General features: G+C 39.3%; 11 protein-coding genes across 26 annotated transcripts in view; 5 read left to right on the forward strand and 6 right to left on the reverse strand.

The window, feature by feature from the left end:
* Positions 1–22345: 22345 nt before the first annotated feature.
* Positions 22346–30875, reverse strand: LOC136687536 (uncharacterized). 5 transcript variants are annotated; one of them, XM_066662012.1, is made up of 11 exons: positions 30754–30875; positions 30315–30677; positions 29835–29942; positions 29329–29373; positions 29204–29236; positions 28736–28783; positions 25306–25402; positions 24867–25229; positions 24118–24228; positions 22925–23074; positions 22346–22541 (listed from the first exon to the last, which is right to left on the reverse strand). In XM_066662012.1, exons 1-8 carry the CDS (start codon positions 30827–30829, stop codon positions 25196–25198), a joined length of 804 nt encoding a protein of 267 aa, XP_066518109.1. In that variant the 5' UTR covers positions 30830–30875; the 3' UTR covers positions 22346–22541; positions 22925–23074; positions 24118–24228; positions 24867–25195. The 5 variants fall into 5 exon arrangements, with proteins under 5 accessions (XP_066518109.1, XP_066518105.1, XP_066518107.1 ...); XM_066662008.1 differs by having other exon boundaries at positions 24867–25232; XM_066662010.1 differs by lacking the exon at positions 22925–23074 and having other exon boundaries at positions 24867–25232.
* An 11338-nt stretch (positions 30876–42213) lies between these two features.
* Positions 42214–47790, reverse strand: si:dkey-65b12.12 (uncharacterized). Of its 2 annotated transcripts, none has more exons than XM_066649848.1 (6): positions 47717–47790; positions 47278–47643; positions 46927–47040; positions 45486–45518; positions 42624–42692; positions 42214–42535 (listed from the first exon to the last, which is right to left on the reverse strand). In XM_066649848.1, exons 1-6 carry the CDS (start codon positions 47772–47774, stop codon positions 42468–42470), a joined length of 708 nt encoding a protein of 235 aa, XP_066505945.1. In that variant the 5' UTR covers positions 47775–47790; the 3' UTR covers positions 42214–42467. The 2 variants fall into 2 exon arrangements, with proteins under 2 accessions (XP_066505945.1, XP_066505952.1); XM_066649855.1 differs by having other exon boundaries at positions 47278–47640; positions 47717–47788.
* Positions 47791–48674: 884 nt separating this feature from the next.
* Positions 48675–132381, reverse strand: ncor1 (nuclear receptor corepressor 1). 6 transcript variants are annotated; one of them, XM_066651974.1, is made up of 48 exons: positions 132044–132381; positions 124076–124266; positions 118893–118990; positions 118602–118803; positions 118249–118428; positions 114513–114626; positions 111178–111234; positions 111004–111056; positions 109765–109831; positions 107318–107490; positions 105778–105868; positions 105423–105601; positions 103835–103889; positions 101969–102070; positions 87780–87907; positions 86168–86355; positions 85817–85921; positions 82320–82382; positions 76151–76287; positions 75664–75760; positions 73069–73546; positions 72773–72902; positions 71512–71706; positions 70052–70211; positions 67319–67482; positions 66890–67010; positions 66220–66315; positions 65327–65418; positions 64956–65124; positions 64262–64372; positions 64077–64160; positions 63657–63868; positions 62846–63176; positions 62028–62255; positions 61125–61325; positions 60211–60360; positions 58840–59040; positions 58510–58645; positions 57547–58016; positions 57269–57400; positions 56346–56464; positions 55863–56113; positions 55520–55675; positions 55058–55176; positions 53756–53809; positions 52999–53214; positions 51483–51656; positions 48675–51247 (listed from the first exon to the last, which is right to left on the reverse strand). In XM_066651974.1, exons 2-48 carry the CDS (start codon positions 124181–124183, stop codon positions 51045–51047), a joined length of 7350 nt encoding a protein of 2449 aa, XP_066508071.1. In that variant the 5' UTR covers positions 124184–124266; positions 132044–132381; the 3' UTR covers positions 48675–51044. The 6 variants fall into 6 exon arrangements, with proteins under 6 accessions (XP_066508071.1, XP_066508079.1, XP_066508045.1 ...); XM_066651982.1 differs by having other exon boundaries at positions 53008–53214; positions 87780–87910; XM_066651948.1 differs by having other exon boundaries at positions 87780–87910.
* Positions 132382–133843: 1462 nt separating this feature from the next.
* On the forward strand, positions 133844–166680 carry pigl (phosphatidylinositol glycan anchor biosynthesis, class L). 2 transcript variants are annotated; one of them, XM_066660262.1, is made up of 7 exons: positions 133844–134139; positions 135828–135927; positions 151573–151663; positions 156465–156532; positions 161973–162004; positions 163152–163285; positions 164824–166680. In XM_066660262.1, the coding sequence occupies exons 1-7, from the start codon at positions 133869–133871 to the stop codon at positions 164950–164952; spliced, it is 825 nt and encodes a 274-aa protein (XP_066516359.1). In that variant the 5' UTR covers positions 133844–133868; the 3' UTR covers positions 164953–166680. The 2 variants fall into 2 exon arrangements, with proteins under 2 accessions (XP_066516359.1, XP_066516360.1); XM_066660263.1 differs by lacking the exon at positions 164824–166680 and adding an exon at positions 163955–164808.
* Positions 166681–166735: 55 nt separating this feature from the next.
* cenpv (centromere protein V) lies at positions 166736–170468 on the reverse strand. The gene is made up of 5 exons (XM_066660264.1): positions 170000–170468; positions 169516–169614; positions 168553–168622; positions 167921–168035; positions 166736–167118 (listed from the first exon to the last, which is right to left on the reverse strand). The coding sequence occupies exons 1-5, from the start codon at positions 170023–170025 to the stop codon at positions 166979–166981; spliced, it is 450 nt and encodes a 149-aa protein (XP_066516361.1). The 5' UTR covers positions 170026–170468; the 3' UTR covers positions 166736–166978.
* A 3226-nt stretch (positions 170469–173694) lies between these two features.
* ubb (ubiquitin B) lies at positions 173695–176855 on the forward strand. Its single transcript, XM_066652070.1, has 2 exons — positions 173695–173834; positions 174643–176855. Exon 2 carries the CDS (start codon positions 174651–174653, stop codon positions 176706–176708), a length of 2058 nt encoding a protein of 685 aa, XP_066508167.1. The 5' UTR covers positions 173695–173834; positions 174643–174650; the 3' UTR covers positions 176709–176855.
* A 4964-nt stretch (positions 176856–181819) lies between these two features.
* Positions 181820–201616, forward strand: p2rx5 (purinergic receptor P2X, ligand-gated ion channel, 5). Its single transcript, XM_066652085.1, has 12 exons — positions 181820–182032; positions 184425–184575; positions 186855–186926; positions 188947–189022; positions 189230–189314; positions 189465–189545; positions 192617–192758; positions 193210–193349; positions 198909–199002; positions 199086–199151; positions 200184–200269; positions 200349–201616. Exons 1-12 carry the CDS (start codon positions 181899–181901, stop codon positions 200647–200649), a joined length of 1428 nt encoding a protein of 475 aa, XP_066508182.1. The 5' UTR covers positions 181820–181898; the 3' UTR covers positions 200650–201616.
* A 541-nt stretch (positions 201617–202157) lies between these two features.
* Positions 202158–204633, reverse strand: emc6 (ER membrane protein complex subunit 6). Its single transcript, XM_066660241.1, has 2 exons — positions 204454–204633; positions 202158–203903 (listed from the first exon to the last, which is right to left on the reverse strand). Exon 2 carries the CDS (start codon positions 203876–203878, stop codon positions 203546–203548), a length of 333 nt encoding a protein of 110 aa, XP_066516338.1. The 5' UTR covers positions 203879–203903; positions 204454–204633; the 3' UTR covers positions 202158–203545.
* Positions 204634–205141: 508 nt separating this feature from the next.
* shpk (sedoheptulokinase) lies at positions 205142–210947 on the forward strand. 2 transcript variants are annotated; one of them, XM_066658935.1, is made up of 7 exons: positions 205142–205457; positions 205892–206033; positions 206397–206580; positions 206756–206908; positions 207800–207975; positions 208998–209198; positions 210549–210947. In XM_066658935.1, the coding sequence occupies exons 1-7, from the start codon at positions 205317–205319 to the stop codon at positions 210941–210943; spliced, it is 1392 nt and encodes a 463-aa protein (XP_066515032.1). In that variant the 5' UTR covers positions 205142–205316; the 3' UTR covers positions 210944–210947. The 2 variants fall into 2 exon arrangements, with proteins under 2 accessions (XP_066515032.1, XP_066515033.1); XM_066658936.1 differs by lacking the exon at positions 208998–209198.
* Positions 210948–211256: 309 nt separating this feature from the next.
* trpv1 (transient receptor potential cation channel, subfamily V, member 1) lies at positions 211257–230711 on the forward strand. 2 transcript variants are annotated; one of them, XM_066658934.1, is made up of 17 exons: positions 211257–211328; positions 212450–212513; positions 216913–217123; positions 217483–217640; positions 218241–218393; positions 219639–219776; positions 220069–220370; positions 222548–222724; positions 222904–223059; positions 223425–223520; positions 223708–223778; positions 224628–224793; positions 225174–225240; positions 225393–225805; positions 226740–226858; positions 227204–227310; positions 228744–230711. In XM_066658934.1, exons 3-17 carry the CDS (start codon positions 216939–216941, stop codon positions 228845–228847), a joined length of 2412 nt encoding a protein of 803 aa, XP_066515031.1. In that variant the 5' UTR covers positions 211257–211328; positions 212450–212513; positions 216913–216938; the 3' UTR covers positions 228848–230711. The 2 variants fall into 2 exon arrangements, with proteins under 2 accessions (XP_066515031.1, XP_066515029.1); XM_066658932.1 differs by lacking the exons at positions 211257–211328; positions 212450–212513 and adding an exon at positions 214029–214141.
* Positions 230712–234777: 4066 nt separating this feature from the next.
* The window catches only part of fam222ba (family with sequence similarity 222 member Ba), an 88341-nt gene continuing 74045 nt past the window's right edge, over positions 234778–249073 (reverse strand). For all 3 annotated transcript variants that reach the window (XM_066659643.1, XM_066659644.1, XM_066659645.1), the window contains exons 3-4: positions 240221–240746; positions 234778–238826 (exon numbers count right to left, since the gene is read on the reverse strand). In XM_066659643.1, the coding sequence (XP_066515740.1) occupies positions 237545–238826; positions 240221–240746 (1808 nt within the window). In that variant the 3' untranslated portion in view covers positions 234778–237544. The remainder of the gene's footprint in view (positions 238827–240220; positions 240747–249073) is intronic.

Below are 249073 nucleotides of genomic sequence, written 5' to 3' on the forward strand. Positions count from 1 at the left end.
TTCTCCTTTGCTGATCCTGAAGCTTTTGACATCACTTGACTCAATGCTCTGTGTGTGGCATTAAATTTTTGCTGGAATAAACTACAGTCCTTTTAACTATAGTTTTCTACTAGAGATAAAATTAAAATAGAACATCTGTTCTGTCTGGTCCATGCTTGAAGGGTCCAGACTATTTAAGAGAGCTGAAGAGCTCTAGAGAGAGAGTCAGGGCTCTCCCTTAACTGACTACCCTAGCTGAGAAGCATTGTCTGCTGGAAGCAGAGAGAGATATTCTTTCTTGTTCTTCAGAAAAAACTTTTTTCCTCTGCTGAAAAATTCTCGAAAAGGTGTCATTTCACGCCACTGGGTTTTTAACCAGAAAACCCGCCTTGAATACCTGATTGGTCCTCAGTGATTGAGGATTGGAGCATCTCTTGCTCCTGATTGGCTGTTTCCTGTACCTTGGTAGTGAAATCACATACAATTTATGACACTTGACAAGACAAAGACTTGAAGGCGATCCATGTTGAGTGAATATCCCAGGATTCTGAATCATACTTTTGCAATGTAAAAGATTATATTTTAACACAAAGTAATATCATTCAAATCAGATTTATTTATATAGCGCTTTTCACAACTGATGTTGTCACAAAGCGGCTACACAGAATTCCAGTAAGACAAGATTTGACATGGAATGTAAAAACAAAATGTAAAACCCTCAAGTGAGCAAGTCAGGGGCGACAGTGGCAAGGAAAAACTCCCCCAGCTGAGGAAGAAACCTTGGGAGGAACCAAGGCTCACAAGGGGTGACCCATCCTCCTCTGGTCAATCTACTGGTGATAATAGATAGTAGTCCATGTGAACTTCAGTGTAGGGGCAGCTTCAAGGCACTTGGTGGTTGCAGGAGCATGAGCAGCTGGTCTGAAATGTGGAGGAGGATCTCGACAGTCACCCATCAGTGTCCAGATAGACAGGTGGGCAGTCGTTTACTCGGAAAGATGTAAAGGGATGGAATTAGTTTTGAACTGTTTTGTGTTTGTAAAGTAGAAATTATGAAAATTTCCAGAGTGTGGCTAATGACTCCGGCAGATCTGACTATGACAGCTTTAACTAAAAGGAGAGAACCAGGAGGACACACAGACACGGGAGCATCCTGAAACACTGGCATCCCTACGCTCCACCGTCAACAAACCTGAGTGATCGCGAGAAGCGGCGGGACGACAGCACCAGCATCTCAGTTTACTTTAATTCCCTGTGTCCATGCACCCCCCGGATCTGCCGCCTTTATCTATGGGGGAGCATTAGCTACCAAATGATAAACTAAACAAATGAGTTTTTAGCCTACATTTGAAGATTGCGACTGTGTCTGAGTCCCGAACATTTTCTGGAAGATCATTCCAGAGTTTGGGGGCTTTATAAGAAAAGGCTCTTCCCCCAGCTGAGGCCTTCTGAATTCTGGGAACAATTAAAAATCCAGTATTCTGTGATCTGAGTGAATGTGGAGGCTCATAATAGGAAATTGTATCTTGAAGGTATTCATTATGTTAATAACATAATTTTGTAGTCAATGCGGAATTTAACAGGCAGACAAAGAAGTGATGATAGAACTGGGCTAATATGTTCAAATTTTCTAGTTTTAGTGAGGACCCTGGCTGCAGCATTTTGAACTAGTTGAAGTTTTCTTAAATTGCTGCTGGTGCATCCTGACAGTAGTGCGTTACAGTAGTCAAGCCTTGAAGTAATAAAGGCATGTACTAATGTTTCTGCATCCTGAAGGGATAAGACATTTCTAATCTTAGCAATATTGCGAAGATGTAAAAAAGCTGTCCTAGTGATATTGCCTATGTGTTGATCAAATGATAAATCCGGGTCAATTATGACACCAAGGTTTTTTGCTGCTGAACCAGGTTTAACTGGAAAGTCAGCGAGATTTAAAATTAAATCTGATAATTTATTTCTTGCCACTTTTGGACCCAAAAGCAGGACCTCTGTTTTGTTGCTGTTTAGAAGGAGGAAGTTACGCAACATCCAGCCTTTCACGTCTTTTACACAGTCCTCTATTTTCTTTAATCTGTGTTTGTCATCAGGCTTGGCTGAAATATACAATTGCATGTCGTCTGCGTAACAGTGAAAGTTAATGTCATGGTTTCTTATAACTGTGCCTAGCGGTAACATGTATAATGTAAACAATAATGGTCCTAAAACAGAGCCTTGTGGAATTCCAAATCTTACTTTAGAATAATTTGAATTTAGATTGTTTACTTTTACGAATTGGTAACGTTCCGTTAAGTAAGATTTGAACCATAATAGGGCTGTCCCTGTGATTCCAACCATGTTTTCTAGCCTTTCTAGGAGAATATTGTGGTCTATTGTATCGAAGGCTGGGCTTAGGTCAAGAAGCACCAACAGGGATACGTGGCCTTGATCAGAGGCAAGAAGAAGATAATTTGTTATCTTGACTAGAGCTGTCTCTGTACTATGATGTTGCCTGAATCCAGATTGGAATTTTTCATATATATGATTCTTATGTAGATATGAACTAAGTTGTTGGGCCACAGCTTTTTCTAAGATCTTGGACAGAAATGGCAAATTTGAAATAGGCCTGTAATTAGATAGTGTACTAGCATCAAGATTTGGTTTCTTGATCATAGGTTTAATAACTGCTAGTTTAAAAGCTTTGGGTACATGGCCCAGGCTAAGGGATGAGTTTACTATAGTTCAAAAAGGATCAATAATAGCTGGTAGTACTTCTTTGAGCAATTTTGTGGGAATTGCATCAAGTGTGAAAGTTGTACAGTTTGCGGAAGTGATAATCTTCTCTAGTTCTAATTGTGGGAGTGGGTAAAAGGTTTCAAGTCTGTATTTTACAGTTACATTATATTTTATATCATTTACATCTGGTGGCAGCCAGGATGGATTTAATCCTGTGGCTTGAGTTTGTTGTCTAATATTCTCAATTTTATTATTAAAAAAGTCCATAAAATCTTTACTGGTGAGAGTTGCTGGAATTAGTTGTTCGGAACCTGCTTGATTTTTTGTAATTCTAGAAAACACACTAAACAGTGCTCTCGGATTATTTTTATTATTGGAGATCAGCGAGGCCAGATATGCTGAGCGAGCTTTAGTGAGGGCATTTCTATACTCTATAAGGCTGTCCTTCCAGGCAGAATGGAACACTTCAAGCTTGGTTAATCGCCATGTCCGCTCTAGTTTTCGTAATGTTTGTTTTAAAGTACGGGTCTTATCATTATACCATGGTGCAAGCTTTTTCTGTCTTATACTTTTATGTTTAAGTGGTGCTACCTTTTCTAAAGTAGATCGAAAGGTATTTTCTAGGTAATCAGTTAGTACATCTAGGTCCATTGGGTCTGATGGAGTTGGAACTGGGGTTGATAGTTCTGGGAGGTTTTCTGTAAATTGTAGGGCGGTAGATGGTTTTATTATACGCCTTGTAGAATAACGAGGGTTCTTACATATATTATGGCTAAGGCATAGCTCATATGAAATTAAGTAATAGTCGGAGATTGCTGAGGATTGCGGTAAGATATTAATTTTGTCAATGTTAAGACCTAGTGTCAGAACTAAGTCTAAAGTGTGACTGCAGTAGTGTGTAGGCCCTGTTACATTTTGAGTAATACCAACAGAGTCTAAGATTGAGGTAAATGCCTTTTTTAGGGGGTCACTTTTCTTCTCAAAATGGATATTGAAATCTCCTACAATCATAACTTTATGATTGCACACCGCTAGGTTTGTAGCAAAATCGCTGAATTCTTTCAGAAATTCTAAGTAAGGCCCTGGTGGTCTGTAAATGTTACATAATAAAAATGCGTCCTTTTTTGTGACCGGATTTGTAATAATAGTGGAGAGAACCTCAAAAGAAGAGAAGGTGTCACATTGTTTAAGACTAATTTCTAGGGTATTTTGGTAAATTACACATACTCCACCTCCTTTGCCTGATATTCTTGGGCTATGTGCATAATTATAGCCTAGGGGGGTGGCTTCATTTAGTGCTAAATATTCATTTATCATTATTCATTCAATTATTCATATTCATCAACCAACGTTTCCGTGAGACAGAAAACATTGAATTTATGATCACTTATAATATCATTTACGATGAGTGCTTTTGAGTTTAGTGATCTTATGTTGAGTAACCCAAATTTTAGTTCTGAGGTGTTGCTGCTAGGTGTTGTGTATGATTTAACATTGATTAGGTTGCTGAAACAGGCTGATTTTGTTTTTCAACTTTTACATTTAGTTCGGGGGAAAGACACAGTCTCAATACAGTTGAACCTGGGTGACGCCTCAAGACAGTTCGCAGACGGTTGGTTTAGCCTGTCTGTCTGCGGCCTAGTCCCGGCTCTGGATTGTCAGCAGCTATCTACACCACTCTGCTGACTAACTAAAAGACTATGTGCTATGCTGCAAGAAAGTAAGGCAGCACCCTCCTGCGTGGGGTGGATACCATCCCTACCAATAAGACCAGGCTTGCCCTCGAAACGTAACCAATTGTCTATATAGCCCACTTGATTTTTGGAACATCACTTGGACATCCAGCAGTTTAACGCCCAAAGTCTGCTGTAAGCTTCGTCGCCACGCCGCATTGGTATGGGACCAGAGCAGATTACGGCATCGGACATCGTCTGGGCCAGTTTAATCACCTCTGTAATATTACCCTTAGTGACCTCAGACTGCCGCAGACGAATATCATTGGCCCCTACATGAATGACTACCCTCGAATATCTCCTATTAGCTAACAGTCTAAGGTTGCCACTAATATCCGGCACTCTGGCTCCCGATAAACAGCTAACTGTTACTGCTGGCGCCCCCAAAGGAGTAGCTAATTTCACGTGTCGAACAATAGAGTCTCCTATAACCAGAGCACTCTTAACAGCTCCTCAGCGGGTGCTTCTTTGAGCAGGGCAAACCTGTTTGACACGCAAATCGGAGGAGCGTGGTGTCCCAGTGGGCTAGCTTTGGCCTCAGCGTTAGCATCAGCCTTAGCTTTCCGGCTATGATGCCGAGACGTCACCCATTCACCCCGCTGTGAGGGCTCTAACGCTGGAGTCGAGGGGGTGCTAACTCTCCCTAAGGCACCCGGAGTTGCTAACACTGAATCTCGCTGTTTATCCCTTGACAATAATAAGCTCCGGAGGCACACTTCTAGCTGGTCCACTTTATCCACCAGAGAGCTAACTAGCTGACACTTAGTACAAACACAACCACTATCTTTGTCGCTAGAGGTGGAAAAGGGGGTTAAACTAAACATGCCACACTCTGAGCAGGCAAAACAGCCAGTAGTAGCCATGGAATTGCCATGTTTTCAGACCATGTTTTACATAATTCTTAATCAAATAACACACAGAATGTGTGGCTACCTTGGTTTTACATAAGTTCATATAAAAAGTGACTTTAAACACATGTAAATGAATTCCACCCGTTTTGATTGTCCAAATGGGATTAATTTCACACAGAGGTACCCATAGGCAACTTGTTCATCAGGTAAACAAAATAATTAAGGAATGTGAGATTCTTTTGTTTACCAGTCTTTCAAAATGTGTGAGAAGACCGTTTTAATCAAGGTTGAGCCTGTGTGTCTCTTTGCATTCCGGAAAATTCTGCTCTTGACCCTGTGTCATAAACTGTCCTTAAATGGTCTGTAGTGTCAGTTTTATGACCCTATGACACAGACCTTCAGGCACCAATTGGTGGCCAGTGTTTGCTGAAAAGCTTATCTCAAATTCCGATCTAGTCTGATGTGATGGTGTCTAGTCTTGGTGATGACTCTAAAGACCAACTGAAAGTCTGAGTATTAAAGTCAAATCTCAAAAAGTCAAATTTCTTATTAGAAATTAATAAGTTCATCATATCACACTACAGAACCTCCTCCGTTTTTCTTTCTTTCCTTTTTACTTTCTTGACTGCTGCGTACACTGGAGTTTCAGCTGCAATTTCTTAAAGAGATAAAAACAGAGAGTGAGAGTGTCACCTGAGGAAACTCTTAAGCTCCTGAGATATATTTACCACCAGACACTCTCACACTCACAGCTCAGTTCAAGCTTATTCTTACCTTCCTCTGCTCTGACACAGCTGTGTGTTTCTGGCTGAATGAGTGCATCGTAGATTGGGTTTTCAAGGTGGTATTCTGATTGGAGGAGGAGATACACAAAGGAAAGTTCATTTAAAAGTCACTAACAATACAAACAACATAATGAATGATACACTGGCTGCAAAACAAATGCAACAAGAGAGACCATTACTGCTGCAAAGCTCAACTACCTAATAATGTCCTTCATTTCAGAAATGTTTGAACAAGTGCCTGCACTGAAGCTGAAGCAGTTTTTTCACATTATCATCACAGTAAATTTTTCTGTTTCACTGTTTCTAACAGTGAGCAACCAAACCTCTGTCCAGTTACTTACGAACTCCAGTCTGTGCCGCTTCGCTGAGACACAACATTCTGTTCACGCTCTCATCGCTGGAGTTAGTGCTGACTGCAACCAAATGTTATAATAATAAAAGAGAGTGATAAAAAAAGAGACACAGACACACAGACAGATAAAGATAGTTTCAACACCACAGTTAAAAGACTTTCTTAGCTTATAACCTTTTCTCCAGTTTAGTTTCTGACCAGCGTTTCTATTGTTGCTTGTTCCATTTGTCATGAAAATTTGAAATGAAATCAATTAAAAAAAACATAACAGAAATGTGCATATTATAATTTATAATGCAGTAGTGGTTTAATGATATGATTATTATTTTTAATGAACTATTGACTGTCCCCTAAAATTTTAGAAGGCTGAATTATTACTACTTTCAGTATACAATTTAATTCTATTGAATATTTAATGGAGCAGCATATTTACATAGTTGCAGAATAGTAAAAAAAGTTGATGGGATTATTATGGATATTACAAAGCCGAAAGAGATCACCAGTGCCTACACACACTGAAACAAATTGAACACAATAAAAGTGCAGAAAAGACAGACTCACGTTTTATGCAGAAGTAAATGGCTATGAGAAAAACAAGCAACAGCGCTCCTACTATGATGAGCCAGGTCAAAATAACATCAGCAGCAGGAGAATCATCAACCCCTGGATTAAGAACATAGTGATATTTCCTATTGCTTAGCGTTAGGCATGATTTAGTCTCTGAGGAAATGTAATAAGCTTTCAGTATAATTAAAAATATTCTTAATTACCATTTAAAGTTAATGGAAACATTCTAATCTAAATCATCCTGGATTCATCCACATTGGCCCATTTCTCAAGAAAACATGAAAAATTATGTCAAATATTTAATGGTAATATAATTGTTAATATTCTTTAACTTCATGTGATCTTTCAGTTGCAGAGTGCAGTTTACAGTAACTTAAGACTTACTCAGATGCACCTGCTGATGCCCAATCCTGCAGTTGGTCCCATTGAACAGATCACACTGGTACCGACCCAGATCAGACTGCTGTACATTATGAAGAAGAATAGAGAAGTTTCCAGATGCTGAGAGCTGGGGAAACGTTTTAAAACGTCTACTGTAATTTTTTCAGAAGCTTGGTACACCCTGCAGCTTGATCTCCACTAGATTATCTTTTGTTATTTTCCTCTGACTCCACACTGCTGCTATATCTGCAGTCATGTCCGATCCAAGAACCGTCGTCTCAAAGTTACACGAGAGGAGAACATCAGACTGAAGCTTGGTGGTGATATTGATGCTGCTGGTAATTTCTTTGCATTCATTTCCAGCTGTAGATGAAAAGTAAAGTTTTAAAAAGTTGTACAATGTAGAGTTTAGTTATAACTCTTGACTACCTTACACTCCCTAGAAACTGTTTTGAGTACAGACTATTCAGAAAGGCAGCATAAAAAATACACTCACCTCTGACAAATGGTAAAAGTAGGAGCAGCCACATGCTTAAGAACATATCACAGTTCAAAGCCATCTTGAATCTGTAAGTTACACATCAAAGCAGAGGTCCTAAAAAGAAGAAACAACAGCCACGTGATGTAAATCTTTTGGTCTCAGTTACTTCCTTATATTGTATGAGGCAGATATGATGACAACTACTGTACTGCAGTCCTTCATGATTATGATGCAAAATTATTGTTGTAATATTTAATACCTGAAGTTGTAAGATCAAAAATCTACAACAACGTGTTCCAACAACTTTAATCATGTTTTCATGTTTTAAATATTTTCATGAGTTATCAATTAGAATGTAACTAATGATGACAGCACAAACTGAATGCCCAAAATCATTCATTTCCATTTCCATACGTCTGTAGAATGGTGGGAAACAGTAAGATTGAAGTTTTATTGTTTCAAATGAGACTACAACCTAAAGGAACAACAGAATGTGAACAAAAGAAAGCTGGCATCCAGCTCTCACGCTACACTAAACTGTACCTCACACCTCTACTGCACCACAGAAGCTCTTGTATAAAGGCTTATAGGCATAGTGCTTGGTGTTGAAAGTGATGAAATGGTGTGAAGTGTTATAATGCTTGCCACTGCTTGCTGACATCTGTAAAGAAGATGAATGCATCTCAGATGGAAAGTGTTTAGGGTATAATCAGACCTTCAGAACTATATGAATTATACATGACACTACACCGCCTCTTGTTTGCTGGGTGTTCATATCTGTCCAAGACATTTTTCAACGATCAAATTATGGCACAAGGCCAAAAGTTTGTCTTGGTTTCACTCTAACGCTGTTAATAGAATTTCAAAAGACATTAAACAGCCAAACTAAATATGACACCACCAGCTAAATGTGTGTGAAAAGAAATAATAATAATAATAATAATAATAATAATAATAATAATAAATAAAACTCAAGAAATATTTTTAAGATGTAGTCACTAACTCTTTATGCATTTAAATCTGTAAAACACATCCCAGTGGCAAGAATCACAACCAGAAAGTGATGTCAGTTTTAGCCACAGCAGGTGCAAAGCCAGAAAATGGCCACATCCTTTGCAGAAAAAAAAAAAAATTTACCAAACGTATTAGACATAGCACTGCCAATAGATTTTTAATAATGCAAAGGCCACTCCACAAAAACAAATTTTTTTCTGTGGTGACTATGTTGGCATGATATATTTGGATGCTCCAGCAGCACAGCAGTCTTTGATTCACTCAAAGTGAAACATTATTATGTTTTTTTTGGTAATATTTTTATCTCATAGACATATGACAAATAGTGCCTATGCTTGTAAACATCAAAAAGTTTTTTTTTCCTGTCTGTAGCTTCCTACACACTACTAAATGAAAAAATGCCACAGTGCATGCTTTATCTGACCACAGTTGAAACACTTAGGATTCCTAAATAACTGTGTCTGTTTATTTACGGTTGTGAATGTGAAGAACTTTTTGAAGGACGTTGTTCTGTAGGGTCCAGATTTATTGAAATGTTTACTGTACCAAGCAAAAATTACTTTACAGTAAGTGGAGGTTTTTTAAACTTCTTAACTGCAACATGTTTTCCCAAGCAACGACTGAGAAGTTCCAAAATAGCTCCTCTATGGATTCACAATAGTATTTGTCTAAAAGCAATGAGCCAGTTATTATTATGTAATAACTATGTGATACTACATCATCAATGGTGCAAATTCTCCTATAAAACAATGCCCACAACAGTGTGAGCAGGTGTGGAATGCAACATCAGTAGCCTTCTACACTTCTCTAGAAACCTAACATGGGTCCCACAAAACAGATCTTCTAAAGAACTATCCACTGAAAGGTTTTTCAGGAAGCCCAACCTAATGTCTCTATTCCACACCTGCTGTGTTTTACCACTAAGACAATTTCCCACAAATTGCACTGGATCCTGTGTATTTTGCTGCATGGGAGATAATGATGCTGTGCACTGCAGTGACAGATAACTGGCAAAAGAGCAATCACAGGGAATATGGAGGGTCTGCTTATGCTACCAAAGACCCAGCCCTCTGGACTCCAAGGAACTCCAGGACCAAAAAGTGGAACTTCTGATGAGTTCCTAACTATAATGTACACAAATAATATATTACAGAAATGTGCAGTCTACATATCCAGATGATTTTCCTAAATCAATAAATACTGTAAATAAATAAATAATAAATAAATATTTTACTCACCTGTGTATAAGGTAATGTTCTGATGAGCAATCTTGCAGTTGGTCCCATTAAACAGCTCACAGCAGTACAGACTCAGATCAGACTGCTGTACATAACCGAGGAAGATGGAGATGTTTCCAGATACTGAGAGTTTGTAGAAAGATCTATTACAACTGTTCCAGAAATGTGCAACAACCTTGAGATTAATATCAACTAGGTTAACTCTGGTATTATTAATCCTACTCCATCCTCCATCTCCTTTTACTCCACTGCATCTGACATTTTGCATAGCACTTGGTGATGTAAGGCTTGGGTGCAGCTGTTTGGCCAGGGAAACCCATTCCATGAAGCTCTCTATGCACTGTTCTTGAGCTAATCTGAAGGCCACATGAAGGTAGGAGGTCTGTAGCAATTGACTCTGCAGAAAGATGTGCACTATGCGCCTCAGCATCTACTGATCTACTGAATTTTACGTGGCCTACCACTTTGTGGCTTTGAGTTGCTGTTGTTCCCAATCATGTCCACTTTGTTATAATTTTACTGATAGCTGACTGTGGAATATTTAGTAGCAAGGAAATGTCATGACTGGACTTGTTCAATAGGTGGTTTCCCATCGTAGTATCATACAGGGATTCACTGAGCTCCTGAGATCGACCCAAATTCTTGGAGAAGCATGCTGCATAGGCGCTTAATTTCGAACACACGTGGTCATGGAAATGACCGGAACACCGACATCAGACTGAAGCTTGGTAGCTATCTTGAAGCTGTTGGTAAATTCATCTATGCACTGACTTTCAGCTGCAGATGAAGAAGAGTAAAGAATTTCAATGTTGTAGAAATAAAAAGCCCACATTTTAAATGGGTAAAGTTGTGGAAATAATTGAGAATTTCTTATTGAGTGTGTTCCATTTAATAACTTTAACATTTATTAATTGCACAAATGTCAAACTGTTTACATTTTTAAAGCGAATATCTTTCAAGTAAAGATAAAACTAATAAAAATGTTGTTTGAAAAAGTCACTTACCACAGAAATAAAGTAAAAATGGAGGAGTGTTCACACAGTTAGGAACATGAAGCTGCTGAAAGGCATTTTACAACAGGTGCAAATGGTTGAAGACGAAAGAGGTTTGTCCTTTCTGTGGCTTTATCCTAAAATTAAACATGCCCTAAAGCTTAATCTGACCAAAGAAGAAGCACTTTTTTCACTTAAGAACTTTGTCTTTCTCTCTTTTTTTAAATCAACTTTTATTAATAAATAAGCATATCTTACAGACATTTCAAGAACAAAGACAAAGATTGAAAAAATAAAATAGAAAAAATAAAAAGAGACAAAGCATTTAAAAAATAAAATAAAAAGAGATATAAATACGAGTTTTATAATTAAATTGTACATACTACAAATATTTATTGTTTTTATATGCTTCTTGTTGTTTGAATCTGAGATTGCATCAATATACAACTTAACATCCATTACAAAGAGGTCAAAAAGAGGCTTTCTATGCATTGTTTTACTTTTATGTATAAGAAACTTTGCAAGAAACAAAATTAGATTGATAATAAATATGGCAGAGGAGTCTTTCATTATAAAATCTGTGATACCATACAAAACATTTCCAAAATAGAGTGAGAAATTAGAAACTAATTAGAAATTAATTTGATATTGGAGATCAGAGCAGCAATGTCTTTCCGAAAGTTCTGTGAGCAAAAAAGATGAACAGATGTTTCTGGATAGAGTTTACAGAAAGAACAGGTGATATCTATATCAACTTTGTATCTCTGAAGAAAGAGTTTAGTTGGATAAAATTTGTGAATTAATTTAAAAGAAATTTCTTTGACTTTATTAGTGAGAAAGAATTTGTGTGGAAGAGACTAGATTTTAATGCACTTAAGGTTTTGCACAAAGGTGTTCCAGTAGGATACAGAAGAAGGGGATGAAACCAAAATTTTTTAAAATAAAGATCGGATTTTAGAATCAATGCCTTTTAGTTGAGTTGAGATCTTACCAATAGTTGAATGTCTAGGGTCAAGAGGAGTCACAGACTGAAGAGAAGAAAAGTCAACATCTTTTAACAACATAAGCAAACCAGATGGGATAGCATCAAATACAGAACTATATTCTCTTGGAGTGACAGGAAACTTGTACTGAGTAAGGAATTCTGTGTAGCTGTATAAAAGATCTTTCTTTTTAAATAGCCGATGAACTTGAATAGTGCCATAGTTAAACCATGTCTGAAAAAATAATGACTTGTTTTTGTACAGAATATTGGATTTGTTCCAGATATAACACCTTTGTGGAGAAAAGTTACGTTTGTAAATGAGAGACCAGGCTAAAAGTACCTTTTGGTGGAAATTGGAACATTTTGTGGGCATTTTTGGAATACTATAATTACAGAGGAGGACAAATTCTAGACCACATTAATGTGAAAACACATGCTGTGAAATGAATTTTAGGCCACCAGACTTATTATTGTTTAAGAAAACAGATTTGCGCAAATAATATGCTTTGTTTTTCCATAAGAAGTTGAAGAGCATTCTGTCAACAGACTTACAGAATGATTTATCTTCATGAAGAGACTGGGCCCCATAGGCCTGACGGGATAACCCTTCTACTATAGTGAGCAGAACTCTACCTCTCATGGAGAGATAGATCCCTTTGTAACCTTTTCAAGGATATGAGTGAAATTAGCAACACTTCTGCTTTTGCTGTTCTTAATAATAATGATACCTAGGTATGTTACAGAAGCGTGTGTATGCATTTGTTCACTGACAACAGCTCACACTTATTAAAATTAAGGGATAGGCCTGAGGCCTTAGTAAAACTTTCTACAGTACTAATTGCTTATGGAGACAACTCAGCCTGCAATACTCGTTCCCTGAATGAGGCTGTTTCTAATATGAATATTAAAGAGCTCAACTGCCAATAGTAAAAGATATACAGATAGCGGGCATCCCTGTCGAACCCCTCGTTGGAGAGTGAACATTGAAGATGTACCAGAAGGTAGCTTAAGGGAGCTATTACCTCCTGCAAATAAAATTTGTACACATCTGCAGAAAAAAATCACCAAAACCAAATCTTTTAAGTGTAGTAAAAATAAACTCATGCTCGATATTATCAAACGCTTTGTGAAAATCCAAAAAGAGAATTAAACTATCATCTTGTATGAGTTCAGTATAATCCAAAATGTCTAAAATTAGCCTAGGAGTATTAGAAAAATGACGTTTTTTCATGAAAACAGATTTGCTTTCATCAATAAGAGAGTCTATAACTGATTTAATTCTATTGGCTAAAACGCATGTAATAAAGTTTTCTAATTTTAAGTAAACTTCTTTATGTTTAAGAATGCTGCTGTTAAGTTTCCAATAGACCAGGGGTCAGCAACCTTTACCACTCAAAGAGCCGTTTGGACCCGTTTCACACAGTAAAGAAAACACTGGGAGCCACAAAACCCTTTTGAAATTCTAAATGAAATAACACTGCGCATAACAGGGTTTTTTTGCTTTTGTGCTATGTATAAACAAACTATACTGTGTTACATTTATGAAATCAATAAACTACAACTACAAATACTGTACAAACTACAAATAACATTTCTGCATGCAACAAAACATTTTTAACTCTGAAAAAAAGACGTTGGGTTGACGCACATTGGAAGTTGTGACGTGTATTAAGAGCGACAAAAATATTTTAAATATTAATATATTTTAGATGTTAAAATCGCTATATCGTCATAATCTTCAAAGAATTACATTTTGAAAATGAAGGAACTCAGGACATTATTAAGGTCTCCCCCAATAATGACATTAGAATTTGGATGCTTAGCTAAATAATTTAATAAGTGGCCCTTTGAAGACGATCTGAAATCTCTGAAACAGTCTAAAATGACGTCAGTCACATGTTGTGTTACTGATTGGCTGTTGTGTCTTTGCAGTGGAGTTGCAGTATGCTTCACTTTGTGCAACTGCTAATTGATTGCTTCTTGTATATTTCAAGCAACTGATGTTATGAACTCAGATTTTTTCCATTCCATCTGATTCCTCTGCTCTGTCCAGATTTAATGTGCTATTTACTGATAGATTGCTTTATTTACATGTAACATATTGTCTGTAATTTTCAATGAAAGGCACCACCCTCTCTTTGGCAAAACCACACCACACATCTGTTGCAGAGAATAACCAAAATTGCATGTACAGCAAAAGGTGTATGTATTTTATGTTGCAATACATTTAAACATATTAATGGTCCTTTACAAATGTAAAAATTTGAAAGGGTGTTGTGCTCTATTTATAATTTATGTATGTATTCAAATCATATGTACACATGTCTTTTATTATGCGATGGGTAATGACCTGTCATTATAGAACCTCCTCTGTTTTTCTTTCTTTCCTCTTTACTTTCTTGACTGCTGCGTACACTGGCGTTTCAGCTGCAATTTCTAAGAGAGATAAAAACAGAGTGATAAAAACAGAGGGAGAGTGTTACCTGGGAAAGGTCATAAGCTGCTGATACATTTTTGCCACCAGACACTCATCAGACATTTACCTCACACTCACTGGTCAATTCAGTCTTATTCTTACCTTCCTCTGCTCTGACACTGCTGTATGTTTCCAACTGAATGAGTGCATCATAGATTGGGTTTTCCAATGTGTATTCTGATTAAAGAAGATAATATATTAAAAGAAAATTAATAAAAAATAGTTAATATAAAATACTCATTTAAAATCATTAATGTCATTAACTTTATACAAAATATATGAAATTGGCTTAAAATAAACACACAAAATGAAAGTGATTTTAATTTCCTATTTTTAAACATTTTTCATTTCATTCCATCGTATTTAGCCATTCCATCATAAATAACTCATTACCACAGCATCTCTGAGTCATACCTGTTTTAATGGGGTTTTGTTTCTTTGTTTGTTTTGTTTTTAATGAAAAATGTATTCTTAAAGCACCATCAACTGAAACGTTTTTTAAACATTGCTTGCCTTCATCAAGTCAGTAGTGTACAAATGTACAGATGTTCGACATCCATCATTCAAAAAAACTCCCACTCCCACCACTTTATATCTTTTAACTGACACCTGGCACTAAGCATTCTGACCTCAGTCTCATGTGCTGCTGCTTCAGTGTTAAATGTTATGTTGAGATATAAGTGAAATTAAGTTTCAGATCCTCTGCGGAAATCACTTCTGCACATTTTAAAGCATAGTGCTGGATTTTACACTGTGACTGAAAATAATAATTTACTTCTATGATGTTTTAATATTTTCATATGTAAAATATAAATATGTATATTTATTTCTCATATAAATCTCACATTAACATTTAGAGAAAAGTGCCATATTTAAGTGTGTTCCTGTGGAGGAGGTCACAACTGAAAACCTGCCAGACTTTTGGCTCTAAAATATGAACTTCTCAACTTAATATAACAAGATGTCCACAAGTACATTTCTACTGTCTGGTGGTGATGTGATTTCAATAGCAAACAGAAAGTGTGATATTAAATTTAAAAAAACAAAAACAGGAAGGGAAGAAAGTGCATGTGACAGCATTATTGCTGTGTTTTTTCCAGCAGGGTAAATACTCCTACTCAGTATTTGCTGAACGTGAACAGAGAGCTGTTGCCCTGTTGTGTCAAAAATACCTGCAAAACTGAGTGTCTACAGTGCATCAAAAAGTTAATGGACACTAATAATAGAAATCGGTTATCCTCTCTTGGGAAACAGAATGAGTTTGTGATGAAGAGCTAATCCTACATCAGCCCCTGACATCCCTAAACTTTTCAGGGCTGAATGTCTTTAAATCATCAAAGCATTGACTCCATTCTTTTTACGGTATTTTTAAACGACAAAAAAAAAATGTGTAAACTCTACAAATAGAGGGTACATTCATAAATTATTTTATATAAAAAATAAACATTTCATAAAGTTGTAATTTTTTTAAGGTAAAAGTCCAATGAAGTGTTTAATTTAAAACAAAAATCTACATTTTATTATTTAAAGTGAGTCAAACATTAACTTTCTGTTCAGAATGAATTTTGTTTGAGCTGGTGCCTTTGGTCAGTGAAGCTGTGCTCTCATAAAATTAAGACTAAACACTGCACTATTACAGAATGTTAATAATTAAATCAGTCTCCAATTTTTCCCCATTTTTTTCTTCATACGCTAAGAGTTTATCCAGATTCCTGAAGGTCTTATATGACATAAAGCTGTAACAGATGCTGCTCTTTTTCACTTTATCTTCACAGTGGCTTTTCATTTCTAACACAATGAGCAAGAAAACATTCTGTGCAGTTACTTACCGACTGCAGTGTGTGTCGTTTCAGTGAGATACATCTCTCCGCTCACACTTTTATTGCTGGAGTTATGGCGGCCTGCAATAAAAGTGATGTGATATAGATATAAAATAAAAAATGATATATTACTACTAAAAATAATATTACTACTACTAATAGTAATAATAAAAGTAATTACTTAGAAAAAAACATATATATTGCAGAGAGTGAAAGAAAGGCAGTTTCAACAGCACAGATAATGATCCTGTCAAAGCCTCATCGGCACAAGCAACACTTACATATAATTTATGATTAATTGTTATAAATTAGCTATGAAAATACACTGAATTAACAACTACTGACTTGTTATTTGCACCGTTTCCCAGGTATTTTTAAGTTTAAAGTATACTATATGCTTTACATGTGCTCTGGAACAGTCTTAAATTGCCATAAATTATGATTAATAATGTAGAAATAAGCAACAAGGCATTTATCAATTAATAAGAATAGCTGGGAAATCACAAACAAAATCACACAACTTATATTATTTGAGGTTTTCAAAATTTATCACAAGTCAAAAGAGAGCAGCAACTATAGGCGCTGACACGACATTAATTCTTAAAGAAAAGGGCAGAAAATACAGACTCACGTTTTACACAGAAGTAAATGATTATGAGAAAAACAAGCAACAGAATTCCTCCTCCTAATGCTCCCACTGTGACATGCCAGGTCACCAAACCACCAGCAGCAGGAGAAACATCAATACCTGGATATAAAGGATATAATGATGTTTTTTATATTGCTCAGAGGCATGATTTAGTCTCTGAGACCGTGTAGAAACCTTTCACATTGTTGCTGCCAGACAAACTCTGCAAAATGGAATCTTTTCAATATTCAGGAACAATTTCTTAACTTTCAATAGAAGTTAATGGAAACATATTATACATAAGTCACCCTTCATTTCTACTTTTTGATTTATCATGAAGTATTTACAGATTATTCATTCATTCATTTCATTCATTATCTGTAACCGCTTATCCAATTCAGGGTCGCGGTGGGTCCAGAGCCTACCTGGAATCATTGGGCGCAAGGCAGGAATACACCCTGGAGGGGGCGCCAGTCCTTCACAGGGCAACACAGACACACACACACACATTCACTCACACACTCACACCTACGGACACTTTTGAGTCGCCAATCCACCTGCAACGTGTGTTTTTGGACTGTGGGAGGAAACCGGAGCACCCGGAGGAAACCCACGCGGACACGGGGAGAACACACCAACTCCTCACAGACAGTCACCCGGAGCGGGAATCAAACCCACAACCTCCAGGCCCCTGGAGCTGTGTGACTGCGACACTACCTGCTGCGACACCGTGCCGCCCATTTACAGATTATGATGAAGAAAATACTACAAAAATACAGATACACTGTAAACTGTTAATATACTGTAAGTTCATAAAATCATCCAGATTCAAGCATAGAGTTACCAGTAACTCAGGACTTACTCAGATGCATCTCCTGATACGCAATCCTGCAGCCAGTCCCATTAAACAGATCACACTGGTACAGACCCTCATCAGACTGAGTTACGTTACGGAGGAGTATGGAGAAGTTTCCCGATGCTGAGACACTGGAGAATGTCTTAATCTGTCTGTTGTAATTTTTCCAGTACATTGTTTGACCCTGCAGCGTGATCTCCACTAGATTATCAACTGTTACAGTCCTGTGACTCCACACTGCTGCTATATCTGCAGTCATGTTCAATCCGATGAGATCTGGACTGAAGTTACACGGCAGTAGAACATCAGACTGAAGTACCGTTGTTACATTGAGGCTGAGAACAAGTTCACTTTTGCACGGACTTTCTCCTGTGGTGGAAGAGTAAGAGTAAATCATGTTTTAAGTTTGTTTCTTAACTGAAACAATACAACTTTGTTTTTTGTATTTGTTGTTTTACATGGTTCAATATTAAGGCCAATGCTACTTTTGAAAAATGTGATTAAGAAACACAAGATAATTTTTTCATGGCTATGTCTGTGATATGCAGTTATGCTTCCTTAACTCCGAAATCCAAGACTGCGTTAAAGGGCTGATTAATGATGTATCACATGTAAGTCCCCAGAACTACACCCTGAAAATGAATCCGCTAGATTATCAACCATTAAATTTCCTCACTCCACACTGATGCTTTATCTACAGTCGTGTGTGATCCAAGGAGGTTTGGAACAAAGATATGAGTAACGATTGAAGCTAGACATTTAGGAAAATGCTGATTATAATTTTATTTTTCATTTGACTATCAGCTGTAAATGAAACTTACAGATTGTATTTGAGATAAGTTGCACAGTGGAAAGTATAGCAATAACTCCTGAGGAACAACAGAGTACAGACCGTACATGAAGGCAGCTCTAATCCCATTGAAGAGTCACTTACCTCTGACACAGGGTAGAAGTAAGAGCAGCCACATGGTTAAGAACATGTCACCTTTCTTGCATCTGTTACTTCCACATTAAAGCAGCTGTCTTGGAAAGAAAATGACAACCACGTGATGCAGTTCTTTTGGTCTCAGTCACTTCCTTATATTGTCCTCCCTATATTGGCAAATATGACACTATTATACAACAGTGCTTACAGAATTTGAAATTAACACGTCACATACACTATTGTGTACTGAAGAGCCATTAGGAAAAGCAAAACAATTCATGTTATATTTCACAAAAATACCTTAAACTGCAACTTCAGAAAGTGTTTCTTCAGCCATTTTTATGTTCCTTCAACTAGTTGTCTGTTTCTCACTCACGTTCGTGTGTCCTCAGCTGGAACAAAGATTTTTCCAATCACAGCAGATACAGCTGTTCTTGTTTCTGCATCACTGCATTCATTTATGAACTTGTCTGAAGAACAAATCACGTGGTGGAGTCTGAAACAGCTTTGAAAAGTCACAAAAGGACTTCAGATAAAAAATGAACAAAAAAGTGTGAACATAACACTTATGTCTGTAAACAGTGGCTCACACCTCTACTGCACCACAGAAACACTTGCATAGACACATGAGCAATTAAAACCACACTCACAAGCTTAGCCTCCTTTCGAAGTGTATATATTTATTCATGGTTTTATCTAATTGAGCCGATGCTTTATGGTTTCCGTTTCCTCTCTGCTCTGTTATTGACTCCGTTTTCCACTAGAAAATCTCTGAGATTCTGACACTGCTCCGTCTTCCAGTCTAATGTGCCATAAATTTGCCTATCCACCTTGTGTGTCTTTTTGCACCCCATCATCTCCCTGTCTTTTGATTACTACATTTAGCAGATGCTTTAATCCAGTCATGTGTGGTGATAAGCAGTGGAACATGTTTTATTCAACTCAGAACAAAACACTGAATGAAACATTGGTAGTTCTTAGCCTCAACCACACGTTTCAGTACAGAATATAACCAACACATGCCAAATCAAACAATGCCAAACAGGTCACTGTTCATTTAAACAAATATCATAATAAATTCAGTACATTTCAGTTTAAAATTTGCCCCCGCAGCCTAAGTAACTTAATCTTAAAAACTTAGCTTAACCATTCCAGCGAATAAAGTTATGGGAAAGTTGATGTGATGTAATGTGTTACTTTCTGGGACACTACAATATACCAGCCTTGTAACTTTAAAGAATGTCTTAAGGATGTCCAGAGGTTCTGGTTTGTTTGCAGGGCAATTACAGAATGACAGAACTGAGCTGAAATATTAACACTAGACTCAGAGTCATGTTTATGCACTCCAGCAGCTGTGTTTGTTTTATTTTTCTTTCAATTTTCACCAAATAAGTAAATTTATATCTCATTAACATATCAATCCTAACTGTAGGATGTAACTCATCCAGAGGATACAATTTAAAACTGTAAACAATGTTTTACAAAATAACTTTCAAACTTTTAAACATAACATTTGTTTCTTCATGCACTGCAAAGCTATCCAGTTGCCAAGCATATACATTTAATTGATTTTAATTACTGTATCATATTTGAAGTGTGCCCTGTGCAACAGTAGTATGGTGGAAAATACAAGTTTCTGGTAGAAACTGGAAAATACTCAGTACAATTATAAACAGGACAGGGGCCAAGGAATTGATCAGGGCATTCCTATAATTACATATATATCACTGACACAAACAGAAACATGAATGTGAAAAGAAAAATAATAAATGTGTAAATACACATTTTTAGACTCTTTTAGTGTTTTACTTTTAAATCATTATCTCAAGAAAGAGCTTAGATCAGTAAAACACATCCCAGTTCCAAGAAACACAACCAGAAACTGGTGTCAGTTGTAGCCACATTTGTGTGTAGAAATGACACAGCAGGTGCAAAGCCAGAAGATGGCCACATCCCCTGCTGCACAAAACAGGTGCAGCTTAATGTGTGAACAACAAGGAAGAGCTGCAGACACAAAGCATCTTCTTACAAAACTGATGAGAAATCACACAGCAAACAAACCCAGGCATGAAAAAAGTAAGTGTTTCCTGTCCTAAAGAAATCTAAATCTATCTCAGCTTCCTAGACTGATTTCAAGATAACAGGTAATCAGAGCACTGGTATAGACACATCACTGATAGGTTTAGTTTTAGATACTAAACACATCTGGAGCCCTGTTTGTATCTAGTGTTAACTGGTTAATGTTTGCAGACAGAGGATTTGTTGCAAATTCAAAAACATATACTGACTACTATGTCCACGGCCTGAATGTTAAATACATTTCCTTGTGGCTCATAAAACACAATACTGAACTCTATATTAGTCGCCCTGTTGTGAATATCATTTGATAAATCCACCCACACAAGTGTCAGTGCATTTATCCAGGATTCTTTGAAATTCCCAACGAGGTGAATTTATAAACGTATAAATGTATAAACTCTTCAGAGTTTCAGGTTTTTCACATTGATTCATCTAAGTAACAGTGATTCATTCATTCATATTCGGGTTTGTAGATCTATGAGCTGAGCTAAAGTGTAGTAAAATCACACCTCAAAACAAATGGCAGCAACCAGAGGAGCATCATCTACTATCAACTAGATCAAGGGTAATTAATTAAAATCCATTACGGTCCAGTTTCTCAAGCCAAGGCCCGGAGCATAATGTACCTCCCTGCATTATGATCAGTGCCATATCCTGCATACTGAAGTAGCCTTGTGGTTATAGCAACATTGTATGTAATTATGTAATTTAACAACTGAATGTTAAATCAAATTACACTTTCAATTACATTTCAATATCCAAGAAGGTTTATAAATATTATAAATAACAAATACTCTAAATAAGAAGTCCTTTTCTCATTTCAAGTAAAATTTACAAAAAAATAAATAAATGACCAGTAATCAATCTGATTGGCTATTATTGCTGGAGGGCAGGACTTTATCTGTTAACAGCAAGCTGATTGGCTCTTTATTCTGAAGGGCGGGAATCCATATTCATTGTTTTGAGAATTTCAACCCCGTAATCACTTCCTTATTTTTAAAGTTTCTGGTTTTACATCACACAACACTCTTGTCCAAAAGGAGCTTTTATAACGTCTATTTTTACTGGCCCCAAGACGGTGGTGACTGGAGGCCTGCCCTGTGTGTGTGCGTCACTCATTGGCGTCACGGCGCTCATCATGGTGCACAGATCTGATTGGCTGAGTAGCCTCACGTGTGATATGCAGAAACACGTGATTATTCTGGTAATTTCCTGGAGCGCTAAACCTGAACCGTAATGACTAGAAGAGTCACAACATTTAAAACAAAAACTTAATAGTTTATACGTTACAGGTCCAGGTCCGGATAGAACAGCGTCTGGGTCCAGACTCGGACCGCACATTTGTGACCCCTGAACAAGATTATAAACCCCATTTAAAAAAAAAGACATTTGTAAAATGCAATAAAAAGAATAGTCTAATTTTTCAATGCACAAAAAAGCTTTATTTAATTACAATCACAAAAAATGCATTTATATTGTTGTCACTGATGAACTTATCTGTATTATCTGTATCCAACAGGCCACACATGACCTGTTGGATGGATGGATAGCTTGATAGATGGATGAGCTGGTGTTAGAAGAATTGGTCAGAAGTCAGCTCTAAACTTCACCTTTACCCAGGCATTATACGGTTGTTTAAGTTTTTTCCTTGTCTCCAAAAGTGATCTAGGTTCAGGTTATCACACACCTAAAGACAGGGAAGTATTTTTATCAAATACCACAAATGTGAGCACCTATTCGCAAAGGGCCATCGTTGTTTACTTTGTGTTAGATCCAACAAAACAGCTGATCACTTGATACTGATTACAGCTACAGGGATAATAAACACCCAAATCTGCTCACTTTTTTTCTAGACTCTAAATGCAGTGAGTGTTAAAGTGGACAAAGTGTTCGGATGTGGAATTGTTCTGCATTTTCTACGTATAAAACACAAAACACTTTACACCTTTAATCCACATTATTTATTTGTACTTTACCAAGTTACAGGAAACTCTAACACAAAGGCAGAAGGAACTGTTTCATTGGGGCATGGGAGAATAAGGTGAAAATATTTACATTTCTATAACTTACCGTCTCTGCTGTGGTCATCCAGCAGTGTGTAGGTGACAGAGGTATATACAGAAAAATCAAGTGTATCACATCCTAGACTGGTGGCCCCTCCAGGATGCTTTACTGTCCTGCAATCACTGATTCTGGACAGGATCCGGACACACTGCACCCCTGATGAGGATGAGGTGGTTAAAAAAAGAATTAATTAATAGATTTTTTAATCTTCTGTACCATTTGCCACTGTACAAGATATTACTGTACTTTAAGAATATAATACTCTATATTTCACTTCTGGTTAGGTGCTAACTGCATTTCATTGGCTCTGTACCTGTACTCTGCACAATGGCAACAAAGCTGAATCTAATCTAATTCAAACTAAATAATGAAATCCTAGAATAAAAAAACACATGAACATTCAAAAATGTAGTGTACTTAGTAGATATACTTTAAAAGTAGAGATACACGTATTCACCAAGACAGAGACTGTGTAAATATAACCAAAACACAAAGTATCCCCATAGGGTGTTTGATTCCAAGCTCAGACAGGAAAGAAATATATTCATTCATTCATTCATTGTCTGAAACGCTTATCCAGTTCAAGGTGGTGGTGGGTCCGGAGCCTACCTGGTATCATTGGATGCAAGGCAGGAACACACCCTGAAGGGGGTGCCAGCTCTTTGCAGGGTGACACACATTCACTCACACACTCACGCCTACGGACACTTGTGAGTAGCCAATCCACCTACCAAAGTGTGTTTTTGGACCGGTCTAAGGAAAGGACACGGGGAGAACACACCAGTCAGTCACCCATGCCGCCCACAAAGAAATATATAATTCTGTTATTTTAACTTACAACAAATTACTAAACTGGACTGTTGCGCTGGACTCAAATATAGAGAGTAAATATAGAAATAAAGAGCACTGTGGCCTGCTCCAGTCATTAGAAAATGTTACAAATAAATTCAGTCTAAATATTTGACATGAATTGAATTGGAACATAAAGTGAGTGGCAAAGTATACTGGGTAACACTGACAAATTCTGTGCTGCTCACAAGATTTCAGCACAATTAAGGGCAAGACTTTTTGGGCAAGACTCGTAACACCCCAAATGCCTACCTGTGTATCAGGATTAAAGAAAGAAATTAAAAGTTGAGAGCATCTGCCAGTTGCTTTAAATCATTAAATGAAGACACTGAAAGAAAAGGCAGACTTACGTTTGGCAGAGGCGTATCCGGTTATGACTAAAGCAAACATCACAATTACTCCTACTACTGCTCCTGCTGTGATGAGCCAGGTAAAGTAACCATCAGCAACAACAAAAACTCCTAAAGGAAATGTCCATGTTTATAAAATATTATACTGAAATGTAAATATACTACATACAATATCACATTTAATATGGTATTACATGTTTCTCGATATATCATCATTCTCTAAAGAAAAACATGTATCTCCAAAGCAGTAACTTTACAGAAGAAGAAAAAAAAATCCTTCTTAACTGTCAGTGGAAGTCAATGTAAAAAGATATTATTCCAAATAATTTTGCAGCATTTCTATTGGTACATTCTTAAAGAAATCTCACACAGCTGCTGTGTTCAAATGATGCAGTTAACTAAAATCTACAGAAATTAAGATGATGTTCTTTGGAGAACAACTATATGAATACAACACACCTCTTACACTTGAATTCAGGAGGTTATTTGTAAGAGAAAATAATCCTGGGGCCAGCAACAGCTTATTTACATTAAAGTAAAAGAGCCTTTAAACGGCTCGTTTTGAAAGTGACTGAAACTGGTAAGAATAGAGCTGGTGAGGTCTCCTTATGTGAGAGTGATTTTGTGCAAATAACTTCATGAACATATTTTGTACAGTCCATAAACCTATTTTGACTTGTTTAAAAAGAGGTATAATATGTCCCCTTTAATTAGCTGCTACAAGCTACAGCTGTAATTCAAAAACTTACCGAGCTGCACCTCCTGATACGCAATCCTGCAGTTGGTCCCATTAAACAGATCACACTGGTACAGACCCTCATCAGAGCGACTTACATTAAGGAGAAGAATAGAGAAGTTTCCAGAGACTGAGAGTTTGGAGAATGTTTTAAAACGTATTTTGTATTTTTTCCAGAACCTTGCTTCACCCTGCAGGGAGATCTCCATTAGATTATCAACTGTTACAGTCCTCTGACTCCACACTGCTGCTATTTCTGCAGTCGTGTCCGATCTGATGAGGTCTGCACTGAAGATACAGGGGAGTAGAACATCAGACTGAAGCTCTGTTGTTATGTTCCTTCTACCAAGAAATGTATCTTGACACACTCCATTTCCTGCTTGAAAACAGTAAAACCACCATGAGAAACCACTACTGCCAAAGGTCATTTACATTTTCATAGTGTAACTCACCTTTGACCAAGACCATCAAACAGGACCCCCAAAACACCAACCAACCACCGAGTCTCATCCCAAAGAGCAGAACCATGGTGTCCACCACTGTGAGAGTCTGCAGTATAAGGAAAACATTCTGAGAAACGGCACTGATGATGAAAATAATACTTAGCATCACTTCCTGAAGAAAAAATCCCCTCAAATTAACAGGCTAAACACGGCTGCCCAGAGCCACCACCACAGAGATGAGGGTCTCCAAAAATAGAACATGACATAATGTCATGCAACTGACTTATGTTCAAGACATTTTTCTTGAATTAAATATTCACTCACAAGTGAAACAGTTAACAGCGATAAACGTTTATGAGCTGAAATCACTCTGCACACACATTTTGACACCAGTGCCATTATTCATTTGTTTATCTCTCTGCTTTTTTATACTTTGCCTTACTGATACATGATCAGTTTTCTATGTGGAACAAAGTAGGCCTACAGAAGAGGAATTAAAGTAACTAACCTCAGTGCCATATGACTCCAATGTCCAGGACAATCCGGAACTTTTATTCATTCCCATCCTGAGAAAGCCATCAACATTCATTGGTACAATATTAAATTTTACATTTTACAAGATATTACACTAAGAGCCATTTAAAACACATTCTCCATCAATCTGAAATAAATACACCATCTACATTTACAGAATTAACAGATGCTCTTATCCAGAGCGACTCACAAATGTGCTTAGTTCAAACAGAATGTTTATCCTAGTACAAATAGGTTTGAGTTCAATCTCCTCTTGAGCTCAGACATTGCCAGAACAAGGGCCAGTGCTATACCTAGATAAAAAGATGCTGTTCCATGTAAATGGTTGTACTTAGAACTCACTGTGAACCGTGATTTTGACAATTGATACAATGTCTCAGTGTGATTGTTACAGAAGATCCCCTTTCAACACACTTTCCATCAATTTGCAAATGATTTTATGTTGAAAGCATCATACAGACAACAGCTTTTACTAAAGATCCCTAGAAGAGCCAACTTTTTTAAAGTTTGTATAATATCCAGTCAAAAAAAATCTTTAAATAAAATGTATCAGTTTTCAGAATCTTCCAGGGTTTTGAGTGGAAAATCTTTGTTGATTATAGGTTTTTCAAAGTTTTAGGGGTTATTTCATGGCTCCGGTTTTGTTGCAGCACCAGGTCCCATTAAACAGATCACAGTAGTACAGACCGCGATCAGCCTGCTGTATATTATGGAGGATGCAGACGTCCAAATGACAAGAATTTGAACCCCACCCCCTCCCTGATTTCAGTAGGGCAAAGCAACTTTATTTATAGGACACTTTTCATACAAAATGACTATTCAAACTGCAGTACAGTGCTCTGAAAGACAAACTTTACAAACATAGTCTAGACACCCCATTCATTTAAAGGTGTTCAAACTTTGGCCCATGACCCTATTTTTGCCCAGACTTACTCTTGGTAGTGGTTTGTATAGTTTAAGATGCACTGGAACCCATTGGCATATGCACACGTGTGTCTTGGTGAAGTTTGGCATCCATTTTGTGCCTTTAGTAACAACACTACACAAAGCCAGGTGTCCGCTGGGTGGGTGTAAAGCGCTCCAGCATTTGACCTTTGAGATGAGTTGGACTGGTTCATCCTAAAACATCCTTTCACCAGGGTTTTTTCTTCTGTTACTTTACTTTATGACTATGACAGAGAATCACTGTTCTATGAGAGCTGTCCTGTGAGTGTTTTGTGTTGGAAAGAGTACGCCCTCTGTTGTTTTCATTGGGAATTGCAGCCATTTATTAAGCCCAATGCCTGTACGCTGTGCTTGGTGAACTTAGACCAGGGGTGTCAAACCAAATCCACGGAGGGCCATGTGGGTGCAGGTGTTCTTTTCAACCACGCAAAAGCCCCACACTACTGAAAGTCAAGATATATTGATTAGATCCAATGATTAAAAACAGGTGGAATGAGGTGTGGCTTCTGTGTGGTTGGAAAGAAAACCTGCACCCACACGGCCCTCCGTGGATCTGGTTTGACACCCCTGACTTAGACCCATTTCATTCTTTTTCACAGAGTGTGTAAAACCAAATCACTCAATCCACTTGAAATAGCTGAACTATAAAAGTGGTATTGCGCACCCACATTTGTCTCTATAAATATAGTTTTCATTCATTCACTTTTAAATCAGAACACACACACCTTTTTGAGTTTAGATTTCTATGAAAGGATCTGTAGAGACACACATGAATATTTCAGCACATTTTTATTAGCCCACACCAGGCAATGTGTGATGCCACAAAATGAATTGCAGAATAATTCTGATGTAATACAAATCTCTTACTAGTCAGACTTATGAAGTATTCTGATGATCCTCAGAGTCATGTTCCTTATTCTACATCATAACAATGAAAATATGAATCTGTAAAAGCTGTGAAAAGGTCCTAATTGATGCAGCCCTTATTCCTCACTGAGTTGACATACATTGTATTTTCCTGTGTTAGATCTTGATGAGAGAGAGAGAGAGACAGAGAGAGAGAGAGAGACAGACAGACAGAGAGAGAGAGAGACAGACAGACAGAGAGAGAGAGAGACAGACAGACAGAGAGAGAGAAAGAGAGAGTTAAAATCTAGCTTGAATCAGCGGAACAAGAACACAACCTGGACAGTAACATCATCACAGGATATCACACACTCATCCAGTCACTCACACACTCACAACTTGGGGCAGTTTCTCACACTCACATCTACCACAGACACAGGAACAACACTGACTATAGTGTTATCTCATTTGAATTTGAATATGTGAAGATAAATTATATCTACAAGAGGAGCTCAAATCTCAAGGCAGGTAATGTGACCAAAACATCATTTAAAAACTTATTACAGTGTCTTCTTTGTTCACAGAATTAGAACATGTAGTGAATAGCTATAAATGAAATACACACTGTATAAGTAATGAGGTCTAACCTATAAAATTACATAACAAAACACTCAGTAAACAAATGAGGACAATTTTATTACAGTTATATTATAAAAGCCTGCTTTAGAGTTTACTGCACTACTCACTGTGCCTTGCACTGACTCTTCTTTTTCATCACTTCTGTTTATTCTTCTTCTTACTCTTTAGCATTCATTTATAAATACATTACTATGTCCAAAGGTTTGTAGACATTGCCTAGTCTGATTTTTCTTCTGAAATCAAGGGATAATTGCGGTGTTTATGTGAACTTTGCTGCAGTAGTTGCCTCAAAACACAGTAGGATTAGTCTGTATTTTCGTCAGGAGAGGGTTAGTGAGGTCAGATACTGGTACTGGATGCTCTACAGTGAACTGCTCTGTGGATTTACACCCCTCTCACTGACACTTGGCACTGGGCATGGTGATGTTTCTATGACATAACAACAGCCTTTTTTAGAGTTTACTGTAATACTCACTGTGCCTTGCTCTGGCTCTCATCATTTCCATCAGCTCTGTGTCATTTTCTGTGCAGAAGAACTTCATCAGTATTTACTTTTAATACATCATTACATCATTATGCCCAAAAGTCCAAAACTATGTTTCCTATTCTGTTTTTTTTCTTTAAGAAATCAGGGGATGAGTTTGTCTTTTTGCTGTAAATGTCTCAAAACACAACTAATAACGATTTTCAGGAACTGATTCTGATTAATTCCAGACCTCAAATGTACTGTTCTCACACCAGAGAACACAGTTCCACTGCTCTACAGTGCACTGATAGGTGGCTTGGCATAGAAAATGTCCTTTCTGTTGTTTTTCTGTGTAGTGTGGGGGCAAGGGAAGACTTAAAGGAGCTGAATTCACTGAACAACAGCTTTTGGACAATTCTGGACATATAGTGAAGAACATAAACTGGCAATAAAGATAAACTGTAAATAAATATTTACCATAAATATGTTCCTCTACTGTTTCAGTTCCATCTGAAATTTAGAAGGGAACAAAAATCACAATCTCGGTCATTTTGAAATACAAAAATGAAGTAGACAACTGTGAACTGAACAAAGAGACTTACTCTCATGAAAGCATTTGTTCACATACACAGCGTCTGATCCTTCTCCTGCAACACAGACATGTAGAAAAAGGTCATATTGGGACCAGTGTACAATGAACATCAAAAATGTTAAAATGACTTCCTGTTTCTACACACTTTGTCCATTTTAGCAGCTCAACTGATCATGAAGGGGCTGGATGTTTCCGGTTGGTGGACTATTCTCAAACCAGCAGTGACACTGAGAGGTTTATAAACTCCAGCAGCACTGCTGTGTCTGATCCATTGATGACAGTTTATCACACACTAACACACCATGACCAAGCACTGTCACTGCAGAACTGAGGATGATCCCCCACCCAAACCATGCCTGCTCCGTGGTGGTCCTGACCAATAAGATTAATGCTGGCTAAAAGATGTACTAAAGTGAGCAATAGATGCTGATAAACTGGAGAGTGAGTGTAGAAAAAAGAAGGACTTGGTGTTTTGGCTGAAAAAATGTTTTCAATGAATAAATAAAATCCAAATACTTCTTTTCCACTGGACAAAGCACAGACACAGCAACAGCAGGAAAAGACTAACAGCTGCTCCAAGAAAGTAGGGCCAGTATTTCATTAGTGAACTGGATAGTCCTTTAACTGATGGAAAGACAGAGGAAGAAGCTTTAGAGTCACAGGTAGAACCAGTGACTGGGTGAACCAAGTATAACGGTTATATTAGGCCTCTACATTATACTGGACCATCACTATAGGGTTAACATTATACAGATATACACCATTTTAAAAAAAATTCAAAATGTTGGGTATATTATGTATGAGACAAAGTCTTGTATCTCCAAAATTCTACATGAAAACTGAATGCTGACTGCATTTTAATGAAGTGTTGAGATAAGACAATATAATACAATTGACAAAAAAAATTTTTTTCAGACAGGGAGGCAGCTGTACATGACTCATATACACACATTTTAAGTAGCTGCTACAAGCTACAGCTGTAATTCAAAAACTTACTGAGCTGCACCTCCTGATACGCAATCCTGCAGTTGGTCCCATTAAACAGATCACACTGGTACAGACCCTCATCAGAGTGACTTACATTAAGGAGAAGAATAGAGAAGTCTCCAGATACTGAGAGTTTGGAGAATGTTTTAAAGTGTCTGCTGTAATTTTTCCAGAACCTTGCTTCACCCTGCAGGGAGATCTCCATTAGATTATCAACTGTTACAGTCCTCTTACTCCACACTGCTGCTATATCTGCAGTCGTGTTCAATCTGATGAGGTCTGCACTGAAGATACAGGGGAGTAGAACATCAGACTGAAGCTCTGTTGTTATGTTCCTTCTACCAAGAAATATATCTTGACACACTCCATTTCCTGCTTGAAAACAGTAAAACCACCATGAGAAACCACTACTGCCAAAGATCATTTACATTTTCATAGTGTAACTCACCTTTGACCAAGACCATCAAACAGGACCCCCAAAACACCAACCAACCACCGAGTCTCATCCCAAAGAGCAGAACCATGGTGTTCACCACTGTGAGAGTCTGCAGTATAAGGGAAACTGGTAAACAAAATTTATGGTAAGAGATTCACTTCCTGAAAAAAAAAAAAAAAACCTCAAACAGCCCACCCACAGCTGCCCCAGAGTCACCACAACAGTGCTAAGGGTCTTCAAAACCGTTAGTGCTCTATTGTTACACCACTGAATTAAAAACAGGATGTTGACCTTGAATTTACTCTTCATGTGGTGTATTTGTCTAAAACAGTAAACAGGGATGAACAGTTTATCACGCAGTGATTTCATTATTACTCAGATGTAACAATTTCTCCTGTAAAAAATATAATAATGTCTACAATTTTCTTTGGTGAGGGCGGCACGTTGGAGCAGCACGTAGCATCGCAGTCACACAGCTCCAGAGTGTGTTCTCCCTGTGTCTTTGTGGGTTTCCTCCAGGGCTCCGGTTTCCTCCAACGGTCCAAAATCACACAATAGTAAGCGACTTATAAGTGTACATAGGTGTGAGTGTGTGAATGAATGTGTGTGTGTGTATATATGTGTGTTGCCCTGTGAAGGACTGGCGCCCCCCTCCAAGGTGTGTCCCTGCCTTGCTCCCAATGATTCCGGGTAGGCACCAGACCAACCATGACCCTGAACTGGGTAAGTGGTTACAGACCTGGCCTTATCTATTTACATTCATATATATATTTTAGGCTTTGTCCAACTGTGTTTTAGATCACCAAAAACAGTTTGTCAAAAGTACCTTCCAGGATGAAGGTTTTGAAAGTTCTGTTGTGGTCGTGTGGATTGGAAAAAATAACAATTTTGAAAAACCTGACACGATGCATCAACATATGCGTGTATGTTCTTTCTTTTTTTAACTCAGCAGGTGAAAGCTGATCGAATTTTGTTTTTAATGTTTGCGGTTTTGGAACCTTCCTCCTTAATATGTGTTTAAAACTGAAATACATTTGTAATGACTTTCTGACAGATCAACATACCTCCAAATACCTACAGTAGTATTAAGTTGCCTTGTCACAGTGGAAGGATGGACGCAAGGGGGGAGGGTCTCAGTGCTGCAGCTGATGGAGACCTTTTTTAAAGGATTAATATTACTGGACAGCAGAACATCATACTGAAGTTTGGTGGTAATGCTGATGGTAATGTTATATGACATATATATGACAGAATGGATATATTAGACAGTGTTTCAAAGAAAAAATATTTATATTATATTATATTATATAAATACATTCATAGTATAAATACATAGACTAGATTCACTAATAAAGACTCACTAAGACGTGAATGAAAGGGTCATTTTGTCTTATTTAAACATCTTTCTGTGCAGTGTTTGGGTCAGACAAGGGGCTGTTCATTGTTTTTGAACCAAAATAAGAATTACAGTTGGTGAGATTGACCCAAGTTGTTTGAAGCAAACTTTTCCCAGAAATTCCTGATTATCCTTTTATTGCACAAACACTGTAATGCCTGTGTTTGAAAACCACAGTGTTTTACATTAATGTATCTACCTGTATATTTTCATCCATGTTTTCTATATTATTCTATTCATATTAAACCTGCCACATTTATATATTCATCAAATGGTCATTTTACTTATTAATAATACAAAATTAGCACAAATCTCACATAGTTGAAATATAAGTGATTATAAATATTTTAACTGAATATTTAATTGAAAAAACCCAGAATGTTCCAATATAATGAAAATCACCTAAAATATATTGTAAAAAAATATATATTTTTTTAGTCTTCTACTGGCTGCTGACTTCTAAGAGACATCATATTCAAGGACATCCATGATTCAACATGATAATGTCAAGCAACACTTGTAAGTGCAGTTCCGGTGTGTGTCTTGTGACAGGACATGAGAGGCTCCTAATCCTGGTCTCCTGCTATGCACAGTTCTGTTTTTCATCCATTCAAATGTGCAGCTATTAGGGAGTCAAATGTCTTGAAGCTTAGTATCCCATGCTTGGCTTTGACGATTAGGGCCAGGAGATGGAAAATAACAATCTGTAGTGCTACCTCTTATTCACCCAGTTGACATATACTGGATTTTCCTGTGCAGGGTCTTGAGAGTGAGAGAGAGAGAGAGAGAGAGAGAGAGAGAGAGAGAATTTAGTGTAATAGTACAATAATAGAGCAACAGTAATTTCATTATGACCTATTCTTGAATACATATGCAATCTGATACCTTTTTTGGTCATTTATACATCATTTCTCACTCACTCACACACACCTTTGATCAGATCCACACACCCAATCTACCTACCAACGTGTGTTTTTAGATAGTGAGATGAAAGTTGAGTGCCCAGAGGGAGGAAACCCATGTAGACACATGGACAACACGAATTCTAATATTGCAATATTAAAACTCTAATATGTGAGTGTGTTGTGTGAACATACACACAATTCATGTATTTATTAAACACTATTAGAATGAAGTCAAATGAGCTTCTAAATATGACAGCAGTACAAAATTTAAAGAAAAAATATATATCCACTGTTCTTCAGAAAGGAGATCACATGTCAAGGCAAGTCATTTGAACAAAATATCTTGTTAAATTTAATACAGTATATTTTTACCTTCTCTGTTCACAGAATTTAAAAATGTACTGAATAGCTATAATTGACATTTACACTGTAAATGCCATGAGGTATATTCAAAATGTTTAAATAAATCTTTTTAACAGATGAGTCCTCTATTTGAAACACTATTGTAGAGGCCTATGATATTATAGCCATATGACAACAGGCTGTTTTATAGTTTACTGTAATACTCACTGTGCCCTGCCCTGACTCTCTTCATTTTCATCAGCTCTGTGTCGTTTTCTGTGCAGAAGAGTTTTATCAGCATTTATTGGTTAGCACTGATTTATAAATCCACTACTACATCCAAAGGTTTGTAGACACTTTTTCTACTGATGTTTTTACCCAAACTAAAGGGAATGGGTTTATGTCCTTTTTGCTGCAGTAAGTTCCTTGAAACACAGCCATGAGAATGTGATTGCTTTAGTGAGTGTCAGGAACTGATACTAGATGAGTCATTCTGAAACATCGGTATACTGTTCTCACAACCAGAGAACACAGTTCCACTGCTCTACGGTGCACTGCTCGGTGGCTCTGCATTGGGCATTGTGATCTTTCTGTCAGTGCTCTTCTGTGGCGGTCATACAAGCAGTGTGTGGTCAGCTGAAGCGCTTAAAAGAGATGAGTTCACTGAACAGAAAGAGTGTCTAGATACTTTTGGATATATGGTGAAGAAAAAAAAACATAGAAGATTAATATATTTACCATAAATATTCTCCTCTTTTCTTTCAGATTTATCTGAAGTTTAGAGAAAAAACTAAATCAGCTTCTTGGTCATTTCATTAAACGATAAGTAAGTGGACTACTATGAACACCTGAACTAGACTTACTTTGATGAAAGTGTGTGTTGATATACAAAGGTTCAGCTCTTCGTCCTGCAACACAGAAAGGTTGTATAGAAAGGTCATATTGGGACCAGTGTACATCAATCAGCCAAAACATTAACATGATCTCCTTGTTTCTTCAGTGGTCAGGAGCCAAAAATCCAGGTATTATTTGGGTGGGGCATCAATCTCAGTGACGCTGAAGTGGTGATGGTTTGATCCACTTGCACCTCCACCATGTCAGTGTCATTGTAGTGTTGTGCCTTTCCTGGGGTTTCCTGTTGTGGGTGATGAAGAGGAATCTCTGCCAGACACTGTCTAGAGTTTTAAATACATTTTTATTTCTTCAAAGAACAGCATCTGACCAGCCTTAAAGGCTGGGAGAGAATCCGCCAATTCCATTCATCTCTAATCATCATCACCATCAATAACGAGGGCCCTTTAGTATTTTCACTGATTGAAATGTATGGAATTAATGAACAAAATGTACTTACTTCTTCTCCACTGGGTAAAGAACAGACACACCAACAGCAGGCAAAGTGCAACAGCTGTTCCAAGAATGTAAGGCCAATATCTCATCAGTGAACTGGATGCTGCTTCAGAGATTGATAATAACAGTCCAGACTTACTCAAATGTCTTAAATACTTTAAAAAAGACAAAATCATGATGTTTTGAGCAAACAGAGGAATGGTTGTGGCCCTCTACATTGTACTCTATCATTTCTGTGGTTAGCAGGATATAGAGGTTGTTTCCACTGGGTCAGTCGGTAAGTATGGCATGACGTCTCCGACACCACACATGCGACCACACCACAGTCTTACGCACCCTCTCTCAAGAGACCATGGCCCAAGCCTTCACACTCTGGCTTTGACACCTGCATCCTGTCCCATAGCCCACAGTTTAAGTGCTTCTATGCTTTCCAGTAAAGGTGCTCTTCCATTACTTGGCTTGGCTCTACTCAGCTTTTGTGCTTGGTTCCTGATACCTGGAACCTGGAAGTACTTTTTTAGTACCTGCTCCCTCATGGTTCCAAGCAAGCAAACTAAGGACTAAAAGTGATATGTAAATTTTGCAGAGCACTGACTGACCGAGAGACTTTTCAATCATCATGAATTACTGACGCCCAGCGCAAACTAGCCATTTGTGAAATCTCCATGCTACAGCGGAGATCACATTTGTTTTTATCCAATCCACAGAGGCAGCATGTACAATTACACCATGGCCTTTTGAAGAGGCTCAAATGCTCCTTGGATTAGTGGCAGATGAAAAATTCAGTGAAAGCTGGATGGTGCCACGAATAACAAAAAATTACTAAGCAACTATGCAACTAAGCCATGTTCAGTCCCAAAAAAACAAAACACAACCTTGTGTAAAAAAAAAAGAGAATGTACTTAAAGTGTACTGTTTTGGAACAGCTAATTTGTACTAAATCATTACTAATATGCAGTTTAAATTACATATTACATAGTTACACTTAATATACACTAGTCTATGTACTAATCATATGTTATTTCTGCAACTCTGTAAGTACACATTAAATATATTTATATGCTTAAAGTTGTATAAGTCACATTTTTATCATTTCCAATATTGTAATTTGTAATACTATATATTGGTAGTGTTAGTATTTAATTTGACAAGGTCTGAATGTATGTGTATATTAGAGACTTTTATTTTATATTTATTATTTATTTAAAGTAATTTTAATGTGTTCTAGAGTTCAGACAGGCAGCTCAGAGAAATATATTTCAGTTGTACTACAAGAGTGACAATCAAAACAAATGATTGGTATACCCACTATTTTAGATTGTATATCAGTACAAAGTAGTGGTATCAAAATAGCATAACTTAAGTATACTTCCTTTTTGGACAAGGGCAAACACACAGTGAGTAAACGACACTTAACATTACCACCGCCATTCTTGTAGTTTTTAACGCTTACTGTACTACCTGTAAGAGATGATATTTTGTGATGTCACCAGCTATACGGGGGTAGAGAGGAGGGGAAATGTAGATGAAGATCAACTTGTACTTGGACCAAAAATGTAAGCAGATTTCAGTAGAGTATGTACAATGCAGTGGAAAAGTGTCATAACTGTGCACAAGTTCACTCTAAGTTCACCCTTTCGAAATCTATTTCCAGCAATATGGTCAGTCAGCAATATGGTCTCCAGTCAGATACTGAGAACAGCATGTACTAGCACACTCAGTGGTCCAGGAACAATAACTAGCCTTACCTGCTGTTAAATAAATGTCCTGATAAGCAAGTGAACAACTGGTCCCCTTTGACAGCTCACAGCGGTACAGACCCAGATCAGACAGCTGTAAATTACGGAGGAGGATGGAGAAGTTTCCAGTTGCTGAGAGTTCAGAAAATGTCTTAATATTCTCACTTCTGCTCTTCCAGAATGTAACATTGCCTTGTAACTTGATCTTCAGTAGATCACCAGCTGCTACGTTCCTCTGGCTCCACACTGCTGCTATATCTGCAGTTACATCTGATCCGAGGATGGATGGTTGGAAGTAACATGGCAGTAGGACATCAGACTGAAGCTCAGTGGTTATGTTAATCCCGGGGAGCAGCCCTCTCCTACACGAAGTGACACCTGTACATGCCAACAACAATGTTTTCAATGTTTCAAAAGTACAGGCACTATATTTGTAATAAAGACAATTAAAGACCTCAGAAACAACTAAATTGAGGGAAAGCCCAAGTAAATTTCAGCCTAATGTTGGCCTTACACCCACATTACAAGACACAAGTAAAGCAGACCTGTTCATGTTGTGTTCTGGCCTTGCACCCAGTGCTGGGTTCAAGTCCCATCTAGGTGAAATTTCCATGTTCTCCCTGTGTCTGCGTGGGTTTCCTGTAATGTGTCCTTGGGTTTCTAGAAAGGCACTATATAAGTGTAACCTTAACACCTACGATTGTGGGGAACTGCTGCTGTTACATTTGATTATATTCCGAAACTGTATCTTTTAAGGTGGAACCGAATATTTGAGAGGAAAAAAAATTAACTTAAGTTTAACTTGAATTACCCCCATTTGTTACTCAAGTTGTTTAATTTTGTAGAATTTTCAGTTTGTGTTTATTTTCATGCAGTTAGTGCCCTCCTGAATATAGAGTCAGCTTCACCTTAAGCAATAACTATAGCAAGAATACAACAATATTACCCACTTATGAAGCAGGAATTCATAAGAAGACCTTTTGACGTCTTCTAGTGACTGGTTAGCATTGGCGCCTTCTGGGATTTTATGTACTGAATGGCTATCATTTTTATTTTATGTTTCCTTTTTTTACACTATTTTTCTTGAGGACTTTTAGAAGAATCAAAATGAAGTCTTCTGAGCAGGGAATCAAGCCCTAGTCTGCCATGAGGATGGCAGTTGTGCTATCCACTAAATTTTACTAACCAAACTGGTTCAAGATGCCAAACTCCTTATGCTATACCAGCGTAGAGTTCACCCCACCAATGTTCAGACCTCTGAACTTTAACCCCTTTTTTGCTCTAAGAGTGCATTTACATAGTTTACATTATGTGTACTGTAGTGTAGTGCACTGTAGATGTAGGTTGTGAATAGGCACATTAAAAACATTTAAAAAGTAATTTTCCATAGCCTGGTGTGCTCCTTCAAAACTTTGCATCCAGCAATGGCATAACAATTACAAGAAAAATGCAAAATCACTGAGTTAGTATTGGTCCCCTGATAGCAAGAGGACAGTGGAGCATGGCTGGTCTACTGAGGGCAAAGTTGGAGTTCCACTGGCGTTTTGCACAATGTTCTCTGGGCAGACCATAATTTTTTAAACAAAGTTTTGTCACACTTTGGCGCTTTACCATTCACAGTCCAATTTATAGATTTTTCCTTCATTAATTTATGTTGTTATTCTTTGTTATTACCTGAGCACAATGTTAACATTTTCACCATAATTATTTTATATGAGGCTTATTCATCATTGTACCTCTCATAGCTGTTGATAATATTTGTATTAGTTTATTTTCTTGAAAAAAAGTCTCAGTGAATTTAAAATTAAAAATTTGAAGACATTAAAACTAGTTAGATCTTGTACACAGGGCATTAATCCTGTCTGATAGTGGACGAGCAGTGGCCTACAGTAAATGGGGTACCAACCTTTTTTAACCAGTAGACGGATATTAGCTTGCTCTTTGGTCAGTTAGCATGAGGATAGAAGACTGGTCTGCCATTAGAGTGGTAATAAAAGCTGATTAAAATGTGCTGTAAATAACGCAAATCTTACTGAGATTAAGCTCCTGATACGCAATGATGCAGTGGATTCCCTTAAACAGCTCACAGCGGTACAGGCTCTGGTCTGAAAATTGAGCTTTTTGAAGGACAATAGAGAAGTTTCCAGAATCCGAGAGTCCTGGGAATGTCTTGACTCGCTTGTTTTTTGAGTCCCGCAGTCTGACACCTCCATTTATAGTTATCTCACTCAAGTTGTGCACAGCCGAATCCGTCTGACTCCACACCACTGCTACATCTTCAGCCTGGTCTGATCCGAGGATGGATAGATTGAAATAACAAGGCAACATCACATCAGACTGCAGCTCTGTGGTTATTGCTGTGCTGGAAATATGCTCCTTTCCACATCCATTTAGATCTGCAGAAACTGGAGAATAATAAAATATATAAATATGTAAAATTATATGCAAGGTTTTAGCAGCCCTGGTCAAAGTACACTACTCCAATGTTCAACTCCTCTAAGTTCACCTTTTCCATGATTCAATTTCTTAAATATTCAACCACTCCAAATACGTTCATTCATTAATTCATTATCTGTAACCGCTTATCCAGTTCAGGGTCACGGTGGGTCCAGAGCCTACCTGGAATCATTGGGCGCAAGGCAGGAATACACCCTGGAGGGGGCGCCAGTCCTTCACAGGGCAACACATACACACTCACACTTACGGGAACTTTTTGAGTCGCCAATCCACCTACCAACGTGTGTTTTTGGACTGTGGGAGGAAACCGGAGCACCCAGAGGAAACCCACGCAGGCACAGGGAGAACACACTCCAAATTCAATGTCTAAATTCAACCATTCCAGGTTCAAACCCGGCAATGCTCAAACCTTCCCAAATTCAATTCCTCTGATGTTCAACCCTTCGAAGTATAACTCTTCTAAATTCATCCCCTCTAATTTCTGAATTTTTTTCTGAAGTTCAATCCCTCAACTTTTAACCTCTTTAAAGTTTAAACCTCCAATGTTTAGCTCCATTAAGTTGAACTCCTTTGTGTTTAATCCTTCAAATTTAAACCCCTGCTGAATTTACCTCTTGTTTCAAACCCTCTCCTTTTCAGCCCCAGGGCCTTTGCTTTAAAGATGCATTCACATTCACTGTAGCACTGTAGGAAGTGAGTAAATTTGTCCACCGCGGATGAAACAAAGGTTATATTTATCCTTCTTTCTAAAGTCCTTTCATAAAATTTAGTATTGAGCAATAGCAACATTTCTTAGCAACAGTGAAAATAGTAGTGTTAAGTAGTTACTTAGAAGTATTAAGGAATAAGAATAATGCTATGAATATTAAAAAAAACTGACAGAAAAACTACAATGCTTTGTGAAGATACTACACTCTGAGAAGTACCAGAACACTAAAAACAAAAAACAATTAAATATAAGTAATCTGATCATACAGAAGAAACATGAGATAACAGCATTTTCCTGTGTATGTTGTTTGTCTGCCAGTGTAATAGAGGGCTTTTTTTTCCAACTGTTGAGGTCATCAACTGTTATCTATATTTTCTTGAATAGTGTAAAATGCCTCGTTTGATCGACACAACAAATACATTGTGTAAAATTAATGAAAATAAACAACAGATAATAAAATGAATTTGATTCTGAAAAGCAGTTCAGAAATTAATGGAGGGCGCTCTTATGGTCTGATAACAGCTACTCACCTTTATGAGGACTGGTCAGAAGTAGCACCAGAAGCCAGATTTCACCCAGCATTTTCTCAGCGACCACATTCAGAGACACAATAAAAGGCGATCCAGTGGAACAGTGCTTTATTGTTTGAAGATATATTGCTTTTGTCCAAAGAAGATGCTCTATACTCTTCGTACGATCACCGATTTCCTGTAAGTTGCTTTGTATGGGGGTCGATCAAAGGAAATGCTGTGACTGTAAAACCCCTTACTTTTACTGTAACAGCTGCTTGTATTTCTCTTAGCACACTCAAACACCACAACCTGCAGCACCCTTACAGAGCAGAATACAGATTAGAAAAGGTTAGGGTATTATTAACATTGGTTTAACTTGGGGGAATAATTAGCACACTGAAAATAGATACATGAAAGTGAAAGTAAAGACTGAGTAAATGGAAAAAACAATGAAAAATAGAATATATTAATTAATAATTAATAAATTAACTTCTACAAAAATAAAACTCACCACAGTCCTGGTTCTTCAAGGTTTCCTGCATAAAGTCCTCGCATAAAGGCCTTCCCTCAACATGTTTAATTCAGCAAATAAACAGTAAGCACGAACAAAAATATTGTTTTCTGTGAAATTTTGTTTTACTTTTTGTAAATCTTTTAACCAAGAGCACCCAAAATATTACAGTTTGACCTGCATTTCAATTTTTATATTAGATATATATCGATATAAAATCAACAGACACAAACTGTTTGGCAGTATGACTGAAAACCCCTACATTTATATAATATAATATTATATAATAGTCATCATAAATATATGGCACCCTAGATTTAATATAAATAAAACCTAGATACCGGTTCCTACAGATACAGGTAAAACAACATTGCTGGTGTTAACCATAGGAAATGAGCTCTGCATCACACAGATGGGTAAAGTTCCAGAGTTGCAGCAGCAGTCATGCTCATGCACATTTACTTAGCAGTGTGTGGTGGCATCAGTGTGACACCACACCCACAAAGTGCTGCAATAACAAAAATCCACAACTACAAATAACCACAGCTATTAAAAGTGATAAGCAAAGCCCTAATGTTCAGATTCTCACTCAAGGCAACCTCCAATGCATAGGGCATTTTAAGCACATATTTTTGTATATCCTTTCATTCTGTTTTTCACAACCCTTAAAGCCAACTACTTTCAGGTTATTTTTGGAAATACTGCATATACTTTTCTACAGGCCAAAGACAGACCATTCAGATCAATGCAGCTGCTAGCCTGGCCTTCTTGCCCTCCAGATCTGTCTCGTACTGAACAATATGGAAGACCCCCAAGTCTCTGTGTTTCTTTCAGACCTGCATCTACTGCTTCATGAGGTAGATGTTACACACTGTTTTCAAAGTTTAACTCAAATTTTACGAAATTTTCAGAGCTCCCCTGAGGCCCTGCACTCAGTGTTGACCCCATCCTCAACGATCACCTGTTCAATCCCCAGTGAGGCTTCAGCCAGCCAAGGAAGGGAGCACTAAGAAAGCACAATTGGCCTTGCTCTCCCTGGTGCCAGGCAGCGTGTGCATGCGTCAGGTGGTGTGACGGACCTGGACAGTGGGTAATTTCGTCCGGTGTGCGTGAGGCTCTGTAGGAGTGCTGAATTAGCAGCAATGCAAAAACAGAAAAGGTTTGAGGTAATGTGCTTCAGAGGAAGCATGTGATTGTATTCTAGTGCTGTAGGAATCTTTGTGTGATGAAGAGAGTACACTTACAAAGTGGAAATAGAGACAACTAACTTTTTGCAAAAATAAACATTATATATATCAAAAAATAAACATTAACAAAACCAAACCAATATTTTTTTTCCTTTATGTTTCAAATACAGTCAACACTTGACCAGTTTGAGGAGTTCTCTCTCCCTACTGCACTCCCTCACTCACTCACATTTAGCAGGTGGAAGAATGTCCACAGCCCTGTGCTGTTTCCACTCATGTATCTTTTGGTGCTTTTTAAAGAACAATGCTTTCAATAAATGACACTGTGATCATGTCAAAAACAGCTTAAGATTTATTAAAAGACCATACATTAAAAAAATGTATCACCAAAAATATCAAACATACTGTTTTCTCCAGTACCAGTCTGTACAGTTTCAGTGTTCCACAGTCCAGTGCTGAGAGAGTTTATACCTTCTCATGGATACTTGGTGAGTAGAAAGCCCTTAGGTTCATGTGCAGCTGCACTAGAGTGTCCTGTTCTGTTGGTAATGCTCCTTTATGTCTGCACCTGCAACTAGAATATGTGCGGAAAACTTTCCGGTTTGCCCCAGTGACGACTTTTCAATGCATATTGCTCTCTCTGTGCTGGTCTGGTGTCTGCGAGTAATTAATATTGGAGTAGACCTCTTCTGAAAAGGGAAACAGTAATGAAAATAAAACAACAGAACACAGAGTAGACAAATATTTGATTGCTAATGATGAAGTGCGGATATTTACCTTCTTTTTGTTTGGTGTTCTGTACAGTGTAGTAAACAGGATCATATATCAGGTTTTCAAGTTTTATTTCTGGAGGAGCAGACAACAAATACTCATCTATAATGTTTTACATATATCTTATAAACAGTTTGTTACTTAGGTAGTTGTTTTGAGAATCAATTCAGTGGAAATATGTCCACAGTATTCTTAGTATTTTAGTGACCCCAAACCACACTCATCCTATTCTTATTTACATTTAAACCATGAAACCACCATCTTACTTCACTGAAAACCAGCCGGTGTGTTTCCTCTGTAGCTACTAAAACCTTTAACACTAGAACTACCAGGATTTTCATATGACCCCTTTTTCTACCAGAAGCTGCCAAATGGCAGTGCTGGGGTAATTTGCATCCCATTAGGCCACCTTTTGTTATGTACATTAAGCCACTACTAGGTGCTAAAACGGGGGGGATGGGTGATAGTGTGAACTGTGTTGACTGATAAAGCTCTGACAGTCACGGGAGGCACAGACTTTCAGGAGTTTAGTTCAGGGCAACAGTCTCAACAAATAAAAAATATTTTGGTACTTTGGCAGTTTTCTCAGCTGCTGATAATAAAAATTATTATTATAACCTTTCAAAAATATGATGAAATAATACTTGTTTATTTAGAATACACACAAAGAATTATTTAAACTTTTTAGTTTATATTTGTTGATCTAATGCAGTATTATTTGATGTGAAACCTACAAAAACCTTGAGAAATATATAAAAAAAAAACAGTTAAGTAAAAATTGCTCAAAAATAGTATTTAATCATAATTTGAGTCATATTTACTTGTCAAGAAAAAAATTGCCAATGGGGTAAGATATTTTGACTTAAAACAAGACAAAATGTCCTGATAAGATTCTTTTACTTTGGGTTATAAAAAGTTTAAGTAAAAATGTCTTATTTACAAGTAGCTGAGGGTTGTGTTTTTGTATAAATCTATGTAAAAATATCTTTACCTATTGGCAGTTTTTCAAAAGACAAAAACTACTTAAAATAAGGTTACAAAATACCAGAGCTATTTTGACTAATCAATATGCCACTTTTTGCACTGTGAAAACAATCCTACAGTAGCACAAAGGAGGCATACTTCAGATGTTTATGAATTATAATTCAAATACCATGTTTGTGTCAATTTCACATTATTTTAACCTCTCACTAATCAAATCTCAAACATATGGTCCTGTAGATGAGGAAACTTCACCACCTCCAGGAAAGAGAGGTCGCATGGAGACACACGAGTGGCTGACAGAGACGGCAAAAGATGGCACAGTGTGGCATGAAGAACATAGTTTATATTTCTGTACAGTTTACATTTCTATTTATGAATACTTTTGTTATCATATTGTTGCATGCTTATTTTTTCTTTTATTACTTCCTTTATTACTATTTCATTGTACAGGGAAACCAAGCAAAACGTTTCTTTCCTGTTCATATACCAATAAAACTACCTTGAATCTAAACTTCTGGTAATGTTGACTTTTTTGGGGGGTGGGGCTTTGGTTCCTCCCAAGGTTTCTTCCTCAGCTCTGAGGGAGATTTTCCTTGCCCTGGCCTCGCTCACCTTATGGCTTATATTTCATGTTACTGGAATTTACTGGAATTCTGTGATGTTGCTTTGTGACAATATCAGTTGTAAAAAGCTCTAAACAAATACAATTGACTTGACGAGACTGAATCTGGTTTGGTTTGACCATGTGTTGTTTAAATTTGTGACTTCTTAAAAAAAGCCTTTGCAGGATAAAATGGTAAAATGAACTCACATTTAACAACATTGATTACTTCCAAATTATATTTATGTTGTGGGTGTTTACACTCCGTGTGTCATAGTATGTAGTGAGCTGCCTTACTGCCCACTGTGTAAAGGCTGTGTAAATAATCAACATTTGGACTGATATCCAATCTTATGAGAAATAAATGACACACACTGTACATATATATATATATATATATATATATATATATATATATATATATATATATATATATGTGTGTGTGTGTGTCATTTATATATATATATATATATATATATGTGTGTGTGTGTGTGTGTGTGTGTGTGTGTCTTAGATGACTGAAATGCTCCAGCTAAAGAGCAGTTATGCCGCTGGTTGTTCCTGCTTGCTGCGCACAACTGGTGTTTACTTCAGAATTAAATAATTTTACTGTCAACATCAGCACTTGTGGTTTTAACTGTTATTTTTGTTATTTTTATCTTCCAGAGGAGCAGAGAACTCAGCAAGAAGAAATAAAGTCAGAATAAGGTGATGTTCTATGTCACTGGATCAGAAATGGGTGATGTTCCTCAAAACTGAATCAGAATGATCCTCATTTGAGTCAGAATTAGGTGATATTCCTTAAAGGCATCTGTGTCTGTAAATGAATGAATGGGGTGGGGGGGGGAATAAATAAATAAAAAAAAAAACACTCCTTAAAATGAGGATTGCTCTATTCCTGTTCTATAGGTTGTTAATATTGACGTATTTTTGCTGTTTATTATCAGGTGGAAATATGTCCAAACTTGGGAGACTTCAGCCACGTACAAACAGTCCTTGTTCTCCCTCAAACACACCAATCCACCTTAAAAAATGCGGAGCTTAGAGCTGCGTTTCCCCACAATTATAGGTGTTGAGTCAGAATGAGGTGATGTTCTTAAATATTGAGCGAGAGTGAATGTGATGTTTCTCATTATTGAGTCAGAATGAGTTGTCATAAGGAATTCATCTTGTTGAGAGTGCACCTATTACACTGTGTTTATGGAAAAACTAGTGTCTGAGACAGACCTATGAAAATAGACATGAAAGGGGGTGGCTACTTTGTATCCTCACACACAACTTACCATGACCGCCCACTTGTCTCACACGGCGTCTGCCTGAAACAACCAAAATATCTCTGTGAGAAATCTGCAGACATTTATTATTTGTCATATGTGAGTGCGTCAGCTGTAGCGAGGCTGATATAATACAAAGGCTGGTCTGTGTTTCTATTCGCTGCTGAGCTCCAGAGCAAGTCACGTAACCCCCAGCTGCTCCGTTGGTGCTGCGGCTGAAGTGGTTGCCCACCACTCCTCATAGTGTGGGTTTGAGGGGGAAAAAAGAAAAGAAATGAAAGAAAGAAAAAAAAAAAAAAAAGCTTGCTAGTTTGTGTTTTCATTGCCAGAGATTCCATTTCCCAGGGTGAATTAAAATATCACTTCTTCTTTTTATAAAACACTCTTCGGTATTTCCTTAAACTATTAGTGAACAGCATTTTTTAACATGTCTAATAGTGTTACACGTTAAAATACCACATATGCGGTTAGCATCACATTATTTACCAAATAATAACACAGCTAACTTCCTCTCCAGTGGAAATCAAAGTTAGATTTAACCTTGTTCACAGCCATGTTTCTGTTTACGCTATATTTAAATAAGAGATATCATGCACAATATACTGTAAAAGGAGAATCTAAGATGAGGAAGCAAGACATTCATAAAATTTCTGTGCTCTGAGACATCGAGCCAGCAAAAATCTGACTGGGTTATTTTATTTCCTTTTGTGGTTTGGGGGTCTCCAGATCCCACTAAATGCATGAATTTTAGTTTCTGGTATTTTTCAAAAAAAGTCCCCTGTTTAAAAGTGTTAACTAAGAACATTGATTTAAGCAAGTATTTCATTTGCATCCTAAGTCTTGACACATTGTAACTGCCACTAGCAATACAGAGAAAAACATCTCATAACTATTACTATTATATGACAGTTTTAGCTGCCAAAACTGACCCAGAAGATGCCTCTTTCATTAGCAGTCCTAGTTTTGAGATATTTTACTCGCCAAGTTATGTCTAAGACTGGAATCTCCCATCAGTGACAGTACTTCTGGAAGTCCAAGTTAGATAAGACTTGACCAGGACACTGATTCAGACTGAGACACATTGGATCCGAGTCAGGACTGAGACCAGATCACATCAAGGCTGAGAGCAATTTAACAATTTTTCAGAACATTGAAAAGAAGAAGAAAAAAAATGAAAATACAAAACATTTCCTTTTCCCCTGAGAGTGAACATGCTTTCAAAACCAAGACAAGGCAGAATCTTTTAAAATTGCCAACAAATCAAAGAAATTGAAGATACACTTTCAATCAGTATTCCAACATTTGAAGCAATTCAGCCCTTAAAGCATAACTAAGAGAAATATCCGTCATCAGCTCTGTGTAGAAGATTCTTCAGAACATATCTGCATTTAATTTTATCTCTGCAACGTGTGATGGCATTAAGTGTTGTGTTGTTTACTCACTGACTTACGTTCATTTGCCAAGTAGAAAAAACATGCTGTGAACAGAAGAAAAAGTATTCCTCCTGATGCTCCAGCAACAGCAATGATGATGTATTTCTGATGAGCAGGAGACAGAGAAAGACCTGTGGCAGATAAAAATATAATGAATAAAATACAAAAAGGTTTTTTTTTTCCAAATCTCTAATGACGTTAAGAGTTATTGTGTAGTACAGAAGATTTTACAGAAAATGAAGGAACAGCTACAACTTGGAACCTGATATCAAGGTCACATTTGGATGTCAGTAAACACAGTAATATGTTGGCTCCTCTGTGTAACCACACATGAAATTAGTTTTCATTATAAAGGTCCAAAAACTTACTGAGCTGCACCTCCTGATACGCAATCCTGCAGTTGGTCCCATTAAACAGATCACACTGGTACAGACCCTCATCAGAGCGACTTACATTAAGGAGAAGAATAGAGAAGTCTCCAGATACTGAGAGTTTGGATAATGCTTTAAAACGTCTGCTGTAATTTTTCCAGAACCTTGCTTCACCCTGCAGGGAGATCTCCACTATATTATCAACTGTTACAGTCCTCTGACTCCACACTGCTGCTATATCTGCAGTCGTGTCCGATCTGATGAGGTCTGCACTGAAGATACAGGGGAGTAGAACATCAGACTGAAGCTCTGTTGTTATGTTCCTTCTACCAAGAAATGTATCTTGACACACTCCATTTCCTGCTTGAAAACAGTAAAACCACCATGAGAAACCACTACTGCCAAAGGTCATTTACATTTTCATAGTGTAACTCACCTTTGACCAAGACCATCAAACAGGACCCCCAAAACACCAACCAACCACCGAGTCTCATTCCAAAGAGCAGAACCATGGTGTTCACCACTGTGAGAGTCTGCAGTATAAGGAAAACATTCTCAGAAACAGCTCTGATCGTGAGATAGTAGCATCACTTCCTGAAAAAAAAACCCTCAAAACCACTCACAGCCGGCCATGAACCACCACCACTAGAGTAGAGGGTCTTCAAAAATAGTACGTGCTCTGTTGTCTCACCTTTAAATGACGTATATTTATATTTACCCAGAATTATATGTTCACTATGTGTTTATCTTAAGTAACTTAATCACATAGCTTCAGTGTTTTCAGCTTTACTCAGATACACACAGAGCAAGACAAACAGAATGGAACAGCGGGGGGCGCTTCAGTAAAATTCAGTAATGGCTTCAGTAATTCTTTCAGGTTCAGTGTTGAGCTGCCATTTCATTGGAGGGATGGACACAAACAGCACAAGATTTGTTTAGATCTGCTCAGTTTGGAGCTTGATTTCTCCTACATTTCTCTCAAAGAGGAAAGCTTTTAGTACTAATCTGCAGTTGTCAGGAGTCCCATTTTCACATTCCCCTCTCTTATGCCAGTGGATTAAATCCAGGCTTGTCTCTAATATCTACGAGAAAATAACATTTTGACTGGAAATTCTGGACCTGAGCGTTGGATACAAAAGTCAGTAAGAGTTCATTCACTTCAGTTCTCAGGCCTGAAAGGACAAAGGTGAAAATAGGAGACATCAAAGCGAGTGCACAAACATTTAGACCAACGTCTGATGAAATCATTTAATCATCAGTCAAATGTACGTCTAGAAATCTCCTGATAAATGTGTAAATGGACTTCAGGGTGGAAACCTGCTTGAGAACTAGGGCTGGAAAACCACAGACTAACAACTTCACACAGGATATGATAAATATTAATAAGACAAGAAATAACATAGGACACAGGACTAACTTTCAGAAAGGTGGAGCACTAATCCACTTTATTGATTGGTCTGAACTTTTTTGTAATTGGCTAATTAAGAGAGAGACATTGTGCGATACAAACATTGCGTTTCAACATCATGGGATACACGGGTTATTTCAAGTCTCGATTCTGAACGGATAAAACAGAGAGAAAGAAAGAAAAAAAAAAAAAAAAAAAAAGTTACCACTGCAAGGTGTTGGACTAAAAAAAAAAAACAAAACAAAAAAAAAACAAAATCAAATAAAAAGACTAAATTATGCAATCGACTTTCATTTTCTTAAGATTCAAGTTTCACCATCTTTTTTTTGTCAACGCCTTTGTAAACACTTGGCATCCCATTAAAACAGGATGAATAACATCAATGTTGAAAATGATTTCTAAAAAATCTCAACATGAGCTTTTTTTCCATTTCAGAAGTGAAATTAAATATATCCAAACGAAAAAAATAAAAAAAAGCAGACAGGTTTGTTACTGGAGCGCAGCGGAAGCAAAGAAAACTGAAACACATAAGCAGCTAAGATTTGAAGCTTCTTGTAAGGGTCTTGCCATAGAAACATAATATAGCTGTCCATTTTACTGTTAGACAGACATTTGCCAAAGACCACACAGCTATGTTTGTGCAGATAACTGAAACTGAGTGTAATTGTGAAAGCCACCACTACCAAGCAGTAACCTGAAAAGCCTTACTGTACCATAAATTAGAGCAAAGACCAAGTCGTGTGTCAAACAAGCCTGAAAACATCTGCAAGATTAAAAACAAAACGAAATTATTACATCCATGATTTCTGAATGGTAATAAGCAGTTATTGCAAAATGTGATGGAAAAGGAACATTCCAGACCTCTGCACAAGCTTGAATAACTTAGATTACAGGTAGTACACTTTTAATCATTGTCAAAAGTTACTATGCAAAAAAAAAAAAAAAAGAAAAGGAAAAAGAAAAAAAGTGCAACAATGGTGCAGAGGTGCATCGAACAGAAGTTTGGTTTTTCCTTTCGTTTTGGGAAGGAGGGGGTCATCAGCAAGTTATTTAGCAATTAAAAAAGAATAAAAGAATGAATGAAAGCATGAAGAAGGTCACAGTTTAATTTCACCCCAACATGAGGGAAGCCTAGACCCTCTCTGAAACATCATAGATTCCTCTAGGAAGGAGGAGGAAGAAGAGAGGTGGGAAAATAAAACAGCAGAACATTTAGCACTTGTTAGCAACCACACAGAGCAACACACTGAAGCAGTTGAGGATGTTAGAACTACACCCAGGGCCAGTCCCACAGTGACCACTGCTCAGCACAGGAAACAAAAACCTAAAATAAAAATAATACATAGAACTTTGAAGGAAAAATTAAAAGAAACATTCAGCTTATATTTCTTCTTTCACTGGAAAAAATTTTTTTTTTAAAATTTAAATTTAAAAAAAAAATATATATATCATACGGCTCCAACACCAGTGTTCTCAACTTGTTCACATGAACCAAAAAGGAGATGGTGTCTTTTCTTTCGTAAACTTAGCTTTTTCCTGCAGGTCTGACAAACTATTTCCTTTTTAAGTTTCTCCTGGGTAGCAGTGTCATACGATCCTTTACGAACATCGCCCACGTAGAAACAATCTATTTCTATCATTTAGACATGCGCCTTCACACTGCTGCGAAGGCAGGCTCCGTGTCTGTGGTTGAAATGCTCTCTTTTACTGGTGCCTTTCTGAAGAACATTGATCAGTCCAGTTTGTCCTGCTCCTGACGCCAGAGGGCAAGAGGAAAAACTGCACTTTTCACATTGAGAGCAAGAACTTCTATGTAATCTCAAACCAGCAGGGTCTGATTTTAAAAAGCAACATTAAAACGCAGAGAAAGAGGAAAAAAAGAAAACACACTGCAAAAAGTTACCCTATTTACATACATGATTTTTCTTTAAAGACAAAAAAAATTATTTCTTTACAGAAACTGAACAATTATTTAAGCAAATAAGTCTTTTTTTCCATAAGTTTTCTTTACATTGAAAATCTTTCATCCATTTTTTTTTTTTTTACTTTTCAACACGTTTTCTCATCCACAAACAGGTGACGGCATCTGGACTCCGTTTCAAAGTTTATCCCGAAAACTCAGCCCATTAGTGGCCCCCTTGCAATGCTCTCTCTGACCACCAGAGAGGGATAAAGCACCAGAAGGGAGTCCCCCTCCCCAGCTCATCCCCATACAAACACACCAGAGTGGCAGTGAGAGGGACCTGTAGAAGCTGGGGAGGTGGGGCGCTGGTGGGAGGGACACTTTATTGTGGTGACCCAAAGGACTGGGGGGAGGTGGGGGGTGTCGGAGGAAGGTTGGTGTCCATGGCTAGGCTCAGTCGTCACTGTCCGACAGGGTTTCATACTGTTCTGAGAGCAGAGGCTGCTCCCACGCTCGGGCCGGGCCCACAGGTGCTCCACCTCCTCCCGCCTGCTGTGGTTGGGACTGCATGGAGGGAGAGGGGCAGGCCATGGAAGTGGGAGGTGTGCTGCTCAACAGCCGCATGGTCAGAGGGTTATAGGGGAACTGCATGGAGCCTGAAATTGAAACAAAAAACAAAATTCAGCCCACTCAAACCAAACTGAATTACTGTTAGTTAAACAAGAGCAAATACACCGTCTTTGTTCTGGTACACGCAGTTCTTCCATCTTCTTTATGCAATGAAAAGCATGTTATCCCTTAACTGTACAACCCCTAGCTCCAAGGCAGATCAAATCCGATACTCTCCCTCAACCTCATAAACCACAGCTGAGAGAGAAGTGGACAGCTCACCTGTGGATGAAGGCCTGTCCTCCCAGGCCCAGCTGGGGGCCTGTCTGTGGTATTCTCCCTCAGAGTGCACAGATGAGACAGAGGAGGGTCTCTCCCCACCAGAGTACACCTGCCCAGGGTTGGGTGACTTGGACTTCCTGCTGCTGGCTTTGCTCTGAAGCTTCTGCTTCCCAGCTGCAGAGAGAGGGGGAGAGGGAGTAAGTAATGAACTATGACAGCAGTCATAAAGTAGGTCTATGTGCTCCCATTAAACAGTGCTAGGAATTAAGAAAAGAAGACTGAAGAGTTTTTTTTTATTGAAGAATGCATGATTAAATGATGTAAATGAAAAATAAAATATGAATTAAATATTTTATTTTTTCCATGTATTCTGTATTATTTGTAAACAGGGCTGGACAATAATTCAATATGTAGTTAAACATAAAATATTTCATTTAAATTAATGAAACATTTTTTAAAAACACATTCTCAATATTTTAATATATATTATTTGCAGCGTCTGTCACTGACTGATTCAAGTCAGGCCACTGCCATCAGTTCATTACACTTATTAAAGTTAGCTTTCAAATATTAATACAGTGGAACCCCTAATAACGAACGCCTATACTAATGAACTTTCCAAGATATGAACTGGGCATTTGAATATTTTTTGCCTCCACCAATGAACCATGACTCTAGAAACGATCCCGAGCCTCCGCCGAGCCGGTTGCTGGAAATGGCCACTGACCCCAACAGGCGAGTCTCCCAGCGCGCTCAGACTTGAGTGAGCTTTTAAGATTAGCAAATTGTAGTTTTAGCAAATTTAGCATTAGTGTAAACAGCAGACATCGAAATTCGTGCTAAGTTAAGTCGTATCTGTGCTTCGTCTCCCCACATTCACCCACCTACTCTACGTTATTCCACCCACCCCGCGTCATACAGCCAGTGCCTGTGTTACTGCTCCAGCCAGTCGTCACTTCTTCAAGGTAGCGATATGTAACCACTTAAAACTTTATTTATTTTTTATTACTGTTACCACTGTATTTCTTTTTTGTTTTTAGTAATGTTACATTTATTTTTTTTACTAATTTGAGACTTTTGTAAACATATATCAGTGCAAAAAGGGTGACTTTAGGGGTCGGCTGGGACGCATTAACTGCTTTTCCATTATTTTAAATGGGGAAAATTGACTCGAGGAACGAACTTTTTCACTTACAAACCGGGTCACGGAACGGATTAAGTTCGTAGGTAGAAGTTGCACTGTATTGACAAAGACAAAAGGTTTATACCTGATGGTGATGTCACATGTATTGTTCTTGGCAGTTTTCTGTGGCTTTTATATTGTTCATATCAATATCAGAACAATATCGTATTGATTAAGGTGAAGAAATATATTGTGCTTCAAATTTTGTCAGTATCATCCAGCCCTACTTGTAAATACAAAAGAACCATCTTAAAACTGCAGACAGGCTGCCTTCTGAATTCATGAGTATGATTTATTTTTGAGCCACAAGTTTGGCGAAAGAGTTTTCCTTACAATATCTACCTGTGCTGGGGGAAGGATTGGCCTCCTGTCTCCCCTCTGGGACACCGGCTGAGTTGTTGCCTGCTGTAGCTGATCCAGACTGGGCTTGCTGTGTCTGCTCCTCTGGCCTCTCCTCTACGTTCCCCATCAGAGCCTTGCGGATGATGTCCTCCAGACCCAGGTTACTGGCCGGGTCACTGAATGAGTGGTTCCTGGGGTTTACGTTGCCTATAGGAGTAACACACTGAGTAAGCTGGATGTTGATAGAATGGTGGAGACTAATTCAAAGCTACAGGTATCAGCAGCCCTCTGCTGCGCTAGGCTGGACATCAAGTTCACATTACCTCCAGCATAGTCAAACTCATGGAGTTTGGAATTACTCTTAGGTACATTAAGGTATATTTGCAGAATGGTACAATGTTCATTTAAAGCTGTAATACACTGTAAATAATATATTTTAATTCAATTTCCCAGACTTGAGTCCACATTCACATATTTAACACACTTGACTAATTTAAGTTGGTTCTAAATTTTAAAATTAGACCTCCGTCTTTAATAAGTTCTACTGAACTAAATGCAGCTTAGTTTAAGAATCAGAATCACTTAATTTTGCCAAGTCACACAAACTGCCTGCATATGTAACATGGCAGAATTAAACTATTCTGATTTATAAACTAACCTGGGTTTAAAGTAAGCCAAGTTAAGCTGGATGTATTGAGATACTGTTAGAACACATGATCCATTAATAGTTTACGCCATGTGTACTCACTTGAGCTTGTTACTGCTGGCAAGTTAAAGATCTCTGTGCCTGGTTGTGCATTGCCTAGAAAGGAAAAAAGAAAGCAGACAAACATTTAATCGTTTTAATCATACACTATATATTGTTCAGGATTGTGCATGAAAAAATCCAAAGACAACTTTACTGCAGAATGTGCAATATTTCAACTCCTGTGAAAAGTGCAGACTTAAGACACCATGACAGTCTTAACATGTTTAATGTCAACAGACCAAGCACAAAAGATATATCATCCTGTATAAGTCTAGATGTATACTTGCTCTTTTTGAACAGTATTGAACAGTTACATTCACAACGCAGATGGTTGTCCAAGCGAACATATGGCCAACCATCTGTGTTGTGAATGTAACTGTTCAATACTTGTGTGTGTGTTACGTTTGTAACTAGAGGGCAGCCCAGAGAAAGACACGGGGTAATTGCGAACTTGCTCTCACTGCCTTTCTTCAAATCTTTCTGCCATTTTGACACCACTGTTCACTTGCACTACCTCTACCATTTACATACGTTAGGCACCTTGTGGATGCATAGCATTTATTTCTGAGGATCTGCCCAGCTGATGCACTAAACAGACACGAGAAAGCCATCATGTGTACGCCAATGTTTAGTTAACAGCAAGAATATCTCTAGCCTAAAAAACAGTGTGGGGCTGATGTTTTTTGCATATATCCATCTTTTTTTTATTTTATATATATATATATATATATATATATATATATATATATATATATATATATATATATAGAGAGAGAGAGAGAGAGAGAGAGAGAGAGAGAGAGAAACAGTAATGAAATACAATCTTCTATAGCAGACAAATAAAATGGGGAGAGGGAGGGAAGGGAAGAGCAAGAGAAAGGTATTTTTATATATACACACCAATGTCAGCACAGATAATTTATTTATTTTAAACATGTCCCACAGCCATGTATGGATCCTTGCCCTTAAACATGTGATGTGATTTGCTAAAGAAATAACCATTAAACAGGCCAGAGAGCCAACACAAACCCCTCTGTTGCCTGACTTGGTTTGAATTACTGACATTCAATAGTATCAGGCAGGCTAATGTTTGCTTCATAAGATCCATTTATGTGCTTATATGTACATTTTTGCCAGAAGTTAAATTTCCATCACATTTTAAACACAGAGAAACCCTAAATTAAGTCAAACACAGATACAATAAGAGTCAACTATTACCTCTAGGCAGAGCAGCCTTTAATCATAATTTCTTAAACTTGAAATGTCCCTACTTGAAATATTATGTAGAAGAAACATCCTTACCAACTTCAGACTTGCGGATGATCTCCTGCTTCTTGGACATCACCATGGGGGAAGTGCTTTCCAGCTTGGTGAAGAAAGAGGGCAGATAGTTGCCACTGCCCGGCGAGCGCGAGTCCGTCCTGGCAGAAGCAAGACACATGTTTGAGGGGTTAAAAATACAGCAATTTCTCCAGGAAAATTAGGTCTCTGGGTGTAAGCCAACCACTAGAGGGTGAGATGCAATAGTGAATGATCGGGTTGGAAATACACTGCTCTCATACAAAATGGCGGCTTACTGAACTAGTGCCAGATTTTACAGAAGCAGCTGCAAAAGACTGTACACACACCCTTCTCCGTTCCTCATTAAACAAACACGTGTAACAATCCAATTGAGTGGGGCAACATATTCTTCTGTCATCTTTAACAAACCCGTTATGAAAACTTACTCTGAAACAGGCTCAAAACAGACATATATAAATATACCTCTGTTCAGGAACGTCCTGTTCACGTCTCTGGCCCTGTAGCAGATTGCTCTCTTGTTTGTCTAGTCCTGAGTAACTTTGAGGGGGAGAGATGGGTTCATAGCTCTCCACTCCACGACCGCCTAACCCACCAGCACGCTCTGGAGATTTCCCTGGCCTGAAACACGTAGAGAAACAGAGTTCAAACAAGCATAATACAGAAAGACATTAAAGCTATTTCTTCAGTTAAATTAAATACTTTATCTGGTCCTGTTTGTATTTCATTTAATGTTGTAACATTTTTCATTTTAATCTTAACTCCCTCTATATTCTACAGTTGTTTAGAACAGTTTGTGGGAGTGTACCTGGATCTTGGCTTGTCAGTCGCATTCTCAGGGGACACTCGGCTTGGTGGTTTCTGATGGTGGGCGGCAGGGACAGGGTTCTCTGGGCTGTAGCGGTTTGGGCCTTTGGATCGACCCACAGAGCCCCCTGCACTGGAGTTTTGGAATGTAGAGGATATGGAGGAGGAGGAAGAGGATGAGGAGGAGGATGGCAGTGAGCTTGATGCAGGAGGTGGTTCCTGGCTCCTGGCAAAGTCTTGTGTTATGATATGCTGTGTGAGGAACAAAAATAAAAATAAAATTAAAAAAGAATTAGTTGTCAATCAGTGTGCCACCATGAACCCTTACACATTAAAAAGGACAAAAAGCTCAAAATTCAACATTTAATTAAAGTGTACATAAATAGTCTTTCCATTGTAAAAATTTTGTACAGGTGTTTGTGTGTTTAACTGCAGTAATAATGCTTGCATATTTGCAGAAAGTGTGTAGTTGTTGTGGTGTTACCGAGATGTGGTCAGCCAGGGTCATGACGCGGTGAGTCTGGGTGGAGGATGGTGGTTGGGACACTGGGGGCCCTGATTCCAACTGTCTGTACCGACCTATATCAAATTGTCTAACAGGACCTGGGAGGAGAGGAAAAAAAATGGATTATTTTTATTCTAACAGAAAAAATGTACACTGCTCTAAAACAATCCCCTATTATATAACTATTCCCTTAGACAAGACATTCCAGTGAAGGAAAATATTCAGCTCAGACCCGGTTCACAACAGGCATTTACATGTGCCCTAGGTGATCCCATCATAAGTGATCAGCATAAAGATCACCCAAACCACGTTCAGATGACCACATTACTTTTAAAGTGTGAATGCCAAACAGCATCTCCAACAGCAATAAGCACTGCCCATATCAACTGCATCACTGCACCAGCCTGGGTGTTTCAAATAAATTATGTAAACAGTGTGAGAGAGAGATAGGTAGGTAGGGTGGGAAGAGAGAGACAGAAAGATTGTTATTTATTATCTCTTGTTATTTATGCTTCTCTCACAGCGATCAAAAAATTAATTTCGTTTCAACATATATACACTTGAAAATTAACCCATGATTTCACGTTGTTTTTATTTAGTTACTAGGACAAAAGTTTACTGAGTTATTTAGGTGTTCAAGTGAAAGTCCTGTTTTGTTCGGTCCGCAGGAGTGCGATTCCTCCTCTAGTGAGAATGATGTGAGCAATCGGATCAAATGCATTTACAGGAGACTCATTTAAACTCCAGGTGCTTTGGTGAGTGTTTGATTGGATAAACGCATATTAATGCCAGGTGTAAATGGGGCCGCAGTCTTAATATATCCCAACACTGACTGTGAGCATGTTTATTTATCTGTATTTACAATCAGTTGTGGTTTTGCCCAAATTAACCTGATGTATCACCTGTGGCTGCCTGAGAGTTCTTCTCTGGAGGAAAAGGCCCATCACTCTTCTCCTCTCTTTGCGCTGGAGAACTAGCTGGGCTGATCACCTCAATAGCGCCACTACCCTGTGTCTCATAACGGCCAGATGGCACTAGAGAAAAGATATACACGGTTAAATTTTTAAGCACAGAAAACTCAGTAATGGCCTATACTTTGTGGTATACATAGGTTTCATAGAATTCACATAGCATTTATCCTTATGGTCAACCATCTGAACAGATCCGGTCAGTGACTCACAGCTGCCGGAGGAGTCTGAGCTCTGTGAGCCCCTGGCCCGAGAATCTTTGTCTGAGGCGATCTGGCGCGTGATGATCACATCGATGAAGCTGGCAGCAGTGATGGTGGTCTTGCCGTGTGTGCGGAGCTCCTCTTCTATGCGGGACTTAGTGGGTGGGGCTTTGTCCTTGTCACTGCCTCCCCCTCCTCCACTATCGGCGTAGGTAGAAAGTGGCTGTTTCCCACCAGGATGTGGCATGGCTCCAAAGGGAGATTGCATTGAGCGGCGCTCTGCCTCCTGCTGCTCAGCCGCTGCACGCCGCGCAGCACTGGCCTCGTTCTCCCTAGAGCCGGAGCTCTCGTGCTTGCTCTCCTTGACTTTGGCCACATCCATCTGAGAGGCAGAGGCTGCAGCATCCACCAGAGCAGCCAGGGCATCCGCCGCGGTGCCGTAGCGAGAGTTGGCCTGTGCTGCTGCTGAGGGCATCTGCCTGCTCGGAGGTCAAAAAGTAAGAGACTCAACGTCATACAGACAATGTTTAACACTAATGGCAAACGTCAACTTTTCAGATTCTTGTGAAAACTGCATCTTTACTATCTCTCCTCTTAACTTCTAAACATAAAAATGTGCCATGCGTTGCCATTTTTTAAATATCAGCAACAAATTAAGTCACTGCCCACACTATTCACAGCCATATGAGAGACGACGCAAAGTCTAACTAAAATAATCAAAACATTTCTATTTTATTTCCACTTGTACACCAATGACTCCAGTGAGAGGTATGTCTCCCAAGTCCACAAGGGGGAGGTTTAGAGCAAATGATCAACCATTTTCAATTTTACTAATTAAATGAACTGGACAGCAAAGGTGTCTTTACACACATTTTTTGATTATTTGTAGATACTTCTGTTATGGACTCGTATCATTTGAAAGTGGAATTTATTTTGAGGTCCTAATATATACATGTTTGAGATGGAACCTACATCAGAGGAGTGATCACACTCTTGGTGCCTTGGAAGATACTGGGCCTCGGCTGGACCACACCTTCCTGTGACCTCATCGAAGGGGAGGGGGAACGCAGAAAACCACGGCTACCAGGCCTGCCAGGCTGCTCTGCAGCTGAGGATCAAACACACAAATATAACACACCATTATTTAAAACTTATGTTTGTAATATAAGCATAATGTCAACAATAAATATCCTACTGCCCACTAATACCAATGACAATTACGATGGAGCAGAACCCAAAAAGGGTCTATAATAATAATAATAATAACAATATAAAAGTTTGGTATCATTTAATATGTCTGACCTCCACGCATGTATTCACTACGTTCACGCTCTCGCTCTCTCTGCTCCCTCTCTCGTTCCCGCTCTCTCTCTCTCTGCTCCCTCTCTCGCTCCTTCTCCCTCTCTTTCTCTCGCTCTCTGTGCTCCCGATCTCTCTCCCTCTCCCTCTCCCGCTCTCGTTCTCTCTCCCGCTCCACACTGGCTACAAGATGGCTGGGGTGACCTGTGAGAAAATAACAAGAATGCATACACAAACACAAAAACAAACAAGAACACAGGATGATGGTGGTCATAAGATTTATCCAATTAAACCTTCATTAGGGACCAAAATAATAAAATGTTCCCTTGGTGCTAAATGGTGCTAAGCTGGAAAAACAGAAAAATATAGCAGAACATTATACAGAGTAAAACAAGGACACCTGTGAAAGAAGCAGTTAGCAGATGATAAAGGCAGAAAGAAGATAAACAGAGCACCACGATCTCCAGTGAATTCTCTAAGACTGTAAACAATAATATTACTTCTTGCCACATTACACTAGGATGCACTGACAGGATCAGTTAGTTTCTCCATGCACATATCGACGCTATATGACATTAGGTTAAGGATAATTGAGAATGAAAAGACTGTTAGTGTTCTATGACTTGAAAAGAGAGCATCTGAATTTTTAATGATTTGCTATGTTTAAACAGTGGATAATGTATCTTTGCTATTTATGACAAATGAGTTTTGAAGACACTAGCAACTCAAGTTTGCAATCTATATTCACACTGGAAATGTAAAAAAAAAAATATGATTAAGCTGCATTTAATGGTTAGAATCAGACAAATTTTTGAGCCTGAATTCCTTCAACTTCATTCTATATTGTTGGGATATTCATTTATTTATAAATTAAATCTTAAAACTAAAAAAATTTGAAAAACAATATAAGAATGTTCTTATGACAATGAGATTCTCAGGTTCTAAGCCACGTCAAGTGATGCGAACATCATATCAGTCATCAGAAACCACATTAAACCCTTAATAATACCAACACCACAATTAGGAGATAGCAGTAAAACCCCTTAAGAGACAGCCTGAAGTTGCAGTCACCCATAAATACAGATCTAGGAGCAGCTTTACATAGCCTTGTACCAGTCTGAAGCGTCTGGAGGTGACCAACAGAGCTGATTCTAGATCAGTATTGTGGGATGAATGGTGCAAAATTTTTCCACCACATCACACCAACTGGGTTGGAAGGAAGCTGCGAGGGCTGGCTTCAGGATCATGTAGTGGGCAGGAGCAGTTAAGGGCAGAGCAGAAACAGCAGGTGGAGGTGACCTAGGGCAGGCGGTACACAGAGTAGGGGGTGGGGTTCAGGGTGGGGAGTGTAAACGGGGGAGTGGTGGTCCTCACCTGGAGATATGGAGGCAGGGTTGAAAACCCTAGGAGGAAAAGGGGGCTGAGATCCGGGGATGTACGTGATGCGGTCCAGGGTGGGGGAACCTGTCCCCACAGGGTGAGGCAACAGGATGGTGGGAGGCATCTGGGCTAGATCAATTATACCTTTTACAGACAGAAGCAAAGGGCCAGAGGGTGAGCAATCACAACCAGAGTCACTGTTTACTTTCACTCAAGAGCCAACACCCTCGACTGAGCTTCTAAAAGCTGATAAAGCATAGCAGCCATTTGGACAAGAGTCAGGCTTTTTTTCTAATTTGGAGTGAAGAGTGAATTGAATTTAAGATCCTAATACAAATTGATACAAGATGTTTTCACATATCAGATCAATTACAGAAATCAGTTAGGGCTGAAAGCTGATCATACATAGCATTAATGCAGGAAGCGTTACATCATTAAATGTTAATAGTACTAAATTGCTATTAGTACGTTGCTGCATGTGGTTAAGTATGGTGCAGTGTGGAATAGTGGTTTAGGCAACAGGACTTGAGTAAAAGGAGACAATCCAATCCTGAGTAACTGCACCCAACTCATTCTGTTACTGATAGCTCAAAACTATGTACAACAGCAAGACAGTCTTGTTAACTTACTATCACTCAATGTTCAATAAAACTTGTGTCCCATTTTGTGTATATTTTACAGGGAGAATTTTAGAAAAGGATGTTGTATGAATGATTGCCAGTTTTGGAGCTCATCTAAAGAGCAGCCTCAGCCCTAAATTCAGCTCAAAAATGTATTAAATTTTCCTCTCAAGTGTTTTCCTTTTAGGGTCATTTGCTTCTGATCGTCTGGAAAAGGTTGCCACTAGTTCACACGAGCACAAGGTCTACAAACTACACCCATTCCTGAAAAAGACACACAGCTCTCACCTCTGGCTCCAGGAGGGTATGGGATGGTGAGCTGCTGTTCCCGTGGCGACAGACCCCTGGAAACGTCGGGGCGTGGGATGACCTGCATCTGCTGGGAGGTGATGTAGTCATTGAGGATGGTCTGCCGCGTGTTCTCCATTGTGTACAGCTGGTAAGTGTTAGGATAACCGGTTGGGGACGGCTGACGTTGGAACATGTAAGCTGCCAAACCAAGAGAGCACAAGAGGTTAGGAGCGCACTTGCAGCTGCTTACATGCTCCATCATGTTTTCATTTAAACAGCTTTAAAACTCTTCGAGGTATCAAAAACTTTAAAGTCAATTTTAAAACTAGAGACATAAAATGGATTTACAGCATGCCATTTGTGCTACCGAGTGTCATCTGCAGAAATGTCCATGTTGCCTACCCAGATAATGACAGATTTAATGCACACAGATCTGATTTTTTTTGTGCCCATTACTTCTAGGCATTTGTTTTTGGTAATACATCACTATATTACCGTCAAAAATATACAAATATGCTTAGCCAGACACTTTCAGGCTGAGGCTCTTATGGGTTAACCGATACTGTGTTGTCGTCCATCCGCTTACGTCAATGGAGAAATTCTGCCCAGAACACACGGTGGCTAAACAGGAAACCGTGATTATGTATGAGACACACAACTGGCTTCACATCAAGTTTCATGATACGTGCAAGATAAACATACTAGCTTATAAATGTGTGTTTACTGAGACTACTGTCCAATCCCTCCCTTTAAGCAGACACTCCAGGATTACTCAGGGTATCTTTTCATCTCTGTTTGTGATGTCTTTATGACCTTTCTTGCCTCATGTTTGTACAATGAATCAGAGCATTAACAGCCGGTAAATTTCCATTAATGCTGACATTAGATCTTGTGTAATACCTGGGTCAAGAACACGATGGTGGAAGAGATTGGGGTCCAGATGTGGAGAGAGGTGGCCTCGGTACACCTCTCCAGGGACCACAGGCCTGTGATGGGGATCGAAGGGGCTGTGTGACGCCATTGGGTCGCTCCCAGAGACAGGGGACTTTGATGTGACGCTGTCTCTCTGGGTTGGAGTCAGCGCGCTCTTCCTCTCATGAGAGACAGGTTTGCCTGCTGTTATACCTCCTACCAATCAGGGACAAAAGAACATGACTGGATCTCAAAAAAAAAAAAACATGTCCTTTCTGTGAAACTTCATCTGATGGAGGAAGATATCTAGCCATTTGCTTACAACAGTATATAATATCTACTATTAAAGATTTAGGAGAGTCTAGATAGTCTTTTTCAGTGTTGAAATCATGATCAGTAAAGGAAGCGTTTAAAGCATAATAAACCATTAGGACATACATACTTATGAATAATATCTATTGCATTTAAATTATGTGCAAACACAAAAGTGTGTTTTAAGACCACATCATTCACCCCTAGAGGAAAGGGAATGAAGCACAAGCAAAACACAACTATTCAGAACATGGCATTAAGATAGAAATAAATACTTAAATTGAATGAAAATGAAGGAGAGGTGTGAAATAAGATTTAAATACAGAAGCAAAATGAGAAAGATAAATGAAAAATGTTGGCATTGTTGAATTCATCTGAATCTGAGCTTATGAGGAGTTTAAAAAATACATCAATAAATAAATACATAAAAGGGGTCGGCAAGGTAGAGTCAGGCAAAATGAGTGAATGCAGCTGAGAAAGAAAAAGTCCTGTACCCTCTTGGGCCCGCAGCAAGGGTGATCCCCTGGACATGGAGCTGGTGGTGTAGTTGGGGGTCCGGCGAGCATTAGCATCTTCATACATGCTAGGGCTAAGCTGTGACTTGCTGGCCTCCTGGTGTGTGGAGCGCAGCACTGAAGTGGAGTTGACCACAGATGTGTGGCGCATACGCTCTCTCTCAGAGGCCTTGGCATCCTCATACTTCATACGCTCACGTTCATCCATGGCTGAATGTGGCAGTTTTCCTGGGCTGGTGAGGAGGGACTTTACGTTGTGTTTGATGGCTGACTGGTTTACAGCACTGCTCTCATATTTTAGAGGGATGCCCTAGAAAAACAAAAAGAGGAGGTTAGAAAATCTGTTCGGGTTAACAAAACAAATGAGCACAACCAGGTCTGGTTTTGAGAACATGTATTAAGTGATGTATTTAAAAGGGAAATTGCTGGAGGCAATTTCAGTATATAAAGATTTGCTGTTCTCTTTTGGCCTTCTAAATGGGCAAGGAGGAGACATCTAGCCAATTATTAATAACAGCATAAACCTCAGGAACAAATATAAGTGTTGGCTAGCCATATTTAAAAAATAGCCCTATGTCATGTATATGGTGAGCATATAAAGCAATATATATATATATATGTAAAAATAAAAGCAATATTATTTGTAAAGTAGATCAACACCAATAGAGCTAGCAAAACAAGCAACACCACTGATAAGTACATGCAATTACAATTAGACAATCGTGATAAGGAAAAATAAATGATCATGCAATTCATCCATGTCACCAGGCTCTACAATGAAACACTTTACCTGTGCTTCCAGGACAGGGGTCTTACGGCTGTCCTGAGTCTCCTTGCGGGGGATCTCATGAATGGAGCGGCCCATCTCCTTAATAGTGTTCACACCCTCATAAGGCTTGCCCTTGGAGATTCCCCCCTCGAATGAACGAATAGGACTCTCCATCTTAATCTGTTTGCTATACTTGGCTTCATCAAAAGCTTCAGCAGAGGCTCGTGGTGTCCCTGAAAAAGGAGGAGGAAAATATTTAAATGAAAAAATAATAATCAGTAACAAGGTATGTGTTTGATTACGCACACATACTGGCAAAAACAGACACAAAAATAAATAAATAAATACATTTTTATGTATTTAAAAAGTAATACATTTGGCAAATTTTCACATTTTGGATTTTAGTCAAATGATCACATCATAGGGGAAAGTGTGCACTACCTTGCATGATGGATCCTGTATGTATGGGCCTGTCCTTGGAATCAGAGTGTGGGCCATCTCTAGGCTGAGCTCTGCTAATCAAACCTGACAAGGGACAAAGAATAAGGTTAAAATACACCTAGGATTCTTAACATTCTTGACATTAAAAGAATGACAGCCCCTGTCTTCCACGGATATACACTCACCCTCATATGCAACCTCCCGCACAGGATGTCCTCTGTCCATCATGTCATATGTGCGCTTGAGCTCGTGGCCCATCCTAGGGCTTCTAGTACCTTCTCTGGGGTTCTTAATGCCTGCAAACACACAAATAAGTTCTAAATATTTAACAGTGCAAGAGACACACATTTATGCAATTTGTGTTTTTTGTTGTTTATGCTACTTTTTAATAAAGAACATTTTAGAATAAAACCCATGCCATTTAGTACAGTTGGTCTTCACTTATCTCACCAAGGGAGCCACATTTTCCCATGGTCATTAGTTTATGATCTAAAACAGTTTTGCAAAAATATGCCAATGCCACATTTTTGTATATAAAATATACTTATTTCACCATTACTCTTATAATGGTGTGCTGCGGATTCTTCCCAATATGAATAAAATGTCATGTTTAAATACATGATTTACTCATAACACAACCTTCTTCTTGAACTTATGAGATTTTGTCATACTACTCAAATATATATATCCTTTGTATAGATGCATTTATTGTGCTGAAGTGTTATAGCACGGCTTTTACTCCCACCAGATATATAAGCATTGTTGGTGAAACAAAAACAGTGCCCCAGTATTTAGTTAAGACCCACCAGCTAAGAAACCTTGCCCTAGTACATATTTCTATTCAGTCTGATAGTCAGGTCTGAGAAAGGCATTTCTCACCATCGTATGAGATGAGATGTCCACTCTTACTCTCATAGATAACATGGCCTTTGGACAATGCCTCAGCACGACTCTTCTCAGGGTTGGTAAGGTCCTCTGTAGCCAATTTAGCAATGGTGCCTTTAAACAAGTCGGCTGCAACACTGGACTGGGGCAGAGCAGGGGTGCCCTAAACACCGGAAATGACAGAGGGCAGCAAAATAAACAAGACAAGAAGCAATATATTTACATTTGCACATTTGGAAGTGTGATTTACAATTCAGTCCTATTACAGAATATATAGTGGTGTATATTAATGTGTGGTGTACAACCTTAGCTGTATTTGTTATGTATCAACTAAACATACTAAATGAACAGTAATATGCACGTACATGTGTAATGGAGCCTCCTCTGAAGGGCAGCGTCTCTGCACCTTTTCCTGTAGGGCCTCTGGCTAGGTCCTGGATGGGAGGCATGGGTCCTCCTGCAGCAGAAATAGAATAAGAGGAAAGTTTTAATAAGTAGTAGGTAGGTAGATAGCGTGCAACAAAAGCAAAATAGGAGACTTCACGATAGAGAAGATATTACCATTTACAGGAAACCGTAAAGCTGATCAACTATATGGGAAACTATAGAAGAAAGGGCAGAGTGGTGGAGGGCAACTGTGCAAGAAGGTGCAACAAGAAAAAGGATACTGAATCTCAACTATTTACAATTCAAATAATCAAGTTTCTCATTTTCTTTTATTATAGAGTATAAGTGTCAACAAGTGTGCATCTGTGATATCATTCCTCACTTGTGGTGCTTACAATATGTATTGTATAAATAAATAATACTATTTCATTTAAATTTTTGAAGTAAATCATGTTTTGAACTTTAACTCCAGTTTCTTTAGACAATTTAAAATAACACATAACATTCTGAATATTTTATAATTATAACCCTGCTCAGGACAGAAATGACATTCCCAGCCATAATGTGTCTCTGAATCAGTAGAATAGTTGCTATGAGTTAATAGGTAACATGTCAAAGCGTTTAGGATTGACTGATTTGTGGTGGTTCCATTGGGTTTGACTCTCTCACAAGCATAACGCATTTTCTCAGGTGAGTGTTAACAGGACCCAACTCGCAACATGCAGAAATGGCCCTTATGCTGCACCCAAGGCAAAAAGTAGGTGGGCTTTTATTTCAAAGAAACAATTATATACTGTTTATAATGCGGCCATCGTTGAACATTTCTGTTATAATACAAGTGTGCATGCATGTGTGTGGAGGACAGTTTCACCTCTGACTACTCCATCGTATTGTGCCCTGGAGAGCAACCCTTCAGGCTGAGCACTTTGTCCACGTGGGGAACAATCCTCTTGCTTTATGTAAGACACTGGCAAAAGACAAGTCACCCAGAATTTAGAAGAATTAAAAAAAATAATAATAATAATAAATTAAAAAATAAAATCCACCTAATCACTGAGGCTTAATACAATATATTGTTTGGGTAAATAAAAATAAATAAATCAATATTTGCATACTGAATAAATAAGTAAATAACGAAAGGTAAGCTAATATTTGTGACTTTGGTACACAAAGTAGTATGACTGCTGTCTGGCTAAGTAATGCTACACATCATAAAAACACATAGTGCACATATTCATTGACTTAACTTCTTTAAGGACCAGTAAAAGAATTCTCACATACACCTATGTACTTGCTTGATAGCTGAGTGACCACTTACAGGTTTAGGACACATTAAATGCAGGTCAACAACCTCAAAAAAAAAAGGCTAACAAAATCATTATTATATAATAATAATATTAAGCATTATTAGTATATAAAAATAAGCATCTGTAAAACAACGTTTTTGGAGAAATATACAAAAAAAAATGAAGACACACACAACAAAGAGATATACTGTGCCCATAGCACTGCACTGTCTCACTCTCCTCCCTTACTCTTACCAGGCTTGGCAGGGTCCTGCTGTCTTGGCAGCCCAAGAGAGATGGATCCTCCGGCACTCTTGGCTCCCTCTGCCCCATACACAGCGTGCGTGTGTGAGGGCAGATACGTGCCCGGTGTTCCCTATGAGAGCAGGAACATCCAGGAATCAGAATACCAGTAAAACACGTCACATGCATACCGCCCTGACACTGAAGAAAATTCCATTACTTAAGATAATATTCCTCAGAATGAGGGACTTGAAATGTGGAGCCATGTGTAAGAATGGTCCAGCAAAATGTATAAAAATAATTAGAAAAATTGTGAAAGTCTGTAATAGGCGGCACAAATGGCAACTTACTTTCAGCTTTGCACCTCAAGTGCGCTTAGTGTAATGATGGCATTTACTGAGTAAGCTTTTAGTAATAGGACATGAGTTTTCTCTGACATACCTGTAAGATGGATCCTCCTTGGATGAAGGCGGGCTTGTCTGATGGTTTGGAGGTGGGGATGAGGGGAGGAGGAGAGGGAATGTTGGCTGGTCTGTGACGAGCAAACGTCACACGCATTCCATCGGGGAGGTTCTGAACCACCTGGTTAGGAGCTGGCTGCAGGACTGAGGAAATCAAATACGAGAATGAGAGGTTAAAAAAAAAGGGATTACAGCTGAATAGAAGTGAAGTGTTTTTCAGTTGGGAAAATAACAGAAAAAACCCTGCTGTAGCTAAAGAAAACAAAAAATAATATTCTGCATTAAAACACATTAAAATAGTTCAAATGCATAAATGGTTCATATGACTAAAAAGACAAAACCCTAAATATAGCTTAATTAAAATTACATAACACAAAGACATCTGAATCAGGTAAGATCATTACTGTTTTAATATTATTTTATATATTCAGTTAAATTACTGGCTTGTGTCATTTAGATTTTTACATGAGCAATACTTATACTTTCAGGAACTAGTATAAATAAATAAATAAATAAATAAATAAATAAATTTTTACATCATAAAGATAAACAGTATAAACACATTTGTTTTCTCATTGGGTGACGGGTGGGGTGGGATAAATCTCTGCCCAGTCAAATCAAATGTCTTCACAGGTCTCTCTTGCTGGCAGGACACACTGTTGGCAGGCCTGTTACAGGGCAAACACTAATCCAAGAACACTTGAGCAGTTTGGGAACATCAGCCAAACTACTTACTGCTGAAATATAGCAGTACCATATAACTATTTTTACAAAGGACATAAGTGCAAAAGGTTGCTTCATAAAAGTGGCCGAAGCGCAAAAAGGGGCTCCACTTCAGCATGAAGACATTGGTGCAAAGATGCTAAAAGAGGAGCAAGAGGTTAGAGAGTAGCTCATGGTACACATTTCTTTCACTCACATAGCTTTGCCCAGGTGTGACCCAAGCACAGCTCCTAAAAGCTTCAGAACCACACAGGCACTAAAAGCACCCAGGACTTATGGGCTTATGTAAAAACGTCAACTCTTGTGCAATGTAAAAAGCACTGGTCACAATGAGATAACTGGCCATATTGTGTCATGTATAATACATTATCTGTAACCCTTATCAAGTTTAGGGTCACGGTGGGTCCAGGGCCTACCCGGAATCATTGGGCGCAAGGCAGGAATACACCCTGGAGGGAGTGCCAGTCCTTCACAGGGCAACAAACACACTCTCACATTCACACCTATGGACACTTTTGAGTCACCAATCCACCTACCAATGTGTGTTTTTGGACCATGGGAGGAAATCGGAGCACCCGGAGGAAACCCACGCAGACACAGGGAGAACACAACACACTCCTCATAGACAGTCACCCGGAGGAAACCCACACGGACACAGGGTGGAAACCCACATGGACACAGGGATGAAACCCACACGGACACAGGGATGAAACCCACACGGACACAGGGAGAACACACCACACTCCTCACAGACAGTCACCCGGAGGAAACCCACACAAGTGCACTTACTTTGTTAAAACAAACAGCCAGTGTGTAATAGGTCAGTTATGCAAAGGACCATTATTATGATTAAAGACTTGATTTCTCACGGCTACATTAAGGGCCAAAAGTTCAGAGTGTACCTCAAAGCTCCAATAGCATCAACAGTCTAATGGTTCCTGACCTCATATCATATTTACTTGGTGGAGCAATGCAAAATGATCAGGACATTCCATTTGCTGGCTTATCTAATTTCTTTCCTTTTCAATAGAAAGTCCAGACTGCCAGAGTTCAGTTCCGTAGAGGAATTTCCAGGCCTTTTGGAAGTGCTGATAAGTGGAACAGGTCACGTGTGTGTGTGTGTGTGTGTTGCAGAGCTGTTCACATGTGCACAGGGAGCCACCACATGACCACTCACGGCTCTCCTTGAGAAACAGTCACTCTGCCTTGGAAATAGTGTTAACGTTCAAGTGTGTGGAGGACTGTTTGTATGACTAGTTACAGAAATCATTTACTCTGTCACAGGCATGTCAATAAAGCTCCCCACACGCAGACAAGCTGGTGAATTATTAACTTTCTTTTAATTCATATACCTTGTACATAGTGGTAAAACATAACCACTAATGACAGCTAGGAATTGATGGATTTCGGAGAACATGCATTATATTAATTCATCATTCATGATTTTCCATCTTTAAAAATAAATTAACGACAGTCTACATTCATTATTTACTCTATTATTCCGACTGAGGCCCTCATAAAATTGTTTATGTACCACAAAGAGTCTGAATTAATGGTACATGGCCATTTACACAGTGGAGTTTCAAGCATTACAAAAAGGCTCGAAAGGGAGAAATAATGCGTTTGACCAGTTCTTTTCTATATTGGGTCGAAAATTTGGATTCTCACAATATAATGAATTATGATTTTTATAAAGAATTAAAAATAACCCCACTGCATCCATGATGCTGCACAGTTTATAAATGCCTGTACACGCACGTTTTACAAACTTTGGCTCAAACAACGCAACTTCTTTTGAGTTCATAAGTGTTTTTACGTTAAAAAATTCCATTAGTTAAGTGTAGATAAAGACATTATACCTATTCTTATAGACAGATAAAATATATACTGAACTTTTCATAAAACAGATACAAGAGTATGTCTTAGTGGACATACCTAATTAACAGAAATAGAAATTCAAATTACTGCATATGATATGAAGTGTTATTACCTGGTGGGACACTGTACCGCGCAGGGTTGTTGGGGTCTGGCTGGGGGGATGCTTTGCTGGGCTCTCGGGGAGAAAGTCTGTAGGGTGAGCCAGGTCTTCCTACCCCACTATGAGCCTCCTGCTCCATAAGCTTCATATCATAAGGCATGTAAGTAAACGGCTTACCTGAGGGAAAAGAAACAAACAAAAATCCTCAGACACAAATCTGTGAAGACCTGTTATTAATTCTACATTGTTGCTATATTTACCTTCATAGTTATAAACAGAGCAGCAAGTAAAATTTGAGAAAAACTTCTAATAGCTTTGAAGCCAAACAGTGCTATGAATCTAATACCACAAACAACAAAAAACCCAAAACACTACAAAGCCAGCAGAGACAAGCAACTCAAATAAAGGGTGAGAAAAGCTCTGTGTGATTAATCAAACACTTTGGCTAATGGTTATCACGACGAGAGCCTGCCCCAATGTTCCCTTCGGTTGACTGAGTTTGTGTGGCTCTTTAAAACTGCAGTGTTTCTCATCTTATTTTTGCTCTTATGTTCTGCCCTCAAGTCCGGGAAAAGCCCTGTCTCTTCAGACCATCTTTCCAGATACACAGACACTTGCCCTCTATCGTCCCAAAGGAGTCTGGGAAAGGAAAAACACACCACACACTTCACAAGAACCCCGCCCCTAGCAATCCAAAAAAACACAAGGGAGGGAGCAGGGTTCCAAATGTACGGTACTTCGGACTGACACACAACGTTCCACTTCAGCATTCCACAGTCCTGTGTGCTGTCTTTAGTTCTTCTCACTCTTACTTTCCTACATGCAGCGTCTTGTTTGGCCAGTTTTCAAAAAAAAAAAAACAAACAAACAGACAGACAGCAGAGAAAATTTATAATCGGCAAAAGAACACAAAACATCAGCTCAAGACACCCACAATTTGTCATCAGTCGTCCACCACACTCTCCCCCTACATTTAAAAAAAAAAAAAAAAAAAAAAGAGGCAGTGTACCAACTTTCTTTTCTCTTCTACGTCATGTTAAACCCTGATAATTTTGTGTAATTCACCTTACTATCACTGAAACTTTCAGTCTTTCTATAAACGCTAGACATCATTAACAAAAATGGGGCAACCTTGAGCTTAAGATCATTCACAAGGCTTCACTGTATAAAATACTGATGTTTCCATATACATGTTATTAATTAATTACAATAAAATGATTCATGAAAAGAGAAATGATTAGCACATCTCTATTAACACAAGTTACACTTCACTTGACTATGCTATGATTTATGATAGATCAAATTAATATCTTCACAACATCAAATCAAATATTCTCCAAGCAGTGATCACAGAATTCTGAAGGAGATTAGTGACAAATTGATCTTAATAACAACACAGAGCTGTTCCAGAAACTGAGGCGCATTAAAAGTGCTTAATGAGGAGCAGATGCACACAGCTGAATTTGTGTAACCTTACCGTCTCGATCGAGTATGGTGGGGCTGCGTGTGGTGAACCGGGGTCGACGCTCTCCCTCGCCAGGGTCCTGCCGCTGGTTGTCCTCCAAGTGAGCAGACTCGTGCACTGCTTTGATCTGGTTTTGGAACATGGCAAATCCACTGATAGCAGATCCTACAGGGACACCAGTAGGTCCAAATGGACCAGACACCTGTTGGGAGAACACAGCAGGTCAGAACTACAACCTTATTGTAACACAGGTCCTAATTATAGAATTCAATTTATTATGGTTATTACCCTCATGTCCCAATTCAACGAATCAATGCTTATCAATTTCCCAGCAAAGTACAGATGAAATGTCATTGACGTGCCACAACTTTGTTGCATCTTAAGAGCCAATCAGGGCCCACTTTGCTAAACAGTGCTAAACCAATAAGACCCTCAGCCTGTTTAAAGCACACCACAAAAGCACTGCGGACACTGAAGGTGAAGGTTTGGAAAGCCACCGCCACATGGCATCACTGTATAAAATGATCATATTTTTAGAGGCAAAGCACCATATAAATCTGTCTTAACATTTGAACCTTTCTAAACATTTATGCTTTATTTATTTATAGGCACATCAGGCCATTTTTTATTATATCAACTGTTTACTATTATTTGTTAAAATGTCTTAAAAATGAGCAACCAAACATAACCTAAAGTGAAGGCTTGACGTCTTAAGTCAACCTGTTGTTGAAGTATCACCAGCAGTTGGTCTACATTTAAGTTTAAAAAAAGAGTTCATTCTAAATGACAATTTCTACCTTTCTAACGATATCAGTGTTTTCAGATAAAATGGTAGATAACACTTATAAATGGTAGATAACTTCATGTATTCCAAAAGTGGTGCTTTGCATCTACAAGTTCAATCAATTTAATGCACGCAGATCAAGTCATAAGATTTTCAAAAGGAAAAAAATCCCACCTCTATTTTATATTCCTTTAAAAAACAAGCTCTGAGCATTCAGGAAATTAACCAAGATTTCTGAGTTAAATCACTTCAGATCACTGATTTTTGATTCAGGGGCCTTTGATCCAGGTTTTTATTATTGATTTTTTTTTTTTTTTGGGAGGAGGTGGGCTCACGTGTGGCCTGGACTCACATGGCTGGGCAGCTGGGCTGAAGGAGACGGGCTCTGAGATCTGGCTCCAGCTCTGAGCCTTTCCCACTCCCTGAGCCTGGCCAGGGAGGGATATCTGATAGGTAAGTGGGGAATGGAGCTAAGGGGACTGACCATAGGAGGGATGCTGGCGGCACGCTGCTGCAGCTGCTGCATGCTGAGCTGGGCCTGCTTAGCTGAGGAGACTACCACAGAGGCACTGGTGGGGCCTCCAAGCAATGATGGCTTCTCCAGAGAAAACATCCTAAGGCATAAACGAGAGACAGAGAAAAATCAAAAAGGGAAGAAAGACCCTGTCCCCTATATGATGTTGCTGATGTAACACCATTCACATAATCAAGTTCCTAACAATTTGCAATCCAGAAAGAAACAATTATAGTGTATTTCACAGGAATCATCTTGTTCCTCACCTCTGTCTGTCTGGCTCAGCCTCAATGTCCTCATCAGCGCTGCATGTGGCGCTTGAGTCATTGTCTGAGTGTGCCTGATCCCCCTGCTTCTCGCTTTTCTCCCTTGCTTCTGGTTCTGTCTTTATCTGCACCTCTCCTCTCTCCGGAGCTCCTGCAGATGCTGGCCCTGTTGCCATTTCAGTGTCCTGTGGCTCGCTTTTGGGGTGCACCTGACCCTCAAAGGCTGTTCGCACTCGTTCGTCCTGAGATGTACTGTCGCCTGCCACCCCACCTTCTGGGCTCTTTTCCAGTTTCACTTTAAGCTCGCTAAAGTGTGGATCCTGGGCTTTTGTGTCCAGGCCAGGACCTTTGTTGGAGGCAGAGTCCTGCTCTGAGGCACCCTCTGCAGCCCCGGACTGGGGTTGAGGCTCAGAGGGCTTGGAAGCATCGGCCTGAGAAGGGGAAGGAGCACTCTCTGTGTCCGAGCTGTTGTCTGCACCTGGTTCAAGAGAGATTGAAAGAGCTTTTCAGAATAAGATACATAGCACCTACAAAATAGATATGAATCTACTCCTATTACTTGTGAATAGGCGAAAATGAAAAATTTGTGCCTGGAAAATATCTGTTTGAATAGTCCTTCACCAACCATGCTCTACAGTTTAATTACAGGATTGATCTACCACAACAGAAGCAAGAGTGCAAAATTTGCACTCGATGTGAAACGTGCAGTAAAGTAGATCGCCTGGAAGAGGTTTGTGACCATAGCACAAAAATGGCGAATCACCCTGTGTTTTAAAAGGCAGCAGCCAGTATGTGGCTAATTAGCCTACTTCCTCTTCATCATGGCCATTTGACCGTAGAGCCTTAGTCTTGCAACCCATGCAAAATACAGCTTGGAGTCGGGACGAAACAAGATCAGAAGACGGTAAGCAGCAAATGATAATCTACAAAAGGCTGAAGAGAGCTGAGGCACAGCCACCAGTGACAGTTTGAGATGTTCACGTACATGACACACAGTTTGCAACCCCTGAGTGTGTCTGCAGCAGGACACAGCACGCAAACCTGTACGCAGTTTCATGTCCAATTTTCTTCCTAGGCATTCTAAAACCACCCCTTTCTCTACTCTCTAGATTGCTGACAATCATGCAGTAAAAAAAAAAAAAAGAAGCGGAAGAGGCTCTGGGTGCCTCTCCTGCTCTGTCACTTAGGAAGCATGGAGTAAGCTGAAAGATCCATGGCTAACCCGCTTTACTTTAGCTGGCACAGATTAAAAACAAGCACCCTGAGCAACTGTAAAGAGAGAGAGACGGAGGGCGATTGATTGAGAAATAAAAAAGAAAATGGAGGCAGGTACAGCTAATTGATAAAGCATTTGTGGAGAGAAAAAAAACAATAAAAAAACAAAAATAGCCCAAGCTTTATCCTTTCTCCATATATGCACTCACATGCGTCATAGAGACCAACTCGAGTAGTCAAAACACAACAGTCCTGCCTCGTTCCTGTATATGTCAGAGCACTCCACAGCAGGCAGTCAGGGCATTCAAGGACGAGAGAGAGAGACAGAGACAGAGAGATAGAGCGAGAGAGAAAAAGACAAAAGATTGCATGCTAGAGTGGGATGACTGGGATCGTTTTAGACAGACAGAGAGAGACAGAGAGGAGGAAGAGCTAAAACAAGAGAAAAAGACTGAAAAGTGCATGCTAGGGTGGGATGACTTGGACCATTTTAGACAGACAGATACAGCAACAGCAGAGGATAAGAGAGTGGAAAGGCTGCACTGGGGCAAAGTAGCAGAGAATGAGTGGAGGAAAGTAGAGGGAAAAAAAGAGGTAGAGTAGAAAGGGATGAAGGGAGGGCATCATACCGGATCAAACAAGCAGTGGCAGCACTTACAGCACACTTCTTGAGTCTTCAAAGCCAAAGAACACTTACATAAGAGTAAGCCTGGCACTCAGAATTAGTCCAGATCCTTTTTATCTTTTCTCTCTCTCTCTCTCTCTCTCGTGCTTGCTTGCTCTGCCACCCTCCTCATTCTCTCCTCATCTGATCCTCTCTAGTTCTCATTAGAAGTACAGACAGTAGGAGTAGTCGCCATGACTTCGCTGCCCGTGCGCTTCAGACTGGGGTTTCACTGTCAGGTCTAATCAAACATTCCATCATGAAGCAGGTCAGCGCTGCCTTAAAAACCCCTCATTGTGTCTGTCAGGGATACTTTAAGCTTCTATATTATATCCTCTGCAACAGAGTAAAGCAGAGACCTGGGGGTGGGCCGGACTCACCTAATAAGCACTTAATCCTGATTTTTTTTTTCTTATTAATTATTATTATTTTATTTTATTTTTTACATTTCATTAGCTACATATGTGCATCCACCTGCCAATGTTCACAGAATCAGAAATACAGTGGAAATATAGCTTAAATTATTTAAAATATGAACTTTAGCAGAAGGATCGTTTTTATCCTGATACCAATACGACTTTTTTTTTCCTCTTTAGAATAATACAAATGTGAAAGTATGTTTACGGTTTATGACAATGATTCTGGTTAAGCAAACATTTGCTCAATTTAGGGCAAAAGTCCCATAACTCATCCAGCAAGTGTGTTTCTGTTCTCACCTTCGCTGTCATCTGGGTTCTCCTCATCGTCATCAGCTGAAGCCGTGGCCACGCTGTCACTTTGGGAAGCGTCTCGTTCGCGTAATCGTCTGGTCACCTATAATAACAAACGCAAACTATGAAAAAAGTAACTGTGAGGTAACCGCCTGATCATGTACAGAGGCAAACTATGACACCATTCAGCAACAACAAACCTAGACTAAAAATGGCATATAGCAGTACTGATGGGCTGCCAAGGAAATATTAGTTTTTAAATAGAAATGTTGAATAAGATTTTGATATTGATAACAGAAAGAAAAACTGATATTTTGCCATCTATAGTTGGGCCAATAAATACAGGTTCTTGTCATTTTGATCTTGGAGCATCTGCCCCTGAATCTTAGCCTTTCATGTGGGGAGGAGCAGTGTTACCTACAGAACTATGCTAAGTGGATCAGCAACATCAGTTCATGAGAAGCGGAACAAGGCCAGATGTGCTGCTGTTCACCTGCTTATGTTGTTGGAGTAGGTTGTCCAGGTTGTGGCGTCTCTTGTAGTTGAAATAGAAGTTCTTGCACTGAGCCTCACTTTTGGTGCCTACCATCTTAGCAATGGCTGACCAGTTCCGCCCATGCTCCACAAGCCCTGAAGAAAGAGAAGTGTGTGAGGTCTGATGCCACAGTGGGATGCTTTATCTGTTTATATATCCATTCCATTCATTTGGAAAAGAAAGTAAAAAAGCAGAAATAATTTTAAAAGGGAACATATCCTGTATTAATTGTATCCTGTTCTACTCTAGCTTCATGAGACACGACTTCCATAATCCTCTGCTAAAACTGGACTACCATGAAACTTCTAAATCCAGCTGAAGCAACTTTACTACATGCAAATGAAAGGTACAGAAAGAAGATGAATGTGCGACTCAAAGCTGACACAATCAAAACACATTCATGTTCTCTCTATAGAAGGCCTACTCTTTTCCACTGGGTCAATCAAACGTCACTTTGTGGCACCTCGAAGTCCACTAGTGATGCTAATCCTCTAGTCAGCTAGCTGCAGATGTACTTTTTAACGTAAAGCTTAGGCAGATGCAATAAAAACACAGATTAGCCTGTATCTTTTACTTGTTCACTCTCAGGAGTGCAGTCACAGTGCTTCGTTTTCTCCATTTACTCAGACAATGAGCTTAAATAGCAATTCAACCAACTAATCATTCTTGAGAAATCAGAGATATCACTTAGCTCTACCTAATAGTGAAACATTCTGCACATTTCCATCAACATAAATAGGTTCCTGAACCACAAAACCTAAATCCCAAATGACCAAAAAACAGTATATACTTCAGCACAATCATGACATCTGTGGATATGTAAAAGAAGCCCAAGAAAGAGCACAGAGACTAAAAAGTTACATCGCAGCGGACCCAATATGTTCCATCTGATTTGAAATAATAAAAAAAAAATAATAATAATAATATAAAAATAAATAAATAAATATAGGATATAGGTCTATTTGTGTGTTTTCTCAACTTGTCTCAAGTCACCACTCTCTTATCCTCTGCAAGACTTTATGGGACAAACTAAGCAGCACAGCCTTGGAACCAACTCCAAAATAATCACTGAGACAGAACATATTCACACACGCGCTGAGATAAGGTTTGGGTTCAAATTTAGTTTGAAAATGCATATTCATGGAAGAGATAAAGAGGCAAAAAACATCTCAACTGAATTCTGTTGTGGATACCATCAGGACCCTCAGCTTGGAAGCATATTTTCATATCTTTTGTAACATCAACAGTTGAGGTGAACAGATTCTGAGAAATCAGTGGAATTCCCCCTTTATGCAAAATGAAAAAAAACACCAATGTCCAGACAGTAAACCACAGAAGGCCGCCACAGTCAATCACAGGACTACTGTGAAAAGGCTAATTAAATCTCTCCGTTGCAGTGTGTTCATGTTAAATGCTTGGGTTTTATAGTAGCACAGTACATAATACTTGTGACTGCAAATCTGAGCAAAACCATAACTCTGTACAGTCTTTATAAACTTCACAAGCTTGACAAAACTACGGACCAGTTTATTTTCATTTTGAATTCCAAGACATGGGGTAATGGATAAGTCAATCAATTTCAGTTTTCAATTATTCAGTGGTTAACAGATTTTTAACATCCACACTCCTAGTTCACGTACAGTCATCTGTTCATTTGAACTTCTTAGTGACCAAGTATTACCTGGTGGTCACTCTACAGCAGTGGTGGACAGAGTACTGGACATGTACTTGAGTTAAACGTACACAAGATCAAATTTTACTCCAGTAAAAGTTGCAAGTCCTCGTTGTAGATGTCCACTTGAGTAAAAGTACAAAAGTATTTACCTTCAAATGTACTTAAGCATCGAAAGTACAAGGACCATGACGTATTATGGCTCCAATGTTCTATTATCATTTTTGTAACAAGACTCATGCTTAACACATTGTAGGTGAAATGACTCTAGTATCATTTGTGGTTCCTGAGTCTTTTAATAGATAGTCATTAATTAGTCTGACATGAGTGAACACAATGAATGACATTATATAAATTATTACCATAAACACAAGGTGCTGCCTCGACAAACCAACAGAGGTCACTCACTCCTGAATATTAAGCCCAATTAATGCTTCTGTGTTGAACCCACGTCGTAAGCAGCGTGGTCTGATTCACACCTTTCCAGAAATGTAACTCGTTGTGCCTACGCATACCACAACGAATGTGATTGGTCTATAGTCGAACGAATATGCTTCAAGTTGTTCAAGTCAAGATACATTAACTGCTCTACACTACACTCCCTAAATAGTGCACTTTAAAGATTTGTAAAACAAATACCACTACACCACTTAAAAAGATATTTGAAATTCACCCTAGTGGTTTGGTAGTGCAACTGCAGAGCAACACAGATGCCAACGCACAAGTATAAACTTTTACAATGGCATAGGACACTAGTGCAGGCTACGGCATAGGCACTGCATTGAGTCAACGCAAAAGCAAAAATTGCCCTTTAGTGTGTTCTCTGCATCAGAACATTTTTGTTTACTCATTTGGAAACAATAGGTAGGATTTGGGATTTTTTTTTCCTGCTCCTGGGGCTCCCCCTAGTGTAATTAACTTTTACAGCACTGTACTGAATTGGTCAGGAGGGAAGGAACGGTTTCCTACTCTAAAATTTACATAGTGTTGTTTCTGCAGTGCTGAGCCAAGAGTAGAAACAACACAGGCTCTATTCTCCCTATTATAGGTCAGTGAAGCATCACAATGATTTTGAAGGTGTATTTTTTTTTTCTTTAGGAAAAAAAAATTACATAGTGTTCCTTTAAGCTCTGTCTACATAGTTGCAGAATACTCATTTTTGTCTTTTGGACTTGTTTATCTCTCTGTAATGATTTCTGTGTTTTGGAACATTTCTTCTGGGTTTGACCTTACTTCACGTATTGTGTTTAATAAATCTCCAACTGAATCTCACCCTCCGGAATGATCTGTGACATCTACAGATCTGTAAACCATTTTAATGAATGTATAATAGTTACTGATGACTCAAATACAGCCAAATACTAAATATAACAAATCATTTTGTTAATTCATAACTGTTCTAAGAACTGAAAGTGATTATTTAGTCTCAAATTCGCACAACAGTTGCTAAATAAAATACTGCTTTTGGTATTATTGGTTTTAGGCGGAGAAACATTTTCACTTTTTTTAGTGCGGCGACTGTATTAGTTCGTCTCCTAGCAATGGTGCTGCTGTGTGTCGCTTAGAGAGCTGTGCAGAGCAGGGAGATTTGTTCAGACACGTATAAACCAAAAGAAAATGGCAGATTTTCATTATGTAGTGAAGTTAAAAAGCAAGATATAGGACTCTGAAATGTACTGAAGTTCAAAATGGAAACCACTGCTCTATAGCAATTTAGACAGGAAACAATTCCAGTATTATGAGTGGAACTTAAAACTGGGAGTGGGCAAAAACTTAGCTGGTCAAAGATATGCACAAAGAGAGGTCTACTGCTGTTTCACTGTATAGCCCTGTAACAATATGCCAGATGCAGAGCGTTAGGTTAAAAGCCATATATATATATATATATATATATATATATATATATATATATATATATATATATATATATATATATATATATATATATATATATATATATATATATATATATTGGGCTTTGCCGTAGCCAGAGGCCTCACCATAGGATATTTAACTGAGACTCAATATAGTGCATTGGCTTTTTGCCTGGTAGAACACAGTACTGACACCTGTGGCAAGAATGGTTTATAAGGGCTATAAATAAAGGACACATTATGGACAATGACACTTTTATGGAAAATAGATTTCTGTATACCAGAAGGAAACAAGTCATTGAAAAGCAAACCAAGAAACAGACCCATAGTTATAATTGCAACAAAAGTTCAGAAAGTATTTAACTATACTCAGTTTAAAGGTACTAATTTAATATTCTGTTTAGGTCTGAGATATTCCTGTGAAGGTTAGTTAAAGATGTGATGAGAATTAAAGGAAAAAAATAATTCAGAACCCCATATTAAATCCTTCCCTTTATACTACTTTTCGCTGATTAACCTCAATAACTGATTTACATCAAAAATTGTCATTATTCATCTGATAATGTAACTTGTGATTCAGATAATCCTTCCTTATTCTTCGTAGAATACAGCCTGCAGCTACCACACAAACATGTGCATCTATACCACACAACACGCACATACTCAATGATACAAAACCCAGTCTTCCCCACTTCCTATTTTCCTGGCTGCCTTACACTTCTCCTTTATTACGGAGTGGACAGAAGACAAAAAACACAGAGGTAGGAAAAGGAAGGCCAGAGTTTGCCCTCAGAGCAGCTCTGCCAACCAACATTGCGTACAGGGCCTTGAGAGCAGTACTGGGTGTGATGGTGTGTGTGTGTCTGCAGAAATTCAGGTTGCATTTTCAAAACCACGTATATGAAACTTTTTAAAATTAGGCTTTCTAGCCCTCCGGCAGGGAGAATACTGGAAGTAAAATCAGCTTTTCAGTTAGTCTTTCAAAACCTTGACTACATTCAAAAAAGAATGAAAGAAAGCAGCAAATACATCAGATTGTGGATGCACCTGTTAGTTATTTCTGCAGATGTTGCATCTCAGTAGGTTACCATGCACAAGGAACCACATGTATGAGAAAAACTAAGGCTGTAAAAGCCAAAGAGAGAATGTGCACATGTGAGAAAATGGGTAAGTAAGATTACCACTAATTCCTTAACAAGCATTATGCATGCCTTGAGAATAATAATGAATCACTAGGTCATCTAAGCATCACTAAGACTTCACACCTGCTAGTCTGATGACGATCCAAAGTGCTTTACTATCTACTAGGGAGAAACATGCCAGGTGCATCTTAGACTGGTGAACAAAATGATGTTGTCTGACAGAAAAAACACCTTATATAACCTTAATAATAATATTATTATTGACAGAACAATGGAGCTTAGATCTTAGATTCAGCTTTAAAAACATTAAACTCATCTTTACATTACAAAATCATCTATTAAATAAAAGAAAAAAAAATCCTATTAAGTGCATTAATGTAGCAGTGTATTTGAACCGCCAAATATATTTGGCTGAACGAAACCATCCATAATTTTATGTTTAATATAGTTATCTGACCGGGGTAAAGTAAAATACTAGTATTAGAGGGTAAATAACAAATTGGTTTCTCCACTTGCATCAGTATCAGGCACAATAACTTATTAATAGAAACAAATTAAAGCTCTTTGCCTCTATATCCTGCACACCTGGATATCAGGATATCAACCTCACCTTCACTATTGCACACTAATTCATACACACACACACACACACACACACACACACATTCCCACTGCCTTAATTAATTCTAAATAATCTCTTTATTTATTCTGTTGCGTCAGTCTAAGCTGTCTCTGTCCTTTGCCGATTCAAAAAACATGAAGGCATGTAATCACTCACGGGACTATGTGGTTGATGTGTCCACACGGGAAGCACAGCATAATACATTAACTATATATCTTCTATAATGTCTAAGAAAACATGCAAAACGTGACCAAAGAAAAGTAAGAAAAGTGAAGGTAAAACGCATCAAAAAACAAACACAAGCACCAAACAAAAAGATTAGTGCTTACAGTGGTTTAAAGAAAAAAACAAAAAAAACACACAAAAAAAACAAAACACATATACTCCATTTACAGCACCAGAGTTACTGAACATGCCATTTGAAAATCATCTTTGCACTTGACTTTTGTCCCTTAAACAGCACAGTGGTTCTATTTTAAGCATTTTATATATATATATATATATATATATATATATATAAAAGAAAATTTTCATCCACTTTAACTTCCGTTAGAGCAAACTAGGCCTAAGTGCACGGTCACACACACACACACACACACACACACACACACACACACACACACACACGCCCTGACAGAGACAAAAAGTTTGCAAAGCACGAACTAGAAAAAACACAGGCTTCCCTGAAAACCTGGGGTTAAACAACGAGATAAAGATCAGACAGAACCCAATGTGTGAGCTCTGTGATACAGTCAGAAAACAGCTGGTACCGCTAAGTGAGAATAAAATGAGAAAGTTAGAAAAATATGAGCACTACCTTTTTTGGCAACCTCCATCTCCTCCTCGGTCCAGCGAGAAGTCTCTCCAGCCTCAACAGATCCTGCAGGAACAGCACACGGTGAGAATGATGAAGTAATGAATACGTAAATAACAGACAGACAGAAATGGGGAAAGGGAAATGTTTAAAGTGATAGAGAGAAAGGCAGAAAAGGTAAAACAGTGGTGTCAAAGTCAGAGTGAAAGCAAGAGAATGAGAAAAAGAGAGAAGGTGAAACCAAGGGAGCTCAGAGGAAAAGAGAGCAATGGGGAGAGAGCCAGTTAGCAATGGGGAGAGAGCCAGTTAGCAATGGAGAGAGAGAGAGAGAGAGAGAGAGAGAGAGAGAGAGAGACTGACCGTACTGTGTTGTGTTGGTTGAGTTTCCTCCACTTTCCCTCGCTCAGTCTTTAATCTAATAATCTGTTTACATTCAGGGGCTGCCCTCCCTCCCCTCATATCCTCCGCTATGGTTTTCCCCTCCCCTCTTCCACTCTCCCACACCCTCCCTTCTTTTTCTCCCTCTCTCGTACTCGCTCACTTCTACCCTCTCGTTTCCTCTGCTCTGTGTCTCTTTCCGTTCCTTTCATGCTCTTTCAACAATGAGACCACCCCCCCTGCTCTCCCTCTCTCACTGTCTCTCTCTCTCGCTAGTCAGCTGATAAGAGGCTAGACACTGGAGGAGTACACAAGCACCTCCCTCTTCCCCTCAAACAGTGACACACAAACACACACCAGCAAAGAGTGTGTCTAATAACAGTAGCTAAGCTCCATTTTTTTCAGTGGAGCAACACTGCAGCTGCCCCTCCCTTCTTAATTTCCACTCAGCAACAGAGACAGAGAGAGAGACCATTAGTCAGAAAGGAGGAGAGAGAGAGAGAGAGAGAGAGAGAGAGAGAGAGAGAGAGAGAGAGAGAGAGAGAGAGATAACCAATGAGGGCAGTTATATACCCATCTCCCCCTCTCCTGCAGCGCCTCCTTGAGATTGACCAAACATTTGGACAAATTTAGCACAGGGTGAACCTCTGACATTTGCACAAGTGTGTATTAGTGTGTGTGCACGCGTGCTTGCGCTGGTGTGTGCATGTATATGGTGTGTGTTGCAGTGTTTAGATGTCAAGTACAGAACGTCTCTACTAGTAATAAAATAAAATCTAATAAATGCCTCCCTGCTGACTGCCTACTGCTTATGTTTCCCTGTAACCTCTGAGCACCTCTGTGTGTGTGTGTGCGCGCAAGTAAATAAGTATGCAAGCTTAAGTGTGTTTTCCCAATCTTAAATAACATCTGCCACAGGTATCCTTTTCAAAGATGTCATATAACACATAATAGTGATGCATCAATATGGACTGCTACTGACATCAGTATCGAGCTTATTTATCTGATTTTTTAGGCAGGACATGACCAGTCAACTTTTGATTCTGTATCTTAGACACACTGTGTAAACCTGATGAGTGCCATTGTAATAGAACCAGCTTGTGACTTTACTTAACAGAACTGAAAGCTCTACATACAGATAACGGTACTGAATGTCACATTTCAACTTACAGGTAAACATGGTGAAGTAGACAAAACAAGTGGGGGGAGGAGATGAGGGGAAAAAAAGGCACTGTGCCAAAACAAATGCTGTGCTCAAAGCTTGATAAGGTGGCAGAATAAAAGCCTTTTCAAATTCGGTTCTGCTTCACACCATGTAATTATCTAAAAGTTTTTACATATAGTAAAATATTCTAAATAATTTTGGATGATTTCTGAGAAAGTGTGATTGTTAATACGTCCACGGTGATGTATGTCACTTACAGTGGTTAATGAACATGACATACTCATCAATGGTGTAAATTAAATGGAATGAACTTTTCAAAAGGATGTAACAATGCATCATAAACATATGACATTGAAATACAAATAAATGTGAATTGTGGTATGAAAATGCATTGTCGAGAATCAATCCTCTATTAAAAAAAAAAAAAAAGCACAAAAACTTGTAAACATCCAAAAATAAATCAACATCCCATAGCAGCCAAGCAACAACAGGGACCCAGGCATCATTTCCCCCTCTTTCATATTTTGTTCAGCATTTTGTGGGAAAACCAAAAAGTGAGCCCAGGATGGAGAACTAATTGAATTGTTGAAGAAGTATTTAAACACTTCATTCCTTTTCCTCTGGTAACATCTGGACCTCTTCTAAAGTAACAAGCAAACATGACTAGAGCTAAAATCCAAGGGCTGGCGCATGCCCAACTGGGTGAAACAAACAGATGGCATCAGACCATATCCCCTCACACAGAGTGGGTATGACACAAATCCATCCCTCTGTCTCTCACAAAGACATACACACTAGTTGAGGTTTAATGGAGTTAAAGGCCAGTCCGATTACAGCATGACGGACGGCAGAGAGGTACGTAGAGGACAGCAGGCGGGGCAGGAAACAAGTTCTCTCTGGTTTGAAACACTTCCAAAAACACAGCATGACCAACAATGGACAACTAATGCTCTGCCCAAAGAACACTGGCAAACAAATGTCCTTCTACCTAAAGATTAATTGCAGCTCACAACTCTGACTGACACATACATTTTATTTTTTTTTTTTTTTCAATAATACACATTTATAAAAAGCTGAAACCAAACTATATATACACATGGAATGTATTTTCAGAGAAAAATAATTTGTGTTGTCCAGTGGAGAATAAATCTTCCAGTTAGAGGAAAAAGGAGAGCACATAAACAGCACGCACATATAAGTGCCCTGGACTTTTCCAAAGAGAGATCAGGATTGAGAGCGTGAGAGGAGTCACTGGGTTTACCTGCCTCCCATTACCATCCCCATGACAACTGCTTCCACCTGAGACATACTCTGTCACCACGGCAACCCACAAACTCCAAGGGAAATTGGAAGAAAAGGACGGGCTAATGGTAAAATGAAAGGATGGAACTCAGATCAAAATACAAGACTAAAAAAAAGAGAAAGCTGAGGCTTGTTTTGAGATGGACAAAAAGCAATTGAGGGAGGGAAGAATGAAAGAAGGAAAGAGTGAAAAACCCTCAAATGTCAGGAGGATGCAGGCTGAGGCCAGCGGTCCTGATGGATCTAACAGACACGTTTCAGAGGAGCAGAGTGAGGGGGAAAAAATATTCTATGTAAACAGCTTTTCTTTCATTTCCTTGGCTGTAAAATCTCAACACTAAAGTGGGTCAAGCGTTTAGAGTCACGGCTTAAAGCAAGCTCACGTTTGTTTTGTCTGTACTTGTGATTGTTCAGCCTGAAGTTCAATTCCAATGTCTGTCCAAATAGTCACTATTTAACTCACACAATGCTGGAAAACCCAGCAGATTTCATGGCTTTCATGCTCCAGAAATATCAGCTGAGTTCTCTAATAGCTTTTTTAATTATTAGAAAATGTATGTAGTGAACAAGCCTACAGGTAAACTCTGAGAAAAACTCAGAGGACAAACTGAAACCCTTGTGTGTGGAGTCTGTTCATGTTTGTGGGTGCACACACCTCGTGATTGGGCATCCATGGCGCTCACAGGGGCAAGTTTAGCAAGCTCACGTGCAGGTTTCTGCACTGGCTCTGGTTTAGGAGGTGGGACAGGGTCCGGCAAAACTACCAAAGGGGAAACAGAAAACATTAACATTACATACAAATCATTTTTGTAGATTCTATGAGTACGAAGACAGTGGAAGAGATTGTATTTGCTTATGCTTACAGCACTACAGGAGCAAATGACACAGGCATTTTGACTTTGGGGTGTATTTGGTCCTTGTCCTGGTTTGTAGAACCAAATAAAACTGCAAAATTTCTTCCCAAATCTGTCAGGCATACTCAGAAGCATGCCTGCATGTACGATACCTGGTTCAGGTGCTGGTGGAGGTGGTTCCTCTGCAGCGACAGCAGCTGCCTCATTGGCCATGGAGCGGGTGGTAATGCGGCCTTTGCGGCGGCCCTGGCTGTTGGCCGTTTTGCGGCCCCGTGGCGTGCTCTGCTCCTTGCCCTCCTCGTCCTCCCCCTCGCACTTCTCTTTATCTTTGCCAATGTCCCTGAACACAAACACCAGCCCAGAATTAATATACATACACAGTTACAGCGTGTTGCCTGTATTTGAATTCCCTTCTCTACAATCCACCACAAAATGAAAATTCAATAAATGACTGTGATATAACTGCCTAAGATGCAGTATAGGAGGCTGCTTTGTGTGAAAAACTATGACGTTTGTGTCGGTAATATAAAGTACAGTCTATCCTTTTCTTTCTTATTTCTGTCTGCTTTTAAATGGATACAGAATGTCTTTGTATTGTATTTATCTGTGTGTCACTAAGTTTGCGAATGTTGCCTGGAGCCTTTTAGGCCTAAAATATAGAGTCCAGATCAGGAGTTATTCTTAAGCTGCTTGGAGTCCCAAGCAGTGACGTAATTCTTACCAGGAACAATAAATAAAAGCTCCAAATAAGTCGATGCTGTTTGCCATTGTAGAAAATTCAACTTTGGCTTCATAAATGACATAACACATTTTTTCCCCTGCATGTTCACCTCTCCTCTGTTTCATTCACACAGGGCCCTATTTCTGGAAGCTCATGTCTGGCAGATGCTCACGCACACGTGCATGGACAATCAGTGTCTCCCTATCAAGAATATTTTCAGAAAAGAGTAAAAAAAAAGTGGACCATGGCCCAGAGCCACTAATGTGGGTTTCATCCACTTGGGCTTAAACATTCTTCACAAGTGCCACTGCCTAACAGATAGTTGGGCAAATACCCAGCAAGCTGTACAGTTATCAGAATGCATCTATTCCAGGAAAAAGGGCCAGAAGGACAAGAAAAGGAGTGGTGAAGAAAGAAAGAATCAGATGGGGCAATAATAATTTCTGAACAGTTCCCCTTGGTTCAGAAAGGTTTGAAGAGGCTGGTTTTGGCTAAGGAAACATAAGCTCCCATATTTCTCTTTTCTAGAAGGTAAAACAAGTTGCTAGCCCTGGAGAAATGACAACAACCAAACTCCACTACAAAAAGGCCACTTGTCAGCTGGTGAAATTCTGTGGGGTGCCTTATGGAAAAGAGATGTTGACCTAAAAAAGTCCCTCTTATTAATGCTGAAGGCTTGAATTTACACTGGGGATTTCAGGTGGATTAGTCACGTCTGAAAAAGGCTAAAGCCACAGGCCTCACTTTATTTAAAAAAAAAAAAATAATAATAATAATAAAAATAAATAAATAATTCACCTTTAATTTTACAGATAATTGTTTGAAACTTAGTACCAATATCAGACGAATGCTTAGAGTAGATAATTTAAAGTGGTATCTGATGACAATGGATATTTAAGTCAACCTGGGCTAAAGTACTAAACTGAACTTTTATTTTACAGGTTCATTTTTAACACAAGGTAATCCAAGTGAATCTAGAAACACTTTCTAGACTTTATAAAAGTTTAAGAATTGCAATGAAAAAACACAAAAGGTCCACACACTTTGAGTCCTCTTTTTCATCTTTCTCCTCCTCTTCCTTCTTCTCTTCGTCCTCCTTCTTCTCTGATTTCTCAGATTTGTCCTCCTCGGTTTTGTCGTCAGACTTGTCTTCTTGTGATGGTCGTGCTATCTGCTTTTAGAAAATAAAAACACAAAACAGGAGCATGTTTAGACAGCTGTTTTATTCCGAAGAGAGAGCCATATTCAGAAAGGTGAAGAGAATTCCTGGCTTTCATTGGGAGACATACTTAACTAATGAAAGCCATATCTCATTCGTATGCTACACACCACTTCTTTCAACGATACACACAGCAATAAGGAATTTCACGGCTGGTGATCTAAGACCATTTGAGCATCACTGAGATGTTGTATTAATTTAAATGCTTTCCCTTGGATGGACGCAATTCTAAATCATTGTAGTGAACAGTGCACATACAAAAAATTAGCGTAGACCAATTAATTTTTTTTTTTTTTACAGTGTAACAGTGACATTCAAATTAGGCTTGATGCTTTTTGATGGAACCTAATGTTTTTTACTGGTCTGCACTCGTCACATAACTTGATTTGGCTGACAATCGCCTGATTGAAGGAGGCACCTACAAATCTAACAGTTCCAGGGACCTGTAGGTTGTGGGTTCAAGTCCTGCTCTGGATGACTGTCTGTGGGGAGCTGTGTGTTCTCCCCGTGTCCGCGTAGGATTGGTGACTCAAAAAAGTTTCCATAGGTGTGAGTGAATGTGTGGGTGTATGTCGCCCTGTGAAGGACTGGCTCCCCCTATGGACCCATCGCGACCCTGAACTGGATAATTGGTTACAGATAATGAATGTATGTATGTTTAATCATTTATATATGCTTTTTTTTTTATTTATTTTTTTTTTTTTTAGCTTCGGTGGTCAGTTGGCAACTACTTGCTAAAAACAGCACTGAAGAGAAAAAGAAAAGCTAATAGGCCAATTTGACCACTTTAGGATTTTACTAAAATAGCTTCATATAATGGAGAGAGAGGAGGGGAAAAAAAGAAGAAAAGAAACACATAACAAATGTATTTACAATGTTATGAATATGATTAAAACTTAAAACAAGATACTATTACCAAGACAAGCCTAAAAGCAGAATCGGATTAATACTAAAAATGTCAGCATCTACAGCATCAAGCATCAGATAAAATTTCCAATTTGGCTCAAGCATGGATAAGGTTGAATCTGGTGACCTTCCCCAAACTCCCTCTCTCCACTCTCTATCCTCCGTCATCGCCCTCAAGTTAAATCTGTCCAAAAACTCACTTCCCTTTTAAGGCAATATAAATGCTACAGTGAGCAATTTTCCTCTCTTTTGAAAGAATGCACGTCAACACAAGGAGAAAACCCAAGACAAGAATCATGCTGGGAAAAAGAGCAAAAAAACAGAACTTTGCTGACCTACACCGAGGCCTGGTTCTGTACTCCAAAGCTATCAGAAAAGAGAGTATACATTAAAATGGCGGTGGATTAGTCTTAATCTGGTTGTGGGGAAAGCATGCAGGGCACCATTTCAAGAAAACAGAACTATCCTTGCCCTCGTGCTGTATAGCATTCCCACCATCTCTCTGCCAATCACGTATGAACAGTGCTGGCTAGTTTGGCATCTGCTGAAAGACATGGCAGATCTGGACAGCTGCCATTCTCATCCAGCGTTTTGAGCTGTTTAGGGGCACTGGAATAGCTTCACATGTCACAGAGGAAGCATATATTTGCCTTCACCCCCCAGGTTGGTGGCACTGTGAGATTTAGGGGGAAAATATAGATATACAAATATTAATAATTGCAAAGAATTATAATAATAAAACAATGGCACATTCAAATGCAATTTAAAAGGTAAGAACAAGCAGAGGGAAAACACAAATGGCAGGCTCACTGGGCCAAAATGAAGTATGTAAACCAGCAAATGCCTCAAAGTTACTCCTGTCTACACAACTCAGAGAGAGAGAGAGGAAAAGTCAAAAAGTGAGTGCGCTGAAAAGAGATGGCCAGTTGGTGCACTCCACAAAGATAAGATTAGTGCTAGGAGGCCCTTTGATGATGTTCACATGGACAGGGTTGTCTGGAAGGACAGACTTCACAGAGGCTCCCAAATCACAATAGACTCATTGTTGACAATACTGAGTTCAAAGAGGCCAAGAAAGCAAAGGCTTTACAGAGGACTCGGGGCAGATCAGAGGAACACGAGGTGCTAGGCAGCCCAGTGACTGGGTTAAAGCTACACATGCTCAGATGACCCTGTATGGAAAAACAAAAACAGCATGGATGATGCTGTGACACAGTCCAGCCTTAAACAAAACCCTCCCTTCCTGGAGAGCACAAGCTGCTGGGGAAGGAAAATGGACAAGCTCACACCTTGGCAGAACAGAGAGCCTTAAACTATAATCTGGTATAAACACAAACCCTGAACAACCAATGTATGAGCTGTATCTACTCACTACAAAACATCCTATAGTCCAAGGCTGGCGTAGAAAATGACATAACATTTATAATATTAGTGGATAATGATCACGTTCTGATCATACTCATCATAAACGCTTGATATTTTTTGGCCATATAAGGTCATGGGGCCTGACCAATATAAATCTATGAAACAAACTGATCAATAAATCCTAAAAATGAAATGAATCAAAGTTCTCCATTTAGTCAGGACTATCAATTTGGATTATCAATTTGTGTTCTACATCCATCCTAAAGTTAATAACAGACCTCTGTATCTTATCCAGGTCACAAATGGTTAAATCAGGGCCAATGTTGGAGTGTATAAGACTGACTACTGGCCAGAATATAACATCAAAAAATATATACAATATTACACACATTAGTTTGTTAACCTTTTCAGTCACAAGGTAAAATTCATACTCCTTCAAAGCAAACTGTTCAGTGTCTGCTTCTCCAACATCATCAGATCTAACCCACCACCATTTAAAACAGTTTACATTCCCCACAATTATTCTGAGACAAAGGGCAAAATGTTTTTTACAAGAATACTCTCCAAATACTGCAGCACACCCAAACAATCTCTGCATTAGAAATTGGCTAAGCAAGGTTTCTAAAGATTAGAAATGGATAGGATGACCCGCAGGGGAAGATTAAGACAGCAGGGGTCAGACTCTTTGGACTAGAAAGCAGGAGAATGTTATCCAAAACAGAGGAGGAAAGGCCAAAAAAGATGATTCTTCCAAGTTCATAAACTTGGGGCACAGCATACTGTTTGCAACAGGACCACACATGCATGACAAGTTCCCCCTAGTCCTGGTGAAAGGAGGATCCACATCCACCACTCAACCTGACAAGAATTTTGCCAAACCTTTGCTAGGCAACTTGTTTGGGTGGCAGCCAGCAGAGATCTCCAGTTTAAACAGATGATAGCCAAGTTTGCTCTTTAAAGGCAGTCTGACAGTCTTTTCAAAAAACGTCCCTCAAAAAATGTCTTCACATGAAGAAATGAGGTCGGAATCATCATTAAAAAATTGCTATCTTGCGATGCTGTGGACTGTTCAGCTAAGCAAACAGAAGAGTGGAGTCAAGGGACAGGGCACAGAGTTGAAGCAAGAAGTAGCTTCTGAATGATTGAGAGGAGGATCCAAACCCCCCTCCCACTCCCCAATGGATGTGTATCAACTGCCAGACAATAGGGTCAATCAAAGTCAATAATATACAAGCTCTCGGCCTTACACAATGAGGCACGCCCATAGTGAAATGAATGACTGACAGATCATGTATGTTTATAGAACAGCATTCGATATCTAGTGCTACTTTCGAGGCCCAGGAATCTTGCGGTGAGGATGTTTTTCTCTTGCAAGTGTCAAGTACGAGCAGTAACGGCCACAGGCCCTTTATCATGGTTTTTGGCAAACAAAGAGATATTTGGGGGGGGGTCAACCCCTCCTCTCGCTGTTCCACGAAAGAGAGAGAACTAAGGGAACAAGGTTGCCTTAGCCAAGCCAAACAACCCATGCGGACACCAGATGGGGCCAAGGAATGTCAAAAGCTCATTTGTAGACAGAAAGAGTGAGGAGGAGAATGGGATTGAGAGACAGAAATTGGGAGACACTAAATAGAACAGAAAATTGTGAAATAACAACAAAATGCAACTATTTAAAGAGGTCCTTCAGACAGAGTGAAAATATGGCCAAGTAAAGAGCTGTAAAAACAAAAGAGCTAGCTGGAGTGGAATTCTAAGAAAGCTGAGGAGTGATGGCAATCTTCATCATGCATATGTGCACAGTCATGTTCCTGAAACCGCTACCACCTTTTAGGCTGCATTAATGAATAAGCAAATGTGAACTAACGCATGGTGATTTTCATTGTAAAGCTTTTACTTTTATTTGTCCTAAAACTCCAAGTATGAGGCAATTCGTCAATGTTGTTCTTCAACTTCACACTTTTCCTGAGAAGAAAGCTATTTGAAGAGTGTCATATGAGAGATATGACCCGAAACCAAGAACTAATCCATTCACTGCCCTCTAATCCAGAATCCAGTCACTGATATTTGAGTTGAACCAGTGGGCGATGCACATAAGAGATAGTTCCAACTAAAAACTAAACAAACAAGCAAGTATAAAATGTTAGCTTACAAGAAATAAAATTCAAAATCTTGATCCTGATTTGAATATGAAAGATTATATTCCAGCACAGATTTTTCAGCTAATGATGATGTGCTTATACTATGGCAAAACCACTCACGAAGCTGAGGGAAAATAAGTGGGGAAAAAAAGAAATAAATAACCTTCAGCAGTCTAAATGGTGGATGAGATTCTTGATTCCGAATCCCTGGTCTTAGCCCTGGTTAAGTGAAAGACCTGGAATGGTAATGTTTGTGTTGGAACGCCCGGATGTTCCAACTGGCCTCTTTCTCACTCCTAGCTTTTGCCAGCGTTCTTCCACACAGATGTTGCTTAAGCCCTTTTCACACTACACAATTTACGAGTCGGTACGCTGGCAACACCTCGTACACGACACAAATGGCCTCAGTGTTCTAGGACAAAATTCATATGCAACAAACAAACCCCTCCGCTAAATCTGAGGTCCAGTTTTGACCAAATTCAAATCAATGATTAAATTAATTTGGGGGCAGACAATTCGGTTCGATCCTAATCTAAAATTAGTCTGATCCTAAGACATCATCTTCAAGCAGCTCTAACCAATACAGACATCAAGGAAGAAGTTAGGCAAGTATGATAAAAGTATTTAAAGTTCTCTGGATGCTGCTCTCTCTTCTCTCTTAGCTTTCAGCTGGAGGCTTTGAGTCTATCCCTTTTCTGCTGATTCACAGGCACATATTTGAGTTAGGAAATGACAGGCTCGCGAGCCAAAAGCCTCCAAACGGCTGTTGGAAAGACTCATGGCTCTCCGACTTGATTCAACTGCAAATCCACATTCCAGTCTGAAAAGGAGTTTCTGTTTGAAGAAACTCTTACACATACTCAAAGTCAACTGAAAATCTTACTGGTATTAGGATGGAATAAGGCCTAAAAACAAATCTTTTATTTTTTATCTTTTTTTTTTAACACAAAAAAAAATATATAGCTCACCAAAGATTTTCTAAAGTCTCTTAAGGGGTTGTACTTGTGCCAGTGGCTTGGAGATCTCTAATGAGATCTGTCTAATCCATCCACACTCCAATGAAGCAACCTTCAATGACATATGTGTATAATAATCTCTAATTAAAAGGAACGGTAGGAGAGTGAATAACAGATCCCCAATTCATTCGTTTGGAAAACCGAACTAAGAATTTAGTCTCACTGAATTAAACATCTTTATTGTATTTCTACTTCAGCAGTAGCAGTAGATATTTTAAAAAGCAAGGTTCATCCTGCTAAAGGGAACTCCAGAATGGCCTATGGCCTGAATTTCTGTTGGCAGCTGGGTCAGCCACAAAGCAGCACAGGGAGGAAAAACAAGGACAGCAGCCAAAAGTTCCTGAAGATCCTAACAATTCTTTAAATAACTGCAATAATTGTTCTTTTCTTCTCAATCCAAAGTACAACAAACAGCTGCTTGTCCAGGTTCGAAGAAAGTAGCAGTTTTTTCTTTCTTTTTTTTTTTTTTTTTTTTCTGAGGGCACAGACTTGCAGCAACACTGCCTTGGTCACTGACCATGTCATAGATTAGCTTCACACTAGGCTACTTTAGCACGAGAGAGGGGGAGAGCGGGGGACTTGGGCAGGGCAAGCCGGGGAAGAAGGACGTTTTATAAACCAGAGAATCCGAACAAGATATGGAGGGTGAAAAAAAGACATCTTAATTTCTCTTGTATTAAGTAATTTCTCTCTCATAGAAATGAATACAAGAGAAATTAAGAAGTAAAATATTGAGGGGAAAAATACAGAAATGCACACATCATCGACAGCCCTTGAACAGGACTGCTGAACTCATTTATCTCTCATACACACACACACATACATACACACTACCTTCACGCTCTTCTGAGAGTATCCAACACTCAGGAGAAATCTTTTGGCCCTTTTACAAATCCCAGCACAGTATCCTCCGAAGCTCAGCCATGCCGAGCGCAGCAGGAATGGAAGCAGGGGAAGCAGCGCAAAGCAGCAGCAGTGCAGGAGAGCACACACGTAGCATGGTGGCACCAGAAAAGCAATTCGTCCACTCTGAAGCTGCAGGCAACAGGGGGACTCTTACACTCCTCAGTGTCACAGCATGTTAATGGCCCACATAAGCCAGGTCCAGAAGCACGATACATCTCTCCCCCGCACGCGCGCATGCACACATGCACGCAAGCTAGTCTGCTTTAATCTGGGTGACAGGGTCAGGCCAGGTGATGGGAGGAGAGAGAGACAGACTGGAGCGCTGCCTGGGCCCGGCACAGCACTGTGTTTGATTGGCATTCACAGCCGCTCGGCAACTTTCTAGCTCCTGTTGGAGAGAGTGGGATATACCACTGGGCTGTGTATGAAGAGGGGTGTATATACCCCACCCCTATCCAAACACTAATTCTCTCTCTCTGCTTCATATGTGCAGATCTGGTACAGCAAAACAAACAAGCAACCAGCAGGGGCCATGCCTCTCCCTCCCTCTCTTATTTTCCCCTCCATCAATGCTTATTGTTTCCTTGCTTTCCACCACAAACCCCTCCTCTTACATGCTGAAGTGGTCCCAGGGGAGTCCATGCAAGTACAAAAAGCCCCAGCCAGAAGTCTTTTTGGAACAGAGCCGTGTCAGCACTCAGTGGCTCCAGCTGAGCTGAAGAGAACTGACACTGCCGTTGTTTGTGAACGATTTTGTCAGAGCCTGGACTGGACATTCTCGAGTGGTGCGTGATAAAGCAGAGCAAGCACACTCATCTATCTCCACAAGCTAAAATGTACCCACTTTCCAAAAGCATAAAAAAAAACCTTGTTAAGTTTTCCAGGGCTGCTTTGGGGGGAGAAAAAAAAATCTCATGATGGGGTGAATACATATGTGGTTTTTACTTTTTACATCTTGTGCGCTTAAAGGCATTTAAATCATTCCAAACACCTGCCTCAATAAAATACACTAGCTAAGAAAATGCTGTAGTTGGTTAGTGAAAGAAGAAATGAAAAAAAAAAATACATTTATTTGTTCTCCACACATCACATGTTTACATGGTTTTCAAAAGGTTCTACTACCAAGTTTCTCTGGAGAAAATATCAACCATGTCAACCTACATTAGTTCCATGATATAACAACAAGATTGTTTAAGTCAGATAATGCCTACAAGTTAATCTAATCCGATACTTTGAGCACTGTCTTAACAAATCCATATTGATGAAGAAATTCCAACCCTAATGAGTTTATATTTCCAAGCAATCTTAAAATAAAGTTTAATTCAAGGCGCAGTGTTAAAGTTAATATCAAGATCACACACACAGTCCCCCAATGATTTTAAATAAATAAAACTGTGATTCAGGACAGCAGTGCAAAACTGATGAAAAAACAGTCATTATTTAATATTTATGGGTCATCATACTGTGGCTGAGACACACACTCATTTTAACACGCATACACACTTGCACACTGCCAAAAATAGACAGCGGATCTCTTTTGGTGTCCTCCACAGTGCAGCAAGGTCAGTGTGAGACTAGGCCTGGACTCAATCTTTTTAATAATTGATAATGAACTCCTGACACTGGGCCACATCTAGTGACAAGAGTCTCATCTTGGGATCAATGTACACATGCTAGGCCTGTACTGTACTACAGTTTTAAAGCTAAAAAACCCCCCACTATTTTAACAATTTACCAAATGCATGGATTTGTAAACACCTTATTGTAACAAGTTTAAAATCTCACGGCTTCAGCAACCAGAGAGACTCCTCTTGCACACAAAACACAAACAAGCCATTTTTTTCCTTTAAATAAATAATTTGAGATGTAATCACTGCACAAGAATAATATGCTGTCCGTTTAACAATAGAGTTACACAATTCCACTCGAGCTGAAGCCTACATGCAACATGGAAGACAGCTTCAGGGCTTTGGGACACAGCCAGAATGACTCAGTTAAATAATTACACACTATCAACTCTCACTGCATACTGTGGTTGTGCAGATGCCACTCAAATGGCAAACAAACAGATACATTCAAACAAAGAACAAGAGACAAGTGCATGCAGATTCTGAGAACAGCACATTGGCACAGGCTCCATTAAGCACTGAAAAAAAGAGAATCACAGAGAAAGCGAAGGATTGTCAAGCACAGAATGAGGAAGGTCATGGAGAAGAGAAAATTAAGAGGAAAAGAGCAGAGATGGATGTGGCTGGGCCAGACGTTGCCTCCAGGGAGGAGGACAAGATAGGAGAGTCACGCTGCCACTAAAAGCACAGAACACACATACACGTAAAGACAAGCAATATGGTAAAAAAAATACTGCAATACCATATGACATCATACATAACCAAATGCAGAGATAATTGTCACTAAGTGTGTAACTTCAATAGCTACAAGAGTGTACAAGTGTGGACACATGCTCTTCAAAAATTTATTTTGAAATTAAAGATATTCATTAAAAATTAGTTTTATTCCCCTCTTTGCTGCAAACAGCTCCTACTCTTCTTGAAGGCTTTCCATGGTGGATCATTTGGTGATGATTTAAAAAGAAGAAATTCTCTGCAGGACAAAGTTAAGAGGAGATTGGAAGGAATTGTTCAACTGAGTTCCATATTTTAGGGGCTATGACGCAAAAAGACCTGCCCCTAGCAATTTCCAATCTGAATTTAGGCACAGACAAAAAACTGATGACAGAAAGCCCAAGTGTACTAATGGGCCGGAGGACTGAAGCTCAGGGAAATAGGGCATTACTTACATGAAAGTACAGACAGTGTTAAACACCGTGCGGCAGTGGGCAAATCTAATGCTGTAGTTGCTGGACCGCCTGCCGTGCTGGCCTAGAAGCAGCATTGGAGCTTACTGACTGACTGACAACTACAAACCGGATTCCAAAAAAGTTGGGACACTAAACAAATTGGGAATAAAAACTGAATGCAATGATGTGGAGGTGCCAACGTCTAATATTGTATTCAGAATAGAAAACAAATCACAGATCAAAAGTTTAAACTGAGAGAATGTATCAATTTAAGGGAAAAATGTTGTTTCAAAATTTCATGGCGTCAACAAATCCCAAAAAAGTTGGGCCATTTTTTACCACTGTGTGGCATCCCCCCTTCTTACAACACTCAGACGTCTGGGGACAGAGGAGACCAGTTTCTCAAATTTAGAAATAGAAATTCTCTCCCATTCATGTCTAATACAGGCCTCTAACTGTTCAATCGTCTTGTTTGTCGCACCTTCCTCTTTATGATTCGCCAAATGTTCTCTATAGGTGAAAGATCTGGACTGCAGGCTGCCATTTCAGTACCCGGATCCTTCTCCTACGTAGCCATGATGTTATTATTGCTACAGAATGTGGTCTGGCATTATCTTGTTGAAAAATGCAGGGTCTTCCTTGAAAGAGATGACGTCTAGATGGGAGCATATGTTGTTCTATAACCTGAATATTGTTCTCTGCATTAAATGGTTCCTTTCAAGACATGCAAGCTGCCCATGACACAAGCACTCATGGAACCGCATACCATCAGTGATGCAGGCTTCTGAACGGAGCGTCGATAACAACTTGGGTTATCCTTGTCCTCTCTGGTCCGGATGACATGGCGTCCCAGGGTTCCATAAAGAACTTCAAATCGTGACTCATCTGACCACAGAACAGTCTTCCATTTTGCCACACTCCATTTTAATAGACCCCTGGCCCAGTGCAAACATCTGAGCTTGTGGAGCTTGCTTAGAAATGGCTTCCTCTTTGCACTGTAGAGTTTCAGCTGGCAACATCGGATGGCACGGTGGATTGTGTTCACTGACAATGCTTTCTGGAAGTATTCCTGAGCCCATTCTGTTATTTCCTTGACAGTGGCATTCCTGTTTGAGGTGCAGTGACGTTTAAGGTCCCGGAGATCATGAGCATCCAGTAGAGAATTACGGCCTTGACCCTTACACACAGCAATTGTTCCAGATTCTCTGAATCTTTTGATGATGATATGCACGGTTGATGATGATAACTTAAAAGTCTTTGCTATTTTACGCTGGGTAACACCATTCTGATATTGCTGCACTATCTTTCTGCGCAACAATGGTGGAATTGGTGATCCTCTTACCATCTTGGCTTCAGAGAGACACTGACGAGAAGCTCTTTTTATACCCAATCATGTTGTCAATTGACCTAATTAGTGTTAATTGGTCTTCCAGCTGTTTCTTATATGCTCAATTTCCATTTTCCAGTCACTTATTGCTACAAGTCCCAACTTTTTTGGGATTTGTTGACACTGAAATTTTGAATCAACATATTTTTCCTTTAAAATGTTACATTTACTCAGATTAAACTTTTGATCTGTCATCTATGTTCTATTACGAATAAAATATTGACATTTGCCATCTCCACATCATTGCATTCAGTTTTTATTCACAATTTGTTTAGTGTCCCAACTTTTTTGGAATCCGGTTTGTAATTTGTAATGTAACTCACATGCGGGAGTAGGAATTGTAAATTCAGCCGTATTTCACAGAGAACTTAAGGTAGTGCCACTACACCGTCTGTTGTTAGTTCAGCCATAATTCACATTCCAGTTCATGAACTAAATTTGGAACCGTTCGGCAGTGAACAGAGGTCCTCTTTTCCCTGGACAAGTACAAGTTTTAGGCACCTAAAAAATGCACTTTCAAATGTTCAAGGGGTCAGAGAGTTGAGAGCTGAAATGGGACACACTGGTGCCGCTTCAGCGCTGTAGGTCCACCATCCACCGCGGTGAGCAGCTCAGTGTTTTACTGAAGCCTCAAACAGAAATGTATTGAACGTAGTTGAGGTAGTAGTTATCATAGTCCCTTCTTTTTGTCTGGAGAAAGTTTGTGACACAGCCTTTTGTTTTCTACTCTATATTTAACAAACAAAGTCATTTGCACAGCTTTTTGTTTAACTTTGCACGAAAACGGGCAAAATTTCTGGATTAACACTGTTTTTTCAGTCGGACCCTTAAAGAAATATAAGTCAGTAATAAATATCTAGTTCCCAGCAATGCCCTGTTCCTTTATCAAGTGTTCAAAAACCCAAATGTTAAAATGTTAGTGTGTTGCTTTCTGGTAAACAAGTTACTTTAATATCATCTCAACACGGTGCTTCAGTTTTGTAGCTTTGTATGAACAGAAAATAACAGGTTTCCATGATCATACACACACTGTCGGCAACTGACAAGGTAAACTATTTTTATAGTTTGTTATTATTTTAAACAAAGTCATTGATATGAAGCACTAAAGCTTCTCCAGACCTTCTAATGACAAGGGGATGTATTTGGGCTTTTCCTGTTTTTGAAATGCCAGAAACACCACTGTGACAATGGCTATATGGCTAATGGCAATCCGGCAAAATTAGGCTTGCCTAGATTTTCTTTGCTTTTTTTTTTTTTTTTTTTTTTTTAAAAGAGGCCTGATCAGAACTTTTTGGCTGCACATCCCAACTTTCTTTAAAATATAGAATTTGGCTGGTAGACTCTATAGGCTCTGTATATTAGGAGAAGGACTTTAAGCTACAACGGAACAAAAACTGGGAATGAAGCCATTTTCATTAAAATGTATCAGTGGAGTGGTTTTCATTTGAAGCTGGGCTGGTAAAACTGAATGTTTCTGCATTGCGTTTGCTTTTATTGGTGAGTGTTTAGTTTCAACATCACAGGAGTGTAAATAGTTTTGTTGTGCCATATTGCTTGAGAGAAGCAGCATCAATAGTGCTATAGGTGCGCATTACTGCTACTCTGCCAAAACGGTGCAGGATGGCCAAAAAAAGGCAAATTATTCAGACATGCTTTTGTGTTTACAGTATGTTTCAGTTTTCATGCAAGGTAAATGCAGTGGGAGTGTAACTTATTTCCCTTAATAGAAGGAAATGAGCTTAACTGTGCAGATGCTTTTGAATGAGTGTATGGTTTTGTAAGGTATACACAAGACTGCTTTAATGTAAATTTGATCAGAGGGTGACTACTATATTTTAATTTTAACAAAATGTGACCCTGTATCTGACCTTCATTTAGAGTGCATGCTGCTCCAGTCTACAGTGCGTCACACCTAAACCAACTACCATTCAAAGACAAGGAAAATAATTTTGAAGGGCCTGAGAAGTGTTTCTCTCTCTCTCTCCCTTTCCCATCCTTCTCTTTATTCTCTCTCGAGTCCCTGGAAATCAGCATGGAGCCTCATGTCTGTGGCAGGCAGAAGAAACAGATTCCTAGTAAGCTGTGCACCACTTCATAAATCACTGTGTGTGTGTGAGAGAGAGAGAGAGAGAGAGAGAGAGAGAGAGAGAGAGAATGCACTTGAGAGAGGCAGGATGATGGAATAAAGAGGGTGGGGTGTTGGAGAACATAGTGCCTGCTTCTCATTTAACCCCCAGCCACCCCCCAAAACACACACACAACAAGTTATTCTATCCCCATTAACTATAGTTGTTTCTCAGACTGAACTGCCATAATCTAATAATGACATCAGGCCTCTCACTTTCCATACGGACATTCAATCAACAAGTCTTTCTCCAAGAACACTAACAATCAGGTCAACCCTAGAAATCCACAGCATGTAAAGTAAGTGCATGAAGGTACAAAAACTGGAACACCACTGGAACACTGGGCTCAGAACTGCAGAAATTCACCATGTAACTTTTGGAGGAGGGAAGCAAACCACTCCCCTTCCTCACCTCACCACTGATTTCAGTACAGTGCTGTAAAAATGAACTACACTAGGGGAAGACTTAGGACCAGAACACCCAAATCTTACATACTGTTGCTTTAAAGACCCACCAGATACATTGTTGGGATTGGTTCAGTATGTTTATGATATAAGAATCTCGGGCTGTCTGAATTCACCCTGACAAGACTGCCTGCGGGGCAAGAAAATGCTCAGCCATAGCGTTGACAACTATTATGCTCAGTATATTCTATAAACAACATTATGAGGCCATGTTAATAGGGTGAAATACATGCTTTTCACCAGAGTTTGTATTTACCACAGGAAACATGCAAATGGGCATCTTTATGGTAAACAAGCCCTTATGGAACAATTAATATATACTAAATGTATTTTAAACATTCTGATGCAGTTATAATTCCAATTTTGAAAGCAAATCAAAATCATTAAAGCTTTACAAGTAAAGATGTCTTTTGGTTACATTCTAATAAGGGTTTCCAGAGGAATTGTAAAATGCTAATATTTGTTCCTAATTTTTCAGAAAAAGGAAATTACCCACCCCCTTCCCAAAAGCAAAACCCACAGTAAGGGCTTTCTTAATCCATGTCATTCAGTCTTTCCTATAGTGGAAATGCAGAAATATTTTAAACAAAACCATGTAATTAACCATTTACACCACCATGTTAACTGATGCTAATGCTTGTGTCCAAGCCATGTAATTTTGATACACACATACACACATTATATTAAACACCACCTTTAAGGTCAAAACTCCGCTGTCTGTTGAAATGAGCAAACTGTAACAGGAAGACAGAAATCTCCTTGCATCATCACAACCACCACAGGGTGTAGATGTGGGTGAGACAGGCACGCAGTTCTTATTCATATGCATAAGGGAGAAATGTCTGCCAAAACCAGATAATAACAACTTCACACGCACACAAACATAACATGTGCTGCTTCTGGCTTACCTGATTCCTCCGTCGGCGGCTGCCATAGTTGCGTCGAACCAGTGTCTTGTAGTTCTGGCTCTTCTTGGTCAAGTAATAATACAGTACACAATCAGACACACACTGTAGGGGGAAAGAGAAAGAGCAAATGTGAAAGAGCAACCGTACTCATCCACAAATAGTTTCAAATACTGATATATAAAAAGAACTAAGTCCACACATTAGAGAATGTATTCAAAATATAATTAGAAAGAAAATGTGTCATCAGATCAGCAAAGTCTTGACTTTAAAATTGATCATAGATGACTAGCCACAACGATGCATTGTGTCTTTTAGTTAAATATTTGATGTGATCTTCATGCATATGTGAGTTATCATTTAGTGGGAGAACAGTGGTTCAATTTTATGGCAGCAAGTTATTTATTGTTCATGCTCAGTGTTTTAAAATCAACCTATTATATATTTGTAATTACTGCAGCCACAGCAGACAAACAGGATTAATATTGCCATGCTGCCTACACTGCATATTGACCATTAAAACTCCAGAGCATGCACGTTTTAACAATGGGGAGTGAGTCAGATGGTTCTGCCCACTGACCATTGGTAAAACACCCACTAAGCATTCTAGCAATAATAAAAATTCACAATAATCAATTGTATTATACTTATAATGAATGCAACATAAGCATCTCTGTAAGAGCAGGCAATAAGACTGAATATGATTACAGAGTAAGAAAAATCAGGCAAATTCAAGTCTTCACAGTATTTCAACAATGAGGGTGTAACTCATACATTCATCTACATTACATACGTGTGGTTTTTATGTCGGTTGGGTGAAATAAAAAAAGCATGTTACATGGATTACATTTTTTATCGTATTTTATCAATTACTAAATGTCTTGGTTTATTTGATGGTCATTGCTTGATTTCTCAGTTAGTAAAAAAAAGACACAATTAGGAGAAGACAACCATTTTTGCTAATGTTTGTTTGTTGAACATGTTTGTTTGGCCACTGTTTTGAAGATCATACAAGATTAAAAAAAATAAAATAAAATAAGGCAAACTCAGAGAAGGCACTACTACAGGGCTCTATAAAAAAAAATAAAAAAAAAAAATTAAAAAAAAATAAAAAAAATTAAAAAAAATAAAAAAATAAAAGGGATCACTTAATTTTATTACATGTGCTCATCATTTCTGTATATTTACCAAAATAACATTGTTTAATTCTGTTTTTAATGTAAAATGTAAAAAATTTAAAATGACAAAATATAAAAATAGAATATATTTTAAACTGAAAAAAGCCACAAATAATAAACATTTAAATATACAACAATAAAAAAAATGGTGACAATATCCTGAATGGATTTATTGTTCCAGCATTCAATTACATAACATGCATGATATTAACACAAAAAATAAAACTCAGATCAACCACATTTTTTTTTTCATAATATACAAAACAGTTAGTCCTTTTTAGATGCATTTAGTTCAGTGCATTATGTGAAATGCTGAAAGACTCATTGTACCCAAAGGTTCTAATAACATTTTTAAATGTGGTATTACTATTTCCAACTTAGACTGTTCCAACTTATCAAAGTTAATATGCACCAAAACATTGCAATGCTGGTGTAACATTTCTGTGTCTTTTAATATTGTGATGTTATGCCTTTGACATCTCTCCCAGCCATCTTTTAGCAAAGTTCATCGAGTTCAAACTTGTAACTCAGAAACATTTGCCTAAGTCTTAGATCACTATAAAAGGGAACTGAGGTTTGTTGCTGGGCTGCAGCTGCTATGGTCAGAGAGGGCGTGTGTGTGTGTGTGTGTGTGGGAGAGAGTACACTCACACAGGCAGGAAACCTGCCCACAGAGACAGGAAGCACTCACCTTTCGCTCTAGATAAGAGGCAATCAGGCCAAAGTTCTTTGGGTGCTGCACAAACCTGGAAAGCAAACAGAGTGAGCAGGGGACAGGAAGGAGGTAACCAACTCACTATAAAGCACAGAAAAAAAAAAGAGTGAGAAATGGAAATAATTTAGTAGATGCATGTGTGATCCTTCATCATGGCTTTCAGCCTGAAAACTTTCTGCAGCTCACAAAACGTTGACAGGGTTGATATGATCTAAACTGAAGCCTTATACACCCTCTGTGCTCAGTTTTTGGAGCTCACACTCTTTCAGCAGCACCTCATCCCATAGAAACTATAATTTGTGGGATTAGAAATTAAGGCGTTTTTTGTGGAATCATTAATTGGAAATGTTGTTTTCCTTTCAAATGATGTGAGCGGAACGCAGTACATGTGGTAAAATGATAATTGGATGCTATCGTGAGATTGTGGGATTCATAGGGCAGCCACTGGATGGATACCGTTTCATGTTAATGACCACTGCAGTCCACATGGGATTTATGGGAATTCAAAAGCTTGATAACTAAAATACAATTCAGAAAAGCCGAGCCTAGTTCCAACTGGAAAAATTATCCCTCATGGCTCCCACATATCTCAGCCTTCTACTAAAGCTGTTTGGTTGAAATGAATGCAGTCATACTACTGCTCCTTGGCTATCTTTGGCTAGGGGTTTACTAGCGTACAATTGCCCATGATCATACTCTGTAAAAAGAGTGACCAAGTTTCCAGTCTGACCCAGTACCCCAATAAAAGTTCAGGACAATGTCAAAATATCATCCCTGCACTTCTAAACAGGAAGACAACTGTCATCAAGCACAGCTTGTCCCATATGCCAGTGTTGTATGTCCACAGTGTTATTAATATAATCTTATAAAAGGTGGTAATTTAATTATCATTAATAAAGTTAATGAAATCATGATTTGGGAGTATACACTATACCAGTGGTGCCCATAGTTTTTAGCTGACAAAAATTTGGGGAAGCGTGTACTGCTGCAGCACCCAAACAGATTACTTCTATTAGCCAAACAGGGTGGATTGGGCTGCAAAAGTTTCATTGTTCAATTTGTTTTACTGGACCCCTTCTCAAGCTGGCTTCAGTAATCACCAGCGAGGTTGGACGGATATTTGGATTTAATTATTTTCATGTAGGAAAAGGCTGAATCACATTATTGAAATGAGGTGCTAACTACCATTAGGCAACCCTGAACTATGCTATTAGATTAACCTACTATCTTAATGCATGTTTAGTATCATTTAAAAAGGAACCCTATGTTCTGGAACATTAAACATTGCCAGAAAGGAATGTATATTATGTGGTAGATATATTTCTTTAAAATATTGTGAACCCAGTAAACATTACAGTAAAGTGTTTTGGAGATTGTTGAGAAAGTGCAGAAAACATAATCAAATTGTATAAACAAACATGTACATTTAAAAAAAAAAAAAATCTTAAACCAATCCTATATTGGAGTGTTTTAGCCATGATGCCAAATCTAAAACTGTTGCTAAAAGTGAAAAGCAATATCCCAGTATGTAAATATCATGGTATTACAATACACAGACACTAACTTCTCCTTAAAGATCTCCTTCTCGTGCTCAGTCCAGACGTTCATAAACTGCCGTGACTTATAGACCTTCATGGGGTCGTCCATAAGTCCGTTCATGTTGATGAACTTCACACGCCGCTGCTCTGAATCGTACATCATGGGAGGAATGACAGACAGCTGCCTCATCTGCTTCTCATTATTCTGAAGGGACGAGAGAAAAAAAAAACCAAAAAAAAAAAAAAAAAAAAAACAATATATATATATATATATATATATATATATATATATATATATATATATATATTAAAAAAATTTATGTATGTGTGTGTTTGTGTGTGTACAATTTGGGGCTGTACATGGGGCCATCTGGCACTTACCTCCTGTTCTGAGAGGCCATCTATTATCTCTGAGATCTCATGTTCACTTCTTGCTATTGTGGCTGACAGCCCTGTCCCTCTCTGGCCCACTCTAAAAGACAAGGAGAGAGGTGATAAAGTAATGATAATGTGCAGTTATTTGTCTTTGTACAACATACAATAAAATTTGCCTTCCACATTTAACCCATCTGTGGCAGTGAACGCACACACACACAGACACAAGTGCACAAGGGGCTGTGAACACACACCCAGAGCGGGGGGCAGCCATTCCCAGCGCCCAGGGAGCAGTTGTGGGTTCAGTGCCTTGTTCAAGGGCAATTCAGCCGTGGATGTTCCTGCCGAACTGGCAACCTTCCGGTACCAAGCCCGTTCTGCTAACCATTAGCCCATGGCTGTAAGACGAAACGGGGTCACAGCAAAAGGGGCAGAACAAAATGGCAAAAAGGAGAGAGAGAGAGACCAAGAGTGGCATTACCAGAAGCCTGGTCTTTCTTGAAGAGCTCCTCATAGCACTTCATTCACGATTGGTGTTTGTGTTTTTCAAAAGCTCCAAGTGACAAACTGATCTTTCTGTGGCTTTATACTCAGTGCCATATACCTACATTTATTCATTCTCCATCTCTGTGCAATTTACCTTTGCCTCGAAAACAAGAACAAAGACAAACTAAACTTCCACTGGCACATTTTGGTTCCAAAAACATCCTTTGAAGAGGCCATTGCGAAGAAACACAGGCTATTTCCCAACTTCCAATAGTCCTTTTCCGGAAACTACAAGACACTCCACAGTTCTGAGAAAACAATGCTGAAATGGCTGCATGCGCTGCCTCCTCTTAACAAAAGCCTTCAGGTAACTGACAGTGCCTACAGGAGAGGGTGAATGCATGAATGGTTGGAAATATGGCCTGCCTTGCCAAAGCTGTAATGGCAGAGACAATAAACAAGCCCAGAAGCTAGAAAAAGGACTAAGGTCACACATCTTGTGCAAACAACAAAACCACTAAATGTCTTTGTTTGATAAAAGGACAGGTAAAGAAAATAATGAATCAGTTATTAAGCAGTGAGAGGGGGAAAAAAAAAAGTCAGCGATAAAAAGGCCTTAGCCCCAGATGTGTCTGTCTACTTCATTTAAATGATGCAATTTCAATTCAAATGTAGGCAACTAATAAACAACTCTGGTCAAACCCTAAATGTCTGTCTAGTTACTGGAAAATGTGTGCACTTGTGCCTAGACTAGCATGTTGTTGTCGTCTGCAGTTCAGGGAAGCCCCAGGGCCTCTGTACTAGGAACCAACCTGGCAGGACCTCTGACCTCTAATGTGATCCTCACATTTGATTGGTCAGCTGCTAGCCAGCCTACCTTTTTTTTGTACCTAGACTGTTTACATATAGTGTTACATCATAGCAAATGACAACGGATGTGTGTCTGTGGCCACTCCAATTAGATTGTATGTTCACAAAACAAGCCCCTAGGCCTATTTTTGCATTTCTTGGAATGACTCAGGTAACACAGAAAATTTTGTACAAGAATAATGAGATCAACCTTTGGAAGCGTTCCTGCTGCTCGCGCTGTTTGCGGATCTCTGGGAACTGCCTCTCGTAGTACTCCCGTGTGCGGCTCTCTTTGGCTTTGCGCCTTGGGTTATTCTCCATCCGTTCCACTTTCTTCTCCCATGCTTCCATCAGCTGGTCATACCGTTGACAGATCTTCTGCTCCTGAGGAGACAAGTTAAGCGGAATTTCAGCCCAAACTCATACCGTGTAAATACATGTCAACAGTTATTATAAGCGATATTCTCTAACACATAAAACACTACATGTTGGACTAGAGAAAGCTCTGTATTGTAATTTGGGGTGTCTGACTAGCCAATTCATATAAAAAGAAAAAAATAGTCTCTGTAATTTCCTTCAAATTCCCACAGAAAGGTCATAGCCCAGACGTACACACCTGCATTATGCAAAAGGCGAGACACTCAATAAAATCACCCCAGCACACAACCTTGTCTATTATCAGCCTTAGTAACTGCATTAGTGTGTAGACAATTCAAACAGGACTACAACTGCTGAATGAGCTCCAGGTTCATTTGCTTCAGAATTTGGTAAAACTCAAGACAAGGCAGAATCAAACTGCTTTAAAACGACAAATTTGGTCAGTTGTCAAAACAACTCAGATTAGAGTATGAACCTAGATAAACCCAAAACAGGGCTTAATAAATTAATTAACTTCTACAGACAATCTTAGTCAAGACATTTAGTCAAAATCTACTGTGAATTCCCATGTCAGTGTCCCCACAGTGATGAGGTCTATCCACCACCTAAAATTTACCAGGGTGCCATGGGTGTCATGAACATTGATAAATGAGGTAGAAGCCTGCCAAACTGTGAAGGGGAACATAAAATACTATCCTTTACAGCTAGAAAATGCAGCTGTAAAGGTAATTGGATAAAATTAGATATTTAATAGAGTGAGTATAGTTGAAAAATTATATATTTAGAGTGTCCTTTCTTTCTCTTTGGTATAAAGATTATGCATAGGCAAAATGTATTTGTCCCAAATTATATTGGCTTCGGGCACCAATGTGTCTGTGACGTTCATTACAATAGTGCACATTATTCAGTGCAAAGAATAAATGTTCTGAAATAGACTGCCAGTGATATGCTTGATACAATGCCAATATAACAAACAAGCTGACCAGAGACATAAAAAACAAGAAGAAGAAAGGAAATGGGACAGGGAATAAACAAGTATGTGTATGTCTCTGCCTGCAGTACAAATGACAATAGAGCCTTGTATTTCACCCTCACCCTCAAAGCAGTTCACCTTCCACTTGGCCTCCTTCCATCTTCACCCCACCCTATTGTTCATGTTCCAAAATATCTGACCAGCACAGCACACTACAGAGCAACTTGCACTACACCTTACACACACACACCCTCTGCAACCAAATGACTTCCACATGTGGTCTGAGAGGTATATTTAGAGCAGACTTTATAGCACAGAGGAACACATCCACTGTACTCGACTACTCTGCAGGCTTGAGCATGAGTGAGAGAGAGTTTTTAAACTATCTCAAACAACACATCTATAAAATATAAAATAAACACTTCATATAAGGATATAAGGCACTATACAAAGTTCATTGACCAACCTTCACTTATTGAAGTTAAAATGTAACAAAATATAAAAATACATGCATAAGATATCCCAGAGGATAATAGTGAAAATTATGAATTTTGAATTATGAATGATGAAATACAGACCAATGTGTTCTTAGTTTGTACGGCTTCTTTGCAGTTTTACGTAAAATATGCACAATGAAAGACTTATAAAACAATAAAAATAAGTGAATATGTCTCAGAAATTAACATGTCCAATGCACACATGAATGCCATGACTTCCCAGCATCACTCTGATGCATCACTTCCCCTAGTACATCCTGGTAGCATCACTTCCTCGCGTAACACACAGCACACCCAAATTTCTATATGAATGAGCCTTACATTCCTATGAACCTGCCACTAGCTCACAAATTGTAGAAAAATTGCTCACAAAGATAATCAATGATCTACAGGGTGTCCCAAAAGTAAGGAAAATGAAAAAAATAAATACACACTCATAAAAGATTTGTGTTCCAATTTCAGAAACAAGCTGAAAGCAAGGGGGACCAGGGTCTAACAGGCTTTGCCTTTCTCTCATCTCATCTTGTGTGTGAAATTGGACCACCACTTTTATAGGGGTGTTTCCTTACGTTTGGGACACCTGTACACTTCACTTGTCAGTGGTTTTAATATTGTGGCAGCCACTGAGACATACCCAGCTGAACATTAAAGCTGTGAAGTGTGCGTCCTGGAATATACCTCACTCATACTACTCACTTCTGCATTGTTCCTGTTGACTCAGAAAATCCTAAGTCATGTTTTGAAAGTTTTTCTGGAAGATCGCTAGAAGATCTTGCAAAAGGGAACACATGTCTAGACACAGACACTCACCCTCTGTTTGCGTGCATGGTTCCTTCGCTTGAAGAATAGAATCAGCTTCTTTCTCATCACTTGATTTCTGCAAAGAAAATGTGAAGAAATAATACACTTTTGTGCAACATTCAAGCATTTATATCAGACCTAATGAGAGTTGTATACAAGGAAATAATCTCTTCACCCTGTTACCATAGAAACTGTAAAAATACCAACGCAATGACAGGTTCACATGGCCTAGAAAAGATGTTTTGGTACAGATGTAACAACATAACACATCTGATGCATTATGTCTCTCTCACACCTGCCTTACGTGGACTAGAAAACAGATTTAAACAATAAAACCACACACAGTACTTTATCAAATTGTCTTGTGACCATCATGTCACTAAAGCACAGACTCAAACCAAAAGTTCATTTGTAATAAAATACATTTATATAGATAATATTAAAAAATGGGTTTCATTCCAACGTGTGTAATATAGAAATACTAGTTGTATATGTGAGTTGTCTTTTGCTAATGCTACATTAACAATCTTATCATAGTAATCATTACTTATCAAGGAAATTATTAGCCTTTCTATATTAGCATGATCAAAAATGTATCAACTTTGATTAGGAAAACTAGTTACTGGTCATATCAAATACTGATATACTCTGTGTACATCTGTGTATACACACTTCCTTGTAGCATTTTGTGTTGGCTCTGGTACTAGTTCGACATGAACCGTGTACATACAATCAGTTAGAATGCAACCCGCAGAATCCTGACACTGAGGCCAGTTGAACACATGGAGGCTAGGTTAAAGCATTCTCCATCTACTTGTGGGTGGAGCATCTGTGGTGGAGACCACCTGACTCTAAAAGAACACAACGGAAAATTCGATTGTTTTCTTCAGACAATTTACTTTATATGCTTCATTAGAATGGCACCAGACAAAAGCTCTATCTCCACCACTTTACCCAGTGCATATTTGTAGTTTATCACTGAAAATTCCTTTTATCCAGTCATCCAAGTGCCACAATGCCTTTTCCTTGGTCCAATATAACCTCCAATACATACTTTTCTTCTGTGTTGGTATAAGTGCAGGCATTTATTTAACTGCAGACTAATTAGAATTTTCAGACTTGTATCATTATTTGCTTTAGAAATGTAAATTACAAGGAGATTCCATAATATTATTCTCAAAATTGAGTGATTCCAAATTATGCAGTGCACAAGATTTGATGAAACCTAGGCAGGAAAATAATACTCACGTCTTGATGTTGTCATGGTATACTTTAGTATCCGATGGCTGGTTATACAGGGGCTAGAGAGGAACAGAGAAAGGAGAGGGGGTGCAACATTTAATCACTGGACGAAACAAAAATGCCCAGTTTTAAGTGCATCTGCAACATAAATATTCTTCTGATCCAGTGCATCAACCTCACCAGTTCCACTTTTGGACCAAGTCCTTGGAAGATTTTATGGGCTTCTTCTGCTTTTTTCTAGAGAAAGAAAAAAAATATTTAAAAAAAATAAACAAACAAAAATATATTTAAAGATAAAGATAGATCCTCTATTTGGCAGCACTCATCAGTGAGTGCCTATGTGTATTCTCTGCCAGAATCAGAAGTCTTTTCCAAGCCTTTACATGCCAAATGTGTCCCTCTTTTTCTTCATAAGCCCTCTTACATTCAAGAACACTCTTTCAAAAGTTTGAAAAACAATGACGACACACTGAAATATGTGCTAACACAAACCTAAAATTAAACCACTTATCTTTATCAAATGCAGACATAAACAAAACTGATATATTTACATTTATATCCCCTAAGTTTCTGCAGAGAAGGGCAGCATGGTGGCGCAGCAGGTAGTGTCGCAGTCACGCCGCTCTAGGGACCTGGAGGTTGTGGGTTCTAGCCAGCGTATAGTGACTGTCTGTGAGGAGTTTGGTGTGTTCTTCCCGTGTCTGTGTGGGTTTCCTCCGGGTGCTCCGGTTTCCTCCCACAGTCCAAAAACACAAGTTGGTAGGTGGATTGGCGACTCAAAAGATAGTCCATAGGTGTGAGTGTGCGTACCTAGCCACTGGAAAGCATTGCATGTAGTGCCAATCCCAAAGTCAGGAAAGGCATCCGGCGTAAAAACTGTGCCAGATCAATGGTGCGGATCGCAGTTGATCCGCTGTGGCGACCCATGACATTTACATTAAGACTTGAAATTTGAATTTGAAATCTGAACTTCAAATTTCAACCAATGCCAATAAATAGAACTTACATTTAAAACAATTTAAGAACCTACTGTCCACCACGTCCACTCGTTCTCTAACCGACCTCAAGGCCTGAGCCTAGTTTTCTATAAGGAAAAATGAATGAATCACAGAGAGGGCTACAGAGATCTCAAACACTCATTCTCACACCATAGGACTCTCAAAACTCATATGCTGCCAAGTGAGTGTGAGAGGAGGAAAATTAATGCATGTGGTTTGTGTGCGCGCACGAGTGGCCTATATAACAAAATACGCTCTGTCTGCCAGGGCAGTAATGAAAAGTAGAATGTGTATGTATGTGTGAGTGAGTGTGAATATTATTACAGTAACAGTGCAGACTGCTCTTCGGTGCGAATGATGCATTGCACAGCGAGCAGCAGCAGCTGTTTAAATAGAAAAAGACACAGAAATCGGGGGAGGGAGAAACTCTGGAATAAAAACCTCTTTCAGCCACGTGAAACATGGGCAGGATACAACAGCTACCGCAGCCTATAAGGCAAGGAATTGGGTATCTCTGACTCCATCATCAATCTAGTGCTAAAAGTAAAACAGGGCCAAAGAGTGAGAGAGACTTAAGCATGTAACTTGACTTTGGCTGTAGTTAATGGAAGATACAAACTTAAAGTGATGATTCAGTCAAGAACATTCTTCCAAATGTCTGCAAAGACCTGGGTAGTTTTCATTAGTTTTGCACTCAAGCTACAACGTTGATGTAGCTAACAAGCAGGTATAGTCGTAAAATAAGCATATAAATACAGGTTATCAGAATCAAAACCTCTAACAACCTCTATGAAGAAGTATATAACCAACATCATATTATACAATGTCCATGTGTGCTATTTCAGGAAAGTGTTGCTGTTGGCCCAATATTGATATAATTAAGGCCTGTGAGAAATATCATGCAGTTTTTTCAGAGGCATATTCACAATCTGGAAATTATTTGCAGGCCACACGAACACGCTCACACATGTGCCGTGGCAGGAACAAAGATGGCTGCCCATGTTCTAGCAGCATGAAAGTTTGATAACAGAGAATTTTTTTAATCATCTGCTTAATATGTGGTCACTGCTGCTTTGTTAGTATTCGTTGGTGGACACGCTTCCATTATTATTTTCTAGCACAGAACTTAAAAAATGAATGTGTTTAAACAGCATTTGGGAAAAACGACATTTTACACAACCCATCTCTTTCTTTATGATTAAAATATTGAGCTATATATTTATGTGCGTTTCCTACAGTGAGAATGAGCAGGAAGCTCAGTTTCAGATTCATTTTTGAGCCCAGGCCAAAAGGAACAGATGAACTACAGTAACCCTGCAGGCACAGGAAAACAACCCCCCGCCACCCCAAACACCCTCCTTCTCCCACTTCCTCCCTCCTGTAACACATGCTAAATTTCAGTGTTTTTTTTATTTTTTTTTTTCCTTCACTCACTTCAACCTCTACTCTCATTATGGGGGAATCCCCTGCAGGATGATCCCACTTAGAAAAAAGTGCTATTCACTGTATGTGCAGGGTAAAGTAGAACCATTACTACAGATGAATTTAGTAATCAAATTATCCCATAAGGGTGTAACAATTTAAGTGAAATTTAGAAAAAAAAATGAATGATCACAAGTGGCAGAGGATTTAGATACTTTGTTTACAAACACATACGTATGTATGTATGTATGTGTGTTTGTGTGTAAATTAAGTATTTAAAATGCTCTGTCGGTTTGAAAAGTTTTTCATTTGCAGGTGTTACACAGATACAGCATATGGACTGTTGCTCTTGGAGCACACAGAAAAACACAAACACCATGAACTCTATGGGGAATTGATGACAAAGCACGTCAGTGAAGCCTAAAGAATGTATTTAATGCATAAGACATCTGGACCAGACAGAGGCAAATTTCCAGAAAAATACCCTAATATGATAGTTCAGATTCATTTCCCTTTAATACAAAAGTACTTAATCACTCTAAACATGTCTAATATCAGAAGTGTGATTCTTTAGTTTTACAATGGAGCTACAAGTCTAATGCATCCAGAATCAATTGCCCCTGCTGCAAACACCATCAGATTTACACAAAACTATACAGAATGTGTTACTTTCAGAGGTTAATGGTGTTCACCTGGAATAGACTTTTGTAGTTTAACCCTTTACATATGTATTTATACACACACACACGTATGTATGTATGCATGTATGTATGTGTGATGAGGAGTTAAACAGGTTTTGCACCAAGCCATTCCTTTAACACAGCTTCTAAAGAAAACTCACTCTTTGACTCACTGGCCAAGTGTGCTATTGAATGAGGAAGTTTTCTAGCTGTACTGATGTAGTGAAGCTGTGACCAAGTCACACCTAGAGCAAATCAACTTGTGGTCTGGTACTTTCCAAGGACGCTTCCAATGTACAAAAAAGGCATAAAACTCAATGGCAAAAGTAGGTCATAGTATAGGGAGGTTCTCTTGAAAGAGGAGTGTGTATATGAGGCTGTGAGTGAGCAGGCATGTGACATGGTGGCTACATACCCTGTTCTCATCATAGATGATCTGAACGATGCTCCGATGCTTATGTTCCACAGGAGGCGGAGACACTGGCTTTTCTGGCTCCACTGGCTTTGCTGCTTCCTCCTCCAGTTGTTGCTGGGAGATGCACAAACACAAAAGGGTGATTCTTTTTGTTTATCGTTTTTATGAAAAATGTTGTACCGTTGGTACCAAAATAGTACCTAAATAAAACTTCCTGGATTTATCACCATTAGAATTAGCAACCTTGAATAAAACCTCAGAAGACATGATTTTTTGCAGGTGTTACACAGATACAGCATATGGACTGTTGCTCTTGGAGCACACAGAAAAACAGAAACACCATGCTTAAACTTTTTGACTTCATGGAAAAAAAAAATAAAAAAAAATAAATAAAATGTGCAATTACTTATCATTACTTGACAACAAAAATGTGTCTTCTGCATTTAACCCATCTGTGGCAGTACACACACACACACACAGAGTCGTGAGAGGACTCGAAGAATTGAAAGATGCAGTAGTAAAAGCAGCAGCGCCCGTCACAAAAGCAGGAAGGAAGTGGAATCCGAAAGTGGCCATGCAGGCAGCCAGGAGCTCATTAGGGCTAAGGTATATGTTTGGCCAAGTACAATGCAGAAGAGCAGGCCTTGGGTGAGGTGATTCATGGAAAGCTTGTAGTAAGGCCACATCAACAGAGTGAAGGCAAATGATGACTAGTTTTATTCACGAGCAAGAAGAGGAGGCATGGTGTGCAACAGCAGTGTCACAGGCAAAACAAGGCTAGTGGCTTCAATGGGAGAATCCAGAGAAGCGGAAGATTTCCTGGCAAGAGTTGTGGGTGATGGAGGCAAGTTGTATTAAGTTTTTGCTGGGAGCAACTTATGACATCCTTCCAACACCACAAAATCTTGGACAGTGGGTAGGTGAAGACCCTAGTTGTAGATTAGGTACAAGGGATGGCATGCTGAAGATTATTCTATCAGCTTGTAAGTTTAGTTTATCACAGAGTCGGTATACATGGAGACAATCAGGTACTAAGGGTTTTATCGTCTTTGTTGGACAGCAAATGGCTAGAGGTTAATGCATTGACCAGTTGTTGTAGTAATAAAATTGTTAGGTTTTTGCATGAGGGGGAATGTTTTCAAGAATGTGCGCAGGCTACAAATATTGGTTGATGGGGAGAAGCACAAGATTGGAAATTGCTGGTGGACGAAAGAAAAAAGCTGCAGAGTGCATTGTGTTACTGATGCCAGACATGGTACTCTAATTCGGAAATACATGGATAGTTTATTTCATAGAGTTAACAGTTCCATTTGAGGATTCAGTAGATGAAGCATTCGAAAGGAAGAAGCTGGTGTACGCAGACTTGACAGCTGAGGTGAGGGAACGTGGGTGGCAGGCACATGTCAGACAGGTGGAGATAGGTGTTATGGGATTTGTAGCCAAGTCGGCCACATAAGTGCTTGTGCAGTTCAGCATTAGGGGCTGGAAACTAAGGGCAGCTGCGAAGGCGTTATCAGAAACAGCTGAAAGGTCTAGTCAGTGGTTGTGGATAAGGAAAGCACAGATTACTTCAGGGAAATGCACTGTAGAGAAACTATTGTGACTGCTGGTGATATAGCATGTAAAGTTCACATGCAACTGGTGGCACTGGACATGCATTAACGGTGCCAGTGGGGTTAGGTAAACCTTACTCCAGGGAGGCCAGTGTGGATTTACGGTAGTTGATGGTAAAGGGCAAGGTAGGACTGTAAAGCTAGCTTAGAGTGGGGTGGGTCTGGGATGCCAGACTTCTCTGTTGAGCCTTCTGGAGGTGTTGTGGGTTTAATTCAGCGAAACACCAACGAGAGGAGGTGCCTACCCGATGACCCCTGTGAAGAGCTAGTGATACAGTGGATGGTTTAGGAGGTACTCATGGGCTGGGATCAATGAGTAATTATAGTTGTTAAGGATAGCTGGTTGCTGATCGGATCATAAAAAGCCACAGCAACCTTAGTGGGTAAATGTTGCTAGATGTTGCTGAACAGATTATATACGGCCAACAATACAGCAACCTTAGCGTTGAAGTATAGGAACATTTTGTGGCTGCAGGTAGGAAGAGAGTGTGGTGGGCCCTATGTGTAGCTCTAATGGATTGGCATAGGATATTTTGCATCTAATCCTGTGTGATTAAATTATTAAAATGGGAATTCTAGACAAAGAGAAGAATAGTATATCGGTCAGTCCTACAGCTTACTAGCATTATGAAAGTCTTTATCGAGTTTGTATATCAAAGCTTTTGGCAAAATATGCTCTGGTGTCCTGTTTAATCTAAACTAGTTTAATTTTGGTGCTTTGGCGATTTTCCGATTTTCCTTCTTGTACTCACTGCTTGAGTGCTCTTCAGTATGAGAAGAAATCTCACACAGACTTGATCAGCTTGTGTGTGTTCATATTTGGATAAGGAAAGCTGTTCTAGTCTAAGCAGGAATCCGTGTTGAAGCATGCATCAGAGAGATAAAATGCATGTGGTAGAGAGAGGAAAACAGCGAGAAAGATCCAGGGAAAACCTACATGACAAACATAGGGAGGGAAAGAAAGGGTGGGGGGGGACAACCACACAACACCCTCTTTTCCAGCCAAACCCTGGATTGACATTCCAAGCCTAATGAGGGCAGAATTCCAAAGCAAGATAGCAGCAATAAAAAAAAGGATTGTGTGCGAGAGAGAAAATGTTTTAGGAGTAAGTATTTTTCATGATAGGATATCAAACGCATTCAACCAACAAACCACCATCCCTATGATTACACCTTCACACATTACACATTTTTTTCCCTTTAAGTATAACTGCAATGGGAAAATACATTCCAAACAAAATAAGTATTATGTGGTGTTTACCTCATTCATGACAACGTAAGAGATTCAGTATTAACTTTGCCCTCATACAATACTGGAGTAACTGGCAGAGACCGGGAGGCGCGATAAGCTTCTTCTGAGAGAACTACATTGCCCACAACTATAAGTGCTAAAAGTAATCTCTTCAAGGGAGGTCACCCAGCATGGTGCTCTGGGGTTGGGTAGGGACAGTAAAGCCGCTCTGGGATGAACCCTCATTGGTGCCAGGTGTCCTCAAACACCTCCAAATAATGCTGGATGATTAATCACATTCATATCCAAATTGCAATAAGTGCAATACTGCAAGTGCTGTTATTTTAATTATATGTTGCATTATTTGGCATTGCTTTAAAAAAAAACGTTAAAATTAAGGCAACTCTAATCTAAAAACATTATGCTCTGGAACCCTACATTCATCATTCTACCAGCCTAAATGTGCATAGCTTTTTAAGGTGGGGAAAAAAAAACTATAATATTTCCTTACAGGATTAATTACAATTTAAATTAAAAAAAAATGATACATCTTTCACAAAATCTCCGGAATATTGAGTCCGGAGATGTCCTAGAATGGTTGTTCACACATATAGTGCACAGCAGGAGAGGAGTCCCTCTCTCTCACACACAAACAGACAAACACATTCTGATGTTCCCCAAAGGTTTTACTAGAGCGCAAGAAGCATAAAGTCCAGGTAATGTCCAGGACAAATGTGGCCACATATAGCTCCACTGAGTAAACTGCGGATTATTTCTGGATTACAATACATATGTAAAGGGGGCTTTACAGTTACAGGGGCTTTATATTTTACCCGCAGCATTCAGATCTACAGCCAAGCCAAAGGCTTAAATAGGAGCACAGGCTGATTACCTGTTTCTTCTTGAGCTTGAAGATCTGCTGCTCAACCTTTGCAATCTCTCTGTCCACCCGGTCCATGCTCTGGATCAGTTCCTCCTTAGAAAGCTTGGAAGGAGATGTGTCCTGTTCCTCTCCCAAGGGCTGCAAGCCTCCTGGGGACGAAGCTTCAACTTTCATACCAAACTGGGTCTCCTGGAGAAAGGTTGAAATATAGAGTAACTTTCTCATGTAGTTTAATCCTAGCTTTATTTGTAGTCATGGGTCACTTTTTTTGGTTGCAGCACAAAAGCTGGATACTGGAAATGCACAACAAAGTATGTAAATAATTTTATTATAATAAACTATGACTATGCAATGTGTATCACCTTCTTGACCTCTCCGGCGGTTCTCAGGCCATCTTGCACAGTGTGGGGTAGTGGCAGGACAATGCCAGCAGGTGGGGGGCGGGGCATGTGGGGATCAGGCGTGCCCTCAACACGGGGCCGTTTGGCCTCCACTGCCTCATGTTCAGGCTGGGATGGCAGTGTGTGAAACTGCTGCTCATAGCCATGTCTGCGCTCCGGAGGCCTTCAGAGAACATGGAGTGTTAGTCTATGAAAAACACTGTTCATTCATGGTAGTGCAAGGTTGAGTGTGTGCGTGTGTACCCGCAATACCTCTCAGTCCCAGGGTGGAATTCTGATAGCAGTGAGGGCCTGCGACGTTGCTGCTGGTCCTGAAGGTGAGTATTGCGGTATTCTGAAACGGTTAACTCCTATCACCACACCCACACACAGGGGAAAAAAAAGGCAACGATCACAATCAGAAAGAAAGCAGACTATATTCAAAACCAAAACATAAGGGCCCTACTGGATAAGGGCCTGAATGAGTGCTAAAGGAATGAGAGCACTCTAGACCTAGGGAGTCAAAAAAATAATTATACAATTCATTCAGCTCTGCAGTAAGTTGGCAATGGAAAATCAAATTTAAGTAATAATCTACCTTTCATTATTCTTAAGTCAGTTTATTGCAGTTAATGGGTGAACCAATACAATTTTTTGTTGGCAAAAAAATATTGGAATTTCTCAAGGAAAAACATTGCACAATCACAGAACAGTGAATTGTTTAATCAGTATTTATGTTACTCTTTTATAAATACACTATTTTTATACTTTTACATATACTACTTTATACTAATGATACTGTTTTATAAGCGCACACGCATAAATTACAGTATTATGCAGTAGGCAAATGTGCATGAGAGAGAGAGAGAGACACACAGACACACACACAAGCAACAACAACCTCTCACCGAAGGTCAATGAAGTTCACTTTGAAACCCTGAGGCAGTGTGTATATCAGCCAAGCACGCACACTACACCCGACTACAACTACACACACACACACCTGCTTTAGACAATAGTGACTCTCTGAAACACAGATCATAAATGAGCCATCTCAAACACACACACAAACCTCCTTACTGCTACTATTATGAACAGTAATCACAATCTTCAATGTATCCATTACAACAAGTTTAGCAGCTATTATTCAAGAACTAGCTGTATGAAAAAACAATGAAGCAAAACAAGACAGAATGAGGCAGCTACATCAAGGTGAAAATAAAGTAAACCCATACCAAGGGTTTCCCCATTAATGCCTAAAAATGTTAATCATTACACCCAACTTGTTCATCCATAATACATACAGTAAATTATTAATAGTAGCAGCAATAAACAATACTACGTCCAATTAGCTTGCATTAACGGTAGGCCTCGGTTTAACTTGTTATTCAGTGTTTATCTAATGCATTAACCACAAAGAGTTCAGCTGATGCATATGGGCATCAGGTTATAAAAGTATCACATGTGAATTACATACATTTTATATAATACTAATATGCACATTCAGAAGCTACAGGATTGAGACATTAAAAACTGTGACACAACATACAGCCCCTCGGCGTAAGAGATATTTTTCACAGTTAAAAAGAAGTCCTCTTCCACTTCCCTGTCATCATGCAGAGGGGGGAGAAAGAAAGAGAAGAGAGGAGAAAAAATAAATAAATAAATAAATAAAAATCAGACCACAAAGTATTGAAACGATGGCTGTCCACTAGCCCTGCCTTCCTGTGGAAGTACCGTTCTCAGAACGCTGTAATCAAATTTAGCAAATAAACTGCAAACGACCTTCATGGCAAGCGTTCAAGTTGCTAAGCCTGTTGATCTGACCTGTCTCATATGACCTGTCTTGGTGTCTGTGAGGGTTCAAGTAAGATACTCTGAAAATCCCTAACAGAACCTATTTATTTGTTTAGTTTATGCTTATTTATACATGTTAAAAAAAAATTACAAAGGCCAAAGTCTCTCTCTTTCTCTCAGTAAAGTAAAACATAGCTTACTATGAAAACTGTTGGCTACACCCACACATCAGCTTATCTCAATAAAATTATACTTCCAAACTTAAAAATATGGCAATACTGTTTTGCTGTCTGCCCATTTATTAATAAAAAAATTACACCTTGTATTGTTAAATCAAATTTAACTATTAAAAATAAAGACAGGTTAGCTATAACCCATTTTTCCTCCACTTTCATAATCAAAAATCAAGGTTTCAGAGTTCATGTCAGTATCTTGGTGACTTATTAAAGACTCTTGACCTAGACACAATTTCACAATGCCCAGAAGCAGTCACTGCCTTTCCCAAATAAAAAGATCATCAACAGTGAGGGCATGCTAGATCTGACCTTAAAACATGGCCAGTATTACATCACTGCTTCCTAGACTCTTTAGTATCTTTGTAGGAGGTAAGAGCAGTGCAGGACCAATTCGAAAGGACCTGATTTAAACCTACATATTCTTTCTTGTATCAGTGAATCATTTTTAAAACTTAATGGACAGCAACGCTAAACTACTAATGTGCTTCATACAGATTTGGCACACCACTCAAAATATGCATTTGGTACATAGGTATGTCCCTAGTAGTTACTAGTAATGGAAGACTGGAAGACTGCCGGGTACATCCATGGCTAAACAGCCCTTGAGCAAGTCACTGAATCCACAACTACTCCCTAGTCCACTAGCGTGCGTGTGTGCGTGTGTGTGTGTGTGTGTGTGTGTGTGTTCACTGCCACAGATGGGTTAAATGAAGAAGGCACATTTTGTTGTACAGTGACATAATTGCATATCATCTTCACATTTTTCATTTCTTGAATGTTTGCAGCTAACAACAATCACAGGTACAGCACTTGTTTATTTTTTAGTATTGATATGATGGCCATTTCTTGTTTCTCCTCAGAAACTCTTCTGACTGGCTGATCGCCATAGTTGTCGCATTTTCATAAACACTCACTGGGTTTAATCATACCTCACAGTTGGGTTAAAACGGAATGCTGTAAAATGAGTTAACCATTTGTCAACTTTTGTGTAGCTGAGACAAGGTCAGTAATCTAAGCAAAATGGAATGAGCGGCATGATATAAGCTTCAGCCCTATTACTCCAAAACTCTTTACAAACAATGCTTCAAAATCACCCCTTAAAACCTTTCACAACACGCACAAACAAGGAGTAAACATGAGAGAGAGAGAGAGAGTTTAACAAGGTTCTGTTGGAGTCCATTTCTGTAGCCTCGAGAATTACATAGCAGGAATAACTAAACTGATTTAGAGTATTAAAGCACTGATGTTCCTGGCTTCCTTTCATCTAACAAACAGGGAGACAGGACAAAAAAATGCAGAAAAAAAAGAGATGACAAGCATATCAGGGGATATTAAATGACAGACAATTGTGCATTTGAAACAGACCATTTACTCCTGCTCTTTTACTTTATTTCTCAATTTAAATGCACTTCCTAACAATAAAAACACTCTAAACAAAAAAGCAGAATATGGAAAATTACCAGAGAACACATTTGTCAAAGACAGTCATCACTTACGATTTAAATAATAACGATTAGGGTTAGTAGCTCTTGTATAACATATTTAATGGCATCGGCATTTTTGTGAAACAAAAATCAGCTCTTCACCTTCTCAAAGGCACAGGTTTTTTGTCCACATCTGATAGTAGAGTATTATTCCTCAGGAGCATAGATTTAAAGGTAATAATTTTTGCATTACAACAACCGAAAATAAAAACTGACGCATTTTCCTCATTGGGAAACTATAAAAAAATAAAATAAAATAGGGATCTTCCTATAATTCTGGACTTTATTCCCTCTAATTCAATAACAAACATTTACTGAAAAACAATCCATATTTAAAATGCAGCTCTTTTTGAATCTGGCAAGATGAGAATTCATGGGCGTTCCTCATCATTGCCCACTGCTGCAACAATAAGGATTGCTCAGTGTACGGTCCTCCAAAGCAATGCCATTTTTATTGTTTCTGGGAATAGAATGGACAGTTTAAAATGTTTTTCTTTTATAAGCATACTGAGGAACAAAAAATGCACACAATTTCTTTATTCAGATACACTCATATGAGAAGTAAAACTCATGAAAATAGGTTTTATTTATTAACTTATCATTAGCTTATCAGAATCCGTTCATTCTTTATATATTTATGTACTTTTAAGTCTTCATTTTATAATCAAATCTTTTTCAGGATACAGCATTAGTTTGTTTCAATCCTTTATTTCAAAAAGAAAGTGTTTTGTGTGGGGTTTACGAACCTTTACCTCTGGTAGGCATTGAGGAATTGTAGTTTTGCTTATGCAGTACTGTTTAGGAGCATATGCTCAGACTGGTGCTTGATATAGATAATTTAAAGACAGTATCAACAGCCCAAAAAAGTAAATAAATAAATTTATAAAAAAATTATTTTAATTGATTACAAGATAAAGGCAGGGCGGCACGGTGGCGCAGCAGGTAGTGTCGCAGTCACACAACTCCAGGGGCCTGGAGGTTGTGGGTTCGATTCCCGCTCCGGGTGACTGTCTGTGAGGAGTTGGTGTGTTCTCCCCGTGGCCGCGTGGGTTTCCTCCGGGTGCTCCGGTTTCCTCCCACAGTCCAAAAACACACGTTGCAGGTGGATTGGCGACTTGAAAGTGTCCGTAGGTGTGAGTGTGTGAGTGAATGTGTGTGTGTCTGTGTTGCCCTGTGAAGGACTGGCGTCCCCTCCAGGGTGTATTCCCGCCTTGCGCCCGATGATTCCAGGTAGGCTCTGGACACCCCGCGACCCTAAATTGGATAAGCGGTTACAGATAATGGATGGAAGATAAAGGCAGAGGTGCTTTTCTTTAAAGTGATTGCATTAGGCCTATACATATTTTGACAAAAAGTGTGCCTTGTAATATTCTTCTGTTATTTTTTTTACCTGTTGAACACATTTTCATTTTGAAAAGCACAAATAGTTGATTGTCTGAAAACAGAATAGGTTTTTCCTTTTTTTCATTAACGGAACACTACGCAATATTTTTACCTGGAAATAACAACTTCAAAATCATCGTGATGCTTCACTGAACTGTAAAAGGGAGAATAGAGCCTCTGTCATTGCTTCTATGGGCTCAGCACTGCAGAATCTGCATTATGTAACTTTTAAAGGAGAGTAGGAAGCTTTCTATTGTTCAGCATTTTATTTTAAGTTTACATCCTGCCTTAAATTCAGCCAGAGTTACATTATTATGATAAGAAATTAGAAGCTTACTTTAAATAAACTAACAAATAATAATAAAAATCTTTGCTTTGGGTGATGACGATGATGAGGATATCAGGGACCTTGGATTTTGTTGTACACTGAAGCTGTGGTACAGTAATTCTTCAACTACTTTTGTTTCATTTTTATGTTTCTGCTTATCAGGTTTGCCTTGTAATCTGAAGAATATTACTTTTCTACACATCACTGTTGATTACTGGCAGGGCTCACCTGTGGATTGCGTACAGGGCTGAAGGTGTACTGGACTGAGTGGGGTGGGTAGCGGCTCTGCTCGCTGCTGAAGCTCCCCTGACTCTGGGGAAAGCCCGAGCTGGACATGCTGCTGCTGCTGGAGGCTGAAGGCCTGGAGCCTGAGGCACGCTTATGGACTGAACGCTAGCATAGCGCCACTGGTAACGAACCTGAGGAGAGACAGATGAGCAGAGAGATATTAGCACACTCACATTAACCAGTAGGCTCTTATCTTACATAACACACCCATTTTTCCATGCAGGTTTTGAGAGGTTCATGATTCACAATGAAGAAATGCTGCTGTCGATGGGTATGTTATTCTGTTCTCTTGTACTGCCAAAATATCATTCGCAACACATTGGAACACCATAACATTTTGTAATATCTATGTTTGAAAGAACGTGGTTTCCATTGAGATCATTTTTATAATATTAAATTATTATCACTTCTCTGCAATTTTAAGAGAGGTATAACAGATTAAAACCGTCTTCGTAAAACATTAACTGAGGATTCAGCAGCTAAATTAGAGCAATATTATGTTTATTAAAGTCTAAAATCATCTTTTACATGTATATACTTGCAAAATATGTTTATTACATGCACGGAAGAAAAGTACTGAAACCTCAGCGAACACGATTCGGACTCATGCAGAGGTTTCTCAATCATATTACGCCATTTCTGACTGCATGCTCAAATCAAGAAACTGTCTTTGTGCTGTTATGACAAAGCTAAATGTGGCCTTGGATTTTGCAGATTCAGCAAGAGGCTCTGAACATGGTCTTTTCCAGGCAGTTTCCAAAACAACAAACCAAGATGCAGTATTCTCTTACACTATAATCTACGCCTCCAAATCCTTTCATCCATTTGTCCATACATGCCTTCTAGACTAGTCAAATTCATCTTATAGGCAGCCTTCTATTTACTCCTGCACTTTACCTCAAACTCCATTACCAAATCATTCATATCCTGCCTAACAGAGGAAGGCTGTGAGACTGAAATACAAGCTACAGCGCCTAACTCATATTCTGAGACTGAATGAGAGAACTTGTGAGCAGGTTACTGAAGGAGGGAAAGAGAGAAAGAAAATGTGAGAAAGTGAAAGAGAAGTGTGAAGAGAAACACATGAAAGGAACAGAGGTGGTGGTGTGGGGTGTCTCTCCTCCATCCTGCAAAAACTGAGGATTTGTCAAAAACATCTGCTGCACTGATGTCATTTAGACGCCACTGCAGGGAGGAATTACAAAAATGGCGTCTGTTTTTTCCCCCCTCTTCGGTCGCAAAATTTGGACATGATTTCACAGCCAATAAAAATGCCATGGCACTTGACACTCTCCACAAATCTGAACAGCACATTTTACTGTAATGTGGACTAGGGTCATGTATGAAAAGTTGGTGCTTTTAAAAAATTACCACCCAAAAATTTTAACACCACAGAGGATGTGTGAAACATTTGGTGTCATTCATTAACAACGTAATCAGTTCTATCCGTCGGTGGGGTAAAGTTATTCCAAAATTTCACCTAGTGAAAAGGCTAATAAGCATCTTTTACTGAATGGTAGCAGTGCCAAAAGTCTCTCTCTAGTGGGCATATGCCGTTTAATTTAACATCAATAAAGAAAATGTATCACTATATGCTTTTCTCTTAGTGTAATGTGAATTCCACTTATTAAAAACCACTAATTGACTGTGTCTTTTGTTGCAAAGAGAAGCCGGGTTAACTGGATTTAGTGCAGTGCAATGCAATATGACACAAAATAAAATAAATTGTTTACTACTTGAAAGAAAATTAATTAGTTGATGCATTGCTGTTTTATTCCTTTTACTGCACAAGTGCACATAAATAACATTTCTCCAACCTCAGTACGATTAGTCAGATTTCAATATTTCTGAATTTTTGCGTACTTGTGCATTGATATTGATGGGTATAAACACATAATACGTTGCATAAGTGCACTGGCCCACAGTTCCTATATCAGTGCTTCATGTTTTCCCATTTTATTGTTGTCTTTTATTGTTTTAATGTGTCTCATTACTAGTGATTAGCAAACAATAGAAAAACTTAACATCACCAAACCCTAGCCTTTCACACTCTCACTTGAAAATCCAAGAATGCTGGCTACAACCTGATCAGAAACTTCATGTCTGATTTAGAACCATCTCCAACCCAAGTGGAAATGTTTGCTGAAATCTATGTCCACATCATAAGTGAACCCTGATGAAATTCATGTTTGTTATTCCAGTTTTTTTTTCTGCTTATCTATTAATGACTCTACTGACGCCACATCTACTGAATCTAGCAAGCACAGTAAGCAAAACAGGTCCCAGATCAGTACAAAAGGGCAAGGAGCGTGTCCAATGTCTGCTGGGCACAGAATCAGTAAATGTCCTCTAGCACCTGTGGGCCTCTTACAGAATTTCAGCTCATGCACAGCTCCAAACGCGACAGCTAAAACCATAAGCTGTGTGGTGGTGCCAGGACTGCAAGGACTGGAAAATTGAACTTTAGGGGCACAGAGACTAGGTTAACCGTATTCTGCTTTCCATTAACATAAACAATAAATTTGGCTTATAAGAAATCAGCTTATTCATCAGTTTAAGCATGAAAGAAAGTGTCTGGTACCAGGAGCCTGATGGAAAAAGGGCCACCCAGGTCTCAAAAACAGCTAATGGAAAATTCTTGTGCTTGATTACTTATTGTTTGCAACTGCATTCTGCCTCTAAACAGTAACAATAAGAAAGTACATATACATCAGATAACCAACAACTTTATGACCAACAATATAATCTTGACATTATAGCTAGCAATTTAATAATTCTAAAGTCATGTCACGCTGACAACAAAACTAATGATCAACATAACACTGACAGTGTAATCAACTCAACAATCTTTTTATACAAAGATAGAGGAGGAAAGGACATAATATTGTCAAGTTGACAGAAACCTCCAAAACTGAGTCAACGTGGCAGCCTGCCCCTGTAGGATTTTTCTGCACGCTCCCTGCTCAGCCTGGCCGCAGACACAGCACAATAATTATACATCCTGTGTTAGACTACCACTGTCCCCCTGCCAGCAGATTAAGCAACACTTATAAAAACTAAAGGCAACATGCAGTGAAAAATAGGCATTGTAGCCCTTAAACACAGTCTGAGGCAGGACTGGTTCAGCTGATGCAGTATTTCAGTTCAGAAATTACAGATGAGATGCTCAACTGGCAATAAAAAGTTTGAAATGTGCCGATTATCCAAAGCTGGGATTGGTGACCAAGCAATATTTGAGCTCATGAATAATGCAAGACAATGAGAGCCAGATTTTGCCTTGTATTTTAGAAGAATCAATGTGGTGTGTTTTAAGATCTGATTTAGTTTTAAAATTAAAATTTAAGCAAAGTAAAAAAACAGTGTGTATTTGCCATTTGTGATTGTATAAATGCAGACAGGTACTGTCCATTTTAACATTGTTTGCATCATGCTAATTTTTCCCTACAACATTCATCACAATGTAGTGGAGTAGGCAGCTAACCATTCAATAAATTAACAGCTGAATGGCCAAAATAATTTACTTTAATTAACACCTGTTTGAAAAGACAGGTTAGGACTGACCCTGAATAGACAACTTTAAGAAAACATTTGGGGAATAAAGTAATATTTTGATGACACAAACCCAAGCATACTCAGAACAAACTCTTTCCTGGAAAGTAACCGCACTCAAATATATTTCTTAATGCTGATCTAAACCCACAGGTATCAAACCAGCCAACATCAAATAGAAATATTTTTACCTCCTGGTGAAAGTCAGCTTTAATCTACAAAATATGTTTAAAAACAGGCTTCTTCAAATATAAAATAATTACATGAAGAGGAAACTGTGTAAATCTTTTAAAGTGAGTTGTTCACTAAGCCTTTGCTATTGGTCCTGGAAACCCAGGAGTTGATTAATTTGGTTAGAATGCACTGAAAAGGTTAAGTCTGATTAGTGAAGTGCCCCAAATTTATAAATGTGGAATTGTTGGCCAATGCTGACATTTACTTATGCACACCTTCAAATGGCATTTTTTTTAACATTTATAAACATATACAAAATTTCCATGGGAGTATTCTGATGTGAGATTTGAAAAATGTTGACAAGATCCACAATGTCTACAATACAAATAGAGACATTTTATTTACTACCCAAGCTACTGAACCTGCAAATGTCTTCTGAAATGTAATGTTTATGTTAAAGAGGCAAAAGTAATCTATTTTTCTAATCGATAAATTTGTCAATTTTTCTTAAATTACTCAAAACTTTATAAAGCCAATATTGATTAAACTAACATTTATTGCATAATGAACACTGCCCTTTTAAAATAATATATTCTTTGTTATCTACAATATATTAAATGGCACTTAGGTACTTATATTGCTTAATATATTGTTTGTTTAAATATTCTAATTAATGAAAACAACACAAAACAAAGTAATGTACGAGCTAACACATGTTTCAGCATACAAAAATCTAAAAAATTAATTGTGCTATGCTTGGGTTCTGTGGTTGCCCTCACCCAGCCCTTCCTCTTTCTACAAGGATTTTCATCAGAAGACACACATGTTAACATGTCCCATGTTCTGGTCTAAGGCTGGCTCTATTTTACGAAGGCTATATAGCCAGCTGTAGAGAACAGGTGCTTAGATAGCATTGAGGTGTCAGGGATGTATATGTAAGACCTAGAAGGACATGTCCCAGGTCAAAGAACTTGCTCTTTTGCTATCAACTCCCCATTTGGGAGACTACCAAGACTAGCATGCAGTGTACATCAAGAGCAGTTTATGAGAAGAGAAATCAAATAAATTAAAAATAATCACATTTACGTTGGGAAACGTTCACTCAGATCTATCTGCTTTATTCAATGTATGTATGAGTTTTGTCTCTACATTTTTTTTTTTTTACACATACATGCCTAAACCCAACAGATCATCATTCATGGTTAAAACAAAACAGAAATCCACATACTCTATCCTTTGCTGTAAACTATGCTACTATTTTTAGTGTCTAGTGTAAGTCCTCAGATTTTAAAGAAGCAGATCATTTAGTGTTTGCCTTACTCCACTTATTAAATGGAGATAAGTCAATGTTAAAAATTTCAAACAATCCATATTTAAAGTGGGTAGAAATTCATATTTAGAAGGGGAGATACCCACCCCCATCAAGACCCACACACACAGCTACCCGCAAATTTCACAAATAACCCACAGTAGTAACATTAGTACTAGCTACTACCTGTCTCTTTATACTTCCAGCCACTGCACATGCCCAGAGTGAGAAACGAACTGAACATCTAATTTTTAAAAAATAAAAGAAAATAATGAAATTCAAGGCCAAACATTTTAAACTATATTGTCTTCTGGCTTTCTGCATGCTTTTTTCTGTTTTTATATTATATATAAACTCAATATTAATATCTCAGGGATCAAGTAAACATTTTATCCATCAGCTTCTGTGAGGAAGCTTTTGGAAGCATTAGCTTGAACCCTTTGGACGGCTAGTTCCAGTCAGCAACACCAAGAAATATATTTACTTGGTAAATGTCTCTAGAATTTTGTATTTCATATCAAATGAATGACATGATTTACAACATAACAGAAAAATATATGAGTCTGGGCTCTAACACACAGCACAAAGTAGTTCAAAAGAAACTACAAAACATGAGATTCTGCTTTGAGTTTAAGAATCAAAAATAAGATGTAGGCCACAGAACATGGATCCAAAACACCCTTTTTGATTAGACATGGCTGCTTCAGCAAGGACAAATCAAAGACATGCTGTAATAGAAAAAATTAAGCCAATGTTCCCATTTTTTTATCATGTATGAAGCTCCCTTATTCTGAATGGGTCTCAACGAATCATGTACTGGTTTTGTCAACACAGAAGACTACAAACATATTTAGTTGCACTTCCAAAGCCAAGTTCAATGAAGAGGGTCAAAAATTTTTAAATCTAGTCACATCTCTGCAGAAAGCAGGAAATATGTTAAAATAAATAAATGAATGAAAATTTAAAAAGGCAGAACGCTAAAACTGAGAGAACCAAACTGAGGTGAGAAATTAGATGACTCTATGAATAGGGTGTCATTTGTGTGCAAGTAATTTTATATTCACAAATACTTTGTCTATACAAGAAAAAAAAATATTCACACAAATTTTCCAGCACCTTTTCCTCTGCTTATCTTTAAAATATAAGTGAACTTTATAGTTATAAAATTAATGATTAGAGTCAACCTGTTGCTCTACATACATTGTTAGTCCCCTTACTCTCTGTTCTTTAAGGGTGTGAACCCACACAGAACAGGTATTATTCAGATAGTGGATTATTTTTAGCGCTGCAGTGACACTGAAGTGGTGGTGAGGAATTAATGCGTGTTTGGCTGGCATAAGTGGACCAGACACAGTAGTGCTGCTGGAGATTTTAAAGACAACCTATTCACAGTCCACTCAGTTAGACACCTACCTTGTTGGTCGTCTTCTACTCCTTCATAAAGGGTCACTGGACGCTTCCCACGGGACACTGCTGGATATTTTTGATTGGTGAATGATTCTCAGTGCAGCAGGGACACTGTTGGGTTAAAAACTCCAGCAGTACTGCTGTGTCTGGTCTGTACTTAACAACTTAACACACACTAACACATCACCTCCATGTCAGTATCACTGCAATGCTGAGTAGGACACTCAGAAGACCTGCTCTGTGGTGGTTCTATGAGGTATTCACCATTAAACAGGGTGAAGTGGGGCAAAAAAAAGAAAAAAAGAGGAAAACATACTATTGTGTAACAGTAGAATTTCAAAGTGCACAATTGCGGACAGCTGATGAAATGTAAGGTGTAAAGCAGTATATGTATATTAAAGGAAATAAAAATGGCTGTCCTTTACAACAACCTAAGTACATGTTTAAAATTATTCTTAAAAAGTATCAAAAAGGTCTACATCTTAGTTTTGCATTCATGTTTTAATGAATTTAACAGATTATGCCTCAAATAATCCCCTTGTCTTTACAGGTTGTATATAAAAAAAAATAATAATCATTTTGCCTGAAAACATTCACTTCAATAAGATATATATTGGATATTCCACAAGTCACAATCTCATCAGAATTGTGTATTATTCTAATTACCTGAAGAATAAATGCAAATTATACCATTTCTTCTTTTTTCAATTATTGAATGAAAAATCTACATGGCAGCTGTTCTCCAAATGACATACACAATCTAAAGTTTGGCAAAATCATTAGAATATCTTTAAAAGACCTCAAGACTACAGCCTTGAACACATTGCTACCGAGTCTTTACCAAAAACACCAAACCCCTTTATACAGTTATTCAAGAGATTGCTAGTGAACAAACATTTAAAATATATATATTTTCTAAAATGGGTTCAGATATTTATGCAGGTTTATTCGAGACTTAACATTTATCTAAACCTTTCTTACTGTACCACAAGCTAACGCACGAAGCTGAGGTTAGCTTCTTGTTTCAGTTGTCCGTTCCACCTTAACTTGTGCAGCACTTGCATTCTGGCGCCGAGACCCGAGAACGTAACTGCTATACGTTTTAAGGTGGAACTGAAAATTAGAACAAGAAGCTGGTGAATAGGAAGCCAACTTCAGCCTCGCATATAAGGCGCGTTCTAACACATAACTGCTCAAAATGCAGCTGTTATTTTAGACACCCAAAATGAGAATGAGAGCCCCTTGTCAGAGTATTTAAAGCTTGTCACATTACCAACAAAATAACGTTAAATTGCGCTAGCTTCACTTCTTCACCTTCGCTTTCCAGACCGAGTCGCCATCTTCGACCAGCTAAGCTAACTGCGCCTCACAACTTCAGATTAATCCGCCGCTCCAGAAACGTTCTTTAAAAGCCGGGTTGTAAGGTATTCTCAGCGACCGAAAAACATTAGAAAAATAATTTAACTCACCTCATGTCCGCATATCTCTTCGGAGAGTGTATCATAGGTGAATTTATCAGACTAAAGCGCGTTTTTGTGCGCAACTGACGGACTGTGCGTGCTGCAGACACTGAGCTGCACATCAACCTCTAACGCACTATTTGTCCTCGAAGCACCAAAACAACTACAATGGCTTTGCACCTACTCTGGGAATTTTTCAACCCAAAGCTTCTGATTTAAGCGTCCCCACAAACGTAACTCCTATTCTGAGCTACTACGAACACTCCTACTCCCTACTCGACCCTGAAATACATAGTTTGGCCATTTGTTTTGTGTGGACCAGCTAGGACACCGCAGTGACGTGAAAAGTTCCCCCTCTCTCTACCGATAGGCATTCTGGCTCTTTTCAGAGAGTCAAATAAATCGATTCAATTCATAGCATAGGAGTCGACTCTTAGTCCCGTTCATGTCATTGATTAATCCGCTGAAACAATAATATATTTTAGTCAGTATTTCATATTTAGAAGTTATTTTCCATGACATTGTCTCCTTATTCCATATGATACCCCATTTAACACATATAATAAACACCAAATGACTTGTTAACGTGATTAAACACTCGATTTTCACTGAAAGGTGTATTCAAAATGCTTATTCAGGCATTTTGTGAAAGCAGAAATTTTAACACCTTTTCCTTAGAATTTTTTTAACCCAGCAACGAAACGTCTGTTTTTATTATTATTATTATTAATATTACTATTATTATTATTAATATATTTGTAGATACTTATGGGTATTGGCTTATAACAATTTACTTTACTAGATAGTAATTGGAGAACTGTTTTAAAGATGTAGGATACATAATGTTCTTTCTCTTTTATTCCTTATGCATCATAAAGTTTTTCTTCAAGTTTTTCCAAGTTGCCATTTACAGCAAAACCTCTGGGGAATTTTGACTTGTCTTAAAAACTCAAATATAATTCGACAGTTGTATATGTATCATAATTTAATTTATTAATAAAAAAGGAACAATAAAATCTGTAATGATTTTAAAACATCAACCAGTACTATAAACACGTGAACTATATAATTATGGGAGGGAGACATTAAAATATGGGCAACATATAATGGCCCACTGGATCTAGTGTGGTAAGAACTCCCCACAAATTCACACTTTAAGTTTAGCAAAATTATTCATCTCAATGAGCCGATTCCTTTCTCCGTTCTCGGACGACACATTCATATGAATCCTTGCCTTCCACACCCAAACCGTTTAAGCTATTCCTGTCACATTACGCGTAGAATAATTAATAAGCATACACGAGTCAGACACTGAAATACATTTTTAAAGAACGTTAACATTAACGGATCTGAAAATTACGGCGTGCAAAAAATATAAACATGCACATAAACATGCTTTAAGAGCGTGCCTAAAAATCTAATTTCCCCCTAACAAGTGCTCTATTGTCTTGTACATTAGAGTCCTATACTAGACACAGTTTATCATATATCCAAATATGAAAACATTTATATTTTAGTATGAGTTCTAAACCAGGTATTTAAATGTTTAATGCAGTATTTTGAGTGTAGAAGCCATAAATTCCTGAGCTATATAGTTCACTAAATAGGCAGCATACAGCATATTGAAATACACCCGAGATGTTCCGTTTTTCAAAAGACAAGCGTTGTTTAAGTTTTATAGCCTTATAAGTCAACACTGCGCCAATACTTTACAGCTGCTTATATTAATGTTACAATATTGCCCACTGTAAGCAGTTTTAGAGGAAATCCTTGATGTACAGCAGGAACCTTTATTGTACCATGACGGCGTTCCGCCCGGACTTCTCTGAGAAACATGTTTGTTTTGGTCTGTGCGGCTGCTTTCTGTTTCCTGGGTTACTTTATTTCTGTTAATGTTTTATATCGTAGACTGAAACAAACACCTCTTTTTCGTTCTCTACGTACTAACAGAGCTTTAAACTCTCTCTGGGGTTCAGTAGGGGAAAATGGTGTTAAAGCGCTTGTTGTAACGGCGCATCCCGACGACGAGTGCATGTTTTTCGCGCCTTCAATTTTAAAACTCTCTGAGTCAAACGCATCCTTACGTTTGCTTTGCATGTCTTCAGGTACGTCTTCAGTTTCACATTAAACCAGTGATTATCAAGGGTCTAAGCATTTGCATTTAAAGAAATCTATATTGATATTGTAATCAAGTGGATGTGTCGTCCGTGTTTTGTTCTTAAAATGCAATACAAACAGGATTCGTTGATTGGTTCATTCGCTTGAGCTTGTATTTTGTACTTGAGAAAAGCACAAAACAGATTTAGAATTTGACGCCTGCGGCACACTAACAACTGATGTGACACACACACGTTTACCACTGTTACCCTTCCTTTCATTGTAATCAAACGGTTTAATAAGATAGGATCATTTAATAGATCCACAAGCGAGGAATTTTACAATGTTTAGAGCAGCATATGGATGCATAGGTACACATCGATAGAAAGGTAGCAAACTAAATATTAACAATATGATCATTATATAATATATAAGTCAAGAACAAAAAGTACTGAAAAATATGTTCAAATAAAAAAAAAATGAACATAAAATGTAAACATGCACATGGAGAATATATCACAAGTTGGTGTGATTGGATAATTAAAAATGGCAAAAGTTGTTGCGGTTTTCATTCACCACTGATTCTCTATTTCATGATGCACCAAAGGAGGCAGATCTGGACCGTAGACAGCCTAGTCTGTGTCTGAAGCTACACTCTTGTAACACTTGTAGACTAAGGCCTGTCATTCTCTTGCTGAAATTACTATTGACTTTCTAAGAGGAGACATCACCTTGACATCTCGCCTCCGCATCAGTTGTACCTTCACACATATATAAAGAACACAGACACTGGCCATTGATGCTCCCCAAAGCTTGGCATATGTTGGTTTTTTACCCCGTATCGCTGATAAAAGTTAAAAAGTTCCTTTTGTTTTTGGCACAGAGAAACGTAGACTCCTGACCACAGCACTAGTTTCTACTAGTAGTTTCTTTGCGACCGTCTGAGATTAGCTTGAACCCAGAGGAGTTGGCTGCATTTCAGATGTACTTTGTGAACTCTTTGTCAATTCCCTAAAGTCTTTTGGTACAATGTTGAGCCTTTGGTGGATGCTCCTTTTACACCTGTTATGTTCACCTGATTATTGCAGCAAATTTCTGTCAAAAGTTTCACTCTTAATTTGTCCAATCCCAGTGTAATTTTTCGAGTGTTTTGCAGGCGTAAAATTTATTTGTTTATATTTTCAAAATACAAGAAACATGGTCAGTGAAAGCATTGGGAATCTGATCATTGTGTCTTTTATCAGGTACATAAAGCTGCAAAACAACAACCAAATCACAGAATAATATTTCTTACTGCAGTTTAAAAGAAATATTCCAACTTTTCTGGAAATCAGTTTTTAATGTTCCTACAATTAAAATATGTGAATTCAGCTTCTGCTGTGTACATATTGCTTACAAATTTCAGGTGGACCCACACTTTTTATAATCCTCCTAAAGATGCATTGCCAAAAGTCTGGGTTGCTCTGGAGAAGCTGCACATGAACCCAAGGTCACCATGCCCAATGCCGAACTATAACCCCTCAACTAGAGTAGTATATAGCCCCTCAGTATTGGATTATGGAGCAGTGTTTTCTGTGTTGATTGTGCACCATCCAGTATCTTTGGGATTAATAAAGAATAAAGTCAACAGATGTGGACTGAACTATTAAGTTTTTTTTTTTATTAATTTATCCAACAATGCTTGTGTAATGTGTAGGAAATTACTACAATCAAGGTGCCCAGCGTAGAGAAGAGCTCCTTGACAGCTGTGAAGTTTTGGGAATATCAGCCGACCAAGTCACCATTATTGATAACAAGTAAGAACAGCCAAACATGTTTCTGTCTAAGAAAATTTTAATTTTCCAATCTGCATGTAGGCTTTGTAGATTGCACTTCAAGCAAGATACTGTTTTGAGTGTAAAATCCTGCATGAAATGTTCCAATCAGTAAAGCACTGATTAACTAAACAAGTGCAAAATGCGAATTGAAAATAGAAAAATACATCCACTGACTGTATAAATTATGAAATCTTTTGGGATCCTTAAGTCTGTACAATATTGACCAAAATGTCCACAATTTTGCCCTAATATGTATATTACAGCGTTCAAAATAAATGGTATTTTGAGATTAGATTCTGAACCATAGTCTTAGACATGAAGTATTTCAAAGTAATTATATTATACTCTATATTAACACATCCCTAATTCTGATGTACTTAAAATATATGTAAAATGAGACACTTAGCTATTGACAGAATATTGCTGGACTGAAAAGGGGAATAAACCCTGGGAATTCAGTGTGTAGTACAGAACTCATGAGCCTCAGAAGTGTCCCATTCGGCAAATCAAGGGGTTTTTCATCCGTCAGCCTTCCATGCTGACAACAAAAGCAGATCTACTCCTTGTGGGTGCGTTGTAGGTTCCTTCTGTTTTGCTGTAAATAAACAGCGAGACCCTGCATGCCCACCCCAGAGGCCTCGGTCCTATCGAGCACAGCCATTAAGGGCGTGTCCTGCTGGGTCTGAACCCCTCCCCTTCTCTCTCTCTCCCCCGACTACTGAGAGAGCAAACAGTGGTCAGGCTACAAATCAAGCCTGCCCATTCTCTCCACAACAGGGCTGCAGTCCAACTGAGCTGATGTATGGGGGCCCTTCTGTCACTGGAGCGATAAACGGCCAGCAGCCTGGACGCACAAAGCTTCTCAGGGCAGAAGTAATGTTTCTGGATCAGGTTTATGATGTAACAAGTAGAGGGGGGCTCGATATTTTCTCCTAGTAAAATGTGTCCTCTGTTTTAACCTTATCCAATTTTACGAAGTAAATAATCTGAGGCAGCTGAGTTAGTGCTGATTATAGAACTTGTAAAATATTTTGAAAAATTATTTAAGTATTAATGAAAAATAAGTTGTTGAATCAGTGAGCTAATAAGAATGCTTCATCTGAAATATAGATTGGTGATTGGCTGTGGAGTTAACAGCTGAGTGATAGTATTTTATTGTTATCATAGTAAATGTTATAAAAATAACCATATGCTTTCCTCATCATAATAAATATCAGTATTTAAGCAGCACTCAGTAACTGTATATTTGGTGTATCACCCAATACTTATCTTGTTTTGTGCAAAGTTTAAAGTTCATTTTATATTTTATATTTATATTTTATATATATATATATATATATATATATATATATATATATATATATATTAAACTTAGCAAATGAACAGAATGTGGACTAAAATTTGCAAGAACATTAACTTATTTGCACTTTATGATTCAGCCAAACAGGCAATTTGACCACTTTGTCCAAACCTTTGTTCACAAAAGTGTTTGGAAATCAAGGCCAGCCTTAGGAGTTCCATGACTCATCCGGAGAATAGATCACCAAGGGCCATGTTATGTGAAGAAACACTTTTTGCCAGTGTAACTGATTACCCAGGCGACCTGCTGGTGGTAAATGTGTTTTTCCTCAGAGCAGTGTCCAGTCCACATCTGCACAATGTTTATTCGTGGGCCTAATTTTAAGTTTTCCATCTCTGACATGCGGCCTTCACTGGTACTGTTTTTTTTTCTGAGTCATCATTTGTCTTTCCTCATCCACTATAATCTCACTGAACCAGAAATTACACCCTAGAGTCTCTCTGACCTTCAGAACACAAGGCTAGTCATGGCTTCTTCTCTGTTCCCTCTGAGCTGCCTATGGTGAATGTCTCTAGAAGGAATGAGCGGACAAATCCTTGTTCGTGCAAATGGATAGGAACAGAGATGATGTAATGGGTCTGGCCATGTTTCAGATGTTGAGACGCTGAAAGAGATATCTAGATCACCAGCCACAGATTTAATAATGTCAGGATTGTATTTACCAAGCTTTGCAGAGGAACAGTGCTGATCTGTGGATTTCAAGATCCACCCTTGGGCCCACATTATATTTAAGTCTTATATAAGTTTTCCCCCATTTTTATACTCAAGCTCATTGAAACCTACAGTTAATGAAATAAGTCAAGAATTCTGTAGAAAGTTGAGATTCATATCCGTCAAGCCAAATTACCCAGCTTACCTTTTTGACATTATGTGTTTACAACTAACTTTGGCCAAGAAGAAAGTAATAAACAGGCTGATTGCAGATCGAGTTTTGGAGCTGATTACGGTCTTGGCTGATTTTACAGTGGTTGTGATTTTGATGAGCGTGTCAGCTTTCTTAACCTCCTAGGGTTTAGAGTTTGAGATTAGCCTGACTCGCTTTGTGTGAGAAATAATTGAAAAATGGTCGGCCAAATTTGGTCTTAAATGGAATGTCTAAGATTGGGGGAAACAAAGTTCTAAGCGCTGTGTTTTTTTTTTTGTTTTTTTTTTTAAGGTGCAACAGTGTGTTTGAGGGGAAAAAACAATGTGAATGTTTGTATGTGGATGACGTTTAACTTGTCTGTAAGTTTTTATTCATTCTTTACCACTAATTACCACAGAATGTCATTTGTAACAGGAGTGGTTTAATTTTTTAGCACTTTTGCTAATGCAGTTAGCCATCTTCAGAGTTTGGAAACATCTACAGCTTAAGTGATCAGAAACAGCAAAAATAGGTCAATATTAGAGCAATCCTAATATATTTTTGTGCTTTTCTCCTTTGTCTAAAAACACCAGATGCCTCTGCCATAATCAGAGAGAGAGAGAGAAAGCTTAGCAAACCAAACAGAGAGTTTGTTTTTGTACTCATTTACAGACAGGGAGAGTCTTTAGGAAAAGAAATTTGACTGACACACAAAAGGACCAATCACAAGTCTGCTATTTTGGCATGACGTGCAGAAGGAGGCAGTCTTTATGATTGATGTCAGACTAATAAGAGCAAGTCCAAAATGATACACGGAAGTACGTATACACTGATGTACAGAGAGCTAATCAGAATGCAACTGGCAGAATCCTGACAATGATCGTCAACTTGTGGAAGGAATGTCTGTGGCTGAGACTACTAATTTACAGACACTGGAGTTCGTAAACACAGTAGACCTGTTTTGAGTATGCAAACAGACTGGAGAGCTTTTTTTGATTACAATCTTGAACTACGCTTTTAAAAGAAGTCCTCCAATGATGTAGGTGGGCTATGTTAAAACATCTGAAAGGAGCCTTCCATAGCACCCAGTATCAGGTGTGACATATGTACATTTTTTATACAATAAGATATTTGAACCCCAGGGTAGCCACCCTTGGGCAAATAGATTCACTGCACCAGATGAGTAAGTACAGCCCTTTCCCCACTTTTCCATACCGCCAAGGGCAAGATGATTGCCTGGATTAACCCAGACTATAACAGGAAATAGCCTTTTGGTTATATATCAGTGCTGGATAGCTTAGCATTTATTTAGACCAGTGTGAACCACCAAATTACCCTAATTGTATTTAGACATACAGGCTTGTAAATAATCAGGTTTGTTTGTATCATCCTGCATCATTTCTCTTTCTCTTAATCTGTGACTTAAAGTAGGAGACATCTCAATTTGCAGTCCTCAGTTATCACTGGATCCTTTTCTGATCAAAGTCAGATGTTCTAAGAATATCACCTGACATCCAGCCAAGCAATGTGCTATGGTGGCGTTTATATAAAACAGCTGTGTGAGTGTGTGTGCACACTCACACAAGTCTTGCAGTTGCGATTATAATCTTCTCTGCTGTCTCTTCAAAATCCGCTGGCAAAACCTAACACTCCATTAAGTGCCTGAGTATCAGGTATACGCTAAGCACAGTCATTCCCATATTACAAGTGTCCTTCGGGAGCAACTGCTTTAACCATTACCCAAAATTTGTGGTGAGATCCAAATAAAAAAAGGTTTCTCAGCCCTCACCCTGTGGGATGTGAGGAGCGTGGCTTCAGAATTCATGGCAGAGGGCAGTTCATCAGCTCCTGCTACAAGCAGATCTCCAGACCACCATGTCCGAAACAGCCAATTTGATTCTCTGGCCTCCCACGTTATTGAAAGAAGTCCTGCAATTTCTTCAAGAAATGGCCCTTTTTTACCATTTCTGCTGTTTGCATATCCTAACAAGACGTTGTTATACTGACTGAATATATTGCCTTTACCAGTGTTACTAGCACATAGAAATTGGGACAAGACAATATAAAAATTAAGGCAACAAATATATGCCCAAACATCGAAAAGCATGAACATTGCTCTATACCTGCTCCAAAGGTGGATAATATTGACTCATTTTTTCTAGTGATGAAACTGAGTCTAATTTCAGGAGGGACCTAACTGCATGAAAATAAACACGGACCGAATTCGACAAAACGAAGCAACTTAAGTTATATGAGTTTCTGTGGTAATTCAAACAGTGAACAAAAGCTTAGAGACAAGTTAAACTTAAGCCATGTACAAACAACAGTCTTCTTCCCCCTCAGACATACTATTCCACCTTAAAAGATGCAGAACTTCTGAATGTAAGCAAACAAGAGAATAGCAGTTCCCCACAATTGTGCCAATTACCTTTAATTCTTATATCAACCTCCATGGAACCTTTGCCTGCCTTTTTTGTTGCAGAACTTTTCTGCTCTATATCATTCATGCCTTGATAGAGCACTGGTATAGTATCAGCTGATATCAGAGTCCAGAATTGGTATCCAGAGAGAAAAGGCTGGATTCTCTCCATGTGTTCTGGTTGTGGGCCGAGTCGAAGGGAGTCTCCTTTAGTATCGTTAAGCAAGCTAATGTGTGGAGGTGGAGAATTCAAACTGTGAGTTGAACATGCTCCATGTTCTCAACAAATGTGCTCTGTCATGGGAGAGACATTTCTGGAGCTGTTTTTCCATCAGCCAAACCCCACCCCACATCTAACAACAGCAGTGCGAGTTCCCCAGGAGAATCATGGCCCCGGTGTAATACACACCAGGCCCTAAAAAGAGCTCAGCTTCCTCCAGACACGGCCCTTGGCGCTCTCAAACACAGCAGCAGCTCAAGGTCAGCTGCCACAGAGCTCATCTAACTTCTCACTCCGTTTCGCTAAGTGAGTCTATATGGAATTCCTACAGTTCTTCTGGGTATTGAGAAGTCACAGAATCACAAATAGAAAGAAAGTTCTGTAGTTTCAGTTATACCTTGAATCATTAAACCTTGAGTTAAATTATTTATCAAACCAGTCAAAAGTGTATGCAGATCTGTGCCAAAAACTATGTGGGCCTATTATAATTGTTATCATTATTATTGTTATAACATATTTCTTTATCTACACTGGAGCAGCTTAATGTTTTGTTATGTCCTCACATGCCCTCAGAGAGCTTTCTGTTTTATCTTCAGATAATGACCAATCCAGCGACTGAACTTTGATCAGATCTTGTTTAGTCTGGCCTCTCTCTCCCTCTCTCCCTCCCTCCCTATCTACCTCTCACTCTCTCACCCCTCCCCCTATGTGTCTCTGCCCCCTCCAGTGTTTTCAGTTCATACCCATGAGCTCACTTCTTAATCTTTGCAATCACTTCCCTTTCCCCTTGTCCCTACTCTCAGGCTGCTTAGGTTCACTCACACACACACACAAAGCTCTTTATCTTTCTCCATGCTTGTCTGCCAACGTCCAGATTGCTGAAGACTCTGGGCAAGCTTTTGGCATCACCCAGAGCCCTTCACATACTCCAATCTTGATCAAAGTGATGTGTTTTCCTATTTTGTGCTCAGCTAAAAGTTCAGACACTTTAGGCGTACCCACCCCTAATGCTGCCATGCAATTGCATGTACATTTTGCCAGTAGAATATGATACTCTGGAGCAGCCACATGTGAGTTTAAGGTCACCATTCCAGTGCTAAATATCAGATCCCTAGAAGTGAGCTGTGAAGCAGTGGAACTGCATTCTCTGGAGTGATGTCATTTTATCTAGTACCTTGAGGGTGAGTTATAGTATGCCCAGAACTAATCATCAAACCTCTGTGGCATATCTTACTAATGCTCACAACAATGTTTCAACATCTTGTGTAAAGACCGCAGAATATTATTTGATCCATTATTGTTTCTTCAAGCTTTAGGTTGTAAGGTCTATCCTCATTCAAATAGATAGGAGCCTTGTCTTGTATGAATGAAAATAACTGCTCGGGGGTGTTGACAAAATGTCCACTGAGTACACACAGTATAATTCTGTAAGGACCTTGCTCTTACATATCACTGGCCCGCGTACACACACACACGCTGTACAGTAAAGGTCTCAGAAAGGTCAGGGTGGTGGGTAACGCAGCATGACCTAAGCAACTGCTGCCCGCTGTAATCTTCCGTGGAGGTTTGTGTGTATGTAAATCCAATCAGGGTCATTCAGGCTCAGAGCTGGTTCAACAGAGGTTGTCCAACGGATCAGTAGCAGGATGAGTCCACATTGCAACCGTTCTGTATTCTTTACCCTCAGGGAATATAAACAGACAGACACACACACACACACACACACACACACACACACACACACAAAGCATGTATACATATGGTCAGACCATACTTTTGCTGTTATCTCAGGTCACATGTCTCTCTGTCAATACCCTCCCCCTCATGTACCACAGCCTCTGCTGTGCAATGAACGCTAGGAAATCTCTTCTGATAACCGCACACCTGAGTATGCTCCACTGATCCTGCTGCACACACCAAGATCACCTCCATACACATATCTCTTTTGTTTCTCTCTTTCTGTCTCTCTCTCATTCTGTCTCTCTCGGTCATTCTGTATCTCTCCCTCTCCCTCTCCAGTTCTGGTTCTAAATTTATATATTTCATCATTTCCCTCTCTTTCTGACATTCGCTCACCTTTTAACTAGGGCTGGACAATAATTCAATATCAGTATACATCGCAATATAAAATGTTTCAGTAACAATGATATGCTTTTTATACACATTTTCAGTATTTCAGTATATAGTATTTACAGCATCTGTCACTGACTGTTGTTCATTACAGGGCTCTGCCATCAGTTCACTGCACTTAATTTTAAAGTTAGTTTAAAAATATTAATATTGATGGTGCCAAGAGGCGTTGTTTGACGGTGATGTCATGTAGCTTTCAGTCCTTTGCAGTTTTTCTGTGGCAATTTTATAGTTAATATTGATATCTGAATTGTGTTGAATAAGAAGTATATTGTGATATAAATTTCTAAAATCTTGTCTCTAACTGTATGTATGTATTTATTGGAACATTTTATTTCTAATACCTCCCTGAAATGTTGCTTGTAAAAATGACTTTTACTGGTCAAAATGTAATGACACACTAGGATCATGATTTGATTCATGTGGCGATACAAACATCCTAGTCCGGTATACTCTCAATATTATGAATATTACATTACAAGAATTATGTCGCCAACTTAATTACGACATGAGCTGGGAGGCAGGAGGACAGCTGGATGAGTTGTTGAATGGTGCACCAGTTAATACGACAATTACATTGGAAGACATATTGAAACAGAATTGTCCAAAGTTCTGCCATCAATGACACACTGGCAACAAAAACAAGGACAGCATAAGCCATTAGTGGACTGTGTTTTACACTCCTCTTACTCCCTTCCTCTGTGTTTAATTATAAATCGATTCTAGAAAGAAAATAAATCCTGTCTGATTTATTGGCTGTAAGTCAGGGGCTGAATCTAGCACTGGAGGCTGGGGTCAAGAGAAGCGCTCAGCTAATGCAATCACCAGACGGCACGGGAAACACACTCCCTGCCAAGAGGTTGTCACGAGAAAACAAGATAAACTATCTCTCTCTCTCTCTCTCTCTCTCTCTCTCTCTCTCTCTCTCTCTCTCTCCCTCTCCCTATATCTTTTTTCTCCCTAATACCCCACCACCATCTAAAACATTTGAGGGAACTTCTGTCTGTTCCAGGAGAGAAACGTTCAGCAACCACGCTCGCTCACCCATGCCAAGAATTTTCTCTTGTTTCTCCCTCTGTCCTTAAGCAATGTTCGGTATGTTAAATGTGGGAAGCTTTTAAATTATAATGTGGCGAGGGTTTTAAAGTACAGAACTGTTTTAGCTGCAGCTTTGTGTGTTAGCGAATGAGGCTGTTTGACTTCCTCTGTGGACAAATGAGCCAAAGAACAGGCACGTTTTAGCTTCCAGAGCTACTGTTTTCCTCATTGTGGAATGTCCTTAAACTATATGGATCCTAAACTGATAGTTTTTTGGGTAATAACGTATTTAAACAGCCTTTCTTTCCCTTAGCATGTACTCAGGTAGAATACAGTTGTACACAAAGGTATCAGGAAGCCCTTGTCAAACTTTTGCTGATTTCCAAAGGGAAAATAAGTCAAAACAACCTCTACAGAGATTTACATCTGCATTTTGGTGTGAGCTTTATGCAAAAGTACAGACATATTTTTTTAAATTTTCTTATTTAACTTAGTTTGGATTAATATTAGCAGAATAGTTTTGTCATAGTTTTGTTGTATGTGTGACACTTTGCTTACAGGAGGTCCTCGGGATACGTGGTTTCGTGGTTACGACACATCTCCCATTTACTGTATAAAGCCTTGTTTCGACTCAAGTGGTTTTGCGTCGTAAACGTCGTAACTCGAACTTCGTGTTTGGTGTGCGCGACGGGAGAATACACGGGATAGGTGTTAGGATAGGATAAGTGCTTACAGTATGTTATTTACGTGCAGTATGTACGCATGTTCCGAGTTACACCGAAAATCGGTTTACGACGCGACGTTGGAACGGATCAACGTCGTCAGTCGAGGACCCCCTGTATTTAGTTTTGCACTGGAACTTACTTAATACCTAACTAACAGAATGAAAGCTTTATTTATCAAAAGATAATCACGTACATGTTTTAACCCACGGTGAAAATCACGTACATGTTTTAACCCACGGTGAATTGTTGAATAATCTCAATCTTGTTTATGTGTAACAGTATATGATATAGAAGGGTATTAAAGGAACACTAGGTAGTAATTTTACATTAAACTTACAGTTTCAGAATCATTATGCTTCACTGGCCTGTAATAGGGAGAATACAGCCTCTGTAATTGCTGCTCCAGACTCAGCACTGCAGAAACTGTACTTTTCAGAAGTGGATAGGAGAGAGTTCTAGACAGATAATGTACTCTAACATGTTCATTGTGCTGTCCAGTGTTGTTGTAACAGGTACAGTTCCCAAACTATCAAATTCAATCTTCATGAAAAGTGTTCTGAGCAGCAATGAAAAAGAATTTTTAAAAGACTCATATTATGAAATTATTTGTGTGCATGGAGCCTACCAACCAGTATTCATGGGCTGTACATGTCAGAAAACATGGGCTTAAAAAAGTTGGTTCAGATTTTGCTGAGCTTACTTTGCCGAAAGGAAAACTTCTGTATTGTACTGGCCCGTCTTCTGAGTCTCTCCAATCACAGCGCAATGATTAAATGATTACAAATTCGATTAAAAAACAGTTATACTGATGGAATGCGCTGTGAGAAATAAATGTAGTTAAGAAAAATGGAAAAGATGTATGGACAAGAATGGGAACCAAACAAAACTTGCTGTGTGCTGATGCATGGGATGAACAGTGGCTCGTTCTCATTTAAAGGAACAGGCATGGGGTGAACACTGCTGAGGTGTTTGATCTTTGTGGTAAAAAATTTGTGGTAGAAATTTTGTTTAACATTTCTTTAAAGAAAAACATTTGCAAGGTAATTTCCATTAAACAGAAGAGCTACTTTACCTGTAAATGAACCATGGCCTGCACCTACTCTTGCAGAAGCCCTGATCTGTTTTTTTTAAGGGTTATACTGCGCTCTGCTGTGTGTGCTGTACCGTGTGCACGAAGAGTTAACAGTGGATCACCAGGTTAGATATCCCACCATGCACCGTGCAGCAGTACAGACAGGAGGGCCTCAGCCCCATGTCACCAGACAAAACAAGTGCTGTTGGTGAAAGCCCCCTCCCTTCCCACCTACAGACACACACACACACACACACACACTTCTCCAGTAGGCCAAAGTTCAACCACGACATTCACATGCCTGCAAGCAATTACACATCCACATGCAAGGGCAGGAGAAAGAGAGAGAGAGAGAGAGAGAGAGAGAGAGAAGGAGAGGGAGGAGGGAGAGAAAGCGAGGGAAAGGTTACTCTGGGCCATTTAGAACTGTTGCCATAGCGAAGCCAACACTCTATCCAGCTTGAGAAAGGTCAGGTAGATCATGTGTCTTTTGTTTTGTTTCTCTCTCTCTCTCTCTCTCTCTCTCTCTCTCTCTCTCTCTCTCTCTTCCCTGCCAGTCCTCCAGCTCAAAAGCTCCTTAAAAGGTTTGAGATAACAAACCCATCAGATCCAAAATATCGATTTGAAAACCTACAATTCAGGACGTCGGAAACAACAAACTCCACCACAGACACTGCAGTGAAATGGAGCCCTATCAAAATTTCTTCTCTTTCTACTGTCTTCACCTTGACTATAAATCTACGGAATTAGCCGTAATGCATCTAACACAGGACGAAATATAAGTCTCCAGAATGTAGAGCACGAATGGCTGTATTAACACAGGATTCTGAGCACACCAAAACCGGTTTTTGAAGAAGCATTTGCATGTTAAAAAACCATGACCTCACATCAAACCTCTCACTCTTCCCTTCTCTTTCCCTTCTATCAAAATCTCATATTTCCTTCCCAGTGTTTTTGCCCCGATCATGTAGCGTTTATAGAGTTAGGTTTGATTCCCAGCTTGAGCAGTAACACCGTGATATTTCAGAAAGTGTCCTTGGGCAAGACTGAATTAATCTACCTCCATTACATGGTTAAAACTGGTATGTTGCGTCAAACGCCATAAATGTACGTATGTCACTAATTATCAGTCAGTACCAATAAAGATTCTGTTCCTTTCTATCAAAAACATAACTAAATATTTGACATAACAGCTAGATAGGATGCACAAAGCTGATAAATAACTATAGACACCCATTACTTGCTAGCCACATTAGCTTTGTAGCTGCATTATTTTCTCTTTTGATTACTGTCTTTTTCTCAATTTCTCTCCCTCCCTCCTTCCGTCCACATCTTCCCCATTATACCCCCCATGCTAAACTGCCCCTAAAAGGAATCACCCCTCACCTTTAGCTACTGAACACCTTATCATTGTCCAGCCCCCCACCCTGAATCTCCCCCCTTTGTGGATCCCAGCTAACCCCAGTGACCCTGGCAAGCGCTTGATTTGTGGCCAGATCCATCACAAGCCAGAGCAGCCACCACTGTCCGGCCCCTCGCAAGGGGATGAAAAGAGGACGCGGACAGAGAGGGGGGGCTTCATTCACCCTCCTCTCTCTCTCTCTCTTTCTCTTCTTTTATTTTGCTCTTCCTCATTGTCACCCTCATCACACCATTTCCCTCGCTCTGTCCCTCTGTGTTTGTTTGTCTCTCTTTTTAAGTCTATTTCCCTAAATTTTGTTCTTGCTTATTGTTAATTAATTTTCGCACTTAGCTCATAGATCATAGCTCTTATCTCATCTGACTGCCTTTTTCTCCTTTTAATTAAACCTCTTTCTTGCTTTTTGGGTTTCTGTTTGTTTGATTTATATCTCTCTCCCTCACCCTCTCTTTTCTGTGTATGTTTCCTGCACTTTTGTTTTTAATCTATATTTTGTTCTGTTTGTATCTTCCCTGTTCCTTTTACCCCACACCTTTCATGTTTTTGGTCTTACTCCTCTGACCTTGAGCTGCTTTGTTGCTGCAGGCTGTTTTTGACACATTTAAGAATACAGTTTTCCTCTCCAGCCTCACGCTGCTTTAAATGTGCCATATCCTACAACTATACCATGATAATATAAAACACACACAGACTCAGCTCTCCAGTACCTTGAGCTGAAAGTGGTAATTGTGCACTCAGTAAGGAGATTCAGATACTCTGATATTAACATAACACTCATCTGAATTTTTACATTAATATGTGCTGGAATAAGGTCTGTGATGAATTATCGTCCATTTGTTGGATTTTAAGTTTCATTCTGTGGGTCATTACATTGAGATTTCTAAATTTCTGACTCATTAAATCATTTACATGTAAAAATTTAGCTCAGACTGGTTTGATGTGAAAGGCTTCCTTCTACTGGAACTTGAAGTCAGTGAAGTTCACAGAGGTGGTGATGGCAGCAGATGTCTGAGAAGTTGAATGCCTTTGAAATCACAGAAAAATATGCTACATGGTTTTATAATATTTTCGAGATAATGATATACCCAGAAAATAACATTTTATTAAACCGGTTCCTGGTGGAGGGTTACACTATGGCAAATATTTTTCTTTTTTCTTTAACAGATTTGGCACTACTTTAGTATTAAATTAAAAAAAAAAAAAAAAAAAAAAACCTAGGCTTGTGATTTTTTTTTCTGGTCATTTTGGCCGGCCAAAAAAACCACTAGTTAATATCATGACCACTGTAGAGAATTGGACAGTTTCTCTGTAATGAACCCTTTGATACCGAGCCACTTTAGATGGTTTGAATTATGTAGAAAATGAAGAGAAATTTGACTTCAAACAGCACAGACAAGACAGGATCAGATACGGGTTTCTTACTGTAGTTGCACGCAACAGATATGTTAGTTATTGCGTGATTTTATTTTATTTTTTTATTTTTCCCACAGCTAGATGATGTTTTCTGGCTGGTATGTTCATTTAAGGTGGCAGAGAGTGGCATATAAAAGCCGTTTGAATGAGTGTCTGGACTATGGAGGAATGGCACTGGTAGCTGCAGGGTGGAAATAGTTAAGCCGCCGCTGCCCTGCTCGCTCTGTGTGTAATGACGCCCTCAGCACTTTGATTTCAGCATGAACTGCAGTGACCTCGGCGTGTCTGAAACACTCTACATGCCTGGATGCCTCTCTCTGTCTCTCTCTTGCGCTCTCTCTCACTCTCTCTCTCATGCTCGCTCTCTCTCTCTCTCTCTCTCTCTCTCTCATGCTCGCTCTCTCTCTCTCTCTCTCTCTCTCTCTCTCTCTCTCTCATGCTCGCTCTCTCTCTCTCTCTCTCTCTCTCTCTCTCTCATGCATGGTGTCCTTGGGGAGAAATACCAAAAAAACATGTGAATAACGAGAGAAAGAGAGACAGGAAGAAAATACATTGAGGACAAAAGAGAGAAAAGGAAGAGACAGAAATAAGATGGAAGGTCAGAAAAGATAGCAGAGAGGTTTTGGAAGTAATTGAAGTGTGAGATAGAATGGAATTAGTATGTAAACAGGGAGAAAAGAGAGATAGAAAGAAGGAAAAGGCAGAGATAGAAGAAAGAGTGGGTGGGGAAGACGGAAAGAGAGAGAGAGAGAGAAAAAAAATAGAGGGGTGGTGTGAAAGATAGACTGCTGAGGCTGGGGTTCACTGACCTCCAATACATTGCTGGCTGGGCCAAGTCCGGATGAAAGAAAGCGCTTTCTTGCTCTGTATGTGTGTGTGAGAGAGAGAGAGCGAGAGATGCTCTGCGTTTCCCTGGGCTGTACTTTCAAATGAATGGGAGCCAAAGGCCCAGGTGACCTTTGACCCCAGACTTCAGAGAGAGGGCCTGTAGGCTGTGCTCCAGCTGCACTGAGTGTGACAGCAGCACTAAATCACCACACACTCTGCCATGTTTATGTGAATTGTGGGGACATTACATTAGGAATTTCATTAATTTCCTGGAGACTTGACTAAACCTTAAACATAACTACAAAGAGTCTAACCCTAATGTTAACAGTGACCAATACCCTTACCTTAAACAGGTCTTCACCTTAAAATGTAATTAATTGTTTTCTGGGGAACAGCTTATCCCCACAATGTGAGTATGTTTAAAAATGTTGGTTTCTACAATGTGGAATAAACATGGTACAACATACAGTTACAGTGATCCACACTGTCAGTCACACCCTCACACTCTGGAAAATTATGGAGGAGGAACTACTGGGTGGGCCATTTATATGGATACACATTAATAAAATGGGAATGGTTGGTGGCACATTAGTATATGGGAGGGAGGGGAACTTTTCAAGATGGGTGGTGACCATGGTGGCCATTTTGAAGTTGGCCATTTTCGATCCAACTTTTGTTTTTTCAATGGGAAGAGGGTCATGTGACACATCAAACGTACTGGGAATTTCACAAGAAAAACAACGGTGTGCTTGGTTTTAACGTAACTTTGTATTTTCATGGGTTATTTACAAGTTTCTTAACACTTATAAAATGTGTTCAAAGTGCTGCCCATTTTGTTGGATTGTCAATGCAACCCTCTTCTCCCACTCTTCACACACTGATAGCAACACTGCAGGAGAAATGCTAGCACAGGCTTACAGTATCCATAGTTTTAGGTGCTGCACATCTTGTATCTTCACAGCATAGACAATTGCCTTCAGATGACCCCAAAGATAAAAGTCTAAGGGGGTCAGATCGGGAGACTTTGGGGGCCATTCCACTGGCCCACGACGACGACCAATCCACTTTCCAGGAAACTGTTCATCTAGGAATGCTTGGACCTGACACCCATAATGTTTTCCACATAGAACAGGCACCGTTTGGCGCACTTCCACCAACAAAACTAGGTTCCGGAACCTGAAAAGTTTGTTCGCAGCAGGAACCCAAGAATATTAGGTTTTTTCAGCATGAACTGTGATGATATCTGTGGGTGTTTCTAGTTGTACCGGAGCAAAGAGCGTGCAGTGTAGTCTTCTACGTCTGCTTATCGCCAAAAGTCAATCCATGTTTGCGTTTTAGTGAAAAACAAACGTCTGTAACAACAACACAAATGCTCGCAGGTAGTCTATTCGCTCCGCCATCTTCTCACTACTGTTTACTGCCACTGTGCAATGCCCTCTGTTGGTGACGTATTCTGTGACATATCCTCGATTCCACTAAAACTGGTGTAAATGCAGGTTCACTGAAAAGCACCAATGATCTTATAAGCATGAAAAATGTGTTAGGGTTAAACCCAGTACACCCAAAAGTAGAAATTTAGCATTGTTTGTAAAGTAATTATGGCTGCGATCGAAATGGCTCCCTAATCCCATATCAACATCATGATTTTTAGTGAGGCACTATTTTGTTCCTTAAGTAACACTAGAAACAAAAGTGAATTAAGACACTTCCACTCTTCATTGTTTAGTGACATAGAAACTCAATGCATTCTGATCCAGCTTCAGCTCATGTGGTGCGATATGTTTACTATAAATTAAAGGTGCCTTTTGGGAAATTGTAGTGCCCTCAAAATCATGCTCAAAGTTGACTTTACGATTCAAAAACAAAATTGCCAAAACATTGATGTGGGGTGTTCTGTGTTTTGCATGAGACTGTAGGTCAACATGTTGTTGATTGGAAACTTATGTCTTCAAAAGGAGGTACAAAAAAATTATAGAAGAAAAAAACAAGAGTAACAAGAGCTGTACAAGAAAAAATCTATCTATCTAATTTCAATGTGTTACTGTACTTTTTATTATTTGTTTGAAAGATTATTATTATTTTGAGCCAATTTGAATGAACATTCTGGCTATAACAAAGAATACTTAGTGTTTTTTTTCTCTCTTTCCCTCTTCAGAGATTTGCCAGATGATCCAAAGGCCGAGTGGAGCACAGCACTGACCTCCTCACTGATACTCAAACACATCAGAACTCATTCCATAAACTTGGTGAGAACATTATAGAACATTTTTATTAAACAACACTACAAAACACTAATGGGCAAATAATGTATCTGGCTAAAACAAGCCTACAAATGCTTATGCAAACTTTTTTATTCTGTAAACAAAATAACTACAACAATATGCACGTTAAATTTCTCTGTTTGAGTTCTGCTCCACAATTGTTACCCTTAGATTAATGGATTTCATCCGTGCAAAATCATCTTGCAACAGTAGCTATGAGCGGACGAAGAAAAATTGTGCTTGTGGGCGGAGTGTGGGTAGGACAATTGCGACACAGTAGAATTCCTCTTATATAGCTCTTCCAGGGAATAAGAATTTCATCCCATTCCAACCTCAGTGATGCCTCATTTGGGCAGTGATGTGGAGTTAGTGTTCTTCTCTTTTAAAGGAACAGGCTCTGAAACTGGTTGTTCTGAACATTGTTGTTTAAACAGGGGGAGAACACAACTGTGGTGTTGGATCCTTGTGGTATATTGAACAAAGCATGTCACAAAAGTGCTATTAAGACCCCAGAACTGTGTTCACTTTGGAAATATGGTAGAGTATGTCCCCTTTAAGAATCGTATGACTGAGGGTGTCCTAGATGTTTGCTGGATTTGGTGATAACTGGACTGGGGAGAAATTGGATAAATAATGTAACTGCATTCTGTCATGCTAGAGACAACTTTCTAAGACACCAGTGTCCATTGTCATGTCCGTGATTCAGTATTTAAGTCTCAAAAGTAGGTCATGTCTTTGCACATTCATTAAAATGGCAAATTCCTAGTTTCAAAGCAACAGCTCCACCTCCCTTCGGCTTCTTGCTGTGGCTGGGTCAGAATTTCACATGGACAGACGGGGCTTGTGTTCACTTAAAGCTGCTCTGCTTAATCCACAGAGCACAACATGTCATCCACCCTCTGTATTTATCCCTAATTACACATGCATTAATATCCCACAATGCTCCTGGCCCCAGTTACAGCAGACCAAGCGCGGCTCCCCGGGGCCACTGTTGGCCAGAGAAACCCTGAGATTTTATCAGACCCACTGAAGAGTTCCAGGAAATTTCACAAATGGAATTTTCTCTTTCTCCTGTTCTCTCTCTCTGTTTCTCTTTCTCTTTCTGTCTTCTTCTCCCCTCTTCTCTTTCACTCTTTTCTCATTCTCCTCTTCTGTCTCTTGTTCTCTCTCTCTCTCTCTCTCTCTCTCTCTCTCTCTCCACCCCCAAGCCTACAGGCCATTAAATTTTCAATAAAATCCAAGTACGGAAGACTTGCATAAACAAACAACAGCAAACAAACAGGCAGTGAAAGAGCGAGTGCTGTTGCGAAACAGCTCCAGTTTGATGTTTCCCTCAGTGTGTATAAACACGCAACTTCTCCTCCGCCAAATGCTGTCCCGCCCATCCTGCTGGGCCACGCTCCCTCTCCAAAGAAACATTTAATGACTAAGGTTGCATAAACCGTAGCCTTAACCATGGCGAATCTGCCGAAAGTATTCAGTACGGGCGAGTCAGGCCATTATTTCTCCTGCTTATTTAATTCCTGCAGTTTGGTGAAGAGCTCTAATATTAAAGTATAACCTTACATGCAGATTTCATGTCACTAAGTTACTCACTGTTAGTCCACGTGCCCCCAGATTTGAAGCCATCTGTCATCTTTTCAAACTGCCACGAACACAGCATCGTTAGACAACACATCCCTCTTGGTACTTCAGCATTTTATTTGCTACAACTTTTCAAAGCACTGAAAAAATAAAACCCTATCATTTATTAGGTCTGTAACAATAGCTGTTTGTCTGGTTGATATATTGTCCCTGAAATAAACAATATTATTATCAGTTTAAGGCTATTTATGCCGTTGTCAGAAAAATCCTCAAGGGAACATATTTAGTACCTTTTAGGGAACATATTCATTCATTCATTCATTCATTCATTGTCTGTAACCCTTATCCAGTTCAGGGTCACGGTGAGTCCAGAGCCTACCTGGAATCATTGGGCGCAAGGCGGGAATGCACCCTGGAGGGGGCTCCAGTCCTTCACAGGGCGACACACACTCACACATTCACTCACACCTACGGACACTTTTTGAGTCGCCAATCCACCTACCAACGTGTGTTTTTGGACTATGGGAGGAAACCGGAGCACCCGGAGGAAACACATGCGGACACAGGGAGAACACACCAAACTCTTCACAGACAGTCACCTGGAGCGGGACTCGAACCCATAATCTCCAGGTCCCTGGAACTGTGACAGAGACACTACCTGCTGTGCCATCGTGCCGCCCTTTAGGGAACATAATTGCATCTTATTCTATTATATTTGTACATTGCTCTTTCATACACCCGGTTTCATCTCCAGGACTTTTATTATTTTCTTTTATTTTTCACACATCTGTAATGTAATCTTACAAATAATCACCTCTCCTTCTGGAGAAGAGAACTATAATGAACCTTTAGGCAACTGGACTTAAAATCCGCTGTTGTACCTTTTAAAGTTACATTTACACTCTTTTTCCCTTTAGTGACCAATAATGTACCTGTACCATACATTTCTTTCTGAGAAAGTTTAATGAAGATATCATTGCATAATAATGCAATTACACCCCTTTAACACCAATGAACTTATAACAAAAATGTAGTTATTAAGAATGTTTAGACATTTGAATTGAAATATATAAACATTTTTAAATACACTAAAGAAATAAAAATAATAAATTTTTAAAAATAAATCCCCATATTAACAATAGAATACAGAGAACAGAAGAAACCAAAAAACAGAACAGAGCGAGTGGCAAAAATATCTGACTTTTATGTAACAAACACGCAAGTAAACCCAGTGGGCAATATAGAGGTCAGCAAAAATTACTGAGTAAATGTCCATATGTTGTATGATAAGTCAATGTAATTATTGTGAACGGCAAATCAATTCCCATGAAAATAATAAACGTGAAATGATATTTACGCCCACCCCATATGAAAGTATTGTGGGCAGTGTCCTTAAAGGGTTGCAGGATTACAATCTTGAGTCATTCAGAAGAAATCAAATGAGTATTATTTTCTCCAAGTGAACTTTTTAGGATCTGGATCTAATAATCTAATAATCTGTGCCATTGTTAATTGGTATAATATTAATTGTAAAACTGCAGCCTACAGTAAGAAATATATGACCACAGTTCACCACTGAATAAAATAATAATGAGAGTTATACGTGTAGACATAATAGACACAATACAGCAAGTTCTTGGCCCATGTTTAAAAAATGTCTGGCTAGAGTCCATGAGAGCATGTGCAAATGTGTACATTGGTTGTTCTCATATACTCCCTTTGCTCAGCACCACTATGCATGTGCGTGTGTGTGTGTTTATGGATTTCTGACTTCATGTCAGAGTTTAGACCCACCTCATGTCCCTTAACTCTGCAGAAGCCACTTCACTTGTCCTGTTTGCTTTGGCAGCCTCTGACATTTCAACCAAATTATGGTATTCTGTCTGCTTTCTCTCCCTGTACAGCAGACCAGAGAAACCACTCTGTCCCGAGAGCACAGGAGGATGGCCCAGTGGTATCTCAACGTCTGGTATAGAGGGGTTTTCCCAACTGGCTGGTGTAAAGCATGGAAAAAAATATTCAGAAATGTCTGCCTCCCTGCCAAACCCACACCTGTCTAAAGTGCTGTGTCTTCAGAACGTTAACGTCCAACCCGCCCCACACCTGTCGATCACGAGAACAGAAATGCAGACAGATAAAAGACCTTTAAATCAGTTATTGTCTGAGAAATGCCATTCAGTTTGCTCTAGCAGTTAATGTATATTTGTCTGCTTCTGTGTGAAGTATGATATTGTGTTGTATGCTCTACCTCAAAGGCCAGTGATTTCTAATTGGTTTTATGTAGGAAGCTTTTGTAATTTTCTCAGATCTTTTATTCAGCTTCACTCAGAGTCAATACTGGGTATTGGTTATTCAAATATAAAACATAAAGAGGTAACCAAATATACTTAAAACCCCTTGTGTCAGAAGAAGGTTACTTACTTATTAAAACATATTTTGAGTGGCATTCTCAAGTGAGCAGTCCTGGATTACTGGCAGAGTTTAATTTCATTCCAAATGTTTTGGATGGCATTGGGGTCAAATCTGACATCATTAATATTGGTCAAACTTACTTCATGCTGAAACCTGCCTTCCCCAAGCTGCTGCCACCAAGCTGGATGTACATGATTTCTCTGTCAGCTTGTGTTGTAGCATTAATATTTACTTTGGCTTGGAAACGTTTAGTTGAAAATTTGCTTATATTCTGCCTTCCATTTAACCCATCTATAGGAGTGAACATTTGTGCATTAGGGAGAGTGAGCACATACATCCAAGGACCAGTTTGCAGCCATCTCAGAGACCTGGGAGCAGTTGGCGTTAGGTGCCTTGCTCAGGATCTCCCCAGCCATGAATGTTGAAGGAGACTGCAGTTTTCCAATGTGACCCCGCCCCAATAATTTACTGACAGTCAAGGCAATTGAAACAAAGACCCTTTATTCCTTACATCCTTCATCACTAATATTTAGGCAAAATCTTCCCCTATTATTTGAAAGGGTCAAGGTCCAGTAATTTGTTTAATAAAATTATATTTATTTGTAAGTCAAGCAACCCCATGCAACCTTTCAACTCCTAGTTTAGGAACCACTGTTCTAGTGAAAACCATAAATTCACAGTAATACCCACTGTACTACATTAAGCTGTCATTGCTGTATAACATCAAGCTTGAATGTTTGGAAATAGGTTTAGCCACTTGTTTTCATGCCTCATATTTATGTTCATATAGGTGCTCACGTTTGACGAGGGAGGAGTTAGTGGACATGCCAATCACATCGCCATCTACAAAGCTCTCAGGTACCCTTTCACTCATTCGACCTTAAAGGAACACTACGTAATATTCATTCATTCATTCATTATCTGTAACTGCTTATCCAGTTCAGGGTCGCAGTGGGTCCAGAGCCTACCTGGAATCTTTAGGCACAAGGCGGGAATACACCCTGGAGGGGGCGCCAGTCCTTCACAGGGCAACACAGACACACACACACATTCACTCACACACTCACAACTATGGACACTTTTGATTCGCCAATCCACTTACCAACGTGTGTTTTTGGACTGTGGGAGGAAACCGGAGCACCCGGAGGAAACTCACGCGGACACGGGGAGAACTCACCAACTCCTCACAGACAGTCACCCGGAGTGGGAATCGAACCCACAACCTCTAGGCCCCTGGAGCTGTGTGACTGCGACACTACCTGCTGCTCCACCGTGCCGCCCACTACGTAATATTTTTACCTTTAAATTATATCTTCAAAGTCATTCTGAGCATTCATTGCCCTGTAATAGAGAGAAAGGAAACCAGCTGTCATTTATACTCAAGGCTCAGCTCTGCAGAAACTACACCATGTAAACTTTGGAGGAGGGCAGGAAACCACCTCTTCTCCATTGATTTTAGAACAGTGTTGTAACAATGATTTATACTAGGGGGAGCTTCAGGGGCCAAAAAAACCCTTATCTTACATAGTTTTCCTTTATCTTTTCAGTATGCAAGGGGGCCACACTTGTATCTTCACTTCCTTCTTTGCCACTTGCCTCTTAAGTTGATGGGACTGGTTCCTTAGGATGTACAAAACACAGATTCCCTGTCGGAATTTATAATTATGAGGCACTAGACTTCCAAATCGGAAATGCTCATCCATGATGTTGACATCCTGTTTTGCTCCTGATACATCTTCAAGCATATAAACAATACCACGTTAACAAAACTAAAAACTTGATTTTCACTTAATTGGTCATTTACTTTCATTTTCTTCTAAGTAAATTTGGGCCATTGCTGTCGGACCATTCATCATGACATTGTTGGTGCTTTTCCACTGCATGGTACCTATTTGACTCAATGTGCTTTTCAGCCCTGATCCCTGGTCATTTTTCACTACTACAAATCCTCTGGCGAAATGTAGCTGGTGTCATCAGCCACTGATCCAAGAAGCGTTCGAACCTCGGCTTGCTTGGTACTTCACGCGAGCAAGTACTATAAAACTACCAGTACCAGATATCGGATTTGCCTGGATGGAAAAGCAAAACAGCAGAGCCAAGTAGGCCACGCAGTGGAAAAGTGCCATTTGACTTGCAGCAAAGAGGAAAGCTGCAGTAGATACAACAAATTCAAGGTTTGGGTCTGACAGTGATGAGATGTTTTTTCTGCAGTTTCGGATTATATTTTTGGAATTTTTGAAGAGGATTTTCAGCTTTGTTTTTGATTCCATAGTCATGCTGGACACAAACACAGTGTGAGGGATTGAGTGAAGTTTGTTTCTCAAGCTTATCAAGAGACTTTAAAGCCAAACTCAGTGTCTGTGAAGCTCTGCAAACATGTGTGCTTGTCTGTAGTGCACAAGACTTCCTCACATGTCCAAAAAGAACAAACATACCACGGACATACAGTGCAATAAACATAATCTATGGACAAACATACACACTTGACATCTAAATAGCTTCAAGACAAAATCATACTAAATCATATACACCACACACAGCTCCCACCATTTACTCACACACACACACACACACACACACAGCATCAACCTTCCAACTCAAGATTGCTGCAATTTGCATAATTCCTTATACCGCATAGTTTAGAGATAATCCAAAGCCACATGCAAACACAGTGCCATCAGACAACTTCACTAAATCATGTCATCAGGGAGAGAGAAAGGGAAAAAGAGAGTGAGAGAGAGAACCGAAATGGGATGACCAAAGCCTTAGTCTCTGACCAGACAGCTGCGGTTGTTTTTCCAGCAACTGCATAATTCATCATGAGCAGACAGAATGTTTTTAAAAGTGCGTAGCTTTTGAAGCAGTATCTCACTCAACAACCTTTACCCTCACCAAAAATGTAGTCAATTAGCCAGAAGGTTTTTGCTATCCCAAGCTTGGTTCTTTAGTTTTGCAGTGGAGATACTAGCCTAATTTAACTAACAAATCATGGAAGCTTATAAACATCCAGGTAGAACTATGTAGACTACAACACAGACACACACACATACACACAACTGTCAAAACCCAGCAAGCTCGATAGCTTATATAGATTTTGGTTTCTGTTTTTGTAATGTATGAAAATTGACAAAAGCAGCCATCTTGAAGCATGAATTTTGTCTGTACTCATATATAGGTACACTGTATAACCAAAGTATGTCGACACCCTTCCTAATTATTGAGTTCAGGTGCTTCGGCCATGCACATTGCTATAAATTCTATATCATTGTCCATAGTTTTGAAATGGGATGCTCAAGCAGCTCATATAGGTCTGATGATGAGGTGTCCACATATATTTTAACAATATACTGGATAATCTTCCATTATATCTTAGATACATTAGCCTAGTAATTAAAAAGTCAATTTCAGACTCCTTGATTACCCTAGATATAAAAATAAATCTGTGTAGATTCAATATTTCCACTTTAATATATCACTTTAAACAAATTGTTATCTTCTCTATATAAACATATCCTCAACCCTCTCTTGCCTTCTGTACAAGGTTACCAAAGTTCAGATCACCAGTGAAGTCCATTAAGATAAGGCAACAGTGGCCAAAGGCACAGGTCACTTCTCTGGAATTACAAACACAGATAAAAAAAAAACAGACTAAGGTTTGCAGTGATACTCTCTGGACGAATTGCGAGCTGGACGAATTTTGTGTTTGGTTATTGAGCAATGCTTGGTCGTGAACGGAGCCAGCAGAGTGCTCAGTTTCATCCAGGCCCTCTCGTTATTACAGCCATTTGGAGAAGTGATAATATGGAGCCATCTGCATGTTCTCAAGTTTTTCACCTCCCTACACTCAACAATTCTCTCCCCTGACCTGCAAATCAGGATGAAGTGAAATATATTTTGGCAGCCAGGATTAGATTGAGAAATAGCTGTTTATGAAAATGTATTGGAACATAAAAGTAAATAATTTTTTTAAATGACTGTTTTATAAATGTTGATTGGGTTTTAGCAGGATTAGCAGCAAATTGTCCTTGATATGTTTCATTTTATTATTTCAAACTGTTCTTAAAGGGGAATTGAATCCACTGATTGTTCAAAATTTCTGAATCATTTACAAATTCATTGTGTTGATTTTAAACTATTTATTTTAGAGGAATGTACTGAGTATTTATGGTGGTGGTGACAGAAACTAGAAGTCTTGATGTCTATAAAGAAAACATATTCCCAAATGTGCACATGCTAACCTTATCTATAACGCTATAGCACTGTCTCTGACACCAAGCAATGTGTTAGTAACCATTTACTTTTTCCGATAATATAATAAAACTTTCAGTGATGAAATTTTCAAAGGAATTAAAGGTTTCAGACGTCTGGTTCATATCACCTGCAATGTGATTAAATCTGACACTATGTTTCTCAAGAACAAAAGCATTTCACAACACACCACTGAATAACTAACTCCTTAAGGCATATTAAACCTGTAATTACATAGAAATCTGGAAAATTAAATGGAATTCCCTTTTCATTTTATTAAGACACTATTGATGGTGCACAGGTTCCTCCATGATTTAAGAATCATTCTGAACTCAAACTACTGATGTTTGTGGAGTATGTGTTGACTTATTTTTGCTTTAAAAATCGTTACATACCTTTGAACAGCACTTTCCAAATGGTTTCAAACTGTAGAACCACCTAATTTTGTTTTAGATTATTAAAAATATTGATTCCAAACTTGATTTCATCTTAAACACATGCTGGATTGTTAAATGTTACAATTCCAAGGACTACATTTCCCATGAGCCTGTAGTGCTCCAGTTGCCACTGTTCTATGGTTTTAACCTCTCTCCTAGTTGGACTGTTGCCAATAACAGAGTAGAAGTGTGCTGTGGAGTGAGCTGAGAGAGAGAGAGAGATGAAAGGAACGCTAGAAATGTGTTTTTTCCTTCTCCTGAATTAAAGGAGGGTTGCCACGTCTGTAGCAGTTAATGAGCTGTGATTAAAGTTAATAGCAGTCATTCCATGCTGTGGTTCTCCAAGTAACGTCCATCCAAAAGCCGCGTGTCGATGCCCAAGCTGTGCCGCATAAAATGTGTGTGATTACAAAGAGACAGCATCTGGTGGGTCAGATCTGACCTCGAGTTTGGTCAACCAGGGGTGGGGGGAGAAAAACAAGAGAGGGAGGTAGAGAAGGAGGAAATGTAAGTAGAAAAATTGAGTAAGAGAAAGAGGGGGGGGGCAGGAAGAGAAAAGAAAAATGGAGAAAGAGCTAGGAAAGAAAAACTAGACAAGGAGAAAGACAGCAGAGAGAGAATATAGGGACAGATGGAGTGGGGAAAAGAGAGAGAGAGAAAGAAAGAAAAAAGAGACTGGCAAAAGGAGAAGGAAATTAGGGAGAGATGGGGAAGTGAGAAAAGGGGATGAGACCATGAGAAAGACAGCAGGTGACAGAGGGAGGTATAAGAGAAGGAAGGGGAATGAAAGTGGAGAAATAGACTTGGAGAGAGGTTGTGAGAGAGTTTTGAACTCTGCTCTGCACAGGTGGCGGTGCTGAAAGCCAGACCAGGGCAATAGTGAGATTTCCAGGAAGCAGGAGTGGATTTAGGACTCTCTCTAATCTGAGAAAAGCCCAGACTTTCAGTTGTGTATGTGTGTCAGGAAGGGAAAGAGAGTTCATACATCTGAAGGGGACTTCTATTTTTGGCTCCACATCTAAATATGTGCTTAAAATGTCTTCACCCATCTTAAATTGTAACCCACTTTGTGTTGAATACAGAGTGAATGCACGCTCTCTCAATACAAAAGGATCTTAAATCTTTTAGAAGAGGGATACCCTTCACTTTTGAACATTTCGGCTCAAATAACTTCTTATGATTAAGACTCCTTTAGAGTTTTGGGAGAGAAAGATTTCTTTACAAGGCTGATGGAAACTAGGTGTTGTGATGTCTAAAAAACACAAATATAGCCATTTAATGCACTCCAGTAAATCTACACATCTTCAGGTTTAGTGACGTTAATGGAAAATAGTAATAAACCAAAGAAATATGACTGTGTTGCCTTATAACTCTCTGTGTGTAACTCTCTGCCATAGAAGTCGTTTAAAAAATACATTTACGTCCAAAACCTCATCATGAAACATCAGGTACAATACTCGGATTCCATTTTGTGTGGCAACTATATTTGAGCAGGGTTTAAGAGACATTAAATGCTCAAGAGCATGTCTCCAAATTGAAGGTGGTCTGTTTTTAATGCTTGTGTTTCCAGTCGTTCCAACTAACAGTTTCATTTTTTTTTCCTTCGTCCCCAGCCATCTGGCCTCTGTAGGGAGAATTCCAGAAGGTAAGCTTTCTCCCTCAGTTTGACCACGATGCATTAAAGTACACCGATATCATTTTTAAACATTGTCTAAATCAATGGCGCCACCTATCGTAGGTTCTCATGCATAGCACTCAGTCTTGAAATGAAAGCAAAATATTTCCCAATACAAAAAGACCGAGGGGGCAGCACTGAGTCTTTCTTAATTCTACCTGAGCCCTTTTCTGGATTTCAAATTTAGTGGCCAGTAGGCGGCGTGAAAGATGTGTCCTCATGATTTAACCAAAAACGTTTTATGGCTAAGGCTATTGTTGTTATATAAAGAGACCATTAGAAAGAAAATAAGTATTGTACATATTCCAATACCAGTTTAACAGGCCACAATCCACATTTTTGTATTCTAAGGATAAAAACCTAAAATATTAGCATTTATATTAGTGTCTAAAAATATTTATATCAAAACACAGTTTGCTCCTTAGCCTTATGTTTACTGTCTTTTGTGTAAACTACAAGCTATCTTTGGGCTCTATTCCACTGCAGGGTTGAACGGTTATGATATGTGTTCTGCCTTTCTGCACTTGTTCAGACTCATGAGCTTCCTTAGAGCTTCTGTTTCTATCTGTGTGTGTAATTCAGACATGAATAGGAACTGTGCTGGGCATGATTTGTAAGTGTCCCATGCAAACTGTGTCGATGTGGGAAACACTATTAAAATTTTTACACCCTGAACCTTTCCACTCTGCACTGGGAAACTGGCTGAGTAGAGAAAAGTGGGGGCCAGGAGGGGGCTTATGCTTGGCATCTGTAATCATCTTACCTCAAACAAAGATTGCATTTGTCTTGGAGGCTCACTCTTTCTACTGAATAATATATCAGCTGTTATTATTAGTGCAGTTATTACAGCATTTCAGTAGGGCTTTTACTCTGGGCCATTAGTCAGAATTGGTAGAGTTTTTCATTCATATAAGTATTAATCTCTGATCTCCTAAATTCAAACATTATTGATGGATTATATGAACTTTGTCTTGGGGTGGCCCCATATTTCAGTAAAGTGCAGGGTAAAGAGGGATGGTTAATGACACAGCAGTTTATGGGTTACAGAATGTAAATGGTATTATCTGGAGGTCCATTAACTCCCCAAATTATGTCCTTTGCCCAATCTATTTTACAGGTTGCCAGATCCTCACTCTCCACACCATCAGCCTATTAAGGAAGTACCTCTCCATCTTAGAGCTGCCAATCAGCTGGCTGTTACCTTCCTCATTCTGCTGTGTCAGTGGCATGGAGGAATACACAAGAGCAAAGGTGAGCAATCAAATAAGCTTTTAAATCCTTCCTTTAATCCCTTTTTAAGCAGGATCTGACCTCTGTATCAAAGGGCACTCACACATGTTGGAGAGACTGTATGGAGTACATTATATACTTCTAATAGCTAGCACAGTTCTGAACATAAACGTCCTATGGAATTAATCCTTCACAATGTATTGTTCTCATACTCAAAGATCCCAGGCTGAAACACACTTTATAACTTCACTGTGAGGTAATCTTTCATCTATATGAAAATATTAAAATATTACATTTGTGCACCCCTGGTCAAATCACATTTCTAATCTAATCTGATTCTCGAAGGACATTATATATTGTGTCTGCAGACACAGATAACAACTACTGCATCTACTTTGCCTTTGATACAATTAATTCTATGCAGCGTCCTGGGCTATATGCTCTGTCCAGCTCTCTGTGAGTTACGTCTTTGCCGTGTTGAGGCTGTTAAAGCCTGATCTGGCCTTGTTGACCGGAGTCTGGCAGTGGTACAGAGCATTACAAATGGTTTTATGTTTAGCCCTGGTGAGTGTACATGTGTGTACTGCTAGAGCACTTGAGTCAAATCCTTAACACAACCTGCTGCTATACACCACCATCTGTATGAGTACTGTGTCTTGTACAATGTGAATAACAATCTCCCTGCATCAGTCTGTTCTAGATAATGAATAACCCGTTGGTCCTGATGCCTGGAGGATTTTCTTGAAACAGAAAACAGAAACCTGTTTTTTTGTAGATGCAAAGCACCTCATGAGAATCACACTCACTCATGCAAAGTTTAGCAAGTTGAAAAAATAGTGGTGCCATTACTAGTCACCTAGCTACTGTTGCTACATAAGGATATTGCATGTCTTTATAAAATACTAAGACAGCAATTATAAGCTTCTAGAACAATACAATTTAAGGTGTGTCACAATTATTAAAACAAATATTAATGTTAATGTGAAATTAAACTTACGTTTTACTTTTTTTCTTGCTGTTGGTCAATATTACCTTTGTTGTAACTGGTTTTGAAATTTTACATTTAGATTTGACCCATAGATTTATAACTGTGGATTTCTAGACACATCAGATGGTTTTATGTGGAAACACACTTGACACATTGGGCTGCAGCGATCACCACAAACCCATGATGGTAACATTCGGACCACGGGTGTGGGTCACCACAGTACACAGACTTCTTTTTTTCTCAGGGACCCATGGCTTTCATGCAGAATGCAGGTTGTAGAAATGTATCATTATTAAAACTATCAGAGCCTAAACCCTGTTGTCTGGAGTAAAAGTATATTTGGAGCAGGCCCTAATCTTGAAAGATGTCATTACCATCTGTGGCTGGGAGAATAATTGATCTCTCTCTTGATTGACAATTAATCCAATATAAATGTACACAAAATTGAGCTGAACAGTTTATATTCTCCTTCAAGAGTGTTGAGGCAGTTTGAAGAACTTTCACCATCCCAGATTGTTCTCGTTCATTCTTCTCTGTCCTTTCTTGCACATTCTCTCTCTTCTGGAATCAGGAAGCCATGCTGCGTCACCGCTCCCAGCTTCTGTGGTTTCGTCGGCTGTATGTCCTCTTCTCACGTTACATGTTTATCAACACCTTTCGAGCTGTCGCTGTGGAAACCAAGCACGTGAAGATCTATTAGTGGATGAGGAGTGGTTTATTATTATGTACTGTGCCTTGTCATACAGGACACGCCTAAGAGCACTGAAATCCTAAAGTAAAACTTCATACATTTGTCAGAAATTCATACAGATGATTTTTTAGAGGTTTTATTAATGGGGCATGTGTCATTAAACCCAGTAAAACCAAATAGCATTTAATCAAATACATCACAGCCCTACATGTACATTAAAATTTGTCAAAATGTGTTGACACCTGCTAATTCGTTATTATAGTTAACTTCACCCTCTTTGTTGTAGTAACAATTTCCTTTTTTCTGAAAAGGCTTTACGGGGCGGCACGGTGGCGCAGCAGCTAGTGTCGTAGTCACACAGCTCCAGGGACCTGGAGGTTGTTGGTTCAATTCCCGCTCCGGGTGACTGTCTGTGAGGAGTGTGGTCTGTTTTCCCCGTGTCTGCGTGGGTTTCCTCCAGGTGCTCCGGTTTCCTCCCACGGTCCAAAAAAACTGGCGACTCAAAAAAGTGTCCGTAGGTGTGAGTGAATGTGTGTGTGTCTGTGTTGCCCTGTGAAGGACTGGCGCCCCCTCCAGGGTGTATTCCCGCCTTGCGCCCAATGATTCCAGGTAGGCTCCGGACCCACCACGACCCTGAACTGGATAAGGGTTACAGACAATTAATGTAAAGGCTTTATACTAAATGATGGAATTTATCTGAGAGTATTTAATGACATTTAACCATCAGAGCATTAGTGGTCTGTACTTATGTTGGATGATTAGTTTTGGATCACAATTGACACCCCAACATATCCCAAAGGTAATGAATGGGGTTTCAGCACTACTGAGAACACGGTTCCAAAGCCCAATGTTGCCAGTGTTGGAGAGTATATAATCTTTAGGCCATTTTAGGGTCAGACACAATGACCTTGGAGTTATTAGGCTACTCCAGAGAGTCTTGTTTCTTTTCATGCTTTTCTGTGGACCTTATAAAAACTGTATATAGTTGGTTATATGGAGTGTGCAACTTAGAGTAGCTAATCTCATGAGTTATGGTGCCAGCAAATTTTGTACAGATACTATACATCGTCAACCTAAATGAATTTCTGGTAAATGAACGAAGCTAAACTTTACATTGTTATACTGTTTCTTCAGTCATTTAATACCCCATTCACATGTTCCAGTTCCTAAATTCCCAACCGTGAAAAGCCATCCACACTACATACCTCACATTACTGTGATTTGACTTGAAATGACAATGCAATGTTTTCTCATTCACCAAACATTCTCTACGCTTTCAGCAAAACTTTCCAAAACACCTGGATTACTGAAGGGAGCCCTTGTTGCTATGAGAAGGTTTTGTGTGGAATTAGTTTTTGTTTTAAAACTGTTACTAAAGGGGAATTCCACAGATTTTTTATTTTATATTTATATAAAAACCACAGTACAAATATGCCTTACAGGAACACTCCAATCCAACTGAAAATACCTTTTAGGCCAAAGCTTTATCTCAGAACTGTAAATTTAGAAATGTTTTTCCTATTATCACCACTGTGTAGTTATAATTCTGTAAGCTTCAATAGCACTGAGCATTTCACATCAAACCACACTGTTTGACTTAGATCATACTTTAATTTTGCAGAAAATTAGAAAAAGTAGTGGAATTCCTCTTCAGTTAAGCCTTTACATACTGTTCCAAAAGGATGTTTTGAATGTGACACTGAATACTCTGTAAATAGTTTGCGTTTATATACTTTTCTTAGATTCAAGAATAAAGTCTTGACCAAAACTTGTTTAGTCTGATTCTTTATTTCATAGAGCTTCACAGGTAAATGACACAAAGATTTTGAGTAATCTTTTGTAAAGTTTATATTTCAGTTTTTTGGCCAAGCAGGTCATCCTCACAAAAATCTGCTCATATTGTTTTACTCATTTTTTTTTTAAGCAACAGTAATACTTCAGTGAAATGCTGCTGTAGTTAATCTATTAAATGCAATATATACATCTGGATTTATGGCCAGTATGATAACGCATATCCTCAGAGGTCTATAGTAGGTCAGTTGGTTCCTGCTGTTGCTTTGGACATATTCCTGATAGTCTCATGCTTCTGCATGCTCTCCTCCCAATTCTGCCCACAGAAGTCCTCAACCATCACACTCATTATGGTTCCAGGGTCCAGGCAATGTGGAGCCACACCTGCAATAATAAACACGTGACAACAAGTGGAAACGCCACGCAGAGACATTAACATTACAGAGGTTACAACAGAGTATAGAAATGAGCTACAAACAAACAAGTACATCAGACAGGCCTAATAAAGTCAGCCGATAACCGACAGGTCACATGTAATGTGGCTATTCCCTCTTTTATTTCATTTCAAGTCTAAAACGGCCAGTAAATTAGTTATTAGTTATTCATTTTCAGCATCAGGATAAACTTGTAAAATATATATTTAACAGAAAGTTTAACTGAAGCGGCAAAAATGTACTGTGCCTGCACTTTGTTATAATGTCTATTCTTGTCAAGAGAATGTCCTTCAGTTTTTCAGTGAAACCTGCCAGTTTTTTCCTCCTAAATTAAGTGTCCTAATTTAATTGTAAATCACCATATATAACAGTAAACATATTTATAAAAGTCTTTGTTGGATTTGTACATTTTGTCCTTTCAAACACACATCACTAAGCATTGCTTCAGATCTAAAACTATCTCTCACATGAAAGTTTTAACTTATATTTATGTGATGGGGACAGTTTGAGGGTCTACCAGGTCTTGCATGTTTATGAGGACTCTATATTGAATCTCTTGAATAATTAATAACTTAGGGACTGGCCGTTTAATGTATTTCACTTTATTAATTAAATAAATGTAGGATGGTCTGTCACAGTTACACTGTAATGTACTTAATGTTTGAAAACAAAATAAAAGTGCACAGTGTAAATAGCAGACTTGCTGACAATCATGTGATCTTCCAGTTAGGAGCCAGCAATGGCTGACCTACCAAATCCATCAGGATTAGATCTTGGCGTGTAGAAACTTTGGACCCCACAGGTCTTGCAAAACGTGTGCTTGGCTGTGTGCGTATTAAAGGTATACGTGGTTATGTTCTCTGACCCCTGAAAGAAATGAATCAGTCAAGTCAACAAGTTTTCTAGAAACAATCTGAACCCAATTCACCTGCCTCTGGGGTGTTCTAGAAATCTCCAACTACTTTCCTTCCTTGGAACCATCTCTGTCTGAACCCGTTTCATCAGCTTTTGAGGGAACTACAAACTTTTGTACTCTTCAAATTCATAGGACAGAGCTAAATTTCACATATTTATAGACCGTTTAACCCACTTTTGCTTCAGTAACATGATCTACTGTAATAAGGAAACTTTAAACTAAATGTGTGAACATTGTGTATTACATTCACTCACAAGGACATTAATGAGGTGTGGTACTGATGACTCCCAATCATTTTACAGGTACTGAAAGGAGCCCTATCACTCCACAGGAGTTATAAACCTCTATAGCCTACTTTGTAGTTAAAACAAACTAGCTATCAAAACTGTTTATATTCACAATACACTGCTTTAGCTCTCTAACTATGGGTTTTATCATGTTTTATATTAATTTACAGAGAGAACAAACCTGAAGCAAAGTGAAGTGGGATTTGGGAACGATGAAGTGGCGGTTTTGCTTCTTGACACAGATACTGCAACTGAGAAAAGAGGCATTAAATGGGAAGCCATAATGAAATGTTTATGTAAAATGTCTTTCAGAGTTGTCATTGAAAGGCTCCATTTTGGAGAAATCTACAGATTCAGAATGATCAGTGGTGGTGACCGGAACCAAACAAGTTACTCATGTCAGAGAGATAAATTCAGCCATTGTAAGGACAAACAGACTCCAAAGAAAAGACTCTAAAGAAAAACTGTTTTCTATTAACATTACACATAACTGAATAAAAGTCAGTATTGCTGGCTATATGGCTATATTTATGTTGTAGATTTCTTGACCCTTAGGTGATATTCTACACCCAGATGTAGTTAGCCCCTGGGTTTTATCAACTTGAATACATAAAATCAGAGTGTGCTTTTTTACAATGAGCCACTTCCACATAAGTCAATCTCAACAATTTAATTAAAGCCGTTTTAAGACGTGGAGCAACTCATGGGACTGCCCTGTACCTCACTCACTCATGTTTAGCAGGCTAAAAGTTAACCACAAGCGGGGCAATCTCATTTGACTAAAGTCTGATTCTGACACTGCTTTCTTTTTGAAGTATCGAGGGAGTTTCACATTAATAGTGATATCTTGGGACAGCTAACATATTTTTTATAGATTTTATTGCTTCACTTTCTATATGAATGATTTTAGCTTCTGCTTTAGTAGGTATTTCACCCTGCTATTGCTAGGTCATTTGTGGTTGGATATATCTTTGGCATTTTCTGTCCTTTTCTTGGTGTGTAAACGCCAAGAAATCTGGCTGTTAATGTGGCAGTCATTTATACACAATGAATAATGATAGGAGAAAGAAGGGGAAACTCGATCACCATTCCAGCTTAGGTGGGAATGTGTTAATGTTTGCACCTCTGGACAAAAGACCCATACTTGCAATCAAATACATTCAAATCCGGGGCACTCAACACCTCAAAGCGAACAGCACCACAGTGGCAGCCACCTGTGTGTCTCACTAAACCCATCTGGTTCCTGTGAAAGAAACAGTATCCAAAGGTCAACACAAGATGAGCAACTACAGCAAGACATTGCAACACAAGCATTCCACGGTCTACATGTTCCTCATTGCCCCACTGTGTCTTATATTAAGTCCCATAATTCCTGCATAAAAAAAACAAGACATAGTCATTCATAGTGTTTTGATTTTAAATGTTTCAGCGCTCAGAATTTATTTGCATTAATGATAATAGGAACCAGTGAAAGTTGTAATACATTGGATACATAATTAATTTACTATTTTAATCACTGTGTACATTTCTTTGGGGAGAAATAAAAATCATAGGGGGATTGAGTCTTTATTCGGTCTCATATAGATGTAAAAGACGTTGTAATTCAGATAACATTACACACTGCCTACCTTACTTCTTCACAAGCTCCTGCCATGACTGCTTTTGTTACAAACAGGAGTAAAAGCGTTTCGCAGCTAAAAGGCCGTGACTCTGTTTTTTATTAACAGTGGAGTAGGTTGAACAGATAAGACGCGGCCTCCAGAAACGTAAGCATTTTGTTGATCTTTATCTCACACAGTTGCGAAAGAAAGCACCGACTACCACGGAACAGCTGAGTCACGTGGACCAGTGTTGAAGTTTCGACTCCATGAATGATTCCTTGAGTCAGAGTTGTCCGAGGATTGGTTTCAATTTTTTAACATCGACACTGAGTTTCTAGGTTTTGTATTTTTGTTCATTGTACTAGGACTCAGAATACAATCGCTCCGATTACATGGGTTCAAACGAAGTTGTGACGAGGAACCAATTTTATCATTAACAAAAGCAGGAGCCGAGAGTCTGTCGACCCTAGAAATCCCGGAGTCGTTCTCAACTGAGCCGATTCACCAGTTTAACTGAATCGAAGCTGGCATAGTCTTATTTATTTATTTATTTATTTATTTATTTATTTATTTATTACAGTGGGACTTCCTGTCCTGAAATCATATCTTAGTCTGATATTTTTGTTATAGGGCCACGACTTCTATACATGCATAAGACAATTGCTTTTCTGTTGCGGTGACATCCCTGTGTCTTTTTGAAATGACCGTTTTTTTGTCTCTGGTTTATTTTGAAAGTGACACTGATAACGTATAAACCCATAAACAAGGTAATATACCAAACACACATTATGGGTGTTGTTCAGGGACACCACATTTTAAGAAGATGTATTTCATTAACTTTGAAACATATCTTTGTCTAGACATGTCAGCCCTGCTTTCCTCAAAAATAAATAAATAAATAATAAAGATTCTGGTATACCGGAAAAGCTGCTTTAAACTGCCTTTATTTGGGTTTTCAAATACAGTCCTGGCATGTAGCTAGAAGAAGTTAGTTAATCGTTCTCAAATGGTTTAACATGGCTTCGCAGTACGTAAAAGTATATTGGTGAGAAGTCAAATGACTCAGCAAAGAACCTCCATTAATATTATTCACAATTATTATTTGCATCTTTTTCTTACATAAAAAAATTGAATTGTAACCACATAAACATTATGTTTTTAAAGTGGTTTATTACAAGAAAATGGTTGAAAAGCAGGCTGTACAGTGGTTCCTGGAACAAACACACACACACACCAGGCAAACGCGGCAAACACCCAGTTCCAAGTACAGAACATGTACTGCTGAACAAACACACTGTTGTTTTCAGTCTTATAAATAGAGAGAAATGTGGCAGGTCTTGTAATACAAGTCATATGAGGAACAGGATCCAATGGGATAAGGCATAAATGATCATAAGTTTCCAACTGTAGCATGACTAAGCAGGGAATCACATGTGTAAATTGATATTTTATTTTCATATTAAAATCTTTTCTTTTTTGGGGGGTGGGGGCAGGTTTCATAGTATCTTCCACTGGATTTCATTTTTAAAATCTTTCTGTTTTTCTAGTATTTTTCATACTATAAAACATCTGAATAAAACCTTGTAAATTGCCAGGATGATGTTTTTGCTCATTCCTTTTCCAGTTCATTTTTAACATGCAGTGGGCATGTGGCAGATTACAAAAATATAACAGGTGCAATAATATATTGAGCAACTGCATTATTATTAGACCACTTCCCGTCTTACAGTTCTGAATGCTGAGTCTCCTGAGGTCATTATGAGGACTGAAATTCATCTTCCACCCAACACAGGCCATATTCATGACCCTAAAAATAGAGGATCATGGTCAGGCCTAATTCAGTCCAAACCCCTCAGCTCCAAAATTTGTGAACTAAAATACTTCATAGATAAAATTAAAATCAGTTTAACAGAGCATGAAAAACACAGAGTGTGAGTTTAGGCCATAGGGGGAGAGAACTGAAACTCTATGTTAAAATGGCATACTTCCCCCACCAATATGGTTCTAACAGGTGATCAGGATTTTGCAGCAGCTGTTACTGTTGACTAAAGAATGGAACAGCAGCTCAGCCCTTGATTACAGTAATCCAATAAGTGGGAAACAGTGTAGTTGAAAAAGTCCCAGCCATACTTCCTCACAACAAACTTTCTTTTTAAAAAAATCTGTTTAATATGACTGTAGAGAAACTTACTGACTCAGAACTCTGTGGTGCTAATAGAAACCAGAGCCTGCAACATTTACAACACAAATAGCTCTACTATCAGAAACCAACAGTGAAGCTCATGTCCACTGCTGGGAACAAATTAGACCGAATATTTTTATTCACGTTCGTTATACTGAACCCTGCCTTAAGAATTTTCTTTGTATGTAAACATAGATGCTTGACATATAAAGACTGAAAGTATTGTATGAATTAATGAAAACTTTATACACAGCGACTAACTCAGTTGGCAGGCATGAGAAAACCTTAGAGCAGGTTAGGCCAGTTTTGTGCTAGTGTTGCTCTGTCCTAAGGAGTTAGTGTCAGTAAATGTTTGAAAGACCTTGGTTTTGGTCAAGTTCACAATGCTTGGAAAAGGAAAGTAGCTTTTGGCTGGGACCACAATGATAAGACCTTTATCTGTCCTCTCTGAAGCAAGTTCTCAGCAGGAAGAGGAAGAGTGCCAAATTTTTCTGTTGTATGGTTACAGCTGGAATGAATTTAACGTGGACCTACGTCAATTCCAAAAAAGCTTTTCAAACCTAAAATTACTCTAAAGCTGTAAATTAAAGTGTTATTTTGAGCATAATTTGGGAATATGCCCTGTGTTTTAGGGCAAACTGATCAGGAGACATGTTACTGCAGTGACCTACATTACCCGATACGTCACAGTTTTGAGAGCGAAGAGGAGGGGTGCCGACACGATTACGGTGTCACACTGCAGTCCTATTTTGAGTGCTCAGCCACACAAAACCATATTTACTGAAACCCAAGCACATTCATAAATTTACAAGGAGATTCAATGTTATGAGAATTTAGTGATGCATTGCTCAAAATAAACATACACAAAGGGCCTGTATAAAGAAGTTCTTAGTAGTTTTGTACAGAAATATGTTGAAAACATTTTCATACTATTGTAAAGGGCCAAAGCGATGTGATCCTTCAACGTTTGTGTACAAAATTCATACGGTTCAGTGTGAATATTGTACAGTAGTGGTCTCTAATGGTAGCCTACATCTATATCGCATACTGTAATCAAAGTATCCGGGAATATTTCATTTGAATGACAATATTTAGTCGAGTCACAAGTGTTTTATGTGTTGAAAACATATGCCGTTCAATATAAATCGATTTTATGTTTCGTTCTTTTCGTTTCTTCCCCGTTCTAGTTTCTTCTTAATCATATTTCCCTAATTTCCCCGGTATCCTGCCTGCTTTTTTCTGTCCCGCCCAACAACATTCCAGAGAAGTGATTCACCAATAGGACTGCAAAAAACAACCCCACCAGCCAATCAGCGCCCGATATGTGTCCCGGCTTCTCTGGCACGTTCTAGAGACTTCTGTTTTCATAACGGTGGTATTCATCCGCACTGCTTTAAGATAAGTTTTAATGCTCTGTTTTAACTAATTCGCTGAGCTACATCACTTTTTTAAAAAGTCTTTTTGTTGATATTTAAATGTATTCATTTTTTAAATACATCTTGGACAAACACAAGTATAAACTACTTTCAAGTGCGGAAGGATCTCGACCATTTGACGCAGAGACACGTGACGTTTCAGGGTTCGTATAAAGACAGCTGTGGCACCATTTTGCCGCAGAACAGTAGAGGCTCAGAGAAGAGAAGAGGTTGTTGTTATTGCTTGCACATCTTTCAACAACAGGTAAGTTTTATGTGTGTATATCTAGACATGTATATTACAATATATATGATGTATTTATTTGTTATTTTTCAGAGGCGCGTACTAAACGAGTGTCTCTCTGAGTTAAATATATCAGGTTAGCTTTCCAGGCTAGCATCTAGACAAAACATATTGTAATCTTTCTAGATTTTACTCGTAACGTAAAATAGCTTCGTATTACGTTTAACTTTACCGTCGCGAACGTTGTTTTGTATATATGTATTGAACATATTTATTTGTTATAAATTTAAACGAAGTCGCCGCACTTCTCCTTTTTTTTGCTGAATCATTTTCGGTTTCCGAACAAAGAACCCGGATGTTCTGAAATGGCGCCTGAGAGAACGAAAAGAAAGCGCAGACAGGCTCCCAATGCGTCACTTTTGATGTTGGTTTCAGCTTATCTCAGTTAGATACATTTAGAAGTAGTTTTTTCGACTTACACCAATTCTTATGATTGAAAACTGTTATAGCTTTAAATATTCGTTTTGTTTTCTGGGTTATATTCATCGTATTTTTGTGTAATTGCCATACAGGCTGATAGCCAAAAACGTTGTATACGTATATATACGTATATATTTAAGTTAAAGGCTAATGATTAAATCAACATTTTGTATAATTTTTTTTCTTTTCCCTCCCCATTGGTGAAATGGGTGTGGTTGGGGCAATTGTATATTTAGGGACATTGACAAACGTAGTTAAATATATAATGTCACAGGCTTTATTTTTAGCAAAAAAATTCTTTGTTTGAAATAGGTTTACATCAGCTGACCTTGTCAATTTTTTTATGTAGATTAAAACATGCAGATCTTTGTGAAGACCCTCACTGGCAAGACCATCACCCTTGAGGTTGAGCCAAGTGATACCATTGAGAATGTCAAAGCCAAGATCCAGGACAAAGAAGGCATTCCCCCTGACCAGCAGAGGCTGATCTTTGCCGGCAAGCAGCTGGAAGATGGCCGCACCCTGTCTGACTACAACATCCAGAAGGAGTCCACCCTCCACCTGGTGCTGCGTCTCAGGGGAGGCATGCAGATCTTCGTGAAGACCCTCACTGGCAAGACCATCACCCTTGAGGTTGAGCCAAGCGACACCATTGAGAACGTCAAGGCCAAGATCCAGGACAAAGAAGGCATTCCCCCTGACCAGCAGAGGTTGATCTTTGCCGGCAAGCAGCTGGAAGATGGCCGCACCCTGTCTGACTACAACATCCAGAAGGAGTCCACCCTCCACCTGGTGCTGCGTCTCAGGGGAGGCATGCAGATCTTCGTGAAGACCCTCACTGGCAAGACCATCACCCTTGAGGTTGAGCCAAGCGACACCATTGAGAACGTCAAGGCCAAGATCCAGGACAAAGAAGGCATTCCCCCTGACCAGCAGAGGTTGATCTTTGCCGGCAAGCAGCTGGAAGATGGCCGCACCCTGTCTGACTACAACATCCAGAAGGAGTCCACCCTCCACCTGGTGCTGCGTCTCAGGGGAGGCATGCAGATCTTCGTGAAGACCCTCACTGGCAAGACCATCACCCTTGAGGTTGAGCCAAGCGACACAATTGAGAACGTCAAGGCCAAGATCCAGGACAAAGAAGGCATTCCCCCTGACCAGCAGAGGCTGATCTTTGCCGGCAAGCAGCTGGAAGATGGCCGCACCCTGTCTGACTACAACATCCAGAAGGAGTCCACCCTCCACCTGGTGCTGCGTCTCAGGGGAGGCATGCAGATCTTCGTGAAGACCCTCACTGGCAAGACCATCACCCTTGAGGTTGAGCCAAGCGACACCATTGAGAACGTCAAGGCCAAGATCCAGGACAAAGAAGGCATTCCCCCTGACCAGCAGAGGCTGATCTTCGCTGGCAAGCAGCTGGAAGATGGCCGCACCCTGTCTGACTACAACATCCAGAAGGAGTCCACCCTCCACCTGGTGCTGCGTCTCAGGGGAGGCATGCAGATCTTCGTGAAGACCCTCACTGGCAAAACCATCACCCTTGAGGTTGAGCCAAGCGACACCATTGAGAACGTCAAGGCCAAGATCCAGGACAAAGAAGGCATTCCCCCTGACCAGCAGAGGCTGATCTTCGCTGGCAAGCAGCTGGAAGATGGCCGCACCCTGTCTGACTACAACATCCAGAAGGAGTCCACCCTCCACCTGGTGCTGCGTCTCAGGGGAGGCATGCAGATCTTCGTGAAGACCCTCACTGGCAAGACCATCACCCTTGAGGTTGAGCCAAGCGACACCATTGAGAACGTCAAGGCCAAGATCCAGGACAAAGAAGGCATTCCCCCTGACCAGCAGAGGCTGATCTTCGCTGGCAAGCAGCTGGAAGATGGCCGCACCCTGTCTGACTACAACATCCAGAAGGAGTCCACCCTCCACCTGGTGCTGCGTCTCAGGGGAGGCATGCAGATCTTCGTGAAGACCCTCACTGGCAAGACCATCACCCTTGAGGTTGAGCCAAGCGACACCATTGAGAACGTCAAGGCCAAGATCCAGGACAAAGAAGGCATTCCCCCTGACCAGCAGAGGCTGATCTTCGCTGGCAAGCAGCTGGAAGATGGCCGCACCCTGTCTGACTACAACATCCAGAAGGAGTCCACCCTCCACCTGGTGCTGCGTCTCAGGGGAGGCATGCAGATCTTCGTGAAGACCCTCACTGGCAAAACCATCACCCTTGAGGTTGAGCCAAGCGACACCATTGAGAACGTCAAGGCCAAGATCCAGGACAAAGAAGGCATTCCCCCTGACCAGCAGAGGCTGATCTTTGCAGGCAAACAGCTGGAAGATGGCCGCACCCTGTCTGACTACAACATCCAGAAAGAGTCCACCCTCCACCTGGTGCTGCGTCTCAGGGGTGGGCAATAAATCTCCTATTGCACTTGCTTGAGCCAACCCTGTTACCAGTACTTTTGACTTTCCCTGACCCCTATATTAAGTTTCCAATCCTTTTCCACTTTTTTTTTTATGTTGAACTTCAATGGCATAATAAAGCATTCTGAAGCATTAATCAAATCTCTTGTTCATTATTCTGCAGTAGTATGCAAATTTATTTTAACACTGATCAGTGACTTGTATTGCTGTTAATAGTACACTGGAAATAAAACAAATGTTTCTAAACTAAATGAAAAAATGTAAATATGGTAATAGGTCAGTATTTGTAAATAAAATTTGCGAGTCACTGAAGAATTTGTAACAAGCAGGATAACATGACTGAAGGATGTGGGCCATTTTTAATTTAAAGTCATCATCCAATTAGTTAATTGCTTGTAGTTTTAAAGGTGACGATGTATTAGAGAGAAAAAAATTGAAATATATTTAATGTGTAGACAACTACGGTAAAGAATGTAAAAAACCAGCTGTGCCTGGATATGAAAGAAGCCACACTGCAAGTCTGTTACAAGATGTCTTTACATTTGTATGTAGCAAAGGTATGTATGTAAGCCTACAGTGACTTTCACCTATGATTAATATATTTAAAAAAATTAGATGCATTTATATTTTCTGACATTTACCATTACAAAAGACCTTCCACAATTAGAGCCTAAGTTAAAACCACCTTCCTGCTAAAAAATTACAGTAATACATTCAAAATCTACCATGCCTTTTTAATTGTGATTTTCTATTGAAAGGAATATACAGTACAGGACTAAGTGTAATCATCTGAAGTCTTTAAAATGATTTTACATAGTATCCTGTTTGCTTAAATCTAATAGCATTTAACATGCTGGCATTTTGTGACGTTTGAGACATGATTGATATTCTAACACAGGAAACTGAAAAATGCTACTTAGATTTTCCTCACACTGAACACTAGACAAGTACATATTATCGCACTAAAATACTGATAATTTCAGTAGTGTAGAAATTGGGGATCTCTTTCCTATTCTGTACAACAAAAATACATGGTTTTCTAACTAGCATGGACAAAGGTAAATCAGGAACATCAACACTTTAAACATCCATCTCCCTGATATTCCACTGATCTTTGTAAATCCTTCAGAATGGTTTTTCCCCGTTATAAACCCTGATATGATCTGAATTTCTTGGCTTTCTAATTGTTTACAAATGTTAAGAGCATTGTGTCAGGATGCTGTTGCCTGGCCTTGAGTTGTATGCCCCCAAGTGGAATAACATAGACTAGCGTTTTGGTTTTTTTTTGCTTTTTTTTTTTTCTGAAGTGGTGAAATTAAAATTCAAGTATGCTATAGACAGCAGTCTGTAGACACCTCTGTTGGTTAGTGAATTTAGTTATTTAAGGTGCACAGCATGTGCTATATTTTACCCAGAACTAATCTACTGTTACACCTTTCACGAATGGCTTTTTCTCTAAACGTTTCACTCTTAAAATGTGTTTTAAGTTAATTGGCTTTAGGATATTGCCAAGCTCTCTCTAACCTTCCTTGAGTTGCATTTGCTTGCACTATATGTGGATTGTATCCATTGGGAATGTAGTGCAGGATATGCAAATAATATGCATATATATCTTTCACATTACTTTGGAAAAATGCTTTTAGAGTGAGGGAGAGGTTTTTCTTGCTTTGGGTGAGCAGTATCACCAAAATTACTTAGAGAAGAATCCAGAATGCAAAAAGAAAATAAAAATAATAAAAACCCCAGCTGATTAAGGTTCAGTTTAGCCAACACCTGGAAGAGATTATAACCTTCCAACTAGATATAGTCCTTTACTGGTTTTTGTTCGCAAACATCACCCCAACTCATCCCTAAGGTACTTGATGCTGCTCAATCACGCTATAGAATGCAGTTTGGCCACGCCACAGCCCAGTAATGGAGGATTTTATATCTCTCTAGCCAACTGTCATTAGGCATGATGACCTTATTCTGCCCCAGAAATCTACCTGTACACAAATGGCATTTAAGACACAATTCAAAGGCACCAGTTTATCTTGACATTTTTGATATGCTAATACTAGCAAGAAAAACAACATTTTTTGCAGACAACACAGCAAAAGAACACAACAATCTGGATATTTCCAGTCAGAAATAATGTTTTAATATACAGCTAACCTACATCAGTACAGATTCTTAACTTGGACAATCACATTCCTGCCCATTTTTGCTGTCGAGTGTTGCTGACCATTCAGAGACACAAAATTATGAGAACGGCAAGGCAGAACTTCAGCAGACACAATTATTCAACCAAACGTAACTCAGTGCCTACCTCTCTCAGAACAGAGTGAAGTTAGAAAGCATTTATGTTTCAGACACAGGCTTTGTGTCCTAATAGAACATTTCTGTCAACAATGTGTGCCTTAAACAGCTGAATTTCACGGATTTAAATGGATGTCTGGTGAACTTACCCAGGTACCTAGGACATGAGAACATCAAACAGATGCAAGTCATGGCCTTATTGGATCATATGGTAAGAAAGCTGAAAGTGAAAGCTGATACAGGAAGTATAAAGGTGGTGTTTAAAACTATTAACATTTTTATTGAAAGCTGTAGTGTATTTTTATTTCACTGCACATTTTCATATTAGGCAGAAACTCTATTATCTGAAATGTGCAATCCAAACCAACCATGAATGACAGCCTCTGCTACAGCCTTAAACTCTGAGTATAAAATGATTTTCTTTGAGCCAAAGCAAAAGTGCAACCCTGTTTGGTTCTGCACTTTTCTGCCAAAGTCCTTTCCCTCCATTGCTGCAATAACAGTCTCCGGAAAACACTGCTCCACAATTTAATGCTTAAGTGGTAGGCGTTATACCCCTCTAGGTAATGCTGAACATTTTGAAAAGGGACATGTGGGGCTTTCAAGCTGTCTAGGGGCATTTTAAAGTCCCATAAGAGGTGTCCATAAACACTGACCATACTGGGAACAATTATGGCTGTGTGCAGAGCCAATTTAAAAAACTAGCTCTAAGAAAGGTGCACATTTTACATGGAGATGAAGAATTTAAAATGGAGGTGTTCTTAAAAAATGTCAGCATTTACTTTAATTGCTACATCATTTAAGGAAATAGCAAGAACTTCAGCTCTACAGATTTATATTTCTTGCTTTAATGCATTACTGGGAATAGACGCTGTTTTTTACATCAAAGGAAGGTGAATGTCGAGACACTGAAAGACAATTTCACTTTTGATGCTGTAAACCGAGATGCAGGAACAAAAGGAAATGAGTCTGCGGTGAAAACATCAGTATCCACCAAAGCACTGGGTGAAGTTAACTATTTCATCACTGAGGCTTTTTTCTTGACTTTCACCTGCAACTCAGAAGGAGTTCTGGTTTTCTACAATACATTTTAACATCTTTTGTCCTGAGCCAAGACAGGCGAGCCACAGCCTAAAGTTTAGTGAAGCAAATTTGGGACTGGAAGGTTACTTGTTCAATCCCCATGACTGGCAGGAAATGTGGGGGTGGGTTGGGAGTGAAGGAACAACGTAGATGCCTCCTTTAACCACAGCTGAATTACCCACATAGTCCCTGACTACTCCCTGGGCGCTGAAAGTGGCTGCCCACTGCTCGGGACAGATGTGTTCACTACCTATAAATGCAGATGGTAAATGCAGAGTCAAATTTCATTGCATTGTTATACAATGATAAAAGGCATTCATTTCAACTTTACAACTACTTTACAACACAGACACACAACTTCACAAATTATTCACATCCTCTGTTAGTAGTATGACATTTGTTCTGTGAGCACAAAATCATAAATCCACATTGTTTAATAACATTAAATATTACTGTACAGGTATTTGCAATGAGTTTTCCAGGAAACCAGTATGCTAATGTATGTTAGCCAAATTGTTAACAACTTTTGGAGATAACTGAACTAAAAAACTGGATACTCTGACTGTATCTGGTCATACATAATGTATTAAGACATATCTAACTTACATTTCTACAGAAACGTAGCTAGTTCCACCACATTATAGCCATCTTCTTCTTATTAGTGCTTGTAGCTATGGGAAATGTAAAACAGTGTAGGATACATCTACAGTCTTCAAAAATTGGCCAACTCTAGGAACTTCAGCAGACATTCAGTTATTTACATTTTCAATCAGATATCACTCAGTTCCTTCCTCCCACAGTGAACAGCACGGATGATGATTTGGACAGCGTGTGTGTCCTACTAGCATGCTTGTGTTTTCGGTGAGTGCCTTAAGTAGAAGCTGAATTCACTGATATTATGGGATGTCTTGTTACACTTGGACACAATGTATAGCTACTCAGAAACCACCCTTTATTAAATTCTCCTCAGTGTTTGCCTGTTGCTCTGAGACTGTCAGTTTACTGAGCTTAGCCAAGGAGGTGCTCATGAAAATAATGCAAGAAATGGGCTTATTGCAATACAAGCGTGTAAAACAGAAGGTAAGAAAAGATACAGAAAGCACACAGGTGGTGTTAAACACTATTAAAGGTTTTATTTGAAGCTGTAGTGTGTTTTTATTTCATTACTAATTTCTAAAATACACAGAAACTCTTATTATCTGAAAAGTGCAGTGTAATACAACACAATCCAAAAACCAACCAAAAATGAAAGGCTCCTTGCACTCTGGGCATAAAATGATTTTCTTTAAGCCAAAGCAAATGTTCAACACTTCTTGGTGCTACACTTGCTCATACATTATTTCTTCTGAAATTAATGGCATTAAATATGAGCTTCCCCATTTGGTTCAATAACAGATTCTGGGAAAACTACACTAGAGTTTCCTCAAATTTGATTCCATTTCGGATGATTACTTCTGGATTTTAAACACCACTCCAGCTCATTACAAATGTACTGAAAAGGTTGTACAAATGTACTGTTCGTTAAGGTTGCAGCAGGTTTTACGTCGTACAAAGTGCATGTATTGTGTTTCCATTTTTGAAAACGCATGTTGTCTCTTAGGTATAAGGTAGCGAGAGAGAGAGAGAGAGAGAGAGAGAGAGAGAGAGAGAGAGAGAGAGAGAGGTACCTGTAAAGTTGCTTGTGTAGTTGATAAAAGGAAACGTGTTCTCTGTTTGAACTTGTGCACTCGCCGTGGCGCGCTCCTGAGAGCGAACCGAGAACGCGCGCTGCTGCTTGGTGGAGGTGACAGGGTCAGAGCAGGAATGGCTCAGAACTGCGGCACCTTTCTCTACTCTCTCCTCGACTACAAGACCGAGAAGTTCGTCGTCGCTCAGAACAAGACAGTCGGGATTCTCTTCAGGCTTTTCCAGCTCGGGGTTATCGGGTATTTAATCGGGTGAGTTCTCCAGAAGCTTCCCACTGCCTCAGCCAGCACAGAGTAGCCTAAAGACCACTGTCGACCGTCACATGTGCTGTTGTTTTTTCTCTGGTGACATTTCATAAACCTTGTCCGTGTACGACCATTTTACCTATTCACGTATTTAATAGGAATAAGGTATGAAGTAGCCATTTTACAAGTGGCAGATTGTTTACTTCAGCATTTCCAAACCTGTCCCTGTAGAAGCCCGGTATTATTTATAGTCGAAGGAGGGTAAAATGACTAGATATATTTAATGCAGGACGTTTTGTTCTAAATGTTTGTTGAAAACTTATGTAATTCCCACAGTAGACATTCGACTGCATTAAAGCATTCAGTAAATAATACTATAAGAGATATTGTTCTATCTTCTAGTTTTAAGCCTTATCAGAAGAGTAGAAGCTGTAACTGGAGTGAATGGGGGAAAACTCCCTTTAAAGGAACACTGTAATATTTTTACCTTAAAATTACAACTTCAAAATCATTGTGGTGCTTCTCTGACCTGTATTATTGAAAATAGAGCCATGTCATTGCTTCTCTGGGCGCAGCACTTCAGAAACTACAGTATGTAACTTTTGGAGAAGGGTAGGAAACAAACGCCCTTCCCCTTTGATTGAGTGCAGTAAGAATTAATTATACTAGGGCGAACCCCAGGAGCAAAAACCCTAAAAATGACTTGGTGTTTCTTTAATATCCTTCATGTCAGAAGTACTAGGAGCAGGTGTACACACATTTGGCCACGTGCTGGATACTTGTACTTAAACTCAAGTACACTTAACAGCCACCTGTTCATTCAACACATGTAGTTTGTCCCCCTTTGTTGTAGCGGCAGCCTCTACTGTTCTGGGGAGATTTTTCAATAAGTCAGTGCAAGAGTGAGGTCAGGTGCTCATGCTGGGTCACAAATGCCAGTCCAACCCCTTTTTCATGACTCCACATCCCTATATCATGGGTGCTTTATACCCTTCCTGTCTGGGCTCTATAGTATTTCAGGTGATCAGCGCTTTTATATGGAGAGTATAATATAGGTCCTGTGTGCATATTTGAATATCTGTTTTCACAATGGGTGCACACATTTGCCTTTAAAGGTACAACAGCAATTTAAAAGTCCAATTTTGTTCCCTAAAGGTACATTCATTACATTCTCTTCTCCAGAAAAAGAGGTGAATATTTGTAATTTTTCGTTATAAAACTAAAATTAAACAAAATGGTATAAATCCAGGAGATGTAATGGGGGCGTATGAAATCAACACAATAACAAAATCTACCATTATAATAGAATAAGGTACAATTATGTTTTCTATCTGAAGGTAACATTGAGGGTACCACAACAGTGACAGTTTTTTTGGCAGCGTAGTGTCTATTAGTAATTAAAGGACCCTGCTTCATACATTACCTTTTTTTGTTAACTGATCCCTTATTTTCTTGCTGCCTTGCATTGTAAAATTGCCATCGTATTTTTGACTGAGTGAGTATGTGGTGCCCTGTGATGGACTAAATACATTTATTTATTTATTTATTTTTGCAGTTTATCAGTACTTAAAGTGTTTCGTCCATCCCTTCTCACAGCTTTCCATTTTCTTTCATTACCCTCTGCTGTTTTATTAATGCAGTTTATTGTTCTCATTCGCCTTGTGTCTGAAAGCAGTCGACTAATGTTCTGACACTAAGCACAGTTGCTCTATTTGTAGATCATGGCATTGCATTGCATGGCTCTGAGTTAGAAACAGCTGCTCCATGCAGCTCTTCAGCAGAAGGAAACCAGGCAGGCAGTGTGTGCCTGTTGAACTGAGTGTTAAGATTAATCCAAGTGTGTTAATCATGTAGATGGCCAAATTTACACTGTATGAACTCAAATGTACAAAAATACAGCCAACAATCTGGCTTGTATTGTTTATTTGTTCTGTTAGTGCTTTTGTCTGTTTTTGAAGATGATAATTATGTAATACAATGGACACATTAGCAAGTCTGTTTGAGATTACTTTCATTACGTTTCATTGTGATCTGAGGTTCATGTAAGATGAGGTTTGTGTAGTTTTTACAAACCCCAGGTCTGTAATCTTCCATTGCTTGTTAGCTGCATTAGCCATGTTTATAGTGAGGAAAGACAGCCTGCCAGAGATAAAACCCATGGTTTACAGAAGGCCAAGCAAAAGCATAAATATGGTACATTACAGTAAACAGTCAGAAAGGAAATGTTTTATGGTGTCGGTTCCTTTAGCAGACTTTCTGAAGCTGCTTTACTTATGTTGTGTGCGTCTGAAACCATTTGCATTATACTTTGATGTGCAGGCTGTGTTGCATTGCACAAGCCATGCAGAATTGCCTCTTCTCTTGGATGTGAAATAGTGTTGGATTGTGTTTTTTTTAGGTGGGTATTCATATGGAAAAAAGGCTACCAGGAAAGAGAGGAGGCCATCCAGAGCTCTGTGTTCACTAAACTTAAGGGTGTTGCACTCACCAATAACTCAGATCCAGGCCTCCAGGTATGGGGCGCTGAAGACTATGTTATCCCCTCTCAGGTAAGAGCAGTTTATCCAAATCAACTTAAAAATATCAGTCCTTTCAAAATTATTCAGTTTGCGCTGTATATGTCAGAAAACTGCAATTGTTCTTTATAGGATTATTGTAGTATTTTAGCTCATAGCAAACAGCAATTGACATGGACTGTTATGGAAAATAAAAGTTTGCACAATTAGACATATTTCCTAGTTGACTACTCATAATTTTCATAGGGAAAACAAAACACTTCAAAGTTAAATACTGATGAAAAATAGAAATAACGCATCAAATCACATTTCACTTAGCAGCTAAATAATGACTCTAATTTAACCTTAATATTAATAATAGTAATAACAATAATAATAATAAGCGAAGTAAAACATCTGCGCTGTAACGTTTTTACAAACGTAGCTTCACTTTTAAGCATTTGTACATGATACAAATGTGATATTGCTCTATTAAAGCTCGTTCAATATTCAGTCAAAAATATATTCAATTTAGTTCAACTTATCTATTTGTTGTATTCTTTTGTTTACGAGCAGACATTCTTAAAGCTCTGTGGCACGTACTAGTCAACTAATCTACTAGTCTGCAAGCCTTCATGACAACAGTGCCGATTGGCTTAGTGGGTTTATCACTATTAGACAAAACTTGTATCTCATTAACAGAAATTTTAAAACAGAACAAAATAAAAATCATTCTCCATAAAGTAATCTTGACTTGTTTCTCTGCTTTTAGAAATCTGTTGCTTAAAGCACTTTCCTGAGGCCTGTTCCAATCCCAGTCTATTTTATATAAAAGTGTCTTGATCAAACTTATTTCACACAGACATCATGTAATAATGTGCTAACCACAAGATAGTAACGTGTCTGTGTGAGAAATAGAGGCGGTATTTATATCTGTACAGGAAGTTTAAAGTTTCAGTCATAGAGAAGAGTTAGTCATTCAAGAGCAAGTCAACAATTCCAGAATTTGCAGACCTTATAATAAGGTCCTTCAGGTCCTTAAAGCATCCTTCTAGAGCATTCTCATACACCAGATATTAGGACCATCCAATAGTTAATTTGGATTAATAATATAATACTTAAGTAATAAGCACTTAAATATTAACACTTAAATAAATGGGCAAAATTGACCTGCACATCTAATGAGTGGTTTTGCTACTTTAATGTGCATCCATTGTTTACACATTTGTTCATCCATTGCCCACTTTGTACAATCATCCATTAAAATGCATTGATCATTAAAATGGGACACACTGGAGCAATGGTGTATGATCCTATGCTCAGCCTGCTCAATCAGCTCAATAAAAGCTGGTTAAAACTTGTGTTTGAAGGTCCATCCAGTACTGTTTGTATCATTAGAGTGGCTTTTGTGATCCAAAACTATTTGTCCTACACCAGTTTCTGACATCACCAAAGTTTATGTGACTAAATACAGCCAAATCTAAAACAAACACCAACTATTTGTACTCTTCAGTTCAGAAGAAGTGTTAAATGAGCTTGTGTCCACAGACATTTGGGTGAATAAATTACTCACTTACTCATACACTCACTTAGTCAGGTTTAGTTGACTGAAGAGGTTACTGTAATGCTAAAATAGCTGTTGATCCTTCTGAAGTTTGCTGCTTTGCATCAGTGACACTGCATGTCCTTGTTACGTGTGTTACTGCTGATTTACAGTTTTTAGGCTTTTAGGTAATAAATTCATTTTAAATTATTCATTCATCTTTTGTAAAGTTATGGTAGTATGGTCCCAGAAATACACTGTAATACGGCAACACGCTGTGAACAATTTAAATGTAAATACCCGCATATGTTTTTGCGTAAAAGTTTCTCGGCCAGTTCTGAAACATTGTGAGCTTTCCTGCACCAGCTCACATACTCTTCTTCAGTCTTTTTTTAAATTCATGTGTTTAACTTAGTCATTGGCAGACACTGAGGTTTATCTGATAACATTTACGAACAAACTGGATCGGAAACTTGCAGGTACTTGGTGTTCAGAGGCTTTTGCCAAGGTAGTATTTTCTTAATTAAATGTGTCCTTAATTAAAGGTAAGTATCTCACAACTGCAAGAGAATTTTTATATATAAAGCAGCCGAATCTTCCAACTGGAAACATCATTTGGGATAAATACCAAACACACAGGCTACAATATTTTATTTATGAAGTTAATTCATGTAAAATATATTGGATATTTCTGTTGATTTTCATCAGCTTTTCTGTTTTGTGGCTGGCATTGAGTGTCATTGTTATGTTGTTTATTGAGACATATTTTTATATTATATTTTCCTTCAAGGGGGATAGAGTCTTCTTTATAGTGACAAATTACCTCCAAACTCCAAACCAGAAACTTGGCTTCTGCTCTGAGGTAAAAACACTAGCACTAACTGCACCATCTTCTTAGTTAATACATCTCTTCTGTTGTTTATGAACCCAATGACACACAAGCTTAACCCTATAAAGCCAAACGTATCAAATATGATACATGTTCTTTAAATGTGTCTGTTTCATCATCTAATGAAGAGAAATACAGAAACAAACTTCCATCCTTTTGGGGCAAGTGTTCTGAGTTCTCTACTGAACTGCGAATGAAGTGGAAGTATTTCCGTGCATTTACCAAACCATTACAAAAATGTTGCTATCATCATGAAAACACAGCAAAAAATCTCATGACTACATTTTTGCTGTGATTTGAATGACATGTAGTAAAACTAAGTATTTTTGTTCAATTTCATAGATGTAGTGTTTTCTACCTGTCAAATGCTAATTAATTATAATAAATATTCAGAAAATTAAATTTGTTCTTTACAGCAGCAAAACACATTTAGATAAGTTTACAAAATATTTTTATGAAAGAAAAAAATATTTTTAGTTTTCTGAAAGCCTTTGTGTGCAAAGTGTGTTTTTGTCTTTGTGTGCAAGTTTTGAATGACCTAATACCTCAAGCCAAGGTTCAGACAGTGACAGAAACAACTGTAGTTCCCGTAAATATGGAAACACAGTTGTGTAGATCAACAAAAATAGCCTCTGTGGTTTTGGGTTTTTTATTACCACTTGTATATGAAATTTAAAAACATCAGAGAGAATCACAGACTACTCATAGGTCTGGAATAATATCATTTTTATGTTTTTAAGTTCAGAAGAGGCACGGTGGCGCAGCAGGTAGTGTCGCAGTCACACAGCTCCAGGGACCTGGAGGTTGTGGGTTCGATTCCCACTCCGGGTGACTGTCTGTGAGGAGTTGGTGAGTTCTCCCCGTGTCCGCGTGGGTTTCCTCCGGGTGCTCCGGTTTCCTCCCACAGTCCAAAAACACACGTTGGTAAGTGGATTGGCGACTCAAAAGTGTCCATAGGTGTGAGTGTGTGAGTGAATGTGTGTGTGTCTGTGTTGCCCTGTGAAGGACTGGTGCCCCCTCCAGGGTGTGTTCCCGCCTTGCGCCCAATGATTGCAGGTGGGCTCTGGACCCACCGCGACCCTGAATTGAATGAAGTTCAGAAGAACAGAGACAGCCATTTGACATCGATTGTTTCATTGAAACGAATCAAAGTTAAGAAAAAGTTGTAAATAAAGTGTGCTTTAACTGATGAAGTGAACTGAATGAAAGACAAATTAAAGAAAAATAATATTGTTAAATGCCTAAATATGATGCATTCAGAAATTATATGATCCAAAATGTATAAATTAAAAACGTTTAGAATTTTAGTTAAAGGACTTCATATTTACTGTATTATTATTTCATGTGTTAGGCTTTAAAAGGTTAATAAAAACCTAGACTGGAAGTCTACCAATTCTTCAAAATATTATGTATAATTCAGTCAAGATGATGAATAAATATCAAGTAATTCAGTTGTTTAATGTAATGTTTCACTGTAGAGAAACAAACAGAACCACAGCAATTTCTACAGCAATGTTGATTGTAACTACAGATAATAGAATGAATAGAATTTAATATAAAACAAAAAATACTTAATTAATTTGTCTTTTTTGTCATGTTGCATTTTAGATTTTTTAAGCTTTACATATGTAGTAATGGGTCTTGGAGCATCAAACAACACAGAATGTGTTTTTAAAAACCATCTTAAAATCATCTTGACAGTTTAAAAAATCAGTGCACTTTGCTTTAAATCACATAGAAAATGGAGACTGATAATAACTGTATTAATTGATATTAATAACTGTTTTTATTACTTGGAAGGAGGGAGGTTGAGAACCCAAAAATCTACATTTTTTTCCAGTGGGGAATGGTAAAACTTATTTGATGTGATGAAATAAAGGCCATGATTTTATGTATGTTGCTCTTGTTGATATAATTTCATTTATTTTGAAGCCCATTGCATTGTAAGTGGTCTACTCTGTGGTTATTTTTTGGTTCCTCTGAATGATTTCAGAGTCCAAAAGTACCAGATGGTGTTTGTTCACACAATGCTGATTGTCCAGAAGGCGAAGCAGTCACAGCAGGTCATGGTAAGAAGAATGAATGCGCAGAACATTTAAGAATATATACACACAGTTCTGTTAATCATGTGATTTTTTGTAAACGGCTCTCACGTTTAATCTGAAAGTGAAAGAAAACTACTAATCTCATGTAACACAAAAACAACACTCTCTTTAAAGGAAAGGTGGAGTTCTACAAAACGCTAAACTTAATTTTGCTGTTTTGATGTGTTGAAGGTGTGAAAACAGGACGTTGTCTGAATAACACAGGAACCTGTGAGATTCACGGCTGGTGTCCTGTCGAGCACGATAATGCACCCTCGTAAGAAATACAGCACATTATTACATCACACGATACACATTTTCTTCACTATTGATGAATTTCAGCTTTCATTTCTTTAACCCTTGACCTTAGGAGGAAGTCCACTGAAAATTGAGGTCAAATGCTTTTGCGTGTTTTTATACAATTTAGGGTTCCTTTGTTGGAAAAAGCAGAAGACTTCACCATATACATCAAGAACTTCATTAGGTTTCCAAAGTTTGACTTCTCCAAGTGAGTAATAATGAAATGTGGATGTAATTTGAGTGTGGGCTAAAAGAGGTATACAATTTGCAGGTCAGCCATGGCCTAAAGGTTAGTGAAGCAGTCTTGGGTCCAGAAGGTCTGGCAGGGTATCCTCATGACTGGAAGTGATGAAACAGCTCTGTCTCCTCAGTCCACAGTTGAGGGGCCCTTAAGGGGTTGTGTGTGCTCACTTCCTGTAGTGCACTAGTGGTGTGTGGGTTCACTACCACAGATGGGTTAAATTCTGAAGGCATATTTCATTGTACAATGACCATAACGTTATCTTGTGTTGTACTATTTGATCACATAAAGATTGAGCAGCTACATTTTAGAAATGTGTTCATTTAACAAAGAATGATAATTAGAAAATTCTAAGTTAAATTTTTTGTTTAGAGTTATATAATCAATCTCCTTTTATTTGACCTCTATAAATATTGTATTAACGCCTTTATTTACTTGTTATATTTATTCGGAAACAACAGGGATCAAATCTGGCGGGAAATGTAAGAGGCTACAGTCGATTCGTAATGAATCAGCGAATCGTATTTTGATTTCTTTTATTTAGGGCCAGTTTCAGATTCATTCAAGTTCAGAAATGTTAAATAATAGGATCACCCTATTAACAACTCCCTTGATTTCAGATTTATGGAGGGTTTCATTCCAAAGCATATTTTAGATTCTATCTTTGACCAACTTTCTCTCTAATTACCTGGGTCACCCGCAATCACATAGAGCACACAAGCTGGGAGTATGAATGCTTTCTTTGGGACATATGAAGTCAGCCACAACTTATTTTTGATCTACTACTAACTTAATAGCATTTAACAGCTTATCACACTAATAGGAGCACATTAATTGCCCACACTCACACTAACTGTTGTTTATGTAATGTTAACATGTGCCTTGATTGACTAGTATTAGCCAGCAAGAGCAAGAGCATTTACTCACACGCGCGTGTGTGTGTGTGTGTGTGTGTGTGTGTGTGAGAGAGAGAGAGAGAGAGAGAGAGAGAGAGAGAGAGAGAGAGAGAGAACAAGAGACAGAAGAGGAGAATGAGAAAAGAGCAAAAGAGAAGAGGGAGAAGAAGACAGAAAGAGAAACGGAGAGAGAGAGTGTGTGTATATGATGGGGAGTGGTGAAAGAGGGGATTTCTGGACATACAGGAATCCAGTTCTATGTTAGGAGCAAGATGACTCTGCATGTCTTGGCTTTAGTCACCTGCTATATATACACCCACACGGTCATTTAGGGGGTCACTGAGGCTATGGCTCATCTTTATGTGTGGGAGCCTTTGACAGAACCTTGTCCATTGTATTCCTGTATTGGTCACTGTTCAAAGACCTACAGGAATTTGCAAATCAAGGACTAAGACTCGCTTTACAGTTGACACTTTGCTTTTAGGCCTGTGGTGCTGTCAGTCATACAGTCATGCGTCCAATATTGTCAGTTTTGGACCAACACAGTATCAGTATCATGGAGCCTCTAGTCATTCCCAACTCTGTTAGTGTCAGAGGAAAGCCAGTGATTAGAAATGTGAGGGTCCAGTGGGCTGCTATTTAAAGGCCTAGCAGTGAAGCGGAAGAGTATCAAAGCCAACAGCAGGGGTAATGGTGTTGATTTTTAATCATTAACCAACAGCTGCACCTGCAGTCCTTATACTCAGTCCATAGAACTGTATTTGTGTTCAAGAAGAGCATTTCTTCTGAAATGAAGGGTATTAATATAGAGCTTGTCCTTTTTTAATGCAGCAATAGCTTCTAGCCGTCTGGGAAGGATTTACATTTGATGCTCAAACATTGCAATGAGGATTTGATTAAAGAGAAGAATATTAGAAAATCACTGATGTTGACTAGTTCTGATCCATCCATATCAAAGTAGTGTCATTCATAGAATAAAATTGTTAAAATTAAAAAGTTTTAATATATATTTTTAAAATTTGTTTCCAAAAAGGGTGGCACTGTGGTGCAGCAGGTAGTGTCGCAGTCACACAGCTCCAGGGACCTGGAGGTTGTGGGTTCGATTCCCACTCCGAGTGACTGTCTGTGAGGAGTGTGGTGTGTTCTCCCCGTGTCTTCGTGGGTTTCCTCCGGGTGACTGTCTGTGAGGAGTTTGGCGTGTTCTCCCCGTGTCTGCGTGGGTTTCCTCCGAGTGACTGTCTGTGAGGAGTGTGCTGTGTTCTCTGTGTCTGCGTGGATTTCCTCCGGGTGACTGTCTGTGAGGAGTGTGCTGTGTTCTCTGTGTCTGCGGGTTTCCTCCGGTTGCTCCGGTTTCCTCCCACAGTCCAAAAACACATGTTGGTAGGTGGATTGGTGACTCAAAAGTGTCCATAGGTGTGAGTGTGTGAGTGAGTGTGTGAGTTGCCCTGTGAAGGACTGGCGTGCCCTCCAGGGTGTGTTCCCACCTTGTGCCCAGTGTTTCTGGGTAGGCTCTGGACCACTGCGACCCTAAGGAATAAGGGTTACAGACAATGAATGAATGAATGTATTTTACTATTAAAGATGCCCCCTTGTGGATCATTTTCACTCAAAAAAAGTGTCCGTAGGTGTGAGTGAATGTGTGATTGTGTGTGTGTGTTGCCCTGTGAAGGACTGGCACCCCCTCCAGGGTGTGTTCCCGCCTTGCGCCCAATGATTCCAGGTGGGCTCTGGACCCACCACAACCCTGAACTGGATAAGGGTTACAGATAATGAATGAATGTTTCCAAAAAAAAGTTCTCCTTTCTCCTTAAAAGTGGCTTAGACTTAACACTACACATGAATTATGTGCACTACCTTATATACATTATGAATGTGCAGATAGTCCCCAAATTCTATCTCCGCTCATTCCTCTGCAGCCCGCCTGCAGCTGGAAGGCCTTACTTGCAAGTGGATGGGACTGGTTTCTGGTTGATTGAAATTGCAGGTTTAATGCTGTCATGGTCTGCTTACACCTAGAAAAAAAACATAAAATGTCATAATGTATGTAAACAAATGTGTGTGGTCTAATCTACCACTTACAATAAATATATATTTATTAGAAAACAGATACTTACAATTGTTTCATTCTCTGTTATCCTCAAGATCCAATGTTCTCTCCACTGCCAACAAGTCATATCTAAAGACATGCAGATACAACAAGGACCATAGCCCCTACTGCCCCATTTTCCGCATGGGAGACATTGTACGCTGGAGTGGTCACAACTTCCAAGATGTAGCTGTCAAGGCAAGTGTTCTTAATGTTGTTCTACACTGCTGAGTGATTACAGATGCCTTGATGTGCAATTGTGTCTCAGTTTTGAGCCATAGAGATGAAGCAAATGGAGACAAATCATCAAAACAATGAATGCCCCAGTGCCATGTAGGATGGGTGAGGCTTCAAGACTGGAAACCGTGTTTGATTACCATGGAATTGATTTCATTATGAGTTCCTCTTGATCATATTTCACATGTCTTCTGAGAAGCTCTTTCACGTGTCTTGTGAGAAGCTCTTGACGAGTTTACAGGCCGTTAGAGTCAATTTACTTGAGTTTACCCCAATGCTACTTTCATTTGTAAGGGCCTTGCTGTTCAATAATGTATGGAGAAGAAGAATTAAATCAAACAGACCAAAAGAAACTTCCATGGAATCAACAATGACCTCTGTACCATATATTTTCTGTCTTCTGTGCACTCAGGGTGGATATATTGGAGTGGTGATTGACTGGATCTGTGATTTAGATAAAGACTACTCTGAATGCAATCCCCAGTACAGCTTCACCCGACTGGATGCCTTGAAAAATTTAAATGATTCCATCATCTCAGGATACAACTTCAGGTGATTTTATTTTTTGTTGTTTAAATGTGTCTCATTGGGGGACTCTAAACCATGCATTGAACATTTGAAAATGTAATACTATATTTTCCCTTTTCATTTTCAATTAAGAAATAACTTAACCCTCTATGGCATAGTGTTGCCCTCAGGCAACAAACCTTTTCGGCCCTAAAATCTTCCCTTTAAATAAAAATGAATATTTTAATAATTCCAGTGTCACATGACATGTCAGTGACCAATAATATGGGGTGCTGAAGTGCGTGTCATTGTCTGTCTGAGGGTGGAGCAATAAGAAAGCAGTTCTGCATAGGACACAGTGCTAGCAAAGGGTAAGAAAAAGCATTAGTTTTCATTTTTTTAAATAGACATTCATTCACACAAAAATAAGTATATGTACATAAATGCTTAACGAACGACATTTCATTGTTTAAATAAATAATTTCTTTATATTTATATACTAAAACTGCCTCAAGGCAACATTGTGCAATTAGACTACTTCTTAGGGCCATATGCAAAAAGCTGGATAAGACAATGATCACATTCAATGTTTTTGCTGTGTCCTATCTACCAGTTCTCACAGTAAATGGACACAAAGACATTTTATGGTCAACGGGAACCTGATCAAGCAGTTAGGGTCATTCCTTCAGAAAGTGAAGATAGTGAGCTTGAGACAAGTGACAGCGAGGATGAATGGACACCAGAATCAGGTCCGGGGAGAAGTTAGGAGCTTTTAGGAACTTAGGAACTTTTAACGTAAAATAATTCATTCATTCATTTTCTGAAACCGCTTATCCAATTCAGGGTCACGGTGGGTCCGGAGCCTACCCAGAATGACTGGGTGCAAGGCAGGAACACACCCTGGAGGGTGCACGAGTCCTTCAAAATAAGATTTATCCATGAGCTTTTTGGTGAGGCATTGTGCTTCCACTATGGGAATGAAATTATACAAGTAAAATGTGTATGAAATACATAAGAACTAATTTCTCCCCTGCTTGCTTTCTTCTTGAAGCTGATTGTTTGCCTGTTGATAATGATCCTGAGCCTGTTGTTGAAGATGAAGGAACAACACAGTTCAAACTTTACTGATTACCCAGAATGGCAGGACAACCTTTCCAATATCAGATGAGATCTGGTCCCCCCTGGAGTAGTAAAAGCAATTTTTTCTGACATCTTGCAAGTCATTGTAGAGCAGTCAAATCTATACGCTATGCAATGCGATGTCAACAAGCCCCTAAATCTCACGGTCAAAGAACTGGAGCAGTTTCTGGGTACTGGGATGTATTTGTAATTATTTGGTTTGCCAGGCACTCGCAAGTGGCGGAAATCAGATGCACCCTGTGTTTCACAACCACAAAAAAACGGTTTCCTGAAGTTCCACACAAAACGAATTCACAGTTAGCAATAAAAGAAACATTTCACCAAACAATACCTCAGAAAAACACACCTTCCAACACACACACACACAAAATGCCTACAGTAAGGAAACAGTTCCAGTGTTACAATATTGATGTATAAGTCTTTTTTTGTGGTGATAAACATATTCTGGTTGAAGCTTGTTTTAATAAAATATTCTAATGCATATATTGCATGTTTTTATAGTATTTTACATATTAAGTATATTATAGAAATCCTTTGTGTTTTAGTAGAACTGTAGCACACATTTGCCCTGAGGCACCAAAGTAACACTGGGTTGTTGTGGGTGGGGCAATAAAATGTTAAAATCAGGGACCTCCAATTTTCCAAAGAAATAAGTTGTAATATGTTTTTTTACTAAAAAAATTCAAATTCATGCCATAGAGGGTTTTGTTAAATGGGCACTCATAGTGAAAAATGTAACTATCACTGGACTAGTCTAAGCCAAGTAAGATTTTCAAAGTTGAAAGTGTAACGGTGTATCTCAGAAGGCAATCTATTCCCTAAGTAGTTTATGAAACAGATGTTTCAGCACCCACATTGTGCATTAAACTACATATAATAGATGTAGTTATATATAATAGAAATCCATTCATATTCAGCCATTAGCTGCATGACTTGCATTCAAAAATACCACTTCTAACCCTAATGATTCAAGAAGAGGGCCTAGTATGGTGTCAAAATAGATTCTAAAGTTCTGCGAACTAAAAAACAGAATCCATAACCAATAAATGACATTTTTGGCTGATTAGAAAAAGACCGACCAACAAACACAGATAAACCACATCAACTATTTTTAACGATTATGTCTTTTAGTAATGCACAGTTCATCTTAGAAGCTTAGTCGTTTTACAATCAGGGTTAGGGTGTGCAGAATGGGCTGCGTGGGTGGGGCTTAACTTTAACAGCTAATGACTGTGTAGATCCCGACACAGTCAAAAGTCAAAAGCCTGAAACTTCTGGAGGCGAAAGCGAAACTGAGAGAAGCGCAACTGAAAAAAGGCGAAAGAATGAAAGCGAAAATATATTCTTCAAGGATATTAAACTCAAAATAGACGATTATATACAGAAATATTATGTTTCCAAACCTGTTTTTATAACTCTCAATATTAATGACAATTATTTCATTCATTCATTCATTATCTGTAACCCCTTATCCAGTTCAGGGTCACGGTGGGTCCAGAGCCTACCTGGAATCATTGGGCGCAAGGTGGGAATACACCCTGGAGGGGGTGCCAGTCCTTTACAGGGCAACACAGATACACACACACATTTACTCACACCTACGGACAATTTTCAATCCACCTACCAACGTGTGTTTTTGGACTGTGGGAGGAAACCGGAGCACCCGGAGGAAACCCACGCGGACACGGGGAGAACACACCAACTCCTCACCGACAGTGACCCGGAGCGGGAATCAAACCCACAACCTCCAGGCCCCTTGAGCTGTGTGACTGCGACACTACCTGCTACGCCACCGTGCCGCCACAATTATCTCAATTACAAAATATAATTTATTGGTTAGGATTCTTGAACATATGAGGCCATATGAGAGGTCACTGATTTGATTCCCACAACCAATCCAGTCCATGGCTGAGGTGCCCTTGAGCAAGGCACCTAGCCCACAACTGCTCTCTGGGCGCCGGGAACGGCTGCCCTCCACTCTGAGTGTGTGTTCACTGTTATAGACACATCTCGTTGTATGTTGTACATCCATCCATCTATCCATTATCTACTGCATATCCGGGTCCGCATCATGGGGGAAACAGTTCGAGTAAAGAAATCCATATCTCCCTTTCCCTAGCCACTTCTTCCAGCTCTTCCGAGGGGATACCAAGGCGTTCCCAGGCCAGTCGAGACATGTAGTCTCTCCAGCATGTTCCGGGTTCTGGGGTCTGGGGTCTCCTCCCCATTGGACATGCCCTGAACACCTCACCAGGAAGGCGTCCGGGAGGCATCCGGAGCAGATGCCCAAACCACCTCACAGAGTCTCTCCCAGATTTCTGAACTCCTAACCCTGTCTCTTAGAGGGAGAGTCCAGACACCTTGCAGAGAAAACTCTTTTCAGCCGCTTGTACCTGTGATCTCATTCTTTCGGTAACTACCCAAAGCTCATGACCATAGGTGAGGGTTGGGACGTAGATTGAACGGTAAATCGAGAGCTTTGCTTTCCTGCTCAGCTCTCTCTTCACCACAATGGACCGGTACAGAGCCAGCATTACTGCTGACGCTGCACCGATCCGCCTGTCAGTCTCCCACTCCATCTTTCCTTCACTCATGAACAAGACCCTGAGGTATTTAAACTCCTCCACTTGAGGCAGGAGCTCACTTCCAACCTGGAGAGAGCACTCCACCCTTTTCTAGCTAAGTACCATTTACTCATATTTGAAGGTGCTGATTCTCATACCTGCCACTTCACACTCGGCTGAAAACTGGCCCAGCAAGAGCTGGAGATCCTGGCTTGTTGAAGCCAACAAGATCACATCATCCGCAAAAAGCAGACATGGGATCCTGAGACCACCGAACCGGACACCTTCCGCCACCTGGCTACGCCGAGAAAATCTGTCCATAAAAGTTATGAACAGAATTAGTGACAACGGGCAGCCCTGACGGAGTCCAACTCTGACTGGAAAGAGAGAGAGAGAGAGAGAGAGAGAATCCTTTATTAGTTCAAAAGTGGGGAAATTCAAAGTGCTACAGCAGCAAAGGGACAGTAAAGTAATAAAAAAGGGGTTAACAAAGAAAAAATGTTGTAGCTAATTTAAACATAAATAATGGAATATAAAACATAAAAATAAGAAATATCAAAAACTCTGATATTTACAGCACGGTGGTGCAGCAGGTAGTGTCACAGTCACACAGTTCCAGGAACCTGGAGGTTGTGAGTTTCCTCCGGGTGACTGTGAGGAGTGTGGTGTGTTCTCTCTGTGTCTGCGTGGGTTTCCTTCAGGTGACTGTCTGTGAGGAGTGTGATGTGTTCTCTCTGTGTCTCCGTGGGTTTCCTTCAGGTGACTGTCTGTGAGGAGTGTGGTGTGTTCTCTCTGTGTCTGCGTGGGTTTCCTCCAGGTGACTGTCTGTGAGGAATGTGGTGTGTTCTCTCTGTGTCTGCGTGGGTTTCCTCTGGGTGACTGTCTGTGAGGAGTGTAGTGTGTTCTCCCTGTGTCTGCGTGGGTTTCCTCTGGGTGACTGTCTGTGAGGAGTGTGGTGTGTTCTCCCTGTGTCTGCGTGGGTTTCCTCTGGGTGACTGTCTGTGAGGAGTGTGGTGTGTTCTCAGTGTGTTCGCGTGGGTGCTCCGGTTTCTTCCCACAGTCCAAAAACACACGTTGGTAGGCAGATTGGTGACCGTAGGTGTGAGTGTGTGTGTTGCCCTGTGAAGGACTGGCGCCCCCTCCAGGGTGTATTCCTGCCTTGCGCCCAATGATTCCAGACCCTGAACAGGATAAGCGATTAAAGATAAAGAATGAATGAATGAATGAATATTGTATAAAATACCACAGTATTGTATTAAATATTGCACGTTATATATCGTCCAAATAAATGTACATTCTGTATTCTTAGTGTAGGGTAAACTGTCAGTGTAGATGTAAGTGTTTTACTGGGAGCAGTGTTGGTCAAACAGTCTAACAGCAGCAGGAAGGAAGGACCTGAGATAGCTTTCTTTCACACACTTGGGGTGAAGCAGTCAGACACTGAAGGAACTGCCCGGTGCTGTCAGAGTCTCATGCAGGGGGTGAGAGTCATTCTCCAGCATGGATGTTAACTTGGTTAGCATTCTCCTTTCTCCCACCACCCGCACTGGGTCTAGGGGCTTCCCAGGACAGAGTGGGACCTCTGAATGAGTTTGTCCAGTCTCCTCCTGTCTGTGGCAGAGATACTGCTGCCCCAGCAGACCACTCTGCTTTGTCCTTTTCTGTAAAGTGCACTAGTGTTATCCAACCAATCCAGTTTATTGTTCAGGTGAACACCCAGGTACTTATACGAGGTCACCCTCTCAATATCTGTCCCCTGGATGTTCAGTGGTGAAGGGGAGTTTGTACGTTTGTGGATAAACTAAGCACATTTGTGTCCATTTTGTGCCCAATAAAAGTTGTAGTTCTAACAGTGTTTATTAGTTTATGCACAGTGACAAAACCGAATTTTGTCTTGCAGATTTGCTCGATATTACAGAGATGCAGATGGACAGCTCTATCGCTCACTCTTCAAAGTCTTTGGCATTCGATTTGACATCATGGTCAATGGGGAGGTGTAGTAGGCCATAGCATTTTAAGCTTTACTTGAACTGTTCCTGTTAATATATTTTTCTTATCATCGTTGTTTGTTTTCCAGGCAGGGAAGTTTAGCATTATCCCCACGGTGGTGAACATTGGGTCTGGACTTGCCTTACTGGGAGCTGTAAGTGTAACTTCATATCACTGACTGGTTGAACTGGCTGTTCCAGCAGGTTTTTTATAAATATATTGGCTCCCTCCTGTGAACTTTCTTTTACTCTTTATTTTTAAGCCTTAATTTTTCAGCAAGCCAATTCTGTGGCTATTTTTCAGATGATACCGTTTGATAAACTGAGAACAGCTGCAGCTTTGTTTGATTTGCCAATGTTCTTCTGTTTATTTCCTTCTCTAATTAACAGCTGCTAGATACATGTACATTCACACCCACCGCTTTAAGAACGTTGTTTAAGTAATTTTATCTTATAGGGAGAGTTTCTGTGGTCTATAAGGTCTTGTGCTCTTGTGAGGAGTCTGATCTTGTTTCAACTTGTAACCGTTTCTGTAACTCCTAATATTTCACTTTTTGTTTTTACTTTTCCTTTCTGACAAAAGGCAAAGTGGATTATCGTATATGTCCTAGAAAACACCATTCAGTGTTGTTTTATACCAAGGCAGTTACAGAGAGCAAATGGCTGACAAGAATTTGACCACAAGAGGGCCCTGTTCTATTATTATTTACCATCTGCAAGTTTGTCACAACCAGTGCCACCTACTGTTTTCCCGCCTGGTTCACACGACTTTGTAAACAACAGGAACTGTGTTAAATGGCAAAATTCTGTCGGATTTCCACTGCTTCAAACTATCACAGCTTTTCTGAAATTTGGGAAAGACACATGACAAAGGCAGTTGGCTTAGTGCTGGGTCTTTGTCTTGTGTAGGTTTTTCTTTGGCTTTCTGTTCAGCGTATGTACAGTTCTTACATTTTTCATCCATACTATGTTTTTGCTTCCACAGTTCCTTATACTTGATATTTGTTTGATAAGTCTGTATATATTTAAGGACATTCAGCAATTAATATTTGATAATTAATGGTTGAAAAATATCAACAAATAACAACCAGTTTGAATACATTTGTGTGCGGGGGGTGCTACTTTGTGGAATACCCCAGTGTTCTTTTGTACTGTTGGATTTATTCTTTGTTTATTCTTTTCACTAGGGTGTGTTCATCTGTGATATGATCCTTCTTTATATGATGACCACAAGCTCTTTTTATAGAGACAGGAAATTTGAGCGGGTTAGAAGGTATGACACTTATTTTGAGGGGTTTAAAAGAGTAAATGGCATCCGCACAAAGTTTCACATGTATTACTTTCACCCCCAGCAAAAGTAAGGAGCGAAGACACAGAGATGAGAAGCACAGTAGACACCAGCGGCATGCCCGAGATGGACATCACAAGAAAGAGAACAGGACAGGTGCAGAGGAACAACCGCTCAAAACATTGTCCTCCCCGCCAGCTCACAGTCCAGAGACACAACCTTTGGTCTCTGATTCATTGGAAAAACCTCACAATTCAGGCAGAAAACTGCCCATAACCTCATTATCCAGACTTCACCACAGCCCAGAGAGAAATGCCATGTCTCCAGTCTCATCTTCCAGAACACCAGGCAGTTCTCTGCAGTGAAGGGACAAAACAGAGAGTTCCCACTGCCCACATGACTGGGTTTTCAACCTGAAACTGATGGAATAAGGTTTGAATGAGCTAGTGCACTGGTGCTTCCACCAGTCCATTAGCTTTCTGAACAAACGGGAACCAACAGGTCGTCTGCAGATGGATACTCTTTAGAAAGCTCATTTATGTAAAAATGAAAATTCCTCACTTTTTTTTATTAAAATAGTTTGCTGTAGTATAAAAGTATAGAAACTGAAGGATCACTGGATTAGGAACAGGTAGTTTGTTTCTATACTCATTGTCCATTTTATCAGCTTCACTGACTATACAAGAGCAATACAATAGTTCTACAATAACAGTCCACCAGTTTCTCTGCACACTTTATCCCCATTTCACACTGCTCTTCAGTGGTCAGGATCCCCACAGTGCACTCATGATCTGGGTGGTGGATCATTCTCAGCGCTGCAGCGACACTGACGTGGTGGTGTTAATGTGTGTTGCGCTGTAACGGTGTATGAGTGGATCAGACACAGCAGTGCTGCTTGAGCTTTAAAGTGTCCACTCACTGTCGTTGTTGGCTGTGACACTGAGGGTTTTCAAAACTCTGCCATGTCTAATCCACTCTGAGCATGATTCACCACCCAGATCAAACCTGCACGGTGATGGTACTGACCATTGAAGAGCAGGGTAAAATGAGGATAAGATAATAAACAGAGAAACAGCTGTACTACTGTCTGTTACTGTAGGACTACAAAGTGCTCCTGTGTGGTCAGTGGAGCTGATAAAATGGACGAGTGTAGATACAAAGTAGGTGTTCCTAGTCCAGTGATCCTTCAGTATATAACAGTGTTCTAATTCTAGTTTCATAGTCAGTGTATTGTTTTAAAGGCAGGTTTTAAAAACAGCTAAAAAAAAAAACAATAAAATATGAAATTATGACTGGTTTCTTTAAATGTATCCACACACTGAAAACTAGAAAATGCAAATACCCTACTTTTTTTTTTTACTTTTGTAAAGTTCAGTGAAAACAGTATTAAACTCTGTGTAACATCCAAGTATATTTATAATGACAAATCATGCACATCAATAACATCTGCCAACTGATGCCAACAAAAGTACAGAGTGGCACACACCATGTGTCTTCTCTACAAAAGAGCATTAATTAATTTGGAGGATCTGGAGCTGTTGCATGAGTCTAAGATTACGAAGTTCAGTGCCAGTTGTGGGCTAGAAAGCTTGCAGGCACTGGAATGTGTTTCTGTAGTGATAGATGTCTAACCCAATACCTTTGGGATGAGCTGGAGTAGCATTTGTCATCGAACATGCATCTAATCAACCCACATCAGTGTGAGACCTCAATGCTCTCTGTTGGAAAACGAACCAAACCTCACAGAGGTGCTTCCTTTCAGGTCACTAAATATATAAATAACAAACAATCTTAAGCAACATGAGCAATGAATACGCAGTGAAAATGCAAGAGTTTAGAAGTGGATAAAATCAATTACACCAATCATGATTAGACATGTGTTTATTAGAGGAACTTTGAGGAATACTCTGACACACTACCTGTAATGTTTACCATTTTGGATTAATTTGTTGATGCAGTGCATTTGTTGTCCTTTTCTTTCTCTTGGTGGTATCACACACTTGTTTCACACACAGATAAAAGAAAATTCTATTCCACTGTCAGTATGCTAAACTCCAAACTGACCTACACAATTCATACAGCTTTTCAAAGTATGTGCATCCATGTTATAAACGGAAATTAAGGTTCTCCTTGGCTTCCAATGCCAGGAACTGAGGCATTTCAGGATTGGGAAGCATTTCAGAAATGTTCAGTGCAGTGTCCAAGAGCAGTGCATACAGTTGATTACACACTGGATATCAAGAGGAAACAAAACAAACACACAGATTAAATTATACCTATACATTTAGATACTAACACATTCATACGTTTTGCTCACTCTCAATCTACACGCTAATACATGCTTTCTCAATCCTGACCTAGTCTACTATACATACTGCACCAGTGAACACATTACTAAAGATGATGTACACTTCAGACACCCCAGTCTGTACTACTGTTGTGGGTTTGGATGCAGTACCCCTGTCCTGCACACACCAACACGCTCACGTCTATTGAAGGCTTGTTAAAATTAATTTCCACAGGTTGTGCATCATAAAACTCTTAAAACGTGAAAGCCAACTAAGTGTCCACGCTGCGGGTCATCGATACCATGAGCCTCATTTATTAATTAAAAATATTGGATCTTAGGATGATTGCATGTGAAAATACAGGTTTATTTTGTATTTTATAAAAAGTGAATCTAAAAAATTGTTTAGATTTAAAGGAACACTACATAATATTTCTACAGCTTCAAAATCACTGTTTCTTCACTGGCCTGTAATAGGGAGAACAGAGTAATTGCTACTCTGGGCTCAGCTCTGCAGAAACTGCATTAAATAACTTCTGGAGGAGGGCAGGAGATCACACCCTCTCTCCATTGTTTTCGCTACTGTGCTGTACAACTGAATTACTAGGGGGAGCCCTAGTAGCAAATACCCCACATCTTACCTAGTGTTCCTTTAAAACACGCTGAAATGCAGCAGTCCTTACAGTACAGTTATCCTAGGGTTGTTTTGAAGATCAAATACAATTTGTGATTTCTGGTTTCCATCACCTGCATTTTAAGGTACCTTTATTGTTTCTCCATAATGAGCAAATTCAAATCAAAGCCACAAATTACACAGAATCCTTGTAAAATCTAAACTCTCTTTATGGGCTTATTAAGGTGGATCAAGTATGTTGTTAGCAATGACTCAAAACCAAACTGTGGGGGGCAGGGGTTACTGAATGATCAGGATTGACAACCACCACACACACATTCTACTTTCTCCCATTTCCTTTTCAGTACACATGCACCATGCCGTAAAGGAAAGTCCAGAACAAAACATAGGTGAAAAGCCCCCCAACAAGACCACCAGTAAACAGCAGCCGTCGAGACTTGAAGCATTTGTTCCACCGTCGACCTGCTTTGAGAATGAGGAGCACAGACAAGAGAAAGGAGGCGAGGAAATAGAAGATGAAGCCGTACAGGCCTGTGAGACCGAGGATTCCTGCTGTGGCGCCGGACAAAGCTGACACTGAAGTCCGGCAGTACTCCAGGACTGCTGCATTGCCCCTCACTGCCACCTCGCTGATGAATTGTGGACCCTCGCGTTTAGCTGCCAAAGATGCCATCCTTCTCTACTGGTAATCGTGAGGGCTGTGGGGAAAAAAAAATAAAAACACACATTTACAGACATTTACTTTCATTAGATGCAGTCAACCACACAACACTCTGAAACCTGGAGATGGCACCTGTTCAGGCAAAAAATAAATAAAAATGAATTCCAACAGATAATCCTCGTTTTTAAAACCTGAACATTTGACTCTTATAAAAACAGCAATGGTCATATTAATGGACCAGTGTGTCGCTTTAAGTTATACATTATGTATAGACCGTAGAGGGTAACAAGTGAACAGCAAGTTGGAAGAAAAAAATCCTATAAGGCCGCGATGTAACTGAGGGGCATTTTAAGGTGGAACTCTAAGTCTGAATAAGAAAAAGCCTTAAAGGCCACAAAATAAAGTGGTTACGGTAAGATAATTAAGGTGGTGCGGTAAATGGCAAAACAAGCCTAAGAGTCCGCAATGAAACTGAAGCACATTTTAAGGTGAAATGGTAAATAATAATAAGAAAATGGTACATGAAAAGATCAGTTTATCTTAGCAGGTCTATTTAAGGTGGAATGGATTTGTTCGCTGACACTCACCGTTGGATTTCAGAGAAAACTCTGCGTAAAACACACTACACCTTCAGAATGACCACAGCGCTATCTCACCGTAGACACGCATCAGAAAAATTTGTATTTTTGAGTGATTAGTGTTTTTTTTCCTCACAGAAAACACAACTCTCTTCACCCCTCACTCCTCAGCGACCATGCTCCACCAACAGCGACACCTTTGAGAATTTTTGTAATAAATAAAAGTCCCTAACTTATTTTATTTTCTTCTTCTTCTTCTTTTTCTTCTTCTTCTTCTTCTTCTTATTATTATTATTATTATTATTATTATTATTATTAATAATAATAATAATGTATTATAGCACATACAATTATAATATGACATAAATGACATTATATAAAAACGATTACAATGTGAAGGAAATTAATAAGTAATCATTCATAAACACAAATTGAAATGATTATTATTTCATAAAGGTTTTGAATAAAATTGAATTTAAAAATAATATTTAATAAACTATTAAATGAACACTCCATTTTATCGCAAAATTTTCAAAGACATACACGTCTTTAATATCACATATGTATTACCTGTCCAAATGATGATCTTCGTTTTTTACAGTTTTAAAAATAATATTTAAAATTTTAATTTAAGCAATGAAGTAAATAAAAGTCCTAGGAAATGAAGTTTTTTCATGTCTACGGTGGCCAGGGAGGGAATAAAGGCGCTCAACGCTGATTTGGAATCGTAGTTGTTTAGGTTGTATATAACATAGATTTAAAATCTTCTCAACCTGATTTTTAACACGTTATTGTCTTTATTAAAAACCGCGTATGATATCAATGCGTCAATAGTGTCATTTTATCTAAAACGTTCAGTAGCTTTACAGACCATGGCGGATCAATATGTTTTGGGTATGGATCTGGGAACCACCTCCATTAAGGTGGTTTTGTTAGATATTCACTCAAAGACCGTAACGAACAGCAGCACTTTCCCCACCAACTCCGACACCAGCAACAAAGAGACTGAAAACGTACGTCTCGGCAACATCTCTGATAATGACACAAATGTGAAGCGAGTTTCATATTCATTGGGGTTTTATGTTCATTTATGCATTCCACCTTAAATTATGCAGAGGTTCTGAATTTACCTTAAATTAGAAAGGTGCTCTTCACCCTTTACAGGTGGTGCCGTAGTAGAAGTTTACAATTTAAGAAATCTTTTACGCTGATGTATGTTGAAGATTGGAGGAATAAACTTACACTTTAGAGTAATTCTCCCCTCAAAGATACATTTTATAGGGGATGTATATTGACCTGTTAATGTTCATGTAGTTTCTCCCCTGCATGTGCACCAAGATGTATGCACCATTTAAAGTAACTGAGAAAATTCAGACAAGAGACTAAATAAATAAACATTTATTATTCGTTGTACATTCCTTAAAAGTGACCCAGATTCTCTTTTCAGGCCAAGGAGCAGGACCTTACAAATATAATTGCCTCTCTTGACCAATGCTTAGCTGCCCTTCCCAAGGAGAAGCTGAATAAGGTCATATGCATTGGGGTGTCAGGACAGATGCATGGGGTCATGTTCTGGAAGTCTAAAACAGGTGCAAATCAGTATACATTACATATTTACAATATTTTTTGGATACTCGCATGTTGGTAATTTTAGATTTTTTTCCCTAAAACCAGTACACTAAGTATCACTTTATCCTTTGTGGTAAACAAGTGAGGAGCTGATTGCTTTCAGTATTCATAAGAGCATTAGTTAGATCAGGTAATGACGCTGATAGTCATTTCTGATAGTTTGGATCACAAACTGTATTCCAGATCTTGGCAAAAGATCCAGAGAACAAAGCTCCACATTCTATGAGGGACCAACACACACACACACACACATATATATATATTTGTCTATGGTGGAACAAATAACCCTACTCATGTGTTACCCTCTCCTGGTGCTTTTTTAGGATGTGAATGGTCAGGAAGCGATGTGGGTCACACGTTCAGACCTAAGGACGTGAGTCAGCTTATTACGTGGCAGGATGGACGCTGCAGCAGCAACTTCCTGTTGTCACTACCCAAACCACAGTCTCATCTCAGTGTGGCCACTGGATTTGGCTGTGCCTCCATATTCTGGTACACCAAACACAGGTCAGAATCTATATTTCACTTTATTTTTTCAGTTTACCTGAAATTCATTCTATGAGTGAACCCTTGCTGAGGATAATTAACTGAATTTCACATAGTTTAAATCAGTCTGTAATTCTGACTCTAAACTGTGCTATTTCACATAATATTACAGCAGAGAATTTACTTTTTGTTAAAGGCCAGAGTTCCTTTCAGAGTTCAACGTGGCTGGGACTGTTCAGGACTATGTAGTGTCCATGCTGTGTGGCTCTGAAGCCTGTGTTATGACTGGACAGAATGCTGCAAGCTGGGGTTACTTCAGCACCACCAACAACCAATGGAACATGGACATGTGAGACTACAACTACATTATTTTTGAAATGACCAGTTATTAACTAGAAACACATAATATGAGATCTTAATTAAAGTCAAAGTATCAGAGATGAAGGAATCTAACCAGAATACATTAAATCGTCAAAATATTACAGAGTTTAAATATATTTTGGTTCAGAAGATATATAAAATGCAAATCCTTGTTTAAAGTAAATGTAGATTTATTATATGAGGATCAAGAAACAAATAAGCAAGACTATTTTGCCAGCAGAACATAACAATCATTATTAATGAAGGTCATTGTTTACTACTTTAATTTTTCTACAAATTGATACTCACACGAGGCAAAGAATCTAAATGTTTAGTAAGCCCCGAATGAACTAGTTTATGCTCCACAGAAAGGGCCTTCCACATGGGGGCAATCTTGTTCAAAACAGATTTAGTGCTTAATCTCTGATACATAAGAGCAGTCAGTATATTGTCTGTTTCATAGCATCTATAACATACTGTGTGACTTATTGCCTTTAAATGTGTGCAGAAAGAGACTTTTTGCTTTTCATTTTCTTTACATACTGTTTTAGACACTGTCCCCTACTGGACATGTTCACATTAGAATTTAGACACTTCCACAACACCAGCACCAGCAAGTGTGCAGAGGCAGAAGTGAGTCCAGTGTTTCCAGAACTGTGGTGCTATGTGTTAACACCTTATTTCTGAATTGAAGTGAGGTCGTTAAAGCAGGGGAAGCACTAAAATGAACAAAGCAGTGCCTCTGCGACTAGAGATGAGAAGCAAAAGTATAAATCAATCATAAACTCACTGCACCTAAAATGATATTATGGCTACTCTACTGTTGTCAAACTAATGTTTTAGTGTCAGAATTTTTCATCTGGATGTTTTTCAATATTAGACTGAAGGGGGCTGGTTTTCCTGTGCACTTATTGCCTGAGCTGGTGGAGTCTGGATCTGTAGCTGGACAGACTTGCTCAGAATGGCATGGAATTCCTGCTAACGTTCCCGTTGGAGCAGCTCTGGGAGATTTCCAGTGCAGTGTTTACTCCTGTATGAAGGACAGAACGGACGCAGGTATTGTTCAGAATTCTGATCAAGTATGCAGACCTAATATACATGTATTATAATAAAAACAGTCCTAGAACACCATTATATTTAAGATATTTCTGGACTTATGTAGCAAAGGAAGTGTTTGGTCAATAAATAAACAATCTTAAATATACATTTTAAGAGGTTAGTATGTCTTGCTTTTGTTTTTTTTTCATGAGATTGTCTTTTAAACTTGGGATGTTTTTTATCATCAGTTTTCGCATGGTTCTTTTTTTATGGAGCCAGTTTTTGACCTCCTATTTTTCTGTAGAATGAAGTAGGTTGTCTTTGTTAATGTACCTTTAAGATTGATGCTTATTCTTCATTCAAAAATCCCTCCAAGCTGAATTGCTACTTATAAATTCATTGAGAATGGAGCAGGGCTCAACTGCTGGAGAGTGCACAGGTAGAAATATGTCTTAATTATATGTGACATCACAAAAACAAAATTCAGAACAAATTTTTGAAGTCTGTTGCCTGTGTTTGAAGTTTAATGTACGTTTATTTGTCATTGTACAATGTAAAAAAAAATTATAGTTGTGTGGTGTACAATTTTGAATACTGTTCGACAAATGACAGTGTCTTCAGTATTTAACCCGTCTGTGACTGTTAACCCACTCACACACCACTGGTGCACTCGCGGCAGTGAACACATACATCCCAGGCCCCTGGGGAGCTCCAGGGTACATCAGCCGTTGACTGAGGGAGGACAACATTGTTTCTTCACTTGTCCCACCCCCAATTTTCGTACCAGTCATAAACATCTGGTGACCTTTCAATCCCACATGTGCTTCTCTAACCATTGGGCCATGGTTTCCAGGTGTTTGTGATAAGCAGTGGGGAGAGAATGGTTTAGAAAATTGTTTATTTACCGTAGCTTTTACTTTAAAATTGTTATGATATGGGCCTTTAGCAAGTAACCCATTATAAGAGATGTTTTTTCACTTGGAAAATGCTTTGTATTTGTGGGTAGCTGTTGGGCATAATCATGAACATGTCTTTTTCAGTGTTAAACCTGAGCACTTCGGCTCAGCTGACGTTTGCCATGCCGGCTGGCTTTACCCCTCCAGCAGTGCCAGACCCTCTTTCTGCCATCGCTTACTTTCCTTATTTCCACAATAGCTACCTGGCAGTGGCTGCAGCACTCAATGGAGGAAACGTCCTGGCAACGTTTGTAGGAATGCTGAGTTCTTGGATGAAAGAATTTGGTAACTACCTAGTGGGGCGCCATGGAATTGCAGGGGGGGGGGGGGGCGCAGGTCAGTGGAGAAATAATAAAAAAAACGGCAGAAATACATTTATTTAAACGAATTTGTTACAAAACGATTCTTATCATTTTAATGTTTTAATATTTTCCCTCAAATTAAATTAAGTGATGTTGCTTTATTTTAATGCATTAAAAAAACGGCCAACATTAGTGTCACGTGGGAAATTTAGCGTCGTGTTGCTGGTAAAGGGTCAAAATGGACCGCTTCCTGTCTACAAAAAAGACAAAGCTAGGGTGACCAGACGGCCTCTTTTACCCGGACATGTCCTCTTTTTTAGACTTAAAAAAATGTCCCGGCGGAATTTCACAAACGTTTTTTTTTTCTAGAGCTTACATTGAATTTCGAGAAGCGTTTCGTTCACAAACTAGTCCCGCCCTCCCCTACTCCGATTGGTTCGCATGAGTGAGAAGGGGGCGTGGTGAAGTAGCCTAAAATGTTCTGATTGGACGGTCTGACTGTAGAGCTACCGTTATTGGTCGAGAACCTTCTCTGTAAACATTTAATTGGTCGGTCTGCACGTCAATCGTCCTTGTTTACGGCAGACAAAGCTCACGTACCTACCCTCATCTCGAGCAGCTATGCCGAAAGGTAAATTTAAGTTCTCGGATGAATTAAAAAAGAAATTCCCATGTTTTGTGTAGCAAATAAAGGTGTAAAGGACCTAAGAGCACACACAGGTTCAGCTAAGCATACAACGGCAGCGAGGGGCGAGACGACACAACCCCGCCCCCCCCGAGACGCGTCGTCTTTTCACCATCTCAGATCTGGTCACCCTAGTCAAAGCACATGCAAAAAAGAGAAAATATGATGAAGATGATCTAAAATATGGTATAAAGTAGATAAATACCTAGAGGACTGAAATGGAATTGGGGCTATATAAGGACTGGATTGGGAGTGTAATAGTTGTGTTGTTTGCTAAACAGGAAAATATATATGCTGCTATTTATTTAAATTATTTTTGTTATATATAAATATATATGCCTTGTTATTTTTATATTTACACTGTAGTAGACTGCATATTGACACACACATGTTTTAGTTGAGGGTGGGGTTCTCAAAAAAGTGCCAAGGGGTGGCTCAGGGAGGAAAAAGTTTGAATCTCTGCTCTGGAGAATGCAGTTCCACTTCTGCACAGCCCATTCCCAAATGATTTATTCTTCTCTAGCCGATGCATGGTGATCTTAGGCTTATTCTGTCCTATAAAGGTTATAAAAGGTGTCCTTTCACAAATGAAGGTAGGTCAGCTACACCAAATAGCTGAATACACTTTGTAATCTTGTCATTGTGTAGGTGTGCAGCTGAGCGAGTCAGAAGTGTACTCCACCCTGGTCCAGTGTGCCCTGATCCAGCCCAGCACTGACCTCTGTGTGACTCCCACTCTTCTGGGTGAGAGGCATGACCCCACCCGCCTCGGTCAGGTCTCAAACATCTCTCCTTCCAGCCTCTCGTTGGGTCAGGTGACCCGTGCTATTTGCAGAGGGATCTTGGCAAACTTGGCCTCAATGATGCCCCCGCAGGTGCTACTGGACGCAGGAGTGAGAAGGATTATGGGCAGTGGGAGTGCTCTGACTCGTAATGAGGTCCTGAAGCAGGAGGTGGAGAAGGTGTTCCCCTTGCCTGTGGTCTATGGGGAGGATGTGGACTCAGCAGTCGGAGTAGCAATGATTTTTAACGACAGACAGTGAGAAAAGCACTTGGTGTTGGCCACAGTCATTGCCGTAAACACATAAGATTTTACAGCCACCAATTTTACTAATCACTGTGTAGTTTCAGCCACAGATGCACAAAACAGAGTGTCTAATACGGATAGTGTTAAGCTGGTATCATAGTCAGGATTCTGCCAGTTGTGTTTTAATTAACTGTCTGTATTTCTGTGTATGTGCATTTCCATGAATCGCTCTGGTACTGGTCCGACGTGAACCGTCCTCTTACACATCATGCCAAAATAGACTTTTGATTGGTCCTTTTGGGTGTCAGTCGGATTTCTCTTCCTGCAATAGTAGGCGGTTCTTGGCCACGCTTAGTAGCAAAAGGTAGCAGACTCTCCCTGGACTGTTGGACCTGTACTCAGTAATGATATAAACATTAATTTAAGTGTTAATTTATTTAATTCATGTTGTGTATGTAGAAATTATTAATATAAATATTCATTCCTGCACTTTCAAATTGCATTGTTTTGGGAACAGATTTTGAAGAAGTGTTTTACCAACTCTTTATATATAATAAGATAAGATCATTTTTAAAATAAATTTTTATAAGTTTTATAAATATTGTTTATTTCAAATTGAAATAAAAGACCAGTATGTTGATTGACAAGGAAATACAATTGCATTGTTCCATATGTGTGTGTGTGCCCTGTACAATGTACAAAAATAAGTGTGTGCTTTGCAAGCAGGCAATAAACTTAACCACATCCGCCGTGTAAGACAGTGCTATAACTTTGCCCACTGTGTGCAGCTGCACGTTGTGAGACACTACCTGTGCGTGCGTGCGTGCTTGTGTGCGTGCGCGTGTGTGTGTGTGTGTGTGTGAGAGAGAGAGAGATAGAGGTTGCAAGATACCAATAGTGCACTCATTACAATGCAGTCCTGATTAAAAAAGAAAACCTAGAGTAATATTCTTGATAATATTTAAAACCAAATTATTTGTTGAGAAATTTGTAGTTGTGTGTACAATTTTGAGTAAATCATCAACAAATGACAGATTTTGTTGATTTAATGTAAAAACTCCCCAGTCATCAGTTTTTAGCATGGTCCTTTTCCTTTATGGCGCCATTTTCCGACCTCCCATTTTTCTGTTGAATTAAGTAGGTTGCCTTTGTTAATGTACCTTTTAAGACTGAAGCTTGTAAATGTCCTCTTTTCTGATTGGCTGCCTTGTATTTTGCTTCATTCAAAAAAGCCCTCCAAGCTGAATTGCTACTTAAAAATTAATTGAGAATGGAGCAGGGCTCAACTGCTGGATAGTGCATAGGTAGAAATATGTGTTGATACATGTGACATCACAAAAACAAAATTCAGAACACATTTTTGAAGTCTGTTGCCTGTGTTTGAAGTTTAATGTGCGTTTATTTGTCATTGTACAATGTAAAAAAAAATTATAGTTGTGTGTACAATTTTGAATACTGTTCAACAAATGACAGATTTTATTGATTTTCAAACATTTACTGTACTTTCTTCTTCCTGTTCAAGGTCATGGTGGGTCTGAATCCTAACAGGAACCACTGGGTCCAAGGCAGGAACACAGCTGCATGAGGTAACAATCCATTACAGAGCATCACCTACTCACTCACACCTGTGACCAGTTTTGAAAAGCCAGTCCACTTACCAACGTGCTTTTGGACTGTTGGAGAAAATGTGAGCATCCAGAGGTTTCCCACTCAGACACAGGGAGAACACACCAAATTCCTCACAGACAGTAATCCAAGGTAGGGTTTAAACTCACAACCCCAGGACCGTGGAGCTAGATGTCAGTGACACTACTGGTTGCATTCTTTTGCCGGTTTTTTTTATTTATTAGTTAATTTTTTTATATAGGTAAAATAACACATGAAACACAGGCACAAATATAAATGTGATAAGTTTCTGCAACTTACTAAATCAAATGTAATTATTTTATTATAATATATTCTGCTGTACACTTCTGTGGTAAATGTATCTTTGTACAATATACTTAGTTAAACCGCTTATATATTGCGTCTGACTTAACGTACCAATATATAAATGTTTTCAACAGTTATTTAGCTGTCACTACAGCAGTATACCAGCCCCCTAATATTTTTTTTTTGATATGTGAGACTGAGTGTTCATGCATTAGACCACACTAAACAGATCGCATGCTTTCATCGGCACATTATGAAAATCAATAAAACAAATGTATGTTCATAGTAATCCATTTAGCAAAGTAGATGTAGGACAGTCAGCGCAGCAAAGAAGTTACATCACTTTAGGAGTTGAAAGACTCAGGGTCTAACAGGCTTTGCTAGACCAACTTAAATAAGGAAGACTCCTAAGTGTGTTAGTGTGTGATGAACTGGAGAAAGTGGATCAGACAAAGCAGTGATCCTGGAGTTTTTACACACCTCAGTTACTGCTAGGAGTCCACCTACTCTCTCTGTCTTTACATCTACAAACTGGACCAAGAAAGCAGGTGTGTCTAATAGAGTGGAGAGTGTGTGGCTACGTTGTTTAAAAACTCCGGAACACTGCTGGAGAATGATGGAGAAAGATCCACCACCCAAATCATGCTCTGTGGGAGTCCTGACCATTGAAGAACAGGGTGAAGGGGGCTAATAAAGTATGTAATGCAACAGATGGACTACAATCTGCAATTGTAGCACTACCAAGTGCTCTCATACGGGCAGTGTACTTTATAAATATAGAATACATGTAGAAACAAGAAGGTTAAATGTTAACACACCCCACAATCCCAAGTTCGGAAACTGTAATTGATATTGAATCATTATCTGGCTTTACCAAGGTTCAACAGGCTCACGTCTAACCTACAGAAGTGATTCTTCTATGGTATCACTCTGAAGTTCTTGCTATTATTGCTGCAGCAAAGGGGCAGGGTTTGATATGATATGGGATGGCTGTGAACAACATGGGCGAGACAGAGTTCTCTCTCTCTCTCTCTCTCTCTCTCTCTCTCTCTCTCTCTCTCTCTTTGCCCTGCCCTGCCAACCCCCCCTCCCCACCCCCCAATCAGAGCTCAGTATTGAGAGCAGTACTTGAAAGTGATCGCTTCCTCTTCCTCCTGATTCGCTTCTAGCATAGAGTCAGCATCAGTTATAGAAACAAGCTACATTGTCTGCAGGATGCTTTAAGAAAGAAACCGCTTTTAATCTCAGCATACATTGGATATTCCACTTCATTTTTTGGGGGGTAAGTACAAGCCCTTCATTTCATTTTATGTTTGTCCTTTATGTGTACAGGGTTATGAGCTTGTGTTATTTTTTATTTTAGTTGTACAATCATAAATTAATTTCATGGTTTGCCATTGTAACCAGTAAGTTATACGGCTAACCCTGTGGTCTAACCACCTTAAACAGATGTCAGCCTCACTCCATTTTACAGAAATGTTCAGTTTATTTAATAACAATTTCATAGTTGTTAAGCCCACTCTTTTTATATTTATATATATATATATATATATATGTATATAATGTTGTGAAGATGTTCTTTTAAACCTACTAACAACCAGACAGAAATGTAAAACACTCCATTATGTTTCAGCAAAATTTCTTAGAGAGATTAGTCAGCCATTTTGACTCCCAGACATTGATAAAATAGGCTAATTATTGCAGCAATGAGGTTAACATGCCTCATGCTGGCCTCAGCCTTCAGCTTCACTTACTCTAATGGAACCAAAAAGCTACGCTGGAATCCTTAACTGCCGAATTAGCTTAACAAAATTGTTAAAATTGCAAATGCAAAACATTAATCCAAGACCTGGAAACCAGTCCACACTGTATAAAAGACAATGACGATGCTGTGATTCGATTTGTCCTTGTAAAAGCTGTGTTTTGCTACAAGAAGGGGATCAAATGTTTTAGTGACTGACCCTTGAGACCTAATATGGATCCTGCCTGAGGGAAGAATCATGTAACAACAGCATAAAAAGGCATTAATATTTCAACCAGCAAAGATCTGCAAGTACTTATCACCCATCTGCCTGACCATTCCTGTATGTCCACAGCTGTACCACAGGCACTCTCACAAGTAAATGTTCCTAAAGGGACATACATTTTAGATACACATTTCTAGGGGTAAATTCAAATGGGAATCCCACCAGCTTCTGTGTATTTTAAGTGTTTTGAGAAATTATTCAGAGTGCTTTGATATGAAATTCTCAGGTTTTGTTACAGTGGTTCTGACGGCAACAAGAATTCACATCTACAACACAAAAACAATAAAAAGGATGGACAGCTCCTTTAAAAGGGCACCTCATGTATTGTTAAACTTTGCTTCTATGAGCAATCACAGTCTATATCTGGTAACATACAAGCCGTTGCTTAGGCAGCAGTATGCAAACATGTTTTTAGACCAGCAGTAATACTTCTCATTTTTTCTGTACTTCAAACCTCAGAGTTTCCATCATGAGATGAATCTTCCTCTTTCACATTGGCATTCATCGTACTGAGACAAGATGCATTTGGACGAGGAAGCAAAATCTCACTCACGAAGTCCAACACAATCATGATCTATAAAGTAATCCAATTGGAAACCAAGGAGAAGCATTAGGTCTGGATCAAATAACAGTATGGTGTAGTATGAGGAAGATGCAGACGTCTTGAGACTGTAGAGGGTAAATTAATTTGTTTGAGGCTGTGGATGGGAATTTTCTGGACTTGCGGTGGGGTTGTTTTGAAAAAATAACATCACAAGATGGGGCACAGTCTTGCCAGGAGGCAGAAGTAGAAGAAATAAGTCTGTTATTATCTGTTCTTGTTTGCTCAAGCTCAGCCCTTTCATTGAAGGGTTTTTATCAGTCGTGACTTTTGGTCATCGACTATCGTGCCTCAGTTCTAAATAGCTCTTTTTGTTATTTTCTGAACTGTGGTTTGTAGTTGGAAAAGCCATTCCAGCATATGGTCTATCATGAGAGAGTGATGTTTCCTCCCAAAAAAGAACATTAGAGCATCACTGTGCCTTGAATATGTACACCGATCAACAATAACATCATGACCACCTCCCTGTTTCTACTCATCGACCATTCTCTCAGCTTCACTGACCATACAGGGGCACTTTGTAGTTTTACAATTACAGACTGTAGTCTGTCTGTTGCTCTGCATATTTTGTTGCAGTTTGTTTCTTCTATAGCAAAGACCTCCACAGAACCACAGCGGGTGTCACTGCTAGACTGAGATAAGTCCACTAGCCAAAAATATCTAACCAACAGCATCCTGTGGGCAGTGCCCTGTGTCTAAAAGACTACCAACACAAACTGTGCAGCAACAGATGGCTACTGTCTCTGACTTTACTACAAGGTGGACCAACAAGGAAGCTGTGTCTAATAGAGTAGACTGTGAATGGCCACGGCATCTAAAAACTCCAGAAGCACTGCTGTATCTTATCCACGTGTACCACTTTAATGTTATGTCATGAATTTGGCATATTAAAGGAACACTAGGTAGTATTTTACCTTAAAATGACAGCTTTAAAATCATTGTGATGCTTCACTGACATGTAATAGGGAGAGTAGAGCCTCTGCCATTGCTACTCTGGGATCAGCACTGCAGAAATTACACTATGTAAGTTTTGGAGGAGGGTAGGAAATCTTCCACCTCCCTTCCACTGCCTCCTTGATTTGAGGACAGTGCTGTAAAAGTGAATTACACTCTACACAAAATGTAGAGGGTGTTCAGAAGAAAAAATACCAAATCTTACTTAGTGTTCCTTTAAGTCTCTTAAGCCTTTTTTCAAGATAAAATATTGTGTAAAAGAATCTCTGGAAAGAGGGATTTCATAAGGAGATTTGTCAGCTTCACATCCTCAGATCCTAGGACAGATCACTATAGCATTTATAACAAACACTGGCTCTGACGTGAATCATACACAAGATAAACTATATCTGCTCAGCATGCATTTTTTATCGCTAATAGTAACAATAATTATTTTTTTATTAAAATTAACAACACTCCCATTGTGTTCAGATTTGTGGCAGTGAAAAGGAAAGACAATGAGCAAGCCCTTCTCTTTGGAGACAAATGACAGTACAGCGGAGGAAATTGCAGAGGCCAAAATGGCCAGGAAGGCACAGGGGAAGTGTGGCCCAGAGAGAGCCAGAGGACCCATGGACACTGACTTCCTGGAGGACCATGGAGAAATCCCTTGCCGAGTCCAATTTAATTTGAACTTTGATAAGTGAGTAAGAGTTTATAAGGTGGAATCTTTTTGAAAAAAATGTATACATGTGTTCAACCAAGATTTCTCCAGAAATAATGGATATTAAGAGGGAGTGTGCCCTTCTTTGGTGCAGTCACTGCTTCTAATGCACTGGGAAGATCTGACACTAAGATTTTATGGCATTCAGCCACATGCACATCAGTGAGGTCTGGTACTGATAACACGACTCCAATTCATCCCAGAGTTATTGACTTGACCTCACTTACTTAAGAGAACGCAGCCCAGAGCTGAGATTCTTTAAAAGCGTGCTGTCTACATTTGGGGCAAATGGCTGATATCTGGTCAAAAAAGTATATTTGGTCTTTTATTTCCTGCAGAGGCATACGAGGGATAGAGGAAGATCCTTTAAAGAGGGAGAAGGAGAGGTTTGATTTGAAGAGGCTGTTTGATGCTGTGTCTAGTGGTGATGTGTCTAGGCTGCAGGGTCTAAAGGAGCACCTGCAGAAGAGCGACAAAAAACTCACAGACTCCACCTGTAAGAACACCTTTAATTTTGTGCCATGTCCACACACACAGGACAATCGTAACAAAACCAAACAAATATAATGTTGCTCTTGTAAACTGTTATATTACTAGTTTTTCCTCATTGTCATTTACTTTTTGAAATAATTGGTGCCTGAATGGGAAATTATCTTTATCAAAAACATTATAATAAATAGTCTTATTTAAAAAAAAAACACTTAATAGTTTTAACAAATAAAGCTCTATAGTTTTTTAGCCCTTCAGTGTTGAGTTGTTTTCTCAGAGTGGAGAACAGAAATACCTGTGCATTTTTAAATACTGTTTATCTGGCAGGGACAGTTAAAGCAAGGTCCTGCGTTTGTTAGGAGTTCTCTAGATCTTCAAATATCTTTTATATAACGGTTGGAATCACTTGTTTTTCAGATTATTTTACTTTGACTTTCCTTTCTATATTGAAGTGGATTGTCTGTCTGTTCTCCTCTGAACAGTCTCTCTGTATCTGTTGGCTGTGATTACATGAAATTGAAAAAATGAATGTTGAATTTTGTGAAGAACTCTTTATTAAATGATTTATAATATTATAAAAGCTTCATTTCAATCTTGTCACTCTCAGATCGGCCCAATGGGAAGACCGCTCTGCTGAAGGCTCTGTTAAACCTGAAAAATGGGGAGAATGACACAGTGAAGCACTTGCTGGACATTGCAAAGGAAAAGGATTATCTGAAGGAGTTTGTCAATGCAGCGTATACAGACTGCTACTACAAAGGTATGAAGACACAATTGTAAGCCCTACAACATTCACTGAAAATTAAATTAAATGAATGATGAAGGATTGAACCAAATATATAAAGATAGCTCTCTCTAGATGGTGGATAATTTTCCACATGTATTTTATCCAGGTTGCAGATTTTGTCTAATGCATCAGGAGTCTTGCCTGATGACCTTTATTAATGTAGCATGGTGCACTTGCACAAGCTAAGAATTGCAACCAAATGTGCTGTATGGAGGGCAGCCATGTTAGTTGCTTTACTGCCAGCCTTGAGTTGTCCCATCAATCATATTTGAAAGCACACGTGAAAGATTTCCTGAACATTAATGAAGTTTGAGAATTTCTCTAAAATACTACATACAATCAGATGTTATAATTTACTGTAGGACTACGCTGTACATCAAAGTTTGGGAAAATCTTTCTTCCCTATTTCAGCTTTTAAAGCTTTGTATTAAAAAATTACATAAATGTTTGAATAATCGCTTTAATAGCTAAAGTAATAATGAAAGAACAGTTTTAATTCTTTATTAGCTTTGGCAAAAAATAAATGATATATTTCAGTTCAGAAAGTAAGAAGAAAATGGAGTGGTTTAAAGGAATTTTAAAAAAATTAATAATTTTTCACTGATTTTTAGTAGTCTTAATAAATCAGAAAGCCATATATAAGTATACATGTATAGTTTCTTATATATTTGTGGACACATGATCTTGCTTTTTATTTATTCAGTCTAAAAATGATTCACAAGGGGGCATCTTTAATAGTAAAATACCTTCATTCATTCATTATCTGTAACCACTCATCCAGTTCTGGGTCGCAGTGGGTCCAGAGCCTACCTGGAATTATTGGGCGCAAGGTGGGAACACACACTGGAGGGGGCGCCAGTCCTTCACAGGGCAACACACACATTCACTCACAAACACTTGAATCACCAATCTACCTACCAATGTGTGTTTTTGGACTGTGGGAGGAAACCAGAGCACCCAGAGGAAACCCACGCGGACACGGGGAGAACACACCAACTCCTCACAGACAGTCACCCGGAGGAAACCCACACAGACACAGGGAGAACACACCACACTCCTCACAGACAGTCACCCGGAGTGGGAATCGAACCCACAACCTCCAGGTCCCTGGAGCTGTGTGACTGCGACACTAACCTGCTGCACCACCATGCCGCCCTTAGTAAAGTACCTGTAGATGCTAATAAGATCTTACCTTATGTTTGTATGTGTCTCGTGTAGGACAGACAGCTCTACATGTGGCCATTGAGAGGAGGAGTAAGCGCTTTGCTGAATTGCTGATTCAGAATGAGGCCGATGTCCATGCGAGGGCCTGTGGTAGTTTCTTCCAGCCTAACAGCGAAACATGTTTTTACTTTGGTAGGTACAGTGCACCATGCTGACTTGGTCATAGCTGGTCGTATTTACTCAAGCACAAGTACTCTCAGTTTTACCAACAAGATATAAATAGCATATGGTTTATGAATGAGATTTTTCTAATATATATTTAATTATTATTTTCACGTAATTACCTTGCATTTGAATTGCCATCTTGGAGGAGATGTACTTAAATAACTTGTCTCACATTGCGTTACTTTTGTCTAGAATATGCTTTAGCTTTCAATGATGTACAATATCTGAAATGGTCCATGAATATGGCCCTTCTCCACAGGGGAGTTCCCTCTGTCTCTGGCTGCCTGCACCAACCAGAAGGAGATGGTGGACCTACTGATGGACAATCCTGTCCAGAAAGCAGACGTGAAGCGGAAGGATTCCCAAGGCAACACCGTGCTCCACGCTCTTGTGCTGGTGGCCGATAACAGTCCTGAGAACACAGACTTTGTCATCTCCATGTACGATTACATCCTCAAAAAAGATGCCCACACCAGTCCCAAGCACAGGAAACTGGAGGACATTGAAAACAATCAGGGCTTGACTCCTCTCAAACTGGCTGCAAAGACAGGAAAGCTTGGGGTAAGAATATGATTAATACTGCTCTAAATATCCCATCTCAGTTTATAGGAACTGCTGAGTAAGCAGCAGTGGTACAGTACTGTCAGCAACCACACAGTTCGTTTTTTCAGTTTCAAAACCATTAAAATAGTCATTCTCTTAGATTAGATGTACAACATAAACAACTTTAGTAAGGAAAGTGAAGTCAAAGGAAATGTGACAAAGAGAAAAAAGTAAATAGATACAAAAGAAGAAAATACACAGTTCCAACAAAGAAGCTACTGGTGTTCTCAGAAAATGGAAATGCTGTCCTAGAGTCTAGAACTCAAAAACTGAATGTGATTGTAACTGGATGGCAGTGAGAAGCAGAAAAAGGAATCAACTACTAAGACTGAACTTTGAAAGCATAGGGAAATTAAATAAATGAAGGATGATCATGGTTCCTCGCAGCACAGAGGTGCTACAGGTAGTGCTGCTGCTCTGAATGGTCCTGTTTTCTCCCACAGCCTAAAAACACATTGGAAGGTGGGTTAGCTGTGCACTGACGTGAGTGTCCAAGTGTGTGATGCACTGTGATGGACTGGCACCCTGCCCAGTGTGTGTTCCTGTTTTGTGAACAGTAAATCCAGGAAGGCAGTTACAGAACTTGAATGAATACATGCACAAATGATCAAGGTCTCGAGCATTATTAATTACAGTGTAGAATTTTTGTTAATTATACAGGGGTCCCCGTCCAACTTTGTTGCCCATATTTCTAATTCCGTGTCCCAGCAGTCCTGCAGCAGTTTATGAAGGGTTTGATTTGTTCAGCTTTCGCGACACTGAGACAGAACATTTAGGTATGTGTTGAGAAGAAGTGGTTTCTTTTAGTCAGATATTGCTCACTCGTATTCCCTTTTCTCTTTAGGGGTTCCTGAATTAATTCGGCTTATTCATTCAAGTCTTATGATAGTTTTCCCTGTTGATGTTCTGTAAAGCAACATGGAAAACATTAGCCTCAGTTCCTGTGGAGGTCTGGTAGACTGCACTTGTGTTAAAATGGCTCTTGAGAAATTTCCACACCTTTTTCCATTTCCCATTTAAACATATAAAGCTGTATCTTCCCTTTGCCCACACACGCACACACACACACACACACATACACACACTGGACCATGGTATATAGAGCAGATTCTTGCATGAGGAATATGGCTCTAAATGAAAGAGGTGACCACTCCTGTGAGTTACACAGCAGCATCCAGCAGCGTCCTGAAAGGGGTTTTCCATCCATTACAAAAGGGTTTTCTGTACATAATAATAGCACAGGACAAGTATATTTAAGTTTACTGTGTGTAGAAAATGCAGAGTGTATTTCACTTCTGCTGTAGTGTCCTGAAATCAAAGTGTGTATTACATAGTGTAGTTTCTGCAGTTCTAGCAGTGTCAGAGGTTTGATTTTCCCTATTACATGCCACTGAAACATCACAGTAATTCTGAAGCTGTAATTGTAAGGGAAAATCTACCTAGTTTTGCTTTAAATGTAGTTAGTAATTAGTAGTTATGTAATTAATTATTCACAATTATATAGTCAATAAAAATAAATTATGTAATTAATGATGTCAATTCATAAGTACATTATCATCCGTGTTGGTTCAAAGCCATAGCAGTAATTTTAGAGGAGAAGTTAATATAAACAAAAGCTGGGGTTTTCAAACTATGTCAAAAATGAGAAATGGCAATAAAGGAGATATGAGGTGTTTTCAGACAGTGTCCTTTCAGATAATCATGTAATAAAAGTATTCTTTTCCCATAGGTCCCCTAGTGGAATTTAATTGGCACAATTTGCTTTTATTCCTGTTTAAAATTGAAGTGTGCTGATAGAGGAGTCCTGGCATGTGCACGTTCAAATAAATCAGTATAGAATTTGGGTGTGCTCTATGTCTCCTGACACTGTAGAAATGATACGCAAGACAGAACTTATCCCTATTCCGTTTAATCAAAGCCTCAATAAACACAATCGGGGTGTTATTTGTATTCCAGTGTGTTTTGTTCACCAATAAAATAAATATAAATGAATGTTTAACTTTGTTTAACCGCATTCATTATATATCAAACACATACAGAGGAATGTAGATGAAATGGTGGCCAATAGAGAAACAGGTTAAATTATTTGAAGGATGACAGCATTAACTCTGGCATGCTTTCTTTTGGACCAACAGCTGTTTGAACACATACTGCATCGTGAGTTTCAAGAAGAAGAATGCAGGCACCTTTCCCGAAAGTTCACAGAGTGGGCGTATGGTCCTGTGTATGCTTCTCTCTACGACCTGGCCTCTGTGGACACCTACGAGAAGAACTCTGTTCTGGAGATAGTGGTGTATGGCACTGAGATACCTGTAAGAGCAATTAATTAAGCACTTGAAAATGACTGATCGGGCCTTTAAGCCAGTTGTTAGAAGATGAATGAAATAAATTATGAGGAACATACTTGATTGTTTGACTTGTAAACAGATCATTTAAAAGTCATTAACTGCAAGGTGTTCTGAGAAGCTGATGCAGTGCTTTCCCATTTCAGAATCGTCTTGAGATGCTCCAGATTGAGCCCCTTAATAAACTGCTGGAAGACAAATGGAACAGATTTGCCCATCGGATATTCCTGTTTAATTTCATATGCTATATCAGCTACATCGCCATTTTCACAGCCATGTGCTGTTACCATAAAGAAGGAAAGGTGAGCCACAGACACAGCTGTACATTTTCCATGTTTTCCTCTTTCACATTAAAAAAATGTATACACTGCTATTGATCCAGATCCATACTGAAGCTAAATGTGTAAACATTGATTTATCTTTTTTTTAACGGTTACGCTTTGATTTAGTAAAAGTTAAATATATAAAATATAACATTATTGTCCTAAGAAATACATGTGTTTTGTGGGCTCCTCTTCAGTTCGTAAAAGATGGACCAATAAGGATGGCTCAGAATGACATGGGGGAAAAAAACTAGCTCAAGATGGGAACTGAACCCAGTCTCCTGTGTGGAGGGTAGTGGTGTTATTTTTATATTGACTCATTTATCTTTTATTTTTGAATCCAGCCTCCATTTCCAATCAAGAAAACAGTGAAAGACTACCTGCACCTCGCAGCTCAGATCATCATATGCTGTGGGTCCCTCTATTTCTTCTTTAAAGGGGTAAGAGGTGCAGTTTTCTCAGTTCAAAAAAAGGCTTCATCACAGACACAGAATATGAGTTCTATTTGTTTTATTGCTGTTTGTATTATGAAGAATCTTCTCCTTCTTAATAATATTAATAATAATAATAGTAGCAGCAGTAGTAGTAGTAGTAGTAGAAGTATAATAATCGGTTTATGTTTTGTAGCTGATAGACATTAAGAGAAAACCTCCAAGGCTGCAAACACTGCTGATAGACGGCTACTGTGATCTACTATTGTAAGTTCTCCCAGCTTCTGTTGGAATTGTATTTATTTACATTCTCTACAAGCACAGCCCCCAGATATAATTCATAATTGCATACGCATTGTGTACCATATATATTACCACAGACATATGGTTATTTGAAGAACCTCATGTTCACCATTATGTAGAAGAACAACTATTTAATCAGGAAAATGATCCCTGAAAAACACATTCATTTAAATGGATTACTTTAGATGCTAAGTATAAAACTGTACAAGGAGGCTAACCTTAATTTTAGATACAGTTAAACTGCTTTTAAGAACAAGCTATTTGATTTCCAGAAAAACAGGAGAAGGCATATTTAAAGGGGACATTTACCGCCCATTTTCCACAAGTGTACACAGTCCTGGGATCTTAATTAATATCTTTGTCATGCTTTGGTCAAAATACTACAAGGTTTAAACACCACAGCAGTGTTCTCCCCTTGTCTCAACAGCCCTGTACAGCTGTTTCAGCACCTGTTCCTTTAAATGATAAGGAGCCACTCTTTCCCCCAGCCCACTTAAATCCACTTCTCAAAAGTTCAGTCCTAGAAGTTGGTTGCGATTATTATTTATTATTATCATATTTAATTTTTTGCTTCTCATAATCCTAGTAAATGATCCTTTTAGACACATTGCGACCCATAGTCTTCCCACCGTGGAAGTATGAGCACAAACATCTGTGGATTTGTTCAGGTCAGAAACGAGAGTAGAACTTGATTCTCTCCTGTTTTTCAAAGATGAAAGCATTAAGCTCTGTTAATCCGAATGTAGTTGCTAATAAATATATTTTATATGTAATAAAATGTCAGCTCAGTGAATTTGTGTGTTGTTACTGCAGTTTCTTCCAGGCAGTGTGTTTTCTGCTGTGTGTAGTGCTGTATGTGTCTGGACAGCAGCAGTATCTGGCATTTCTAGTGGTGGCTCTGGCCCTGACCTGGGTCAATATACTCTACTTCTCTAGAGGATCTCAGCACATGGGCATCTACAGCGTTATGATTCAGAGGGTGAGGGTCATTCTCCTTTACTTTAGTATTTACCATTATAAAGGAGGCCATCGTTAAGAAGGATAAAAGCTGGTTGCATGGTTTTATCCTGTTATTTTGAGATCACAATTAAATCTCATTTAAAAAAATGTTGTCTGATGATCTTGAGAAAAAAATGTATTATTAATAATATTAAAACAAACATTATCCTTAAAGTAGTAACAGTAAACAATACAGAAAAATAAAATTGTCTCATATCCCATTCTGTCTGTTTGATGAAATGAGAAAAGTTACTCTGCCTCCAAGTGGTGGAGTTCTGCTATGACAAAGTACTTCCATGTGAATCTGGTCTGAACTCTGGTCATATTCTCTGCTTCTCCCTCTGTCTCTCAATTTCGCAGATGATCTTGGGGGACATTCTTCGCTTCCTCTTTGTCTACTTAGTTTTTCTCTGTGGATTTTCGGCAGGTAATTTTTCCTGGAACATGACACAACATTACACAGGATATTTCACCTTAGTGCCACAGCAATGCCATGTTTCAAATGTAGATTCACTACAGAATGTCAGACACATCAAGGCCACTTGATTGCTCCTTAAAAAAGCATTTAATTTTACTCAGCTGTGATGACCCTACTGTACGAGTCTCCAGAAGAACCGCCCACCAACACAACAACACCAGCACCAAAGGTCCAGACCAACCAGACCGCCTGTAACCGTGGCCGCTCGCTCTTCGAAGATGTTCCAGATACAGATACAGGTACAGGTACAGGTACAGGTACAGGTGCGGAAGAAGGCTGCAAAAAGCCCACCTATAAAGATATCTACTTCACCACTCTGGAGCTGTTCAAGTTCACCATTGGCATGGGGGACCTGGAGTTCACAGAGCAGTATCAGTACAAAACCGTGTTTTACGTGCTGCTCATATCCTACATCGTCCTCACTTACATCCTGCTACTGAACATGCTGATCGCTCTCATGAGCAAATCGGTGGAGAGTATGTCCGAGGAGAGCACCAGCATCTGGAAATTACAGGTACATACCGTGTGTGTGTGTGTGAGTGAGAGAGTGTTAGTATGCTGGAGGAGCAGTTTATCATGGTAAACAGATGTGATTCTAGCTCTGAAGGTAGATTTAAATGATGTAGAACAGTCAGGAGTCATCAGTTCAGTTTCAGTTCTGCTTCGGTCCAGTCTGAATTTCACAGACCGCAGTGTTATCCACTAAGCCAGCCGTTCCCTACCTAGGGGTCAGGGCACCACATGTTGAAATGAATACTTAGGACCTTAAACTCAGCTTAACTGTCAGCAAAGAAATAATGTAATAAAATGAGATACTGTGGTGAGTTGTTATTATTATTATTATTTTGATGGTTAAATGCATGTACCAGATTAAGCCCAATATTAATCAACGTAAAGAGGCACAATGGCTAATGGCACTTCAGTCAATCCCCAGTCTCATCAAAAACCCACTGAATAAGTTCTTGATCAGCATGAAATTCTCATTAACCTTCAGTTTTTAAAAGTCAGTGTGTTCTTTTGAGAAAACAGGCAGTGTGCACCTCATTAAATGTCATTCTGTCATTTTACCACACAAAAAAATATTTATGAAAGTTATTACGAACGAATGCTCACAACGACGTAGGCTCTGTGTCGACGTAGGCTCTTACAAAGAAGAGGTAGAATCACTGACGAAATTTGACAGATTTCTCCTTTTAAGGCCATGATGCTTTGTGCATGTGTCCTCTGGAATAACACAAAAAGAGGATTTAAAGCCTTGGAATTTGTCCAAAAGTACTTTACACACAGGAGAAATAAGGATCACTGCTTAGGGACTCTAGAATGAAATGCAGGTCTTATGTGGACATGTCACTTACCACAAAATGTCAAGATATAGATGTATGTATATTATAGATAGATTAAATATGATATGACATGGTATGTTTTTTTTTTTTTGTGTGTTCTCCCAGCGTGCCATCACCACTTTAGACCTGGAGAGAAGTCTCTCTAAGTGCCTGAAGAAGAAACTGCGCTCAGGAGTGGAGAAAGATCTTGGCAGGAGAGAGACGGACCTGCGGCGCTGCCTCAGGTGAAGGAAAAAATCAGGAACCACAGACTATGAATCTGATTTATTGACATGTTTGGAGAATAACAAGACTGCAGTAAAAGATAAAAAAAAGTCTGGTGCTAACACAGTGTACAGAATCAACACAAACTTAAAAATACGGCTACAAAAAAAAGTCACCTACAATAAATACTCATAAAGTTATAAATAAAGCGGCCTATTTGGACTCACTCTTTCTTTTGCAGTCAGTAATAATTTTGTACACAAAATAATGCTGTATTAAAGTCTATTCATCAGCATTTAACATCAAACAGATTGCTGCGGGATGCTGGGCAGTCACTGAATGGCGTGTGTTTCTGTCTGTTCCAGAGTGGAAGAAGTAAACTGGAACAAATGGAACCGCAACCTGGGCATCATCAATGAAGATCCAGGAAACTCCAACAGACCACCTCCATCTCCCAGCAGACCTCAGAGAGGTACTACACAAAAATGGAAAAAAAATGACTTCTCTATTTCCAGTTGTGGCGGCACGGTGGCGCAGCAGGTAGTGTCGCAGTCACACAGCTCCAGGGACCTGGAGGTTGTGGGTTCCATTCCCGCTCCGGGTGACTGTCTGTGAGGAGTGTGGTGTGTTCTCCCTGTGTCTGCATGGGTTTCCTCCGGGTGCTCCGGTTTCCTCCCACGGTCCAAAAACACACGTTGGTAGGTGGATTGGCGACTCAAAAGTGTCCATAGGTGTGAGTGTGTGAGTGAATGTGTGTGTTGCCCTGTGAAGGACTGGTGCCCCCTCCAGGGTGTATTCCCATCTTGATTCCGCCCAATGATTCCAGGTAGGCTCTGGACCCACCATGACCCTGAACTGGATAAGCGCTTACAGATAATGAATGAATGAATGAATGAATGAATGAATAATTCCAGCTGTGGAAGAAAGCAATCCAGAACAACTTGAGAGCATTGTATCCCACTAAGAGCATCTAGTAATGAGAGGCAGACACATGTCAGGTTCAGAATAAGCCCCTTTGTATTCTGATAAATCAACAGTTTTAAAGAAAACATGTATTTCCAATGTTCTAAAAGGTCCTTAACTTTCAATGCGCTTTCAATGTAATATAAATGTTTTTTACTCCACTTCAGTACATTCCATCGCTCCATATATGTGTACTTTTTCCTCAGTGTAAAATAGCAGCTGTGCTCAAAGGGTTGGACATATAAAAATGAAAATGTTCTTTGAGCAACAATAAATATTAACCTTAACCCTGTGAACAGTTACTGGCCTTGAATATACAACTAGAAAAATATCAAATTTTCCCCATCATCCAAAACTCAACCAAGTTATGTGTGGTGTCTGACGCTTACTCCTTTGATTTTATACATGAGCTGCGAGGCTGGAGAAGCTCACAAGTAATAAATGCTTATATCCACTTTCCCCACGTAAAATCCCCTCCTGAATCCTCATATATTTACCTCAAAATATGTTTGTCCCTGAAAAAGAAACCCATTAGAATTTTAGAGCACTACTAGTGTATGTTGGTAATATTTCTCATATATGATTTTGAGGGCACTATAATCTCCCAATATTCGCTCATATTTTAGAGAATAAAGATTAAGTAAAAATGCGGTAGACAGTAAAATGTTAAGAATTGAAACTTTCCCAAATCTCTGGAGAAACACTGTAAAAACAAGCTGTGTACAGTTGAAAACAGACTATCACAAATGAACATAAGTAAACAAACAGCCATTGTGCGTGAATATTTGCATACGTTTAAGCTTTATCCCTGTGCTACATTTTTCATTATCGTGCCTGGGGTTTTGTCATTAAATTGTTTATATTTCATATACGAGTATGGATTGATGTTGGTCAGAGCTTATTATAGTACACACAATTCTTATTATATATTACCCTCTCCAGGTCAGAGTTGGCGATTCCTGAGGGATTTCAGTCGACGGAGGATAAACAGCCACATCCCTCGAGAAGAACAGGAGATGAGACCTCTAGCCTCCGGTCTCGTGTGATGGAATACATCACTCCAGGCCAAACTGCTGAAGGACAGAGTGGGGTATTTCAGGCCACACATAATGAAGGAGGGCCTGAACGTGGGGTTCCCAAACTCTAAAGCAACTAGCAGTAATAGCAGTGTGGCGCTGCACAGTGCAGTTATTAATTGAAATCCAGATCTATACCCAGGTAGAGTAGCAGAGAGTGGGTGCAGAATAAACTGTAACATATGTGTAGACGAACAGGTTCATGTTGAATATGCTTTTTGGCTTGGGTTATCTACATTCACATAGCTACCTGTTTTTAAGTACCATTTAAATAGCGTTTTTTTAATTGTAAATGTATGTCAGTAACTGAAATGTGCACACTCTATATGGCACAAATAAATCCAGACCTATATAATAATTTGTGTTTTCCCCGTGTCTGCGTGGGTCTCCTCCCGGCGCTCCGGTTTCCTCCCACGGTCCAAAAACACACGTTGGTAGGTGGATTGGCGACTCAAAAGTGTCTGTAGGTGTGAATGTGTGAGTGTGTGTGTTGCCCTCTGTTGGACTGGCGCCCCCTCCAGGGTGTGTACCCACTTTGCGTTCAGTGATTCCAGGTAGGCTCTGGACCCACCGCAACTCTGAACTGGATAAGGGTTACAGATAATGAATGAATGAATAATAATTTATTCGTCTTTTTTTAATCAGCTGTAATACAGCAGTTTTGACATTTTTAAATAATACATTGGGAGCTCTCCAGGCTAAAGTACAGCCTTCCCGTAACAAGATTAGTTTTATACAGTGATTAAACTCAGCCGCTTAAAGTAAACTACACTTCCATATAATAGCATTTTTTTTAAATAAAGAGATTGATCAGAATAATGCTATAGACATGTTGTAAATATAATATTTGATTGTGCCTGGTATTTCTGTTTGTACTCTGAAGAAACAATTATAAAGTGCATGGTTACATTTTTCATTCTGTTCTGCATGTCCAGTGGAAAAGTGCTGCAAGTCTTTTGTCCCCAAATTTCATGTTAAGCGCAGGGGAAATTCCAAATAAAACTGCAAACTGCCTCCCTAAATTATTTATTTGTCCTAGACTGTCTATCCTGGGTGACTGTCTGTGAGGAGTGTGGTGTGTTCTCCCTGTGTCTGTGTGGGTTTCCTCCAGGTGACTGTCTGTGAGGAGTGTGGTGTGTTCTCCCTGTGTCTGCGTGGGTTTCCTCCGGGTGACTGTCTGTGAGGAGTGTGGTGTGTTCTCCCTGTGTCTGCGTGGGTTTCCTCCGGGTGACTGTCTGTGAGGAGTGTGGTGTGTTCTCCCTGTGTCTGCGTGGGTTTCCTCCGGATGACTGTCTGTGAGGAGTGTGGTGTGTTCTCCCTGTGTCTGCGTGGGTTTCCTCCAGGTGTTCCGGTTTCCTCCCACGGTCCAAAAGCACACGTTAGTAGGTGGATTGGTGACTCAAAAGTGTCTATAGGTGTGAGTGTGTGAGTGAATGTCGCTCTCTGAAGGACTGGCGCCCCCTCCAGGGTGTATTCCTGCCTTGCGGCCAATGATTCCAGGTAGGCTCTGGACCCACCGTGACCCTGAACTGGATAAGGGTTACAGACAATGAATGAATAATGGTGAAAGTAATACATTTTCATTGTTGGAACAGATTCTTTTTTTTTCCAGAATGATTTTCCAGGAGAATATAAACCACATTCCCAAAACTGAGTAAAGGTTTATGGAGCCCTGCTGGTGTTAATCATACATAATAAAATGAAGATGTACACATTGCAAAATTGATTGCAAGCCTTCATTTTATTATGAAGGGATTTCACCAGCAGGGTTCAACATTATTTATTTCAAGTGAACATTTATGTGGTACTCATCGTGGAATTCTGACACCATGTAAAGGGCAGACTGCAGTTTCTAATTATGGGGATAAAAGTAATTTAATAAACCACCAAAAAAAAGTTTTGACTCTGGGTTGTGGCTTGTGTGTGTGTGTGTGTGTGTGTGTGTGTGTGTGTCAGCCCCCCTTTCTGTAACAGACTGGAGGCTATACTGCTGTGGATTAGTGTTATACTTTTACCTTTTGGTTTGATGCCAAGAAAGCCAGTCATAGAATAAATATTTATAAATATAGTATAAATATTTATTTTAAAAGCTCCACAAAAAAGCACACCACTTTTCAAAACAAAGATGGTATCAGTCAAGTCATGACTGATATTGAAAACCCAGTCTACACAGTGTGAATATTCAGCCTCATCAGGAACCCAATGAAGATTTTAATGACTTGCATTTCTCATAAATCTGATATATTTTTAAAGGGAGTCTGGGATTTAAAGAATAAAGATCATCATGTTCATGCTACTTATTAATATAAGTAATTTTCCAACAAAATAACAAACATAAGTGATTATTTGATATTTTTACTTTTTTTTCTATAAGGTGCAACTCACATGAGCTCACATCAAAATGCTCTGTATCCCCTGAATTAACCAGTTCTCCACAGAGTGGCCCTCTCATTTATAATGTGTTTAGCACAGAATCTCTGAAACATTCAGTCCAGTAGGTGTCAGTGTAATGTCTGTTATATAACCAGAATTATTAGAGGAAATCACTTATTGCCCCTTTAAAGTTCAGTGGTGGGTCACAGACCAAGCTTCAGTCCTGTTTCCCTTCACCACTGTAGCAGACTCAGTCATCCGTTTATACACCAGCTGTTACAGAGAGAGAGAGAGAGTAAATGAGAGGTTTTAGAAAAAGAAAGATTAAAAAGTGTGAGAGATTGCAAATCATGTCATTTACAGAAAAAGAAATAGAGGAAGCAAAAGAGGAGAAACAAATGAAAGGATGGAGAAAGAGGGATGTACTCTCTACCCTCACTCATTCCCTTCATGTTGACATGGCATGTGTTTTTTGTGGCCTCCATTAGTGAATTAAATAGACTACGCTTCGACTCGGGTCACTTCTCCAAGTCTTTTGCGAGGGAATGGCCTCATAATAGAGACATTATTGTGGGAGCCTGCGCCTCACAACTCTGGTGCTTAATAATAACAAGATGGAATGTCTAATGGACTACACAGCCCTGACCTTGCTTTAATTACACCACATTATGAAGGCTTTTACTCAAAGTGTGCATTAATAGATTACCAGTGAAAACCAGCACAACACACCAGCCTCTGCTTTAAAGAGGAATTCCATTGGTTTTTCAGTGAGGTATAATTCAATTATTACGACATAAACAAAGTCATTGTGAGTGGTTTAATCTGAAAGGGACCTACGGAATCAAACTTTTCATAATGGCTGTAATAGTAACCAGACACATGAAGAGTTTAATGCTTTAAAAAAGGTACATCACTGGGACATCAAAGGTACATTTACAAAAACAACATCGACTTGTCTATTTATTTATTTATATAGAAACTATTCAATACCAATATTATGCCTTTTAAATATATTTCCTGAAGTGCATTTTACTACTTTGTACTATGAAAATATATATGTATATATAAATATGTATGTTTGTATATATATATATATATATATATATATAAAGCAATTCTCATTTTAATTACTACACAATCGTTGATGTGACAAAAGCACAGGAGAATAATTGAATTTTAAAGTACAATTATACATACAAAAATACATTTTTACACCGAATACCAAAGAAAATCAAAATAAAAAATGTGGGTACTGGTGTCCAGCTGCTAGATTTGGTAAATGGAATTCGTCTGAAAAAAATAGCAGTGTTGCCCATCACTGTCAAAAAATAAAATGGCCTACTTATGGAGCTGGAAGGGACAAAAAAAGACAGGTGATTGCGTTCAGTGTGCCGCAGTCCTTGGAGAGAACACTTCCCATGAGGCTCAGCGGTGGCACCACAGTTCTTCATCATTACAGATGGCTAATTAGTCCTCATTAATGCTAACTAGCTACTCCTGGCCAAGAGGTGCATAAAAACAGCCACGTCCAGTAAAAACACATTTCTCCAGGTCTTGTTTCAACACAGGAGCCAAGAAAACAGTTGAGCTAACTGTTTTTACACTGCTACTTTTTTTACATACAGCCCAAAGACTGTAGTCCTAAGGCCCTTTTCAGCAATGTTTCCACAAACCCTTGCTATTTTCTCTTGGGAGAATCCCCAACGCCATCTTAAAGGCCATTCCATTAGCCTACTTTTATCAACTTGGGGGTTGTGTCGGTCAACATCTGTAATCTAGGAAGGTTTATACTCACTTCTGTTCTAACTAGAATGCTACACTAGCATACAGGACCCAGTCCACCGCTGATGGTGGTCCAAAACAAGCCTGAATTCATTTAATACAATTGACCAGTCTTAAAAATGATGGTTCTTCAGTAAAAGCAATGGTTCAATGTTTAAGCATGAGTTCTATATAGAGCCATTCATTCTTTCATATTCTGTAACTGCTTCATCTTGTTCAGGGTAGAGGTGTCCAGAGTGTACCCAGAGTCATGGCGAGACAGAAACACACCTTGCAACATGCACATCTCTATAGAGAACCATTGCCTTTATTAAAGAAACTTGCTAAATGAGATTTTAGCTAGATTATAATTCAGAGAAGTCCTTTAACTATCAGACAACAGTGGGAATTATTCAAGGGATTAAAATATCTGAATTCCTTCTTTAGGTGAGGTGTCTACCATCTTTGAGACAGAGAGTGTAAATGAGCCCCAACACACTCCACATTAACTGGACTTCAGAAGCAAAAACCTGCCCAAAAGCCAATGCAATCAGAGGTTTTCCTCTTCAAAACCACAAACTCATGCCTAGCAAATCTTTATCTTGCCTTGGGTGAAGATTAGATGGTTTTTGTCCTCCTCCCAATTTGATTTTGTGCAGTTTGAAGGAAATTGAGCGTGTTAGGAAATGGTTTTCAACTGGATTCGTCACTGGATCCAAAGCTTTACCCCATAAAGCCTCCCCCTGCGTCCTTGAGGGGCCACTCAACATCACATCGCATGATACACAGCGGAGTTGTGAGGGGAAATTGAAAAGGGTCTGCCGAAATCAGCGATGAAATGTACAAATATCCACAAAGATTGGGTGTGTACATGTGCAGGAAAATGGCAGCTTGTGATGAGCTTGGTACGTGTACAAAACTCTTCTCATTTCCGTGTTTACACTGAAAGACTGAACACAGAAAAACACGGTGAAAGCGTGCTCTTTATAGGTGTACAAAACAACAAAGAATGTTTGAAGGTAATTAATTAATAAATATATTAAGCAGTTTTACAAAAGACTGGTGTTTAATTGATTTTATACATCGAATTTCAAAATAAAAGTCTGCAAGAAAATATTGTACAATGATATTCCCCGATTAAAGCTACTGAGGTAAAACTGAGTACCACCACCGTGAGGAGTGATTCATGTGTGTTGTAACAGTATTCTTTACTGTTTCATATGGTTTACAAACAAGTTTGAAGCACTTTGAAATCACGCTGACAGTTAATCACTAAAGAACCGAGTAGGTTTTGGTGTGTTTTTGTAATTGCCTCCTTCGCTGAATGGCTGATATTTGTGGCTCTTCGTGTGAGAGAGGAGTACGGCTGGTTGCAGGAGACTACCTTGTTTGATTCACTTTGCCATATTAACCCCTAACACGAATTTATCCCGGAAAATAATCACGTGATAATGGTTAAAATGTTATAATCATCCCACCTTAGTTTTCCTCAGTGCTGTGATATACGAAAAAAGAATCTAATTCAAAGCAGGGAGAGGAATATCGTGACAAACAGAACCGTGTTAAATCTTGAACAGGTGCTGCATGAGAATCGACTTCTACAAACAGAAGAGTGTATGGCCTGAGATTTAAAGCAGGGAAATTGCAATAACAAGTCGAGAGGTCACTTGGCTCATTCTGTGGTGCACAGTGCAAAACTAAGCTGAATCACAAACAGTGGGGAAGGCCAAAGGGGCACCAAGCTACTACAGTAAAGGGCAGGCGAGTTTTAAAGCATAAATTAGAACTTTATTTTATTATTACAATATTACAAAAAGAGTAGCACAACTCTCACACACTCTGTAGTTTTTTGCTTTCATTCATTCAACAGCCACAGAGTGACAGATATGAGAAAGGCTTTCTAGACCCTTCCTCCATTTCACAGCTATAGCAAAAAACAAAAAACAAAAACAAACAAAAAAAAAAAAAAGAAAAGGAAAAAGGAAATAATTTAAATTACAAGGAAAATAATCAAGTTCATAATTATAAATAGTCACATATTGCAAAACTGAAGCTTTGAAACTCAGAATAAAAAGAATTTTCTTTTTAGTTACAGCCCAGAACTACACATAGCTATAAACATAATTAAGATAAAATATTTTTTTTCTTCATTTTTGTTGTAAAGTAATTCTAAGGAATTGCTTTTCTCTAGTCAACAAAAGCTTTAGTTAAAAAAAATAAACAAGGAAAAAAAATTGCTGTTCCTTTATATTCTATGTCGTTGTTTTTCATAATCATCATTATTATAGGTTTCATAATAACCATGCTTGTTTTTCAAAGGAAAGTCCAAGGACCAAATACTTAAGGCTTTATAAGGGCTGTTCCAGAGGGAGGCAAGCAGAGAGTGGGTGTGGGCGAATCCTCCCCCCCCACCACCACACACACACACACACACACACACACACACACACACACACACACACACACACACACACACACACACACACACCTGCATACTCCAACAAAACCAGGCCACCAATCAATCAATTAATTCACTCACGCAGTTACTCATTCATTCAGTCCCCCACTCGTCCACAAAAACGTCCGTGGTAATCATACCCATGGTACCCACCATTCACACAGTCATTACACTTCTTAGAGTTACAGTAGTATAGCAGATTAGCCAGTGTGTACAATAAAATAAACAATTCATCTGCTGTTTCACCTTAAACAATAAACCAAAAAAAAAACATCCTCCTTGATTAACCCACAAGCGACATCTTGCAAGTGATCAATTTGGTCTATTCAAGCACATGTCGTTAGAGCATCAGTAGTGACTCTTACATCAGCTGTATTCCAACAAGATAAATGAGGAAAAACAAACAAACAAACAAACAAACAAAAAAGGATCCAGAAAGTCATCGTCATCTCAGTTTGGTTCATAGTTAGTTTCTAAATGATATTAGTAACAATCCACAATAAACAATCTTCTCCAGTAGTACGTTTAGTCCTGCTAACTTTATTACAAACCATCTAATGAGAGACAAGCCCACCCCTAGGATTCAAGTAATACGTATCTCATGAAAAATAAACAATGATGGCATCCCATGAACCTCAGCATCTCCGTCATTGACTGAAGTGACCCAGACACCTGATTTACACGGATCTTCCCCAGCACTTCCCACTGCGAAACAGAACATCGTTCCCACTGCCCAGATCGACCTAAAAATTTTTTTGTCATCCTTTGTCAGATTAGCCACTGAACCTGGTTGACATGCAGTACTGTGCAAAATCAGAGACCACGTTCCCATTTAATGCATCTATTCGTCACAACCAATTCATTTTTGGCACCAGTACAAACAGCATTTAGCATGTCCACCCTCTGCCTTCATTACAGCTTCCGCTCTTTTCCTGAGACTTGCTTTCAGATTTTCAGTGAAATTTGCAGGACTCCAAAGTTCAGGCTTAGAAGTTGGTTGAAATTTCTGCTTTTCCCAATACAAGTAATTCCAAACTTTTTCAAAGTTGAAGGCCGGGTTCTAGTGCAGACAGTCCATTGTTCCGAGTACATTAGTAGATTCTTTGTTATGCATTGTTTCTTGTTTGTCTATCGCTTTTTTATAGATTTTTACAGTTCTACATCCTCAGTCCTTTCGTCTTTAGGTCTCACAGAGGAAGGATGAAAGCTCTTTCTTTATCTGATGATCTACCAGATGTTGCATGTGTTTTATGAGTCCAGTTTTCTCTGTATTTTATAATATTTTTTACACTCCAGATTTAGAATCCCTTAATGCCTTTATTTAATAACTTGTATTTACAGCAATTTGGACTAAAGTAGTGTTTGATTTTTGCACTGATCTGTACATCAACCAGTCTAAAGCAGTCTTTCTTCATAAATAAATAAATATGCTTATTTCAGCAGAGGAGGAGAGCCCAGGCTATGTTATAGTGAGTATCATAGTAAAGATTATATTGAGATCCAGATGCATTTTTGTGCAGACTACACACACACAAGTAAAAATCATACAGAACAATATCAAGCTAAATCTAAATCAATCATAAGCATATGACACCGGGAGGACATATGTCATTTGATTTAAACAGTATTTGTGTGTCATAGTAGATACCATACTGGGAAGTAAAGGGGAAAAAATATTGAAAGCATTGAACCCAACCCCCAAAAAGTGCAATAATAAAGCACTCCTTTTAAAAATTGATCACTTGCAAGACTGATGATTAAAAAAAAAAAAAAAAACAATAGCAAAAACACTGCTCTTTGTTAGATGTGTTTGTTGGAGTCCTTTGTTTTTAATCAATAATGCGACCATTTCCCGGAACTGAAGAAACTGAGTGTTTAATGCGAATGCCTATTAATGCTTCCTTTCCTCGCGCTAAGTAGTATCTGCTTTAAGACAAATTGAAATTGTAGCATATGTAGAAGTAGGTGGCTATCTGCTGTGGACAGAGACAGTGGACCAGAGCCTGTTTTGATTTTGTTTTCTTGTTTGTTTATTTGTTTGTTAGTTAATTTTTTTTCTCAATTTAAATTGAAGCTTATCTGTACCCTGGGTGCTGGCCGTGGGCCTCGGAAGGGGGGGGCGCCACCACCCTGCCCATGGGGGGCGGCCTGTGCATCTTCCCCATCAGGCCCAGATTTTGATCTCGGAAGCAGGGCGTCTGGAAGTCCCCTCCCATGTAATCCACCGTTTGCATCAGATTAGTCTGTCCTGTGACCGCTGCCGGACGGTAATGGGCCGTTCCTCCCGTGGGGGCGCAATCCACGCCCCCGGGGGCGGGGTTAGGGAATGGGACAGGCAGCTCCTGTGAGCCTGAGCTGTCGCTGTTGGGCGTGGGCAGGATGCTGCCCCATACTGGCGGCTGGTGGTAGTACTGCCCATTGGCGTAGTGTGCCATGCCGTTGTTGCTGTTGTTGTTGTTTACAACTGGTGGAGAAGGGGTGGGCTTATCCATGGGGGGCTTGAGGGCATAAGGCTGCCCCATGCACAGCTCCGGAGGGTAGTTCATGCTCTTGCAGCTGAAGCCAGAAGGGTCCCGTTGGGGTTTGCAAGGGTGCCCGACCCCATCGGAAATGTGCTGAAGGTGGGCAAGCTGATGCTGGCTCCACGACCTCATATGCTGCGGCTGCTGCTGCTGCTGTTGGTGTTGGTGTTGGTGTTGGTGCTGCTGCTGTTGGTGCCGGTTTGGATGTTGTTGATGGTTCTGATGCTGCTGTTGATGTTGTTGGTGCTGTAGAGCCTGTGGATGTTGCTGCTGCTTCATATCATTGTGATACACTGGAATCCGGTTCATTCCACCCATTGCTGGGGGTACAGCACCTCCTGGGGCCGGAGCAGCTGCTTTGTCTGGGGGTCCCACGCTGCACGATGCGTGCATAAGCGCTCCAGGATGCCCGCTGTGCATAGACACCCGAGAGCTAGCGTTAATGAGCAGGTTCCGGCTGATGGGGCTTGGATTAGCGATCTGGCCCTCACACACAGAGGTGGCCCCAGCCCCCTGAGCCCGGGCTTGGCAGAACTGACTGATCTGGTGAACAATGCTGCTCAGGTCGGCCCCCCTGCCCTGGTGCAGGGCCCCGGCCATGGACAGTGGAATGGTTGAGGTAGACACGGTCACGTTGGGAGGGGCGTCGGCATCCGTCAGCTTCCTAGCGCTGCCCTGCAGGCCTGGAGGTGGCTGCTGGAGGTGCTGCTGCTGCTGGAGCAAAAGAGCTGGAGGGGGCTGGGGACCTGGGTGAGCCAGGGCAGCGGGGTGAGAGAGAGGCTGCGTCCTGCCCATACCCTGAGGGTGCTGGGGCATAGCAGAAGGAGGGTGATGCCTGGGATAAATGAATAGATTGAAAGCATTAATGCCGAAACAAACTGCAAGGTTAAAAAAGCAGCTAATCAGGGATTGTGTAAACTGCGTACATATATTAGGAGATGCTATAACAATGCACATAATTTACAAGACACTAGCTAGAGAATTTAATAACATTACGTATGCTTGAATGCACTGGAGAATTTACACTGTCAATGTCAAATGCAAACCCGTTTTTCTGCTTAAAGTTTTATACAATTTTCCAACTTCAAAGCATTTCTTATCACTTCAACAGTGTAATGCAATTAAGCAACAAACCATGAGTGTGTTATTGTTACACAACAGCTCTTTAAGAGACTGCAACTGTCATAAAACCATACAACGCTAAGCTTCTGTGTTTTGAGATCACAACTTTGCAACAAATGTAATTTTAGCATATAGAAGTAGCAAAAAAAAAAAAATAAATAAATAAAGATCTTAATAATGGTAGAATGGTTTATAAAAAAGTGTATATTACACCTGAGAAATTTGGGGAAAATATTTAAGAGGGATTTTTCTGGACAATGTTTTAATTGTGATTTCACTAGCACTCGTGTTAAATAAATTAAATCTGGGCCTGGTTTATAGCCCAAAACATCAAGAACATCTGTCTTTAATTTTAGTCTTAAATCTGACTAGTGCCAGAATCTGCCTCATTTAGTTTTCATCTGAAGTACACGCCTCTGATTTACTCAGCAAATTAAGAGATTCAAATTCAAAAATTAATCAAAACTACATTAAAATATTACAAAAGAAAGAAAAATCATGCATATCACACTACACATTTATCTGTAGTAAAAAGTACTAGCATTTTAACTTTATCGTTGTGAATAGATCTTTTAATCAATAAACACTTATAATATACATTTATAATTTGTTGATCTTACGTTGATTTGGTTATTTTACGTTTAAACATCCACTATTAAAAGCTTCAGTCTTAAGTCACAATGCAGTTAATCACAGTAAACAATGAAATTAATTAATGAATTTTTTTAAATGTATCTACCAACAACCCTAAAACATTTGTTATATGTGACCACACTGCAAGGTTTTTAAGACAATTTTGTTGATAACATTGCTTTGAATTAAACGTGCTACTCTTGAACTTCTTCATACAGTGATTTTGATTTAAAAACACTCAACCACACTCACTGCCTTTGTGAAGTTAATATAATGTAAGATGCAACATTGTCCTTCCTATATGTGTTTTTCCCAATGGTAATAATCACTTCTGCCTTTTTTTCTACCTATACCTATTGTCTGTGTTTTATTGGCCATTTCCACTATTGTTGAGTCTGACGATGTTCTGTTTAACTGTACAACCCTGTATTGTTACAGTGACAGTTGAGTTGTGTGTAACACTTATTTGCCCACCCCTGATGTGGTGCTCCAGTCTGTTGCTGAGGCTGGGGTTGAGGCTGAGGCTGAGGCTGGGGCTGTGGCTGGGGCTGTTGGAGGGGCTGGAGAGTCTGTGTGTGTGTGGGAAGCCCCTGTTGATGCTGGGTGGGAGCCCTGGGCAGCGGCTGGGGTCCATGGTGTAGGGTTAAAGTGCTGGCTCCTGCCGGAGCGTATGGTCCTCCGGGGGCACTCATCATGGCCTCAGGGTGCATGCGCGCCCTAGTGCCAGCAAAGTCCTTGACGACGCCCTTGGCGATGGGCGCCTTGACGATGGCCAGGAGGCCGGCCTTGGCGGTGGGCTGGGAAGGGGGGTAGGGGCTGTAGCGAGGGCCGCCCGTGTCCAGGCCGTTGACGGTGCGGCGCACGTGGTTGCGCTGCGGAACTTTGATGCTGTTGGGGAAGATCTTGATCGTGAGTGGGCTATTGGCGACTTTCTTAGCATAAGCATCCAGCTCTGCGGGTGTCGGATACTGAGCTGATCTCATCCTCTGTGTAGTGTCCCCTGGGGAGAGAGAGAGAGAGAGAGAGAGAGAGAGAGAAAGAGAAAGAGAAAATCATGGTGTTATTTATATATACAGATATCTAATCTAACTCACATTAGGTTTCATTTATTCAATCAGGTATTCAAAAAGAGAGAGAGAGAGAGAGAAACTGGAATGGAAAGAGGGAACCAGAGAGGAGCAAAACTCGACCGCCCTGATATTCTCACATTGCCCATCTCAGAGCCACCACAAAAGGCCCCTGACATTCAGGAGATAAAGCGGAACAGAGAGAGAGAGAGAGAGAGAGAGAGGAGAGCGAGAGAGAGACCGAGAGAGAGAATAGACAGAAGTGGTCTCTTTTGTAGAGGAAAACACACATGTACCTATTACATGTTTTATACACTGTTCACCAACAAATACAGAGTTGTGTGAAAAGCGTACAAAAGCCCTTGTTACATTCCATCTGCAGTACACATGATTCAGTAAAAAGGGCAGTGAATATTGGATAAAATGGCTGACCAGTTCTTTTGAATTCACCTAAAATCAACCTAAAGTTCAGGACAGATAAATGCTGCCTCTGAAATGTCTCCTGAATTGTATTATATTACTGTACAGAAGCAGATGATGTAAATAATCTGAACTATGGTTCACCCCCCACTGCCACCAACTCCTACCAGTCTTTCAGACACAGATACCCTCTGTGACACTCTGAAATACGTCACAGTACAGGCCTCTTTGTGCCAGGGTAGTACTCCTGGTATGGAGCGTTGAATAATTTACGTAGTCATTCAGAGTGGCCTTACTTGCAATCAGCCATTCTATAGAAATGACTGTTCCCAATGCTGCTGATAGGAACCAGACGTCTGAAAAAATGTAAATGAAAGTCAACACCTGAAGTATTCAGCCATTTTGGAGATATGAGGTTCTATTGTGAACTGTGAGGTCTCTGGTGGTTGTTACTGAGAGTAAATAAAAGAGTTATACATGTGTCGTTGACATAGTGAGAGCTGGTACATATCACTACCGCTGGAACAAAATTGTGGGTAAGTTTTTGCTAAAATTAACAACATCAATCCACTCGGTGACTTTGTTTACGTTTCAGTTAAAAAAAAAAGATTCAGTGGGATTCTCCTTTGAGAGTCTGCAGATCTGGGCAAAACAGCCTCTTCCTAAATAAGTAAATAATGCAGTGTTGTGGCTTTTAAAAGTGAATGTCTTGTATAAGATGTAAAATGGAAGATGTGGAAGATACAATGCAGCAGAAGAAGGTGAATGTTCACCAGCACACTTCCTCTCCATCAACACCACAGGTGACATTTCCTGTGAAGCACTGAGGGATTTCGCACACACATAGAACACACACACACACACACACACACACACACACACACTTCAACAAAGAGCTCTCCCACCAATCAGCACTCTTCCAGACACATTAATGCCTGGCAAGTGCATCTGTTACCCAGTATTTAAAACTCCTCATGTCAATCATCTGTGTGTGTTTGTGTAGGTTTGTGTGTGTGTGTTTGTGGATGCGAGTGTCACAGAGAGAATCTGAAAGTGTGTGAAGTCTCGACAACTCCCAGCAGTCATGAATTCTGCATCTGCGTCTGGATTCGGGACGGGTTCGCTGTGGAATTGAGGAGAGACAAACATTGAGATCATACTATAAAGATAAACCCTCCTTATCGTCTTGATCAATTTGCTCTTTGGCAGATTGTGTGTGTGAGAGAGATTCTGCTTCTCCTCTGTCTCTCTGGTCTCTAGCTTGACCCTTCGCTCTCCTCACCATCACATGACCTCCCCGTCCTCACCATCACAATACATTAACTTATTGTCTGCATTAACTTAACAGAAGTGGGCAGTCAGTCTTCTGCAATATTGCTGGGGTAGCTGCAGGTCCAACAGAAACAGTCTCATAGGAAACGTGCTTGTCTTCACCGCTCCACCTTGATGGCGCTGTAAGACTGGGGAAGGGAGGACGTAGCTAATGACTGGAAATGGAATTCTGTGTACATGTAGACGTTTGTGTGAATGAGTGAGTGATTGCACTAATGTGCTAATGCATCAGTTCACAGCTTCAGGAGGAAAAAAAAGATGAAGATTGGCTTGATGCTCACACCAAGATCTGGTTGCGATCTCATGAGTCTGTGGAAATGTGTGAGTGTTTGTGTGTGTGTGTGTGTGTGTGTGTGTGTGTCTCAGAACAGGGTAGTCTATCCTTTCATTTTAACCTATCCTTGCTTGCTACCCACCAAATCAGATGCTTTAGAATGACATTGAAATGACCAAATTCTAGACAATTTCTTATATGTTGCTATTATGATTGTCTCTCCAGACGGGGAAAATGATCGTGAACTACTGATACAGGTTGCATTGGCTCTGTTGAGGTCTGTACATTTTAGGAATGTGTATCTTTTGAATTTTAGCCTAAAAATGACTGGACCAAGTTTTTTTTCCCCCAAACTATTGTTAAAGCAAAGGGTTACCTTTAACCCACACGGCCACCTCTCTTCGAAGGACAACTTTATATTTATTATTTATATCAATTGAATTAAGCATCACCACCACCACCTTTCGTAGTGATGTAACAAGATACAACTAAGTGACTATCAGACGGACAGACAGACAAAGACAAGTACTTTGACAGGATAAAAACAGGGAAAAGAAAAGGAAAAGATGAGAAAAACATTTGTTAGGGTTTGTTAGGAGAGTTTAAATGAGAGAAGGATCGGAAGTGATGACAGTGAATAGTAAATGCATATATACATTTTTGATTCTTTCATTTTCATTTGAAAAACATCTGCTGTTTACACTGTGTCAAAGTTCCACAGCATTCCCAGACGTACAGAATCACTGTGAAGTGATTTAAAATGAAATCTACATTGAAAGATAAGACAGATTTCATTGTTTTTTGAAGATACAGAGCCTTGAGCCGATAGCAACGAAACACTGACGCTCTTTTGACCCACAGGTGATGAAAAGAGCTGGATGAGTGCTGACATCTCAAGAACAGGATAAAAAAAACAAACAAACAAAAAAAAAGTGAGGTATGACATTATTCCCAAAGTAGGGCTGGGTAATTAATCGAAATCAACATTCAGAAGTTTTAATTGACATAATCATGTCTATATCGATTATATATATATTTTAATTTTGTTAATTCAGTTATGTCCTTATATGTGTGTTCATGTACTGTCCCTTTAATATCACACTACCGCACTGTAGTCACGTGACTCTCCCCCGTCCAATCTGCCACATGGAGGAGAACCTAAACGCAGAGTGCGACCGAGCGACTCGAGCAGCTCGTACCAAAGGAAAACAACAACAAAATAAACCTTCATTTATCGTAACTGAGGTAAAATGCTCAATTAATCAGGATATTGATTTGCGCTCATATCGCCCAGCACTTCTCCAATGCGTGCCTTTTGTAAATAGTTCTTTCTGTAGGCAAAGGACTTTCAACAGTCTGTGGAATACATTACATTTCTGCATCTGACAAAGGAAAGAGATTAGGTAAAAAAAAACATTCTGAACAGTGTCCAGACGCTTATGAAAATCATTCAGTCATGCGTACCCTAACTTGTGCACACACACACACACACACACACACACACACACACACACACACACACACACACACACACACACACACACACACACACACACACACACACAAATCCCTGGCTGAACTGTGCAAGTGTACGACTTGACCCGGTCACTAAGGCCTCCAAACCTCAGCACTATTTCTGAACAGACAACAGCAGAAGTGCTAGAGTAATAAGTGCGGTCTTGGCTCTAAATGAGCTGATTAATTAGAGAGCGCTTTCTCCCTCTGCTCCACTCACAACGTCCTGCTGAGTGCAGGGAACCGCAGGCTTAAGGCCAAAAAAAAAAAAAAGGAAAGTAAATGAGAGTTTTCAGAATCTTTGGAGTTCATTTAAGAGGGTGAGGTTATGTCTCGGAGGGAGAAAAGAAATCTTTTTTCTCAAGCTTAGCGACTTTGCCGTGTAGAATATTTAATTAGGATGTGATATTATAATGGAGAAAATGAGCACAGAATCTAGACCAGAAATAACTGTGTTTTATTTGGTTCTCACCATTGTTGGAGATATCTTTTGACTCTGCCTCATGCTGCTAACAGAACTTGTGCTCCATCCTTCTGTGGTTAGAGAAAACACATCCTGGGACAGATTTTAAACCTTTAGTGCTGTGGCAAAATCCACCGCTAACAAGAGAATATCATCTAAACCTGCCTCTAAATTCCTGTAGTCTGAGCTCTTTGAACATCTGGAACACAAAAACACTGCAAACACAATAAAAAAAATAAAAGCCACTGAGCAGAATACTGGTGAATGGTAATGGACTTGTTTTTCTCCTGCAAGAAGAAATGTTCAGTGTTCCCACATGTGACGTGTTCCTTACACACTTAAGTTACATGCATGGGATAACAACAGGCTTGTTGTCCTTTGCTAGATGTATACAAGCATGCCACTGCCCCCTGCTTCAAGCTCTGTCTTCACAATTACACCCCGATTCCTCTGAGGCCAGTAAAACAGGACATTATATATTCTCAAACACCAGTGTACAAGTTAACACACTTGGAGGAGAACACTAATGAGTTCTCCTAGATTAGTTAATGCTGAGAGATGTTGGGGGTTTCTTTGTGGGGGGGACCCACCGTCTCCTTAGTCATTGGTAGAATAGGGCTGTTCACTGTACAGAGCTGTGTACCAGCCCCTGCTTCTGCACACTCCAAGTTATGCTCTCACACACATTAAAAAGTCGAGCAGTTCTACAAATTAACTCTTGACGAGGCCACAGCTGTTCACTGAAAACCGTTCCAGGTGACGACCTCATGAAGCCGACTGAGAGAATGGACAGAGTGTGCAAAGCTGTCTTCAAAGCAAAAGGGGACTACTTTGAAGAATCTGAAGTATAAAACATATTCATATTTGTTTAACACTTATTTCTTTATTCCATAATTCCATATGTTCCTTTACAATGTAGAAAAAACACTGAATGAGATGATTTCTAAATTTTTGACCGGTGCTGTACATTCACAATGAGGAAAGTGGCCCAAAGCAATGGAAACCCTCGCTGAGTGGGTGAATCCAAACATTTGACTGGCACTGTACCAAACAAAGACGACACTCAGCGGAAAAACCTTTGGGTTTATTTTACACTGTATTTTAAGTCATTTGTGAAGGTAAGATTTCTTCTTTTTTTAAAATTATTTTTCACCCCAATGGCAATAAATGTTTTAAAAGAAACAATCATTAAATCAGTTTTAAATCAATAATATTTTTGAAAATATTTTATTAAAGCCAGGAAACGCCTAAAACTAATGATCAGAATTGTGTGACCGGTGTTTACAGTGCATCACCCTGCACTTCTTAAATACGCAGCATGAACAGGAGGAAAAAAAAGACAGCTTTACTTTCTCAAGCTGGTGTGACATGTTTGATGCGTCGAGAGGAAAGGAGAGGTTGTTGAAAGAGAGAAGGAAAGACGGCAAAGACGACAGAAGAGAGAGAGAGAGAGAGAGAGAGAGAGAGAGTTTGACGATGATAAGCGTTCTCTGTGAAACTGCTGTCTGCTTGCTGAAAGGGAGCCTTTGTATAAAACAAGCTTTCATCACTTGAGGGGAGAGAAAGAGAAAGAGAGAGCGAGAGAGAGAGAGAAAAAGGGAGAGAGAGAAAGAGGGAGAGTGAAAGAGAGAGAGCGAGCGCACAGAGCTAGAGAGCTTGTGATGTGCACCCACCTGCACTTCCCTGCCTGCCACTCTGATCCAGAACTAGTGATCCACACACACACACACACACACACACACACACACACACACACACACACACACAGCGTGCCACATTTACATGCATTTCCATTCGCCCCTGGCTCCCTCATCTCCAGACTCGCCACTGTGACCAAGGCCGCTCCACACAGGCCGATTCACAGCGAGGTCACTCCATTCTACCGCTGCGGTACTCATTCTGCGCACTGAAATAATTTGTTTCTTCCACCAGGTCGCTTTCTCTCTCCGATGGGCAGAGTGAATAAGAGCTCCCTTGAAAAGAGTCTAACCCAGCTGCAAAAGGCCGCTGAAAAAAGAGGGGCCGAGCAGAAGTTCACGCCGCGCATTATCCTCAGTGATTTGATTACGAAAGCTGTTGTCTGTAGCTGTAATTTTGATGCAAGACCCTCTGGAACTCTGAATTGATGGCTTTTACTCCGTGGGTGTGTGCGGGGGCGGAGCTGAGGGCGAATGTAGTTGTGGCAGCAGCCGTGGAAATGAAACACGGTTAAAGGTAAGAAATGGTGATCTATAGCAGGGTTTTCATTCACAAATTAAGTCAAAGCCAAGCAATGGCAGGGGGGGGTATCAGGGATTCCAGGACTGAGTGAGTCCGAATAAGTGGGGGTTCCAACCTCCAACATGAGTACTTCACATCAGTAATGTTCTTGCTTTGAATGACATCAAGTCCTCACAGCTATGGTCTAAAGGCCCATTTATACTTCAGCGTTAACTCGACGTAGAGCCTGCGCCGCAGTCTACGCAAGAGCCTTATGCAGTTGTGAGCGTTTATACTTCTGCATTGTTGTCCACGTCGCTCTGCAATTACCCCGCCACACCACTAGGGCTCAATCTCAAACATCTTCCTCTATACTATGTAGTACACAATGTAGTGGTGTGTTCCAATTACTTTTATAAATATTTTAAGTGCACTATTTATGGAGTAGGTCATTGTTTGGGACAGAGCATAGTTTATAGCATGAGGTCCCAGGAAAGTAATACAAAACCGGCACGTTGATGCGACACAGTTATATTTCTTGAGAGGTCCACGCCAGGCTACGCCATAGGGTTAACGCAGATGTATAAATTGGGCTTAACATCTCGAAAAGCAAAGGCTGTTACTGCAGGGAAGGAGGGATAAACTCCCTTTTAAAGGTGATGTTCACAATGTTAATCATGCAGCCTTTAATACCCTTTAATATGTTCGACGAGCATGTGTCCCACATGGTTTTAGGCATTCAGTGTTTCAGAGATTTTATTGTGTATGCAACGTTATAAAGTGTTGTGATGGAGAAAGACATTGATATTTGTCAGGGTTGAAACTGATGTTGAAATTGATTATCAGAAGTGTCCTCATTTTGCCTTTTTATATTGGCATTAAGCAAATTGGTCAAACCCCTTTACATTCAGTAAATCAAAGGCAATAAAATGTTACAGAGCATAAGTTAGTCTGCTTTTCTGGGACAGAGTGAGGAGAGGCCAGACTGGACAGTGTTCAAGCACTCGGCTAATGACCACACAAACATAAGCCTCGCTTTCTCACTGCAAACTCAGCACTAATTACTAACCACCAGGTCTTACACTGCTTACACACACACACACACACACACAGTGGCCAGTCAATGAATAAGCAGATATGTTATACGAATGCCTGCAGATGTGAACAAACCTGATCATGACACAGCTGATTTGAAAAGGAAACCAAATCAAAGCGGAAACCAGAGCTGGAATGAAGGTAATTACTGTATCATTGCATTACAGCCTAGACACGCACTCAGAAAGAGACGGAGATGAGAGCAAGAGAGCAGATCAAAGAACTGATTACAGAGAAAGAATGAAAAAAAAATAGTAGTCACACAAACAATGTATAACATTTTATCATTATTTCTTTTTGAGTTTTGTAATATCTACTGGAATACTTTGTGCTCTGTTCAGTTAAAGTGGAAAATACACAGCACAGAGAGAGAGAGAGAATTCCATCATCAGTGCATCACACACTCACATCTGTGGAGCACTGTGGAGATGTGTTCATGGACTAAAGTGGTAATAAACAGGGCCCCTGGAGGAAACCCACACGGATACAGGGAGAACACTCCTCACTTGCAAACACCACAAAGAAAATTTGAGCACAACAGGGTTCTCCAATCACTCTCGTACACAAGCACACACACACACACACAAACCACAAAGAAAATGAGAGCAAATTAGTTTTCTCTAATGCATTTTGTCCAAAATAATGATTCATTTTCTAAATTTAATAAAGTAATATAAACAGTTATTACTCCTTTAAGCCACACAAACACGCTCTCTCTCTCTCTCTCATACACACACACACACACACCTGCATTTACCTCCATTCATAGGAACAGCAAATACAGAGCAATATTAGAGTGGAGGACTTCACCTGACCTCACTGACCCGAGAGAAAGAAAGAGAGAGAGAGAGAGAGAGAGAGAGAGAGAGAGAGAGAGAGAGAGAGAGAGAGAGAGAGAGAGCAAGAGAGAGAGACAGACAGCGAGAGAGAGAGCGAGAGAGAGAGCGAGAGCGAGAGAGAGA

Source organism: Hoplias malabaricus, chromosome 2 (assembly GCF_029633855.1).
Source record: "Hoplias malabaricus isolate fHopMal1 chromosome 2, fHopMal1.hap1, whole genome shotgun sequence".
Classification (NCBI taxonomy): Eukaryota; Metazoa; Chordata; class Actinopteri; order Characiformes; family Erythrinidae; genus Hoplias; species Hoplias malabaricus.

Bases quoted from the DNA above. Each gene is read 5' to 3' on its own strand.
- trpv1 (XM_066658934.1), top strand. From the start codon at position 216,939: ATGAGCAAGCCCTTCTCTTTGGAGACAAATGACAGTACAGCGGAGGAA. The intron at 225,241-225,392 runs GTAATTTTTCCT...AATTTTACTCAG, and splicing joins TCTCTGTGGATTTTCGGCAG to CTGTGATGACCCTACTGTAC. The intron at 226,859-227,203 runs GTGAAGGAAAAA...TGTCTGTTCCAG, and splicing joins GACCTGCGGCGCTGCCTCAG to AGTGGAAGAAGTAAACTGGA.
- pigl (XM_066660262.1), top strand. From the start codon at position 133,869: ATGTTTGTTTTGGTCTGTGCGGCTGCTTTCTGTTTCCTGGGTTACTTT. The intron at 135,928-151,572 runs GTAAGAACAGCC...TTCCCTCTTCAG, and splicing joins GTCACCATTATTGATAACAA to AGATTTGCCAGATGATCCAA. The intron at 163,286-164,823 runs GTGAGCAATCAA...TTCTGGAATCAG, and splicing joins AGGAATACACAAGAGCAAAG to GAAGCCATGCTGCGTCACCG.
- LOC136687536 (XM_066662010.1), bottom strand. From the start codon at position 30,829: ATGGTTCTGCTCTTTGGGATGAGACTCGGTGGTTGGTTGGTGTTTTGG. The intron at 29,374-29,834 runs GTATTTGGATTT...TCTGTGTTGCAG, and splicing joins CTTTGTCCAGTGGAAAAGAA to GAGAAGGATCAGACGCTGTG. The intron at 29,237-29,328 runs GTAAGTCTCTTT...TCTAAATTTCAG, and splicing joins GAACAAATGCTTTCATGAGA to ATGGAACTGAAACAGTAGAG.
- ubb (XM_066652070.1), top strand. From the start codon at position 174,651: ATGCAGATCTTTGTGAAGACCCTCACTGGCAAGACCATCACCCTTGAG.
- ncor1 (XM_066651948.1), bottom strand. From the start codon at position 124,183: ATGTCCAGCTCGGGCTTTCCCCAGAGTCAGGGGAGCTTCAGCAGCGAG. The intron at 107,491-109,764 runs GTGAGTGTCTGT...TTGTCTCCTCAG, and splicing joins ACCATGCACGCAAACAGAGG to GAGCAGAAGATCTGTCAACG. The intron at 86,356-87,779 runs GTGTGTGGACCT...GTTTGTGTTCAG, and splicing joins GATGAAAAAGAGGACTCAAA to GGACATTGGCAAAGATAAAG.
- cenpv (XM_066660264.1), bottom strand. From the start codon at position 170,025: ATGGCAGGAGCTTGTGAAGAAGTAAG. The intron at 168,623-169,515 runs GTATGGGTCTTT...CTCTTTTCTCAG, and splicing joins TTGAATGTATTTGATTGCAA to TTGCAGTATCTGTGTCAAGA. The intron at 168,036-168,552 runs GTTTGTTCTCTC...CATTTCTTTCAG, and splicing joins CCCACTTCACTTTGCTTCAG to GGGTCAGAGAACATAACCAC.
- shpk (XM_066658935.1), top strand. From the start codon at position 205,317: ATGGCGGATCAATATGTTTTGGGTATGGATCTGGGAACCACCTCCATT. The intron at 205,458-205,891 runs GTACGTCTCGGC...TTCTCTTTTCAG, and splicing joins GCAACAAAGAGACTGAAAAC to GCCAAGGAGCAGGACCTTAC. The intron at 206,581-206,755 runs GTCAGAATCTAT...TTTTTGTTAAAG, and splicing joins TTCTGGTACACCAAACACAG to GCCAGAGTTCCTTTCAGAGT.
- p2rx5 (XM_066652085.1), top strand. From the start codon at position 181,899: ATGGCTCAGAACTGCGGCACCTTTCTCTACTCTCTCCTCGACTACAAG. The intron at 189,546-192,616 runs GTGAGTAATAAT...GTTATCCTCAAG, and splicing joins CCAAAGTTTGACTTCTCCAA to ATCCAATGTTCTCTCCACTG. The intron at 199,152-200,183 runs GTAAGTGTAACT...TCTTTTCACTAG, and splicing joins GACTTGCCTTACTGGGAGCT to GGTGTGTTCATCTGTGATAT.
- emc6 (XM_066660241.1), bottom strand. From the start codon at position 203,878: ATGGCATCTTTGGCAGCTAAACGCGAGGGTCCACAATTCATCAGCGAG.
- si:dkey-65b12.12 (XM_066649848.1), bottom strand. From the start codon at position 47,774: ATGAGACTCGGTGGTTGGTTGGTGTTTTGGGGGTCCTGTTTGATGGTC. The intron at 47,041-47,277 runs GTAAGTTTTTGG...TATCTGCCACAG, and splicing joins GTATCAGGAGGTGCAGCTCA to GTCTTTCTCTGTCTCCTGCT. The intron at 42,536-42,623 runs GTAAATATCCGC...TTCCCTTTTCAG, and splicing joins GAACACCAAACAAAAAGAAG to AAGAGGTCTACTCCAATATT.